We start from the raw sequence: 288,358 nt of genomic DNA, 5'->3' as shown, positions 1-288,358 counted from the left end.
CACCTAAAAGAATTAGAAAAAGAACAAACAAAACCTGAAGTCAGCAGAAGGAAAGAGTTAATAAAGATCAGAGAGGAAATAGAGATTTAAAAAAAAAAATAGAAAAAAAAATCTATAAAACCAAGATCTGGTTCTTTGAAAGGGTAAACAAAATTGACAAACCTCTGGCCAGGCTCACCAAGAAGAAAAGAGAGAAGACACAAATAAACAAAATAAGAAATGAAAGAGGAGAAATCACAACAGATACCACAAAAATATAAAAACCGTAAAGTGTACTATGAACAATTATATGCCAACAAATTTGACAACCTTGAAGAAATGGACAACTTTCTAGAAACATACAGCCAACCAAAACTGAATCAAGAAGAAATAGATAACCTGAACAGATCAATCACTAGAAATGAAATAGAATCTGTAATGAAATAAACTCCTTATAAACAAAAGTCCAGGGCCAGATGGCTTCACTGGCGGATTCTACCAAACATACAAAGAAGAACTTCTACCGATCCTTCTCAAACTCTTCGAAAAGACCGAAGAGGAAGGAACACTCCCAAAGACTTCTATGAAGCCACCATCACCCTGATACCAAAACCAGACAAAGACACTACCAAAAAAGAATATTATAGGCCAATATCTTTGACGAATATAGACACAAAAATTATCAACATTTCTGCCCCAGCATGAGCCGAAGCTGCCCTCCGCCTCTTTAGGAGACTCTCCAAGACCAGCAGGGCTCTGTTCTCGAGAACCCTGTGGTTGCCTGGGCTTGGATTTTCCTTCAAGATAGAACTTGATGTTCATCTATGGGGAGTGTGGTCACTTGACAGCCTCCAGCTGCTAATGCCTTCAGGACCCACTTCAGTTTTCCAGATGAAGCTATGCTCTTCCTGGGCAGTGACTAGCCAGCTACTGAGCATAAAGGAAAGGCATCCAGCACAGCTTTCAGCACAGGTCTGTCCCAGGAAGCATCACGTGTCATTAGGAAGACTACCTGGGACTCAAGCTCACATCTTTGAGTCCTATAAGCATTTATACCACATTCTCCCTCTGTCACTCATAAGACTCCAGTCCACTCAGAAATCCACTGACTTATACTTCTGGACACAGGGCTTATCTTTGAAGCCATGTGGATGAAAGGCTCTTGGTGCTGCAGCCAGGAGTCAGTGCTGTGTCTCTGAGGTGGGAGAGGAAATTTCAGGACACTGGTCCACAAGACACCTCCCAGCTCCACATAATATCAAATGGTGAAAATCTCCCAGAGATCTCCATCTCAACACCAGCACCCAGCTTCACTCAACGACCAGCAAGCTACAGTGCTGGACACCCTATGCCAAACAACTAGCAAGACAGGAACACAACCTCACCCCTTAGCAGAGAGGCTGCCTAAAATCATAATAAGGCCACAGACACCCCAAAACACACCACCAGATGTGGACCTGTCCACCAGAAAGACAAGATCGAGCCTCATCCACCAGAACACAGGCATGAGTCCCCTCCACCAGGAAGGCTACACAACCCACTGAAACAAAGTTAGCCACTGGGGACAGACACCAAAAACAATGGGAACTACGAACCTGCAGCCTGCAAAAAGGAGACCCCAAACACAGTAAGATAAGCAAAATGAGAAGACAGAAAAACACACAGCAGGTGAAGGAGCAAGATAAAAACCCACCACACCTAACAAATGAAGAGGAAATAGGCAGTCTACCTGAAAAAGAATTCAGAATGATAGTAAAGATGATCCAAAATCTTGGAAATAGAATAGACAAAATGCAAGAAACATTTAACAAGGACCTAGAAGAACTAAAGAGGAATCAAGCAATGATGAGCAACACAATAAATGAAATTTAAAATACTCTAGATGGGATCAATAGCAGAATAACTGAGGCAGAAGAACGGATAAGTGACGTGGAAGATAAAAAAATAGTAGAAATAACTGCTGCAGAGCAGAATAAAGAAAAAAGAATGAAAATAACTGAGGACAGTCTCAGAGACCTCTGGGACAACATTAAATGCACCAACATTCGAATTATAGGGGTTCCAGAAGAAGAAGAGAAAAAGAAAGGGACTGAGAAAATATTTGAAGAGGTTATAGTTGAAAACTTCCCTAATATGGGAAAGGAAATAGTTAATCAAGTCCAGGAGGCACAGAGAGTCCCATACAAAATAAATCCAAGGAGAAATACGCCAAGACACATATTAATCAAACTGTCAAAAATTAAATACAAAGAAAACATATTAAAAGCAGCAAGGGAAAAACAACAAATAACACACAAGGGAATCCCCATAAGGTTAACAGCTGATCTTTCCACAGAAACTCTACAAGCCAGAAGGGACTGGCAGGACATATTTAAAGTGATGAAGGAGAAAAACCTGCAACCAAGATTACTCTACCCAGCAAGGATCTCATTCATTTTGATGGAGAAATTAAAACCTTTACAGACAAGCAAAAGCTGAGAGAGTTCAGCACCACCAAACCAGCTTTACAGCAAATGCTAAAGGAACTTCTCTAGGCAAGAAACACAACAGAAGGAAAAGACCTACAATAACGAACCCAAAACAATTAAGAAAATGGGAATAGGAACATACATATCGATAATTACCTTAAATGTAAATGGACTAAATGCTCCCACCAAAAGACACAGATTGGCTGAATGGATACAAAAACAAGACCCATATATATGCTGTCTACAATAGACCCACTTCAGACCTAGAGACACATACAGACTGAAAGTAAGGGAATGGAAAAAGATATTCCATGCAAATGGAAACCAAAAGAAAGCTGGAGTCGCAATTCTTATATCAGACAAAATAGACTTTAAAATAAAGACTATTAGAAGAGACAAAGAAGGACACTACATAATGATCAAGGGAGCGATTCAAGAAGAAGATATAACAATTGTAAATATTTATGCACCCAACATAGGAGTACCTCAATACATAAGGCAAAAACTAACAGCCACAAAAGGGGAAATCAACAGTAACACACTCATAGTAGGGGACTTCAACACCCCACTTTCACCAATGAACAGATCATCCAAAATGAAAATAAATAAGGAAACACAAGCTTTAAATAATACATTAAACAAGATGGACTTAATTGATATTTATAGGACATTCCATCCAAAAACAACAGAATACACATTCTTCTCAAGTGCTCATGGAACATTCTCCAGGATAGATCATATCTTGGGTCACAAATCAAGCCTTGGTAAATTTAAGAAAATTGAAATTGTATCAAGTATCTTTTCCGACCACAACGCTATGAGACTAGATATCAATTACAGGAAAAGATCTGTAAAAAATAGAAACACATGGAGGCTAAACAATACACTACTTAATAACGAAGTGATCACTGAAGAAATCAAAGAGGAAATCAAAAAATACCTAGAAACAAATGACAATGGAGACACGACGGCCCAAAACCTATGGGTTGCAGCAAAAGCAGTTCTAAGAGGGAAGTTTATAGCAATACAATCCCACCTTAAGAAACAGGAAACATCTCGAGTAAACAACCTGACCTTGCACCTAAAGCAATTAGAGAAAGAAGAACAAAAAAACCCCAAAGTTAGCAAAAGGAAAGAAATCATAAAGATCAGATCAGAAATAAATGAAAAAGAAATGAAGGAAACGATAGCAAAGATCAATAAAACTAAAAGCTGGTTCTTTGAGAAGATAAACAAAATTGATAAACCATTAGCCAGACTCATCAAGAAAAAAAGGGAGAAGACTCAAGTCAATAGAATTAGAAATGAAAAAGGAGAAGTAACAACTGACACTGCAGAAATACAAAAGATCATGAGAGATTACTACAAGCAACTCTATGCCAATAAAATGGACAACCTGGAAGAAATGGACAAATTCTTAGCAATGCACAACCTGCCAAGACTGAATCAGGAAGAAATAGAAAATATGAACAGACCAACCACAAGCACTGAAATTGAAACTGTGATTAAAAATCTTCCAACAAACAAAAGCCCAGGACCAGATGGCTTCACAGGCGAATTCTATCAAACATTTAGAGAAGAGCTAACACCTATCCTTCTCAAACTCTTCCAAAATATAGCAGAGGGAGGAACACGCCCAAACTCATTCTATGAGGCCACCATCATCTTGATACCAAAACCAGACAAGGATGTCACAAAGAAAGAAAACTACAGGCCAATATCACTGATGAACATAGATGCAAAAATCCTCAACAAAATACTAGCAAACAGAATCCAACAGCACATTAAAAGGATCATACACCATGATCAAGTGGGGTTTATTCCAGGAATGCAAGCATTCTTCAATATACGCAAATCAATCAACGTGATACACCATATTAACAAACTGAAGCAGAAAAACCATATGATCATCTCAATAGATGCAGGGAAAGCTTTCGACAAAATTCAACACCCACTTATGATACAAACCCTGCAGAAAGTAGGCATAGAGGGAACTTTCCTCAACATAATAAAGGCCATATATGACAAACCCACAGCCAACATCGGAGGGAGGGCATAACCCTCCCAGACAGACTTCAGATAATATTGCAAGGCTACAGTAATCAAAACAGCATGGTATTGGCACAAAAACAGACATACAGATCAATGGAACAGAATAGAGAGCCCAGAAATAAACCCACACACCTATGGACAATTAATCTTCAAGAAAGGAGGCAGGAATATACACTGGGGAAAAGACAGTCTCTTCAGGAAGTGGTGTTGGGAAAGATGGACAGCTGCAAATAAATCAATGAAGTTAGAACACACCCTCACACCATACACAAAAATAAACTCAAAATGGCTTAAAGACCTATATATAAGACAAGACACCATAAAACTCCTAGAAGAGAACATAGTCAAAAGATTCTCTGACATAAATCGTAGCAATGTTTTTTTAGGTCAGTCTCCCAAGGCAATAGAAATAAAAACAAAAATAAACAAATGGGACAATCAAACTTAGCTTTTGCATAGCAAATGAAACCATAAACAAAAAGACAACCTACAGACTGGGAGAAAATATTTGCAAATGATGCAACCGACAAAGCATTAATTTCTAAAATATACAAACAGCTCTCACAACTCAATAACAAAAAAACAAACAACCCAATCAAAAAATGGGCAGAAGACCTAAATAGACATTTCTCCAAAAAAGACATACAGATGGCCAAGAGGCACATGAAAAGCTCAACATCGCTAGTTATTAGAGAAATGTAAATCAAAACTACAGTGAGGTACCACCTCACACCGGTCAGAATGGCCATCATTAAAACGTCTACAAATAACAAATGCTGGAGAGGGTGTGGAGAAAAGGGAACCGTCTTGTACTGTTGGTAGCAATGCATTGGGCTGGCCGAAAAGTTCATTCGGGTTTTTCCATAACATCTTACAGAAAAACCGGAATGAACTTTTTGGCCAACCCAATAAATTGGTGCAGCTGAGACAGGCTGGGACCTGGGTCCCTTTGCTGCAGTGCTTGTACCTGGACAAACATCTCCTCAAGCCAAAAAATACAAAGAAATTATAAGGGACTAAAAATAACTGAGTGTATGTGCAATTGGGGCAAATTACGAACGACAAGATACAAAAAGACTAAAAGAACCCAAATGCCATTTCTGAAGAGCCTGGAGCAAAAGCAGAGTACTGTGCCTGCCCCCTGCACACCCACCACCAAAGGGGTGGGCAGACCACCTAAGATAGCCCTCCGGCCCGACCCCTGGACGTGCTCCTGTCCTCACCCCATAGAAGGGACCAGCTCGCACCCCTCAGGGAGCAAGCAACGGAACATGTTACTTGTTTTCACTCTCTCCTGCTGCAGCAGGAGCCCCAGTACAGCCTTGCCTGGATTTCTTTTCTGGCCTCTTGTCAATTTCCACTGATTAAGGAGGCCAAGAACCCTGGTCGGTAACATACTCTGTGATGACAGCTTGCAGGGACAATTGTCCCCTTCCCAGGAGAGGATCTGGGCACCTCCAGGACGACCAAATGCAGCTTCCCCATGGGTGACAAGTGGCTGCCTGAACCTCTTGTTTCAGCATCACCACATTTGGTAGGTCTGCCTTCCTGGCCCCTGAGGGCCTCAGTGCCCTCATTCAGGCAACGCTTTCTCCCTCCCCTCTGTCCTTTTTCCCTCACCACTTTCCCCTCCCCTTTGTATCCTTTTCTCTCTCCTGAATCTGCTTCTCCTCTCTCTGTCCTCTCTTACTTCTATCCTTCCGAGAGAGTGGACATCAGGCAGCTACAGCATCACTCCTCTCAGCCTGTGAGACCTGCTCCCTCTGGCAGGTAACAGCTCATGCTGGCAGGTGACAAGCAGAGCCGTGACAGGCTCGCCTGGCACTTTGCAGATCTCGGTCCAGCAGTCTCTCCCTGATGGGAGACTTCGGAGAGTAATAGATTTTGAAACCTCATATTGTGTAGTGGCTGGAAGTCCGATTGACCCAATATTCTCATCTTTATTTTCCTGCCACCAAGAGAAGTCCCACTGGGAATGGGCTGAAAAGGCAGATTTCTATATACTGGTGTATGCGTGGCTGAGTCCCACCTGTGGGTCAGAGTCCCACAGACTACGTACAACTGGCTGGTTTGGTACCTGAATAGACATCCACAGGGGGTGGGTTGAAAGGGCAATCTTTCTCTTTTTCAGTCTTTTCTGTCCCTCTTCCCTTTACCTCTCCCTTGGTCCTCACCCCTAAAATCCCATCTCCTTTATCCTAAAGGCTTCTTGTCTCCGTCTTTAAGTTTCTGTCCCTGGCGTCTTTGTTTTATGTAGTTTTGTCTGTCCAAATGCTCCTGCAAGTCTCGCCAAAATTGTGGGCAGGGTGGATCATTTAATCCTTGAAATACAAACACAGCCCACATTGCCCAAGCTCTAGCCTTGGGTTACTTGGTGGGACTTTAAAGAGGAAAAACTAAATAAGTAAATAAATAAGAGGAGCTTGCACCTCTCTCCTCTGCATTTGCAGTGTAACTATTCTGCCTGGGCTCTCAGGAACTACCTGATCCATCTGTAGCCTCCCAGACTGAGGGGGGAAAATAAAGAGGCTTTTAAAATTCAAGCAGGAAAACTAGATCACTGGTTCTGTCTTTATGTAAAAACTAACTTGTAAATGATGAGCTGTATTTAATTGGCTTAAAGGAAATTGAGTGCTTATATACATTCTCAGAAATATAAAAGAAACTCACCAGAAAACATTTCAGGTTCATGTGATCTGGGAAATATTCAATATTAAATGAATATCTGGTATTAAATCTAGCTTGAGCTTATGGGTTTAATTAATACAGACCTGTCTTTAGAGTCATCAACATTAAGTATAATACTTTTAATGTACCTAGGGTTACTGGAAGTCAATAAGTGCATATTGTTTATGTTATAAAATCTGTCAACAAGGAGAATAACCTGGTATGGTTAAACTTTTAAGTAAGTATAACTGGGATAAGAATTTTTTGGTAAATTCTATAGGAGTAATTATATATTGGAAATGTCCATCTAAAATAGTCTCTCCAGATTTTGGTAACTTGAAACTAAATTAAGTTAAATGATAGAAATTCATTGAATAAATATCCAGGCCATTTCAAATAAGATGAAATACTGGAACATTAATTGTTGAACAGGTCTAAATTTACCTACTTTTGTCTTCTTGTGAGAGGGAAACTAAAGATGTTTGTGGGACTTCCCTGGTGGTCCAGTGGTTAAGACTCCACGCTTCCATGGCAGGGGGTGCGGGTTCAATCCCTGGTCTGGGAACTAAGATCCTGAATGCCGTATGGCCAATGAATAAATAAAGATGTTTGGGTTTATTAGACACGTGTCTTGTACCACATACTACATTGAGGAAATTGTGCTTTGGGATGATGCATGTTTCTAGAGGTTATGGGATATTCCAGTCAGGGAATGCTAATGTAAAAGACAGTTCATGGTTGCTTAAGGAAAGTAGGATGTATGTTTTCAAGAAAAGAAGGTATGAGGAATATTTTGTTAAAAGAAAAAGGGTGATTTTGCCCTAGAGCTCGTTATTTCTGAATGGGAAAAGAATAAGGGAGAAAATATGGCTAGAGAAAGTTGCAGAAGGTTTGTGGAAAAGGAACATTGGGAAAATAACTTTTATGTGGTCAGGACTTTCTAAGTTTGGATTAAATTTAATTAGGTAAATGGATTTTATTAACAGTAGGCTGATGCAAGACTGGATTTGGTTTCTCTCTCGTAAGAGAACAAAGTTTTTCCTGGAATGCTGCTTTTGATAACAGAAGGCGTGAGTTCCTGTGACAAGTTTAGGGACGACATTATCAGGCTGGGGTTAACATTCTCTCTTACCTGGCAGGACATCATGGTTATTCTGGCCCACTGTTGCACCTCGTATGAAAAGGAGCGTTTATTGAGAAAGGCCAGGGAACACACAGATGGCATACTGGCCACCAATCCACACCACCAAATTTATCAGGTGGATGGGAATGCAATCCCAGAACATGACCCACACTGGGACTCTGAAGACTGTGCAGGCCAGGCTAGTACTTGTCTATCAGTGGGAATGAAAAGGTGTATGGTGAAGCCTGTAAATTATGATAAGGTCCAAGAGGTTACACAAGAAAAAAAACAAAACCAAAAACCAGCAGTCTTCCTGAGCCAGGTGACAGAGGCATTCAGGAAGTACACGAATACATAACCTCAGTCCACAGAAGGGAGGACACTACTGGCCATGCATTTTATCATCCAGGTTACTCCTGATATCAGGAGAAAATTACAAAAGCTTGAGGCTGGGTCCCAAACACCGTTGTCAACCGTGGTAGAGGAGGCCTTCAAGGTCTGTAACAACCGAGACTTAATGGAGGAGGCCAATAAGGATAAGAGGCTAATAAAGAAAACATAGCTTTTGGCTGCTCTGATTTACCCACCACCCCGAGGGGACCCTGGAGGCCCGAGAAGACTGGACAGACCACCAAGAAGCCACCTGGACCCAAACCAGTGTGCCTTTTGTTGGAAGGAGGGACAGTGGAAGGGGAAATGTCCTGAGCACCCTCCTGTGGGATTGGGCAACCCCAACTGGCCCCAGTTCCTTGTGAATCTCTCAAATGAGAGATTCCCGCACACCGACTGACGGGACCCGAGTGCCTGCCCGGCTCCAGATCCCACTCGATCCATCCTCATCACTCCAGCGGGGCCTCAGGTCACCCTCAACGTGGCAGGTAGGAGAACTGAATTTCTTGTAGACACTGGAGCCACCCGCTCTGTTCTGACTTGGCCGGCTGGCCCCCTCTCCAACCGGGACTGTACTGTGACGGGAGTTGATGGACACAGGTAGGACGATTTACATCTCCCCACGCCTGTGGAATCCAGTCCATTATTATTCTCACTCCTTTTTGTTTTGTATACGCCAGAATGCCCTGCCCCTCTCGTCAGGAAAAATTTGCTAAACAAGTTAGGAGGTAGAATATTCTTAGGCCATGGCGAAGTCCAAGGAGGTATTCCAAAATATAAGTCCAAGGAGAATTCAAACAGAGAATGCATCTATCAGTAGCCCCAGATGACCCACCTGCTGGCCATCAAAATATTCCAAGACATCCCTCAAGAAATTAGAAAACAAGTAGATCCTGCAGTTTGGGATACCTCAGGGCCAGGAAGGGCAAAACGTGTTCCCCCAATAGAAATAAGGTTAAGGCCTGGGGGAAAATACCCCTGGAAGAGACAATATCCTTTAAAGCCTGAAGCCCTGAGGGGAATCTAACCGCTGCTCAAATTCCTAAAACACGGACTCATTAGGCCCTGCCAATCCCCTTACAACACCCCGATCCTCCCCATTCAGAAGCCTCACAAGGAATATCAGTTTGTGCAAGACTTACGAGCGGTGAATGAGGCCGTTATCCTTATACACCCACTGGTGCCAAACCCATACACCCTTCTTGTCCAAGTCCCGGGAAGCGCTCAGTATTTCTGTTTTGGACCTCACAGGTGCATTTTTCTGTATTCCCCTATATGCAGACTCTCAATACCTTTTTGCCTTTGAATGGAGGAACGCTGACACCCTGGAGGCTACCCGATATACCTGGACAGTGCTTCCACAGGGATCTCCAGACAGCCCCCATCTTTTTGGGAACGTGTTAGTAAGGGAACTGAGGGAACTGGGCCTTGAGAAGGGAACTCTGCTTTAATATGTTGATGATTTATTGATAAGGAGTGAGACCAAACAAGATTCAGATCAAAATACTGTTAGGGTCCTAAATTTTCTGGCAAAACGGGGATATAAATTCTCCCCAACCAAGGGAACTCTGCTTTAATATGTTGATGATTTATTGATAAGGAGTGAGACCAAACAAGATTCAGATCAAAATACTGTTAGGGTCCTAAATTTTCTGGCAAAACGGGGATATAAATTCTCCCCAACCAAGGCTCAGATCTCACAGCAACAGGTTCAATATTTAGGTTTTGTTTTGACCCCACAGGCATGAACCCTGGTCATAGATGGAAAAACAGCAATTAGTGCATTACCATCTCCAACCACAAAGAGGCAATTCTGAGCCTTTCTTGGGATGGCTGGGTTCTGTCGTAGTATCTGGATTCCAAAGTATGGCCTTATAGCCAAACCCCTATGTGAGGCTCTAAAGGGAAAAGAAAGGGAACCCTTTCAGTTGAATAAGGACCATCAGCGGGACTTTGAAACTCTAAAGACTGAGTTGAATGGAGCACCACCACTGGGGCTTCCAAATTTGGACAAGCCCTTTACCTTATATGTTCATGAGAGGTCAGGGACAGCACTAGGAGTCCTGACCCAAAAGCTGGGACCGGATCAGAGACTAGTGGCTTGCTGTTCAAAACAATGGACTCAGTAGCCCTGGGATGGCCAAGCTGTCTGCAGGCGGTAGCAGCCACAACCCTGTTGGTTAATGAGGCTTCCAAGCTCACTCTGGGACAACACTCAGATGTATTAAGCCCTCATCAGGTACCAACTGTGCTGGAAGTCAAAGGACAACATTGGTTGACTGGAGGATGGTTAACAAGATATCGGGCCCTCATAATGGACACCCCCGACATTGCCTTAAAGGTGTGCCAAATGCTGAACCCGGCAACTCTGCTTCCATCGGTCGACAGTGAAGCCCTACTGCATCAGTGTACAGAGACCAGAGAACAAACGTACTCCAGCAGGTCTGATCTTCTAGATGAACCTCTTAACAGCCCTGAGGTTGAATGGTTTACTGGTGGGAGCAGTTTTATAGAGAGAGGAACCCAAAAGGCGGAGTGTGCCATAGTTAGTTTAGATGAAGTCATAAAAGCCAAGACCCTGCCACCGCAGACATTGGCCCAGAAGGCTGAACTTATTGCATTACTGAGAGCTTTGCAATTAGAGAAGGATAAGCAATTAAATACTTTTACTGACTCTAAATACGGGTTCCACGTGCTACATGCTCATGCTGCCATTTAGAAAGAAAGAGGAATGTTAACCACCTGATATTCCCCCATAAAACAAAGATTCGTTTCTGGCTCTTTTAGAAGCAGTGCAGGGGCTTGCCTGGTGGCGCCGTGGTTAAGAATCCGCCTGCCAATGCAGGGGACACGGGTTTGAGCCCTGCTCCGGGAAGATCCCACATGCCGTGGAGCAACTAAGCCCGTGGGCCACAACTACTGAGCCCACGTGCCACAACTACTGAAGCCTGAGCACCTAGAGCCTGTGCTCCGCAGCAAGAGAAGCCACCGCAATGAGAAGCCTGCGCACCGCAATGAAGAGTAGCCCCGGCTCGCCGCAACTAGAGAAAGCCCACACACAGCAATGAAGACCCAACACAGCCAAAAATAAATAAATAGATAAATAGATAAATAAAATTTAAAAGTTAAAAAGAAAAAAAAGAAAAGAAGCAGTGCAGCTTCCGACTCAGGTAGCAGTAATCCACTGCCACTGTAGGGGCCATCAGATGGATGGAGCCTTTGTGAGCCGAGGGAACAGCAAAGCTGATCAAACTGCAAAACAGGAAGCTCGATTGCAGGAGCCTGAGCAAGTTATGGCCCTAGTGATTGGCCCCCCTGAAGTTCCTAGTCTCCCCCAGTACTCCTGAGCAGAAAATGCTGAGAAATGGGGCTATGAGAAAGGAAGCACAGGCTGGTATAAAAAGGAGGATAAGGTTCTAATCCCTGAGGCCCAACAATGGAAACTTACTAAGAGTTTACATGATGCCACCCTCTATGGGAGGAATAAGGCTTGATACAAAAGGCTTTTTCAGGGAAGGGGCTTAGAAGAACAGTAAAACAAGTAATGCTTGCCTGTGATTTATGTGCGTATAATAACACAGGCCCATCCAACACCCCCTTCATTACTCAGGCCAGAGAGACATATCCGGGGGAAGACTGGAAGCTAGATTTATCAATAAATCATCAACATATTAAAGCAGAGTTCCCTTCTCAAGGCCCAGTTCTCTCAGTTCCCAAATGCCCCCACAATCAGGACATAAATATCTTCTGGTGTTAGTTGATACTTTCACGGAATGGGTTGAAGCTTTCCCCACCTGATCTGAAAAGGCTATGGATGTAAGTCCCTTTTAAAAGGTTATGGAAATCTGTAAGTCCCTTTTTCTTTATTTAAAGAAACAATTCTTTGGTTTGGACTTCCAAAGTTCCTCCAGAGCAATAACGGGCCCTCTTTTATAGCTGAAATTACACAGGGGCTCACAACGGCTCTAGGGATAGATCACACTTCTTGGCACGCCCAGTCTTCAGGGAAGGTAGAGAAAATGAACCATACTTTAAAGAAAAGCATAGCAAAGCTCTGCCAAGAAACTCATGCTTCCTGGACCAACTTGCTTCCTATTGCACTCCTCAGGTCCGTGTAGCCCCCAGGAGTGGTCTGAGACTCAGCCCATTTGAAATGACCTATGCAAGGCCTTTCCTTACTACTAACATTCTACTGGGTGAGGAAGTGAACCAGGTGCTGAGATATATTACTAATTTAGGACAAGTTCAGAAGGTAATCCAGGACTAGGCCCACAAGGCACTGCCAGCTCCCAATAAAAATACAGATGAAGGAGCATTTCCTTCACAAATGAACCCTGAGGATCCAGTTCTTCTTAAAACCTGGAAAGACAGGTCCCCCAAAGACCAAATATTGCCAAAATGGAAGGGCCCCTATAAAGTAATTTTAGACACCCTCACTGCTATCAAACTGCAAGGGATATCTAGCTGGGTACATTTGTCCAGACTAAAGCTTTTACCTCCAGAAACCCTGCGGGTCACAACAGAAGAACAATACACCTATAAGCCAGCAGGAAATCTTAGATACCTATTCAAAAGACAGGCACCGGGACTTCCCTGGTGGTCCAGTGGTTGGACTTCGCTTTCCAATGCAGGGGGTGCAGGTTCGATCCCTGGTCGGGGAGGTAAGATCCCACATGCCTCGTGGCCAAAAATCCAAAACATATAAGGGACTTAAAATAATTATGCATGGGCAGTTGGGGCAAATTATGAACAACAAGATACAAAAAGACCAAAACCCCACACAGCACCACCAAGGGTGTGGGCAGACCACCTAAACCCCCCCTCTGGCCCGACCCCTGGACCCATCCCTACCCTCCCTCCATGAAAGGAACCAGCCCGCCTGCCGCAGGGAGGGAGCAAGGGAACCTGTTACTTGTTTTCCTTCTGCCTGCAGCAGCAGGAGCCCCAATAAAGCCTTGCCTGAATTTGTCTGGCCTCTTGTCAACTTCTATTGATTAAAGAAGCCAAGAACCCTGCTCAGTAACAAAAGTACTTCGTAAAATTAAAATATAGCTAATGTAAGCAAATTAGGGCTGAGGGTGTGGTTTTCAGATGCGGCCCAGGCTGTCTCTGTGGGGACGCCACTCTGTTGTGTTCTCAATTGCTGGGCTGAGAGCTGGTGAGCTTGGGCTTCACTCTCTGAGGGTGTCTTGTGGGTGTCACCCAGTTGCCACATAAATAATGGATTCCTGGGGACAGCAGAGTATGCTCACAGTGCCATTATTTTGCTTGAACAAGCCCAGGCAGAGGCTGGTTCTTTCTTCCTGAATCATGCTAGAATTAAGCATAATTCCTAGGGTTTATTTTCCCCAAAATGCAGGGAGAAAGTCTGCTTAAAATAATACATACAAGGTGAGCTGTTGTTTTCAGAAATTAGAGCTTGATCGTAAACCTGTGTCAGTCAGTATTTGAGTGCCACAGTACAGAGTGCCGCGGGTAGAAAAAACAAGTACAAGTTATTATCATAGCAGTAGTTTCAGACCATTCTAGAGTGACGGGCTTCCTCCATGTCTAAAACTGCAGTGACTGTGTGAACAGTAAACCACAATGAGTCATTAACATGTAGAGACTTTTGTTGCCATTTCCAAGTTATCACCCCCAAATGGTATATCAAAGAGACTGGTCTTAAATAGGATTTGCAGTCAATCACTAATCTTTAAGGTGGTTTTAAATCTTTTTCATAATTTGTTTTATCAAAGAGCAGAAAAAGAGTTCTTTTGAAGAATAACTCGAGCCCTGTATGTGAACCGTCAGGGAAGCACAGAATCCATGTTTCATAAATATACAGGACAGCGGCCCAAACAGGAACTTTTTCCCTCAGACAGTGTGGTCTCTGCTCCATCTGTGCCCGAACTGGGCCAGCCCCAGGTCTGCTCCGGAGTCGGTTCTAACCCAGCTGCTTGGGTAAACAAGCCAGAACACAGTGCCCCAGAGAGATAGCTAGGAGGAGGATGGCTTAGAATCAATAAACTAGGTTTTTTCACCTCTATTTTAACCTTTTTAGAAAGAAACAAATGGCAACAAAAGCCAGCACTACAGGGGTTTGTTTGGAAAAGCAACTACCCAGGGGTGGCCTTGGAAATTCAGCCCAATCCCATAACTACCAACAGTGAGAATCAGCGTTCAGGATGATGACGCTGACATGTTACAAATACAATATTGCTAACAATGGTATAATAAAGTAAAGTGATTTAACATTTCGACAGCAGCATTTCAAACAGCGAAGTTTTAAAAAATTATGCCTTATGTAGAAAATGCAGTTACTGCTTCCTCTTCTAACCTGGCTCTTACTAAAAATGGCCTGAAGGAGTTCATTTTCCTTTTATGTTGAATGATTTTACTTTAATCAAGAGACTATCCATAGCTGTGTTTTCCTACAACAATTAAAGACAGGATAACTTAGCCAAGAAGACTCATGTACTTCATGAGAGTCTTCTTTATTTTTTTTTTTTTTTCTTTTTGCGGTATGCGGGCCTCTCACCGCTGCGGCCTCTCCTGTTGCGGAGCACAGGCTCCGGACGTGCAGGCCCAGCGGCCACGGCTCACGGGCCCAGCCGCTCCGCGGCACATGAGACCCTCCCAGACCGGGGCACGAACCCGTATCCCCCGCATCGGCAGGCGGACTCTCAACCACTGCGCCACCAGGGAGGCCCGAGAGTCTTCTTTTAATAAGTTTTGTCTCATTCCATCCTTGGGTTTCAAATGTGTTATTTGAAAGGTTAACAGACACTTTTGTTGTAAGACTTTACTTGTCCAGAGAGGTTGATTAACTGTAACAAATACAGGACCTTATGTACAAAAACTAAAGAAGTTTCCTCACAGGAGAAAATGTAGTTTTTGTTTTAAAATCAGTGGTTCTCAACTGGGGGCAATTTTTGGAGGTTTGTCACAACTGAGGCGGGAGAGGGTATTTTCGGCAACTAGTGGTTAGAAGCCAGGGATGCTGCTAAACATCCTACAGTGCACAAGACACCCCAACAAAAAATCATCCAGTCCAAAACGTCAGTAGTGCCAAGGTAGAAAAAAACAGTCTAAATAAAATGAGACAGGTAACTGCTTATAAAGGTTAACTGTTATTAGTCAGATATAAATTATGCCCATAGTTGTCTTTGAAGATGCAGATATACGTGGACTAACAAAAGCAAAACCTCCGCCAAATCAATTCTAATAAATATGTACTACGTAAAGAGGAGCTGGAGAGGACATGATTTTATAAGAAAATAGAGTACTTGAGAATTTGAGGTAAATGTATGTGTGAATGGCAAAAGTCATGCACAGATGGGTAGGGATATATTTCCTTTAAAAACATGTTCTACCATCAAATTTTGTTTTTGTTTTTGGTTTTTTTTTGGCTGCGCCTTGCGGCATGAGGGATCTTAGTTCCCTGACCGGGGATCGAACCCATGCCCCCTGTATTGGGAGCGCAGAGTCTTAACCGCCAGGGAAGTCCCGAAATTTTGGTTTTTTTAAGTCACTTTTTTTGAAAATGTGAAAATAAGTCAAAACATGCTTTTTTGAAAACGTGACTTGTGACACTAATACTGCTAGCACTTTCCACTGCAAAAGTTCTCATACTTAGGCCCACATTACGATGTTTAAATCACACACACACCCCTACCTTATCTTTGTGTTATCTGAACAGAGTCCAACCTAGTAGACTTTGGCCAATAAACTAAAACACAAATAGTGTTAATAAAAGGGGGGATGGGAGTACACAACACTACAGGTGTATGACTGTAAAGTGTTTAAATCTAACATGAAGGCTAATTAGGAACTATAATTTCTATGCTCAGTAACCCATCTCCCATAAATTGAGCTGGAAAAAACATCAGCTTCTCTTACGACTTAATAGTAAGATTACCAGGCTGAACGTCGAAAATGTGTTATGTGCTTTAGAAGACAGATGTCTTTACAAATCAGAGGCCACGCTATACCACGGGCACCAAGGGACTATCCCATGTGAGGAAACTAATCCACTACTTATAGACCCAGCACAAAACAATCTGTAATTAAAGACAGTTCTGTTAAAGCCACCCTTCTGTCTCTGAAATTCACCTGCGCACTTTCCCATTTCAACTCAAGCTGTCCCCATTATTTCTAGCCCATAAATCTTTATACCATCCTTTTCCACAGTAAGCATGGCTAAGCCTGGATTAATTGAAGCATGCAATCTGATTAGTTAACAAGAAGGCCGATTGTCCACTTTATAACTAATATGTGCTACATGGCTAGTTTGAGACCCATACTTGGGTTGCAGAAATTCCTCCCACATTTATTTACACTCATAATTTCAATATAACCAACTTATTTTAATCAGGTACTATGTGCCAGTCACCTTAGGAACTCTGGATACAAAGATAAACAGGCACACAGGAGAAACAGGACAAGAGAGAAATAAAGTTTACTTGAATAAATTCAACCAGGAACTAATTTACCCCCCTGCAAGAACCTCTGAAGGTTGCAAGGAGATGGGATGCCTGAATGTTGAAATTAAAAGAAATGGTACTGAATGCTTCAACCAAGCCCCTTAATTCTGTTTTTCAAGACTCTCACCTCGTTCAGCAATTAGGTGTGCTTCTTTAAACTCTGTGAACGACTTCTGAATATCAAGGAATCTGTAGGGAATAAATTTATGGCCTACTCACTCTTCAAAATGTATTTGGATAATGTTAAGTAAATAAGGAGGAAGGCAAAAGTGTGTGTGTGATAAATGAGCAAGGCCACGGGATACAAGATCAATATACAAAAATTATTTCTATATACAAGCAATAATTCAAAAATGAAATTAAGAAAACAATTCCATCCACAATGGCGTTAAAGCAATACCAGGAATAAGTTTAGCAAAAGTAGCACAAGACTTGTTCACTGAAAACTATAAAACACTGTTGTAAGAAAATTAAAGATCTAAATAATAGAGACATTCCAAGTTCATGGAATGGAAAACTCAGTATTATTATATAAGATGACAATTCTCCTTAAGCTGATCTATAGATTCAACACAATCCCTATCAAAACCCCATAGGCAGGACTTCCCTGGTGGCACAGTGGTTAAGAATCTGCCTCCAGTGCAGGGGACACGGGTTTGAGCCCTGGTCCGGAAGATCCTGCATGCTGCGTAGCAACTAAGTCCGTGCACCACAATTACTGAGTCTGCGCTCTAGAGCCTGAGACCACAGCTACTGAACCCACGTGCCACAACTGCTGAGCCTGTGCACCTACAGCCCGTGCTCCTCAACAAAAGAGGCCACTGCAATGAGAAGCCTGCGCACCGCAATGAAGAGTAGCCCCTGCTTGCCGCAACTAGAGAAACCCCGTGAGCAGCAACGAAGCAGCCAAATAAATAAAATAAACAAATTTATTTAGAAAAAGAAACCCATAGGCATTTTTTCCAGAAATTGACAGCTTCATCCAAAGTTTATATGGCAATGCAAAGGAGCCAGAATAGTGAAACAACCTTTAAAAAGAACAAAGTTGGAGGACTTAAATCAAATCTTACTGTAAAGCTATAGTAATTAATACAATGTATTACTAACATAAGGACACACAAATGGATCAATGAACACAATTGTAAGCCCAGAAATAAACTTTTATAGTTTATGATCAACTGATTTTCAACAAAAGTACCAAGGCATTTCAATAGAGAAAGCAATCTTTTCAACAAATCGTACTGGAATAATTGAATTTCCTCATGTAAAAAAAAAATTTAGACCTTTACATCAGACCATACACAAAAATTAACTCGAAATGGAGCATAGGACTTCCCTGGTGGTGCAGTGGTTAAGAATCCACCTGCCAGGGCTTCCCTGGTGGCACAGTGGTTGAGAGTCCACCTGCCGATGCAGGGGACATGGGTTCGTGCCCGGTCCGGGAAGATCCTACATGCCGCGGAGCCGCTAGGCCCGTTAGCCATGGCTGCTGAGCCTGCGCGTCCGGAGCCTGTGCTCTGCAACAGGAGAGGCCACAACAGTGAGAGGCCCGCATACCGCAAAAAAAAAAAAAGGAATTTACCTGCCAATGCAGGGGACACAGGTTCAAGCCCTGGTCCAGGAAGATCCCGCATGCCGCGGAGCAACTAAGCCTGTGTGCCACAACTACTGAGCCTGCGCTTTAGAGCCCGCGAGTCACAACTACTGAGCCTGTGTGCCACAATTACTGAAGCCTGCGTGCCTAGGGTCCGAGCTCCGCAACAAGAGAAGCCACCGCGATGAGAAGCCCGTGCACCGCGACAAAAAGTAGCCCCCGCTCGCCGCAGCTAGAGAAAGCCCACATGCAGCAACGAAGACCCAATGCAGCCAAAAATAAAATAAATTTAAAAAAAGAAAAAAAGAAATGGAACATAAACCTAAGTATAAGAGTGAATTAAAACATTTAAAAGAAGAGATAGAAAATCTTTGTGACATTGGGTTAGACATAAAGTTCTTATCTTTGAGACCAAAAACATGATCCATAAATGAAAAAAATTGATAAGCTGCACTTAATGCTATTTCTGAAGTGCAAAAATTTTTTGAATTAAGAAAACTCAACCTACTGTATAGCACAGGGAACTCTACTCAATATTCTTTAATAACCTATATGGGAAAAGAATCTGAAAAAGAATGGATATATGTATAACAATCTCTTTGCTGTGCACTTGAAACTAACACAACACTGTAAATCAACTATACTCCAATATAAAATAAAAATTTTTAAATAATAAAAAGAATTCAAGACAAGCCACAGACTGGGAGAAAAAAGTGCTTTATCAGATATTTAATTTGCAAACATTATCTAGAATATATATAAGAATTCTTACAACTCAAACTCACTTTTTTAAATGGGCAAAAATCTGAGTAAACTTTTCAGAGAAGATACACACAATGGCTTAATAAGCACATGAACACCACTGAACATCATTAGTCATGAGAGAAATGCAAATTAAAACCAAAATGAGATACGACTTCACAACCACTATAACCACACTAACAAGTGCTGGTAAGGATGCGGAGAAATTGGAGCCTTCGTGTATTGCTGATGGAGCATAAAATGGCGCGGCCACACTGGAAAATAGTGCGACACTTCCCTGAACCGTTAAACAAAGTTACCATATAACCCAGCAACTCCACTCCTAGGTTTTTCACCCAAGAAATATGAAAATATATGCCCACACAAAGACTTGTCATGAATGTTCACAGCAGCATTATTCATAATAGCCAAAAACTGTTAACAATCCTAATAATCCATCAACTGGAGAATGAATAAGCAAAATGTAGTATATTCATAATAGAATAGTATTCAGTAATAAAAAGAAGCCACTGATACATGCTACAACATGGACATCAAATTCAAGATTTAGGGGAATATTTTAGTAAGTTGTGGTTCATCAACACAATAGGATATTGTCCTAAATATTCTATAAGTGAATAAATTTAAGTAGAAGGAGCCAGACACAGACTATATGTTGTATGAGTTCATTTATAGAAATGTACAAAAAACTCAAATCCACAGGTACAGAAAGTAGATTAGTGATTGCCTGGGGCTGAGGGTGGGAATGGGAATTGACTGCAAATAGGACAGGGGATCTTGTGGGGATGGTGGAAATGTTTAAAAAATTAGATTGTGATGATGGTTGCACAACTCTGTAAATTTACTTTAAAAAAGTCACTGAATTATACACTTAAGGTGGAAGAATTTTATATGTTAATACCTCAATAAAGCTTTTAGAAATACGTATGGGGCTTCCCTGGTGGCGCAGTGGTTGAGAGTCTGCCTGCCAATGCAGGGTACACGGGTTCGAGCCCTGGTCTGGGAGGATCCCACATGCCGCGGAGCAACTGGGCCCGTGAGCCACAACTACTGAGCCTGCGCATCTGGAGCCTGTGCTCTGCAACAAGAGAGGCCACGGCAGTGAGAGGCCTGTGCACAGCAATGAAGAGTGGCCCCCACTCGCCACAACTAGAGAAAGCCCTCGCACAGAAACAAAGACCCAACACAGCCAAAAATTAATTAATTAATTAATTAAAAAAGAAATATGTATGAAGATGCCTTTGATTAGGAAGAAAAAAATAATAACTTTACAGTGGAGAAATCTGACAAACACCACCTAAACCAAGTAATCACAGTTAACATCACCAAATATGGGGCAAATCAACATCATATGCCTCCTGATAATGATGCACTGAGAAGAACACACTATCATTTCCAGGGTATTCCTACCCAAAAAAATGCATACCGTATTGGATCATTCGGAAACAGACAAACCTGAATTATGGGATATTCCACAAAATAACCAGCCTGTATTCAAAAATGTCAATGTCATGAAAGTCAAAGTAAGATTGAGGAGTTACTCCAGAGTAAAGGAAACTAAAGGGACATGATAACTGAATGTAATACATGATCCAAATAAGTCTTTTTTTGATACAGTGGACACTGAACAATAGGCAAAATCTGGATGTCTGTATTACATCATCCTACTGTATCAATGTTAGTTTCCTGATTCTGATAACTGTATCATAGTTATTTAAGAAAATGTCCTCATATTTCCATTGTGTGCACAATTTATTCTCAAACAGTTGAGGGAGAAAAATGAACACACTCATACACATGCACAAAAAATGCAAATGTGGTAAGATGTTACCATTTGCTGGCTAGGGATATACGACAATTCTTTGTCCTGTTCTCGCAAATTTTCTATAAATCTGAAATTAGCTCAAAATAAGTTAGAAGCAATGCATGTATAATTACAGTTGCTTATTAACATATATAGCCATGTAGTAAAAATTAGAAACACAAACTGATATGACAAGATAAGTATGGGGAAATAACCTTTTGAAAACGAAGATTAAAAAAAAAATAAAGATGTGAATCAAACAGTTCCCATACTGGAAACACATGGAAAAATGCTAATAAATACAAATTAAAGCAACTTTAAAACACCATTTTATGTTCAGTTGTAAAAATTAAACAAAATATTAATACTCTAAGGGTGTAATGAAATTTGTATACACATTATTGCTCTTGTTGATGTAAAGCAGCACAAAATATTTAAAGAAGAAAAACCTACGTGTGTTCATACTCTTTCACACAGTACTTTCATTTCTAAGCACCAGCTTTCGATAATAGCAATAAAGACATATTCATGAAGATATTCTTTAGCACCATAATCTATGATAGCAAAAAGAACAAATCTTGGGACATCCCTGGTGGCGCAGTGGTTAAAACTCCGTGCTCCCAATACAGGGAGCCCGGGTTCAATCCCTGGTCAGGGAACTAGATCCCACATGCATGCTGCAACTAAGAGTTTGCATGCCACAACTAAGGAGCCTGCCTGCTGCAACTAAGATCTGGTACAACCAAATAAATATATATATTTTGAAGAAGAACAAATGTCAAAAATTTAAGGAAATGTTTTAGTAAGTTGTAGTCCAACAACACAATATTGTTTTAAATATTAAAATTATGAAAACTACAGAAACAGAAAACTAAACTGTATACACTGATTACAGTTATGTAGAATTTTAAAGGATTCTGCAGTAACACGCAAAAGTAAAAAGCATGTTTGGGTAATGGTATAATTTTTTTTAATAGAAATCCTTTAATGTCTGAAAAATCAAAACCAGTTGTATAATAATAAAGGCAGGAAAAGCTGTTGGAGGTAATGGATATGTTTACGGCATAGATTGTGGGGATGGTTCCATGGGTGTATGCTTATCTCCAACTCATCAAGTTATATACACTAAATAGGTAGCTTTTGTATGTTATACTTACCTCAGTGGTTTAAAAAAAAAAGATTGTATTTGGTAGTGGAAGCAATTAAGTATGTTTAATTATAGTCCTTCACTGTTCCGATTTCTCCCAAAATTTATAGTAATCTGAAGCCTTGACCCTAGTATTCTAGAGTCTACTTCAAGAAGCATCATGAAAACTCCACCAGTTCTCAAGTAAAACTGCGAATGCTTTAAATTTCATTCATTTTATTGAAAACAATTCACGGAAAAAATCAATTTCAGCCTTTGGAAGAAGGTGGAGAGTTTTAGGAAATCAGATGAACAATTGGATAGCAAGATACACCACAGAGGCTGGAAAGTTTGCTCCAAGATCAAAACATACTCAGTGAAAGTCCTGACCACCTTTTGTTCTGAGAAGTATCCTTCACACCAGCTGTGTTCAAGGACTGCCCTAGCTACTGCCTCCAGCTAGCAGAGCCAGCTTTGGGGAAGGATCTCCCTCCGGGAATCTGGAACCAGAGGAGGGATCAGAAACAGGTGAGTTAACTCCTAGGGAGAATCTGAGCCGTGGGACTGGCTGGCCCAGCTCCCTAAGCAGGCAGGTTTCCATAGCAGAGTCAGATCACGTACCCTCTTTAGCACTCAGGTTTTGTTCGCAAGGCAAATTTTTAAACAAATCAGATGACTCGGTTGCCAAGGAAGTCTCTGTCCCCAGCTCACTAGTCTGACAGCAAATAAATCCACGAACACCAGTGCACCTGTCCCTAGGTCAAGGTTCACTCCTGACCAAACATTGGATAATTTCCTACGGGTCTTCTTTCAAGGCCTCCCTCATTTTGTCGGAATCCTATCCATTTAATTTAAATTTGTTTTTATTCCCCATCCCCTATCTGCTGCCCAAGGACATTCCAGGGTTTGAAGGGAAAGGCTATGAGCTAAATTTCACTTTTAAGATTATGGAACTTTACAAAGTTGTGAGGGAAGGCCTTTCTGCTCCCCAAAGCTTCTAAACTGCTTTTGGCAAGTGTGATCTGGGACTGGTAGCACTACCATTATCTGGGAATTTGTTATAAATGCAAGTTCCTGGCCCCTTACTGAATCAGAATCAATTGCTGAGCCCTACTCCCAATACGTGTTAAACAAGCCCTCCAGCTGATTCTGATGCTTGCAAAAGTGCAAGAATCACTGGGTTACATCCTATCATTAGACAGCTATGCAGGAAAGTAACAGCTATATTATCAAACTGCTTTCAAAGACCCCCTAAAACCTGAATATTTTAAAGTATTTCTTCCAAAAATACCACACAAAAAAAACAAAAAACAAACAAAAAAGACACAAAAATACCACAAGATTCTTTTTGTATGGATGACAGGGTACGTAAGTCCACCTTGACCCCTGGCAGACCAGGCTAGTTCAAGGATCTCCTAGAGAAAACCTTTCTGTAAAGAGCCATATCTTTCTGTAAATACAAGCCATATCGTTTCTGTCAATATTCGACTCTGCCACTATGGCTCAAAAGCAGCCACAGACAATACACAAACCAGTGGGTATGACTGTGTTCCAATAAAATTTTAATAAATGGAGGCAGTAGCCTGGATTTGTCCCCATGGCCTGAACTTTTGCTACCCCTGTCCTAGGGAGTAAGCTGCTTGGGGTTCTAATCTGATGGACCCTGGGGTCAATGTAGACATTCCCCTGAAAAGACCCCACAGGCATGCAAGACTTGTACTTGCCCAGCTTTGAGTCCAAAGAGAGAGCCCGGAAACAGCGACAGAGACATCAATGTTTAATAGATGGGGATCTTACACATCTGAAGCAAAGTCCTGGAGCGACGCCCTCACTGTGCATGGCAGACGGCGAGCAGGACGTGGCGGCAGTCTTCGCTACCCAGGGGAGGAGGCTACCATTTATAGGGGGAATTGACGTCAGGGTGGCTCATCAGTTACCAGGGAAACCAGCAGCTGAGACCCATCCCTTACAGCCCCTCAGTTTAATGACTAACAGGAGGGCAGATGTTTCCCTTTAATAAACTAGCAGGTGGAGCCATTCTGGCCTAAGGCTTAGAACAATCACTGGCGGGGGCAGGGTGCGAGCACGTCCAGGTGAGCAGCGTGTAGGCGCAGCAGGGACTGGTCACGCAGGGCATGTACAGAGAGCAAGAGGACAGCCACCTTGAGCCATCTGACCACACACTCCACCCCTACACACCCTGCACGACCCTTACCATCTGGGTCCGCCCCTCTTATGTGATATTCCTGGGGTCAGGTATCTAGAGGGGCACTGCAACCCACATACCACACATGCAGTACACGCAATAGCAGCCGAAGAGTATCAAGAGTACAAGACATGGGCAAACTTTGAGGCCAGGCACTTTATCCGGTCAATGTTTCATGGAAATCCCGAGGAGGACATCTTGCTGTAGATCCAGCAATCAAACTCATTTCACAGTGAGGCCACTGTTATCACCCAGTCCGCGGACAGATTACCTCTGCTCGGACTAGGGACAAAATGTATTAAACGTTTAACAGGCACAAGAGATCATGACCATTAACCAAAATACAAGCAGTAACAGCATTCTCAGGTAATACCACCCCTGCCTGTGATTTTTGTCCTGGCCTGCAGTACCATCCCACCTGTCCACCCTCAGTATCCATAGCCAGTGCCAAATACAGGCAAGGTGGTAGAACAGCAGACCTCAAGGTTAATATAATGGGGCCTTCCTCCAGGAGGGGTCTGGATTAATTACCTTGGTAGTGGTAGGTGGGGCAGGTAGAAGACAGGTGAAACCTGTAAGTCCCTTTCTAATCCTATTCCCCACAGGGCAGCAAGCCCAAACCTTGGGGGACTTACCTGCCAGTCCCAGGGCCATTTATTTTATAATGTGTTCCCCTGTAGATCCTGTGGCGAGGGCAAACATGAATTATCACCCTGACCAGTAGTTGGCAATGGTCCCTGGGGTGGTTAACAGGTGAACTCCGATGGTGCTGACTAGTTGCTTCTGGGTTAACATGGAGTAAGCACTGGAACGATTGCTCCTGGGATCTTCAGTTATAGTTCGTAGGGCCTGAGTTAGCCTCCTGGTCCACACGTAGAGAGCGGGTTTCCCATCTCAGTTGTAGTCCACTCATCCTTTCAACTAGCCTGGTAGTAGTGGGGGCGTAGAGTAGGTAGAAATGACAGTGTGTCATTTTCATTGGCCCATTTCTGAATTTCGTGGCCAGTAAAGTGGATTCCTTGGTTGCTATCCATGTCCACAGGGGTCCTATATGTCACACACAGCTGTTCTAGACCCTGAAGAGTGGTTTTTGCATTGCTCCAGGACTCGAGTAGGCCTTTAATAATGTCTTCCACCTGTTATAACTCTTTGTAGACTGCGTATAGCTGCTGTTCCATCACACTGCATCACTGCTTTGCCCCCTTCCATAACTGGGAACAGAAGCCCAAGGGTACTCTTATTATTTTGCCGTTGCCATAGGCCTGAACCAAACCCTTCCAGGGGACTGGCCATGTCCAATTCACAAACCTGTCCCTAAGTTAATACCCCTAAAGCCTGTCCGTAGTTGTTTAAGGGTGGTAGGTTGGGGGTGTACTTGCCCTTTGTGGATAATTCAGGTCCTGACGTTTTGTATTCACCAGCCATCCCCGTGCAGTCAGATGAGCCACGAGCATACGGCTGCTTTTTTTTTTTTTTTTTTTTTTTTTGCGGTACGCGGGCCTCTCACTGCCGTGGCCTCTCCCGTTGCGGAGCACAGGCTCCGGACGCGCAGGCCCAGCAGCCATGGCTCACGGGCCCAGCCGCTCCGCGGCATGTGGGATCCTCCCAGACCGGGGCACGAACCCGCGTCCCCTGCATCGGCAGGCGGACTCTCAACCACTGCGCCACCAGGGAAGCCCAGGGCTGCTACTTTTAAACTCAAAAGAGACTGAGTTTAACAGGATATCATCAATACAATGGAAGAGAAAAAACACCTTTCATGGTAGTCAGCTGCCACAGGGCTCCACATGTTAGTGGGAGGCCACCCTGGGATCTCCCCGCGACTCCCCACTGCCTCCCGCAACTTTCTGTCCCCGTCCTTCCTTCCCCACATCTCGGCACTCACGGAAGTTCCCTAGGCCTCCTCGCTGGCTTGTGAATTGTTGGGCTGCACCTCGCAGGTCTGGAAGCCTTGTGGATGACCAGCCTCGAGACCGAAGAAAGAGCCCAGTGACAGCGCCAGCTTATTGGACAGGGCATCTTACACGTCCGAAGCAAGGTCCTGGAGAAACAACTCCACCGTGCGGGGTACATGGCAAGTGAGACACAGCAGCAGCCTTCGCTACCGGAGGGAGCAGGAGGCTACCATTTACAGGGGGAACTGACGTCAGGCGGGCTCATTAGTTACCAGGGAAACCAGCAGCGGAGACCCAACCCTTACAGCCCCTCAGGTTAACTACCATCATGGGGGCAGGTGTTTCCCTTTAATAAACTAGCAGGTGGAGCTGTTCTGGCCTAAGGATTAGAACAATCACTGACTGGGGCAGGGGGCGAGCACATTCACGTGAGTAGGGCGTAGGCGCAGCAGGGACTGGTCACGCCAAGAGCAAGAGAACAGCCATCTTGAGTGGCCTGACCATACAACCCCCAAACGAACAATCTGAGGTGCTTTTGTAGGCCAGAAACCTCCCTGACTGGCTTCCAAGGGGTAGAATCAGATGTAGTGAAGTGTACTTCCTGCATTGTCTCCCCTCAGTGAAGCCTGACAAGGGGAGTAGAGACTGTAGGAAGAAAGCACTGTGACCCAGAAGCCTGGGCTGAACCCATCAGGCAAAAGAACTGGGTTGAGCTCAGCAGCAGAACACCTGTCACACTTACCTTTTTCCTCAGAGATATCAGCCAGTGCTCACTTTTTAAGGCTTTGAGAGTTTATAAGGTTTATGTGTTAAGATTTTACCAAAACGTTCAAGTTTCAACCAAAAAAAGCATATATTCTGATTCAAAAGCTATTACATCATTACACCAAAAAATTTTTTTAAATAAACGTTTTAAAACAGACACATCTAGTTAGTGCAAGGGATGTAACAAGTCTGTGATTTTACCTTAGCATTTTATATCGAATCTAACATGTTGCATCTTTTTCACATACATTTCTTGCCTAACAGAAATGGAGGTGTATCTCCATCAAAAGGAAAGGCTCTTATAATTCTGATGTCCCTATGTTAATTTTATTTGTGTGTGATGTCATCCTTGCCCAGTTCACTTATTAGCACTGATAGTCCCCATCTTTGATTTTACCAAAAACAACAAAGAATTTTCAAAAACTGAAGTCTTATTTCAATCAGTGCATCCATAGCTCTTGGCCTCTCACTGGGAAGCTGCAAGGTGTCCTTGAATAAGATCCTGAACACGGGACAAAATAATTTCATTAGAACTGTTGCAATTTTCTGGACCATATGGTGGATCTATAGTCAAGACCCCAGCCACACACAGAGTCCTTCGTGAATCTCCCTCTTCAGTGATGGGGATGTGGTTCTTCTCCAGCCATTTCTTCAGGCTGTTCTTTCTCTTTTCCAGATCCTCAGGGCTGTACGCCTTACAGTCTCCAGACATGAACAAATGCATCAGCTTCTCTCTCACGCTATGGTCCCCTTCATTCACAATTTCAACAGTCTGCACAGCATGTCCCATAATTCCGGTCACAGACATGCTGCCATCTTCAAGGAAGTTCACAAGGACAATACTTTGGAGGAAAAGTAAGTTCAGAGCACAGTTGCAAAAGAAAAACCAAAAGGCCCATAAAACTATGGAAGAAGCAGTGAAATGAGAGTCAGCACCAACCCCCAACAGGTCACTAGAACAATAAGGAACGCTCTTCCCCGTTTTAAATTAATCCTCTCACCACCAAATGTTTTCACTTGTTCAATACGAATTCTCTGACAGTCCTAAACATCTAAGCCTTTTGTCCAGCCTAAAGCTAATCATTGTGGGATGTCATTAAAGCATTAAAGAGTTATGAATGCTTTAAATGTGTATTAGGAAAGAAGATAGGGTACAGATTTAACTTTTAGAGTTAAAAAGCAACTGAATAACTCTCCGTCAGAGCAGACCAAAGAAAATAACACAGCACAAAATGAGAGAGAAAACAAAAGAGTATGCAACTAGAGACTGTCATACTAAGTGAAGTAAGTCAGAAAGAGAAAGACAAATACCATATGATATCACTTTTATGTGGAATCTAAAATATGGCACAAATGAACCTATCTACAACACAGAAACAGGGAATTCCCTGGTGGTCCAGTGGTTAGGACTCTGTGCTTTCACTGCCGAGCACACGGGTTCAATCCCTGGTTGGGGAACTAAGATCCGAAAGCCACCTGGCGTGGCCAAAAAAAAAAAAAAAAAACAAAAACAGGAAAACAAACAAACAGAGAAACAGACTCATAGCCATGAAGAACAGACTTGTGGTTGCCAAGGTGGAGGGGGGAGAGGGACAGGGATGGACTGGGAGTTTGGGGTTGGTAGATGCAAACTATTACATTTAGAATGGATAAGCAACAAGGTCCTAAGGTATAGCACAGGGAACTGTATTCAATATCCTGTGATAAACCATAATGAAAAAGAATATAAAAAAGAATGTATATATGTGTATAACTGAGTCACCTTGTTGTACAGCAGAGATTGACACAATATTGTAAATCAACTATACTTCAATTAAAAAAAGAGTCAATAAGAGAATCATCAAAGCCAAAAGCTGATTCTTTGAAAAGGATATATAAATTTCACAAAACTCAGGCAAGATTAATAAAAAGAGAAAGAAGGCACATATAAATAATATTAGGAATAAGGTAGCAAAAATTAATAATATAAAATATTAAGAACAAATTTAGGCCAATAATTTTGAAACTGAAAACAGAAAACTTCCTAGAAAATATAAATTTCTACTACTGACTCAAAAAAAAAAAAGAGAGAGAGAATGTCAATAGTCCTATAATCTTTTTTTTTTTTTTTTTTTTTTGCGGTACGCGGGCCTCTCACTGTTGTGGCCTCTCCCGTTGCGGAGCACAGGATCCTGACGCGGAGGCTCAGCGGCAATGGCTCACGGGCCCAGCTGCTCCGCGGCATGTGGAATCTTCCCGGACCGGGGCACGAACCCGTGTCCCCTGCATCGGCAGGCGGACTCTCAACCACTGCATCACCAGGGAAGCCCCAGTCCTATAATCTTTTTTAAAAAACCTGAAATAACCAGTTTAAAATCTTCCCATGGAGGGGTTAAAAAAGGCCCGGACAATTTTACCAGGAAGTTCTATAAAATTTTCAAGGACCAAACATTTCTAATCCAACCAAATTCTCCTATGGACTATAAAAGGGAGACTATGCCTTAACTCATTTAATGAGGCTAATATAACCTTGAGACCAAAAGCAGAGAAGAACAGGATTAAAAAATAAAACTATAAGCTAATCTCACTCATGAATACAAATGGAAAAATCCTAACTAAAATATGATATGATATGGTGTATGACATGATGTGATGCAATGTGACATGATATGAATTTCATTTCTGTGGTACTTTTCCCAAAAACTTATAACCCCAGTCTATGAGAAAACAACACAGGGAATTTCCTGGCAGGCCAGTGGTTAGGACTCTGCACTTTCACTGCCGAGGGCCCGCATTCATTCCCTCGTTAGGGAACTAAGATCCCGCAAGCCATGCGACGCAGCCAAAAAAAAAAAAAAAAAAGAAATCATCACACAAACCCAAATTGAGAGACATTCTATAAAATACCTCACCAGAACACTTCAAAAGTGTCAAGGTCATGAAAAACAAGTAAAGACTGAAAAACTGTCACATATCAGAGAAGACTAAGGAGACAGGATGCCTAAATGTAATACAGGACCTTGGACTGGATTCCAGAACAGAAAAAGGCCATTAGTGGAAAAACTGATAAAATCCAAATGATTGTAGTTTAGTGAGTGTAAATTTTTAATTCCGACAAATGTTTGACAGTTGTGTAAACTGTTAACATTAGGGGAAGCTGGGTATATAGGTACTCTCTGTACTTTCTTTGCAATTTTTCTGTAAATCTAAAATCATTCCAAAATAAAGTGTGTGGATCACCACCTTTAAAGTTGCCTTGCAAAAAATAAATCTGATCCTAATCAAACCTCTAGTTATGAATACCAGTTTATAGGAAATACGAAGGATAAAAGAACATGTTAAACTATGCCATGATAAATGCAATGAGCTAAATCCAGAGTGTATTGAATTCTATAGACAAATGATTCCATTTCTTCAACAAATAAATGACATGGAAAACCAAAGAGAGAGAAAGTACAGTTATAGATTAAGATTCTTCAGAGACATATCAACAAATTGATATGCTTAAAAAGATACATTGGAGACAATCAGGAAAATCTGAACTCAAACTAGGAATTAGCTAATATTAAAGTTATTATTACTTTTGCTAGGTGTTATAATGGTATTGTGGTTACATTTATTAGAGAGTCCGAATCTGCTAAGAGATATATTGAAGGATTTATGAACAAAATTGTGTCTGTAGTTGGCTTTAAAATATTTGGAAGGGGGAATAAGATTAGTGTTCATTATACTACTCTTCATATTTGTGTATATTTGAAATTTTCCAATAAAATGTAATAAAAAAGGAGTGTCCCATTTCTACGAACTTGGTTGGTCTGACAGAAATCTATAATTAGAACAGTACTTAGATTCAAAGGAAATTAAATTCTTATGTGGGAATAATTAGCCTTTCATTTATCTGCTTTCTTAGTATGGATGTAACAGTGCAAAGGGGTGATTTCTGGGAAGCAGGACCCATACTCACTTGGCAGAGACTGGGTCTATGGCTAAAACCCATCCTTTATACTCCTTCTCACTGGCTGCCACTCTGACTTCTTTGTAAGTGTAATCTTGCCATTCTAAGGGGCCTTTCTTCATCCATTCACTCATGGTTGCCAGCTGGCTAGATCTAAAACAACCACCAGTTCGGATTAATATATATGTTCCACCCAGGCAAATGTCTTACCCCAATCTCCATTCTAGAGGTAGAGAACACCTGCAATTTGCCTCAAGTTCCATATCAGAAAGACAGTTAAATTTTACTATTCAGTCTGAAAGCCACGGGGACATCGAGTTGCCGCTGGGCCCAGTCTGGGGTAACTTATCTGGCACACTTCTATTTCACCTCCCAACCCCATTCCAGATCGCCTTCACGCTGGCTTTGATCTCCAGTCTGCAGATGCTCAAATCCTTGAACTCTGCTCTCCTTCCATCAAAGGAGCTCACGCCACACGACTCTTAGCCAAAAATGAAAAAGAAAACTCCTCTGATATCCACCCATTCCCTCTCTGGCTCTGTGCCTCCGCTGGATCCCGCCAGGGAGAGGCCCCCGGATCTGTGACACTTTTCATCTTAAAATTTGTTTGGAGGATGCGTAAACGAAGGAGCAGCAGCTAAGGCTCTAGAGCTGATGCCCTGGCGTAACCCGAAGCCGCATGATACTTAGAGCTGTACTCAAGCCAGGTGATACTTAACGTGTAATCCTGACAAATGAGAAAAATACCAGTTAAAACTCCTAGCACCGCCAAGTCTTCAGCAACCGCATGGGAAGGAAGGAGTCTCTTGAGCCGAGCCTGCCGGAGTCCAGCCTGCTTTGCGCCGTGTCGTCACTTCCTTCCCCCAGAATTCTCTGTTTTGTAGTCCGTGGCCTTGGTAACACCTCGAGGTCTCAGAGTCCCGAGGCGTGGGGTGATGAAAGAGGGGTGCAGGGTGTGGAGAAGGGCTAAGATTCTTTTGTAATAATAATAATAATAATATTTCTTGTTCGCTAGGGTCCGCCTTTCACTGCCACGATGGACATTTCAAGATAAAAATTTTAAGAGGAAAGGCTCGTGCCACCTCTTCCTTGGGAGTGGAAGTGGAATTCCACTTTTGTCATGAACCCTCCAGGTAAATCCTAAAGCTCTAGAAGTGTGAGGTGACAGTGCCTTGGAGAAGAGCCACAGAACCAATGTATTTCTTCTTTGGCCTGTGTAAGACAATTAAGATGCCTACTCTTTTGGGATGTGCCTTTGGTACAGTCCTGAGGGTGTGCAGGAGCTGGAAAGAAAAGCGTAGGATTGGGTTGAATAAACCCGGGAGAGGAAAAGTGCAAGAGACTCGCTTCCACCACAGATTTCTGGTCACTGGAGTACTTCGTTGGCTTCTGGCATGGTCCAGAATTTTTTCCGGACTATGATCCTGAAAAATGGTACAAGGTGGTAAATGTTGATTGAATTTCTGCAAATGTGAACACCAAGGGAGATTTACAAAAACTGAGGTAGAGGACTGTCAAACCATGGTACAGAAAACACCCGACAGTTAATCCGCTTTCCCCTCGCTACTTGGGATTTGAGTTGCATAAAATCCTTGAAGTTTTTGTTTCTTAATGTCATCATTTCAAATAATCCTTCCCCAAACCTTCACTCATTGAATGGTTGGCTTATGATATTAATGTCGCTTTCATAGATTGGATTTTGCCATCTAATCTACAAAATCTAACTTACCAGTTAAAGTCCTCTATAGATCTACAAAGAGCTAATATAAATAGCAGTTATTATTGTTATGGTACTATGAAGTAAAATATTTGAACTCATAAAAATTCAGTCTAAAAGAGGTACAACCAATTTGTGACAATTGGTCATTTGCATTTTAAGCCTACTATCTATACTGCAGAATGAAAGACTTTGGCCTTTGTTTTCTACAGGTAAAAGCTAGCCTCAAGCTTAAAGTTACCCCCTGTAAAGCAATGAGTGAGACAGGGCCATTTCCCTCCCTTCTCTCCCCTCTCCCTTTAGGCTCCTAAGTAAATTAAAGTCTCATTCCCAGTATCCACTGATACAAATCACTGACTTCTAACAGAATGAGTCCAGCGCATTACCTTACACAAGTTCTCAGAAAGACCCTCTCCTGCAGCCTGTCCTCACTGAGTTCAGAGAGTGTGGCACTTCCTTTCCCTGGTCAACTCCTGCTCTTTGTCCCCCTGGAGCCTCCCTCATCTCCAGTTGATGTCCCTTCTCTCACATTCTCTAGTCTTCTCCTTCTCTTTCCCCACCCACTCCATCCATCTCCTAAGATCTACCTCTCTCTCAAATGTTCACATTTAACCCTTTCCTCTGCCAAGACCAAAACTGCTTATTTTAGATTTTGGAGCACATTTAGTTTAGTAAGAAAGACATTCTAAAGAAACTTTTCTTAAATTCCCTGAGGAAAATCAGAAGTTAAAAACATTGTCAATAGTCTTATGCTGTTTACTTTATCATAGTGCAAAGATAAACCCGCCCTGCCCTGGCTAAACTCACAAATTTCAGTTCACAGTGTTGAGTCTTAAAAGTAGGTAAAAAATGAAGTGGGGGTGGGAGTGGTAATTTACTGAGTATATTTCATGAAAGGTAAGGTCAGAAGAAAATAACCCTGGTCATTTTGGCCCAAGAATTTTTTAGTGTTCTTGCTTTTTCATTCATTCAATAAATAGAACCCATTAGAAATATCCATTCTTTATCTCTGTTTATTCATCAAGCATATATTGTGTACATATACATGCTATGCTTTCTGTTGAGAACTAGGAATTAATAAACTAATTGTGAGAATGTTTTGCCTTTGGAGAGTTGATAATGTCTTCTTGTACTTGTAACCAAGTAGGCTGGCATTCTACCTGGAGGTGGTAGTAAATGTGAAGGGGTGGGGAAGGCATTCTTAGAAAAGCTTTTTAAACACGTACCCCTTGAACTTGATTTATAGGCAATGAGAAACACCCACAAAAAATTCTGTGTCTATGGGATACAGAACCTGATCAAGGGAGGTGTGGGTTGGATTGAAGAACAGTGGACAGGGCGTTTTAGCAACACTGGTTTCAATTTGGTTAAATCCTGTAGTGTCCTGGCTTCTGCACACCACTGACTGTGCTCCTACCAGCTGTATGATTTTGGAAGTCATTTGCCTTCTTAAATTTCAGTTTCCTCATCCATAAATGAAACCATGGAATTAGGTGATCCAAGATCCTGTCAGCGCTAAATTTTCATGACTGAGACATACACAGTCAGTTAGGAAAGCCCTGTAAACTCTGAGGGCAGGGGCCACGTCTGTTTTATTCACTGCCATATATACCACCTCTAGCAGATTGCTTGGTATATAGTAAGATGCTCAATTTGAATTGAATTTTTATTTCTTAATAAAAATTATATTTTATTAAGTTATATAGCACCTAATATGTGCTGTGCACTATTCTAAGAACTTTCAAATATTAACTCATTTTTATGAGTGAATAAACAGACCAAAGACAATGGAAGATATGTGCGTAATGGAATGATATGGTTAAATTGGTGTATTAAAAAGGATGCAGAGAAATTGGATGTGGGGAAAATAGGGAGGTATAGAGCATATACAGCATACAACTTTATGTAAAATGTAGCCTTTCTACTAAAACAAAGCAGGGGTATTAGGCGGAAAAAATTCCAGAACCACTTTCCAAATGGAAAGTCAGTTTTTGGGAGGCAGTGTCTCCAGATTGATTAATTATCTGACTAGCCCAGCCCAGCATAGCCCTACCCAGCCCTGTCTACCACAAAGAGGGCAGATCTATTTTCCTAGCAGTAGAGTGAAGATAGAAATTTTTCCTAGGATAAAAATGATTTGAACAGACTCTGGGGACTCTAAAGAACTAAACAAATGTAAGGCATAAAAGTTTAGAAAACTGCTTCTGTACTGTTGTATCTCAAATATGCCCAGATAATAACTTTATGGCTAAAAATCAGTGCCTTTTTTTTTCCATTGAGTTCCTCTCATTTAACCAAGTAATCAGTCTAAGTGGTAAGATGTACATGTTTTACACAGATTTTTTTTTTATTTTTATTATTTTTTGGCTGCACTGCACAGCATGTGGGATCTTCATTCCCCGACCAGGGATCCAGCCCGCACCCCCTGCAGTGGAAGTGCAGAGTCTTAACCACTTGACCACCTGGGAAGTCCCGAGATTTTATTTTTATTTGAAAAAAGAAGTGGAGTTAACCATTTTAATTTTTCCCTGGAATTGCCTTGGAACAAAAAAGGATGTTCAGTACTGAGTTCCTAAGAACTAATGCAGTAGTCCAGACAGGAAATAATAAAGTCCTAGCGTAAGTTGATAGCAGTGGAAATGAAAAAGAGAGAAAAAAAAAAGAATAGCTTCAACAAATATTTCAAAGGAGAAATCAAAGGATTTAGTGACTGGGGGCAAGGACATGTTGAGAACTTTGACACTAGACCTTTAATAGACATTCTCTTTGTTCTTTTATTCATTCATAACTTCCTCTTCCTTTTTATTTTTCAAGTACCTCAGGCCTCCAAATAGTTATCTACTAAATTAGATAAGAAAATTTCCTCATTAAATTAAAAATGCTTCAATAGGCCTATATCTGTGTTTATGACACAGGAAGGCAACAGTGAGGTACCTCCTCCAAGCTCTTATAAACTAACCCTCAACATTAAATAAAATGGGTGTGATTAGATCTGATACATTTGCACAAGGAGACCGTCTATCATCTGGGTAACCAAGAATGTGGAAATGACCAAATTCCAAACTAAGTGAGTTTGTTGTACCCTCTGGAAGCAGGACTGGATTGGGACTATATTTTAGTAAATGGAAACAGTTATATTGTATCCTACTTGGACTGAGTAACCCAGGGTTGGCAGAAGGCATAGAAGAAGGAACGTCAGCAAGCAAAACGCTGGGAGGTATTTCTTAGAGACCCTGAATCTGGAAGGCAGGGGCTTTCCAGAGATGTATGCATATTGTGGGGAGTGGATGATTCATGAAGTCTCACCCTGGCCTGGAACAGATGTTTCTAAAACTATCTGCCTCCTTATACTCAGATTCCATGCCCACCAGACTGCCTTGTGACTTCTCTACTGGTTTTCTAGGTATACAGTTTATCAGGAGAGATGGTTCTCGAGATAGAAACGTGAACACTTTCTAGTCAATAGAAAGGAATAGACCAGAAGTCACAAACTAGGGCCAAAAAGTCTTATCAGGAAGTGCAGATAGGTTTAATATCTGCACAGTGTTTAATTTTGTCTTTCAGTTTGATAGCCTTTAAATAGGTTTTCTCTCTCTTCTTCACAACTATTTTCCACCACTTTTATTGTTTTACACTTGGCTGATTCATATGTTTACATTACCTGCCTGATTCCTACAGGAAATTGAGTTTTCAACTCTAGAATAGTCCCTACTACAAATGAATAAATTAGCAGAGTAAATTATACCTTAATCTCTGGTGAGTTTGGTGAGAATCAGCCTCAATGTGTCTAGTCAATTCTTGGGCCAGTTAAAGGCCAGAACCTGGGCTGTGGGTAGCAACTTCAAGAAAATGCCAGTTGCAGGATTTCCTGTTAGATCTCCATACAGACTTCTCCAGCTGATTTCTTGATCTCATTGTCACCTTGCCCCCTTTTCAACTGTGCCCCTCTGATACCATTTTGTAGCTTATTGTTATTCACATGTGTGCTGTGGCAGTTACTGTAGGTTGGTTCATTTAACAGTCCTCTCCCACAACCTCCTAATGAGGCTTGAAAGCTAAAACTTAATCTCCAGCTTCCCTTGCTGGTAGAAGTGACCATATGAATGCTTCTGGCCAGTGAGATATACATGGACGTCCCTAAGAAGGCTGCCCCTTCTGAAATAAAAAGGCAAAGTCTCCTAAGAAGGAGAAAGCCTTTTTGGTCCTTTAACCATTTCTCCTCCAGCCTGCCTGGAGGTGAGGTAGCCTCTTTCCACCACAAGCAGAGATGCATGAGAAGGCCTGTATGCCACACGGAAAAATAAAAGAGAAAGAGCCACAGCAGACCTGAACTGCCTACCTTTGTATTTATTTTGTTTGGGACAAATAAACTCCTCTCTGTTTAAGCAACTGTTTCAAGTGTTTCCACCCCAACAAAATCCTTTTCTAATTTATCTCCCTAATAAAGTCCTCAGGAGAGAGACCATGCTTTATCTTTATATCCTCATACCCTGTTCAATAACCGCATACAGTAGGCAGTCAACATAGATTTGTTTAGCCAATTAATAAATTTGCTATTTTGGGGGACAAGCTGGGACAAACAGAAAACCATAATTTAAGCAGAGAGTTAACTTATTTCATAAGTGACCAAGATAAACTAAGAACAGGATAAGCAAATTGACAGGTCAGATTTTAGATTGGCAAAGCAGGTAACAAAGGGACCTTTGTTTTTTTCAAGAAAGTAATTTAAATCCTCTGCACTGAAGATTACAATGTATTCGTATCCTTACTAGTAGTAGTAGTAATAATAAATGCATATTAACTCAACCTTAATGAACATAGAAAAGCCATGAGATCAGAACTGTTATTACCCTTATTTTACAGCTAAGGAAACTGAGGCACGGAAGTCCAACGCCACATAGCTAGTTAGTGACAGAGCTAGGATACAAACCCAGGCAATCAGGCCAAAGCCTGCCCTCTTAACCACTATACCGTACTAATTAAATAATGCGGAATAACTCAAGTATAGTTGTTCACCTAAAAGTCTATTTTTAATTAGTGAGGAACGCGTTTTTCCAAAGTAAGAGTTTCTAAATCCGAAATACCAGCTCTTCATTGTGCTCCAGTTGGTTGTCTGGACACCCAAAGCATTAAGTTAATGTGTTTCACCCATGTGTTCTGGCAAAGCAAACTCTCCCAGCAACTTCTACCTCCAAGCGTGACTGCAAGGAGGGTACACACAGCCAGAATTAATGGTCTGGAAATTAGGGGCTGATTTTATCCCTAAAGCAGGTAAAGCCATACAAAGCCCCATTCCTACAGCTGCTGTTTACTCTCAGTTTAGCCCGTGAACAATGGCAACAGGGTAGATGCAAGCAGTTCAATGATGTGGAAGAGCTGATCTTAAGAGGAATTACACCTTATGGAGGGCAACTAAAGAGAGCGCTATGCGGTAACTAAACTCTCCTGCCTACAACCTAATCTTTTCTTTTTTTCTACCCAGTGAATCTGTTCTCTTGTCCTCTAATTATCTTCAAAAGGCTTATGTGTGTGTGGAAGGGAGGCCTCTTTCTCCTCTATTCTGTGGCAAATTATAGGCCCATATTTGAGCTTCCTAATGAAAAAGGGTAAAGTATACCACTGATCACACAGGGCAAGACATCTTCTCTGGTATAAAAAGCCAATGAAAAGCATTGTGTACATGGGAAAACCATTCAGAGTCTATGCTATTCAGTGCATCGTTTTGAAATGTAAGACCTTAAAGTCTTTCTTCTTTCTTTAACGATTAAATAAAAACGGTCATAGGGCACTGGGATTCCTAGTATAGCTACTTTCCCTATTTTATTTGTGAGCTGTATACATTATCTAGTGAGACGTTAAAACATATTTTTTGTTTTTAAAAATGTTGTCTAACTTAATCGATAAATTCATAACATATAAGAGAGCCAGTACATTTTATAATGCATATCATTTGCCTTCTCTTTTTCAGAAATGCACGTCACTCCATTTGCCAGTCTAAGACATTCCATTTTATAGGTATGCAGAAGGAAAGAGGGAAAAGTAATGGCCAATTCATTTCTTCCTGGTTACTGGTCAGATTCTTAGCAGCTGCCTCTTCTTGGATTTCTTCCACAAAGAAATTATTTTTCTACCTGTTAATTACCTTGCTGACTGTAGATACTTCACCCATTAAAAAACAAAAACACACTTTGTGTCTATATCACTTTTCTTTAGCTATTTGTTCAAGGGCTATGTGAGCCTTAAACTGTAATCGGGCTTCCATGGAATAGTCTTTGTCGTTTTTTATGTTTTCTAGGTTTTTTATTGCACTGGCATAATCTCCATTTAGATAGTATAGAATTCCCAGTTCATGGTATGAATACGGCACCAAATAGTGGTCATGTTTTAACAATTTCTCCTTTTGAATGACATGATTAAAGTAGTGCTCGGCCATCGAATATTTGCCTAAGTATTTCAGGCACAGACCTTTCAGTAAATTTAACAAACTTATGTCAGCTGTGCCATACTCTTTACTTGGATTTTCTCGTAAAAGTTCTCCTCCTTTGTCAATTATTGATAGCCAGGTTGAAATAAGCTCTAGTTTTTTGCTCATGACTCGGAAACCACTCCAGGCATACATGAGTTCCAAAATGGACTGTACTGTAAACCAGCCTGCAGTGGTCGCATAGCGCTGACCCTTCTCAGAAACAAACTTTTCTATTGGCACAGAAGTTCCTAAAATTCTGATTCTCAGGTTATCCACGTTTAAGAAGAGAGAGCTCATGTCCTCACTTACCGATTTCACAAAATCAGAAGGAAGCACGGCCAGTAGGGAAGCTTTAGCGAACGAATATATTGCCTTGGACCACCTGCTGTGTTGAAACAGTAGCTCAGCATAGTGGTAAACTTGCTTCCAATCCAGCAGAAAAATGTGGCACCATATGAGTTCCCAGTAACAGAGGTGATGAACCTGCTTCCATTCGTTCTGAATAAAAAGGCACTCCTCTAATGTTAATTGGGCATGTTTAAAATATCCTTTCAACATACTAAAACGTGCATGAAAAAATTTAAGTATGACACAGTTTGGAAATTTCTGGAGGTAGATTAGGGAGAGATTCTCTGCAGCAGAATTGTGGCTCTTTTCAACACCAAAAGCTACGGAGATATAATTGTAATAAAAGAATAGAGTCAAAACACTTAAGATATTATTTATATGGGATTCAGATGCACTCTCATGAAGCAAAGTCAAGCCTACCTCTCTATTGCCAGAATATCCAAAAACACTGAGTAGTTTAAGTGTCTTTTGTGGCACAAGTGATATCAAATTGAATACTCCAAGTCCAAATTTTATGCCTCCAACCAGGTGTCTGTAAGTTTTACTTTGGTAATTAGGTATCTGTGTTAATACTCGCTGACAGTCTTTGTATATTTGGTAACTTAACCCAACGTTGATCCCGCTTTTAAGAAAACAAAGCACACTGTCATCCTGTATAAACGTTACAGTGGATTTCAAGATCAAACACTCAGCATAGCGGATTTCTGCATGCAATTCCTCTTCTTTGATAGCATTTATTCCCTGCTTATTCACTAGATGAGAAAAACTCATCATCCTAGATTTTCATCGGAAACTATTACAGGTTCTCAAAGCTTCCTTTGTGGCAGTCATCCCAATTTCTATCTCCTGTGGATCAAAAGTCAAGAAGGCCTTGACAACCATAAGGATACCATAAATTAGGGCATGGTACATGCTGTTTTTCGACCATGGATAAATGAGATGTATGGCATCTGAGAATCTGTTGTGAGAATCCAGTTGTGCATTCCTCCAGGGAAGATATTAGATCCATTGTTGTTGCTGTGGGGATACTTTCATAGGCATCTTCGAACTTGTCCTCCTTATCATTTTCTCCCTTACTAAATGATGTAAGGCCATCCTCATTATTTTCTCTTTTATTCAGAGGAGGTGACATATTTGTTTCCCCCCTTTAGAAATGAGAAATATCTGAAGTGCAGTGATGTGGCTGCAATGAGGGTAGCTCCTGCTCTCCTGACTGGGGTCACTTCTTCCACAGCCTGAAGTGTTGCTGTTATAACAGAGGCAAACAAACTAATAGTTGTGAGGTGCAGCACTGGGATATTCTCATCTCTGTCGGACAAAGGGGAAAAAAAGACAATTTTACTTAACTAGAATTTCTGAAAAGTTCAAATCATCTGGAAGGTACTAAAGAAAACATGCTCTTTTAGAACCCTGGGAAGCAAATCCTTGGTAAACCGAAGATCTCTTTTGTTAACCATCCCTCCAGACTATCATTTTCATAAGATCATTCTTTTGTGTATTTGTGCTGTAGAACTGTACTATGACAGCTGTACAAAGAAAGTGAATTCTCTACGGGAAGACCTTGGGGGCAAGAATCGGGTGGGAAAGAAGAATGTATTTGCATAGGTCTCTAGTTAAGACTAGAGGAAGGGGTAAGTGGTCCAGACCAAAGACTAAAGATGATGGGAGTTAAAAATCCACCCCATGCTATTCTTAGTACCACTGCTGGTGCTTGTATATATCTTCACAGAAAACTGGGTTTTGAGACAATATTATGGTTAGTTGTACAGGACTCTGGACATGGACAGTGCTGTGTAAACTAGAAAGATTTCCTCACATTGCTGCAATTAGGGAAAGAACTCAAATGTAATAGTTTTGATCACAGCGTTACTATAGCATCTGGGTAGGAAGGTGGGGTGAGGGTGGGCACAATGGAAAACCAATTCCAACTTGCAAGCTACTTAATATATTCATAATAATACAATAGGTTCAATTAATCTATTTGTAAAAATAGAAACCGCAAAAAAAAGAAACCACAGACAAAATACTTCAATAGTAAATTTCACAATGTTTAACAATAATTAGAAATACAGTTTAAAATGTACTTTAATTCTGTATTTTTATACGTTAAAAGACAGGAGGGGAAAGTAAAACAGAGGAGAACATTCAAAGGAAAAGAGAGAGAAAAGCAGAAGAGATGCAGGTTTTTACACAGAGGGAGAATAAGTTATATATGAGAAAAAATTAATGGGGGAGGACAGCCTCGAAGATATTATTTTAATAAAATTGCTTGTTTTTACACCTTAAGGTTTAGTTACGTTTCAGTATTAGCAACTGTAATCACTATTCGTTGAAAAGCTAAGTTAATTACACATTTAACTAAAAGGCTCAGCTCTGAGTGGAAAAGCTCTGAAGCCCATTAAGAGGAAAATTATTCTTGGGACTGCAGTAGTGGCTAGATTAAGGTTGGCTGGAGAAACCTAGATGAGGGCCATATTTAACTCAAGGACAAAGTTTCCTTTCCTCTGGCCTAATGCTTTCAAATTATATTCCCTAGAATCCCTATTCCCCAGCGAAGACAGCTCAAATTTTACTTTTTCTGAAAACTTACCTAAGTCTGTCAGCATAATCACTCTGATGGCATGCTGTATATATCTTTATTAGTATTTATCTCACTGCACTGTAATTATTTATACACCTGCTTTAACCACTGGCCTGGGAGCTTCAAGGCATGATTTGTATTTTATTCAGCATTATATCCCAGTTCTAGTACAATCCCTTGAACAAAGTAGGCATTAATAAATGGTTGCTAAATGGATTCGGGTGCCCACACATCTTTCTAGGAATTTCTTGAAAGCGATCTGTGAACTTATCTTTCTGCTACGTAATTGCTAGGTTTGCTATTCCCAGAGTCACCATGTTACGCATTAGAGCCTCGGACCTTATTCATCTTATAACTGAAAGTTTGTACTCTTTTACCAACCTCTCCCTATTTCCCTCACCCCCCTTATTCCCTATTCTTAATGTTCCCATAAGGAGACTCTTCTGCTAGAGAAATACTCCTGGCTGGTGGGCCTACCTCTGGCTGGGGGTTGATAGAAGGAACCAGGGAAGTGTCCCTCTATGCCTTCTGAATTCCTTCTTTTGGAAACAGCCTGTGCAAAGTCTGAAACCAAAAAACAGGAAGAGTTTGTTTTCTGCTCTCCAGCTACATGTGGGACCAGGTGGGTAAATTTGTTTAATTAAGGGGTGGCCGCATAAGTTAGCCCGCGTGGCAGCACATCTGAAGTCACAGTAACTATCAACTTGGTCAAAAAGGTCATGTTTTGATTTCCTTCTGCCGCACTCTTGCATCTGCATCTCGTTGGTTCTGAACTCAGGGGAGGAAAAGGGATGTTATTTGCTGACTCCCAAGACCATCTCCTTCTCCTCCTTCTCTTGTATTTCCTATCTAGATGGTTGACGCCATCATTCACCGTAGACTCTTTTTTTCCTCTTCCCATATCCATCAGTGACCAAACTCTGGCAATTTTACTTTGCTGAATGAGGTGCCTCTCTCTTGTCCTCCAAATCACCCTGGGCATACTTCTTTAACAAGGCTTATCCCTAAGGTTAGAAGATGGTAAAATGCAAAGACTGTGAAGTTAGGCTGCTAAGGTGTGAATACTGATTCTCCCACTTGCTTGGCCTCTGTTTTCTCATCTGCAAATAGGGAATAATAGTACTTCTACCAAAAAGTGGTTGGGAGAATTAGGTGAATTAACACTTGAAAAGCAGTCGGGATAATATCTGGCATATATAGTAAATACTCAATATATTATTCTATACCCATCCCCCCATAGCCTGGAATATCGTAGGTGCTTACTGAATTTTTTAAATGGGATTTAGGATGCAGACTGCTATGTTTGGGAGTCCCAAAGCTTTTGGTGATAGAGGCAGAGTCATAGTCTTATCATTCTTTTGCTTAAAATGCACTATCTGAAATGTCTTCTTTACTTCTATCTGCTTGTCTGTGTTTGGAAGGATCACTCTAGTGATTAGGAAAGGCTAATGCTGAGCCAGGAAGATCAGACAGGATCTAGGGAGCTCGAGTAAGGTAGAGAAGCAAAGGCTGAAGATACAGAAAGGAACAATTCAATAAAAAGGAGGTAGTGGGGGATGCACAGAGCACAGCTGAAGGGAGGATAAGATAAGAAAAATCTCTTCCACTCACACAGAAGAGTCTTCCTTCCAGTCATTCGTTGAGTACATACTTAACTGAGCTCTTTCCACATGCTAAGCACTATTCTTGGTGCTGTGGGTACAGCAGCGGACAAAACAAAGACCCTGCTGTTGGGCTTCCCTGGTGGCGATGTGGTTAAGAATCCGCCTGCCAATGCAGGTTCAAGCCCTGGTCCAGGAAGACTCCACATGCCACGGAGCAGCTAAGCCTGTGCACCACAACTACTGAGCCCACATGCCACACTTACTGAAGCCCGTGCGCCTAGAGCCCGTGCTCCGCAACAAGAGCAATGAGAAGCCTGTGCACTGCAACGAAGAGTAGCCCCCGCTCGCACAACTAGAGAAAGCCCACTCGCAGCAATGAAGGTGTGACACAGCCAAAAATAAATAAATTTATTAAAAAAAAAACAAAAACAAAAAACAAACACCCTGCTGTCATGGAATTAATTTTCTTAGGGAAGAGACAAGAGGGAGGGACATCGTGATGGGGGAGAAAAGCAATAAATAAATGAATAAATAGCATGTCAGCTGTTGACATATGCTAGAAGAAGAATAAAACAGGTTAAGACAGAATAAAGAATTTAGAGATGGATGAGGTGTGAGGTACTTGCTAGTATATGGTGGGGAGTCAGGAAAGGTCTCCCTGATAAGGTGAAATTTGAGCAGAGATGTAGAAGATGTGAGGGTCTCTTGATTTCTTCTTTCAGTCTAAGATAAGTGAACATCCTGTGTGTTCCTATGATGCCCTGTGCTTACCTCTATCACAGCACTTGATATATATATTTTTTCAAGTGTCTGTCTTCTGACTGCATCTTTTATATCTGTCTTCATCACAGAGTACTATGACTGGCACTTAGTCATTAACCTAAATGAATATTTATCACATGGCTATAACAGTTTTCAATTCACATATACTAAGATAAATTCAGGATGGAGTAATCAATCAACTGTTAAAACTGTAGGAGTCTGCACAGACATAGAGAAGAGACTTGTGGATGTCAAGGGGGAGGTGGGGTGGGGGAGGAATTGATTGGGAGTTTGGGATTAGCAGATACAACTACATATAGAATGGATAAACAACAAGGTCCTACTGTTTAGCACAGGGAACTATGTTGAATATCCTGAGGTAAACCATAATGGAAAATAATATAAAAAAGAATGTATATATTTATATATATGTATAACTGAATCACTCAGCTGTACAGCAGAAATTAACACAATATTGTAAATCAACTATACTTCAATTTAAAAAAATTTGAAAAAAGAAAGAAAAAGGTAAACTTGTAGCAACAGAGGGTAGAATGGTGGTTACCAGAGGATGGGAGGTAGGGGAATTGGAGAAATGTTGTTTAAGAGTATAAACTTGCAACTGGTAGATAAATAAATCCTGGAGATCTAATGCACAGCATAATGATGAGAGTCAACAATATTGTATTATAAACTTCAAGGTGTCTGAGAGACTAGATCTTAATTGTTCTCACCACAAAATAGGAATGATAATTATGTGACATGATAGACATGTTAGCTAACACTACAGTGGTAATCACACTGCAATATGTAAATATATCAAATCAACTTATAAATCTTAAACTTATAAAATGTTATATGTCAATTACATATCAATTAAAAATGTAAGCTTCTGAAAAAAACTATAAGAGTCTGGAAAATTTAACAGTGAACACAAATAACTGAAGTCCTTAATATGGTAAGAGTTCCTATGAATCAGTAAGATAGAAGAAACACTCTAACAGAAAAATCAGCAAGCGACATAAACAAAATGCCAGTGAGCATAATGTTCAATCTCACTGTAAATCAACAAAATACAAATGAAAAAAAATCCATTAAAAAATCAAACTTGGCAGATAAAAAATTTATAACATCCAATATTAATGAAGGTGCGGAGAACCAAATAACCTTGTGTGTTACTTGGTGGGTGTATAAATGGCTATAACCCTTTTGGAGAGCTACTTGGCAACATGTTTTAAAGCTTTTATATTTTTTTATACTCTTTGACCCAGTAATTTCACTTATGGAATTATTCTAAAGAAATAATCAGGGATATGCATTTATACAAGTTGTATACACTTCAGCATTATTTATAATATAAAAAAATGAAAACAATCTAAATTTCTTACAACAAAGGATACCCATACAATGGAATACTATGCAAATATTATAAGGTTGTAGAATATTTAATGACTTGGAAAATTGTTTATGGTATAATATACCATATTAGTCAGGGTTCTCCAGAGAACAAAACCAATACCAAATATCTGGCAGCATAGTAAACATATAAAGGCCATATATGACAAACCCACAGCAAGCATCATACTCAATGGTGAAAAGCTGAAAGCATTTCCTCTAAGATCAGGAACAAGACAAGGATGCCCACTCTTGCCACTTTTATTCAACATAGTTTTGGAAGTCCTAGCCACAGCAATCAGAGAAGAAAAAGAAATAAAAGTAATCCAAATTGGAAAGGAAGAAGTCAAACTGTCACTGTTTGCAGATGACATAATACTATACATAGAAAGTCCTAAAGATGCCACCAGAAAACTACTAAATCTCATCAATGAATTCAGTCAAGTTGCAGGATGTAAAATTAATATACAGAAACCTGCTGCATTTCTAAACAGTAACAATGAACTATCAGAAAGAGAAATTAAGAAAACAATCCCATTTACCATTGCATCAAGAAGAATAAAATATCTAGGAATAAACCTACCTAAGGAGGTAAAAGACCTGTACTCAGAAAACTAGAAGACACTGATGAAGTAAATTGAAGATGACACAAACTGATTGTAAGATATACTATGTTCTTGGATTGGAAGAATTAATATTGTTAAAAATGGGCTTCCCTGGTGGCGCAGTGGTTGAGAGTTCGCCTGATGATGCAGGGGACGCGGGTTCGTGCCCCGGTCCAGGAGGATCCCACGTGCAGCGGAGCGGCTGGGCCCGTGAGCCATGGCCGCTGAGCCTGCACGTCTGGAGCCTGTGCTCCACAATGGGAGAGGCCACAACAGTGAGAGGCCCGTGTACAGCAAAAAAAAAAAAAAAAAAAAAAGACCATACTACCCAAGGCGATCTACAGATTCAACACTATCCTTATCAAAATACCAGTGGCATTTTTCACAGAACTGGAACAAATAATTTTAAAATTTGTATGGAAACATAAAAGACCCAAACAGCCAAAGCAATCTTGAGAAAAAAGAACAGAGCTGGAAGAATCACACTCCCTGACTTCAGACTATACTATAAAGATACAGTCATCAAAACAGTATGGTACTGGGACTTCCCTGGTGGTGCAGTGGTTAAGAATCCTCCTGCCAATGCAGGAGACACAGGTTCGAGCCCTGGTCTGGGAAGATCCCACATGCCACGGAGCAACTAAGCCTGTGTGCCACAACTACTGAGCCTGCGTTCTGGAGCCCGCGAGCCACAACTACTGAAGCCCATGCACCTAGAGCCTGTGCTCCGCAACAAGAGAAGCCACCAAAATGAGAAGCCCACGCACCACAACAAAGAGTAGCCCCTGCTCACTGCAACTAGAGAAAGCCCACATGCAGCAATGACAACCCAACACAGCCAAATAACAAACTAACTAAATTAATTAATTAATTAATAATAATAAAAAAAAAAACCCAGGGACTTCCCTGGTGGTGCAGTGGTTGAGAATCTGTCTGCCAATGCAGAGGACACGAGTTCAAGCCCTGGTCTGGGAAGATCCCACATGCCGCGGAGCAACTAAGCCCATGTGCCACAACTACTGAGCCTGCACTCTAGAGCCCACGAGCCACAACTACTGAGCCCACGTGCCACAACTACTGAAGCCCACGCACCTAGAGCCCCTGTTCTGCAACAAGAGAAGCCACTGCAATGAGAAGCCCATGCACCGCAATGAGGAGTAGCCCCCACTCGCTGCAACTAGAGAAAGCCCACACGCAGCAACAAAGAGCCAATGCAGCCAAAAATAAATAAACAAACCAAAAAAACCCCTCAAAAAACCCCAGTATGGTACTGGCACAAAAACAAACATATAGATCAGTGGAACAGAATAGAGAACCCAGAAATAATCCCATGCATTTATTGTCAATTAATCTATGACAAAGGAGGAAGACTATACAATGGAGAAAAAGCAGTCTCTTCAATAAGTGGTGCTGGGAAAACAGGACAGCTACATGTAAAAGTGTGAAATTAGAACATTCTCTAACATCATATACAAAAAATAAACTCAAAATGGATTAAAGACCTAAATGTAAGACCAGATACCATAAAACTGCTACAGGAAAACATAGGCAAATCTAGAAAAATGGTACAGATGAACCTGTTTGCAAGGCAGAAATAGAAACACAGACATAGAGAACAGATGTATGGACACCAAGGAGAGGAAGGGGGCTGGGATGAACTGGGAGATTGGGATTGACATATATACACTAATATGTATAAAATAGATAACTAATGAGAACCTGCTGTATAGCACAGGGAATGCTACTTAGTGCTCTGTGGTGACCTAAATGGGAAGGAAATCCAAAAAAGAGGGGATATATGTATACATATGGCTGATTCACTTCACTGTACAGTGGAAACTAACACAATATGGTAAAACAACTACACCCAAATTAAAAAAATAAAAAAACAAGAAGTGATGACACACACACACACGAAAAAAAGAAAAAAAACAGGCAGAACACTCTGACATAAATCGCAGCAGTATTTTTTTGGAGCCACCTCCTGGAGTAAAGGAAATAAAAGCAAAAATAAACAAATGGGACCTAATTAAACTTAAAAGCTTTTGCACAGCAAAGGAAACCACTGATAAAACTAAAAGACAACCTACTGAATGGGAGAAAATATCTGCAAGTGATATGACTGATAAGGGGTTAATATCCAACATATATTAACAGCTCATACAACTCAACAAAAAAAAAAACCAAACAACCCAATTTAAAAAATGGGCAGAAGACCTGAATAGACATTTTTCCAAAGAGGAAATGCAGATGGCCAGCAGTCACATGAAAAGATGCTCAACATTGCTAGTCATTGGGGAAATGCAAATCAAAATCACAATGAGATATCACCTCATATCTGTCAGAATAACCATCATCAAAAAGAACACAAATAAGAAATGTTGGCAAGGATGAGGAGAAAAGGGAAGCCTGGTACATCATTGGTGCGAATGTAAATTGGTGCAGCCACTATGGAAAACAGTATGGCGGTTTCTCAGAAAACTAAGAACAGAACTACCATATGACCCAGCAATTCCACTCCTGGCTATATATTTGAAAAAAACAAAAACACTAATTCAAAAGATACATGCACCCCAATATTTAGAGCAGCAGGGTTTACAATTGCCAAGATATGGAAGCAACCTAAGTGTCCATCAACAGATGAATGGATAAAGATGTGATGTGATACACACACACACACACACGCACACACACACAATGGAATACTACTCAGCCAAAAAAGAATGAAATGTTGCCATTTGCAGCAACATGGATGGAGTTGGAGGGCATTATGCTAAGTGAAATGTCAGACAGAGAAAGACAAATACTGTATGCTATCACTTTTATGTGGAATCTAAAAAATAACAACAAACTAGTGAATATAACAAAAAAGAAGCAGATTCACAGACACAGAGAACAAACTAGTGGTTACTAGTGGGGAGAGAAAAGGGGGGAGGTATAAAATAAACTACCAGGATATACTGTACAACATAGGGAATATACAATATAGTTTTACATTAACTATAAGTGAAGTTTAACCTTTAAAAATTGTGAATCACTATATTGTAATCTGTACCTTATATAATATTGCACATCAACTATACTTCAATTAAAAAATAATTTTAAAAATTCTAGGATAACGTAGAGTTTTTGTTGTTGTTGCTTTAAATACCAACGGTGTCCTACAGAAAAATGGTAGTACATCTGCAGGTTTCACAGGCACATTTTTATAACATAAAACAAATGTTTCACTGCAACTCTCAGAGTTGATAAAAAGCCAAAACAAGTTACTTTTAGGGGGGGCAGTGTGGCTCAAAAGAAAGCTCTATGGACTGAGAGAATCAGAGGTTCAGATTTGGACCTAAATAGCTGTATAACCTTGGGAAAATCATTTGTAAATATTAATTGATCAACAACCATGTGAAATAGTTTCTTAGTAGAATTCATTAATGCTACAAATATTACTGAGAAACTAGTACTCCATAGGCCATGCACAGTGCCAGACAGTAGGAATGTATCAGTGAGTAAAACAAAGTCCCTGCCCTTGTGGATCTCACATTGTGAGAGACTCTCATAGAATAAATGAAGAGGTCAGAGGTGAGAAGAGCTATGAAAGAAAATAAAGGTGAGTAAACTGTATAGAGAATGCAGGAGAAGGGCATATTATACTGTTGAAGCACTATTACAAAAGTACTGTATTTGCTTAAAAAGACACAAAATCTCCAAACAATACAGAAGACTACACTGTACAGTTAAACAATGAAGGCTCCTTTCTGTCTTCAACCAAATTCCACTTCCCAGAGGCAACCACAGTTAACAGTTTGGGAGTATACATATTAATGCTAGATTCTTCCCATATTAACTATCCTGTTTAATTTCCCCATTACTACTTCCACTTAAGATATTTATATTTATTTTTATTTATTTATTTATATTTAAGATTACATTTAATTTTTTATTATAAGTAATACAGGTCATAACAGAAAAAAATCTTAAAATAACCAAAACTCACGTAAACTACATTCATAATACCACCCACCCACAGATAGCATCCTTAAAACCTCCATTTTCTTCTGCGAAATCTTGAGCCTAGAATGACAAGTATAGTCACATGTTCGAATTAACACTACTAAACAGTGATTCTCAGTTCAGACTTGGAATTCTTCTGTCTCCAAGCCTCTCACTTTAAAAAGAAAAATTATAGGGCTTCCCTGGTGGCACAGTAGTTGAGAGTCCGCCTGCCGATGCAGGGGACACCGGTTCATGCCCCGGTCCGGGAAGATCCCACATGCCGCGGAGCGGCTGGGCCCGTGATCCATGGCCGCTGAGCCTGCGCGTCCGGAGGCTGTGCTCCGCACTGGGAGAGGCCACGACAGTGAGAGGCCCGCGTACCGCAAAAAACAAAACAAAACTTGGTCAAGGGTAGGCAGCTATTTAACCGTCAAACCCAACTCTGCCACACTCCATAAGCTTATGCTCTTCATCATTACACTATACCATTTCTCCTAAGAAGAGGATTTATGAACTAAACTCATTTTTATTAATTTACAATCGAAGATATTCATTTCCAGGGACTAGTAGCTCACTATCAAAACATCAGACAAAGTCGAGTCAATGGTCTTGCACGGTATTTCTCTAAGTACAGCTGAGAGGTGGTCAATAACATAGGTTCGCTCCTTCCAAGATGGTGCTAAGTGCGAAACTCAAAGTCTAAGGTAGTCTAGCTCTCTCTAATTAAGACACCAAGCTGACCAATTCCCTTTCATTAATGCTCTTCCTTTAGAGAAGGAACAACACAAGTGATTGTTTTAGGGCTTTTTAACGTTACAGTTTCTCACTTTTTAATACAATGAGGCATTCCTCAGAAAGCCTCCCTCTTCCCGGATTGCTTTACATGCCTAAACCATCCATTTAGGTAATATTTGTATCAGTGGATCACTCTTGCATCACAATTTTTCCTAGTTTACTCCTTGCAGTTGGTCAAAGCACTGGTGCTCTTTAACTGTTGCTCCCCTCTTCCTCCTATATACTTCAGTACTGATTGCAGTCCAGTACTTGGCTAATGAGAAGTTAATTTCTTTACACAATATGAAAGCCTTATAAAGATGCCTCTAATAATTTTTCCTTCCCAGAATTTAAAAGTATTCTAGAGGGAATAGAAGAGCATGAAATGTTGAAACAAGAAAAGAAAGTTGTGGTTGAACATAGTTGTTTGGATTGACCTACAGTACAAACATACACAGAACATACATAAATACATATTAAAAGACTAGTGTTGGGGGGATTCCCGGGTAGTCCAGTGGTTAGGATGCCGCACTTTCACTGCTGAGGGCCCAGGTTCAATCCCTGGTAGGGGAACCAAGATCCTGGAAGCCTTGAGGCAAAAAAACAAAACAAAACTACTGTTGGTAATACTATTCTAATATAAAGACTATTTTTTATACTAAAAAGTAATACATGTGCAAAAGGTCTAAACTTGTTTTTCTTGTTTTAAAGTTTTCACATCCAAGCTAAAATGGAGACAATGACTTAAAAGTGAAACTAAAAATAAAGTAAGATAAAACATGAATATTTCTTTAATGCTTCTCTGGAAATAGTGAATCTAGGAAATGCAGATAAAATCTGAAAGCTGCAGCTTTCAAAAGAATTACCCCTCCCTTCATAAACTAATAGTATTATCAATATTTAACAACAGAAACTTAAGAATTATTCAATGGATATTAGGAAATATTAGGATATTTGTTGAATTGAATTAAGTAACTTTCACATTCAAACTGAATCTGGAAATGTGACATTCATTTAACCCAAAATTTTGAGACTGATTTCAAAAGAATCAGCAGGAATACAGGAACTCTGTTCAAAAAAATCTCCCTGATTGGATTGACATTTAGTGAAAAGAACTGGTTACATGTTCTTAGAGAAAGGGTTTTCAGTATAACAGTGTATGAAAGTAGTATATAGTACTATTATTTTTTCATGGCAACAAGGTTAGTAAAGCCCAGCCTAGAACTGGCCCTCCTTTCATGAGAGAGAAATAATACTTAGGTACAGAGGCAGGCAAACCAGTTGAGGTTTACCCTTTTCCTCTTAATGTGTTGAAATCAGTTTGTTGTAAGTTGGACAATTGCTCTTCTTATTGTTTACACTATTATTTGCTTAAAAATTCTCTTTTGTACAATAGACTTTGTATTCAGAGCCAAAAAATATTTATTGAGGCCTATAAGGAGGTATGCGGTATAATAAGCACTACCTTTTAATAAGTTACCTACACTTTGTACCTATGCTCTTTCTATATAAAGAATATATAAAGGAGTATAAAAAAGATCTTTATTCTTTAATCCTTTTAAGAAAAACGCTGTTAAGCAGATAACAAAAAATAAATAAGGGAGAACAAATATAACAGACTATAAACTTCTATTTTCTTTTCTTTTTTTTTTGCGGTATGCGGGCCTCTCACTGTTGTGGTCTCTCCCGTTGCGGAGCACAGGCTCCGGACGCGCAGGCTCACCAGCCATGGCTCACGGGCCGAGCCTCTTCGCCGCATGTGGGATCTTCCCGGACCGAGGCACGAACCCGTGTTCCCTGCATTGGCAAGCAAACTCTTAACCACTGCGCCACAAGGGAAGCCCAAACTTCTATTTTCTTACTAGAGGTTTTCTTGAAATAGACACATTTCTTCCATAATTTGAAAAATTATGGAAAAAAATAAATTCGCAGCATTACTCTGAGAGAATTCATACTTTACCTGAATACACGCTTATTTAACTAAGCCCCCTTTCTCCTATACTCTGTATCCCACACCTATACCTACCAAGTGAAGTTACAGCAGATGAAAAAACCAAAAATACAAATACCTAAGAATTTCCTCGTTTTGTAGAATATTTCCAACTCGTGTATTCCAACTATTTATAGTGTAATTTTTTTTAATGGATGGTAAAAAAAGACGTTAAATCTGTATTTATAGAGTTGGTATCTGGCAAATACACTGTATAAAGTTGAAACTGGATTTTTAAGCGATTCTAACAAAGAAAAGATTTTCATTTATTGAATATATAGAGTGGCTGAGCAGCAAGGCTGCTACTCAGAGACGACAAAGTCCTCGTCCTCAGGATCTGAGTATTAGTGGATGAGATGTGGTACTACACAAAGCAGAAAGCACTAGAAAGGAAGCACAAATACTCTGTGCTTCAAATGCAAATAACTTCAGAATTGCCACTACCAAAATGATTTAAGGTTTTAGGGAAATATAACAGGGGGAATAAACACCCTCTATTCCTTTGTCCTCCTGACTCCAAGAACTCGGGCCGTGTTGCTGAACACTGGTGGCTGCTTCTGAAGTGGCTAGATGGTCGGTGCAGGGCGGGCGGTCCCCTGAGGGCGTCACCCCTTTTGAGGCCTGTGGTGCAGAGACCACTACTCACAACGGCGGGGTTCATGGAGTTCTCACCCTGGCCAAACTCTCGATTACCTCTGACGAGCCCCGAAGATCAATGAGTAGCAGTCTAGGCCAGGTCCCCCCGCAGAAAGGCAGCGACGGCTGCAACATCAGCGGTTAAATTTTACAGCCTTTCATAAACCCGGTCTCGTGCACCTGTAGTAAAATTACCAGGGCTGAGGGCTCCTAGATTGGGGAAAACGAAAGCGTGGACGGAGAAGGGAGGAAAATGAGGAGGGCACAGGGCAAGGGAAGGGGGCGGGTATACAGGCGAGCCCTTGGCGTTGCCATGGGAACGTATCCCTCCGCCAGTGATTCGCGTCTTAGCCTTTTCGGTTCCCTCCGCGCCGCTTCTCGGCTGTTTCCTCCCAGCTCCTTTGTGCCGCGCAGAACGTCGAGATGACGCATGCGCAAAGAAACCCAGCCGCCGCATATATAAGCGCGAACCCAGGCTTTTCCTCGTAGTGCCGCCGGGACCGTTGGCGAGTGTGTTTGCGTTGTAGGTTTTGTAGTAATCGATCTCTGGGCGCTGCGAGCTGACAGAGCCGAGCTCGCAGGCCAGTCATCATGTCGCGTTACGGGCGGTACGGAGGAGGTAAGAGGATAGGGGCCAGTGAGGGACGTTGATGTGGGTGTAGTGAGTCTTTAGAGCCGTGAGGTTGGCGCGGCGGCTGAGAGACTGTTATTCCTCGTGCGTAATGGCGGCTTCGGCGTACACCATACGAAGCCGGAGACGGCAGGGGCGGGGTATCGAAGGAGGACAGGAGGTGGCTGGGGTAGGTCTGTGCCGGGGTTGATATAAATTCTTGGGCATTTTCGTCTCCCCGCCCAGCCCTCGATCCCTGTTTCGTTGTTGCCCTTCTTCGAGCCGCCCGCCCGTCCCCCACGCCCCCCCGCCCTCGGCTGCCATTTTGCGCACATTGACGACCATGGTGGCGCATTTCCTTGGCGCTTTCCCGCCACTTTGGCGGACAGATGTGGTCGCAGCCGTAAAAGGAGTGAATTTAAAACTGAACAAAACTGTGGCAGTTTCGAGCTGCGCGTTCTCGTCAGTCGGTCGGACTGCTGAGTGGGAATGGAGACATAACACGATATTTAGGTCTGGCGGCTGGTGTCTTTTTCTCTTGTAGCTCTTAAAAGCGCGATTTATGCTCTGGGGCGGGGGACCTGGAGTCGTGGGCGAGCCTGCGCCTGGGGCGGTTGCCGCGGTCGATGAGAGCCGGCGCAGCCGCGCTCTCCCGGTCCGGCTTCCGCCGGGGCCAGCTCGCCGCCGACGCCGCTGCTGCCGCCGGCCCGCGCGCGCTCCTAGCGCGCCTGGGCCTGCCGGGCCTCGGGGGCGGGGCCGGGACGGATCCCGCCCCACGCCTCGGTGTGTCCTACCACGCGGCTGTGCTTGTGTTTTTTGGAGGTTCTCCTCCACCACCACCCCCATTTGAACGTTAAGAACTTTGTTGTACGCTTAGCTTTTCAGAAATGTACGGACTTGTTGGTTTTAAGGCTAAAGTCAATCCTTGAGAGAGCGTTAAACATGCTTTGCAGTCTTAAGGATGGACTCTTTTAAGGCAAAGAATTCAAACTTAAGTCAGTTTTTTCATAACATACATTCTTCTATTTGCGTTTTTAAACAGAAACCAAGGTGTATGTTGGTAACCTGGGAACTGGTGCTGGCAAAGGAGAGTTAGAAAGGGCTTTCAGTTATTATGGTCCCTTAAGAACTGTGTGGATTGCCAGAAATCCTCCGGGATTTGCCTTTGTGGAATTTGAAGATCCTAGAGATGCAGAAGATGCAGTGCGAGGCCTGGATGGGAAGTAAGTAACATGTCTGTTATGAAACTTAAGTGTTTGTGAGAATATTCCTGTGCTAAGCTTGGATTCTGTTGTCTGGAGGAGATTTTAAATAGTCATTTTATGAAGACAGGAACTGGGAGCAAAGGTGGAGTTTGAAAGGCTTCTAAAGGTATAGCTGAAGCTGGTGAGGGCAAAGAAAGAGTGGTTGGAAAGTTCTAAATATAGGAGTCACTTTTTTTTTTTTTTTAAGCATTAGAATTTCGTTGTTTTTCTTTTATAGAGTGATTTGTGGTTCCCGAGTGAGAGTTGAACTATCAACAGGCATGCCTCGGAGATCTCGTTTTGATAGACCACCTGCCCGACGTCCCTTTGATCCCAATGATAGATGCTATGAGTGTGGCGAAAAGGGACATTATGCTTATGATTGTCACCGCTATAGCCGCCGAAGAAGAAGCAGGTATTTATTTTAATAAAGGAGTGGTTGGTGTACTGGTTAATCAAGTTAATTTTCTTATTAGCAAGGCAGAAACTAGTATTTTTCTATAAACTTGAATGTTAATTGTACAGGTGTATTTTACAGTTTTTGTTTAATTAAATGTTAATGTATTAATAATCAACCTGGTCAAAACCTTTCAGGTTTCTTCGTTTGAGTCAGTCGCCTTGATTCAGAATGTCACGAGCCTTATGATATCATGCTGAGGCGCCTTGCAAATCCGACAATTAAGATCCTCCTAGACCTTGAGGTGATCAGCATAAGAGGCCAGATCCCCTCGAGTCATCTACACCTAGCTTCACCTTATTCTTTAAAGGGCAGAAAATTTGAGACGGTGATCGCCGTAACAGTAAATTTGGCTTACAATTGGGGCCCCCTCCGGTTTAGAAAGAGGAACACCAGATTGACCACATTCCCAACTAGAAAAATCTTCTTGCGTCAATCAAGCCTCACCTGGCTCATTTGGCTGTCAGTTTGATCGTCGTTAGATTGAAGAAAACATCTAGATGCAGCGATCGGCTATAGATACTTCTAGATCGTCTAGATCTACTAGACCATGGGCCAAAGAGGGTCGACCTGCAAACTTGCAAGGTTTATTTTAAATACACCTTACAGTGTTTTATATTATGTAATTCTAAGATGTAATTGAGCTTTTAACAAATCTTTTTTTAGGTAGTTAAAAAAAAAAAAAGACAACTAATAGGCCCAGAGTTTATTTCCAAATGAGACACTAAGTTTAAATAGTTTTGAGATTTGATTTCAGCAGAGGCACACGAACTCTAAAAAGGAGTTGCCATCTAACATTTTGCTTTTTTCTGACTTGAAAAATAGGTCACGGTCTAGATCACATTCAAGATCCAGAGGTAGGCGATACTCTCGCTCTCGCAGCAGGAGCAGGGGAAGGAGGTGAGAGATGTTGCTTAATTCAAGTTTTAACAAGAGATAGAAAAAAATTTTAATTGGAAGTGGACTTAAACAACTTTGATTTAATTTTTAGGTCAAGATCAGCATCTCCTCGGCGATCAAGATCTGTGTCTCTTCGTAGATCAAGATCAGCTTCACTCAGACGATCTAGGTCTGGTTCTATAAAAGGATCGAGGTATTTCCAGTATGTAGCACCTTTTTTTCCCCTTATTTGTATTTGGATTGTCACGTCTTAATGACAGCAGTGGAGTATCTTAAGGACCTAATTGACATGGAATGCTTCAGGAAAACGTTGAATGTGTACACGTCCAGATGAAGAAAAGCCCAACTAAAGATTTTAAGGGCTGTTACAGAGGTGATAGAGGAGGGTCCAAAGCACAAATCCTCAAATCATTCCAGTGAACACTCTGGGTAAACATGTTCGAAATTTTTCTGGAGTCAGCTTATATCTGTTGTATAGGTAAATGATAATGGCACTAGAAGATGATAGTTGCCAGATACCTGGTAAGAAACCCTTTAGAACCAGGAGGAGATTTATTTAGAGTTAGAAGCAAGTTAAAACAAAGTTTCTCTTTGGAATGGTGGGGGTGAGTTTGAGACCATGGAAAGTTGGTTTAGGGTAACATACATATGGATGAACATGATCTGTTTAACCAGGTACTTGGGATAGACACTGAAATTTAGAAAGTTAAAAATCAAATTAGGGGGCCTCCCTGGTGGCGCAGTGGTTGAGAGTCCGCCTGCCGATGCAGGGGATACGGGTTCATGCCCCGGTCTGGGAGGATCCCATATGCCGCGGAGCGGCTGGGCCCGTGAGCCATGGCTGCTGGGCCTGCGCGTCCGGAGCCTGTGCTCCGCAACGGGGGAGGCCACAACAGTGAGAGGCCCGCGTACCGCAAAAAAAAAAAAAAAAAAAAAAAAAAAAAAATCAAATTAGGCACCTCCGCATTTTTTACTTCCTTTGTAGAGGACCTTAAAAGGTGATGGAAATGGATAAAATTCTAGATAATGAGTTGATAGTGCTACTCGTGTCAGTGGTAGGGAATGCTACTGGGAATTACTACTATTCAGTAATAGCACAGTCTTTATAAATTCAGGGATTCAAAAACCTGTGGTCCAATTGAAAAATCTCTGGACTCTATAGATAAATGCATTTAACTTGGTTGCAGGACCTCAAGATGTGTATGTCGGCCTGATTTGGTTTGTGTGACAAATGGATGGCCCCTGAACCATGACAGTTTGTTGATGATCCAAGAACAAAGCCTTACCCAGTCATGGCTTTTACCACCACTGGTTTCAGTTCAGGGGGTTGCTTTGATTCTTTTCAGATAAAATACCAGTTTTCTCAAACGAACACCATATATTTCTTTAGGATACTGTACACTGTTTAAGAATATACCTTTGTACAGGAACTGTGACAACCCAACTCATGATAGATAATTGAAAAGGTGGTTCTTTATTTGATAACAGAACTTACTGAAGGCAATTACTTGTCCAGTCTTGGACTGATACATGGCATCTTGCTCTGTTTTACCCACTTTATGCCTAGCCTACGTAATAAGGTACTCAGTAGGTGTTGAAGGAAATTACTCCTATGGACTAATTGGTATGATTGTATTTCTGTTTTTTATTAAGATCCCGGTCCAGGTCGAGATCAAGATCCAGGTCTCTTTCACGACCAAGAAGCAGGTAGGGTAAAAATCTCATTGATGCTCTTGTAGTTACATGGCGCCAATATCCAAAGTGTTTTTGAATTGCTGAAATTTCAAGTGTTAGCTGTAAGCTTAGGTGTTGAGTAGGAACACAATACCTTATTAATAAACCAAACTTAAGAATTTCATTTATACATGGCCTCTTCTGGCTGACTTCCTGGACAAGGGTGTGTCAAGCTACAGTGAAAAAGAAGTTGGTGAATTTGGGGTTATAGTAAGGCCTGTGTTAGAATTGATAGATGCATGGAGAAGCATTCTGAGTTCATTGTGCTTAAAGTAGAGTGTAAAAGATTATTTGTGATAAAATAAAGCAGGTCACTTATTTTATGAAGAACAGGTGTTATAAGATTAGCTTTTGTTAGTGAGAAATTGGTAGGTTCGTTTTCAGTTTAACTGCAGGACAATTTAAGGTCAAGACGGTTTGGGGGTTCATTTCGTGGTATTGTGACTTAAGGGGTTGGATAGTACTTTTTCTTAATAGAATTTCTCATGTTTTGACAGCCGATCGAAGTCCAGATCTCCATCTCCAAAAAGAAGGTAAGCTAAATAATTTGTTGCCAGATCTTAACTGTCAAGTGTGGCCTCTGCAGAATTTGTTTGCTTTACTGCCTGCTTTCCGGGCTTTGAGCTCTTTGGAGAATTGGTGCTATATATTAAAATACTAGATGCAGAGTTTCTTAGGTGATCCAAAAAAAAAAAATCCCCCAAATTCAAGTAGTTGTTCTCTTTAGCTAAATTTTGTAATATTAGTGAAGAAGCTATTAAGCCTTACATAATTTTTTAGACTTCTGCTGTAGGAATTTACTACTTTTGGCCACTTTTGAATTTATTGAAACTTGAGTTTTGCCCTGACATATATGCAAGAAGAGTTTCAGTAGACACTAATTGGTTCCAAACCTAATGTTTTTCTTTTTAGTCGTTCCCCATCAGGAAGTCCGCGAAGAAGTGCAAGTCCTGAAAGAGTGGACTGAAGTTCTCGAGTTCACCTTTTAGGGAAAAGTTATTTTGTTTACATTATTATAAGGGATTTGTGATGTCTGTAAAGTGTAACTTAGGGAAGGGTAATTCAACCATCTAATCAAAACGGATCTGGACTATTACTCTGTAAATTCACAGCAGTAAGGTAATATAAATTTTTGTTGAATGTATTAACATCCTATGGTCTGAAAATGTGGGTTTTTATTTGGCACATTTAAAATAAAATGTTTCTAATTAGATTTTTGATTTGTGTTCAGTATTAACGCTCCTCAATTTGGTAGGCTTCAGGAGTCAACCTTGATATTAACCATATTCATACAGACCTACATTCAAAGTTTAATGGTGTTATTTAAGTCTTGAACATCACTGAATAGTATATATACACTTGGAAGATTCCTTTCTACCCTTAAGAGTTTTGGGTAAGATGGTAAGAACTCGAGTGAGTCCCCCTTAGCATGAATGCATCATGACAAGTCCCTAAATCTATTGGAGTTGGCGTTTTTAGATGTTATCAGGCTAATGATCTCTTGTCAGGCTGTAGGGACCACTGACTTGCTATAAAGTGAGCACAACAGGAACCGAGCAAGAGTAGCTGGACTTAATGCTGGAGAAACTGAATTTTCTGAAGCCTATTTAAGTATAGTAACTAATTGAGGTTTTCAGCCTATTAGATAGGATGGTGTCAAATTAGAGTTCTCCATTCTAGGAAGTTATACTCAATGTTCTTTTGTTTCTTTGTTTTCAAACATTAACCAATTTTATGCCAAAATTTTTGCATGTTAGAAGAATTGTCTGAATTTGGGACAAAACATCTTCATGTAAACCAGCTTTGCAAAATTTTCCAGCCCAGATATTCTCCTCTGTCTCTTCAAATGGATTGCCTTATTCTGAGCAGAGATCTGTTAATTCCCAAGTTAGGTTTTTCAGTTCACGAACACCAACATACTTTATCTTATTTTGCCAGGCTGGTGCAAAGTAATTAAAGATGTCAATCAGAAATGTTAAAAACGAAAGTAGTTTTGTAAATCCAACCTATATTTAGCAACACCTCATGTAGTTATTTTTTGGTAGCATCTGGTAAACTTCAGAATGTTAGAGCCAGTAGATTCTTTATTTGGACTTTAAATATCTTAAGTATCGTAGGGCAGTAACAATTTTGAGTTTCCTGGGCAAGCTTCTGGTGCAAAAAAAATTCAGTGCTGGTAGCACAGCGGTCTGCCCTTGTTTCTTATGCTTTTAAACAAAGTTATTGGATAACTTTACGATTTGGGAATACTGATCTGCCTCAAATTTATTCACTGGTCTGAATGATCATTAGTATGTTGGAAGTTTGGATGTTCTGTTTTTGGAATTTTGACAACTGGCTGCGTTATATGGTTGGTATAAAGCTATGTGTGTAATCAGCAGGCTTATTTGTTGCACTTGGTCAGCTTTAATTGTTCTGTATTATATAAAGATAAGATTACTCAACAATAAATCTGCAGAGAATAAACAGTCCTGATATTCAATTTTTGGAAGTGGGAGTTCTGAGCCAAGAGTAGGAAACATCCTGTAGCTTTGGGATGGATTACTAGTAGCATCCTAGAGATTAGTGTGAAAGGGTAAAAATGATATGGAGGAGGGGTTAGGGGCAAAAATGATTTTAAGAAACAAGCACAGAAAATTCTGTTTACCCTTATAGGAAAGAGAATACTGGGTGTATAGACCAACACCTTCTGTACCCTTGACTGCAACTCCGTACCCCTGTGTTTAGTATACATCTTAAAATGCTACATATGTTTAGTGCACCTTTTTTTTGTTTAAAGGTTGGGACTGCTAAATTGATTGTGATTGACTTGAAAAGTGCTGGTCTAAACTCATTGCTTCTAAATTATTAACCTGGCATTGATTGGTAGCTAATTGAACACATCAGACGTTGATGCTTTGGGCAGTGAACCTTACCTTGGTTCTCTCCTAGGTATAGAGGTAGGTAAAGCATAACTCATGACTTCACTTTGGTAGTTATCCTTTGGGCTTTGAATTAAGCTAAGTATCAAGTTAAAGTGTGGTCCTAGCATTTTACCATGTCCTCTCTCCTGAGGACAAAGAATAAAATTTGAGGGGGTCTTGAAATACCATCAATTTGTGACTTTGGGTTAAATGAATGGTAGTGTGGGACTGTGGTTTTTGTCTTTGTGTAGCCTATCTCAAAGTCTAAAGGAACACAGTGATTTCCAGGATATATTAAGCTTAAGTAGGAATTGAAAGCTCTGAAACTGACATGTTGGCAGTGAGTTATCAGTGAAGGACAGGAGCAAAGAACTCATTAGATCTGGCTCTGAGTGAGCAACAATTGCTTGGAGACCTTTGCCGGGGAGGGCTGTATGGTATAGCCTAAAAGATGTATGCATGATTTTATAGCTGGGAAGACACGAAGGCAAAGAATGTCAAAGCAAGAAATACTCGGGGCCTGGCTGGTATTGGAGTGTTCGGAGGGTGGTGAGAGCTGGTGACAAGCCAAAGAAATGAGACAAAGGTGCCTAGGTTTAAGGTATGGTAGTATTAAAGCTGTTATATCCAGATCTAAAAGGTGGGGAAGAAAAGCACCTTTAGGCGGTTTCAAAGCCTGTTAATTTTTTTCACAACTTAATAGGTTTACGGATACCATTCTAGTAAAAAATGTCAAAGGACGTTGTCACTTAATCCTCACAACAAATTAATACTGTTAAAAACCCCATCTCATACAAGAGGAAATGGGCTCAGGGAGATTGGTAACAATACTGTACTATTAACCAGCTAAAAAGGTAGGAAAAGTTTGATTCCTACTTAATGGTTTCAAAGCCCTAACTTTTTTAATAAAGCACCTTACTGCTCCCTTAAAACAAGACCACATTATGGAAAAGTCAGGAAGTAAAAGAACAAAATAACTCTTGGTCCTAGTTAATAAGCTGTTTTCTTTCCAGACTTAATGGGGGAAAGATGCTAGATAGAAGGGTAATTCTAGAGCACAGCCCTCAAGGCCACTTCTCAAACCTAATGCTTTCTACTTTTCCCACAGGCTGCTGGCCCAACCTATTTTCCATTTTTTTATTTGGTAATATACTTGATGTGTATACAGTGAGAAGGCTCCCAACCCCTGACTCTCAGCTGCCCAGTTACCTCCCCAAAGGCAACCATTGTTGTCAGTTATATAGCCTGAGTACACATAGATATTTTCTCTTTTTTTTTTTTAATTTTAATTTTTTTTTTTAGCCACACCACATGGTTTGCGGGATATTAGTTCCCTGACCAGGGATTGAACCTGGACTCCAGCAGTGAAAGCTCCGAGTCCTAACCACTGGACCGCCAGGGAATTCCCATTTTCCTTTTTTCTTTTAACACAAAATACATACACCTTGTTTTTCTCACTTAATATCTTGGAGATCTTTCGTATAAGTAAAAATGGCACTTTTTTTAAAGTTGCATACTATTTAGTTGCTTGGATGGTGCATAATTTATGCATTAAACTTTTGTGCCCCTTCAATGTGCCAGGTACTACTAGCTTTGGAATATAGAAGTGAACAAAGTCTATCTTCATGGAGCTGGAGTTCTGGAGAGACAAAATGAACAAATATCAGGTGGGTAATAACTGATAGGGAGAATGATGAAACAAAGGATAGGGGATTGGTTGCTGTTATGTAAAGGGTGGTCTAAGGAGGCCTCTGATAGCAACAACATTGGGGCTAGAGAGAAAGTTACACCAGCTTCTGAGGGCACAGTTCATGCAAAGGCCCTAAAGTAGTCTGAGCTGTTGGAGGGTAAGGAAGCCAGTAGGAAGTGAACAGAGGGGAGAGTGGGAAGAGATGGCGTAGGAAGGGAGGGGATGTAGGATATAGATCACGTAGCACTTTGTGTCCTTTGGGAGGGACTCGCTGTTTTCCTTGGAGAGTTTTTGAGCAAAGAGTGAGAGGAATCAGTTCCCTATGAATGGATATGAGGGTTGTTTCTAATTACTATTATAATGCTGCAGTAAATAACCTTTTACAATACATTGCACATGTGACCCTGTATCTAGGATAATTCCTAGAAGTTGAATTGCTGCGTCAAAAGCTCCGGTGCATTTATATTTTTGCTAGGTACTATTTGCCCTGGTGGAAATGGATAGGAGTGCCTATTTCTCTCTGACATTGCCCATTTGGTACACACGGTGTAACCACATGGTGGACTGTCAACCTTGTTGATTTTTACCAGTCTTGTGTTGAAAAATGGTGTCTCGGCATAGCTTGTTTTAATTGCGGTAAAATACATGTTTTCCCCCCACTCTAAATTGCCATGTGTTCAAGTCTGGTTTAGGTTCGCTTGCTCTCAACACACTGTCTATAGTAGGAGACTGTAATTGCCTGTTTACTTCTCCGTCGCTATTCTACCACAAGACAAGTTGTGACAGCAGGTACCAGGCCTTGTTCTGTTTCTTCATTGCCTAGTGCTTATTAACACTTAAATATCTGATGAATGAAAAGTGAATTCATGGATGAATGAATGAATTCTGTTAAATCAAATAGAAAATTGGAACCTCCTCTCTTCTGTGAGACCTTTATAATTAATCACCATTTCAATTAAAAGTCCATATTTTCAGTTTAGCTACCTGTAAGACTGACTCCTGTCTGAATCTGCCTGCAGGGGATTTAAATCCTTAGGCTGCTATTTACAGTGCCCAGCTCTACTCTGCAACTCTAGTGCAAGGTTTTTATCCCCTCATCTAGGTTAACGCTGAGAGTTCTGCTCAGAAAGGGTGTGGGAAATTTCTGTGCAGAAAGTCCTCTGCAGAAAGGGTACAAACTTACTAACACCCCAAGAACTGGTGAGCCTAGGTGAGTCAGCCTAACCTACATAAGGAAGATCAAGTCATCCATTTCTTACGACTGTAGGTGCCTAAGGTTATGTCCTATCCACCTCTCTAGATTCCCTGGGTTCTTAGTGACAAGCTTGAAGATGGCTGGATGTGATTCTATACAAAGACCCTGTTTTTATCTCGGTTTATAATATGTCTTTAAGAAATCTGGATTCTAGAAAATGAATCCTTTCGCTGCCAAGGATAAAAAAACTGGCTGTAAAGAAATAATCTTTGTGGCAGAGGTAAAGGTAGATGGGTCTGTTTATCTTGGTCACTGACATTGTTGAACTATCACCAGAGTTCCTGGGCCCCTATAACAAGAATTCCTTTGCCTAAGAACGGGTACCCTGTGACTTTTTGTGTTACAGTGGCTGAGTTGAGTAATTGCAGACCGTAAGTGCCACAAAGCTTAAAATATTTACTCTCTTGACCTTTAAAGAAAATGTTTGCCAACACCTGGTTTAGACATTTCTCTTTTCTCTCTCTCTTTTTTTTTTTTTTTTTTGGCCACGCTGCATGGCTCTCAGGATCTTAGTTCCTTAGACCAGGGGTTGTACCCACACCCTCATCAGTCAAAGCCTGGAGTCCTAACCCCTGGACCACCAGGGAATTCCCACGTTTCTCTTTAACTGTCACAATCTTCAAAATAATTAGCTCTGAAGATCTTGAGTACCAGGATTATTGGTAGGGTTGCCAGGGCCTTACCAAGACATACTTTTGATGTGGGAAGATTGTTTCTCTGTGACTCATTCTTGAGGAAGTACTTCCTGAAGCTAGAGAGCAAATTCTAGCTAAACACACTAATGCGCTTAAAATACTGGTGAATGTTATGAGGCAATAATGAGGAAAGCATTTACACTAGGGCAGTGGTTCTCAGGCCTGGTTACAAATTAGGATCACCCAGGGAGCTTTAAAAACATTCTAATGAAATCAGTTGCTGAGGATGAAGCTTGGGCATTATTAATATTCTAAAAATCTCCCTTGGTGATTCTAATATACAACCAAAATTGAAAACTGCTGCTTAAAAACTAGTGCTAACCAGCTCCAGCTTCACTAGTTGTTATTAGACAGACTGGCCTAGCTTATTGCTGTTAGAAAGTTAGCAGCACTCACATATGATTCAAAGGAGGATTCTACAATACATCCTCTAGGATTCTCTGATCCTTTCTCTAACCAAATGACCCTATGCGGGAATGGAACCTTTCTATGAAAAAGGGGTTTATATTAGTACCAGTAGAGGTCACTGTGCTCAAAGAAATACTCATTTTTTAAAAAGTTAACATTCTGTTCAAGAGATTTAAAGGAGTATTTATCAGAACTGTTGGGTTATATCCAACACTAAGTCAACTCCAGACATGGCCTCTCGTCACAATTGCTTCAAAGCATCTAAGGCTCTATTGCATGCGTACATTTATAATTGTTATATCTTCCTGATATATTGATGTTTTTATCCTATAAAATATCTCTTGTACTATTTCTTGATTTTAAGTCTTTTTTCTGATATTAATATAGCCACTCTACCTGTTTGTTTGTTTGTGGTACGCGGGCCTCTCACTGCTGTGGCCTCTCCCGCCACGGAGCACAGGCTCCGGATGTGCAGGCCCAGCGGCCATGGCCCACGGGCCCAGCCGCTCTGTGGCATGTGGGATCCTCCCGGACCGGGGCACGAACCCGCGTCCCCTGCATTGGCAGGCGGACTCTCAACCACTGCGCCACCAGGGAAGCCCCATTCTACCTGTTTTATGATTAATGTTTGTGTGGTATATTTTTTCCTTCCATTTACTTTCGTGTTATTGGTGCGTATACAGTTGACCCTTGAACAGCGTGGGTTTGACCAACATGGTCCACTTACACGCAGATATTTTTTCAATAGACTCTACATACCTACGTGGTCCACAGATGCAGAACCACAGATGCAGATGGCTGACTGTAGTTATATGTAGGTTTTTGACTTGGTGGTCATGGTGGTGGGGTACTTCAAGGATCAACTATAGTTAGCTGCTTGATCTTGCTTTTTAATTCAGTCTGACAACCCCCCTTTTGGTTTGTTTAGACCATCTATATATAGAATATTGATATGGTTGGATTTATAATTGCCATTTTGTTGTTTTCTGTATGTCTCCTGTCTTTTTCTCTTTCTCCTTTTATGGCTTTCTTTTGTATTAAACTTTTTTTTTTTTTTTCTCCTTTTCGGTACGCGGGCCTCTCACTGTTGTGACCTCTCCCGTTGCGGAGCACAGGCTCCGGACGCGCAGGCTCAGCGGCCATGGCTCACGGGCCCAGCCGCTCCGCGGCATGTGGGATCCTCCTGGACTGGGGCACAAACCCGTGTCGCCTGCATTGGCAGGCGGACTCTCAACCACTGCGCCACCAGGGAAGCCCTGTATTAAACATTTTTTTAGTGTACTATTTAAATTCCTTTTTTTTTTTTTTTACTGTATTTTTGAGTTATTTCCTTAGTGGTTGGCTCTTAATTTATCATAATTTACTTCAGATTATTGATTGATTGGCTGTGTTGGGTCTTCGTTGCTGCTTGCTGGCTTTCTCTGGTTGTGGCGAGCAGGGGCTACTCTTCGTTGCAGCGTGCGGGCTTCTCATTGAGGTGGCTTCTCGTTGCGGAGCATGGGCTTGCGGGCTTCAGTAGTTGCAGCTCTCGGGCTCTAGGGCACAGGCTCAGTAGTTGCGGCACACAGGCTTAGTTGCTCTGCGGCATGTGGGATCTTCCTGGAGCAGGGATCTAACCCATGTCCCCTGCATTGGCAGGTGGACGCTTAACGACTGCGCCACCAGGGAAGTTCCTACTTCAGATTAATATTCTGGTAAAATATAGAAATTTTGCTCCAGTATATTTTCTTTTCTTGAACTTCTCTCCCTGTGCTATATTGTATATTATAAACTCAATGATACAGTGTTTAATTATTGCCTTATACAACCTTATGTCTTTTAAAGAAAAGATGAGAAGATTTACTGTTTCTGATATTCTTCATTTCTTTCCATGGATTCAAGTTATTGTCTTAATTTCATTTCAGCATGAAAGACTTCCTCTAGTATTTCTTGTAAGACAGCTCTGCTAGCAATGAGTTTTCTAATTGTTTATCTGGGATTTTTTTTCTTTTTTTTTTTTTTAAGATTTTTTTTGATGTGGACCATTTTTTTTTAAGTCTTTATTGAATTTGTTACAGTATTGCTTCTGTTTTATGTTTTGGTTTTTTGGCCCTGAGGCACATGGGATCTTAGCCTCCCCAACCAGGGATCGAACCCACACCACCTGCATTGGAAGGCGAAGTCTCAACCACTGGACCACCAGGGAAGTCCCTATCTGGGAATGTTTTTATTTCACTTTTGCATTTGAAGGGTAGTTTTGGGTGATACGGAATCCTTGGTTTTTAAGCACATTGACTATGTCATTCTACTGCCTCCTGGACTCCATTGTTTCAGATGAGAAGTCAGATGTTAATTGTACTGGTGGTCTTCTGTAGTGACAAGACTTCTTTCTCTTGCTTTCAAATTTGCTTTTTGCTTTTTGTCATTTAACAGTTTAAATGTGACGTATCTGGGACTTCCCTGGTGGCTCAGTGGTTAAGGATCCAGCTGCCAATGCAGGGGACATGGGTTTGATCCCTGGTCTGGGAAGATCCCACGTGCCACGGAGCAACTAAGCCTGGGCGCCACAACTACTGAAGCCCTTGCACCTAGAGCCCATGCTCTGCAACAAGAGAATCCACTGCAATGAGAAGCCCGCACACCACAACGAAGAGTAGCCCCTGCTCACCACAACTAGAGAAAGCCCGCGTGCAGCAACGAAGACCCAACACGCCCCCCCACAAATAAATAAATATGATCTAGGTGGGGATCTCTTTGTATTTATCCTTCTTGGAGTTATTGAACTTTTTGGATGTATAGATTAATGGTTTTCATCAAATTTGGGGAGTTTTTTGCCCTTAATTTTTGAAATATTTTTCTGTCCCTTTACTTTTGGGACCTCCATTACACATATGTTGATGTGCTTATTGTTGTGCCGCAGATCTCTGAGGTTCTCTTCCATTTTCTTCAGTCTTTGTTTCCTGTTTTTCAGATTGAATAATTGCTATTGATCTGTCTTCAAGTTCACTTTTTTTCCCCTGCCATCTTTAATCTGCTTCTGAGCCTCTCTCGTTAGAATTGTCATTTGTTAGTGTACATTTCAACCTCAGAATTTTGCTTGGTTCTTTTGTAATTTCTATTCAGTGTTTTTTGTTATTTCTGAAAACATTCTTGTGTTTATTTTTAATAGTTTCTTTTTCTTTAAAAACAAATTTTATTTCCTACAGCAGTGGTCCCCAACATTTTTGGCACCAGAGACCAGTTTTGTGGAAGACAACTTTTCCATGGACCTGGGGTGGGGGTGGGTGGGGGATGGTTCAGGCGGGAATGCAAGCAATGGGGAGCAGCAGATGAAGCTTCGCTGGCTCGCCCACCACTCACCTCCTGCTGTGCAGCCCAGGGGTTGGGGACCTCTGTCCGATAGGACTCCTCAGAGTTTTTCTTTTAGCCGTGCCAAGCGGCATGCGGGATCTTAGTTCCCTGACCAGGGATCGAACCCATGCCCCCTGCAGTGGAAGTGCAGAGTCTTAACCACTGGACCACCAGGGAAGTCCCTGTGTTTATTTTTAAGCTCAGGTTTGTAGGGGTTGCCCTGTGTCTGCATAGCTTGCTTAGTGGTCAGCAACTGGATAGTTGTGCTCAGACACCTCAACCATATTTCTGCCGTCTGCTGATGGATCTGTGTGAAGGTAGGGAGTTGATTCAGTGTTCAGGCTGTTTTCAAGTCTGTTTTAGCTTTTTGCTAAGTCCCTTTTAATTTCCTCTGCACATGCATGCGGCCTCAGGGTTGGCTAGGAGTGTATGAATAGCTTGGCCCTCTCTGGTCTCTGCTATGTATGTGTGTAGCCTCTGATCACCCAGAAATCTGCTTGCTCCAACCATAATTGCAAACTCAGGCTAGTAGAACTATCAACCCTCCCTGCTCTCGTAGCACAAAAGTCATTATTTTTATTGACAAAGAGCTGAGCATGGATATCACCTACCACTCCAAAATGAGAACCTCCCCCACCTTCTGACCATAGCAATCTCCTGGTCTTCGTGTTCTGTTTTGCTCTGGCAGAAGCTCCACAGTGACTGAGCTGGGGGAATAAAGGGAATGGGAGCAGCCCCAGGCAAGGATGCCACAGCCTTCCACTGTTCCTACTCAAAAGTTCAGCAGTTTTTCAAACATAAACGTGTCTTGGGTTGTTGTATGTTTTGGGTCAGTTCCCAGAGCACTGGAACTGTTTTATCCATTTCCTACATTTGAAGAGAGGATTTGCTGACTTGCTTACACTGCCAGCTATAGCTGGCAGTGCTACCCAGACCATCTGAGAGTTTAATTATGATTTGAGTGATTGGAGGAGTCGGAACTTAAAGGAAGACAAATTCCTCGATTGGAAAAGGACTGCAGTCCTGTCAAAAATAGCCAAAAAGCCCATTGCAAGCTTGTGATCCAGTAGTTTAAAATGGTTATAACTGATAATGGGAACTAGCTAGGGAAGAGGGTACATGCTGTGCTTCCCTCCTTTCTTCTGCTGGCAGTTCTGTATTTTTTCAAGTTCTTTTTTTTTTTTGGCCACATGTGGGATCTCAGTTCCCCGACCAGGGATTGAACCTGCACCCACTGCACTGGAAGTGTGTCTTAACCACTGGATCGCATCTTACCTTGTTAGGCAAAATGAGTGGGAACTGGAAAAATGAAAATCTCATAGTTAATAATAAGAACTTGTGTCATATGAATTTGAAACAAGGAATCCATAGATCGTTAAACTGAAGTCAATAATATGCTCACCTGTGAAAGATCAGTACTCAGAATAATACAGCACTAGTCTGGTTGTGGGTAGAGGGTTGTATGGACTCTACAAAGAAGGCATGGACTCCTGGGGACCTGGAGACTTACTCTTGGGGGAGGGGGTTGCACTGGAGTGCATCTTTGCATTTTCAACAAGGCTTTAATAATTCTGTAGTTACGGTGTTTTCCGTATTGAGTACCGTGTTTGTTTTCACCACCTCACATGAATTGCACTAGTGGCTAGCTTTAGTTGCAGCCTGCAGACATATACTCACCTTCCAGATAATTACAGTCGGATCCCTTTGCCTTACAGGTGAGAAAACTGAGGCCAAATGAAATTAGATTGCCCATGTAGTAAAAGCCAGGAGCAAAGGTAGTGCTCAGGGCTCCCAGCTCTGTCGTGCTGCAATTCTATATCATCTGGTTGTTACTATTAGTCTTGTTTTCCCCAGAGAGACTGTGATATCTCTAAGGAACATAACTACATCTGGGACATTACCTCTTGAGCCCCTTAAACCCAGGAGAGAACTGTGTACACAATAGGTACTCAGAAAATCCATGCTGAAATGAATTAAAAAATAAACTGGTTTATTTTTGTTGCTAAGAGAGAGGGGAAGTATAGGAATTTCCATAGGCTGCCATTTAAGTAGTGTTCCTCTAGGAAGATGCTGGGGCTGTATTGGAGAGTATGGTAGAATCCAGAACACCATTATATTTGGTCCATTTCCCAAAGGTCCATGCCTGACAGATCTAAAGTGAAGAAACTGGGAGTTTTCTGAAGATGCAGATTTTGACTTTATTTCAACCGATTATTAGTGTATAATAGTATAAGATACATTTCTTTAAAAACCACCAACCCAAACCCATCACTGATGATTCAGTTATTCAGGAAAGGAGGGAAGCCCAGGCTCATCTACATAACAACATCTGTTCTCGGTGCAATGTGCAATCCTCAGTCAAGGCCCTCCTCACACTAACACAGCTCCTGTCTCCAATGGCTTCCTTCCCATGCCTTGGCTGGGCTGGGCTTTCTCAGTCAACCCCAAAGGCAGAGGATCTAATTTACAGATTCTTTGTGGACATTTTGATCTTGCACTTTAAGTCACACCATCTGTAAGGCTCAGAGACAGACTAAAGCTCCTTATAAAAGTGAATCTGGGAAGAAAGGATGGCTCTAACAGAGTAAGGGTCAGATCCCTCTTTGCCCATCAGTGATGCTCGGAATGCTCTGGAAAACAAGTGGAGGCAAAGAAGGGGACTTGAATTTACATGACCTGACCTCGAGCCCTGGCTAAAATTTTTCCTAGCTCTGTGCCTTTAGGTGGGTCATTTATCCCCTCTAAGCCTCAGTTGGCTCACTTCTCCATCATCTGTTGCCGTATCGGGGCAGAGAGGTCCCTCTGCCAGCAGGTTGAATGAGCTAAGTGGCCTCTGAAAACTCCAAAGTCCAAAGCAAGGTGGTGTGAGGTAGAGAAGGAGGAAAAAGAAAAGGAATGAGAGTAGGATCAAAGAAAGAAAGGGTGAAAAGTAGAAAAGAAAGAGGCAGAATGGAGAGATGGAGCCAACACAAGGAGCTCAGTTACCACTTCTGGGCTACAGTCAAGGCTTAGATGATGACATTGATGGCTGGGTCCTCTTCACTGCACGGAGAATAGAGCTGATCATTAGACCTGGCCTGGAGCCAGTCTTTGGGAAGGAAATTTATTCAGACTGACTATCATGACAGCTACCATTTGTATGATTTTAATTCACAGGATCACTTGTAAAGCCTCTAAATCTTCATCTCTGCCTAGGTGACAGGCTCCTGAAGGGGCTCCCAAACCTGGCCCTGGAGCAGGTCATATCTTTACACTTCCTTAAGCCACAGAAAACTTGAACCAAGTGGTGTGGTCATACTCCTCACCAGGCTTCAGCAACACAGGAGGGAAGTGGGGCTGTGAAGGGGAAAACAATACAGGTTACACCTTGCCAGCCCAGGTTGCACCCTTAACCATTCAGGATGGCTTCTGGACTGGTCTCTAGACCAGTTCTGTGAACCAGTTGCCAGCGTAAGAACTGTTTATTATTGGTTTGCAATGAGATAAAGAACTTGAACCAGAATGAAAATCAATCACATCACTAAACACACTTTATCACAGCAAGACTTTCTTAAGGAAGCAGGGTTGATTTACATTCTGGTGCAAGCTGCAAGCATCTTATTATGGGCTGGAGGTTTGAGGAGTATTACTCTATGCAATAGCTAGAAAAGAAAGTTATGAGGAAGTAAACAGGATGAAAAGATTTGGAGGATCATCTTAACACTGTGGTTGCAGAAAATAATAGATTTTTTTTAACATGTAAGTGCCATTTTAGTAATGTGGTTAAGAGTTTCCTGCGTTGTTCATGACTTGGAGAAGAGAATACACACAGATTTTTGAATCATACAGACCAAGTCTGACTTGAGTGTTATGACCTCTGTCATCCAGTGTGACCTTGGACACACCACCACTCTAACAAGCTGGCTTGTAGACTTACCTGATTGACTGCATCAGGCCAGTTCTGGGTCTCAAGGCAGAAACCAGAGTGTTTGGGATAGACTGCTCCACTCTTGCCCTTCAGTGTGCCATCCAGGAAGTTGCCCGTATAAAACTGGACCCCTGGCTGGGTGGTGTACACTTCCAGTACCCGCCCGCTCCCAGCATGATGGACCCTAGGGATAAAGCCAGACCACATATATATAGGTCCAGGGTGGAACAGCAGACAGGGAAAAGCTGGGAAGCAGCTCTGAGACAGGAATTAGTCCCAGTCACAGAGCAGGGACAACATATATGGAGGAGACAAAGGTAAGAAGAGCATGGCGGGAACTTCTGGCAGCCTCTTAGGTGAGGCATGAGTAGCTGGTTTTGAGGATCCCCAATAGCAACTTCTCACTCTGAGCTTGGCTTCTCTGGGGAAGGGCAAAAGGGACTCACCCCAGTCAGATATGTTTGTGTGTGTTGGGGGCGGCCAGGTTGGAGACAGGTAGTTAGGCTGGGATACTTTCTCATAAAGAGGTGGAGCTCTCTGCTTGGTCTGGCAAGACAACCAGCTATGTCTTCTGAAAGAGAATAGATGCTTCTCCAAATTAAACTGCCCGCCACCCTTGGGGCTAGAGCAGGCAGGGCTCTTTAGCCAGATCCCCCCAGAATAGATCTGTTCTGGGTTTCTGCCAAATTGTTTCCTTTTTTAAAAAAAACAGGCCTCTACAGATGGGAGAGTACCTACCTGGTCCTATACTTGGGGTCAAAGGGATATATAGATAAAGAAAGGCTGGGTCTTACAGACTTACCGAGGTAAGACATCCCCACAACGTGTAGTCAACCAAGAGGTTCGGGGAAAGATGTTTGGAAAGAGAAAGGCCAGGGTTTGAATAGTGGCGGGGAGGTCAGAGGGTCTCCTCACGTGGGGGCCGTGGAAAGAGAAATGTGAATAGGAGGGACAGAGGAGAAAAGCAGGCTTGAGCTAGAAGAACACAGCTGGGGTCTTGGTGCTGGGACTCTGAAAAAGAGAAGGCTTTTGAAGTTCTTTCTGTTTCTGTTAGAGCCTAAATTATTTTCTCTGCTTTATTTAAGACCCATTCATTCTGCAAACATTTATTGATTATTTGCTAGTGCCGAGCATGGTATTAGGGTGTTAGGGTAAAGGTAGAGATTCACAAAGGTAAGATGGCACGAGGTACTTGGAATTTAGTGAGAAGGAGAGTGTGGACACGGATGCCTGTCAGACAAGGCTGGAGGTGGTGAGTGCTATAAGGGAGATGCAACCTCCAGCTTGTCATGGAAGTAGGCAAATCATACATCAAAAGTCAAGAAAGGACTAAGGGCTCTGGAAGTTCATGGAAAGCAGAGGTGACTTCAGTCAGGAGGAGTTGGGGCTTCTAACAAAAAAAGGGCCTTAGAGAACAGGCAGAGATGGGGAGAGGGGAAGCAAAGAGACAGGATGCCAGGTAGGGGCACAGGGAAAATGGTATGATGGGGGAGGGGGGAGATGTATTCACCTATGGAATAGGAGCTTTGAAAAGGCACATAGGATGTGGTAGTTGGTCCCCTGTAGCATAGTAAATGGCATTAATACGGCTGAGGAAAAGCTCCTCAAATAGGAGTTGGTATCTTTTCTTCCCAACAAATGAAAGGCAAATGAAAAGTACAGGCAGCAAATGAAAAGTGCCTACCGTGCACAAAAACGCTTTTCTTTAGATCCCTTCAGACAGAAATTGTGGTCAAAGCCATTCATGTGGAACTCCTGCAGGTGTTTTCCAAGCTCCACTGGCTTCCTCAGGTCAAATGCAGTTCCCTGCACTGGAGCAACTTCTCCTGGTGGGAAGAGGCAGAAAAAAGAGTGACAAATGCCTAAATAAAATCTGTATATCCTAAAGACCCACTGGTTCTACGCTCCCAGCCTTCATTTCAAGTTGTAAAGGAGGTAGCAATCCAGATCCTAAGAATAATAAATTACTGGAGCTCCTTAATTGTAAAATGTCACTGACTGCAAGATGCAGTAGCTATAACACTCAGAATCATTCAAGCGTAAAAAAAGTACAGAAGTCGGGCTTCCCTGGTGGCGCAGTGGTTGAGAGTCCGCCTGCCGATGCAGGGGACACGGGTTCATGCCCCGGTCCGGGAAGATCCCACATGCCACGGAGCGGCTGGGCCCGTGAGCCATGGCCGCTGAGCCTGCGCGTCCGGAGCCTGTGCTCCGCAACGGGAGAGGCCACAACAGTGAGAGGCCTGCGTACCGCAAAAAAAAAAAAAAAAAAAAAAAAAAAAAAAGTACAAAAGTCAAGGAAACGCATAATTTCCGTTAAGGAATAAGTTGGATAAAGGGTGATGGTTGTCCTAATCACTGAGTCAATCACCTTGTTGACATTTCTTGCTTTAATGCTGAAATATCCCAGGGCTCATAACTGAGCATTAATACCTGGTACTGGCTAACCAGATGCTAACAGTGTCCCTGAGATTAGTGATTTTTGAACCATTTGGGGCCATTATTAGCCAAAGTGACACTGGTAGCCACTCTTCCCCAATCACTTCCCTGATCAGTCAGTAGACTTGAAACATAGAGGGAACTGTTAATAACAACACTGGGACAAATGAGTTAACCGAGACAGTTGGGGGGAAACTAGGATGTATGGCCACTCTACTATTAGCCACTTTTAGAGTCACTCCTTTGTTTGTTTGTTTATTTATTTATTTAGGCTGCATTGGGTCTTCATTGCTGTATGCGGGCTTTCTCTAGTTGCGGCGAGCAGGGGCTACTCTTCGTTGCAATGTGCAGTCTTCTCATTGCGGTGGCCTCTCTTGTTGTGGAGCACAGGCTCTAGGCTCGCAGGTTTCAGTAGTTGCGGCACACGGGCTCAGTAGTTGTGGCTCACGGGCTCTAGAGCGCAGGCTCAGTAGTTGTGGCACACAGGCTTTGTTGCTCCGCAGCATGTGGGATCTTCCTGGACCAGGGCTCAAACCCATGCCCCCTGCATTGGCAAGTGGATTCTTAACCACTGCGCCACCAGGGAAGCCCAGAGTCAATCCTTTGAATGAAAGCTTTGTGTCTCTAGGAGTGCTTCTTGGAGGAGTTATAGTTGGCAAGCACCACCCCCTTCCTATGTGTAAGCCAGATTCCTCAACCTCTAATAAGTATATTTGTTCTTATCAAGGTGGGACATTCTGAAGCCTCTTTTCAATGATGTGGGTGGGTGACCAGTCCTGAGGGAGGACACTGCAGTGTGAAGACCCTCAACTCTTAAAGGGCAAAGCACAGAAAGAATCTGGATGGGAGCCCCATCTTGGTGGTTATTACACAACAAATGATGCCCAGTCAAGACTATCCCTTCGTGGTGTTACAGAACTCAAGGGACCAGAAGGGTTCTCGGAGCTCATCTGGTGCAAACTGCTCATGTAACAGATGAGACTGAGATCCACACAACTTGATATAATCAAACAACAACTGTGATATTGATATACCATATTTCCTCAATTTAAGACACTCATTTTCTCATATATATTATAGGCTATAAAAAAATATATATATATATATTATAATTCCGCTCGGCTTGCAGAATCTTAGTTCTCCCCACGGGATTGAACTTGGGCCCCAACAGTGAAAGCGCAGAGTCCACTGGACTGCCAGGAAATTCCCTCATTTTCATATTTTAAAATCTCTGAAATCATGTCATGTCATGGTTTAACTGGCAGGGTGTTTTTTTTCCTTCATGGAATGTAAAATAATGGTGAACTTTACAACTGATGGCATCTTAGAGTTGATAAAATATGTGAAAATAAGTTGCCACATCTTCTGCTCTACTAAAACCACTGAACAAGAAATCAGGGCTTTGAGGAAGTTCCCTGGCGGTCCAGTGGTTAGGGCTCCGCACTATCATTGCCAAGGGCCCGGGTTTTGACCTCTGGTTGGGGAACTAAAATCCTGCAAGCCACGCGGTGTAGCCAAAAAACAAAAAACAAAAAACAAAAAAACAGGGCTTTGTGGGTGAAAAAGAGGAATCAGCGTTATCTTGTGAGTAATTTCTCTGGAGATCCAAGGGAGAGAGCAAACTTCTCAGCAGACAGTCCTCTAGACATGTTTGCCAAAAGGCCATAACATGGGTTTTACATTCTTCTGAATATTGTGCCGTTTTGCTTTATCACCTTTCATTCTCTTCCCAACTTTCAGATCTGTTCTTCCCTAGATGCTAGGCTGAGCCATCTGAAACAACGTACACAAATATTTTGAATTTAGCTCAGTTAAGAAAGCCCAGGGAATGTGCGGAATTCCTCCTCATAGGCATGTTCCTGGAATATGACAGAGCCAGAGCAATGGGCTAGGAGCCTATTCACAGTCACTCTTCTGATCGATGAACACATTAAACACCTACTGTATGCCAGGCACTCTGCTGGGCAGAGCTGATACGTAGATGAGACATGACCTGCCTTTTTAAGCTGCTTGCAGTCTGAAGGAGGGAGAGGACATATAAGCCTCTCATAACCACAGAGTGTGAAGAGTGCTCCCATAGAGGCACAGCTGTAAGAAAGAAGACAGGCAGTAAGACTGGGTTGGCTTAGATGTGGTGGACTGGGGAGATTTCATGGATAAAAGTTTATTAGTTGAGCTGAGACTTGAAGTGAGGTCATGGTAGGTTGAATGGGTGAAGAAGGTTGAAGAATAATCGATGTGGAGGAAACAGCTGAAGTACAAGGTGGTAGTGTGTGTGTGTGTGTGTGTGTGTGTGTGTGTGTGTGTGGTAATAGTAGTAGTAGCAGTTGTAGGGTAGAATGCCTCAGAGGAGGAAAGAGATTAAGTAAAGTTAGATGAAATCACTTCTCTGAGCCTGGGGTTTGTCATCAGTACAACAAATAAGCTGGACTAAATCACTGACTTTCACCCCCTACCCCATTCCTGCAGAATTTGTTATTTCAGAGGGAAGCTCAATAAATACAAGTGTGCACACACACACACATAAAATAAATATACATATACCGTTGACCCTTGAACAACATGGTTTTGAAATGCACGGGTCCACTTATACATGGAATTTTTTCAGTAATACATACTACAGTACTACACTGTCCTTTTTTTTTTTAATTCTTAATTTTATTTTTTTTGGCTGCATTGCTGCACATGGGCTTTTGTCTAGTGTGGAGAGCGGGAGCTACTCTTCGTTGCAGTGCGCAGGCTTCTCATTGCGGTGGCTTCTCTTGTTGTGGCGCACAGGCTTAGTTGCTCTGCGGCATGTGGGATCGAACCCATGTCCCCTGCATTGGCAGGCGGATTCTTTTTTTTTTTTTTTTTTTTGCTGTACGCGGGCCTCTCACCATTGTGGCCTCTCCCGTTGTGGAGCGCAGGCTCCGCGGCCATGGCTCATGGGCCCAGCCGCTCCGCAGCATGTGGGATCCTCCTGGACCGGGGCACGAACCCATGTCCCCTGCATCGGCAGGCGGACTCCCAACCACTGCGCCACCAGGGAAGTCCCTACACTGTCCTTGATTGGTTGAATCTGCAGATTTGGAGGGCCAACTGTAAAGTTATAGGTAGACTTTCGACTGCATGGAGGGTTAGTGCCCCAACCTCCGCACTGTTCAAGGGTCAACTGTATACAACATAAAAAACATATATATAAAAGCCAGAGTGAAGCCAGTACAAGCTCTGAGCAGCTCACCTAGAAAACCCTAGGAACAGATGACAGCAGAGGTGCACCCCATCCCACCCCCTGGAAGTATGACCCACTTAGGAGTGAGAAGCCCCTGGTCCTAGGATCTTCCCCAAATACAAAGAATCCCAGGTTCCTCTGCAGCAGGCCAGGCAATCTGGCCAGTCTTCCTTGAGGGGGAAAGAGGAAAGGGACTCTGTTTCAGAGCCCTGCACAATGATACAGTTTGGTACATTTAAAAGTTTTTGTACTGTCCCAGAACTGAATCATATATTTTGAAGGTAAGTACAGACATTAGGTGTTTAACATACTCTTTCAGGGTGAGAGTTATTTTTCCTTTCATGCGGTCAGATGGATAATGTTTTAGGAACTTGGTTCCTGCTATTTTTAGAGGAAAGATATAGCAAGCAAAGTGGGGCTGGAATCTTAGGAGGCTAAGAAAAATGAGGAACTTGTACCTTACCATTAAAAAATTAAATAGGAAAAAGAGAACTGACTTTTAGCCATTTAAAGCATTTGGTTCTGCTTCTTTGAGTTCCTAAATACTAAGAAACATGAATGTCCTGTCTTTGGGTGAAAAGAGGGTATCCTTTTCTTAACTCAGAACTTCTGCTCAGAACTGTAGTCTTTTTGGCACGTGAGGACTGGGGTCTTTGAGTTCACACAGAGCCGCGAGGGTGCCTGGGTTCCAGAGCTCCTGAGGGAGACACGGAGGCCTGGCTAAGACCATCCTAGTGTCTGGTGTCCACTGTTCAACCAAGAGGATCCTTCTCTTACCAGAGTCAGCTTTAGGAAAAGTTAAGTGGTATTCTTTTTGAAACATCCTTTAAAAGCATCTATTTCCTTTGTCTTGGTTCTACTTTTCCAAAAAAGTATTCTTGAGTAGGTAATATTTACACATGTAATCGATTTAAAAGATATCAAATGTAAAAGTTACAAAGTCGTACTCTACAGTGAAAAGAATTTCTCTCATCTTTGTTCCCTACAGATCCAGTTTGCTTCAGCAGAAGCAACCATTGTCACTTGTTTCTCATGCACCTTCCAGAGATACTACAAGGATATCCAAGCATTTAAGTGCCCGTCCATGCACATCCACAAACTCACAGCCTGTTTCCACCTTGATCTTTTCACTCAGTTTATCTTGGAGGTTGTTGCTAAATTTACTCCTAGGTATTTCATTAGACAACTCCATATGCACTCATACTTTTCTCTATTATTTCTATGATAATCTATTTAAAATTTCTTTTTGAGGTCACAATTGCAAATTTATATATTTTCCTAGAAAATTATCCATTTCATCTATATTACTCTCATGTTTATTTGCAAAGAGTTGAGGAAAGAAATAATTTATGATCCTTTCAGTTTCATCTGTCTGTGGTTATTTGCCTATGCTCATATCTAATTCTGTGGACTGAATAGATTAGCTAATGCTATATATATTTTATTGGGGGGGGGGTTTCCCTCCAATGAAGCAGCTCTTGGATTTATGAGTACTACCTTTTCTGATTCTTTTCAAAATTATAATTTCTTTTACTTTTGTTAATTTTTCTTTTGTTCTCTTGGGTTTATTTTATTATTCTTTTTCAAATATCTGCATTAGATGCCTAATTCATTTAACTTCACAATTTTTGATTCATATAAGTAGTGCTAAAATTTTCTGAGTATTACTTTAACTATATCACATGTAGGAGTTTCCATTATAGATAATTGTAATATAATATTTGCTTACTACATATTCCTATATATTATGTATATATTTCCATTATACATAAATAATTATATTATTTATTTTCTAAATATCCTTAGTTTTGGGGTTTGACTTCCCTTTTGATCCAAGAATTATTAAGAGAGAGTTAAAAGATTTCTAGGTCAATATTGGCTGTGTTGTATTTTGTGAAACTGCCTGAGGTTTTCTTCATGGTCTTAGATATGGTCAATTTTTGGTGAACTTCCATTGTGAATTGCATCCGTTGTGAATTTCATCCTTTAGAAAACAGAATGTTTTCTGTCCTGAAATCAGCCTTTTCTGATGTTCAGATTGAGACCCCCTGCTACTTTGGCTTTCACTTGCTTGGTTTGCTTTTGAATTCTTGTATTTTCAACCTTTCTGAGTCACTTGGTTTGTACACAGCATTCTGCTGGGTTTTGCTTTGTGATTTAATCTGAGAGACTGTTTAATAGGGGCGTTTTATGGCATTAAGATGACACGTATATTCTAATTGTTCTTAGTTTGTCATTATATTTTATGGTATGCTTTCTGTGTTTATGAATTCTAGTTGCTTTTAAAAAAAATCTTTTACAATATGGTCTGTGTTTGTGTGTATGTTCCTGATAATTTAGAAAGTTTGTGTTTTTGTTTTAGTGGTTACATCTATATACAAGTCACTTCAATATAATATACTTAATTCTCTGTTTCTTAGAATCTTCTGAACGTCTTCCTCCCCTTTTCTCCTCTTTGCTCCCAGTTGGGTTTCTGACACATTCTAATGTGATTCTAATAAAGGCACTTTTGTTTCCCAGTAGATGGTGCTAGAGACACAATATAAAGAGCTTGCTTTATAAACATACACCTTGTCTGAGTTCAGTCAGTCCTCTAAACCCTGAGCAGTTCTGGAGGATGGCTGAACTTTTTGGATCTCGAAGGCCAAATCCTGGATGATAGTGACCCACCAGGGCGCTACTGTCCTGTGAAGTCTGGGTGACCAACTATCTCCCACACTGACTTTAAAAAAGACAACAGTGTTTCCTTATGAAACAATTAGACTGGGAAAAAGAAGCAGCTGTTAACATGGGCTCAAGAAGATTTTAATCTTACCAACCCATATTCCCAGTGGTAATTTATGTTATGCTTTCTTCCCTAACTTTAAATGGTGCTCACAATATTTAGTTCTTTCTTAAAGCCATATTTGACTCAAAACCGAACCCTTAAAATAGTCCCAATGTGATTGCCCGGATCAGTCAATCAATTACTTACTTTTCTTGACTTTAAAGAAATAAGAAAGTCATGGAATTTTCATGAAGGAAGGACCCAGGGCATATTTCATGTCTATTAGCCTGATATTGAGCAATCTATGATATTGAGCAATCAATGTTTACTTTAGCTTTTCTCTCTGTAAAACAAAGCTGCTATTATTTGCCACCCCATACATTACATGGAAATATTTGATAAATGATATGTTTGAACATTTTCAGGAGGATGGCATAAATAAAAGGGCTAAATTTCAGGAAATACATATATAACACAAAGCAGAGCTTAGAGAGGGTAAGACTTCAAGAACGGCAGAGAAGCCCTGACCTAAAATTTAGACACTTGGGATAATTGTAAAAAGATTTTTGCTGAATGAGAAGAAAAAGAGAAGGTTCCAATCTGTCTTTTCCAGCCTCATGCCCTGACACACTCCCTCATGCACTTACTGGTCAGGCATATGGGAAACTTAGAATTTGTCTCCCAGATTCACTATGTCTTTGGACCCTTTCTTGTAACTGGAATGACATTTCTGGGCTCCCCTACCCCACTCCAGCAAAGCCCACCAGGTCATTTAAGAATGCTTATTCTCGGGCTTCCCTGGTGGCGCAGTGGATGGGAATCTGCCTGCCAATGCAGGGGACACAGGTTCGATCCCTGGTCCGGGAAGATCCCACATGCTGCAGAGCAACTAAGCCTGTGTGCCACAACTACTGAGCCTGTGCTCTAGAGCCCGAGAGCCACAACTGCTGAGGCCCGCGCACCTAGAGCCCGTGCTCCACAACAAGAGAAACCACTGCAATGAGAAGCCCGCACACCGCAACGAAGAGTAGTCCCCGCTCGCTGCAACTAGAGCAAGCCTGCGCGTATCAACGAAGACCCAACACAGCCAAAATTAAAGAAAGAAAGAAAGAAAGAATGCTTATTCTCTAATGCTATTTCCTCTGTGAGGGACTGTATCCTCCACAGCTAGAACTAATCCCCTTTTCTACTTTGTTCATCCCACTTTGCACATACTTTCCCCAAGACATTCATCCCATTGAGGCATAGCTATAAGATTATATCAAGCTTTATATCCATAAAGAGGGAAGGGATTGTGTCCTACTGATTTTTGACCCTCTGAGCATTAAACAGAGCCTTTACTTGACTGAAAACCTGATGAATGAATGAAGTAAAGGGGAAAAAAAAAGGGCAACTGTGAATGTTGTAGCATCCTGTGACAAAGTCAGAATGAAAGATCTAGAAAGGACCTTAGGAATTATCTCATCTAGTACCCTCGCTTTGCAGATGAGGTTGGAACCCAGACGGCTAAAGGGACTTGCCCAAGGTCCCTGCATAGTGTCACAGCCTCCAGGCCCCTACTCAGGCACTCTCCACCTCACCCTGGAGTGACTTGGGTACAGCCCCTCCCACCCCCAGCCCTCAAGTACTCTTGATTTTTCTAAGACTTTGGAGAATGAATGTGCAGTTCTTTCAATTTCGGTTTATGCATATGTGCATATGTGAGTTTGTGCTTTGGTGCTAAGAATAGAAGGAGATGTCAAAATAGCTGTCTCAGCAACGCTGAGTGTACAGAAAATGAAGCCAAAATGGAAAGGGTGCCTTCAGAGAGGATGTCACATCACCAGACTTTGGTTTTGAAGCCACCAGAAAGCTGTGGTGTCAGCAGAGAGAAGCCGTCTTCAGCTGAGGATTTCTTATTGTCCTGAATAAGGTTGGCTGGGTGTGTGTTTAGGTCTGAGCAGCAATGCCTGGCAGATGGTGGGCTCTGACCCAAAGGTGTGGGGTTACAGCTCTGGGGGAGTGGCCTGAGGCAGTACTTCTGCTTCCCCATTTCAGGGAAAGTCTGAGTGCAGGCCCCACTAAGGACCCACCTGAGGTTACTGTCATGAATTTTGAATGAGACCAGTAGCTGTATGGCGGCAGCTGTAGAGGGTATGGGGGGGTAGGATTAGTCAGGGTTGGGCTTTGTTAGGAGAATACAAAGAAAAAGGAGAGGGCAAGGGACTGGAGAGCATATGAAAAGGGGTGATTCTAATGATGGACTTTTGATCTTAGTAGGGGAGGAGGTGAACAGTGAAAGGGTGGTAGGATCAAGTGACTATAGGTTCTTGTGGCATTGAAGAATTATTGAAGCTGAAACAGACATCTTAAATAGTGATCATAAAAGGCTGCAATAAGAGGTAGTGATAAAGTCAAGGATATGACTCAAAGATCATAGGAGTGATTAGCTGAAAACCTTGGAGGACGAGATCATTGGGAGAGGACGTCAAGAAGCTAAAAGGTCAGGGTATCATCAATATGGAGAATGAAATAATGTAGAATTATGATAAGAGTAATGTTGGAGTGACAGTGTGCCAGGAATACGGTCAAGTCTACAGAGGACCTCAACAAAGAGAGCTCACGTGAGTGTCAGCCTGGCAACTACAGCTGACTCATTCTTGCAAGAAGATGATGTCGACCTGAGCAGTGGAAACAGGACTAACATTCCAGATGCCTGTCACAAGGCCTTAAATCTTCCTCTAGCTCCTCATCCCTGACAGTTATAATTACCTGCCCCCTGGAAGTACAGGAAAAACTCACTGCCTTCATGAAATCCATCTGCTTTGATCCATATCTCTTATCTCACATGAAGGAGTCTTACAGGTGCTCGACCTTTTCCCCATGACTGCTTGTGGCATACTGCATTTTTCAAAGATGGCCACACCAGGTTATATTCATCCCACAGGCTCTACTTACAATGTGATGGTGACGCTCCTTCAGTGAGAGGTGAAGTCTTTTTTGCCTCCCTTAAGCCTGGATGGACCTTTGTAACTGCCTCAAACAATAGAATGTGGTACAAGTGATGCTATGTGATTTCTGAGGCCAGGTTATAAATACGGAGTGGCTTTGGCCTGGCCCTCTCTGCCTCAGGACATTTGCTCTTGGTTCCGGCCGCCATGTTGTAAGGAAGCTCAAGTAACATCGAAAGGCCATGCATGGGGTTTTCTGGCTGACAGCATCCAACCAATAGCCAGCATCAACTGTCAGACATGCAAGTGAATGAGCCTTCTGATGATTCCAGCCCCTGCTCTAACCTTCCAACAGAGGCCCTAGACATCATACATAGAGACAAGATATGCCCTGTCTAAATTCCTGACCACAGAAACAGTTAAGAGATAATAAAGTGGGAGTAATTTATCACATAGCAATAGACAACTAGTATACTGCCTTGGGATGTTTTCACCTCTTGGCACTTGATTTGACAAGATAGGAGGTGACAAATTTTGACAGAAGTCCCTTTAGATGATTCTACCTTAAGAACACTAATCCTTGAAATTACTTTTGGATGGGGGAAAAACAAATATAAATTTGCTAGTTCACCCATTTTTGAGTAGCTTTTATGCACCAGGCATTAATCTGACCCCAGGGAACTTAGAATCTGATGAAAGAGACAGACAAAAAAATAAAAATTTACAGGAGAGTATGACAAATGCAACGAGAATGGCATTCAAAGGGCCCTGATGGAGCAGGGAGCAGCAGCATCTATTGCAGCCAGGAGGGTCAGGAAAGGTTTTCCGGAGGTGGTGACAGGAGGCTAACCTTGAAAGGTAAGTCAGGATTGGCTAACTGGACAAGGCGTAGGACTACTATCATCCGTGAATGACAAGAGTGGTCATGTGACTATCACTCTGGCAACTACAGCTGCCTCACTCTTGCAAGAAGATGATGTAGACCTGATTATTGGAACCAAGATTCTCTAACATTCCTGATCTCTGTCACAAGGCATTAAATCTGTCACAGGAATGGACTCTTGTTGTCCATATTTGGGGTGAAGGCAAGACAGTTATATTACACTTGTCCTATGGGCTCCTAGCTCTGACTTGATTTTTTGGGCAAAAGACTTAAGAAACAGAGTAGAAGGTAAATTAGTCCTTATGAACTCCTGATCAAACACTGACTACTGAAATGGTTTTCTGTGTAACATCTGGACATGAACACTCTTCTCAGTATCTGACTGAGAAAATTCACCCGGGGTGAATTTTAATTCAATGCTTTTAATTTCGCATCATCTGAAATAGCTCTTTTCCCTACCTGGTCGCCCTAGTGCCTGATTCTCTGAGAAGATGAACAGATGGTCACTGCAAGAGTCACTGAATCTTCATGTTTATTCATTTTTTAGCCCCTTCTTTTCTGGCAGGTCCCCCTTCTAGCTCATCTTCACACAACCCAATAACACAAGTACAGTGCTATTGGAAGAAAACCAGAGTCCCTCCAGACAGTCCTCAGCACCGGTAACTCCTGTTTATAATTACAATTAAAAATCACTTTGAGAAAAGAGAAAAGAAAGCAAAAGAAAATCTGGCACAGACTTTGTAGAAAAGTTCGGTGGAGGGAAGAAATTTTCTCCAATAATTTTTTCTCCCTTAAAAAAGAAACGTTTCTGGGACTTCCCTGGTGGCACAGTGGTTAAGAGTCCGCCTGCCAATGCAGGGGACACGGGTTCGAGCCCTGGTCTGGGAAGATCCCACATGCCGCAGGAGCAACAAAGCCCAAGTGCCACAACTAACCACTGAAGCCCACGTGCCTAGAGCCCGTGCTCCGCAACAAGAGAGGCCCCCACAATGAGAAGCCTGCGCACCGCAATGAAGAGAAGAGTAGCCCCTGCTCGCCACAACTAGAGAAAGCCCATGCACAGCAATGAAGACCCGACACAGCCATAAAAAATTAATTAATTAATTAATTTTTAAAAAAACAAATGTTTTTTTAAAATATTAAGTATGTTATTTGAAAATTATTTTCTATGATTTGTCCTATATGTTGATTACAAATCTATGTAAGATGTCTTAGGATTTCAACAGACTTGCTAACTGACCTTGGATTCAATTTCCCCACTTATAAAATGGAGCTAATGTTGGTATCTATCTAATACAGATACTGTGATATTTAATTGAGAGAATGCTATGAAGGAGGTCGTATCTCTAGACCAGCACCTGGCACATAGTTAGTGCTCACTCTGTTACACACACACACACACACACACACACACACACAAACACTCCAGAAATACAGAGAACAGAGAAAACAATTATTCATTATAGTTTAAGTCATTAATACTAAAGGAAAGTGCATTCCTGCCTCCAGGGGGCATTGACATTTTCATTACAAAGGATTTTTTAAATTTTGTTTTTATTTTTTGAAACTTTCTCTTAGTGATTTTTAAATCTAGATCAATGGTTTTTAAAGTATTTTCTGAATCATGGACTCCTTTGAGAAGGTTATAAAAGTTATGGGCTCTCTCTCCAAGAAAATGCACACACGCACACACACACACACAATGTTCCCAGAACCTCTGAAGTCCAGTGATGCGTGCCTGGTTAAGAATCTCTGATCTATAGACTGGTAAGTATTTTCTGCCTATACCACTACTTGTCACAAAACAAGTTGCCCTCTCATGACCTGATACTGAAATGCACATTTGGAATGTTGCAGTCACATAACCTGAGGTGTCTGGGCAAGAAATGCCGACTGGGAGTTTCCTGGCAGATTCCTCCTATAGCAATGTGGCAAAGGCTTTGCATAATACATCAGGGCCTCCTTCTGGACGGTTTATGATTCCTCCATATTCTTGCAGCATGGACAACAAACTAACACGTGAAAGGACACAGAAGCTTGTCTTAGTCTGAGCAATTCAACGGCTCAAAGAAACCGCAGGAAAATGAAGTATCAGAGAAAGTGGAAATTGCCCCAATGACAGCTCAGAAAATGCAGCTGATTAGGCAAACTGTGTTCCCTGGTTGCAGGACATATCAGCAGTCATCATCATCAATTACTGTTATCAGCTTCAGGAGCATCCTGCTCACTTGGGGGGCAGTTAAACTCAATAGACATTAGAATGGATTTTAGGGTCAGGCAGGCCTGGATTTAAATCCTGACTTTCTTTGCTGTAAAAAATTGTGGAGGTCATTGAGCTTCTCTGAATCTTGACTTCCTCATCTATAAAATGTGGATAACAAGAGTGTCTACTCATAGGATTATGGAAATTAAGTGAGATAAGGCATGCAAAGTGCTCCTACCCAGCACATAGGAAGTACTTAGTAATACAGCTGTATTATGGACAATAGCTGAGGGCAATAACAGCATAGACTTTGGAGTTGTGGAGACTGGCTCCAAATCTTGACTCTACCAGTGACTTACCCGTTTAACTTTGTGCAGGTTACCTGACCTCTCCAAATGCCCGTTTCTTCAAATGAGGCTTAACTGAAGCGTAACGCCTATTTCAAAGGGTAGTTCAATGAGCTAATGCATGTATATGCTTAGCTCAGTGTCTGGTACATATTAAACACTCAGTAAATGGTGGCAATGATGATAATGATGATGGTCACAATAATAGTTAATACTTACAAAGCTCTTAACTAAATGCCAGGAAGTGTTCTAAGCACTTTACACGTATTATCTCATTTAATCTTCACAACTAATGAGGTAGGTCCAGTTACCATCTACACTCTCCACTCTACACATGAGGCCCGCAGAGGTAGAATAAGTTGTCCAAAATCACAGAGCTGGTGAGGATTTAAACCTAAGCCAAATTATGTTAATGGCCTAGGGTCAGAGAACAGAACCAGTAAGGGAGAGAGAGGAGAAATCAGTCCAGCCTTTCTGGTCAGTTGACACAGTGGCAGTGTCAAGAAATGGCTTTACGTGGGAAATTCAGCCCCTCTGATCTCCATCAGTGCTCCCACTTCTCACAAATCACCCCAAACCAACATACCACCACCTAAGTTTCGAGGCATACCCCGGACACCCTTATACTGAGACTGCCGCCCCAAGCCCTCCGACACAGAAATGGTGGTCCCATCACAGCTGCTCAGCCTCCTCTGGTTTAGTCTGGACACGGAAGCTGTGTGTTTGTACTAGCGGAGCTGGAGGGCAGGCGGCCTGGAAAGGCGGGGCCGGCCTCCCCGCTCTCACTAACGTGCAGGACGTGGCCGTTGTCCTCCCTGGGAATGTGTGCGCTGCAGACCCGGAGTTCTATTTGCTCCTCGAATCTGGCGCTGCCCACAAGAACAACTTTACACGCTACAAATTTAGGAGCAGTTCTCTGTCCTGGGAAGAATTCTGGAATGGAGACGGAAAAGGAAGGAGGAAGCCTGCTCCCCAGGAACCAAACACAGATGCATTCAAATACAAACCATTCCTGGCCACCCCCTAGGCTTCTCAGACTGGGTCACAAGGCTGGTGGCTCACGGAGCTTGGGGAGATGAAGCATCCGGGCTTCAGTGAGCAGGCTCTGCAGGGAGTGATCAAATGGCCTCTGATCTGTGGTTAATCTAGATGAAGATACAGAAGGTATTCTCCTCAGACTATGAGAGCATGAAGCTGGGAGGCAGATACGCTTGGGATAACAGAATCAGGAATCCAAAAGAAAGTATAAAGCAGGGGTAAAGCACTGGTTACAAGATGAAACTTATGGATAACAGGAACAGATAGGGTCCTGCACCTGTGTCTGAAAAAAAACCCAAAAAACCCCAAACCAAAGGACACCAGCTAGGTTTAGATTGTAACCCTAACCCCAGGTACAAGACAATCTTCTGAGGTTCTATTTCCTTACTTGTGAAATTGGGACACTATAGCCCCTCCCTCCTTAAGTTGTCATGAAGATTAAGGACAGTTGATACAGGGGAAGTACCCAGCACAGTGATGTGACGGCTCTCCGTACACTGCTTCACACACAGGCGGTCTGGTTCCAGAGCCTTTGTTCTTAACCGTCATGTTACATTTACTCTCATAAATGTTAACTCTAGTTTCTACAATTATTACCAGCTAGGGAGAGATGTAGCTGAGCCACAGCTTGTATGAAAATGACTTTAAGGATGTGGTTGGCAGTAAGTTCGATGGAAGTCACATAAAGACTGTAATGAGGTGTTGACAGCTCTTGGTTACTGTCTGCAGCACAGGCATCACAGGATGACCTGAGGATGTTCTGCCTCAAGAAGAAATGACTTGGGGGCGACATGACAGCTGCCTTCTAAGGTCATAAGCCTGCTCTTTAGGGACCTGAGGCCCAGAACTAAGCCAAGTGGGGGTCGGCTCTAGGTAGATGAATTTCAGCTCAATACCAGGAAGGCCTTTCCTACGTGCTGGCCCAGGATGGGCAGTGAGCATCCCGTCCAGAAAGCAGCTGAGTGTCGGCAAAGCCCATGGTTCTGAGATTCAAATACTCGACTGGTGGGTGGTGGTTGGAAAAGATAAGGTCCTTTCCAACTGTGACATTCCAGGACTATAGGTCCAATGGCCCATGTGACAAACACAGTGAAGCAAGTTGTTCCCTTCGGGGGCACACTGTGATATTTGGTTAATTCTCTCTCTTTTTTAAATAAAAATTTTGGCTTGTCTTACCTAAGGAAGCCATTGGCTGAGAGCAGCTCTTTGCAGAATGAGCTGTAAAGAACGGCTTTTGATAAGAGAGGCTGAGTCAGAGCGTGAAGTGTTGGAGCGGCAAGGGGAATAAAGGTAGCTAAGGGGCAGCAGGAGAACCCAGGGCTGTTGGGGAGAGGAGCAAATGGGCAGAAATAGGTGTCAAAGTGGGGGAAGCAACAGAAGTTACTAGAGGTTACACAGAGCTCTTTAGAGCCTTTTCAATAGCTGCTCAAAGCACGGACAGGACCATCAGTACAGGCATCACCTGGTGCCTGTTAGGAACAGGCTCCACCCCACACCGAGTCAGAATCTGCTCATCAACAAGCCCCCCAGGTGACTTGTGTGCACTTTAAAGGTGAAAGGCAGTGATGTGGAGACCATCTAAGGGAGACATAGGCTCAAGTGTGCTGTACTTTCACCTCAAAAAAAAAAAAAAAGGAGGTGCAGGGGGAGGTGAGGAATGCTGGGGCACGAGGAAGAGTCTGGTCTCTATAGGGACGGCCCAGCTATGCTTCCAGCCCAGCTGCTCCAATTATGTCTGTTTCTTCAGGTTCAGAACAGTCAGTCAAATTTGCATAAGGAAACCAGCGGTAATGGTAATGGGGCTCGTGGGCACAGGTACTCATCTGACACCTAATTAAGCCATCTTGGTAAATCATCTCTAGAATGCCTGTTATTATTTTAGGAAACAACATAAAGAGAATGATAATTAAAAGTAACACCCTGGGTGGGAATTTTGACTTCATTCCAGTGGTTGGCAAGTTAAGTACCTTGGGATTTTTTTTTTAAGGTAACAGTTCTATAAATTTTCGTAGATCACACGACCTCAAAGCTTGCCTCTGCCGCAGTTTTTTCCCTTTCCTCTGCCGATGCTTCAATTTTGCGGCTTTATTCTACTGCTGGTTTTTATGAATTTATTTATTTTTTCCCACTGAGCACTTTTTGGTTTTGACTTGCAGTGGGGGAGGGCGTTACCTCTGGATATTACATGCCATCGGAAGCATAAAATGCTAAACACTGTTGCATGATGTTTTCAGGTGAGAAGACAATTTTACATTTCACAGTTGGGCCCACGTGAGGCATTTTCATGCGGGGAATTTTTCCATCCTAGACTCTCATCAAGATGGTATCTGGGGATTTGCCGCCAGTGTAAAATTCACCCAACTGTCTGCAGCCTCCTAGCCTTCCCGCTAGACCTGGTCTCCTCCTGAGTGCCGCCACGTTCCCCTGGACTTCCAGGTGTGCACGAGGGCCCTCCCATCCTTTGTTACCTTCCCCGGGCCCACTGTCTGTGACCTGAGCCACTTGGTTAGTAACACCCTTACTGACCTGCTTTACACCCTGTCCTCTCCTCCTGCCCCTCCTTCCAGATAAAACCCAACTAGGGATCATCCCACAATCCACCTTCTCTGCTTCTGACTCCAGCTGCTGAGAGAAACACTTGCTGGGGTGGTATTTGTAAAATGCCAGTCTTGCTAGGTCAGTCCCCCTGACTTAAAATCCTTCCAAGTCTTACATGATTTAAAGATAAAATCCTATCTCCTTACTATGGCCCAGAATGCCCATGAAGACTACACTCAGCTACAAGGCTGGGACCAGGATGAGGCAATCTAGGACCCAGGGTGCAAAATTTAAGGAGACACTCGCTCTCAGGTGCTGACCCTGCGCCTGCATGACCCTGAAAGCGAGTGTTGCCTTACATTTTGCACGCTAGGTGCTGCACCTCTCTTGCCTCACCCTAGCCTCCACCCTGCCAAACTGTCTCTGTAGCTTTTGACTTAACAGCCTACCCTCACACCCACATTCCGTGCTTATTAGTACTCTTACTCTCCTTGTTGCTAGATCCTCGCAGACACCAAGAAGCTTCTCGAAGCTCAGGGTGATATCGAGAAGGCCTCTTCCTGCCCTTGCCTCCATGCTCCCTTTGTCCCACGGGCATCACCTCTACCACTGCCCTGACTACATTAGATTCTTCACTCCCTGTGCGCCTCTAAAGGGCACAGGTGGTGTTTCTACGGCCAGTGCCCCAGGGAGCATGTAGCAATCACTAGGTGTTCCACAAATGTTAGCTGAACTGAACGCAAGTCTGCTCTGAGAACTTGCTTGAGTTAGCCTCAGGCCCATGGCAGAAAGCCCACAGTTACCCCCCATCCCTTTCAGAATGGGGTGACCTCTAAGGATTGTTATGTACCAGGTATGAACTAGAGCCAGGCCCCTGTCCAGACCTAGGGTTGGGGAGGGGAGTTGGTAAGACATAAGCTCTTAAAGGGTGGTAGTCAGAGTTCTAGCAAATAACTCCCCTTCTGACAAATTTACTTGCCGTTACTCTGAAATTTTCAAAGGAATTATGCAATGTCTGGCCAAGTGCTAATTTCTGAGCTTTCTTCCTGCCAAATTTTCACCGTGCTGGCTCATGTTTGCCAATCTCGTAGCAGTGATATTTTCTAGGAGGGAACACGAGTAGCTTTGCGAGTATTCTGGAGTCTCATAAAGCTGTTCTTGGGGCCGTTTTATAAGGTGGGATTCGGTAACGCATCCCCTTGGAGGGTATCATTGCTACCAGGAGAGTTCCTTGGAGTTTCTGTATTGAACTTTCTTAGACACTGTCTAGGAGGGACCTGTCATAGAAGAAACAGCTCTAGGGTAAATAACAGTCTATGAGATCCAATATCACCAGTTTTACTCCTTTAGTGTCATTCAAGTATTTTCTTAACTGTAGCCTTATTTCTTTGAGGACAGGACCTGTGCTATGTACGTGGCTGTATGTTCTCCATGCTGCCTGGGTGTACCTATTTTGCTCAGCATTGCTTCCCCAGGGCTGCACAGTACCTGGTGCATAGTAGGCACTTGTTCTCAGCAGGTGATGGAGCATGGGAGAAGAAACTTGGGGGATAGACTTGGACCTGGAGGGTCTAGTCTCCAGAACTGCAGAGCTGAGGGTAACAAACACAACACCATGCTCTGGCTATCCACTTACAGCGAGGCCCCAGCATGTCTGCCTGGTCCCACACTCCACAGACTGGTGACCAGGCCTGGAATCCTGACTGTACAAAGGCTGGTGAGTATTGGAAGACAATTTCATTCATCTGATCAAGCAGAAACAAACTCTGGCCATCCAACCCAGAGTGTTGGCTGCTGTAGCTCCTCTGGGTAGGACCTTGGGGAAGTTGCTCTTCTTCCTGGTGTGCCATCTTCCTCCTCTAGCTAGCCTTCTAGCTCCCTTTAGGGAATTTAATGGTGATGAATTAAAAAAAAATTTATTTTTAAACCACCCTGAAGATTACAAAGAGGGAAATATACCATTGCTAGTCTCAAAAAAGATGACTATCTTGCAAACGATGCAACCGACAAGGGATTAATATCCAAAATTTATAAACAGCTCATGTGGCTCAATATAAAAAATACAAACAACCCAATCAAAACATGGGCAGGGGGCTTCCCTGGTGGCACAGTGGTTGAGAATCTGCCTGCTAACGCAGGGGATACAGGTTCGAGCCCTGGTCTGGGAGGATCCCACATGCCGCGGAGCAACTAGGCCCGTGAGCCACAACTACTGAGCCTGCGTGTCTGGAGCCTGTGCTCCACAACAAGAGAGACTGCGATAGTGAGAGGCCTGTGCACCGCGATGAAGAGTGGCCCCCGCTTGCCACAACTAGAGAAAGCCCTCGCACAGAAACGAAGACCCAACACAGCAAAAATAAATAAAATTTAAAAACATGGGCAGAAGACCTAAATAGACATTTCTCCAAAGAAGACAGGGCTAAGAGGCACATGAACAGATGCTCAACTTTGCTAATTTATTAGAGAAATGCAAATCAAAACTACAAGGAGGTATCACCTCACACTGGTCAGAATGGCCGTCATCAAAAAATCTACAAACAGTAAATGCTGGAGAGGGTATGGAGAAAAGGGAACCCTTCTACACCGTTGGTGGGAATGTAAATTAGTACAGTCGCTATGGAGAACAGTATGGAGGTTCCTTAAGAAATTAAAAACAGAGTTACCATATGATCTAGCAATCCCACTCCTGGGCATATATCCAGAGAAAAACATGGTTCAAAAGGATACATGCACCCCAATGTTCATTGCAGCGCTGTTTACAATAGCCAAGACATGGAAGCAACCTAAATGTCCATTGACAGATGAATGGATAAAGAAGAGGTGGTACATATATAGAATGGAATATTACTCAGCCATTAAAAAGAATGAAATAATGTCATTTGCAGCAACATGGATGGACCTGGAGATTATCATACAAAGTGAAGTAAGTCAGACAGAGAAAGACAAATATCATATGATATCGCTTATATGTGGAATCTAAAAAAAATGATACAAACTAACTTATCTACAAAATAGAAACAGACTCACAGACTTAGAGAAAGAACTTATGGTTACCGGGGGGAAGAGGAAGGGGGAGGGATAGGTTGGGAGTTTGGGATTGACATGTACACACTGATCTATTTAAAATAGATACACAACAAGGACCTACTGTATAGCACAGGGAACTCTGCTCAATACTCTGTAATAACCTAAATGGGAAAAGAATTTGAAAAAGAACAGATACATGTATATGTATAACTGAATCACTCTGCTGTACACCTGAAACTAATACAACAGTTAATCAACTATACTCCAATATAACAATTAAAAAACAAAACAAAACCAAAAAAAGATGACTATCTTTATGTATAATAATACATAATGGGGCAACCATAAGTTATCATTACCTCAAGAGGGAAAACAAGACCAGAAAATCCCTCTGTGGACCAGGATGACATGACCAACTCACACAGAGTTTGACACAGGATTTCAGGGGCTGGGGACTTCCCTGGCAGTCCAGTGGTTAAGAGTTTGCCTTCCAGTGCAGGGGGTGTGGGTTCAATCCCTGGTCGGGAGCTAAGATCCCACATGCCTCCTGGCCAAGAAACCAAAACATAAAACAGAAGCAATATTGTAACAAATTCAATAAAGACTTTAAAAAAATGGTCCACATCAAAAAAGTCTTAAAAAAAAAAAAAGAATTTCAGGGGCTCATGAATTCCTTGAAGTTCTTTCATCATCTTCCTAGACATACAAGTATGGACCCTGGTTAAGAATATCTGGGTTAGCCTTTCTGAAGAGCCAACCAGATGGCGGAAGTGGAGCAGAAGAAGAAGCGGACCTTCCGCAAGTTCACCTACTGCGGCGTGGACCTCGACCAATTGCTGGACATGTCCTATGAGCAGCTGATGCAGCTGTACAGCGCGCGGCAGCGGCGGCGGCTGAACTGCGGCCTCCGGAGGAAGCAGCACTCGCTGCTGAAGCGGCTGCGCAAGGCCAAGAAGGAGGCGCCACCCATGGAGAAGCCCGAGGTGGTGAAGACACACCTGCGTGACATGATCATCCTGCCCGAGATAGTGGGCAGCATGATGGGCGTCTACAATGGCAAGACTTTCAACCAGGTGGAAATCAAGCCTGAGATGATCGGCCACTACCTAGGTGAGTTCTCCATCACCTACATGCCTGTGAAGCACGGCTGGCCCGGCACTGGGGCCACCCACTCCTCCCGCTTCATCCCCCTTAAGTAGCCTGCTGGCCAATAAAGGTAGAGACTTGTCTAAAAAAAAAAAAAAAAGAATATCTGGGTTAGAAGTTCTATGTGGTCTTCGAATCATTGTTAGAAACTAACAGGACTTCAGAGTTCAACTAATGTAACCGTCATCTAATGAGATTTTACAGATTAGGTTATGAGGACCAAAGGGTTTTCAGGGCTGACTTGAGAGCAAAGATGGTGGGTAGCAGAACTGAGACCTGCATCCAGGTTTGCTGAATTCCAGTTATCACACGGTATTGCTTTAATACACTATGTTTAAAACAAATGTAAAGAAGAGAGAAGAGTGGAAAAAGACTGACAAGGGGTGGAGGGGGAAAGGAAGGAGTAGTTTTTCATAGCATGTGCAGACTGGCTGCTACTTGGTTTCACTTTTCTGTTTATCATAGATTAGTTTTCTAGCTTCAAGCCAAAGAGACCAGGCCTGAAGCTCCCTTCTAGCTTCCTACTTTGGATCTGTAACTAGTAAGTCCTGATAGAACACCTGAGGTAGACTTAATGGAGAGGAAGATAAGGGAGCCTGGGCACACCTAAAACAGATTATGTCATTACGAAAACCCCAGAGCAACAAAGAATCCACTGTTTCCAGGAAGCGGGGGAAACATTTCTAAGGAGAAAGTATGAGCCTTGAAGAGAGTAGGGGTATATGCAGCAAGGAAGGGGTGTCAAGTGGTCCCTATGGGTGGGAGGGAGATGCTGAAACAGGGTGAGGTGTGAGTGAGGCACGCTGGGGGATGGGTCTGGGAAGCAGCTGGTGTCTGGCCTGGGAGCCATCTAAAAGTTTTTTTAAACTGGAGAGTATCAAAGTAAGATTTGCATTTTAGTTAGATATCTTTAGTAACCAGATGGAGGATAGAGCTAAAGAGATTTTTTTCCCCTAGTTAGAGAGCTGTTGTCCAGATTCATTTGTTCATTCACTGATCCCAAATTATGAAGCTCGTAATATAAACCTGGCGCTGATCTAGAGAAGAAAAGACAACCTACGCTGGGACAGTGATGATGGAGATGGAGCCATATAATCAATGATACATATTGAAGAGACAGATTCAAGAAATATTAGTTGTTAGAAATCATCAGGAGGACTTCCCTGGTGGCGCAGTAGTTGGGAGTCCACCTGCCAATGCAGGGGACACGGGTTCGAGCCCTGGTCCAGGAGGATCCCACATGCCGCGGAGCAGCTAGGCCCGTGTGCCACAACTACTGAGCCTGCGCTGTAGAGCCTCCGTGCCATAACTACTGAAGCCTGTGCGCCTAGAGCCCGTGCTCCGCAGCAAGAGAGGTCACCGCCATGAGAGGCCCGCGCACCACAACGAAGAGTGGCCCTGCTCGCTGCAACCAGAGAAAGGCAGTGTGCAGCAACAAAGATCCAATGCAGCCAAAAAAAAAAAAAAAAAAAATTATCAGGAGCTAATGACTAACAATATGGGGATGGGTGTGGGGAGGGACTGAAAAGGAAAGAGGAAGCATATTGATGGATGGTTGAAACAAATTCAGAGGATTTTTAGGGCATACTCTGTATGATACCATAATGATGGATACATGTCATTATACATTTGTCCAAACTCATAGAATATACCACACCAAGAGTGAACCCTAGGGACTTCCCTGGTGGTCCAGTGGTTAGGATTCTGCGCTTCCACTGCACGGGGTGTGGGTTGGGTCCCTGGTCGGGGACCTAATATCCTTCAAGCTGTGCAGCACGGCCCCCCCCAAAAAAGAGTGAAGCCTAATGAAAATTATGAACTTTGGGTGATAAAGACATGTCAATGTTGGGTTTTTTGTTTTTAATAAATTTATTTATTTTATTTATTTATTTTTGGCTGCGTTGCGTCTTCGTTGCTGCGCGTGGGCTTTCTCTAGTTGCAGCGAGCGGGGGCTACTGTTCGTTGAGGTGCGCGGGCTTCTCATTGCGGTGGCTTCTCTTGTTGCGGAGCACGGGCTCAGTAGTTGTGACACATGGACTCAGTAGTTGTGGCTCGTGGGCCTAGTTGCCCTGCAGCATGTGGGATCTTCCCGGACCAGGGATCGAACCGATGTCCCCTGCATTGGCAGGCGTATTCTTAACCACTGCGCCACCAGGGAAGCCCCTCAGTGTACGTTTATCAGTTATAACAAATGCACCACCCCCGGTGGTGGGTGTTGATAAGGGGGAGGCCATCATGTGTGGGAATGGGGGTTATGGAAAATCTCTGTACCTTCTGCTCAGTTTTTCTCTGAACCTAAAACTTCTCTAAAAAACATTGTCTTATTACAAAAAATCAGCAGGACCTGACAATGATATTGAGTAGGGTGGGGAGGTGGGATGAAAAGGAAAGAGGAAGCATATTAATGGAGGGTTGAAACTAATATTATATCCACTATTTTAGAATTATATAAAGTCTAAAGGAGTTTTCTGTAAGAAGCTCTGCAAAGGTTAAAACACGTAGATCAAAACAGCCTTCATCTGCACCATCTTTCAACTGTGGAGACTACTTTAGAATTTGTTATTTCTCCAGGTCAGAGACTTAGACCTGCCCTAGGGAAGTAATTATAAAAGCAACTGAATTGTAGGTTGAACCCAGACAGGTTGAAATAAAATACAAATGTCTTGCTGAGCTTCTCTCCGCAGCCTCGTGGTAAGCCTTTCCTACCAGAATTCTAATTTTGTCAAAATGGGGTTGCTTTCATGTAATTTTAGTAGGACCTTTCAAAAATGGAGAGCAGCAAGAACTGCTCTCCACAAGTGAACAGAGATGGGCTGGGGGACAAAGTGGATTGGGTAAATTTTTATAAAAATAAAAGGTATGTCATCTCAAGGAAGAGAATAAGACAGGATTTTACTAATGTTACTTTAAGAGACAAAAGACCCAATCAAATCATTCATTTTTGCTGTCTTAATTACTTATCTGCTACGAGTAAAGAATAGCACAATTAAAAGGAAAAAAAAAAAGCTACATGCTGTAAATGCCTATAAAGACACATGCTTAGTTTTGCACTGTGCTGTACACATCATAAAGTCTGGCTGGGCTGGTGGCCCAGATCGCCTCCAAGCCTCACAGTTCTGTAAGGCGAAAGGATGAAATGTAATATTTACAACCTTGGGAATGAATTAATCCCTGAGAAACAGGGATTTTCTGTTTCTCACCTGCTCACATTCAGCTGGCTTAGTACCTGAGCAGGGTGCCAAGGACCGGTTTCCTCCTGTTGCCACAGGGCAGGACAGTAGACTCAGGCCTCGAAGCTAAATATCTGACATGTCAGCACAGAGACCTGGCACTGGAGTGTTCTCTCTCTGTGGACGTCCACCTGTCCTTCCTGGTAAACGGCTTCCAGGAGTTCCACCTCTGGGAAACTACAGGGAGAGCCCTGACAACAACATAAAAAACATACTCAAGGTGACTTGAAGATGCCCCAATAACAGAGTATGTGCCCATCCTAAGTAGTAGCAAATGCTATAAGGGCTGCACATTTTTTTAAGTTGAGAAAAACAACTGCTCGGAAAAACCAAAGCTACACTAACTGCTGACATGCAAACCCAGTTTTGACAGCTTAGTTGCAACTCTGCCCCTGGTCTACAGGTGAAATGAGCTCTCAGCCTTGCAGAGACCTTCTATTGGTGCAGGAGAGAGGTGCCTGTGAGCAAGGACCATGGCTCACATTTGCTGAGGCATTTCCAGTGGGCTTTGGGAAAAGGATAGCCTTTTACCAGAGCAGAGAAAGGGGAAGAATGAAGAAGCCACAGAGTACAGGCTGTTGTCTTCCAGGCTTTTTTGGCGGACAGGGCTGACGACATTTTATATGCTCCCCCCAAAAGTGTCAAGAGGAAGAAAGGCAGGAGTGAAACAGGTGCCCAAGGCTGCTGGAGGTCTGTGGCCCTGCCTTGGGTAGAGGTCTAAATGCAGCTATAAGTTTAAGACGAAGGGATCTCATCATATTGTGCTTGCTTTGGTTCCCTGAAACTCTATGTCAAGGTATCCCTTTCCTCTCTATGTAATAATGCCCAGTCAGTAAGCCTGTGATAAACAAAATGGAGGACAGGACTTCACCTCTCCCCGCAAACATACATGGGGAAAAGGTCCCTTTTCACTGAGTACCTCGGCCACAGTATTACAACTACTGTAAGATAAGAGGTGCTACTTTCTCATACAATGGGTTTTCCCATCACCTGAAAAATTACTTGCTGAGGGTCTGTAACCAAGATAAAAACACCCCCAAAGTTTAGATCTGCATCAGCATTTCCCTTAAGAACTCAGGTCACAGCTTTCATGAAGGGCAAACAAAAAGGAGTTGAAAAACAAATATAAGTATAAATTAACAGCCACAAAAAATGGAGACATGGCCTCTGTCTTTCTTTTTCTCTTTTTAAATATAATTTGATCAAACTTGTTTGCTGTTTTCTTTGCAGAAAAAAAAAGCAGAAATAAATTGAGAAGAAGGAGAAATGGGAAGGAAAACAGTGAGAGAAGCTGGGAGGCCATCTGTATAAAAGGTGGCAAAAGAATGAGAACTGACAACTGTCCAAAGCTTTATTTATTTATTTAGTTTCTGGCTCCCTGTTTCTTGGCTATATGGTGATCTTGGCTATCTATATAGTCAAGAAATTCATTTGGGCTTCCCTGGTGGTGCAGTGGTTAAGAATCCGCCTGCCAATACAAGGGACATGGGTTCGAGCCCTAGTCCAGGAAGATCCCACATGCGGTGGAGCAAATAAGCCCGTGCGCCACCACTACTGAGCCTGCATGCTGCAACTACTGAAGCCCATGCGCCTAGAGCCTGTGCTCTGCAGCAAGAGAAGCCACCACAATGAGCAGCCTGCACACCGCAACGAAGAGTAGCTCCTACTCACCGCAACTAGAGAAAGCCCCCGTGCAGCAACGAAGACCCAACACAACCAAAAAAAAAAAAAAAAAAAAAAAAAGAAATTCATTTAATTTTCTTTTTTTTCTCTCTTTTCTTCCTTTCCTCCTCCCCCATCTAACCAGGTCTAGTTAAGAGCTTGAGTTTTAATACCAGACTACCTAGGTTTGAATTCCAGCTTTCCACTACTCTTTAACTGAGTTCGGTCCTCAGTAAGTTACTAAAACTCCTTGTGCTACAGTTTCCACATCCGTTAAGTAAGAAAAATGATCAGAACCTACCTTATAGGGTTGTGGTGTGGATTATTTATAAAGTATCTCTGAAATACCAGCTATTATTATCATAAACCCTCACCTCATCTCACAGATAAACAGTATCTTCCTTTTTCTCAATTCAACACAACCTCAGTCTCTAGATACTGCATATCAATTCCCAGAACCCTTAACAAGTGTGGCCGGTCTAACAGGTTTCTTGCAGCACGTCTCACGGAAGTGCGCTTGGGGTTCAGTCCAGTCCAGTTCTGGCTGAATATCTGGTACACCTGTGAGTCTGCCCTGTGTGGATTGGCCTTGAACTCCAGGCCAGCCTAGGGTCATCCAGGGCCACCCCAGGGATTGCAGCCATATCAGAGCCTGGTGCAGATACGACCTGGCCCCAGCCAACTGCTTATTGGCCCATCCATTTTCTGCCACCAAAAGCATGCCCTGAATGCTTCAGAAGCCCAGCACTTCCCTGGGGACTGTCCTGCTGTTTCCTGCACTGTCCATTCTTGTTCATCTCCGTCGAAAACACATTTCTCCTCCTCACTGCCTGGCAAAACGCTACTTGCCCTTCCAAGTTTTATTTCATTCTCATCTCCTCTACCTGGGAGCCCCCAGGCAGTGCTTTCCTTCTGTACCAAGTCTCTTAGTTACATCTACTTTGACATGATTTTCCAGGTCAGTGGATAATATTCTGGCAGATTTCTCCACTAGACTGTCAACTCCTGGCAAGCCCAGCTACACTGGGGAGGCACTTCTGAATGATCAAATGACTTTGGACTCGTCTCAGTTAAGCCACTTGCTCGTGGGCTTTTGGTCAATATTAAGAGTCAGATGAAATCTGAGCTCCTAGAGATTTCCTCTCTGCTGAAAGTGGGCCAGACATGTGAATTCTTACATCACTGAAGGGTACAGTAGAAGTTACTGCCCTTTTTGAGGAAGTTACAAAGGAATAATATAATTATTTGTTTCTTAAGCATTTCTGAGAAAGGAGGAAGAAAAAAAACCCTATAATTTCAGTTTGTGTCATTGGGCAAACAGATATAATCTATGAGGGACCAGCTAATGTATGGATATGTAAAAGATAATTACAAATTTTTCATGAGCTCTGAAGTTGTTGCAACTTATTTACTTCTGTAATAGAGTTCTTATGAATTTGAAGGGTGCTGGAGATAGCTGTAAAATGTTATACTAAGAGCCTTGTAGAATCACAGAATGTAAGAGTTACAAATGACCTTGCAGACCAATTATTGGTTCTTAATCATGAGTGCATAATAAAATTTTCACTGGTCCACAGAAAACTGAGACAGATTTGGATAATCAGCTGTCACATTTCTTTAAAAAGTAAGAAAAACTGGGCTTCCCTGGTGGCGCAGTGGTTAAGAATCCGCCTGCCAATGAGGGAGACACGGGTTCGAGCCCTGGTCCAGGAAGATCCCACATGCCGCGGAGCAACTAAGCCCATGTGCCACAACTACTGAGCCTCCACTCTAGAGCCCGCGAGCCACAACTACTGAGCCCATGTGCCATAACTACTGAAGCCTACGCGCCTAGAGCCCAGTGCTCCGCAACAAGACAAGCCACCGCAATGAGAAGTCCGCGCACCACAACGAAGAGTAGCCCCCGCTCGCTGCAACTAGAGAAAGCCCGTGCGCAGCAACAAAGACCCAACACAGCCAAAAATAAAAATAAATTAAAAAAAAAAAAGTAAGAAAAATTCAATTTAAAGGGTCATTTTCTATTCTGAGATTAAATTTTCCCCACTTTTGTGGTGTTAATATATTCTTTCTTTTATGAAAAATGGTGATTATGAATGGTAGTTTCAGCTTTTTTTTTAATGTAGCCTATTTATCTCTGTTCCTTATTATTATCCCAATTGGTTAAATTTTTTAATTGAAATATAATATGCATATATTCCCAATTAATTTTAATAGCCCTGTATTTGTAATAGCTTTCTAGCTTGGCAAAATGAAAAGTTGGGCAACCCCAGATAAGTTTCCGAAACTGTTTTTTAAATAAAATTTATGGGTCTGATTTATGAAACTTTATGAACCCTGATTGAGTTCAACCTCCTATTTGCAGAAAAGGAAATAAGAGTCTATAGAGGTTAAATGTTAAAGCATTATACATGCACCCAAGGTCCCCTAGCTAGTCAATAGCAAAGCCAAGACTAGAACCTGGGCTCTTGCCTCCCTGAAAGTCCAGAGGTCTCACAGCCGACTCAACTTCACAGGTGTTCAATATTAGTACAGAGTGTAGAATTTGATCCTAAAGCCACTTACAGTGCAGAACTGAGATGAACATGAGTTTTATGCAGTCAATTAGATTGCATGTTAAGCTGTACTTTGCTTTGCCACAATTATCTCTTACAATCATGACAAATAATCTTTACCTGGTATGAGTTATGAATTTTTGTGATTTTCATCTGATCAAAACTCAGCAGGATAGCATAAAATTTTATAAATATACAGAAATAAATATGCCCTTATTTCATCACCTCCATTTATAAGCTACTTAGTTCATTTTCTTCCTTATCAGTCACAAAACAGGAGTTGCCACCATTTTTCCCTTGCAGTTCACATCACATAGTTCTAATGCAATAATTCTGCATCTAGGACAAGATGGGCCAGCTTATTCAAATCCATCTATTGAGCCATGTCAATATCAGAAGATAACACATTACCAAGACAAACATAAAAGCCCTAGAGCCAGAAAAACATTCAACACTGTGATGCCAAAAATTTTTAATCCATGTATCCTGATTCCTCATTATTATTCTAATTAGTTTTGTAGTCACCTTGTTTATGGGAGTTTCTAATTCCTGCTGTTTAGTCACCTTGTTTATGGGAGTTTCTAATTCCTGCTGTTAACTGAAGTTGCTGTTCAGTATGCAGGCTCACATTCTTTTTCCCCTTAAGAATTTTGAACTAGCAGCCATAAACACAGCCCTATTGTTTTAAAGATGCCGAAATAAAGATGCCCAAACAAAAGCCCTTACCTAAAGTAAGGCAGGTGCCCAGTAAACTTTAGTATCTTACTTGGATCCTTGGGTCTTTCTTTTTTCCAATTTTGAAAATTTGAAATAATTTTAGACTTACAAAAATGTTGCAAAAATAATACATCTATGTGTACCCTTCACCCACCTTTCTCTGCCCTTTTTCTGCCTCATGATCCAGTCTAGGATCCCATGTTGTGTTTAATTATTGTATCTCCTTAGTCTCCTCTGTGACTGCTCCTCAGTCTTTTTTCATCCTTCACGATCTTGCTATCTTTGAAGAGTACTGGTCAATTATTTTGTAGACGATCCCTCAATTGGGTTCATGTCATGTCTTCTCCTGAATGGACTGAGGTTCTGCATTTTTGACAGAAAACCACACAAGTGTTGTGCTTTTTTCAGTGCATCATATGAGGGGGATGTAATGTCAATAGTCTTCTTACTTGTGATGTAAACCAAGTAACTAACAAAGATGGTGCCCTTGGCTTCTAATTGCTCATATTCTGTTATCTAAGCTCTTTATTGGAGCAGAGGTGACAACTAAGGTACTAGTACCCTTACACAGGGTGGGAACAGAAGGGACAGGTATTCCTGACCTTTCACACGTAGCTACCATAGCAACCATAGGGCTGGCACCCTAAACAGAAGCCTGAGAGAGCAGACCACAGGACATAAGCCATCTGATAAAGGAGCTATGAGGTAACACATCCGAGAAGTCAAGTCACTGTCAGACACAGGTAAGAGACCTAGATCAGGCAAGGGCAGCACGAAGGTTGCCCTTCCTCCAGAAGGGGAACTGATACAGAAAGTGTGTCTTTCTAGATTTCTGTTCTTCCTTCCCTTCATCCTCTACTTTTGTTTACTTTAGTTTTCTTTGACGATGCCTTCTACATTCAGCTGATCTCTGATTTTAACAAAATCCCAATAAGAATATGTATCTACTGCTTTGGGGATAATTATTACAAGTTAATTTCTATAAACTGCCACAAATAACAGCACCCCTGCCGTTCATCTTGTTGTCATCTATCTGTCCCTTGGAGCCAGATGGGGGTACACGTACCATCTAGTACAAAACTATACCCCTCAATCCTGGAGATACACATGAACCAAGGTTCTTTCTTTCCTTTTTTAAATTGAGATATAATTCACATACCCTTTTAAAGTGCACAATTCATCAATGTTTAGTATATTTACAAGGTTGTGCAACCATCACCACTGTCTAATTCCAGAATCTTTCACCCCAAAAAGAAATCTAGTACCCATTGTCACTCCCCATTCTCCTCTGTCCCCAGCACCTGGCAACTCACTAATCTACTCTCCTTCTCTATGGATTTGCCTATTGAACCAAGGTACTTTTGATCCCAAATAATAATAACCAAAATGATCTCAATCCAGTAAACCTAGGGGAGACACACACACACACACACACATACACATGAAATTTGACTCTGCCAACACCTCGCCTTCCCTTTTGGTACGCAGAACTCCTCCCCCATCCCCCTGTGTCTCGGAGGTGATGTATCTATATTTGTCCTCCTCAGGGTACAACCCATCCAACCCTTTCCTTTTCTGTCAAAAACCATGCCATGTTCTATCAGCGTCCTGCATTTGTGAGGTAATGCTTAGGTAAATTTATCTCTGCTAAGATGCTAAGGAGTAACAGATTTACATTTTAATGGAGAACTTCTGGAGTCTATGGCTCAGCTAGGATGACCATCTGACCCAGTTTTTTGGGATTATCTCAGTTTATGCCTGTTGACCTGGCAAAATTATTAATAGCATCCCCTTTCTCCCCTTCCTCAAGAGTGTCCTGGTTTGGGTGTTTAAGTATATGGTCACCCAACCATAACCAAAATAAATGACTAATCATGGTAATTATGGGCATTGTGTCAGGCCAACAAGGGAAATATATTTAGGGAAATGAAGTTTTAATGTTTCTCACATTGCACCCCAGCTCTGCATTCCCATAAAAGGTTTAAATTCACCAACCTGTAGGAATCAGGGTTTCATCCACAGGCAAAAAAGCATCAGCTTCTATAGTGACTTCATGGTCATATATATTCGGGGAACCCTGGGAGAGAAAAAGTAGAGAAAGAAAAGAAGGTTAAGTGCTCAGCCTTATTTTATATATTTGCTTTATAACTTCTCTTGCAGAAATGTTTTCAAGTATTGACGAAAACTTTAGAAATCCCATTTGACCTATGATGATGATTAATTCGTTCATTTAAGTTAGGTAGATAGGGGCTCAAAAATAGCAGCCGATACATTTGGAAGAAACTTTCGAGTGTGACCCCAGCATGCACGTTCTTTTCTGAATGGAATTATGAAAGTGAAAAGTCAGAGAAACAACAGTGGTTTGAAAGCCTTTTGGATTTTGACTTATTAGCAGAGGGTTTTCTTCTACTGTCCTCACATGCCAGGCAAACAAAAGAGCAAGGGTCAGTGACCTGTAACACACAGGTGCTGGACAGCCAAGGCATCACCTCTCGGCTCACTAGGCCTGGGCCACGTCACCCCTTCTCTGGCCTAGTTCCCACTCAGAGGACGCACTCCCTTCTCCATGGCAGAAGCCTGGAAGTCAGAACTGGGGTCCCATCTCCCCCGTAAAGATGCAGCCTGACCTCCTGGCGGAGTCAAAGGCTGGTCCCTGAAGCACTGGTCAGTGGTCAGAAAGTCCCAGGGTCTAGTTCTGGACTTATTTCCTTCAGTATAAAATCGGGCTGATTTTATATCAGGGTTCTTGGGGAACAGTTCAGTAAGGATGCGTTGTGTTGCTTACAAACTGGAAAATACACACATATGTTTCTAATAAAAAGGATTACTTTTTTTTTTTTTGCGGTACGCGGGCCTCTCACTGTTGTGGCCTCTCCCGTTGCGGAGCACAGGCTCTGGACGCGCAGGCTCAGCAGCCATGGCTCACGGGCCCAGCCGCTCCGCGGCATGTGGGATCTTCCCGGATCGGGGCACGAACCCATGTCCCCTGCATCGGCAGGCAGACTCTCAACCACTGTGCCACCAGGGAAGCCCAGGATTATATTTTATTTATTTATTTATTTATTTATTTATTTTTCTTTTTGCGGTATGCGGGCCTCTCACTGTTGTGGCCTCTCCCGTTGCGGAGCACAGGCTCCGGATGCGCAGGCCCAGCGGCCATGGCTCACGGGCCCAGCCGCTCCGCGGCATATGGGATCCTCCCAGACCGGGGCACGAACCCGTATCCCCTGCATCGGCAGGCGGACTCTCAACCACTGCGCCACCAGGGAGGCCCAGGATTATATTTTAATAGCAGTATTTTAAAGCTTCACAGCAAAAGATGTGGAAAGGAAACCAAGTGAGGGCTTTTGCTGAGTGAATGCTCAAAAATAAACGAAACCAGTAGTTTTCAGCTAGGGGTGATATTGCCCCATAGGTGTCTCGAGACATTTTTGATTGTCACGGCTGGGGGTGGTAATGCTACTGGGGAAGCAGTCGTGTGAAGAGGCCAGGGATTCTGCCAAACAGCCTACCATGCTCAGGACAGCCTCCGCACCCCGGCAACAAGGAGTCATCTGGCCCCAAATGTCAACAGTGCCGAGGCTGAGAAACCCTGAGCTCAGATAAATTGAAGCCTCCGAGGGGTTCCTGAGAAGTGAGCAGAGAGAGGCAGTGCTCTGGGTTAACTGAAAACATATTCTACTGTCAGAAGGCCTCAGCCACACAATCAAATGGAGTCGTCCAGAGGACAAAGGCCAAGATTTCAGAGGCTGTGAGAGTCGATGTCTAAACATGACAGAAATTGGTTTATGTACACTACCAGGAGGCTCTGTTTCTAACAAACTATGATTCTCTTGTACTGTCCCAGCGGTCAAGGGTAGGAGTGGGTGGGAGACAAGGCTGGGGCAGAGGCTTCTGCCCACACTCTCTGAGCCACTTGTTTGGTCCCTGATCTGACCTGGGAAGGCAGGTCCAAAATGGGAGTGGCCTGCACCCCTGCCTAGAGCTGTTCCAGCCTAGAGGGGTCTCTCTCCCGTGTGGCTTTCCCTACTGTCACCTCAGGCCTCAGGCTACTGCCAGTACCAAAGAGGCCCCTGGGACTGAGGGCAGCAGCTGTGAGGGAATGAGAATTTGGGACTCTTCCTTTGGCTCTAATTGTTCAATGCTCAGTTCAAGGTTGAGTAGTATTCCATTGTATAAATATATCACAACTTATCTGTTCTCCTATTGATAGGCTTTTGGGTTGTTTTGAGTTTTTTTTATTATTATGAATAGAGCTTCTTAGGAATTTCCTTGTTCTGTTTGTTTTTTAGCACTAGGGCAGGAAGAAAATGATTCAGTGTGAAAATCACACACCATTAAATTGAGTCCAAGATGTTGGGGAGAAGCCTGGGAGGAGAAGGAAAGGATCACTGACTAGGCACCCACTCTCTGAATTGTTGGGTCATTAAACAGCAGTAACATTCCTTCAGTAAAGGAAGCATGCTTTTCATTTTATGACTCTTCTGACCTGGAATAATGCAATGTCTGCTCTGGTGGAATATTACTGTTGGATTCTTTTCCTTTTCAGGCTGATGAAAACTTGGCAAGGAATGCTGATTCACAAACAGAACTGAGGCCCATCTCTGAGTTCAGTGTTTGCTTTGGTTAACTTTGGCTGCTACTATTTGTAACATTAACCATTTATAGAGCTCACTGCGGCTTGGATGGGGCTTTAAAGACCTTTTTGTGCATTGCCACTACCACTTCCTTACTTCAGCTCTTATTACCTCTAGCAGGATATAACAGACACTCTTGGTTACTACCCAAAAGCTATCTCAACTCCATTATCAGCACCCTCCCTTTCCCCTGGCAGAACACTGACTTGTTGATTTATCCTATGTGAGGATATACTCAGGGAAAGGACCCCCACCCAGGCCCCAGAGGGCAAACTTTGATTTGTCTAAGCCAACCATGGTGGTCTAATTCCCTTGCTGGTGACTGGGTTAAGCAGAGCATAAGACACACTTCTGGCCAACAAAAAGTGAGGAAAGTCTACTGAGGAGCTTCTAGAAAAAGTTTTGCTTGTTCTTAAAAATGGAACATTAGAGATATGAAAAAAAGAATAGTTCCTTTTTTTATCTCTGGATGTGACTATACGAAGAGGTGATTCATGGAGCTGTGGCAACCATCTTGTGACCATGAAGGGATAAGCTTGAAGACAAAAACAATAGCACTGAAGAAGCAGAATGGAACGATGGAAGAATTTGGGTCCTTGATGACATACCTACACAGTCATACCAAAACCAGAACTATTGCTTTTCATCTCAAATTGCCCCAGGCCTGCTTTCATAGCTCTTTAGATAAAGTTTCAGTTAAAAAAAAAAAGTTCTCCTAGTTTTGTGTTTGTTAGATAAGAAAGGAACAGCCAAAAAAAAAAAAAAATCAACCAACCTGCAACCTACATACCTTTTCCATTCTTTGAAAAACACACTGCTCTCCTCCCCCTAGGCCTCCAACACTCAAACTTAGAAGTGATGAGTCAAAGTCTGACCCCCAAGTAGGACAAAAATACTGCTTATTAAATTTAAAAAACAAACAAAAAGAAAATATCAAGTTTCGAGCTATTTACCTGGGGAGGGTTTAAGACACACAATAATGCTTTTCCGGGTAGGGCAAGAGATGTTCTGAAAATGCAGAGAGACCCCTTGACCCCAGGCCGGGTAACTGCCTACCAACCCTTACCTGATGCTCCAAAAGGCTGGTGGCCCTCACCCACCCCATCCCTAAAGCTAGAGGCTGTGGATGTGAGCTGTACTTACTAAGACAGCACACAGAAGGGAGTTGACCCTGACCACCCTTCTGTGTGTGGTCTGTGATCTGGGAAACTATTCAGCCTCTGGAGAAAAATTTAGAAAATTTTAGGAGTCACTCCAAGTCCTTGTAGGATTGGAAGGGTAGAAAATTCTGGTCAGGAGGGTCCTCCTCTCACGTAAGCAGAAAGAGCCTTAGTGAACCTTACGTTCCCATTTTGCGTCTTTCATTGGAACACACTGGCAGAGTAATACTTCACACCTAATTTCTTTTTCTATTTCTGAATCTATTCCTTTAGATCACCCCCTTAGTTACAAAAATGTGGAAAATAGTGAAAAATCACCATGATCTACTACCCACATAAAACCATTAATATTTTGTTCTATTTCTGTCAAGTTTCTTTCTGAACTTATTTTAAAAAGTGAGGTCTTTATGCTCATGATTGCAGTGTCCCTTACGGCTTGTGCATGTTTATTTTTTGGTTTGTCTTTAAGATCTCAAGAAGGATGGTGGAAGTTCCTGAAGATAAGGAACAAGCAAGTGAAGAACCGTCTTTCTTATTTTCAAATTATGTAAGAACCAATTAACTCATGCTATTTGAAAAGATTCTAGAAAAAAAATCAGCATATCATCAACAAACTCCTAAAAAGTGTAAAAATGCAAGATATTACTAGCTGGCTGTGAACATCATCTTGTGGTAGGAAATCATGCCAAAGCGATTCAAGTCTAGTATACAATGATGAGCTTCTTAGATGAAGAGAAAGTCACAGATAGAATCTACAGATTTTAGCTAAGCCTTTTATTCTGTCTCATGTAATAGCCTCCTCAGCAAGCTAAAATATTATCATTAGGAGGGAATGAGGTAGTTTAGAGGGAATTACCTAAGGGGGGCTGTCAGTGTCTCCACACCACTCCTAGGGTGGGCCGTACAGCAGGAGCACACAGACATTGGCAGCATTTATCTAAAGGGGCTGGGCTAAGCACATCTTCAAGGATCCAGTGATGGAAAATGCCTTAATTGGAAGTAATTTTGGTGGGGGGGGGCGGGGTGGTAGGAGTGAAACTGGGGAAGCAAACGTAAGCACTTGTTATAATTAGATGACAGGGAGTTCTTTAAATAGCTTGTTACCTGTCTGAGCGTGTGGGACAGCACAATGTACTCATTTCCCTATAACTTCCATTTGTGGACCACCTACTATGAGTCAGATGCTTTGCTGGGCACTTTTCCTCATCCCAGGGGTGACCCCATCGCCACGGTAATTCCATACTGGGTTAGTCTCTCCAGTCACTCCCCCAGGTCATTCCACAAAGCACAATGCTGGAGAGAAGAGGCAAGTGACACTTCACACTACAGCAGGTGATCAAAGGCAAGTTCACCTACCTGGCCTGCCAGGTTGAAGTAAGAATGGTTGGTCAGATTGACCGGAGTGGTCTGACTGGCCTGTGCTCGGTAGTGGATCACGAGCTCCCCGCCATCCAGTGTGTATGTCACCCAGACTTTTAACTCTCCAGGGTAGCCTTCCTCACCATCTGGACTGACCCGTGAGAACTCGACTCCATTTGACAGCACCTGAGGGGTCCAGAGGACCTGGAAGAAAGTGTTTTGAAGCCGTTTAGTCACTCCAATCCCAAGCTAAATGCCACATTTCAATATTTAAAGACAGCTTGGAATCTAAAAAATAAAACAGACTAGTGAATATAACAAAACAGAAACAGACTCACAGATACAGAGAAAAAAGTAGTGGTTACCAATGGGGTTACCATAGGGGTAAGGGATTAAAGGTACAAACTACTACTATGTATAAAATAAATAAGCTACAAGGATATATTGTACAGCATGGGGAATATAACCAATATTTTATAATAAATTTGAATGGAATATAATCTTTAAAAATTGTGAATCACTATGTTGTACACCTGAAATGTATATGTAATCTTATATGACTTATTGAGTGCCCATTATGAGCCTAGGCTCTTTGCTAGAAACTTCGCAGACACTATCTCAGGGCTGACGTAAAGTAGGTGCCATTATCCTCATTTAAAGATGAGAGAATGGAGGCTCAGAAAGGATAAACTGCTTGCCCCAGGCCACACTGCTAATAAGACAGTGGATTTGAATCAAGTAGTCTAATCCTGAGCCTGCTTCCTTATTCTACACCATCAGAGGACAAGGTAGCCAGAGACCCCCCAGTCCCTTTGGGGAGCTCTGGGGTCACTAGGAAAGGGGCCCTTTGCAGACATGAGACCTCCATTTGTTGGGTGCTCACCAGCCAGCAACTGACCTGGTGCTTTACATAAACCATTTTATAAGGTAAGGATTTAGTTGAACCAACCGAAATTACCATCTTTATAGGTCAAAACAGTTGAGCACTGGCAATTTCACATGGCTCCAACTAATATTATTACCCCCATTTTATAGATGAGCAAATTGAGTTCAGGGGAGTTAACTCGCCCACTTCCACCTCCCACATTCCAGGGGATGGAGTAGAACCCTGTCATAATTCATGCAATTGTTTAAAGGGGAGAAATATCTTGTTTAAAGTCATACATGTAATTAGTGACAGAGCTAGGATTCAAACTTAGCTTGACAGTCTACACTATTCCACATCTTACTTTCAGTCAATGTTTTGTTCCAATCTTCGTTTCCAACAGCAGAGTTGAGGCCAAACACTGTCATTGCAAATAGAGTTGGAAGATAATAACTTCTGAGGGTCACAGGAATGGCCCATGAGCCCAGGCTCTGCCACCCACTCCTGGCATGGCCTGGATCTCTCTCACTGACACTGCATTTACCAGGAAGAAGAGCCCAATGGGAACGGAGGTCTCTGCCTTCACGTACAGTGAAAGCAGCTGGTATTTGAAACAAATTCGCTGACCTTAGTAAAAAATTAATTTTACATCCTAATTATCTCCCGGAAATGTTGCCTGGTATATGTGTGATTAAAAAAAGAAAAAGGAATCCCCCAAACAGAAAATTTTAGGAATAAAATATTTGAAATAAAATCGTCTTAACTTGCTACCTATTTTTTTTCCTTTAGTGAAAGGACACAATGGAAAGATTTTTGTGTAAAGCCATGTTATCAGATAAAGTGGAAAGTATAATTCCTATTCACGGGAGGATTTCCCTGACCCTGTGGTTTCCAAATTTCCTGAAAATTTCCGCATTTGCATCTCTAGGCCTACTTACACCATTTCTAATCCTGTCAGGTTATTCAAATTTCATCTTTAAAAAAATGTGTTGGTATAAGTAGAAAAACACATACCTGCAAACCAACAATTATTCAGTAATTGTTGAAACCAAATGCAGCTTAAAACAAAGTCCATGTGATACTGCTCATGTTGCTACATGAAAACCTAGTGGCCTAAAACTTTCAATGGCTCCAAGATTACATTCCAAGTCTTTCCCCACCCCTCTGTGGGCTGTTGCACAGCCACTCTCCATATCCACTTATTAAATGACATACTATCTTTTCTTCAAGAACAGTTCAAATCCAACCTCCCTAGTTGCCATTAATTTGTCCATACCCAGTTCCTGTAGCACACCACTGGCATCTGTATTATGGAGCTTGTTGCCTGCAACAGTTATGTAAGAGTCCCTCACTATACTGGAGTCTCAGGAATCCCCATCTCCCTGGTTCACAGAAGGGGCTCAGTTGACACACTGCATAGAAGGACATGAATACTATCCTTCTGCGTTTGTTCATACAGGGCATGCCCCATTACACAACATCACAGAAAATTCCATGTGGAACAGAGTGAGCAGGAACAAGCTAGAACAAGGTGCTGAGGCTCCCCTGAAGATCCCTGGCCAAACAGAGCTGGGCCTAACTTCCTCTGGTTGGGGTTTGCCCATGCACCTGGCATATTCCAGAGACCCTCTGCCCTAATATTGCCAGGACAGAGGATACCCTCTGCCTTCATGACTCCCTGGCGTGAGGAGTTCCATCATGGAGGAAAGGGGAAGTGATGGGGCAGTCCGGCTCTAAACCACAGACAGGAAGCTGGTAGGACAGGGGAAACAGAGAGTGACCAACTTCCTTCAACAGCATGGGTGGCACTAAGAGGTAGAAAAGAAAAAACTGTGATTCTTAACTGCCATACATGTTCCTGTCTCCTCTGGCTTTTTTCTAGGAAGTAACCTGGGTGGTATAATTTAAAGGAAAGCTAACTACCAAAATTACCTCTCTGAAATTAGACTAGTAACAGAATCACTGGGGTTCACCTGCAGGCTCCCACGCAGCTAGGAAACAGGAGGGCAGGCATTCCTACCTCAGGGAGAAGCTGTTTGACCAACTTGTTTTCCTAACCTGGTTTTCCAGGGATTCACTTGGGGAATGGGAGTTTTAACGTGGAAAGGGGGAACAGGGGAGAATCGAGGTCATTTTGAGGCATGAGGCACTTCATTGGAAGGGCAGCCTGGATGTGGCACCACAGTGCATAGGGAGGGGGCTCACAGACAGATACATGGGGTGTGTTGGGTTGGGGGCACCCACAGCAGCCGTGGCGGACACCAGCAGTTGTAGTATAGGAATGAGGGCTTTGGGTCAGGCAGCCCAACTTAGGAGCTGTGTGGCCTTTCAGGGCCTCAGATTTCTCATTTGGTGACAGTACAGGGTTCTAGTGAGGGTGGGAGATGATATATGCAAATGCCATGTGCAAGAAGTGGTGGGTATTATTTTTAATCCACTTTTCTGTTGTGCCTAAGGTCAACCAACTCTGATGCCAAAACTGTGAGAAAGGTGCTCCCTGTCTTTCCTAAGGGCTGTCATCCTTTCACTCAGGGCTCTCCTGCCTATTAGAGTCAGATGAGCTAGTGAAGAGTGGCTCCTGGAACACAGCCGGCACATCTGCTCCCCCAAACCATGGGAGCGGCCTCTTTCCTGTATCACCTTACCATGACATGCATTTGCTCTAGGGCCTAGGATTGTGCCTGGCAAATAGAAGGTATGCTTGAAGGTACTCAGTGAAGTGTGCCAGGTGAGGACTCTCTCCGATGCCCCCAACTCACCTTATCAAACCCTCTGACTCCTCCATGCAGGCTGTTGGGCCCATTGTTAATGGCCAGCTGATACTCCTTCCCGTCCAACGTGAATGTTCCTTTGGCAATTCGGTTGGCCACCCTGCCAACCACTGCTCCAAAGTAGGGCTGCTTTTGGAGGTACCCTGCAAGGGTATGGGATGACGGAGTTTTTTATAACTTTAAACCAAAGACAAGGCTCACACCGCTGCCCACCACTTCCTTCTGAGGGCAGCTGCAACTTGGGCATATCCGCGTCCACAGGGAAGCAAGGAAAGATGGTGTTCTTTACACATGACCTTTTCCCTTTCCAAAAGCAATTCATGTTCTTTCCAAACATTTTAAAAGAGCTTTCTAAAGCACAAAGAAGAAACTTAAATCATCCTGATCTCAACACTAGAGAGAACTGTTAGTATTCTTATGTATATCTATGTATGTATACCTTTCCATCTTTTAGTATATGTGTGCATATGCTTTTCTTCTTATAAAACTGAGGTCTTCATATACATGCTGCTTTGTAATTTGCTTCTAGGCCAATTTTCTTAACTAAAAATTATATTTTTGTGTAGTCTTGAAAAGAAACTATCTTATGCTTCTTTTTCTTTTTTAAAAATCAAACAATTAGGGGCTTCCCTGGTGGTGCAGTGGTTGAGAGTCCGCCTGCCAATGCAGGGGACACGGGTTCGTGCCCCGGTCCGGGAAGATCCCACATGCCACAGAGCGGCTGGGCCCGTGAGCCATAGCTGCTGAGCCGGCGCGTCCGGAGCCTGTGCTCCGCAACGGGAGAGGCCACAGCAGTGAGAGGCCCGCGTACCGCAAAAAAAAAAAAAAAAAAAAAAAATCATACAATTAATACATGAAAATTTCCTTTAATGAGCATTAAATACCCAAGTATATAGAGTAGCCTTGCTGGAAGAAACACAGGACACCTGTTAAATCTGAATTTAGATAAACAGTGAATAACTTTTTAGTGTAAGTATTTCCATATTATTAGAATACATGGGACACTCACATAAAATATATTTATTGTTTATCTGAAACTCAAATTTAGGTGGGTGTCCTACATTTTTATTTGTTAAGTCTGGCAAGCTTAATAAAGAGTAAAACATGAAAACCATCTTTCACTTCTCAAGTCCTCTCCTTCCCACTGATAATCACTGCTAACAGTCTGGGATATACACTTCCAATTGCTTGTTTTTGTTTTTTAAATTAACTACATATAAGCACAAACAAATACACGAACACACACATATTCTACATAAAGAGACAAACTACACATATTGTTTTGCAACTTTTCATTTATCAAATGTCTTAAGATCATTCCATGTGACTCCATATCCATCTACCACATCCCTTTTGATGGCTATATGGCATGCGGATGAGCATAAACTGTTGTTGGGCTTTTCTGGGCAGGGGGGCAGGGCGGGGACATAAGTAAGTAAGTACAGTGTCCTTGTACTTACAACGGTATGCGTGGGCATATTACAGTAACTTCCTTCTCTTTAAGCTCCTCTATGCTATAATCTTTTAGCTTAGATCATCATGGCAGAGATTAAGGTTTGGAGGTAGTTCATTTTTTTGTATTATTGCTAAGATTACTTTCTGCTCTATTTTTCACTCAGTTGCCCTTGGAACTCCAACCTCCCTTCATGTGGTACTCTGTATCCATCACACCTACTGTGGGTCAGAAGAGTATGTGATTCAAGTGCATGAACTCTTTTTACCATGGCTGGAGGGGCTCTCAGGATATGGGCCCTGAACCTACTGGGCCAGTTATAGGTCACATGTTCCCATGACTCAACTGGTTGGGCATAAGTGAAACATTAATCACTCTCTTCCAGGTCTTCCCTGGTTCACTTCCTTGCCAATCTGCAGGTCCTCAGGGTCCTGCCCATAGACTCTCACAAGAGCTAACAGTTACTGACTGCTTCCTAAGTCTCAGCCGCTTTCTAAGTGCTCTCCATTTAAATCATTTCATCCTCAGAATACTGCTCTAAGGTAGGCAGCATTATTACTCTCATTTTACAGGCATGGAAATTGACGACAGAAGGTTAAGTAACTTGGCCCAAAACACACAGCTAGTTAGTGGCAGAATCAGGGTTTGAACCCAGGCAGTCTGGCTCCTGAGTACGTTCTTAAGCATCACATTATTTGGAGAGCACAAGGCGTTAACTGACCTTACCACCATCTCTCAGCACAGGCAAGGCTGAGTCTCCACCAGCTTCCACCTCTCTCCCCACCTTCTTCTCTGAAGCTGTAGCTTTAAAACCCCTTACATTGAGTAACAAAAAGGAGTCTTTAGGACTTCCCTGGTGGTCCAGTGGCTAGGACTCCATGCTTTTCCCGCTGAGGGCGCGTGTTCCATCCCTGGTCAGGGAACTAAGATCCCACAAGCCGCGCAGCATGGCCAAAATAATAATAATAATAATAATAAGTCTCAATGTTGTTTTCATTTGCATTTCCCTGATGACATATAATTTCATTTGCTAATCGGGAGCTCAAAAATGTGAAGAAAAGCAGAATTTTTGTTCAAAAATTGTTTGGCTAGGGCTTCCCTGGTGGCGCAGTGGTTGGGAATCTGCCTGCTAATGCAGGGGACACGGGTTCGAGCCCTGGGCTGGGAGGATCCCACATGCCGCAGAGCAACTAGGCCCATGAGCCACAACTACTGAGCCTGCGCGTCTGGAGCCTGTGCTCCGCAACAAGAGAGGCCGCGATAGTGAGAGGCCCATGCACTGAGATGAAGAGTGGCCCCCACTTGCCACAACTAGAGAAAGCCCTCGCACAGAAACAAAGACCCAACACAGCAAAGATAAATTAATTAATTAATAAACTCCTACCCCCAACATCTTCTTTAAAAAAAAAAATTGTTTGGCTATATCTCTTTTTGACTCCTACATTGATCCATTCAACAAGTGTACACCAAGCCCCTACTCTCTGCCAGCCCCATGCTTGGCATCAGAGACAAGGACGAATTCAACAGCAAGGTTGTGGCCTCATGGACTTGCAAGAATTCCCTAGGAAGGGACCACTTTCTGGCAACAATTACTAAGCCCATGGAGGTAAGAAGCCCTTGGTTTAGATGAAGAGTTTTTAAGGATTAAACCATAAGGACAGCAGAAACCACTGCTCTCAACTGTCTCTGAGAAACTCTTCAGAACACATGGATTTTATACTATTTTCACATGTTACTAAGCTTTTAAATCAAGTCAGAATTACAAAACGTGACAGTCCCCAAATTCTGATTAGGACTAAAAAGCCTGTTTTTGAAATGCAGAAAATACTGTCTTCCATGAAAAAGGGCAAAGTTTCTAGGTCAAGACATGAAGGCTGATTCAGTCAAGTCAGTTGCTGATGTAGGATAAAGGGTAGAGAAAAAGTTTGTCCCTTTTTCTGGGCAAGGGACTGGCCAGAATATATTAATAAATGCTTAACCATGGGGCATGGCCCTGTCCACTCCTCAAACACCCCAAGGATCCCAGCTATGACACCCACCTCAGACAGCCCAAACTTTAGCACGAGTGCCCCAAATCTCAAATAAAATCACTCAGGATTCTCAGTCAAAAACTCCACACCTGAGTGACTTTCTTTCGGCTTTCTAAGGAAAATAAACACTAGTTTAATTGACAAGCACTTTAAACATCCCAAATATTTTATATATTTTTAGATGGCTGCTGGTTGTCCCAGAGGAATCTCCATGCCATTTTGTGCACAGTTAACAAAGTGAAATAAAAAAGTTCAAGGAGTAAGAGGGAAGATATTTGGGGGCAAAGGAAGGAGAGGAGATTAAAATGATTAATTGTTCACTATAGTCAGACATGATCACAGCCAATAGCATTTTAATCCATTTGGTTCAAGTGAGGAAACAGATCTAGAGAGGTTAAATAACTTGCCCAAGGTCACACAGCTTTAAGGGACAAAGCAGAGATTTTAAACTAGGAATCCTCAAAGCTCCTACAAGGAGACTCTTGGGCATCTGTAATATTAAACTGCAACCTCTAAACTGGTCTCTTTTCCTCCCACCCCCTGTTATAATAAACTCAGGTTTTCTAAGAGCACTAAGTTTATTTTTTTCTAAGCTTTCCATAATGGCTCTCATGGAAGTAATAGCTGGGTGTTGGTGGCGACTGGGCGGAAGATGAAGGGGAAGGAATCGCATTGATTGCATGGGTAGGTTATTTACACCTCTGGCTTATAAGCAAATATCCTCATCACGGGTTTTGAAAGAAGTCATAATGACTGCAGGTGGGACTTGCAGATGAAAAACATTTAAAAATATTTTTAATACAAAAAATGGCAGAAAAAATACTTCACAGGAGGCACTACTGATTTTTCTAGGCTATAACTAAAAGATCATATGATTTACCTCTTTAGAATTCTACAGAAGAAAGATCTCATTTTCCTCCAGTCATGGCCATCAGCCACGTAGTTTATAAAATCTATCTGGGAAATTAGAGGTAGTTCACATCTAACCTGGCAATTACAAAAGGACCATGTCTCATGGAATTATCCATGCTTAGCTCTTCACCTTGGCTCAACGCATTTTTGGAACACGGTAATGTGAAGATAACCCCTTACTCACTCTGTCACATCTTATTGCTTTAAATTATTTGCCTCAGTTTGTTTATATAATACGTACATACTCAGACGTTCTAAAAGACTATACAGTGAAAATCTAGCCTCCTTCCTGTCTCTGTACCCCAGCTACTCAGAGTCCCTTCTTAAAGACATCCTCTGTTGCCAATTTCTTAACATGGGTTTTAATACACCAGAATTGATCAAAATAGTAGCAGACCGCCATTTCACACTATTCTGAATGAGGCAGTTATGCCTTCTGTAATGACATATATGAAGTTCAACCTCGAAGATGGCTAAACATATCAGAAAGCCTTACTTGATATTCTAAATGCTTCTTTATCTTTTGAAAATAGCCTGCTCTCCTTTTTAAATAAATAATTAAATTATCTAAATTACAGCATAGGATTGAAAATGTCTATCTCGATCTAGCACCTAGAATACTTTACTTTTTTTTTTTTTTTTTGGCCACGCTACTACGCGGCTTGCCGGATCTTAGTTCCACGACCAGGGATGGAACCTGTGCTCCCTGCAGTGGAAGCTTGGAGTCCTAACCACTGGACCACCAGGGAATTCCCAGCCTAGAATACTTTAGATGCTTTGATTCGACCTGGCATCTTGTGGTGCCTGTGACACATCCTGATAAGAGAATGCTATTTAACTTTCTCAAAAGATGTTAATAACATGGGGAACAATACAGTCAATACAAGCTAGATCATTGTAATCTGAGGGGGGTCTATTTTTTTTCTCCCTTTTAAGAACATTTGGGGATAATACTTTCTTCCACCTAGACTCCCACAAGATTCATAGACTCAGAGAGACGACTGTATTATTGCCCTCACAAAATAGGCACTTCTATGCCTGCTAAGAAACTGGTGCTTCCCAGGTGCCACATCATCATGGCACGCGTTTCATATGAATTCCACAAAGATGCCTTGTGCTTTAAGGTCCATGTGACTCTTATATGAGAACTAAAATTAGTAAGAAGTGAGTGTGTGTGTGAGTGGGAGGAGGGTAGGGGGAGGGTAGTTACCTCCCGAATGGTGATAAAGAAGAGATGGAAATGGGGTGATAAAAGCAGATGATCACTTCTTATCAACTCCAGTGCTTTACTGGCTCTGAAATTCTAGGTCATCTATCCAATTCTCCTTGGACTCCATTGGGCAATTTTGCACCAGTCAAGTTATCTCTTTGTGATTCCGGTTCAGCCTAGCAAATTGTTATGCTACTAACAGAGAGAGGTGACTCAGCAAAAGTGATTCCAAAGAATCCTCTTTTGTCACTTGTCAACTCTCTTGCTTTCTGACTCTGAAGACAGAAGATAGGAACACCACCCCCAGAAGTAGAAGGGGGCGTGGAGAGTAAGGGTAAGTGGAGCTGATTTCCCCCAGCCCCTGAACCTTCTCACCAGTGAGTCTCCTATAAGAGACTTGCTGAAATCACCAAAGAAATTCTGCTGAAGGTTACCTACCTCCTTCTCCGAGCCAAGCTGTGGAGGCTCCAAAGGAGCTAAAGACAACCAACCAGAGGGCAAGGAATAGGATCCTCAGAAATATTTTTATAATATATTTTGCTAAGGAAATGAGGAGCCAGTTTTATCCTCCTAAGGGAAAACCAATACTCTCAGGTTTCTTGACCTCCAGCAATGAGCTATGTTACATATCTAAAGAACCAAACAGACAGAAAAACAGACACCTAAAGGAGAATCTCAAGCCTCGTCTTAACAGATTTTGTCCATGCCCCTACCACTGAGCAGAGAGAATTAATTCTCAAGCAGTTGCCCTCTGCTAACTTTATTTCGACCTCATTTTCTGTCTAGCTACTCAGGTGTGCCAAGAGACAGCAAGCACTATGTACATTTTCTTTTGCCCCAAACTGCACTGTGAGTTATTTATTTATGCAATTATTTGGCTAAGGTCTATCTCCACATCTATACTGCAAGCTGCATGAGGATAGGGACCTGTCTCACTGAATGAGGCAGTTGGATCAACAGTATTTGAATGCAGGAATTAATACATGTTCTTAATTGTCTACGGATTCCCACAGAACAAAGTCCACCCTAGCTATAAGGAGACTCGTTTCTCGACAGTAAGTTGGTCTTCCTCATTCTTTCAGCACATAGTTATTGATCAGCCAGGGGGTGATCACAGACCAAAGCGGATAAGCTTCTGCACCCACTAAGCTTACCTTATGGAGCATTTCTGAAACAACCAGACCTCAAAGAGAATCTGATCAAGGAGAAAAGAAGTAGAAGACGCACGTCTTTGATCATTTTCGCTCTTCAGAAAGGGCAGGAGGAAGAGCAGGGGGCCACACCCCCTCTGGCCTGCACTTTCCTCTCCCCGCCTTACAAAGATCCGGCAAAGATCGCCCCAGTGTTGCTGGAGTTTTTTATCTTACCCTCAACTGACTTTTTAATTAAGACAAAGCCTGAATGTATAACCAGAGGCCAAGTCCTACGGCAGTTTCTATTCATTTTGTCTGTTTCCAAACACTGGCTGGAAACACAGTGAGTTAGCCGGATCCAAGTACTCCTGATGGTCACAAGCTCCGTACTTCCCCTGCATCCCTGCATCGCGGGCAAGCTGTGTGGGGCAGTGTGCCAGGTGGAACTGGGGCCCGTCCGCAGCCCGGGGCGGAATTCAACCCACCTTCCAATTCAGCAAAGCCGAGCACCAAGTCTGAGGCTCTGCCCTGCCTGTCTTTAACCTCCAGGGCCGTGATGGTGCAGCCCCAGGAGATGATGTCTACTCTCAGCTGGTCTGACTGCAGCTGGAACTTCTCCACCGTCCCTGCCCCCAAGGGCAGGTCTCCAAAAACGGCTCTGGTCACCGAAACCATGGGGAAAGCCAGGGGTGTGCAGCTCCTCCAGGTCCTTCGAACTCCCGCCGCCAAACCTGGAGCGGCAGAAGTTTACTGGAGAAGGGGCGGGACATGGCTCAGACTCCTCCCTTTTCTTGCCTGGATTTAGGGAGTAACCGCTCCTGCAAAAAATATCCTCTGGGAGCTTTCTAAATCATTCCTTTGCCTGAGGGTGGCACGCAGGCAAAGTTTCCAGCCAGGCTAGCAATTTCCAGCCAGTTCCTTTCCTTTACTAACGCTGACTGCATTGCATGTTGGGAATGGTAGTCTTTGGAAGGTGAAATTGCATGTTGGGGCCTGTAGTCTTTCTAAACCCAAATCCTGAATCTGCAGGGTTCTACTGCTTTCTCTGACACGAGGTTCTCAATATGCAGTGATCTGTTCATTAATGGTGGCTAACTTTCAGATAAAACGCTGAAAAATGAAGAGATCAGAATTAGGAATAGTGAGGGAAGGAAATGTTGGGGGGAAATTTTGGTTTTTAAGTTAAATCTTTGATCCAGACCAGAAAGAAGTACAGAGGTAATTTAGAGAAGGGGTAAATAATTGCAGGTTTCTCTGCACACTGACTGAAGATCCATTCTGTTTGTCCCACACAAACAACTCTGAACATGTTTCTGCTGGAGCCAACAGCCTGGACAGGGTCACGTGTAGATGGATTAGGGCCTAGTTTATATGGAGGCAATCTCTGACTTTCTTTTCTTCAGGGAACCGGGAAAGGACCTTGGGTATATACCCCTTCTTGTGCCTGAAATCCAAAGTTCCTTTAAGAAGGGATTAAGGATAAATATTTATTAAGGTCCTCATTAATGTCATATACTGTACTTTTATTATCTACTTTCCATAAGTAGAAAAAGGCTTTAAGTGGGACTTCCCTGGCAGTCCAGTGGCTAAGACTCTGCGCTTCCAATGCAGGGGATGTGGGTTTGATCCCTGGTCAGGGAACTAAGATCCTGCATGCTGTGGGGTGTGGCCAAAAAAAAAAAAAAAAAGGTTTTAAGTATGTACTGCTAGAAGAGAAAAGACACAGAGGTCATAAATAATAGTTATGCTTTGATGTGCCTCAGAATTATCTGCAGAGATTTTTTTAAATGCATATCCCCAGGCCCATACCTGGAATTACAGATTCTGTGAGTCTAGAGTGAAACTCAGGAATCTGCTTTTTTCACAGGTTCCTCAAGTTATTCTTCTGCAGTTTATCTGGGACCAGACTTTGAGAAATATTGCTCCAGGTTTTGGTGGTTAATCTCAGATTTTTTTTCCCTCTGATGGCAGAGGACTAAGACAGAGCTACCAAAAGCCTTAATAGGATTGTCAGATAAAATACAGGGGCCTGGGTTATTTCTTTGCTAAATCTGTCCAGACAGTACTGGGCCTAGGAAGGGGGAGGATTCTGGAAGCCTGACGACATGTTTTACTTGACCATCTGTATACTCAACTCATCTTTGCTTGACACTGCTTTTGATTTGGTTCCTAGATACTTCAGAGGGGATCCAACTAGACTGTGGTGAACGCCAAAATGCATCTATGACTAGGAAATTAGGAGAATTGGGATCCCATTCCTGGAATCAGATGCTAATAAAACATAACAGTCTCTCAGCCCTGTCTGTGTAGTTTGAAGGAATACTTAACATTCTTGCCACAAAGCCTCAATTCTCATTCATGGATCAGGGGAATTCTGATAGCAAAGGAAAAAGAGAGCTTGCAGCAGGCTTCAGTGAAGCATAACATATAATAACAAAAAGACCCAAACAAGTCAAATTATAGACTGCACTGCACTCATACAATAACGGGTAGGCACTCTTGGTGCTGCTTCATCAGAAATTCCCATAAACTCTCATCAGCCCACTTAACATTTACATGTATGCTGATTCATACACAAGCCCTTTCTGCAATGCCGTATTAGCAAGGATGTCTTAGAATCTCTTCTGTGAGCAGGAAGACCGAATTTTCTTTTCTCAGCCACCAGTTCTCAATGTTCTGCCAAGCTCATGTTGTCACAGAAATAAATAAATGCATCTGGATGGCCAAAGCCAAGTGTCACCAGTGGGTGTCTTGTAGCTTGGCTTGTTGGAAAATGAAACATACCATGATGTCTCTCTAAGAGCTACACTTCTTGGTTTCATTTTCCTTTAGCTTTGAAGGGTTTAACATATTGTCCCCAATAGGATTACTTTGTGCTAAGTCAGATGTCAGGCACAAATCTTGATTTTTCTTACCAAAATATCTTATTTTCTTAATCTCACAGTGATAATTTAAAGGAATATCTGTGCACTTAAAAAGGAGAAGGGGCTTCCCTGGTCTCAACCACTGGGTTGAGAGTCTGCCTGCCGATGCAGGGGACACGGGTTCTTGCCCCGGTCCGGGAAGATCCCACATGCCACGGAGCGGCTGGGCCATGGCCGCTGAGCCTGCGCGTCCGGAGCCTGTGCTCCGCAACGGGAGAGGCCGCAACAGTGAGAGTCCAGCGAAATCTAAGGAAATATTCTCCATCCCAAATGTTGGATTGGGTTAAAAGCAAGGTAGTAATCTTGAGAATGATGAGAATGAAGCATTGTCAAATTTTAGGGTGTATTTACTTTTATTTGGGGGATAGGGGCAGAGGGTGAGGTTATGAGGCAGAGGGAGTGGGAACTGTGACATTTACGTCAAAGAGGAGTTACTTAAAGTGGATACCTTTTCTTTCAACCAGAGAGTGAGGTATCAGGGTGGACAGGTCAAGAATAAGGTCTGTTTTTCTTCTCAGCTGGAGGTTAGTCCCCAAAGCTGAATGCTAGGAGAGTCAGGAATGAGGAATCAAGGCCCTTGCTCCCTGGGCCCCACCTCCTCTTTCTACATAGAAGCTGCAGGTGGGCTGTTACTAGGACCCATTAGACTCTAAGACCATAAAGATGTCTCCAAAACCTTAAGCTATTGACAGGCTGCTATGCAGAGGAAACTCTGAGCTATAATAATAAAACCAACTCACAATACCTCACAGTTTGTCAATAAAGAGACCTAGAATAGATTCTCTTCAGTTAGGCTGATACATTACCATCCTCCTGTTTCCTTTCTCCTTGCCCAGAACTCCAGTAATGTTTACTGTCAGTTCTCTTCATCAGGTGCTCAGCATGCACTGTCTTAGATCATCCCTTATCTTTCCATGAATACATTTTGTTGTTGTTATTGTTTTTTTGTTTTGTTTTTGCGGTACGCGGGCCTCTCACTGTTGTGGCCTCTCCCGTTGCGGAGCACAGGATCCGGACGCGCAGGCTCAGCGGCCATGGCTCACGGGCCCAGCCGCTCCGCGGCACGTGGGATCTTCCCGGACCGGGGGATGAACCCGTGTCCCCTGCATCGGCAGGCGGACTCTCAACCACTGCGCCACCAGGGAAGCCCTGTTGTTGTTATTGTTTATTCAACTATTGGCTCCCTGACTCAATTTTTTGACATATATTTTTTATAACTCAAACAACACTATATTTGGTTTCAGATGAAAACTACTTGTATCTGGAAGCCAGGCATACTTGGGGAGAATGCAGTCAAGTTCATGAGAGGTAGGATACTTCACAGTTCAATTCATCTCCATTTCATCAACAATTTTGAAGGAGCTGCTGGGGAAGGTATTATGGGGACAGGTGAGAATTTGCTGAGGAAGATAGATTAAGTTTTGCTGTATGACATGTTCATTTATCAAATAGTCAATAAGTATATGCCAGGCACTGTGCTAAGTGCTGGTTGTACACTGGTAGGTAAAACATGATCTTTGCCTTCAAGATGTTTACAGTCTAAAGTGATATAATGTTCATCTCTATCCGCCATAAAAACTTCAGTAAAATCTTCAAAATTCAATTCATAGTCAATGTTAGATGAAACAAAGTACTGGGACTGGCCTCAAGATAGCTATAATTTCAGGCTTGCCCAAAGATGATCAGCCATATTGGGAATATTTTAGAATTCCCTAGCACCAAGAACAGTGACAGGCAATTTTAGATGCTCAATAAATAATTATTCAACAAATACATCATACATTTATATATACAATTTTCTAGTGGAGAATTGGTTCTGGTGCCAGAAAACCCAGGTTCATGAGGCAACAGAACTTACTGTCTGGGCAATTTGTTCAACCACTTTGGACCTCAGTTTCCTCATCTATGAAATGGGAATAATATCACATGATTGACCCATCCAATTGTTAATTGATCACTAGTAAATATTAAGTACTAAAAATTTACTGAGAACTGTGATAAGCACCCCATGAGTCAGACACTATTACCTTATACAGAAATTGAGACTTAGAGAGATTAAGTAACTTGTTCAAGATCACATGGTTGGTAAGTCAGGAAACCAAGATTTGATCCCGGGCTGCTTGACTGCAGAGATAGGAGCATTTAACCACTTCCTTATATGCTGCCTAGAATTGTGGTCAACTGAGAACATGGATTCCAAAGCACTAACTGAATTTTAAAACATCACACTAATGTAAAATACTCATCTTCTAATTTTATGGTAATTGCAAGTTTTAAAAAATCAGTTTCTGGAATTAGGTCACATTGGGTTCAAGAGGGCATTTTATTCACTTACTGTAGGTAAAGAAGGACCCAAGGAGAAGAACTAGTCCTTGGCACCCAAAGACTCTGGAAACAAGGCACTTGTCACCTCTGGACCTATTATATATTCATTTTTTATTTGTTATTATGTCTCCTGCCAAGAAAATGAAGCTCCAAGAGAGCTGGAAATTTCACTGCTGCATCCCAGTACCTAGAAAAGATTAGTAGCTGACTAAAAAAATATTTGTTGAATGAATGTTTGAGTGCTAGAAAGGATGTGAAGCATCTCTTTTACAAAGCTGGTGAAAGCCTCAAGTGATAAAACTCTGGAGGACAGCTTGTCAATATTTAATAAAGTCAAAGTGCATATAACTCAGCAATGGTCCATAACCAAGCAATTATATTCCTTCGAATATACCCTAGATGATCTTTTGCATATAGGCATAAGAATATTTATGGCAGTAGTATGCATAAGAATGAAAATTTGGTTAAAAAAAAAGAATGAAAATTTGGAAACAACCTAAGGTCCATCAGTTGAAAAATGAGTAAAAATATTGTGGTAGGGGACTTCCCTGGTGGTCCAGTGGTTAAGAATAGGTCTTGCAATGCAGGGGACACTGGTTCGATCCCTGGTCAGGGAACTAAGATCCCACATGCCCCAGGGCAGCTAAGCCCTCGCTCGCCGCAACTACTGAGCCCACGTGCTCTGGAGCCTGTGAGCCACAACTAGAGAGAAGCCCGCGCACCACAACTGACAGCCCGCATGCTGCAACTAAGACCTGACGCAGCCAAAATAAATAAATAAATATTAAAAAATATATATTGTGGTAGATCTATGTAATGGAATATAACATAACAGGAAAATGAATGCACTAGGGCTCCACAGGACCTCAAGCATGAATTTCATAATTATGATGTTAAGGGAGAAATAAATCACTGGCAGAAGGATGCAGATATATCATTTATATCAAATACAAAAATTTGTAAAATAAACTAGATCTCCCAGAATTTGAGCCATTAGTCCAGGGTCATTTAGCTTGGTAAGTTGTACAGCTAGGATCTGAACCCAGAGCACTTTCCATTATATCAAAATGCTTCTGGTAAACACTGAGAGGCAGATATGGATTAGACCTTCATAGAGCTCTGGAAACCTTATTGACTGATCTTTTCTTAGCTTGAGTCAGTTGTGGTGCCAAGTGACTGGCCTGGAGGGTGAGGTGAGGTATTTTCTTCTCCTCATTCTTTGATATGAATAACAGATGTTTAAGCAAAATTATCTAAAGCAGCTTTAGAACAAGTCCCTCATCCATTACCTCTGGCTTGATTGTAGCACCTATTTATATAAATTCTGGAGCCACAGCTAGCCTGAGGACATTCTTTGCTTTTATACAGACTAGATAGCCACTTCTAGGTATCTTTTGTGACAGCAATACTTTCAAGAGTCAAAGCTCTTTTATTTCTGGAAGGTATAAACCACCTCAAGCCTGGCTTAGGCAAAAAAGGGAATTTATTGGCTAAAGATAGCGAAAAGTCTAGAGATGTTCAGGCATGTTCAGGCATGGCTGGATCTGGATTAAAACTATGTCAGTAGGACTTGGTATTTCTCTTCCTCTTGGTTCTGTTTCCACTGCGTTGGCCCTATTTTCAGGGCTGCTTTTTCTATATATGATTTCTAGCCTCCCCAGGCTTATATTATCCTATGATAGCAATCTTAAAATAAATCAAACTTCACATTCCCAATAATATCAATAAAAGTCCCAGTACTGAATCTCACTTGGTCATGTGCTCTTCTGAACCAATTACCTGCTGCTTGGTAAGGTGGAGTCAGGCTGACCCAACAATATGGACTAGGAAAGTCCGGGGGTGGGAGGGGGAAGGTAATTCCCCAAGGAAAAATCTGAATGCTATTCCCAAAGAGAAAATGGATGCTGATCAGGCAAAAACAATGTGTGTCCACCAAAAAGAGTAATGTAATTAGAGTGTTAGAAGTTGGAAATAAAAAATAACTACACAGGGAAGAATGTAAATTGATACAGCCCTTATGGAAAACAGTATGGAGGTTCCTTAAAAAACTAAAAATAGAACTACCATATGACCCAGCAATCCCACTACTGGGCATATACCCAGAGAAAACCATAATTCAAAAAAAAGGACATGCACCCCAGTGTTCATAGCAGCATTATTTACAATAGCCAGGACATGGAAGCAACCTAAATGCCCATTGACAGAGGAATGGATAAAGAAGATGTGGTACATATATACGATGGAATATTACTCAGCCATAAAAAGGAATGTAATTGGGTCATTTGCAGAGACGTGGATTGACTTGGAGAGTGTCATACAGAGTAAAGTAAGTCAGAAAGAGAAAAGCAAATATCGTATAATAACGCACATATGTGGAATCTAGAAAAATGGTACAGATGACCTTAGTTGCAAAGCAGAAATAGAGACGCAGACGTAGAGAACAAATGTATGGATACCAAGGGGGAAAGGGGTGGGGTGGGAGGAATTGGGAGACTGGGATTGACACATATACATTATTGATACTATGTATAAAATGGACAACTGATGGGAACATGCTGTATAGCCCAGGGAACTCACCTAGTGCACTGAAGTAACCTAAACGGGAGGGAAGTCCAAAAGGGAGGGGATATCTGTATGTGTATGGCTGATTCATTTTGCTGTGCAGTGGAGGCTAACACAACATTGTAAAGCAACCATACTCCAATAAAAATTAATTTAAAAAATAACTACACAGGAAATTCTTGTAGAGAGTTCAAGCATTTAGAATATTTTGACACATCAGAATACCTGTGTCTCATGAAGAGCTTTCAACATTTTGTCAGTGCTTTCAGTAGCAGGTGTTGCCACATCCTCTCATCTATTCTAGTTTTACTTCTGCCTTGGTCTCTTGACTAATGTGGTACTGACGCAAACTTGCTCGAACCTTTCTCAACATTTTCAATTACCCTTCGGTTTTTCAAAGGACAAGAGCCACCAACATTCTAGAAAGAATGTTAGATTAGATCCAGTCTAGTCTGAAGCACATTAATCTTTGCCTTGTCTGAAGACAAGGTGGATCAAGGAATTTCTCTCCAAGTTTATCTGAACTCCGTCCCTCATAATATGGAAACATATCAAAAATCATGGGTGAATATAATTCTTGGCATAAAATAGCATTCAAAAAACATTTTAAGGGACTTCCCTGGTGGTCCAGTGGTTAAGACTCCACCCTTCCACTGCAGGAGGCACAGGCCCAATCCCTGATAGGGGAATTAAGATGCTGCACTGTGCAAACAAAAAAAAAAATTTTTTTTAAGATATCTTACTCAAATAAATGTGGAGAATTCACTCTCATGATTTTGCCTGCCTGATTCAGCAAGCTTTGATTCAGTCCGTGCCATATCTGCTAACCATGGGAACCAGTCATAGTGTGATCTTAATTCCTTAATTCCTATATGCTATGTCACTTGTTCAAGAGGTCCCAAGACTTTTATAATTTCCTGCTTTTGAATGGATCATATTTGGCTCAGCTTGAATGATAAATTTCTGACAAGATGTAATAAGCAATTTTTTTTTTTTGCCAAATCAGAACTTCAAAAAATTACTCTTTGATTAGTTAGAATTATATTTGGCTGTCTGTAACAGACATCCAAAATAATAGTGGCTTAAAAGAGATACAGGGCTTCCCTGGTGGCGCAGTGGTTGAGAGTCCGCCTGCCGATGCAGGGGACACGGGTTCGTGCCCCGGTCCGGGAAGATCCCACATGCTGCGGAGCGGCTGGGCCCGTGAGCCATGGCCGCTGAGCCTGTGCATCCGGAGCCTGTGCTCCGCAATGGGAGAGGCCACAACAGTGAGAGGCCCACGTACCGCAAAAAAAAAAAAAAAAAAAAAAAAAAGAGATACAAGTTGATTTCTTTTCTAAAAACAGTCCAGTGGTAGGTATGTGAAGTTCTGGGGTTTTACTTTACTTGCAAGCTAATAAATTGCTGTTTCACGGATGCTGGCTAAAGATACAAGATTCCTAGGTCTGAGACAAAAGATTTTATTACTCACTGCATCCAAGCATCACGGGCATCATGTTGGTGCTGGTTCCTCATGCCTTTCAAAACTCACGGAGGGGGCTTCCCTGGTGGCGCAGTGGTTGGGAGTCTGCCTGCCGATGCAGGGGACACGGGTTCGTGTCCCGGTCCGGGAAGATCCCACATGCCGCGGAGCGGCTGGGCCCATGAGCCATGGCCGCTGAGCCTGCGCGTCCGGAGCCTGTGCTCCGCAATGGGAGAGGCCACAACAGTGAGAGGCCCGCAAAAAAAAAAAAAAAAAAAAAAAAACTCACGGAGGGGTACTTCCCTGGCGGTCCAGTGGTTAAAACTCCATGCTCCCAGTGCAGGGGGCACGGGTTCAATCCCTGGTCAGAGAACTAAGATCCCACATGCTGCATGGTGCATCCAAAAAAAAACATGGAGGCAGCATGGAGGGACCAAGATGGACACTCTACATATAGTGGGTTTGCATTTCAACTGAAATCTACTACTTTTACAGTGGCTGGTAAGCAAGCCTGCTCTTTGTCTGGGAGAAGACGTTACATTATCTCTTGAGCCTGTTGATTGCAAACTCAACTCTGAGAAATGGTTGGCTAAAAGCAGTCAAGGTCTTGCATTGCTGGCACACCCAAAAGGGGTGTTCAGGGATGCTCAGGCTCACCACTGCTTGTTTCAACAGGTGGTCCAAGGTTGGGATGGCAGCTCTGCTCAATATGGTCATCTGGGACCTAGGCTCCCTCTAACTTGCTGCTTCATCATCTGTAGGGTGTGGCCTAAAGTCCACTTGGCCAAGGAGATATGCTACCATGTCCACAATTAGAGGAACAGGGTGGAGGAGAGGAGACAGGGAGAGGAACTGTTGGAGAAAGGGAAGCCCCCCTCCCTTTAAGAACACATCCTGGAAGTTCTATACTTCACTTCCCTTCATCTCCCATTGGCCAGAGTGTATTCACATAATCATATCAAAGTTCAGGGTATGTTGGGAAATGTATAATCTTTATTCTAGGTATTCTATTAATGTAGTATAAAGGAGAAGACATTGGAGAGTAAGTGGCACTCTGCCACATTCTTTACTAAAAGTTGGTGGTATTTAAATAAATACTTTCCAGGGACCTTAGAGGGTTGCTAATCACCACTTTGTTCCTCCCATTCTTTGTACATAATGAGAATCTGAGCCTATGGTTTGGGTGGATACTGGTCGCAGCCAGATATCTACGAGTACACACTTGGGATGGGACTACAGGTATCAGATACTCTACAGGCACTGCCCAAAGTGAGAACACAAAGGAATCATATGACTTCCAAGGATCTGGAAAAAGACAGAGATTTTACTCTCCGTAAAATGGTGTGTTTGTGAGTATGGTGCTAGAGACTCCAAGGATCAAAGTTGCAAGGTCTGGAAGAGCTCTACTTGGAGAAGTTTATTATGCCCAGAAGGTGGGTGGTGCAGCTTGGGAACCATTTTAAAGAGCCCAAGCCACACAGGATTTCCCCCCAACCCTCACATAAGTGGATCCTGTAAAAGATGTGGAGAACTCCAAGTCAGTCAGCCCAGGACAAGGGCTATTTCTGTCATGGAAGAGGAGACAGAACCACAGTTGGAGGGAGGGATTTCCAAGAGTCAGTGTTGACCCAGTATACTTACAGTAAGGAATTTCCCAAGGCCAACTGACTGGGAGTTGCTTGGGGCACTATCCTAAGTAGTCCCCAGCTGAGGTCCCTGGGATGACCTTGCAGCTGGCAGGTGTTCTCTACTAGTTAGTGGTGGCTCTGGCCTTCTAGTCCCAGGGAAGCTTCTCCTTCATGGAAGACTTGAGCCTCTGCTCAAAGTAGAAGCATTTGGCCAGTTCAATCTACTTGGACTTCAGCACATTGCCTTAGTCATATCCCTTGATCTTGTACCATCTCTTACCAAATCGACTGTGTCTCTCTCCCTGCAGGTGGGTAAGACAATTATTGACCAGGTTAACTTTGCCCTGAGCAGGGTTCTGGCAGAAGAAATCCTTGTCAAAAATTATCACATATTAAATTTTAAAAAAAGGGCTTCCCTGGTGGCGCAGTGGTTGAGAGTCTGCCTGCCGATGCAGGGGACATGGGTTTGTGCCCTGGTCCGGGAATGGCCCGTGAGCCATGGCCGCTGAGCCTGCGCGTCCGGAGCCTGTGCTCCGCAACGGGAGAGGCCACAACAGTGAGAGGCCCGCATACCGCAAAAAAAAAAAAAAAAAAAAAAAAGACTAAGAATGAGGCCCTTAGAATGGTTCCAGGTATGTCAGCAGATATACCAAGATGTGTGGCATTGATTGATGAAACTATGTGGTTTCTCTAGGAAGAGAGAGAGAGCAGAGAAGGCAAGGAAGTGAGGGGATAGCATTTTAACAGCAAACACTGGGGGCAAAGGAGGCCTATCAGATGTGAGGCCAGGATAGGAAGGCTTATCAGAAAAGACTTTACCTGGACTCCTGGGGCACATTCCAGTGGAAATCGCTAAGTGAGTTTATTGCAGCAACTTTGGGGCACTGATAAATAGCCAAGAGGAACAGAGGCAGAGAATCTAGCTAGAGGGAAGGGGCCTGGCAAACACTAATGACCAGGCTCAAAAGGTTACGGGGCAGCTCAGGCAGGGTCCAGCCAGAGTCAAGGCGGTCAGCTAGTCCATAGATGACTCCAGTAAATGAGCTCGTACCCTACTGTAAAGCAGGCCTTTTGCTCCCTGGTTTGTTGGAGACTGTCTTCTGGGTGTGCTATGGATTACAGTCAGCAAGTCAGAAGCCTATAGGCAAATTCTGCCCTCCTTTTGGGTAGGCTTGAACAGGGAAAATTTTAGCCCTACTTCTAGTCCTCTTCAAAAGGTCAACACTGAATTTAAGTCAGAGAATTGCAGCGGAATTGGCTGTTTCTTCTGGGCTCAACCACATTCTATAAAGAAGTGTGGTTAATCAAGGGCCAGGTGAAGTCAAGAGGAGACAGAATGTGACAGGCCCCTGTGTAGTGTTTTTATTCTGACACCACTTCTGATATGAAATGTGTGTTGTTTTTCCACATACCAACCAATTATATGACATTAATTGGGTGCCCAACAATTCAATTCAATTCTGACACTATCTACCTAGAATTAGGGTAAGATCCCATGAGTTAAGGGGCTCACTCCCACATGACTGCCCCTACTTCAGACCAGCTGCAAATGGGGTACGCAGGCTACCCACTCTTCTGCCTGGCTAACTACAAATTTGGGAGTTCCCACGAGCTCCCCTCAGGTTTTTTTTTTTTTTGGAATTTTATTTATTTTTTTATACAGCAGGTTCTTATTAGTTATCTATCTTATACATATTAGTGTATACATGTCAATCCCAATCTCCCAATTCATCCCACCACCACCACCCCCCCGCCGCTTTCCCTGCTTGGTGTCCATCCCCTCAGGTTTGATAATATTCTAGAATGACTCATAAAACTCAGGAAAAACACTTTACTTACATCTATCAGTTCCTTATAAAGGATATAACTCAGGAAGAAACAAAAGGGAGAGATGTGTCAGAGAAGAAAAAAATTTCCCCCACCCTTCTAGGTTCTTCTGGTTGGTCTAAGAATTAAATTGACATGAGAAAGATTAACAGGAGAAAATCAAACAAAAATTTAATAACATGTATACATGGGAGAGACCTAGGAAAACTGAGTAACTCACCAAAATGGCCAGAACCCTCACCTTAAACACCACCTTCAGTTAGAGACAAAAGAGGATGCTGCGGGTAGTGGTTTGGGACTCTAAAGGGGAGGAAGGCAATTAACATGAGGTGGAAAAGCAAATGTTTGTTGGTAAACAAATGTTTGCTGGGCCATGCAGAGACAATGGGACACAGAGAGGAATTTTAACAAACAGACTTTGCTAGGTTCCTCCCTGCCAATCATATCTAGTTCATACTATAGTTATGTATGGTGATAGCTCCCTCCCTAGAACAGGGCCTCTACCTACATTCTTTAGGCAGTTAGGGGGAAGGTAAAAAGTTCTTCCTAAGTCTTTTGGGCCTTGATAGTTTTCAGTTCAGAATAATCTGCATGTCAAGAGATATTTTGGGGTGGCAAATTTTGCTCCCCTACAGATGCATAGGGCCAGTTATAGGGGATGTGCATCTAAGTCCTGTCAGCAAGGCCAGGGCAGGCCTAGTGGGAGAGTAGCCCTTGAGTTCATGGCTGGGGTAGAAGGAGACAGGCTGAAAGAGGAAAGGTGTCACCCAAGGCTTTTTGAGTTAGCCAAGGTCAAATCCAATGGAAGCAGTGGGGAGATAAGTAGGAGAAGGAATATAAAAGTCAGCAGCCAGAATTTTTTAGTTGGTCAGAAGGAAGTGCACCAGGTGATGGGAAGAGGTTCGGGGATGAGTCCCTGAGTGGACAGCTAGGCCACCACACCTGGAGTGTGTCACGGGGCAGGCACAGGACCTTAGAAGAAATATGTGGATCTGGCCAGATTCTGTTCTGCTTCCATGTAGGTTCTTCTCCGTCTCAATTGGAGTCCACAGTGTGACATGACATTGATAGAAGGGGCAGGACAGGGAAATAGTGGTGTCACCAGGAGAAACTGGCCAAGTGATTACCAGGGTTTGGATTCACCCATGAGTCCAGGGTCTAGTCCTCAGCCTTTCAGGCAAGAAACTCAGTCCTTTTTTTTTTTAATTTACTTTTTCAATGAAGTACAGGTTTTGGGGGTTTTTTGGCTGCGCCACACGGCTTGCGGGATCTCTGTTCCCTAGCCAGGGACTGAACCCAGGCCGCGGCAGTGAAAGCCTGGAATCCTAACCAGTAGGCCACCAGGGAACTCCCTATTGAAGTACAGTTGAATTATGATGCTGTGTTAAGGAAACGCCGTCTTGTTAGAGCCCCAGGATGAGTCCTGCTTAGGGCAACTAATACCAGCTACACTCTAATGAGACTGATGTATAAAATAAAAGCCCATTCTATTTCCTTAAAGGGAGGTTATCCTTTTCCACTGCCAGCCTCTAGTATTGAAGAACTAGTGATGATGAGTTAATAATCAAGGACCATTTGATAAGCATGGATTGGAGCAGAAAGCTGGAGAGTTTGGGCCAGGGCTAGGCCCCCCAAAACGTACTTGCTCGTAAGTGGGAGTTGTCTCTGCTGACTGGATTGCTGATGCCCCACGGATTCAGTGCCTCCCATGGCGGGTGCGGCATATAACCAGCCAATGTTTGTATTTTCGACTTGGCTTTTTTTGTATGCTTCTGATTCAGAGTGCATAATTCAACTTTGTTGTGCAGAGAAAATGGATTTTCCTATTATTTTGTCCATAACTGATGTGGTCTTCTCTTGAGCTCCCACCTACTGGTTAGTTGTTTGTGGTGGTGATGATTAGCCAAACATCCCAACTGGTTTAAAGCATGGTAATGCTGATAATTGAAATGAGCCCTTTAAGTATGTTAAAAGATAAAGTGAGGCATTTAAAACTTTTAAGAGTTTGTTTGAGCAAAAATGGATTGGCATAGGGCACCACCAAACTGGAAGTGGTCAGGAGCTCTCTCCTAACAGGAGCCTGGAGAGACACTTTTATAGAAAGAAAGTGGAAGCAAAGTAAGGAAATTATTGATTGGATATATATATATATATATATTTGGCTGTGCTGTGCAGCTTGTGGGATCTTAGTTCCCCAACCAGGAATCAAACCCAGGCCCTTGACAGTGACAGTGAGGAGCCCTAACCACTGGACTGCCAGGGAGTTCCTGATTGGCTGTATCTTAAAGCCCAGTTGGCTATTTGTGACTTGTTGTCCTTAGGTTTCAATTTCCTAAACTTGAGGCATTGACAGGCTTAGATTTTGGTTTGCTTACATAGGTCCCCATGGCATTAGAGCCACCTCAGTTTAATGGCCTCCTTGTTGAATTAATTTAACAGGTATGTTCAGTTTCTCTTGCATTAAAAAAACAGAAAACAAACCCCCCTCCCCCTAAAAAAGCAACGACAAAAAAATCCAGACTCTCAGATAACCGCCCCGTCTCTGCTTCTTTTTCTAACTTGTTGAGCAGGTATTGAGAAGAGGGAGGGGTATGGCTTATGAGTACATGTCACAGCAGGAAGAGCCAGGGTCCTCGGCTGGGGGTCCCTTGCCTCCTCTGCCCCCATGTTCACTTGTTTGCTATGGGCCTCACTGGTTTCCAAAGCTGCAGCCTGCTGCAGTTAACACGTGGCTCTTAACAGCTTTGGCAATGCTTCCTAGGAATGCTGACCCCCCTCTCCCTTGCAGACTTGGCCTCTACTCAGTTCCCTCTGACTGTGAGCCTCTGCTTCATCCTCCACTGGCCTCCTGCCCTGGGGGTCCCCTGCAGCTTCTGCAGTGGGGTTTTCTTAATGACCTTTATCCTCTCTCATTAGTTCTACTGCAATATTCTCCAAATAGCCTCTATGGCCTCCTCCAATCTCTTTTTCTTTCTGAAACACCCACATAATCATGTCACTCCCTTCCTTCAAAACTTCTAAGAGCTTCCAGTTTGCTGTAGGATAAAGTTTAAACTTTAGTGTGCTTAGTCTGGTATATAAGACTGAACAATTTGACTTCAATTTGCTTTCTAGCCTCATCTCCCCTTCTCCGGCCTCCCGTGCCCACTTAACACATCCTGCCCTTTCATGCTTCTGAGTTTATGTATTCTTCTGTCTGGAATTTTCTTTTCTCTACATTCTTTAAGGCCTAGCTCAAATGTGTTTCTGTGAAACAACGTTTTCTTTTTCTTCATCTTTGTGTAGATCTCCAGTATGGCACTTATTAGATCTTTAAGGAAGATAAAATATTTTAAACTAAACTTAAAGGCTTAAGGATAATTTGTGTCTTCGATGAATTATATAACAATTTAAACCCAGGTTAACTATAAGTGGTCTTTTCTGTGTAAAACAAGCAGCCCCTGGACATTAAAGTAAACCCACTTTGACATTGACATATTTAGATAATTTTTAAATATAAAAGTCTCATAATTGGCTTGTTAAAAGTGCTTGTGGTTGCAAGTAACAGGATACTTGTTTGCAACAGCAAGTCATAGTAGGTTAACAAAAAAGTTTTCTTTTTCTCACATAATGAGAAATCCAGAGCTGAGCAGTCCAGCACTGGTACAGCTGCTGAGAAATGCTGACAAGGACCAAGTCTTTCTGCTCCACCTTCCTTAGCTTATGGGCTTTTATACTCATGCTTGTCCTCTCATGTCACCAACTGGCTGTTGCATCTCCAGGCCTCATGCCTGCTTTCTAGGCAGGAAGAAGGAGGAAGAGACAAAGGAACAAAAGGGCTCTGCCAGTTGTAATTATCCCTTTTAATCTGTAAATAAAGCTTCCCTGGAAATCTCATCTGAGAGAGTTCTGCTTATATTCTATTGACCAGAATGAAGTCATACAGCTGCTTCCAGCAGCAAAAATGGAAAAAGAAATATAGTCGTTGGGGGATTGGTTCCAGGACCCCTTTGGATACCAAACTGTGGATGCTCAAATCCCTTATACAAAATGGTGTAGTATTTGCACATAACCTACTCATATGGTCCCCTAAATCCTCTCTAGATTACTTATAATACCTAATAAATGCAAATGCTATGCTAATAGTTGTACATACAATGTAAATGCTATGTAAGTAGTTGCCAGCATGTGGCAAATTCAAGTTTTGCTTTTTGGAACTTTCTAGACTCTTTTTTTGCTTTGAATATTTTCAATCTGAGGTTGGTTGAATCCATGAATGCTAAATCCATGGATAAATACAGAGGGCCAACTGTATTTTGCTCTCTAGCCCCTATAGTGGAAAAGGGCGGGAGAAGAGGACATTGTGAATGGCTTTTGGGTTGCCAATCCCTGAAGTCTATCACAGGGCTCCACTGGGTTATATTATTCATGTGATAAATTATAAAGAAGGATCTTGATGGAAGGTGGGGAGAGAAAATGGTGGAATATTAGGATATATTGAATCAAAAACCTCAGGTCTGACCTTTGTTTCCTGGCCTTAAAGCTTTAGCAAAGAGATTACTCAAATCCAAGAGACTTCTCTTTATGGTACTCTTTTCTCTTTCAGATTCCTCCCGGAGAACAGATTTTTAAAAAATCTTTATTGAAATAATCTGCAAACTATAAAATTCATCCATTTAAAGTGTACAATTCAATGGTGTTAGTATATTCACAGAGTTGTGCAACCACCATCCAAATCTAAGTTCAGAACCTTTTTATTATCCTAGAAAATAACCCCCTACCCAGTAGCAGTCACTCTTATCCCCACCCCTAGTCCCACAAGCCTAGGCAACCACTAATTTACTTTGAGCACACATTTTTAAAAGAGTGATTTTCTGCTGGAAAGTCAGTAGGAAGCACTATAAAAATGAGATTTGGGGGTAGGTAATTTGATGTAAATATATCATGGAAGGCAATTCATCTGCTGTAGTAGAGGTGTGTGTGTGTGTGTGTGTGTGTGTGTGTGTGTGTGTGTGTGTGTGTGTGTGTGTGAAGGAACTGATGATGCAGTACTGCACCCAATGAAAGCAGAACTTTTAAGCACCTCATCTCTTTCCTCATTTTGTCCTATAGAATCATGCTGTTTTCTAACTCTTGTCTCATATTTCAGCCTTTCTTAAAAGTAAGTGAGATTTATAAAGACATAAATTAGATATAAAGTTACAAAACTCAAAATTCAAATGCAAAATCTCATTAGTGGGAAGACTTTAATTAAAAAAAAGAAAAGAAAAAGAAAAAAAACCCTAAGGCCTGAAGGGGCCAAACATTTGCTGATTGAAAGTGATAACTGAGCCAGGTGACTTTCTTTCTCCCCTGGTACGGGTACAGCCCCTGTACCTCTTTGTGTTATTTGCAAGAGAGAATGTCATTTATCTACTGAAATGAAAATGAGCAAATGGGCCTAAGACTCAGAGTAATTGCTTTCATTATTGTTTGCAGCATTCCCTCTATCATGTCCTGTTCTACTTCATACCTGTTGTATCTAGATGAGAGAGAAAACAGGAAATGAGGCAGGTACTGAGCAAACAACTATCACCAGAGAGGTCTAGAACCAAGGCTTTCTGACCAGAGGTCTGAGGAACTTTGGAAACAGAAAATTTGTGCCAGATAATATTGAGAAAAGAAAAACCATGCCCAAACAGAAGTGAGGTAACATTTCAATGAGACAGATTTTGATATTGGGTTACGTTCCACCTAAGGTAGAGATCTTACCCCTGAAGACTGCAGATGTGAATGTTGTTCTTTGGTTTCAGACACAATCAAACTATCAAGTTTCTTTTCCTCTTAGCTACATTTTTCCTTTGCCTTTAATTACTGTCACTATAGCAGGAAGACATTTTGTACCAGTTTGCCATTAAAAATGGTGTACAGTTAAGTTAGCTTTCTGTTTATTTTTGTCTTATCTTTTTGAGATTTAAATAAATCAACAGCTGTGTGGATGCTTTAATAACCAATAATTTCACCTCTGAAGAAAAGATAAATCCCTATTTTAAAATCTTTTTCCAATTTATAAAGTTCATAGGACCTCCCTGGTGGTCCAGTTGTTAAGACTCCACACTTCCACTGCAGGGGGCATGGGTTTGATCCCTGGTTGGGGAACTAAGATCCCGCATGCCACATGGCACAGCCAAAAAAAAAAAAAAAAGTTCATAAATGGGAAAGTAATATTTCTGGTTTCTAGAACAGTATGATTCCTTCATAAGCACAGTTTTCTCTGCTTAAATTTTTGAAGCATGCAAAAAAATAGAGAAAAATATAATAAACAGTCAAGTTTCAAATCTTGCTTAAGAAATAAAACATTGCAAATACAATTGGCCCTTCTGTGTATTCTTCACCTAATGCATTCCTCACTTTTCCCACAAAAGAAGAAAATTCATACCTGAATTTGGTTTTTACTCTCAGACATGTCTTTATAATTGTGATACATATCCATGTAATCCTTGTTAAAAACAAGACAATAGGCCCAAAATGGAGTCACTTAAGCTAAGCCCTCAGTCTCTCAACTGAGACTTAACTACAGTTTGGCTCTCCCAGAAATGAAATCTTAAACAATTAGGAATCCCCTGATCAGCACTAGTTAGGTAATCTGCCTGACAGAACCCTGTCATCTCCTAAAGGAAAATAACCTTGCAATAACCAATCTGCCTTTTTGCCAGGTACAACTTCCTTGTACCTGCTCTCTTCTACCTATAAAAGCCATTCATTTTGTACCACTCCTTGGAGCTCCTTTCTGTCTGCTAGATTGGATGCTGCCTGATTCATGAATCATTGAATACAGCCAATAATATCTTTAAAATTTATTCAGTTGAATTTTGTTCTCTAACATCCTTAAACAAAATCAGGTTTTCTGCATATTTTAAACTTTTCGGAGTGAAGGAAGCACTACATTTCTGGCAGCAGCTTTGGCTTTGGGAAGGCCAAATAGCTGAATCCTGTTTCAAGATCATCTCTGGCACCCAGTTCAGGGATCAAGGCATGACCAATGATCACATGATCTTGTAGTTAACTTTATAGCTAATCAGTGCAGCTATAACACATTGCTTGAACAAGACGTGTAATTTGGATTTATTGTTAATATCTGGAAATTCCTTTTCAAATATAATTTAGCTTTTTAGATATAAGTTGGAGTGAAAAATCTCTCTGTATGCTTTTGTATGTTGAAATTCTATCAGTCTCTGAAGTAAAAATATGTATTTATTATTGCAAGAGGAATATGCCAGAATAATTAATGATTATGAAAGATGTTAATTTTTTTTTTTTTTTTTTTTTTGCGGTACGCGGGCCTCTCACTCCTGTGGCCTCTCCCGTTGCGGAGCACAGGCTCCGGACGTGCAGCCTCAGCAGCCATGGCTCATGGGCCCAGCCACTCCGCGGCATGTGGGATCCTCCTGGACAGGGGCACGAACCCGTGTCCTCTGCATCGGCAGGCGGACTCTCAACCACTGTGCCACCAGGGAAGCCCGAAAGATGTTAATTTTATATGAAAATTATTAAGAACTTTTCAATAGTTAAATAAATAGGGAAATAGATGGACATTTAATACAACTATTAAGAGTGCATTTGCTAGATTGTTGTAGGAAGAACAACAGATTTATATTGAGTCAATAAATGTAAATCCTTATGAAAATAATAATACAAGTCAGAATAATAAAGATTATATCATAATTTTAATAATTGTGCAATTATTTGTATACTGGTACAAAACATTAAATAAAGTAATCTTTAAGAACTCTACTGTTTAGTTTTAAAATTCTGTTTAGATCATGAATTGTTCAAGAAACAGTGTCATTTGGGAAATTTCTTCTTTTTATGAAGATAAATTTAAAGAAGAATGTCAATTTTGCCAACTCAAAGTTTCACCAAGAGGGGAAAACTGCAAAATCATGTACAACATCTATAATAAATCATTTTTGGTTCAGACATAATAAAAATATAAAGTATATGAAGAAAAGAAAAAAGTATTGGAGAAAAATTAGATAATTCCCAAATACCTTGCTTTTCTACTGACCTCAGTTAAAAATGAGTGTCTATTTAGTATCACACATAGGTAGATCAGTGACTGCAGGAGCGAAATAGCATCTGACAGTGCTAAAGAAATGATTGTTAATGTATTATGATGCAATTACAATGTAATTACAAAATTAAATAATTAAATAGTGAGAAATACCTTAAGTATAATTCAGATTTTTTCCTGTCTCCCAGAAGTCATTCTTTGATGTTGATATTTACCTTTGTCCTCAACTAAATATTGATTTCAACTTACTGGCCTTAATGCAAAATGTGTATTTGGTACACCTCTATTATACTTTATTTTATTTTATTTTGAATTTTTGAATTTTATTTTTTTATACAGCAGGTTCTTATTAGTTATCTATTTTATACATATTAGTGTATATATGTCAATCCCAATCTCCCAATTCATCCCACCTCTCTATTATACTTTATACTCTATTACTTTTTATACTTTATATATTATACTATATGCTTTAAATAGTCTTCTTCAATCTGATTTTTTGCTCAACTTTATATTTGTGAGATTAGTTCATGTTTTTACATGAAGTTCAAGTTACTCATTTTCACTAGTGCTGCGCAGTTTAGCATGAATTGTATTTACAATTCATCTCTATCCCTTTTCCTGTTGATGGAAATTTAATTTGTTTTCAAATTTTTGGAATTACAATTTTGCTACGTGCATTTGTGTACGTATCGTCATGTGAGGGCTTCTTTAATATTTGTACCTAGAAATGGTAGTGACATGCTGGGTCAGAGTGTGCTTTTTTCCCCCCATGTTTTCCCTACAAGTGCTTATCCATTTTTATCAATTAAAAAGATCACCTTTTGAATGATGACTCCCAAATCTACAACTCCAGTCTGATCTCCCAGGCATCAGATCTCTCCATCTGCCTAGCAAACATTCTAAGTAGAAACTTGGATGTGCTGCCACCACCGTACACTTATCTTATCCAAAACAGAGCTCAATGTTTCCTCCCAAGCTTTCTCCTTACAAAACATGTGAGTGTTGCAACTATAAAAACCTTGTGCATGCAAAACTGTTCATTACAAAAAAATGAGCATCTTCTATTTAAAAATCTATTTCTAATTCAGACATGTTTTCCACTTTTAAAAATCTATATACCTGTATACAAACATATACACAAATATATGTAAGTTTGGAATAAATAGAAAGATGGGCTGGCCTTTCCTGCCTTGCTCTAAAGCAGGGGTCAGCAAACGTTTTCTATAAAGGGCCAGATAGTAAATAGTTCAGACTTTATGCCATATGGTATTCTTCACAACTACTCATCTCTACCATTGTAGTTCAAAAGCAACCATCGACAATACATAAAAAAAATAGGTATGGCTGTGTTCCTATAAAACTTTATTTGCAAAAGCAAGCAGTGGGCCAGATTTGGCCCATGGGTCATAGTTTGCTGACCCTCTTCTAGAAAATCAATAGTTTTCACTTAATAAATGATTACTTCCTTCCTGGACCATCTGCATAGAGTTGTGCATATGAGAAGCAGATAGGTCTCAGTTCTGCACATTAACAGTATAATTTGGTGAGCCTGCTCTTGTGGTTTCTGATTTGGGTGTCACATTTGAGATTACTCTTTGTTTTCCCTGCCTGTTATATCTTCATATATGTTGTCTGTCTCTCCGAGGGAGCACTCCCCATAGCCCTACGCTATACTTCAGCATCAGATGCTCTGGACAGTACTACTCTGTAGTCCTCCCGCAGTGTGATTTCTTTTGCAAACCAGGTAGCCTATGTTTTATGTCAGATCTTTCTTTGCAAATATCCCACTTAAATTTAGTGAAAACTGGTCTGGAATCTTACATTTATTTATTTAAGTAGCTATGCAATGGTGAGTTTTACCACTTACTAGTTGTATGATTGGGGCAGATTATATAATTTTTCTGTGTCTGAGTTTCCGTTTGTAAAATGAGACAAGTAACACTCACTATATAAAGTTTCTGCAATGATGAAATCAGCTAATGCATATAAAGGATCTTGTGGCCAGGCACATAGTGATGATGACAATAATAGCAAACACGTCCATTGCTCTCGCCATGTGCTGCATTGATCATGTGCCCTATGCCTGTGTCGACGTGAATAAGCCTTACAGTAATCCTATACAGGGTATTATGACCATCTCAATTTTACAGTTGAGAAACTGAGAGAAAAAGAGGTTACATGTCTAGGAAGTGGCATAGCCTGGATTTAAAACCGGGCAGTTTGACTCAAGAGTCCATGCTCTTACTCCTTTATTCTTAGCTTGCCCTAATAAGATTAAAAGAGCCAGGATATGCTCTAATTTACAGGCTATTGTAGTGCTGCACTGTACATCTTTGTTCTTATATCTTTGTCCATATATAAGATTACTTCTTAAGACCCTTGTATATTTTTATTTACAATATGAAATCAAGGGCAAGCGACAGACGTGGAGACGCAGGAGTCATGCTGACGCACGCGCCAGGAATGAATTCCTGCGTGTCACTTGTACTGGCTGGATGGAGTGAGCTCTGAGAATAGGGTCCCATATAGGGAGGGTTCTATAGGAGCTAAGGGAGGCCCCAAGCTGACACAGGAAAGAAGGACCTCAGTCCTATTCTCAAGGACCTGGATTCTTTCAGCAATCTGAATATGCTTCAAAGTGGATCATTCTAGAGTCTCCTGATAAGACCTCAGCCAGCCAACCTGTTGATTTCTCTTTTGTGAGATTTGGAGCAGTGAACCAGCCAAGACCACCTGGAATTCTGATCTACTGAACTATCAAAGGGATACATTAATTAAATAGTAAAGGAATCAGTTTCGTTCAAGATGATGGCGTAGAAGGACATGCGCTCACTCCCTCTTGCGAGAGCACCAGAATCACAACTAACTGCTGAACAGTCATCGACAGAAAGACACTGGAACTCACCAAAAAACATACCCCACATCAAAAGACAAAGGAGAAGCGGCAATGAGACGGTAGGAGGGGTGCAATCGCAATAAAATCAAATCCCATTACCACTGTGTGGGTGACTCAAACTGGAAAACAATTATACCACAGAAGTCCATCCACTGGAGTGATGGTTCTGAGCCCCTCGTCAGGCTTCCGAACCTAGGGATCCGGCAATGGGAGGAGGAATTCCCAGAGAATCAGACGTTGAAGGCTAGTGGGATTTGATTGCAGGACTTTGACAGGACTGGGGGAAACAGAGAATCCACTCTTGGAGGGCATACACAAAGTAGTGTGCGCACTGGGACCCAGGGGAAGGAGCAGTGACCCCATAGGAGACTGAACCAGACCTACCTGCTAGTGTTGGAGGGTCTCCTACAGAGCGGGGGAATGGCTGTGGCTCACCGTGAGGACAAGGACACTGGCAGCAGAAGTTCTGGGAAGTGCTCCTTGGCATGAGACCTCCCAGAGTCTGCCATTGGACCCACCAGAGAGCCGGGTAGGCTCCAGTGTTGGGTCGCCTCAGGCCAAACAACCAACAGGGAGGGAACCCAGCTCCACCCATCAGCAGACAAGTGGATTAAAGTTTGACTGAGCTCTGCCCACCAGAGCAACACCCAGCTCTACCCACCACCATTCCCTCCCATCAGGAAGCATGCACAAGCCTCTTAGATAGCCTCATCCACCAGAGGGCAGACAGCAGAAGCAAAAAGAACTACAATCCTGCAGCCTGTGGAACGAAAACCATGTTTACAGAATGATAGACAAAATGAAAAGGCAGAGGACTATGTACCAGAAGAAGGATCAAGATAAAACCCCAGGAAAACAATTAAATGAAGTGGAGATAGGCAACCTTCCAGAAAAAGAATTCACAATAATGATAGGGAAGATGATCCAGGACCTCAGAAAAAGAATGGAGGCAAAGATCGAGAAGATGAAAGAAATGTTTAACTAAGACCTAGAAGAATTAAAGAACAAACACCTAGAAGAATGAAAGAACAAACACCTAGAAGAATGAAAGAACAAGCAAACAGAGATGAACAATACAATAACTGAAATGAAAAATACTCTAGAAGGAATCAATAGCAGAATAACTGAGGCAGAAGAATGGATAAGTGACCTGGAAGGCAGAATGGTGGATTTCACTGCCATGGAACAGAATAAAGAAAAAAGAATGAAAAGAAATGAAGACAGCCTAAAAGCCCTCTGGGACAACATAAAACGCAACAACATTCGCATTATGGGGGGTCCCAGAAGGAGAAGAGAGAGAGAAAGGACCTGAGAAAATATTTGAAGAGATTAGAGTCAAAAACTTCCCTAACATGGGAAAGGAAATAGCCACCCAAATCCAGGAAGCCCAGAGAATCCTAGGCAGGATAAACCCAAGGAGAAACACCCCGAGACACACAGTAATAAAACTGACAAAAATTAAAGACAAAGAAAAATTATTAAAAGCAGCAAGGGAAAAATGACAAATAACATACAAGGGAACTCCCATAAGGTTAACAGCTGATTTCTCAGCAGAAACTCTACAAGCCAGAAGGGAGTGGCATGATATACTTAAAGTGATGAAAGGGAAGAACTTACAACCAAGATTACTCTACCCGGCAAGGATCTCATTCAGATTCAACAGAGAAATCAAAAGCTTTACAGACAAGCAAAAGCTAAGAGAATTCAGCACCACCGAACCAGCTCTACAGCAAATGCTAGAGGAACTTCTCTAAGTGGGGTGCACAGAGAAGAAAAGGACCTACAAAAACAAACCCCAAACAAGAAAAAAAAATTAAGAAAATGGTAATGGGAACATATATATCAATAATTACCTTAAATGTGAATGGACTAAATGTTCCAACCAAAAGACACAGGCTCGCTGAATGGATACAAAAACAAGACCCATATATATGCTGTCAACAAGAGACCCACTTCAGACCTAGGGACACATACAGACTGAAAGTGAGGGGATGGAAAAAGATATTCCATGGAAATGGAAATCAAAAGAAAGCTGGAGTAGCAGTACTCATATCAGATGAAATAGACTTTAAAATAAAGACTGTTACAAGAGACAAGGAAGGACACTACATAATGATCAAGGGATCAATCCAAGAAGAAGATATAACAATTATAAATATATATGCACCCAACATAGGAGCACCTCAATACATAAGGCAAATGCTAACAGCTATAAAAGAGGAAATTGTCAGTAACACAATAATAGTGGGGGACTTTAACACCTCACTTACACCAATGGACAGATCATCCAGACAGAAAATTAGTTAGGAAACACAAGCTTTAAATAACACAATAGACCAAATAGATTTAATTGATATTTATAGGACATTCCATCAAAAACCAGCAGATTACACTTTCTTCTCAAGTGCACATGAAACATTCTCCAGGGAAGATCACATCTTGTGTCACAAATCAAGCCTTGGTAAATTTAAGAAAATTGAAATCATATCAAGCATCTTTTCTGACGACAACACTATAAGATTACAAGTCAATTACAGGGAAAAAACATAAAAAACACAAACACATGGAGGCTAAACAATACTTTATTAAATAACCAAGAGATCACTGAAGAAATCAAAGAGGAAATTAAAAAATACCTAGAGACAAATGACAATGAAAACACGATGACCCAAAACCTTTGGGATGCAGCAAAAGCAGTTCTAAGAGGGAAGTTTAGGGCAATACAATCCTACCTCAAGAAACAAGAAAAACCTCAAATAAACAATCTAACCTTCCACCTAAAGGAACTAGAGAAAGAAGAAGTTAGTAGAAGGAAACAAAGCCCAAAGTTAGTAGAAGGAAAGAAATCATAAAGATCAGAGCAGAAATAAATGAAACAGAAACAAAGAAAACAATAGCAAAGATCAACAAAACTCAAAGCTGGTTCTTTGAGAAGATAAACAAAATTGATAAACGTTTAGCCAGACTCATCAAGAAAAAGTGGGAGAGGACTCAAATCAAAAAAATTAGAAATGAAAAAGGATAAGTTACAAGAGACACCACAGAAATACAAAGCATCCTAAGAGACTACTACAAGCAACTCTATGACAATAAAATGGACAACCTAGAAGAAATGGACAAATTCTTAGAAAGGTATACCTTCCAAGACTGAAGCAGGAAGAAGTGGAAAATATGAACAGACCAATCATAAGCACTGAAATTGAAACAGTGATTAAAAATCTTTCAACAAACAAAAGTCCAGGACCAGATGGCTTCACAGGTGAATTCTATCAAACATTTAGAGAAGAGCTAACACCCATCCTTCTTAAACTCTTCCAAAAAATTGCAGACGAAGGAACACTCCCAAACTCATTCTATGAGGCCACCATCACCCTGATACCAAAACCAGACAAAGATACTACAAAAAAAGAAAATTACAGGCCAATATCACTGATGAATATAGATGTAAAAATCCTCAACAAAATACTAGCAAACAGAATCCAACAACACATTAAAAAGATCATACACCATGATCAAGTGGGATTTATCCCAGGGATGCAAGGATTCTTCAATATATGCAAATCAATCAATGTGATACACCATATTAACAAATTGAAGAATAAAAACCATACGATCATCTCAATAGATTCAGAAAAAGCTTTTGATAAAATTCAACACCCATTTATGATAAAAACTCTCCAGAAAGTGGGCATAGAGGGAACCTACCTCAACATAATAAAGGCCATCTATGACAAACCCACAGCAAACATCATTCTCAGTGGTGAAAAACTGAAAGCATTTCCTCTAAGATCAGGAACAAGACAAGGATGTCCACTCTTGTCACTATTATTCAACATAGTTTTGGAAGTCCTAGCCATGGCAATCAGAGAAGAAAAAGAAATAAAAGGAATACAAATTGGAAAAGAAGAAGTTAAACTGTCACTGTTTGCAGATGACATGATACTATGCAAAGATAATCCTAAAGATGCCACCTGAAAACTACTACGCTAATCAATGAATATGACTAAGTTGCAGGATACAAAATTAATGCACAGAAATCTCTTGCATTCCTATACATTAACAACGAAAGATCAGAAAGAGAAATTAAGGAAACAATCCCATTCACCATTGCAACAAAAAGAATAAAATACCTAGGAATAAACCTACCTAAGGAGGTAAAAGACCTGTACTCACAAAACTATAAGACACTGATGAAAGAAATCAAAGATGACACAAACAGATGGAGAGATATACCATGTTCTTGGATTGGAAGAATCAATATTGTGGAAATGACTATACTACCCAAAACAGTCTATAGATTCAATGCAATCCCTATCAAATTACCAGTGGCATTTTTTACAGAACTAGAACAAAAAATCTTAAAATTTGTATGGAGACACAAAAGACCCCAAATAGCCAAAGCAATGTTTTTTTTTTTTTTAACATCTTTATTGGAGTATAACTGTTTTACAATGGTGTGTTAGTTTCTGCTTTATAACAAAGTGAATCAGCTATACATATACATATATCCCCATATCTCCTCCCTCTTGGTCTCCCTCCCACCCTCCCTATCCCACCCCTCTAGGTGGTCACAAAGCACCGAGCTGGTCTCCCTGTGCTATGCGGCTGTTTCCCACTAGCTATCTATTTTACCCAAAGCAATCTTGAGGGAAAAAAACAGAGCTGGAAGAATCAGACTCCCTGACTTCAGACTGTACTACAAAGCTACAGTAATCAAGACAATATGGTACTGCCACAAAAAAAGAAATATAGATCAATGGAACAGGATAGAAAGCCCAGAGATAAACCCGCACACCTATGGTCAACTAATCTATGACAAAAGAGGCAAGAGTATACAATGGAGAAAAGAGCCTCTTCAATAAGTGGTGCTGGGAAAACTGAACAGCTACATGTAAAAGAATGAAATTAGAACACTCCCTAACACCATACACAAAAATAAACTCAAAATGGATTAAAGACCGAAATGTAAGGCCAGACACTATAAAACTGTTAGTTGGAAACATAGGCAGAACACTCTATGACATAAATCACAGCAAGATCCTTTTTGACCCACCTCCTAGAGAAACGGAAATAAAAACAAACAAATGGGACCTAATGAAACTTAAAAGGTTCTGCACAGCAAAGGAAATGATAAACAAGATGAAAAGACAACTCTCAGAATGGTAGAAAATATTTGCAAACGAAGCAACTGACAAAGGACTAATCTCCGAAATATACAAGCTCTTGGTACATTGACAAGATTTGTTGCCTGGAGGACTTTGCTGTAGAATGATTGGGTAGTGAACTAGCCTTATTATTGGGGGATCCTCTATTGTCAGTGTCTGGAGGTCTCTTCTTTGGGACTGTCTACTTCCCCTACAGGAGAATATCTGATTGGGCAAGGGTTGGGGCTAGGTATATGCTTGGTTACTGACATTCTGGGAGCAGGAAAGGGACATGCCTGGAGCTTCCATAGTTCAGTATATAGCTTCTTACATAATATAGCAGTTTTCAACTCTATGACTCATCCTTGCCCTGCATGTGGCTTAGTCTCCAAGTCCAGAGCCTCTCGGGTTGATTTCTCTAGAGTATGAACTTCCATTCTCCTGTGCAGTGGTGAGTAGAGAGGGGAATACTTATCTGGTTGCTTAGAGTTAGATGGGGACCTAGGACTAGAGGTCCAACCATTTTCCACACATAGAGTCACCAATCCCACTAATTTTAGAGTCACATCTTCAGTTCTACCTTTTGTGGTACTTGCTGCCTCCACACTGAGACTTTCAGTTTCTAGCTCATTCACTGGAATTCCCCTCTGAGATGCTTAGATTTCACCTTCCTCTGTTCTATTAAGTTAGTTATCACTTCATTTACTTTCCATCTTCCATAGTTTGTTGAATATTCTTTGTTTCTGTTTCCTTTCCAATGTTGTTGGGGGTAGTGCCTTTTTATTGTATATTCCTTTACTGTTATTTTATTGGTGCTTGAGAGGAAGAACAGACGTGATCACTCTGCCAAGTCTTTCTTCCTTTATCTAGTTAACTTGATTTTGAATCCCAGGAATTATGGTAGTGAGCTTCCCAATAATTGGCTGTAGGAATAAAAACGCCAGAGAAAGGTTTTGAGTCACTTTTTAGTGAAAGAAACCCTGTGCAAACAGGCTCAAGCAAAAGGAGAACTAATTGGCTCATGCAAGTTGGGAGGTTCAGAGGACTGAATGAACAACTTTGGTCTAAAAGAGAAATTCAGAGAAATAATCTATTATGTAGGAGGAACACAAGCTATCTATGTTAATTAGTGTAAGTAAAATAAATTAATAAATTCAGGACAAAGTGAACATGTCAGCTAGAAGTTTTGGAAGGAGACAAAATGAGAAGAGAAATGGGTAGGAAATGCAGAAGAAATGGGTAGGAATGCAGAAGAAATGGGTAGGAAATGCAGAAATTGGTAGGAAATGCATATCAATTTGGCTTTATGGGTTTTTAAAAAGTGATTTTGTAACCATCTAAATAAAGTTTCTTTTGATGATATGCTTATAGTGGGGAGATTAAAATTATCTCTAATAATGAAATGTATAATAATCTTTAAAGATTAAAACTCCTTAGAAGAGTTTGTGAATCATAACAGTACTTAATTTTATTTTAACCCTTGTGGTTAGGGCTCCATGCTTCCACTGCAGGAGGCACACGTTCGATCCCTGGTTGGGGAACTAAGGTCCCACATGTCGCACAGCGCGGCCAAAAAAAGAGAAAAAAAAAAAGCCTTTAAAATGTTTTCCAAATTTCCTTCCAGCTTTGTCTATACGTGCATATATTTTATATAACTGTGATCACAGAATATACACTATACATGTAGTTCATCTAATGAGGATTCTCAACCAGTGGTGATTCCTCCTGCCCCCGCCCCCACCCCCACCCCCGGACAGTTGGAAATGTCTGGAGACATTTTTGATTGTCCCTACTAGGGGCAGGAGTGCACTACTGGCATCTTGTGGGTAGAAGCCAAGAATGTTGCTAAACGTACTGCAATGTATAGCCCCCTCTCAAAAAAAGAATTATCCAATCCAAAATGTCAACAGTGCCAAGATTAGGAAACCCTCGTAGACACACATTTGTATTATGCATTTTAAAACTTTGTTAAATAATACATCCTTTTTTGTAACAAGATTCTTATAATTATCCCTTACTTTATCTATTTGACAATCATAATTTATCTAATAATTTCCCCTCTCTCAGATATAGATAATGTTATGAACATCTTCATACATACAGCTTCTAAATTAGTTTGGATTAAACTTAAATTCTCATGAGTAAAATTACTTGGATAAATGGTATTATCATTTTATGGCTCAAACTTGGTATAGGGACCTTATAAACATTAACTTTGGCAAAACACGTTCATTATTAACTGCTTATTAAAGAGAAATAAAGTTTGCCTTTAATTACTGTTTCTAATGCTATAACTTTGTAAGTGGGAAGTAGTGGTGCTGGGGGAGGATTATGTCTGACAGTTTTAGCTTTTTGAATAGGCGACGTGATTTCAGGAGCAGAGGGTATCTCTTTATCCATTTTTATGTTCCCCACTATTTTTTGAAATCTCACTTAAGTCTGTGTGTGTGTGGGGGGAAGGTAATCATGTGCCTTAGCCTCCAGCTGTGACAAAGTGAAAGAGAGGCATGGACATATATACACTACCAAACGTAAGGTAGATAGCTAGTGGGAAGCAGCCGCATAGCACAGGGAGATCAGCTCGGTGCTTTGTGACCGCCTGGAGGGGTGGGATAGGGAGGTTGGGAGGGAGGGAGACGCAAGAGGGAAGGGATGTGGGAACAGATGTATATGTATGACTGATTCACTTTGTTATAAAGCAGAAACTAAAAAAAAAAAAAAACAAAAAACAAAACATAAATACTGGGAATTCCCTGGCGGTCAAGTGGTTAAGACTCCGCGCTTCCACTGCAGGGGGCGTGGGTTCGATCCCTGGTTGGGGAACTAAGATCCTCGCAGAGTGAAAAACAAAAAACAAAACTACACACACACACACACACACACACACACACACACAAACACTGACATGGACTCAGAGAGAGTTGCAACAGTGTCTTACTCATCTTTAGTGCTCACTGCAGCATCAGGTTGAAAATGTACATTATAAACCTTTGCTGAATGGACAGAGGGGGGTAGGAGTAGTAACACACGAAGTGACTGACTGTGACTGACTTTATTGGGGCAGATGATAGCATAGAAAGCTTTGTGTTCCCATAAAACCATTAGCATTCATGTTGTGATTGGTTCTTATAGTTATCGTTATACTTAATGATTTAAGAATTGTTGCTCTTGCTATCATACTCGGCTAGAAATATCTCCTAAGGGTGGTGGTAGAAGCCATGATACTAAAGGTCTGGGAACAAACACATGGCTCTTTCTCTCAGCCAGGATGAAAAAGCACTCTCTAGGAAGATAACATTGGTTCTTGTTTAATTTAACAGGGACACAAGGCATTAAAAATTAATGGATTGATGAATTTTTAATAACTAGGGAATACATATACATGGCACAAAAGCTGAAAAGTATAAAAGAATATATCAAGTTTTTTTCAAACTGGGATTTCCAGCAATCTAGTTTCCATCTCTGGAGGGACTAACATGGATATGCTAGGTATAGGCTAGAAACTGCCATAAACAACAGGTCCCCAAATAAGGCACACAAGCAAAATAGAAGTTCATCTCTCTCATGTAACAGTCTGGAAGTACATGGGGATGGCGCTCCTCCATAAAAATCATCCCAGGATCTGGTGCCTTCAATCTTGCTGTTCTGCTTTCCCTTTTAGTGTTGCACATGGTGGAAGCTAACTCAGTGCCACATCTGTACTCCAGGATCAGGAAGAGAAGGAAAGGTCATGGAAGTCAAACAATTTCTTTTTAAGCAGGTGCAGAAGTTGCACCATTTCTACTTATATTCCATTGGCAAGAACTTTTTCATATGGCCATGCCAACTGAAAGGGAGGCTGGGGAATGAAGTTTTTAGCTGGGTGGCTGTATGCCTAGCTGAAAATGCAGAAGAGAGCTGAATTTGTAGCTATGGGTGTCTATAAATAAGAATTCTTTCACAATGTGGCAATGGTGTCAACTGGATTATGAATCATTGAATCTGTCCCAGTAGTGAACTGTGAAGTCTGGCATGTCACAACTATATCTCTCAAAAATACCAGGAGATAAAGTAAACAGCAATCAACAGAGACTTGATGATTCAGTACAGTTCATTTCTAGATTGTCTTCTTTAACTCATTCTTCTCTTTCTTATATTTGAATCTCTAAGACTGGGGCATGATAGTCTAGAGGTCACTGGCAATCCAATCTTCCTTCTCCGCTACAACACCTGGCAGAGTTAATCTTTTAAAGTTGTGAAGTAGGTGAAATTTATCTCTGGTGATCTTAGCTTTCCTTGCCCTCCTTCCCTTGGCATACAATACCCAAGGTGCCATGACCATTCAGAACCCCACACCATAGTACATACAAGACTGCTCTCCATGTAAGGCTGTGGTTACAAAATTCTCTTCTTTGCTCACCTGACAATTACCCCCTTAGTATTCCACCTCCAGCTGGTTGATAGGATTGAGAAATGGGGGGTATAAAAGGGGTTTAAGGAGTGGTCGAAATGTTACCACTTGTGAAAAGAACTCAATTTGATTAGGTAGAACTGTTGCCTTACCTAGTTTAAAATGACTTGAGTTTGTCATACTGTTTCCAGGACAAAACCAAAAAAAAAAAAAAAAAAAAAACCCCAAAAAACCAAAACCAAAAAAACCCCACAACCCTCCCAAACATATATTTATATACAAACACACATCTATCTATCTATCTATCTATTAAGATGTCTGATTGTAGAGGTACACATTGGTATTTATGCAGAAACATTTCCAAATACCATTTTTGTAAATTTTCACTTCTTTTCACTTTGCTATTCAAAAGCATTGCACTATGGAAACAATCAAGCAGATTGACTTTCTTCTCCCTTCCTATGGTCATTTTGGTGTCATTGGCAGAACAGCTGAAGCCATCTTAAGATTTGCTTTCAGAATGAGATAACATACTGTATTAGTACTTTCTTTTCTCACTGTACATCTTTATTACAAGATGTAAATCAACTATACTTAAATAAAAAAAAGAAAAAAATTTTATTACAAGAGTTGATTTGGTGATATGTAAGTTGATTATTCCTATTTTTAGTTCTCTTAATTTGTTGAAAGAATACTTAATACCTAAAAAAAAATCTCTGACTAATAAAAGATTCCAAAAAGAGCATATATACTGGCCAATACTTGACCAAGACTCAATAATGGACATATTTATTCAAACATTTATTCAAATGCTTCCCACATCACAGCACAGGTAGAAAATATTAATATTTGTATTGCACATTGATGTAAGCTGGAGCCATCTGGTCTGGAGGCTCTGCCTGCACCTGGCCTAACCTAACTGCCCGAAGTGTTGAAGGGAATCATTATCTCAGCATACTCCATTCATTGGGCAACCTGGTTGGAGAGGGCTTATAAAATGCTATTCAAAATGTGGTCTTCACATCAGCAGCATCAGCATCACCGGGGAGCTTGTTAGAAATGCAGAATCACAGGCTCTATTCCAATTTACTGAATCAGAATCTGCATTATCATAAGATTCCCAGGTGATTTATGTGCACATTAAAGTTTGAGAGTACCGATCTAGAATATAGTGGGTAATAATACTAGATAGATGGGAGGCAAAATAGCCAATCATTAAAATGTTTTTTCCCTTGCAAGAAGTTGTGCTAAAATGGCCTGCCTGGGATCTGAGATTTGATCATATAACTTTTCTGTCATCATGGAGCTTTATATATATATAAATTATATACACATATATTACATATATGTATAATTTCAGTATTCTATAAATGTGCAGCACAAAATGCGTGGTCTACTTAAACCAAACGTTCATTTTTTTTTTAGGTGAGTATGGAACATAAACAGGCTCGCACCTAACAGCCATTTCAACCTCCTTCAAGCTTCAAGTATGCTTCCTGTAGGGCAGAGGACTGGTAAGCCAAAAATTACATTCTCCAGACTCTGTTGCAGCTAGTCATATGGAAGTATGTAGGTTTCAACAAACAAACACTTTCGTGTAAGATCTGGAAGTCTATTTCTCTGATAGGCATAGTTGTGGAGGCAATTTTTTCTTCTGTATCAGAGATAACAGAGTTCTCACTGTTCAGTCATTAGCTTTGTGAACATCAAGAAGCATGGGTGGTGCACCCATTTTGCTGGTTCAGATTACAGTTGGTAAGGTGTGATTCTGGAGCTGGCTGTGGAAGTGGCAGCTTCTTGATTCTAGTGGCTTCCAGACAGTGGCTGTGGTGCCATAGTTCTGAAGATGTCAGGTTCTCAATGAGGAAGAGCACAGCTGTTTTGTATCTTAGTTCTGAGGTGTGGTTTTGAGAATTATTCTATTAATATTCTCAATTATTCTCTTCAAGTGTATTAATACTTCCAGCTAAAACTAACTGGAGTATATTCTGTTCTCTGCAACCAAACTTTGACTGACATAGTCTGCTCAATTTGTTTTCAGGACCACTCATTTTTCATTGATTTATTTAGCAAATATTTATTGAAGGCCTTCTCTGAACAAGTGTTGAGATACATATTAAATATATATATTTTTTCAGATGTGTAAAACAATAGTTTTAGTTCACACAAATTACATGTTGCTTTAAAAATTATATTTCTAGCAAAGTAGTTCCATCCAAATAGAGCAGAAAAATTAAAAGTTCCGTTTCCAAGCTAATCACCATGGATAGTTCATATGTCCTCATTGGTATAATGAAAAGATGATGGGGGGACTTCCCTGGTGGCGCAGTGAATAAGACTCTGCGCTCCCAATGCAGGGGGCCCAAGTTTGATCCCCGGTCAGGGAACTAGAGATCCCGCATGCATGCTGCAACTAAGAGTTCGCATGCCACAACTAAGGAGCCCAGGAGCCACAACTAAGGAGCCCGACTGCCGCAACTAAGACCCCATGCAACCAAATAAATAAATAAATAAATATTAAAAAAAGAAAAAAAAGATGATGAGAATTTAGAGACAAAAGATTAGTCTTTCCAAACTTCATCTAACAAATGGAGGCAGAAAGGACCTACCCTACCTCATAAGGTTTCTGTGAGAATCAAATGAGGCAAAGTATGTGAAACTGCTTTGTACATTGTAAAGGGCTACACAGTGCTGGTTATTTACAATTAGTAATAATAGTAACTTTATCCTACGAAGTTTTCAACATTGGATGTTTATGATGGCACCATTAAAGACAACTATTTTTGTTTGCCTAATTCTCAATTCAGTGCAAATTCTGATTTTCATATAAAGGTGTTCTTAAAGATAAATCAGAGAGTGATTACTCACTTTGGGAAAGGAATTTTCACTTTTGAAAAATATTCACAGTAGGAAATCTTTCATTAAATGTGCCTCTCTCACATTTAATACAATTGTTGATTTACAAATTTAAATAATACACATTTTGGTAAATGCAGTGCACAAAATGAGCTATATTTGTTTAGTTGTGTGAAAAACAGAATTATATCTTACAAGTGATCTCATTTCAAATATGGGTAAGGAGCAAATCAAATTACATATCAGTCTTTGAGACACCTACATAGTCATAATTTGCCAAGTTCACATGCTTTATTTTATGTGCTTCTTTTTCTTGAGCTATGCGAAAGAGAAGCTTGATCTAGATCAAGAAGTGTCTAGTTAGGGCCTCCTATGTACCAGGCAGTGTTTTAGGTTTTGAAGACACCAAGATGAATGAGATACAGTCATCCCCTATGTTACAGTTCAGTCCAGCACTGTCCAAAGCAGCAGCCAATTGTATATGTGGCCATAGATCACAAGTGTGGCTAGTGTGACTCAGAAACTAAATTTTACATTTTATTTAATTTAAATTAATTTAAATAGCCATGTGTGACTACTGGTCACCGTGTTGGAGAGCACAGGTCTAGGCCAAACCCAATAGCTAACTGTGGTTACCAAAAAGAAAAAAAAAAAAGATGCATGGGCAAGACCTTTTTCTTCTGTCTTAAAATAAAGGTGGCCTATTAATTTTCTGGTCTTAGGGGTGGGAGTGGGGAAAGTGCTGCAACGGTTTGGAAAAGTATATAGCAACAAAAGAAAGTTATACAATTCTGTTTAAAATCTGTTCTCTTTGGGCTTCCCTGGTGGCGCAGTGGTTGAGAGTCCACCTGCCGATGCAGGGGACACGGGTTCGTGCCCCTGGTCCGGGAGGATCCCACATGCTGCGGAGCGGCTGGGCCTGTGAGCCATGGCTGCTGAGCCTGCGCGTCCGGAGTCTGTGCTCCACAACGGGAGAGGCCACAACAGTGAGAGGCCTGCGTAGCACAAAAAAAAAAAAAAAAAAAAAAAAAATTCTGTTCTCTTTGATTAAAATATCCCCTAACATGTCTAGAATGAAAGACATTGCCAGGGCAAGAAAGCTAAAGACAACAAAGGTCAAAAAACTGAGGTCTAATTCCATCCAAAAACAATAGAATATACTTCCTTCTCAAGTGCTCATGGAACATCCTCCAGGATAAATCATATCTAGGGTCACAAATCAAGCCTTGGTAAATTTAAGAAAATTGAAATTGTATCAAGTATCTTTTCGAACCACAACGCTATGAGACTAGATATCAGTTACAGGAAACAAACTGTAAAAAATACAAACACATGGAGGCTAAACAATACGCTACCAAATAACCAAGAAATCACTGAAGAAATCAAAGAGGAATCAAAAAATACCTATAAACAAATGACAATGAAAACACGATGACCCAAAACATATGGGATGCAGCAAAAGCAGTTTTAAGAGGGAAGTTTATAGCAATACAATACTACCTCAAGAAACAAGAAAAATCTCAAATAAAAAAATCTAACATTAACACCTAAAGGAACTAGAGAAAGAAGAACAAACAAAACCCAAAGTTAGTAGAAGAAAAGAAATCATAAAGATCAGAGCAGAAATAAATGAAATAGAAAAAAAGAAATCAATAGTAAATATCAACAAAACTAAAAGCTGGTTCTTTGAGAAGATAAACAAAATTGATAAACCATTAGCCAGACTTATCAAGAAAAAAAGGGAGAGGACTCAAATCAATAGAATTACAAATGAAATGGAGAAGTAACAACTGACACTGCAGAAATACAAAGGATCATGAGAGATTACTACAAGCAATTATATGCCAATAAAATGGACAACCTGGAAGATATGGACAATTTCTTAGAAAAGCACAACCTTCCGAGACTGAACCAGGAAGAAATAGAAAATATAAACAGACCAATCACAAGCACTGAAATTGAAACTGTGATAAAAAATCTTCCAACAAACAAAAGCTCAGGACCAGATGGATTCACAGGCAAATTCTATCAAACATTTAGAGAAGAGCTAACACCTATCCTTCTCAAACTCTTCCAAAATACAGCAGAGGGAGGAACACTCCCAAACTCATTCTACGACACCACCATCACCCTGATACCAAAACCAGACAAAGATGTCACAAAAAAAGAAAACTACAGACCGACATCACGGATGAACACAGATGTGAAAATCCTCAACAAAATACTAGCAAACAGAATCCAGCAGCACATTAAACGGATTATACACCATGATCAAGTGGGGTTTATCCCAGGAATGCAGGATTCTTCAATATATGCATATCAATCAATGTGATAACCATATTAACAAATTGAAGGATAAAAACCATATATCATCTCAATAGGTGCAGAAAAAGCTTTTGATAAAATTCAACACCCATTTATGATAAAAACTCTCCAGAAAGTAGGCATAGAGGGAACTTACCTCAACATAATAAAGGCCATATATGACAAGCCCATAGCCAACATTGTTCTCAATGGTGAAAAACTGAAACCATTTCCACTAAGATCAGGAAAAAGACAAGGTTGCCCACTCTCACCACTATTATTCAACACAGTTTTGGAAGTTTTAGCCACAGCAATCAGAAACAAAAAAGAAATAAAAGGAATCCAAATTGGAAAAGAAGAAGTAAAACTGTCACTGTTTGCAGATGACATGATACTATACATAGAGAATCCTAAAGATGCTACCAGAAAACTGTTAGAGCTAATCAATGAATTTGGTAAAGTAGCAGGATATAAAATTAATGCACAGAAATCTCTTGCATTCCTATACACTAATGATGAATCATCTGAAAGAGAAATTAAGGAAACACTCACGTTTACCATTGCAACAAAAAGAATAAAATACCTAGGAATAAACCCACCTAAGGAGACAAAAGACCTGTATGCAAAAAACTATAAGACACTGATGAAAGAAATTAAAGATGAAACAAACAGATGGAGAGATATACCATGTTCTTGGACTGAAAGAATCAATATTGTGAAAATGACTATACTACCCAAAGTAATCTACAGATTCCATGCAATCCCTGTCAAACTACCACTGGCATTTTTCACAGAACTAGAACAAAATATTTTGTAATTTGTATGGAAACACAAAAGGCCCCGAATAGCCAAAGCAATCTTGAGAAAGAAAAACAGAGCTGGAGGAATCAGGCTCCTGGACTTCAGACTATACTACAAAGCTACAGTAATCAAGACAGTATGGTACTGGCACAAAAACAGAAAGATAGATCAATGGAACAGGATAGAAAGCCCAGAGATAAACCCACGCACATATGGGTACCTTATCTTTGATAAAGGAGGCAAGAGTATACAATGGAGAAAAGATGACCTCTTCAATAAGTGGTGAACAGCTACACGTAAAAGAATGAAATTAGAACACTCCCTAACACCGTACACAAAAAATAAACTCAAAATGGATTAAAGACCGAAATGTAAGGCCAGACACTATCAAGCTCTTAGAGGAAAACGTAGGCAGAACACTCCATGACATAAATCACAGCAAGATCCTTTTGGACCCACCTCCTACAGTAACGTAAATAAAAACAAAAATAAACAAATGGGACCTAATGAAACTTAAAAGCTTTTGCACAGCAAAGGAAACCATAAACAAGACAAAACGACAACCTGCAGAATGGGGGAAAATATTCGCAAACAAAGCAACTGACAAAGGATTAATCTCCCAAATATACAAGCAGCTCATGCAGTTCAACATCAAAAAAACAAACAACCCAATCCAAAAATGGACAGAAGACCTAAATAGATACTTCTCCAAAGAAGATATACAGATTGCCAACAAACACATGAAAGGATGCTCAACATCACTAATCATTAGAGGAATGCAAATCAAAACTACAATGAGGTATCATCTCACACCAGTCAGAATGGCCATCATCAAAAAATCTACAAACAGTAAATGCTGGAGAGGGTGTGCAGAAAAGGGAACCCTCTTGCACTGTTGGTGGGAATGTGAATTGGTACAGCCACTATGGAGAACAGTATGGAGGTTCCTTAAAAAACTAAAAGTAGAACTACCATACGACCCAGTAATCCCACTACTGGGCATATCCCCTGAGAAAACCATAATTCAAAAAGAGTCATGTACCACAATGTTCCCTGCAGCACTATTTACAATAGCCAGGACATGGAAGCAACCTAAGTGTCCATCGACAGATGAATGGATAAAGAAGATGTGGTACATATATGCAATGGGATATTACTCAGTCATAAAAAGAAATGAAATTGAGTCATTTGTAGTGAGGTGGATGGACCTAGAGTCTGACATACAGAGTGAAGTAAGTCAGAAAGAGGAAAACATATATCGTATGCTAACACATATATACGGAATCTAAAAAAAAAAAAAAGGTTCTGTAGAACCTAGGAGCAGGACAGGAATAAAGACACAAACGTAGAGAATGGACCTGAGGACACAGGAAGGGGGAAAGGTAAGCTGGGAAGAAGTGAGAGATTGGCATTGATGTATATACACTACCAAATGTAAAATAGCTAGCTAGTGGGAAGCAGCTGCATGGCACAGGGAGATCAGCTTTGTGCTCTGTGACCACCTAGAGGGGTGGAATAGGGAGGGTGGGAGGGAGATGCAAGAGGGAGGGGATATGGAGATAAATGTATACATACAGCTGATTCACTTCGTTATACAGCAGAAACTAATACAACAATGAAAGCAATTATACTGCAATAAAGATGTTAAAAATAATAATAATAATTGTGGAAAAAAAAAAAAACTGAGGTCTAAACAACCTAGTTTAGGGAGTTCCCTGGCGGTCCAGTGGTTAAGACTCTGAGGTTCCACTGCAGCGGGCAAGGGTTTGATCCCTAGTCCGGGAAGTAAGGTCCCACATGCCACATGGCACGGCCAAAAATTTTTTTTTAATTTTAAAAATAAAAAAATAAGAACCCTAGTTTATGTGTTATTGTTAGCATTCCTTGTCATTTTTATACTGGTCTTAACATCAACGATCAGGAAAGGATGAGGTTATTAGTGACTTGCTTACCATGGAAACTTCCTTGATGGGGTGTGGTGGGCCATATCCAAGATATATTTTTACTCAAATTTAAGAAGAAAAGAAGAACTGAGGGCTTCCCTGGCGGCGCAGTGGTTGAGAGTCCGCCTGCCGATGCAGGGGACGCGGGTTCTTGCCCCGGTCCGGGAAGATCCCACATGCCGCGGAGCGGCTGGGCCCGTGAGCCATGGCCGCTGAGCCTGCGCATCCGGAGGCTGGGCTCCGCAATGGGAGAGGCCACAACAGTGAGAGGCCCGCGTACCGCAAAAAAAAAAAAAGAAGAACTGAGAGCTCATACTTAACAAAAAGTTATTACATGCTTCTGATCACTTATAATTGGGAGTGGTCTGTAGCACTTAATACGTTTTTGTTAAACGTGAGCAGCTACCGGTTAATTTTGTTTTACCTATATTTTCATATGCAAGATGAATTTACTTTGATAAATTCTATTCACTCTAAACAGTGGACAGATTGCTATGATTTTACTCTTTTTATTCATTACAATTATTTTTAAAGATGTCTAAACACTATCAATTTATATGAGTCAAAGAGAAAGGTGAAAATAAATATTTCTAAGACTAAAGGTAAGTGGTTATTAACTGATAACAAGAATATGAATTTTACCTGTCATTGGTCATATACCAGATATCCTTTTAGGGTCAATATATTTATTTTTGCAGATCTGTCACAAATTATTTTTTTGAAGAGGCCAAACACAGTGGCAGCTCCAGCCCCAAAGCAGATGTGCCTGATAACAGCATCTGAAAGAGAATACCATTGTGGTTACACTTGACTACACAGTGAGTTAATGGTGCTTGAGGCACTTCCTGCAGGGTGCATCCTCCTGGAACGCTGGTGTCTTATCACCATAACTAACCAAACGTGGACTGAATTAAAGGGGCTATTTTGGGTAAAAGCACCATTGTGCTCATTCTTGGTGATCTCTAACAAGGAAAGTGGTATCATCACAAATAGTATACTCTGGATTTGACAAACTTTCATAGGAACTAATTGATTCGTCTCTGAATGGACTTTGTTCTAAGCTGGATTTCATGTTAAACATGTCTTAATTAAAATACATCTCTAGGGTTCCAATCCTTTGGAAACATTGCTCACAAGTAAGGTGAAGGTTTTATTTGATTTTTGCAGAAGGTGAGGCAGAAAACAAAAGTTTTGTATATTAAGTGAAATAGTAATATTGGAAATTGAGTTTGGGTATGAATATCTTATAATTTGCATCTCTAGTTGTTCAAACGATGCATCCGTCAGAAAATGGTGAGAATTTCCTTTTGATTTCTGGGCCTTGTCTATAGGAATTACATTTTAAAATGAACACTAAAACAGTGTATTATATTTAAAATTTCCTATGGAAGCTAATTGAATTTCATTATACCAATGAAAAACTGATAATTATAAACTATTTATGCCTTCCCAGAGTTACAGCTGTATAAGCCCTAGTAGAAATTAGTGAATGAATAAGTATCATGATAAATGATTCTAAATTTGATCTGTATGTCTGTGGCAGTAAACAATGTAATACTTAAATCATCATTCTTCTTGACGAAGAGTACTGGCTCTGGAATCGGATGCTTGGATTCCAGTCCTGGCTCTCTAGTTTACTAACTGTGGCTCTAGGGCAGGTCTCTTAACTTCTCCTAGACTTTCTTTAATTGTACAATGGCCATAGTAATAATAATGCCTCTGTTAGAGGGCTTTTGTCAGAATTTATTTACATGACCCTTGTAGTGGTTAGAACAGTGCCTGGCACATTGTAAGTGGCTGCTGTTATTACATGTATGTTAGATGTGCCTTGTAGCCTCTCTTGGGTATGTGCCTTGTTTCCTCAACTTGATTGCAAGCTTTGAGAAGGCAGATATCAGGGACTTCCCTCGTGGTGCAGTGGTTAAGAATCCGCGTGTCAATGCAGGGGACACGGGTTCGAGCCATGGTCGGGGAAGATCCCACATGCCGCAAAGCAACTAAGAAGTAGCCCTGCTTGTCGAAACTAGAGAAAGCCTGCACACAGCAACCAAGACCCAACGCAGCCAATAATAAAAAGAAATTAATTGAAAAAAAAAAAAAAAAAAAGAAACCAGCTCATATAGTTTTCTAGTCTCTTCATCGCCCAGCACAATGTCTTTTTTTTTTTTTTTTGCGGTACGCGGGCCTCTCACTGTTGTGGCCTCTCCCGTTGCGGAGCACAGGCTCCGGACGCGCAGGCTCAGCGGCCAGGGCTCACGGGCCCAGCCGCTCCGCGGCATGTGGGATCATCCCGGACCGGGGCATGAACCGGTGTCCCCTGCATTGGAAGGTGGACTCTCAACCACTGTGCCACCAGGGAAGGGAAGCTCCAGCACAATGTCTTATAAACTACTTTACATAGGTCAGCAATGAGGTTTAAAACTGAAGGGCAACTTGGGGCTAGATTATAAAGGACCTTGACTATCAGTTTCCCTAGACCTTCCCTGGAGCTCTCTCTCACTCTAGTATAACCCCTAAGTCCCCTTCGAGCTGCGTCAATGGGAATTCATGGCTGCTGCCTACCCCAATCCACAGCAGCCAATCCAATCAAGCATTCAATTTACCAAAGGCCTGAGGCTGTATGTACAGTAGTGCAAAAGAGATTCCAGGTTGAGCTAAGTAACTGATTATTTGCACGCATTTAGGAGCTGTTTCTGAGTTTTAAAGGCATTTCTGGCTAACTGGGAAGTGTGTAATTTCTTGACCTCACCTAAGTTAAATCGTGCAGAATATAATTTATGCCCTCCTTATTTAGCTCTTCTCATGTTTTAGTGATGAGCTAGTTAGCCTTTTCCATATCTAAGAACTTACTGTCACTGAACAATTCATCTGCAATAAGCTCAAAGGTCACTCACGGTCAATGTACTAACGGATGAGTTTCTGAATTTTACTTCTTAGTCTTTTAAATTAACAATTTGATTTGAGCTGTTCGAAAAAAGAATTAAGTTTAATACTAGTACGTATTGACTCTAACCTACTTTTAGTGAAGTAAACGCTGAGTACAGTAGCAAGCTTCAGCAAGGCTGGGCTTCCTTACCAACTGATTGGTGTGAGAACTGCATTTTTTTTTTTTTTTTTTTTTTTTTTTTGCCGTATGCGGGCCTCTCACTGTCGTGGCCTCTCCCGCTGCGGAGCACAGGCTCTGGACGTGCAGGCTCAGCGGCCACGGCTCACGGGCCCAGCCGCTCCACGGCATGTGGGATCTTCCCGGACCGGGGCACGAACCCGTGCCCCCTGCATCGGCACGCGTACTCTCAACCACTGCGCCACCAGGGAAGCCCAGAACTGCATTTTAACCTGGTATAATCCATAGGTTGGATGCAGGCTTTGAGACTTTTAGATATTTTCACTATCACACACAATATTTGGGAAGTTTGTACAAGGCCGTTCAGCTCTGCTCATTGGTCCCAGTGCTGTGCCATCATTTCCTCATCTGCACCCAGCTCTGCAGCTCCCTCTTTGATACTTCTACTTCCATTTTATCATAATTTAGAAAAATAAAACTCTAATTGTTTTTTAGTTCTATTTTGTCAGTGTACACCTGCAGGCGCACACGAATTTGATTATAGCTGTACGGTGTTATGAAGAAGCTTGCAAATGGATTCCGAAACGACAGGCAATGTAAATTATAAAAGTAACAAAACAAACGTAGGTTAAAGCACTGTCAGCAATAAATACAAATGGCTTTTTGGGGGGGAGGAAATAACTTTGGAAAGAAGAGAGAATAGGGTGGGGGAGGGAAAAATCCACAGCATTAGGAAAGGAAGAGCCACACTTAGGGACACCTCTGAGGGACAAGGACATTAGAAACACTTAAGTGACTCTTGATCCTAGGCAATCCTCCAAGGGTTAGAGTCACAGAGGGCAGTGAGGTTGCGTGAGATCTGCCAGTTCCTCTTCTGACACTGGACCTTTATTTCCCAAGGCCCACTCGTTCAGCCTTGTTGAGCAGGGAACTTGCGCCCGGGACTGTACAGGAACTGGGTTTGCAAAGATGAAAAGAGCACAGTTCCTGTCTCCAAGCGCTTCTAGTCTTGAAAACAGAACATCCTAATACGTGGGTATAAAGGGCCCTGTTGCAAAAAGAGAGAGCAGTAACTAGAAGCTCGCGGAGGCCTCAGGGCTCCACAGAGGAAATGAGCTGTGTGTGGTCCAAAGGACAAACACTTTTGATAAGCTTTCATAGCTTTCAAAAATAAATGATGTGAAATAAATAGATCGCCTAGAAAGGCACGGGTTGGCATGCAGGATGAAACTTTATGTGGAAGGTTTAAAACACATTTAATGGGAGCTGGGACTTGATACAAGTCCCCCGTAATTGTCAGGAAAAAAGGGTCCAGAAGACCCATGAGTGCTAACCGATCAAACGAGCGTCTTCTTCACACTGGCACCTCAGGAAATGTTGAGTGTTCTGGAATATCTGCTTAGGGGCGGGGAGAGAGTCCATCCACTTGTATCAGATTTTGCACACAACATAGGGAGAAGGCTACTTTCACGATTCTAATCCCTTTTCTCCCCTCACCGCCTGTAGTTTCAGGGCTGCGAGATGTCTCTGCAGGGATTTACTCTTTTGAAGAGAAGTAATAAAAGCATTTAAATTAACGGGAGGGCGGTTAACACCGCAGTCCCGGACCCACTGCACGCCTCCTCGTCCGCCGGGTTTCTCTCCGCGCCTCACCTCCAGTTGGCCCAACAGCGCTAATGGCCGTCGGGTAGCAACGGCTCCAGGGCCGCACGCGGCGGGCGTTGAGCGGTCAGGACTAGCAAACCAGCTGAGAGTTCGAAAGGCGCAGGGAGAGGGGCGAGGCCGGGCCGTGGGCGGCTTTTGATGAACAGCCCTCGCAGCCAATTGGAAGCCTGGTCGACTTTTCCCTCTGCCAATAGGAAGCGAGGCCCGGGCTTGGGGGGGGCGCTTCCCGCGGGCTGCGGCTGGATTCGATCCTGCTCGGCGGCCGCGAAGGTGGGGGTGGAGGCTCGGCCTGCGCGGCGAGGAGTGGATTAGGGGAGGAGGGAAGACCGGAAGCCACGGTCGCGTCCCCATCCTTAGATTTGCTCCCCAGGACTGGGAGCGGAGACGGAGGAGGAGGGAGAGGCTGAATGTTGGCTCCGTGATAAAGGGGAGCGGCCGCTCCGGAGCCTCCTGCCGGGGCGCCCTCCTCATCCCGCGCACTCTCCGCACCCACCCGGCTTCTGGGCGCGCGGCCCACGGGGACAGCCGGGCCGCGCAGACCTTCGCTGAAGAGGCGCTGCCCGCGACAGGGACTGGCCGGCGGAGTCCGAGGCCCGCGCCCCGCCGCCACCCCCACCCGTTAGCCGGCCGGTCCCTCCGGCCGCCGCCATGTCCTCTTCCTCATCCTCCCCCAGGGAGACGTACGAGGAGGACCGGGAGTACGAGAGCCAGGCCAAGCGCCTCAAGACCGAGGAGGGGGAGATCGACTACTCGGCCGAGGAAGGCGAGAACCGCCGGGAAGCGACGCCCCGGGGCGGGGGCGATAGCGGCGGCGGTGGCGGCGGCCGGAGCTTCTCACAGCCGGTAACAAAGCGCGGCGCCCCGACCGCCGTGCCTGGCGGCTCCCCGGGAAGCAGGGCCCAGCGGCAGGGACTCGGCCTCGGGGCCTCCCGCCCGCCTCGTTTTCCCTTTTCGCTGCGCTGACCGGGTCGGGAAGCGCCGGCTCTTCTCTTTGGGGCTTTTATTCTTCGCCCTACCTGTTTCCAGCATCCCGATCGCGAATCCGGTCCCGGCCTGGCCTCAGGCCCCGCAGCGAGTCCACTGCCGGCCCGAACTTGGGGAGGGTCGCTGGGCGGGGGCGGCGGGGAGGCGTTGCTTCCGCTCCGGGGGACTCTGGTGCGCGATTAGCCCTTTGTTAGTTTTCACTCCTCGGGCGGCTGGCCGGCGTCTGACGACCCGCTCCCTTCAGCCCCCTGCCCGCAGCATCCGCGCGCTGTTCACAGTCACAGGGTGGTGGTGTTGGTTCCGCCCAGGGCTCTCTTCGCCTGGGTCCTGAGGAGAGCCGCCGCTAAGTGACAAATTACGCTCTGGGGCTCACCGCCCAGTTCCCCTGAAGGTTTAATTTAAAAATTTTTACTCTTGGCAGGCCTGGCACGCACGCTTTGCTCCCCAGTTTCCTGATGATTGCTCAGTATAGTGTTTAGCTCTTCGGTTAAAAATAAAATGCGTTGGCAGGTGTTCGCACACGCCTACTTACAAGTAAAACGAAATCTTAAAATCACCCCAGTTCTTCATGGGCAGTGTGTTCCCAATTCGTTCCACAAAAAGAACTGAACTCAGGACTGCATCAAACACACGTTCCTAGATTCTTGTTTCTCTCATCAGAAAGCTTAGATGGAGACAGAAGGAATGTGAAAATCGTTTTATCCACGGCAAGTGGCAATTCAGCTTCAGCTGGATGGAAACTAAGGAAACAAAGCAAAGGAAACGTTTTTGCCCTTTTTGGTGCGCTTAAGCTGTCTTAATGACTGAGCTGTTCTTTAAACATTTAACACATTCTAATTGTGATTTTTTTAAAAGCAAACTTAACCCGAAATTTACGAAATAGTGCACATATATTCTAATATTAGATTAAAATGTTTTTCACCTTTAATAAGAGGGAAATTAGAAGTCTTTTAGCTCTTGTTTGCATTTTAATGTAAAAAATTCTGGTCAGTAATCCCCGGTGTTAGAGTTTACAAATACGATAATGTTGCAACACATTTTAAAAAGGAGCTGCTTCTTCCTCTAAATAAAATAGTTTATTTTTTTAAGTGAAATTTTATTTTTATTTATAATGTTTATTTTTTGGGCTGCACTGATCGGCATGTGGGATCTTAGTTCCCTGACCAGGGATGGAACCCGTGCCCCCCCTGCAGTGGAAGCACAGAGTCCTAACCACTGGACCCAGGGAATTCCCAAAATAGTTTTATTATGGCTAGATATTGCTTTCTACTTATGTACCTGAACATTTGGAATATTCAAAATGTAACTTGAAAGTGTGAATAAAGAAAGTGCATTTTTTTCTTAGGAAGTTTCAGTTCAAAGCTAACTCCATTGTGGAAATTGAAAACACAATTGGAATATTGGACTCTTATAACTGATATTTAGATGCATTGGATCAGTGTATTTCTTTTGCCAAAAATTTGCTCGAGTTTTTGTGCAGTAGCATGAAATGTCTTCCATTAAGTGTCTTGGAAAGATACTTTAACCAGTTTACAAAAGTTGTTTTTGAAAACATTAAATATTAAGCCAAAAGTATTATTTTGGATGTTGGGAAGAAAATAATGTATAATTAATACATCCAAAGTGAATTGTATCTAGCAGTGGAAATAGCACTGGACAGGTCTTGGGGAGAGTCAGGAGTCTTAGCTAGCATACAGTCTGTGTGACCTTGGGAAAGTCAATTAACTACTGTTCTGAGTTCTCTTACAATGTAAAATGTGAAAGTTGAACTGCACGTTTTCCACACCTGAAGTTGTAGTTCAGTGATTAATGTAATGCAGCTTTTAAATTACCCAGGCAGGAACTAATGTATGCAGATTGAGTTATAAATTCAAATTTTGTTTATCTTATTGCTTTTGTTTCTTAGGAGAGGGTGAATTGCTTTTATTTAACAGAACCAGTATTGTACTGTGAAATCTAATGAAGGATTATTTTTCCTGTTTTTAAACATTTTTCTTCATGTAATTTTGGGTACTAGTTTGAAATCATTGCAACTATGGAAACCTGTGTGTAATAAATTTTACTAGGACAGGAATGCCCTGAATAGAAGTTTACTGTCTAGTGCATCATCATCGAGAAATATGGTAATTCATCTAACGGAAAAGGGTTTGACTCAACTTCAGCCCAGCCCCTTTGTACAAAGTGTTTAAGTACATGCAGATCAGGTACAATGATAGGTAATTCTTTCAATGCTAGTTGGAAGTTTGTAAAAGTGTGCAGTAAGACTTCAATGATTTACATTGTTTGGCTCTTCATTTTCCTTGAGTTATTTAATAATAACTAGATTTAAAGAGGAATGTGAGTATTTAAGAAAAACTGTTTCTACAAATGCTCCTTCCTGATTTAAAGATGAATTGATCATTGTGAATGATGTTTTAAGGTGTAAAGAGAAATGAGTTCGTAGTTTAGATATGAGAAGTAAGACACTCTTCAAATTTGTGTCTTCTGGTATTAACTTTGAAGAGCAAGAACCCCCAGAGTGTTTCAAATTCTTTGGGCTGCATTTTGAACAAAGCTTAATTATGGAAGTTCATGCTATGTACTATACAATTACTTTACTCTTGTGGAGTAAATTGTGTTCTTAAATTTAACAGGCATGAACTTCAAGATCATATTAATAGTAAATTTCTGTATCTGCTAACTTTTATGAGAGCAGCTTGACTTATGAATATTAGCACTTCACTTGGCAAAACCGATTGAGGAACTGAATTGGGAGTTTACTTACAAAAAAAGTCTGCTTTTATAGAGATTGGTATCAATAAAAATTTATGGAGTACTAATGCATTTTAGAGATTTTAAAGTTTTTCTTTTACTCTATTCTGCTAGTGACTAAACAGGCAAATCAGAGATTGTTAAAGTGATTGCTGATGAGGTGAAAATTTAAGTTTCTCAACTTTTAATAAATAGACTTGTAAGATGGCAAAACGCCAAGATAAAAAATATGGATCCTAGGATTTCCAAACAAAGGAATATGCATTATATAGAGAGTCTAGTTTGAATTTAAGATATACTGTTAAACTTTAATGATCTGAATTACAGAGATGGTAGGACTATTATGATGGCTTATTGGGATGAATACAGAATGGGAGATGGGATGAAGGCACTTTGTTAGCTTAGCTCCCACAGGAAAAGTTTAGAGACTGTGACAGTGAACATAGTAACTACACTGTGGTGTGTACCTCAGAGCTAAGTGCCAGAGCCTTGAGGCTTCTGTAATGGTAATGTCCTGTGTCTTATTTAGCTAAGCTGCTGCAGTAGAGTGAGAATTTTAGGCTTAGTTTTGGGAAGTAAATGAAAAGTAGTAGGTTTTACTATCTTTTGGTTTGAACAAGTGACAGTTTCTTCATGTTAGTACATATAGTGAAAAGCGCTGTTAATAGAGCCCTAAGCCCAACCAGAGCAGGTGTCTTGGCTCTGCTACCAACATGCTTTGTGACTTAACCTCTTTGGAACTCAACTTGCTACCTATCACATGAGATGGTTGGATTAGATGATCACTGTGATCCTTAGCTCATTAAAAAAATAATACTTGAGCCCTGTCATGTGCTAGGTGCTGTTCTTGGTGATGGGATATAATTTAAAAAAAAATTCCATATCTAAAAATCTGTGACTCTACATCATTTAGTGCTTTATTTTATAAAGCAGGGAAAATATATTTTTTCCCTCTATGAAATTGAATACAACTTTCAAAGCTTGCAGTTGCAGCCACAGCACCAACTCAAGATGAGCTTAAACAAAACAAAAAGGGGGCAGGGGTAGGGAATTTATTGGCCCGAATAACTATGAATGCCAAGTTGTAGCATTAGTTTTAGGCATGGCAGGATCGAAGGTTTTAGATGATGTCATAGGGACTAGATTCTGTCGCTTTCCATGTTTCAGCTCTATTTCCTCTATGTAGTGATAAAGCTAGGCTTACATTTTTATAGCTAGCAAATAAAGAAGAACAGTCTCTCCCTCAGAGTCCATAGCTATCCCCTCTGATCAGCCATTTTTTATATCTCCCTACCCACAACTAGTCACTGGACTACCTCTGAAGTTGGGGAGTTACGACCATGTGACTGAGAATACCAGTGGAATAATATGGGGTTGAGGAGTTTTTGTTTGTTCGTTTGCTTGTTTTTGTGTTCAGCCACAAGAAGGGGGAAGGAGTTTTGGGTAGGCAAAACCAAAGGATTTCTACCACATGAGCAAAAAAAATAAAGATTACTTTTTAAGAAGTTATTTGAATCAAAGTTATTTTTAATCTTTGTTATGTGATCAAATGTTCCTTAAAACTTTGGATAGGAAGATTACAGGGTTTCCTGTGTTTTGGATCTGCTCTATTAAGAAAAAGGTCAAGTAAAGAGATGTGATTGTTTAATTTTAAGAAAAACCGGGACTTCCCTGGTGGTCCAGTGGGTAAGACTCCGCACTCCCAGTGCAGTGGGCCTGGGTTCGATCCCTGGTCCGGGAACTAGATCCCACATTCATGCTGCAACTCAGAGATCGCATGCTGCAACTAAGACCCGGTACAGCCTTGAATAAATAAATAAATATTAAAACAAAAAAAAGAAAAACCGTGTACTAGTTAACTCTAAGTATAGTGTGAGTTAAAAGCTATTTGCAGCTGTCCCTTAAAACTAGTTCGTCCTTGATCTATGTGAAGTATCCAAAGTAAAAGGGGGGGATAATCTTAAATATCTGGAAATCTGTACTCATTTCTTGGTAGTACTTTGATAAATTCTAATGTATCCAGAAAATGATTACCAGAATAGAGGAGGCACTCAAGATCATATCGTAAGAGGAATGACAGAAGACTCTGGGGGACATTTAGCCTGAAGGGTAAACTTAGGTGTGATTTAAGAAATCATTTCAAATCATAGGAAGGTTATGTAGCAGAGGGAAATGAAGATAAGGATAGGAGGTGGCAATTAATGTTTACCGAACCCTGTTAATAACAACATCTAGCACTGTGCTAGACATTTCATATTTGTCCTATTTGTTGTAATTTTAAGTGATGAAGATGTTGCTTTATTTTTTATTTATTTATTTTTAAAATTTTATTTATTTTTAAAAATTTTTGGCTGCATTGAGGCTTCATTGCTGTGTGCGGGCTTTCTCTGGTTGCAGCGAGTGGGGGCTACTCTTCATTGCAGTGCGTGGGCTTCTCACTGTGGTGGCTTCTCTTGTTGTGGAGCATGGGCTGTAGGCACACGGGCTTCAGTAGTCGTGGCACAGGGGCTCAGTAGTTGTGGCTCGTGGGCTCTAGAGCGCAGGCTCAGTAGTTGTGGTGCACGGGCTTAGTTGCTCCGCGGCATGTGGGATCTTCCCAGATCAGGGCTTGAACCCATGTTCCCTGCATTGGCAGGCAGATTCTTAACCAGTGCGCCACCAGGGCAGCCCTGTTTTATTTTTTTTTTAAGTGAAACTGAGGTTCAGAAAGGTTAAGTAAGTAGCGTAGCGTAAGATCGCAGAGCCAGTAAATGTCCAAATATTCAAACGCTGGTCTGACTTCAGAGGCCATTTTGTATAGGAAGTTACAGGCAGACAGATTTGGATGCACATTATGAAGAACTTTCTAAAATATTAGTCTCACAAGGTAGTGTGTTTTCCTGTCATTGGAGGTGATTAAGGAGAGGCTGATAATCACTTGCAGTGGATCTGTGCACGTTTGGTTTTGGGGGATGAACTATTGAATTTGAGGTTGGTCTTTTTTAATCCTATATTTATAGGAGGGCAGAAAAGGCTGTTCAGGGGCTGTTGAGCACGTGTTATGCGTGGAGATGTTGGGAAAACAAAAAGCCTGAGGACATTGTGCATTGCCTTTGTGAGTTTACAGTTTTACTATATGGAGAGTTTTAATGGGCCCTTCTCATTCCTCTCATATGGAAGCTTCATTTATATTCTATTCTATTCTGAGCTTCCCTTCTCTTTAGTTAAGCCTGGTTTTTAGTCTGCAGTCATCAAAATTAGCACTCAAGATGGATGTTATTGGAGTTTGTCTTTGAGGTAGCCTTTGAAGAGGGGCTGGGGGTTTGTAACTGGTCTGTAGCTTGCAGTGAGGACCAAATAATGTCTTCATTGTAGTTGACCCATTTACTTAAAGAAGGGATTGAGTAATTAAAAAGGAAAAAAGTATACGGAAATTGCAGGTATGCCTCCATTTGCTGGGTACTTATTTGGAATATTGTTTCTAGTCTGATAAATAACAGATATAAATAGACCAGGAGAGAGCCTAGATAACTAAACATTTGAAATGGAAAGAATTTGAGCTTCTGTATGAGAAAGGATTAAAACAAACTCCTTAAGCTTTAGAAGACGTGGTCAAAGTATTAATATATGGATGGAGTAAACAATACTGACTTATTCACCAATTTAAGATTCAGCTGCATAGTATGATGCTTACAGGAGGTAATTTTAGGGTAGTAAAAGAAGCTCTGAAGATGATTTCAGATTTCTTATCACCACCATATAGTATAGGTAGAGATAAAATGTTGATTTAAGAAACATGTTAGGGGCTTCCCTGGTGGCGCAGTGGTTAAGTATCCGCCTGCTAATGCAGGGGACACGGGTTTGAGTCCTGGTCCGGGAAGATCCCACATGCCGTGGAGCAACTAAGCCCGTGCGCCACAACTACGGAGCCTGTGCTTTAGAGCCTGCAAGCCACAACTACTGAAGCCCGTGGACCTAGAGCCCGTGCTCGGCAACAAGAGAAGCCACCGCAATGAGAAGCCTGCACACTGCAGCGAAGAGTGGCCCCCACTCGCCTGCACGCAGCAACGAAGACCCCAACACAGCCAAAAATAAATGTAAATAAAATAAATAAATTTATTGTTGTGATGAATTGGGAGATTGGGATTGACATATATACAGTAATATGTATAAAATGTGTAACTAATAAGAACCTGCTGTATAAAAAAATAAATAAAATAAAATTCAAAATAAATAAATTTATTAAAAAAAGAAACATGTTAGTATTTGTGGGGAAAAAGAAGGGTAGTGAAAATATAGTTTGAAAAGATACCTTTAATATATCAGTTTTATATTTGGAAACAACACTAGGGTTTTTTAATTTTTTAAACTACAGAAAGGATGAGAAAATTTTAAGTTCAAGGAAAGGGGACATAATTTAAAGATAGAGAAATATCAAGGTAGATAAACTCATGAAAGGCAGAGTCATTGAGTGGGAATAAGGGAAATACAGAGGGTATGGGATATATTCTCAGCCTTGAGGTTGAGATAATCATATCTTCCCCTGAGTACCATATTGATTGCATTTAACATCTTTCAGCTTTTAAAGAATAACTTAAATCTTGATCTGTTTCATTTAAGAAATATAATTAAGTAGTAATATATTAAAATCAGATCATTTGAGAGATTTTTAAAATTGATCCTATAATCCATTTCTTTGTAAGAAGACCAGTTTTAAAAGTACTCATTTTTTAACACTGTATTCAAGATAGTGGTTATCTGTGTTGGGAAGGGAGGTAGGTAGAGATGTGTTCAGCTCCCTCTTCTTAGTGTTTTATTTATTAAACTGGGTAGTGAGTTAATGAATATTTTTATATTGTTCTTCATACCTTTTCGTAGATCTTAAATATACAATAATTTCCCAATTTTTTTATTATGTAAAATATTTAATTACATATGCCCTTCACCTAGATTCAGCAGTTTTTAACATTTTGCCATTTGGAATTTTATCTCTATATGTGTATATATTTATATACATACTTTTTTTCTCTATACTATTTGAAAGTAAGTTGAGACATCATGACAGTTCATCCCTAAATATCACAGTTTTCCTAAGAATAAGGATATTCTTTTCATATAGCCATTGCCATCATAATGGTACCTAAGACAATCAAAAACATCTTAGGGGCTTCCCTGGTGGCGCAGTGGTTGGGAGTCTGCCTGCCAATGCAGGGGACACGGGTTTGAGCCCTGGTCTGGGAGGATGCCACATGCCACGGAGCGACTAAGCCCGTGAGCCACAACTACTGAGCCTGCGCGTCTGGAGCCTGTGCTCCGCAAGAAGAGAGGCCGCGAAAATGAGAGGCCCGCGCACCGCGATGAAGAGTGGCCCCCGCTCACCGCAACTGGAGAAAGCCCTCGCAAAGAAACGAAGACCCAACACAGCCAAAAATAAATAAATTAAAAAAAAAAAATCTTAAAGAAAAACCCAAATGAACTTTTTGGCTAACTCAGTAATATCCTGTTTATAATTCAATTTCTCCAATTTTCCCTAAGATGTCTTTTATAGCAGTTTTTATCAATTGTAAAATGAAGGCTCACATACTGCATTTGGTTGTTGTCTTGTCTTTACTCTCAGTCTGAAATTTTCCTTCCACTATTTTTTACTTTTTGAGGAGCCCAGGCCAATATAGTTTTCTTTTGCATTTTTACCTTTGCTAGCTCATTTCTAAGGACCAAAGGAGATGACTGTCTTATTTCTTGTAGTTTATTATTGTCTAATTATTTTTAGAATAAAACTTATTATTTATACTTTAAATGTTTTCTCTAAATTAGGTTTTTAGGTATTACTTAGAGCTTTCTTCCTGCGTTATTGTCATCCAGTAATTAAGAGCTTAATGAGGATAATGTACATTTGGTTGTTGAGTTTCACCGAGGCAGTCTCATTTGTTAAAGTTGCTAATGTGTTGGTATACAAAGGGTACAATCAGAATGATTCATTTCAGACTTAGTGGCATGTAATGAATATCTGTTTAACCATAGAAAAGACTCAGCATAAGCAATTCAAATAAAATTCCAAGGACTGAATTAGTATTTGCAAAGGATTTAATTTATTTGTTGGATTTGACAAGAGTGTAAGAATAGTCTCATGGTTACTTTATATACTTAAATTAGTTCTTTTTTAAAAACTCTGACTTTTTTTTATTGGCATGGCACAAGACTGTTATAGTATTTTCTAACAGTCTTTATGATAATAAAGCAAAGTTGGTGAGTCTTTAAAAATAGCCAAAAAGGGGGACTTCCATGGTGGCACAGTGGTTGAGAGTCCGCCTGCCGATGCAGGGGACACAGGTTCGTGCCCCGGTCTGGGAAGATCCTACATGCTGCGGAGCGGCTGGGCCCGTGAGCCATGGCCGCTGAGCCTGCAAGTCCGGAGCCTGTGCTCCGCAACGGGAGAGGCCACAACAGTGAGAGGCCCCCGTACCGCAAATAAATAAATAAATAAATAAAAATAGCCAAAAAGGGATTTAATGTTCTTAAAATTATTCTTAAGTTTTAATGGTAAAACATTTGTGTTTTTAGATTAGGAGGAAAAAACCTTTTTTCCTGTTTATAGGAGAAAAAAACCTTTCCTTTAATAGATTTTTTTGGTATATGTGTGAATTGTACTTGGAATTCATTTCTTTCCTTTTAGAAATTACTTTTTAATTGGAATATAGTTGATATATAATATTATGTTAGCTTCAGGTGTACTGCATAGTGATTTGACTTTGCATACATTATGAAATGATCACCATGATAAGTCTAGTAACCATCAGTCCCATACAAAGTTATTATATTATTGACCATATTCCTTATGCTGTATATTACATCCCATGGCTTATTTATTTTGTAACTGCAGGTTTGTACCTCTTAATCCCCTTTACCTGTTTCACATCCCTCCCCCCCAACCACCCATTTGTTCATTTTATCTGTGAGTCTGTTTTGGTTTTGTTTTGCTTGTTGGTTTATTTTGTTTTTTAGATTCTGCATAATACCCTTTAGATCCAACCATGTCACAAATGGCAAGACTTCATTTTTTATGGAGGTCATTTCTGAAGTGATGCAAGAGAGGTGCCCAGTGGCTAGTTGTAAATACAGATCTTTGTCTTAATAGAACTTGAATAAGTAAATGAGAGCTGTTTTCATTTTCAAGCTAATTCTCCTGCATAGTCCCTTTTAAAATAAAGTTTAAGACCATATGTTTTAAAACTTCTTGCTGGGCATACTCAAAGATGCACAGTACTTCACAGAAGCCTAGGAAGGCTTGTTTTTTTTGTTGTTGTTGTTTGTTTTGGCTGTGCCACATGGCTTGTGGGATCTTAGTTCCCCAAACAGGGATTGAACCCAGGCCCTGGCAGTGAAAGCACCAAGTCCTAACCACTGGACTGCCAGGAAATTTCCCAAGGCTTGTATTTTTGAGTACTCCTTGTTCATCAGCAAAGATGGTATCTTGTCTAAATTTAAGTTGTCGGGTGTACGGAGTAACTTCAAATTATTGTGGGACTAGGTAACCAATTAAACTAGGACAAAAGATGATATTAATCTATATTGCAGGAAAAATAAAGTATATAATCTTTATATTAAAGAAAAAATTTTAATTGGGACTTTCTGTTCATTTGGTCTACTTGAGATTTTGATTTTTATGGAAGTGAAATTATGAATATAAAGTATGTTTCCAATTGTAGCATGCTCTGTGTATCTGCTGACTTTTTTTCTGAGATTTTCTTGAAGTTGAAATAAGTTATTTGTTTATTGAAGTATAGTTGATGTACAATATTATATAAGTTGAAGTTGAAATGAGTTATTAAATAACTTATCTGTAGTTCTTATTGAGAGAGAATGCTCCCTTTTAAGAAATCAGAATTTTCATGCCAAACATTTAATTAGTGATTTTACTCGGGTCCTTTCGCTAACTTATGAATTGCAGTTTGGTTTGGGATTTTTTTTTAATGTTTGCTTTTTAATGCAGAGATGGGTTTAGTAAAAGAGCAATTTATTTGACTTTTAAAGTTTTTAACTAGAAATTATTTTATCTTGCTAGGAGGCAGGTGGAAGTCATCATAAAGTTTCTGTTTCACCCGTTGTCCATGTTCGAGGACTCTGTGAATCTGTGGTGGAAGCAGACCTTGTGGAGGCTCTGGAAAAATTTGGGACAATATGGTAAGGCCAATAGGGACATCATACAGATTGTGAAAACAGTATGGTAGAACAAACTTTGCTTGCTTGCTATAAGCCTTGATGTTTAACCGTAGTATATATTGTTTGCCTATGATTGTATATCTTTGAAGCCTTCTGAGGCTTTCTGGGATTATGCATGGATGAATTCTTGTGTATCCATGATCCCCTCTCACTCCTCAACCAGGTTGTGTGTAAAATTGATTATTGCATCTTTCATCTGATTTTCAAATGAATCCATGATTCCTTCTTAGACGCTGCTTTTCAACCATTGAGTTAATTATGCCCTTCATCTTCAGAGTTTCAAATAGTGGTACTTAAATACTAATTTTGTTTTGTTTTGTTTTTTTGAACCATTTAAGAATTAATTGGCAATGAAAAGTGTGTAGATTAAGGGTAGGCATTATTTGCTTAGGTGCGTGTTGCTGTGAGTTCTTATGCAGATCATGAGCAGTCAGTGTTTTGTCCTAGATTGTCTTCCTTTTGTGTTTTGTATTCACTCAGGCTCCTCCTTTTTCCACAGCTGGTGTGTACTTAAGAATATTGACTTAAATGAAATATATAATTAGAAAAGTGAATCTGCTGCAAAAATAGACACTCTAAAACATTTTGTAGATTATTTTTGGAATATGCCCGGCTGTTCTCTTAGTATGGATAATCTAGAGTTTATTATTTTTTTTTCCATTGATGAGTACGTTTGGGGTTTTTGTTATAGGCATCAGACACAGACTAAGTCATGATATATAAGTAGAGAAATTTCAATATATTTGCCGAGATCACTTGATTGCTTCAATTTTATAAAAATGTATGTGGAGTTTTGAGTATTGAAAGGATGGTGAATAAATAGATGGGGAGGGAGTGATCAGAGGTTCCAACAGAGGAATCATTGCTTCAAAGGAGTAGGGTTGTGTTACCTTCCATCATGGGATCTTTTTAAATAATTTCTTTGGTGACCTCATTGAGAGATGGATGACTTAACAAACTTGTTACCCTTAACTTATGTACCTCAGAAACCACCGTTAACATATTGTTGATCCTTGGAGATACAAATTGGAAATCCACACAGGCATTAAAACCCATTTCTTGAAATATCACTAAGATAACTATATCACTTCTTAGTCATTTGGAGTGGATATTGGAAGTTAAGTTTGTCTGGACAGTTACATAGTATTGAAGCAGACTCCTTAGGCTATATTTATTTAGAGTTGCATGTTGGTACTAGTCTAACCCAGTCACTGTAAGGACCTTCTATGTGGTGCATTCTCATGGAGTTATAAAAAGATGGTTATCTCTGAATTATTACTTTCTTCTGTTCTTATATATTAGGGTTTTTTAAGTTATTTTCTTAGAGCCAAGAAATACCAAAGCAATGTCAGAAAACAAGTTGATGAGCAAATGCGGTTGGAAACTTTAGGGAAATAATAACTATATTGATATTTTGATGTTAATTATGACCATGACCTGAATGTTGGGGATTAAAGAAATAGAACTATTTGTTTAAGTTTGTAAGTAATTTGAATTACTTCTGAGTGGCCTGTCCGTTTTTATTATTTTATTTATATACTTAAAAATTTATTTATTTATTTATTTGGTTCTGCTGGGTCTTAGTTGTGGCAGGCAGGCTCCTTAGCTGCAGCTCGTGGACTCTTAGTTGCAGCACACATGTGGGATCTAGTTCCCTGACCAGGGATGGAACCCGGGCCCCCTGCATTGGGAGCTTGGAGTCTTATCCACCGTGCCACCAGGGAAGTCCCAGTTTTAGACTCTATACTGTTCGATACTTAGTCCATGGTAATGTGTTCCATATATGAATTTTATTTAGTTAATTTGCATAGTACATCGTTCTGTCCTCAAGATTGGTAGCTATGTGGATAGAAAAGTCATGAAATAATCGGAACAAATTAGTGTATAATTACGAGCTTAATTGGCATAAATATGTATAATAGGAGTTTCAGTTGTGTGGAATGATCTTGAATAAGAGGTGGCTGCTACTAAAGCTAAAAGAACCTTGAACAGCCTCCTATGAGAAGTAGGTGTTTTGCTTCAAAATGTTGCATTTATAGAACCTTTCCCTATTTTTTAATTTGTTGATTTATTTAGTGGTGTGGGGGGGAGGGAATTATAAAAATTATATAGAAACTGCTCGTCTTAAATAGGTGAGTCACCAAGTTCAATATATAGTAAGTTGATACTTAAAAACTAGATGTATAGGAAAGAAGTTCAGGAGAAACTATAACAAGATCTTGAGAATGGTTGTGTCAGGATAATAAAATTGCTATTTTTTTGTCTTTAATCAAAAGAATATTTGGAAATATATACTGAGTCTCTTTTCCTCCCTTCTCCCCTCTCATTAAAGGAGAGGATGCTAGGTAGTGATTAGCTATACCAGTTTAAATTTTAAAACAAAACTTTTGGGACCTAATTTGTGTAGTAAATCTCTTGCTTCCTCCTGTTTTTATTTAAAAATTAGTAAACATGTTTTAAGCTATAAGTTGAAAGCACCCGCCCTACCTACCATATTCCTTAGACTTTTTGTTTATTTTTTCTCTCTTTGGTCTTCCAGTCTTTCTCATACTAATGCTTTAAAAAAATTTTTTTTTTAAATTATGTGCCAGGGCCTCCCTGGTGGCACAGTGGTTGAGAGTCCACCTGCCAATGCAGGGGACGTGGGTTCATGCCCCGGTCCGGGAGGATCCCACATGCTGCAGAGCGGCTGGGCCCGTGAGCCATGGCTGCTGAGCCTGCGCATCCGGAGCCTGTGCTCTGCAACGGGAGAGGCCACAACAGTGAGAGGCCCGCGTACCGCAAAAAAAAAAAAAAAAAAAAAAAAAAATTATGTGCCAAACAATTTTAAGTGAATTCTAAAATGTCTTTGTGACATTCTAATTTTCCCTTCCCTATCTTCATATGATGCCACTTTTCCTGGGTAACCTGTTTAACTTTTAGCTCTGTGCTTCTAGCTTACTTCTTATAGTAGTTATTGACAGCACTTTATACTACAAACAGGTGAGTCTATTTTAATAGGCCAATAAAGAATTTAAATATTTTTGGGCCTTTATAATTTTTCTGTTTCCAAAGAGCCAAAGGGCATTGTTAACATATTTACTTGGTGATATCATTTAGCTATAAAACAACTTATATTTGTGAGAGGAGAATATTTATTATTCCTTGATTTCTTTAGCATAGACCTGATTCCAGGGTTTTCTAGTTTTTTGTATGCAAGACTTTAGAACTTCAGCTAGGAGTTGCATTTCTAAAACGAATGTTTCTCTCTGGGAATTTATATCTTGCATTTATAAACTAATCCCAGGCGTTATTGTTTCTGTGTTCTATTCTTTAATTTTGAATGATGTGGGTTGAGAGAGCTAATAAGCCTCATAGACCAACAAATATTGATTGAACACCTGTCATGTGCCAGGCTCTGTTTCTAGATTCTGAGGATGTAAAGATGATTGAGGCAAGGCAAGCAGTATGTATGCAGGAACTGTAATCTTGATGATAATCCTCCCAGTTGTATAAATGAGGAAGCTGAAATTCATAAGAAATTACATAATTTGCCAGGCTACAAAGTGGTCTGTTTCTTACTAAGAAACACTTGCTAGGTTTTGAAGTTTTAGTGGTTGGTCCTGGATGCCTGATTGAGAAGCAGTGCTGTCACTGAGTACCTGACCTGATGTTATTTCTCTGGCCTTCTGCTATTATAAAAAGCACATTGATTGTATTTTAAAATACTTTTAAGGTCCTTGTTCCTGTGAATAAAGGACATGTTTCCCTGTTCTGATCCATGTGTTCTGATTTCTTGCTAACCTCCCTTCCTTCATTTCTTTATTTTTCATTTCATGTATTAAAGTATATTCCCCTTCCCAAAGAGTATAAAATGAAGAGTAAATACTACATTGTCTTGGCCATAGCATCCATGATTACTGTATTCTAGTGAATATCTTTTTATGGATTCTTTAATATTTAAAAATATTTAAGAATTTTAGGGCTTCCCTGGTGGCGCAGCGGTTGAGAGTCTGCCTGCCGATGCAGGGGACACGGGTTTGTGACCCGGTCTGGGAAGATCCCAGAAGATCCCACATGCCGTGGAGCGGCTGGGCCCGTGAGCCATGGCCGCTGAGCCTGCGCGTCCGGAGCCTGTGCTCCGCAACGGGAGAGGCCACAACAGTGAGAGGCCCGCGTACCGCAAAAAAAAAAAAAAAAAAAGAATTTTAGAGGAGATTATTTTATGAAATTTGGTCTGTTTGTAGTTGCTTCTTTTTGTCTTTTGGTTCTCTGTTTTTAGTAAGACAAATGGAAGTGTAGTCATTTCTTAGTGTGGCGCTTACTTTTTTGCAAAATTCAATAGAGGTGGTAGTTTCTGTTGTCGAGGACACCCATCTGCTAACGTTCTCTTGAGTTTTATCTCTGTTGATTTCTTTAAAAAAATTTTTTTTATTGAGGTATAGTTGCTTTATAGTGTTGTGTTAATTTCTGCTGTTCAGCAAAGTGGCTCAGTTATACATATATATTCTTTTTCATATTCTTTTCCATTATGGTTTTTCACAGTATGTTGAATATAGTTCCCTGTGCTACACAGTAGGATCTTGTTTCTCTGCTGATTTCTGTATCTAGGTATTTTCTAATGTTGCTTGGAAGTGGCAGCCTGAGAAATAAACTGGATGGCATTATTAACAACTGGTAACAGAATTGTGCTTGAGGAGGGCATGAGGTAGTTAAAAGCTTTCAATCACAGGAGGAGGAGGTTTCAAATATGTACCATCTACCTGGTATACCACAATTTATTTGGATAATTTAAGAGTTGACTAATATTGGATACAGGTAGTGAAGACTACTAATCTGTATGATTTGAGACATTTTTATTAAAGTCTGCTTTTACTTGATTGAGAAAAATAATGTTAATTGAACTTGCTATATTATTCTTTCCCAATCTCCCTTTCAGCTATGTGATGATGATGCCATTTAAACGACAGGCTCTAGTGGAATTTGAGAACATAGATAGTGCCAAAGAATGTGTGACGTTTGCTGCAGATGAACCTGTGTACATAGCTGGTCAGCAGGCTTTTTTCAACTATTCTACAAGCAAAAGGATCACTCGGCCAGGAAATACTGATGATCCATCAGGAGGCAACAAAGTTCTTCTGCTATCAATTCAGAATCCTCTTTATCCAATTACGGTGGTATGTATTTTAGTAAGACAAACTAAATTAAAAGTGATTTTGGAATTTGTCTTGAGTGACTAATCTGTAGTTTTCTTCACTGCCATATAGATATTTGAAAATAGTGGATTTTTAAAAAAGAATTATTAAAATTAATTTTAATTTTGACTATCAAGTTTAATGAACAAAGACATGGTGAGCACTGAAGCTATAAAAAGGTCAGAAGCACGGTTGTCATAATTAAATAAGTACATTAAATTTTTTAATTAACATCAGTGTTAACTCTCTTTCTGTTAATAAAGCGTTAGACGGACTTGGTGGAAATGATCCAAGAAATCTCTCTCTAATATGCCATCACATGTATTAAGAGCATCTACTAGGTAGTGACAGAATTCCATAGTACAGTAAGATACATTTATCATTATAAGCTGTTTAGAGATAGCTTGTTAAAAACTTCTCTGATTTACCTAAAAATTCCCTTCTTCACTCTTTAGAAAAGTGATATTAAAATTTTAAAGGATTCATGTCCTTGAACCAGTTCAGTTTTCTACTTCATGATAATCACATGCTGTTTAATAATAAACTAGTGATAAGGACACTGGATTTTTGTAATGAATAAAATATCACAATAAGAAGAGCTTCATTTAGTATGATTTCTAGGGTATATGATATTTGGACATAAACTTAAAGCATAAGAAAGACACTGTTTAAATTTAGTTAGACATTATGTATCTATTTACTTTTGTAATATGTATAGACTTATTAATAAACAGTATTAATGTATTTACAATATTTGGTGTTTTGGGAGAAAGAATATAACAAGTACTCCGATTTGTTTACTGTATCCTTAGTACCTAATGGTGTGGCTGTGTAATTGTAAGTACTCAGAATTTTGAAAGTTGAAGAATTGTTCCTAAGTGGGTATTTAGGGTTCTCTCTTAGATGATTCAGGCATCTTGTTTGGTGAAATTTAACTCAATATAAATGATCTTCCCTGGGTCTTTTATCTATAGCCATTGTCCTTGAAAATAAATACTGAGTTGTTCTACTACCACTCTTTAATAAATATTTATTATTTTAATTTAGGTGATTATAGTATTAAACATTTCAGAGTCACGTTGGAAAAAAACAAAGTGATTACAGCTTTGGTTTATTAATTGTGTATTGTCAGAGATTCTTTTAGGTACCTGTTAAGAAAATAAAAATTGAGGATTCATTTAGGAGATTAAAAATAAGTAACAATGCTTTTCAGATGTTTCATTGGAAGTTCTCTAATGTGGGTATATTGTGTAGGTGAAGAAATAACTTTAGATTTATTAAAGTGTAGCAGTTTTTAAAAGTTTAATACTTAACAGAAATGACATCTTGACAATTTTTTTTTTTAGTAAAACAAGAGTATAGCTTTATTATTTTTCTAAGTATAAAATGTGATGAAGTCTTGTTTTCTTTACTTCATAGGATGTTTTATATACTGTATGCAATCCTGTTGGAAAAGTGCAACGTATTGTTATATTCAAGAGAAATGGGATACAAGCAATGGTTGAATATCCTTTATTTGTAAATTTTTTATTGATGTGTATGAATACTGTGTAATATAGATCTTATTTTTTCCTGTTTAATCATTTCTAGACAAGTGGTGTTTATTCTCCCCACTGTCCCCTATATCTATTTGTCTTCGATTTAAAGAATGAAACTGCAGTACCCACAGAGAATTTTACTATTATTGATAAAATAACTTGCTACCATAAAATAGTCCATTGTTTCATCTTACAGCATGCTTTGCCTTTTTAATGAGGAAAAAATAACACTGTTTGATAATATGTTCACTTGTACCTTTTTGAAATTTTTCCCAAATGGATTTTTCTGAATCTCTCTTTAAAATAGGCAGCTTGGAAGTATCAAAACGTTGGAGTTAATAGACCATTTCTTGCCTTTCTTCATTGAATCTTTTAAATGGTCATGGTTTATGTAAGACCTGCTTCCCTATGTTAAATTTGTTATACATTGAGTAAAAAGAGCAAGTTGCAAAATAGTACATATAGTACAATCCCATTAAACAATAATAATTTTTAAAAAAACCTAACTTATGTGTACATGTGTATGCATAGAAAAAGGTTGGGATATACAGCAAACGCTTATTTTTTAATTTTTTAAAAATTTATTTTATTTATTTTTGGCTGCATCGGGTTTTCGTTACTGCACACGGGCTTTCTCTAGTTGCGGCGAGTGGGGGGCTACTCTTCGTTGTGGTGCACGGGCTTCTCATTGCGGTGGCTTCTCTTGTCGTGGAGCACAGGCTCTAGAGTTCAGGCTCAGTAGTTGTGGTTCATGGGCTTAGTTGCTCCGCGGCATGTGGGATCTTCCCGGACCAGGGCTGGAACCAGTGTCCCCTGCACGGACAGGCGGGTTCTTAACCACTGCGCCACCAGGGAAGCCCTACAGCAAACTCTTAATGGTGCTTACTCTGGCAAGTTGTTTTTGCTTTTTTTTTCCTACTAATTTTGTGGTTTGATTTTTTTATTTTTTAACAATTAGAAACTTAAATAATTTTTAAAAACTAGTAAAATGAAAGATAAAGATTATAAACTCAGCCTTCTCAGAAATATGTAAAATTCAAGTATTTCTTTTGTATTATATTGATTCTTTGTAATGTTCTTCCTACTTTATTTATTTATTTATTTATTTTTGGCCATTCCGTGCAGCTTGCGCAGCTTGCAGGATCTTAGTTTCTTGACCGGGGATTGAACCCGCGCCCTTGGCAGTGAACGTGTGGAGTCCTAACCACTGGACCGCCCTGTTCTTCCTACTTAAGAGTAAAATATTTCCTGTTTCAAGATAGAAAGCTGGCCTTTGCTAGGGAATGGGACCATGCTCCATGCTCCCTCCCACACACCCCCAAACCCCAGGTTATAAAGTACTTCTGATGACCTAGAAGGATTAATGTATTATAAGTAGTTTTGGTTGTATTACGTTTTCTTTGGTACCCTTGATCTTAAAAATAAATTCTCCTACTAAAATTCATCTAGAACTTTTATTTGGTAAAGCATTTTCAGAAGTGAGAAAGTTATTTCTCATTTTTTTCAGTCCATTTCTTATGGAGTGAATAATGATAAATTTTGGACACCTTAAACCAAATTTCCTTAATAGAGCTTATGTTTGAATCAGTCCTTTGTGCCCAGAAAGCTAAAGCAGCACTCAATGGAGCAGATATATATGCTGGATGTTGCACACTAAAAATTGAATATGCAAGGGTAAATATTTTTTTTCAACACTTCACCAAAGAAATATGTATGCTTTGGATATACAAATTGTACTTACTTTCTTTTTCATCTTAACAGCCAACTCGTCTGAATGTTATTAGGAATGACAATGACAGTTGGGACTACACTAAACCATATTTGGGAAGACGAGGTAAGTATTTTATGCATTTTAGATGTACTTACATCTGCTGTCAAATTTTTACATGCAGTTAGAGTCCTTTTTCCTGAGATGAGCTAGTTCATTCCAATGATGAAAATCTTGTTGGTGAAGCTTTTGTTGCAAAAGACCTTGTAATGCTGGAAAAGAACCTTGAACATTAGTGCCCCTTACTGGTATGTACTGAGTTATTTATATTTAGTTCAACAAGGAGCCCACACATACAGGCACGCCCGCAGTTCAAGGACTTGCATTTCTCCAAGCAGCTCTCTCTCTTTGGAGGAGAGGAAACTGATTCAGAATATTACTTACAAACTGCAAACTTGCACACTGCTTCTCTATGGAAAGGACTTTTCCCCCAAGCTGGACGAGACATTAAGAAGGATAGAGGACTCCAGCAGGCTGACTCTACACTTCATCACGCACAACATCGGCATCAGCAAAAAGCCCTCTGAAAAACTCAGACTTGCAATTCACCTTGACTGCATACTGCATGCACCATCACCCCAAGTTTTTAAAGGAGGACACTTAACAGTACTTCAGACTTGCATGGGATGAATACCATGATAGACTGTGCCCACTTATTCAAGTTGTATGTATATATTGGTTTGACTTCCCTTAAGGTTTCAGTTGTAGAATTTAAAACTTTTCACTGACGGATACTAGATTTTATCTACAATGTTGTAAATCTTAATGCCTGTTGCTGTAACTGTTAGCAGCTTAGATTCAAATTGTTAATTGACAGATAACCAGGGCCAATTTATCTGCAGGTCTTGGGAATTATAATGCTCAACCAATCCACACAGATATTAAAGATAAAAGGATTAGAAAGGTGCATACTTGCTGCACTTGTTTACTTTTTTTTCCCCTCAATTGTGGACATTGAAGAGAATAACATAATAATGAAAAGATGCATTATATGTAAAAGACGATTTTCTGTGTGGTTTGATTTTTGTAAAGTGGCTGTTTATAAGTTGTCACTTTTTGTAACAATTTAAGGTTATCACTCATGTTAATTTGTGTAACGAAATTTTGACATTTCAAATGTAGGTGAAAGTACCATGTGTGTTCAAGGTAGAATATATTTAAACTTGATAAATCTGAAAATAGGAGCATTTCATTTGAGATGCATTTTCACCTATAACTTAGAAATGCTAGATTTCATGAGCATAGATTTGACTGGTAAAATTGTTCAACTAACTGTATGGCAATTCTGGAATATACAAATCAAAATGTGGATCTTGTAAAAACAAGGGGGCTGCAGTATTGGCTACATCTCAACTACAATATCAGTGTCTGAACCATGTGTTGGAAAAACTCACCAAGATGAGTATGTCTGTAGAAGTCAGTAAACTAGGAAAAATTTTTATGGCATCCAAAATATCTTGGGCAGTAGGGACTCCATAGTGCATGTACTCTTGCCAAAAGAAAAAATGAGACAATGCGGTGATCCTTTGCATGTTCGAATATTTAGGACTTTTGGATGATTGGCCCCTTTAATTCTTAGCTCTCAGGAAATCATCTTGTCTTATGCATGGGGTTGCAGACAGGTTTGTTTGGTAATGCAGCTTTGGCTGGACCCCACATTTTTCACTATCACAGAAATCTGCTTGGCAGAGGCTTGATACAGTTGAATACAGTATTGAAAAACAAAGCCTTAGTACTCAAACAACAGAACAAGTGGTTGATGAGAAACCTCTCACTTCTGTTAAGTTACAGTTACTGAATATTCAGTTTTGTTTTTTTAACTCATTTGAAATAGTGAGTTTTGGTTACATTTCTCTTAATGTCTCTTAAAACATTTATAGATATGCTTCTTATTTTAATAGTGTTTATTCTTTGAAAAGGTCTGAATTTTACAAAAGCCAGCTTAGATTTTTATACAAGGAATTACAGTCAGAAAGTTAAAAATGTGTAAAGTAGGTATTTAAATAGGGAAATATAATTAAAGGAGGTAAAACAGAGTTTTAGTTATTTATGCTTTCAAGGGAAAAGAATTCTTTTTTTCTAATTCCTTACAGATAGATACTTGTCTGTATAGCAAATATCATATGGCAGTTTATGTTTTTGTTTTTGTAGTGACTTTAGCTTCCACTCAAGTTGATACTGAATTGTAACTTTTTCTACCAAAAAAACAGTGATTTTATGAATATAACCTCATTTCAAAAAGTTCTTTTCAGCTCAAATTACCTTTTAGTGCAAAGAATTCATAGCCTAGACTCCAGAGAATCCCTCCAGAAATGTTAAGCAACACTTGTGTATGTGTGCATCTTTGCGGGGAGAAAAGGTCCACAGCTTCCAACAGATTTTAGACTGAATCCATGAAAGGTTACAAACCACTATTTATAGACCGATATATTCAGTGTTTGACTCTTCCTCACCCTTCTTTATGTGACCTTATATTAGGTAGTAAATGCTTCCAATAAAGAGAATTATTGAAGAGAAATTACTATGAGAAATATATTACGAAGAGAAATTATTAAAGAGAAGTAATGACAATGTTTGGCTGAAAGATACCTTGGAGATCATCTATTCTAACTTCTTCACTTTATGAATGAAGATTGTTTCTATGATTATATAGCAAATTACTGGTTAAGTTGAAATTTTATGATTCCCGATTCAGTGCTCTTTCCTTTATAGCACACAGTTAACTATATCAGTAAAACTAAGCCATGAAGATTTTATGGTGGTTTTGGTTTAAGATTCTTAGATCAGATAAGGACTTATATTTAGCATTTGGTGGCATGCTTAAGCAGAGGAATGTTAGCAGAATGGAATAGCAGACTGGATTGATTGAAGAGGAGTGAGACTTAAATGATGATGCTGGAAGCCGTGTAATGGAAAGACGGAACTCTGAATGTTTAGACTGGAGAAGAAATGACTGGGGAAATGGAGGATCATAGTAACTTCTAAGCATCTGGAAGGGTTCTTGGAGAAAGACTAAGTAATGAGTAAGGCTGTGAGGCCCTAAATGGAGTAGAATATATGTAGAGGACTAATTTCTGTACAATATAGAAATTAATTTTCTCATGATTTAGAACTAACTGAAAATGTAAGGGAAAGTAGTGAGTACCTTGTTACCAGTGTTGGGTAAGCAGAGGCTAGATGGTCCCAATTGATGGTCTTAGGGATGATGTAAAGAGAATTTAACACTGAATAAAAGTTGAACTAGATGACCTCCTAGGTCCCTTTCAGTGCTATGATAACTTGGAATAGGTAATTAAAGCAATACTTCTGTAGACTGAAGTGAAAATTAAAGTATTTCTCATCTCCCATAAACCTCATTTGTTTAGGTGACTAAGGATATGTAGAAAGCCTTTCTCTTTGAATTTTCATAGATGAGAATGATCAGACTCTTCAGATACATTTAAAAAAAATCTTACTGAACACCATAATTTGATCAGCAAACTTACCCAAAGTATTATACAGTGATTTTAAAAATTTACTAACATAGGATGTGCTATTTTAGAAACTTAGAAGTAATTTTTTTATTGATGTCTCAGATTTGGGAAAATTGACATGCCTTCCCTAAAAATGTAGTTAGCATAAAAATTATCCTTTAGGAGTATTGTAGTACTCTCGTCCAATAATGTAGCCCCCTTGGTTAGCTTTAACTTGGCATATTTAAACTTTGGGGAGTGCTTCTAGTTCTGCCTGGTGTTAAGGTCTATAGACAATGGCCGGTCCATGGCACAATATGGACCAGTGATGTGAAAATTTCCAGCTCTCCAGTCAGTAGGTGTTTGTAAATATGTGTATATACATACAAAATACTCTGTGTTTACTGATTGTGAAACCATGTAATACAGGTTGTTGTTGGCTTATGCTGAACTTCTTGAAAGAAGCCCACTTTGAAAATGTGTTGCTGTTGAAGCTAATAGTATGCATCAGGTACTGTCTTTCAAAAGTACTGCACTTAAAGCTTGTTTTAAAGACATGTATTGGTAAAAACTTCTGTACAGTGTCAAACTCTAGCATTGTGTACATCACTTTCTGAAAAGTATCCATTCTTTCCTTTAATTTGAAAGTGTGATTGTATTTGGCATTTGCCAAAAAGATATTCTCAAGTTAAGTGGAATTTGTTAGATAGAATTATTTTCTTAAACTTTTGGTGTTTGTATTTAAATTGGATATGAATGGATGTTTAACGTTAACCAGGAATCACATTTCTCTTATGAATTGTAATGGATATTTTGAATGGGTATTTCCCATGTGAGAACTCTGTTAAGTACTTGGGTCAAAATTGTTAAAACCATGTTTCTACTTTTGTGTCAGATAGAGGAAAGGGTCGCCAGAGACAAGCCATTTTGGGAGAACACCCTTCTTCGTTTAGACATGATGGCTATGGTAAGTTTTTCAAGGCAGAAGGAAGGTAGTATAGACAAACTATTAGAATTTTTGCATTTCTGATGAAGAATGGCACAATTCTTGTCTCTATTTTTCCTGCTCACCTGACTTGGTTTATGGGATCAGTCCCTTATAAATGTACTCCAAAGGAGTTGTCCCAAATCCTTTGTTTTCTTAGGCTATTGTTATATCACATAATCTTTGAGATAAATGAGAGCTATTGTTTGGGATTGAAAGCTTTTTTACCATTATATTTTGTTTTGTTTTGTTTTGGCTTTGAGTAGTACGGGGCTCTAGTCTGTCAGAGACCAGAAAGAAGTATTGCTCAGTAAGTGTATTTTCTTCCATTCTAGCAGTTATGAGTAAAGAGGAATTTAGAGTAATAAAAGGCAGAGAGAATGGGGTATTTGTTGAAAGGAAACATGTTTTTGGTTAGATCCTTAATTCTTTTAGTTCTGCAGTTGGTACTTCAGCTTTGGTTAAATTTGTATTTAATTATTTTTTTAAAACTTCTCAGTTTTAATGTTTGCTATGTTGATAAGTTAAGATTATGAAAGCTAGAATAATAATCTTCCCCAGGAAGAAGTTAGGTATCAGACTGTTGTCTTTGTTAAGTAGATGTTGAGAATTGTTATTGATAAAAGTTTAAACTGGTTATAAGTTCTGTGTTTTTAAATAGTTTTTTAGTTTTTAGCAGTAGTTATTGACCCACCTACTCTGTGGTTTAAAGTTGAAGTACAATTAGAGGTACTGTTAGAAGTGGTAGAAAATACAAATTGCTATGTTGTACTCTTGGGAGTTATTATTGAAAAGCCACCAGTGTTTCCTGTTGTCTGAAATATTTTCAAATTGTGTACATGTTTGATGACCATTCTTAGCTGTGAGTTTTAGCTTATTCCCTAGTGTCTTTATTTGAACTCCAGGAATTTATTAACCCTGTGTGTGTGTTTTTGTGTGTATGTATATTTGTTCAAGTTTCTGTGGTAGTCTATATTGCAGAAGAGATTATGAAACAATCTCTATGTTATGTCAAAACAGTGAGTGTGGTATAGAAGGAAAACCTTACTACAGTCATTTTCGTGTGTTCCTTGATCATTTTTCTTAGTTGTTTCTTTAACAGAGTAAATATTAAATATGGTCATACAAGTAGTTTTCTGATCCTGCAATGAAGAAATACTTATTAGGAATCTACTGTGCATTGTATAATGGAGGATTTCAAAAGAATGGCTAGTCAAAGTTGGTAGTATAGTTGTAGAGTATATAAATGTGTCATGGCAGTTAGCTTAAGGCCAAAAATTGGTTAAATGTTCTGCTAAAGGGGGTTAGAAAAATCTGTGAGCATATAAATGAAGGACAAAGAACTCTACCATAGTAATGTTGACAGAGACCGTTTTCTCAGTATGGCTCTTCAGGTTTGTCTTCACTTAATAAAATACAAGAAAAATTGCATAAACAAGAATATGTTATATGCCCTAGAAGAACTTTATATTTTCTAAAAGCCTATTGTGAAGTTCTTTGTCAGTTTCATGCCCTTATTTATTTAGAGTGTTTGTGTGTGTGTGTGCACGTGCGTGCACATGTGCGTGTGTGTATAAATATTAAAATGTAAGCTTACTTAAAGAGAGGTGCAAAATTCTTTGGAATGATGTTTGTTAAATAGGGATCATTCAGGTTCTGGAGAGTCCTGCTGAGGAGGAATGGTTATGGTGGGTGTAGGGGCGTCCATTCTGAGCTATGTCCATTGAAACATTTAACTAAGGAAAATCTGTTCTACTTTCCTAGGGAAGTAAGCAGAACAGGATATAGGAGATAGTGATAAATAAAGATTGATTGAGGAGAGAAGTAAGATGAGGAAATTGGGGAAAAAGCAAAGGTGACAGTGGATGCTTGTGATATTATATTAGCCTTTTTACAAATGCTTCAAATCACAGCTGTGTCCCTTCAGATCAGCAGTTCAACAAAACAGGTTTATTTGCATTTTAGTGTCATATCATAGGTAGCTTTTCCTTTATGATGGTATGTGAGAAAGAAGGAATAGAAAAGGTTTATTTAATAGATTAAATTTATTCACATAGTGTATTATAGCAGTATAAATTTGTGCTTTCAGAATTCTTTAGATCTCTTAATTTGGGAAGCCCAGCCATGTGAGATGAACTGATAGAAGCCCTCATATTTGAAAAGTGGCAAAAAATAATGTACAGATTTGTTTGCTCCGAGCACAAGAAAAATTTCTATATTAATTGTTAGCATCTTTGGATATGGTTCCTGGACCAAAGATATTTTAAATATCAAAGATGAGAAAGGCCTTCAAAATGTTCAAGATGCTGTTTACGTAGCATTTTTCCATATAAGTGAATTTTTTAAAACCTGAAGCACCAAAACATTTTGCATGAACTATTTAGTATAGGAAGCTTTTAAGAGACTTTTTTTTCTTATCATAATATAGGTAACAATTTAAATAGTGTAAGTAACATAATTTAATCCTGGTGGCCCAATGTCATAATTGAAAACATCAGGTATTCTTTTGCACTGAATTTAATTGTTACCTATGGCAGTAGATTGCAAGAGTTTTTGGACCTTGGTCAACTTAAGCAGAGTATAAGTTTCCACTGCCCATCTACTGTACATTTTTCCACTTACTGTGAAAAAATTTACTGATAATAGTGTAGTGTCATTACTGTACTAACAAATGATAGTAGTGGGGGTAGGGCTGGGTGGAGTATAATATGCATGTGTATTTTTGCAATAAGGGTAAGAATGATTGATATTTGACCCCAGTATATGTATGATAGTCTAAATTAGAGGCCAAAATACGTAACTACAAGTAACTCACCATGAGCTATATTGATTGTCTTGATAAACTAGATTACCAGCAATAAGAACAGTTGAAAACCATGACCAATCTAAGGCAACACTGATGATGATGTATTGATAAAGTATGCCTCCATAAAATTGCAGGAATTTACAGTACATTTGTGTGTGCTCAGTGGTAGTGTTACTGTGTTGTTATGAATGGCAGCTATATTTAGAATACTGAATTGGAGTCCACATAAGCTGTAATAATGTGCTATGATACCAAAATATAGTTCTTAGTAACTCACCTAGTAGATGACAGGTGTCCCTTAGTTTAACGTAAAAATGAAAGCCAGTAACATTACATATTCTTCTTGAGAAATGAGGAAAGAACTTGGGTTTTTGGATTGGTTTCTTGCACACCAGGAGAATCGTTGCATGCACCCCAGAGTATGCTTCTGTAATCACTAACTCAGGAGTGCCTAAGATGTTGGTTTATATTTTTGAGTTACGTATCTCCATCTTAGTTGCTTCTTCTGAGTTCTTACGCCTCTCTTCTTGCTGCTGTAAATGTGCCCTGTGCAGACTTTTAGTATCACAGTTTCTCCAGACTCCCTCATTCCCGTCTCTTCCATTCACCCTAGCTTTGTTTTTCCTGTTACTTCTAATCTATTATGGATGGGAAAACAGGATAAATTAAAGTTGTTTTGAACTACTCTAGAGTTAACAAGTTGATTCTTAATAAAGATTCTTAGTATAAGGGACGGATTTGTTTGTGTTTCTGTGACAGCAGTTTCAGATACTCAAGCATTTTTTTCTTCTGGATTCGTGACGTTGTTTCAAAAAATGGAAGTTGCTGAATAATGACACCTCTGAGTATGTGTGTGGGGGGGTTATTAGCTAAATCTAGGGTTTTAGTTTCCTAAATTATAATCAGGGGAATAAAATACTAACCTGCAAGTACATTAATAGTAAAATATATTCAAGGGAACAGCTTTTCAGTGGAACTAAAGATGTTCTTTTTTTTATATCTATATATAGTTTACTAGATTTCACTGTAGATTTTATTATATTATCCTTCAAAAGATGTTGGCAGAAGTTTTTTTTTTAATTTTGAAGTATAATTTATATATAGTGGCCCAAAGTTTTACACTGATTCCTCCTCTATCTGTAGCCTGATCTTGTATACTTTTTTGTTAAACTACTGTTTTTTAAAAATAAGGACTTAAAGCCTGGTATATGCAGGTGTGTGCAGGTCAGCGTTTATTGGATCTGGTGCAAATAAATACATATTTTTGTTAATTCCCACAGATTATATTTGAATATTCATACGTTTGAGTTTTCCTTGGATATACATCAACCTAGCTAATATTAAGAGTTTGTTTTTGTGTGCGGTGAAATGTGTCTGCTAAAGCTGTGTTTTGTTTTGTTTTGCTTTTTTTAATAGGATCCCATGGTCCATTATTACCTTTACCAAGTCGTTACAGAATGGGTTCTCGAGATACACCTGAGCTTGTTGCCTATCCGTTACCGCAGGCATCTTCCTCTTACATGCATGGAGGAAATCCCTCTGGTTCAGTTGTAATGGTTAGTGGATTACATCAACTAAAAATGAATTGTTCAAGAGTCTTCAACCTATTCTGCTTATATGGAAATATTGAAAAGGTGAGTTTTCATTTTAAAAAATTATTATTTTTTAAAGTTTCATTTTATATGAGCTGCTTCTGCTAGGATATGTAGTAGGAAAATCTGAAAAGGCTGCAAATATGTGTGTCTTCTCATATTTAGAAACTGCAAGTTCTTTCAGTAGTGATCCACATAAGCTAAAAATCCATTAGGTAGGAATTCTGGAAATTGTTTTTCGTAGGTAAGTGATCAGAATAGGATGTTGGTACTAAAAATATTTTTTAAATTACTAATATAAGAAGTCCAAAACAGCAAGTAGTTTAATCAATTACTAGCATATTATAGGCATAAAGCCTATATATTTTTAAATCATTTCAAAGATATTCTAACATTTAACATGTTGAATTGTGGAATTTTGAAAAAGCAGTTACTTTCTTGGAGCTAGGTATATATAAACATGTCTCAGAGTTTGGCCATAGCTATGAATTTTAGGAGAGTTCTAGATTCATATATTTGCCTCCCAAATACTAGAGTTCTAGTATCTTCTGAGGAACAACATACTTTAATCTCAGTCAGTATTTGAAGTTGATCCGCTTTGATAGAATGTGTCCAAAACTTTCTGTCTGGAGGCTTACACTCAAAACGTAGCAAAACATTTAAATTTCACACATTTTGAAGATCTTTAAAATTGTAACTTTATTTTCACCAGATAACTCTGTGGTTTCCCCAGATCTGTGATGTTTTGTTTATTTTTTTATTTATTATTTTTTTCAAAGAGGTCTTTATTTATTTTTGGCTGCGTTGGGTCTTTGTTGCTGCGCATGGGCTTTCTCTAGTTGCAGTGAATGGGGTCTACTCTTCCTGTGGTGTGTGGGCTTCTCATTGCGGTGGCTTCTCTTGTTGCAGAACATGGGCTCTGGCGTGTGGGCTTCAGTAGTTGTGGCACACGGGCTCAGTAGTTGTGGCTCACAGGCTCTAGAACGCAGGCTCAGTAGTTGTGGCACATGGGCTTAGTTGCTCTGCGGCATGTGGGATCTTCCTAGACCAGGGCTCGAGCCCGTGTCCCCTGCATTGGCAGGCGGATTGTTAACCACTGCGCCACCAGGGAAGTCCTGTTCAATGTGTTATTAATGTTAGTGGTACTTAATAGCTGTTTAGGGACTTTCCAAGGCGTAGGCACTATCCTGAAAGATAGTCATACTTTATTCCATCTAACCCTTACAGCATTATATACTAAAATTGGAATAATATAATAGGATAAGTATGGCTCTGTCAAAGATGTCATGAAAACTTGTGAAGTATTGCCTGTTTTTTAAACTGCCCCTTCCTTGCCTAAGCCTTACTGGCAGTGCTGTCTCAAGGCCATCTTGTGTTATTTCTTATATGGTATCTTGTTTATTGCTTAAAGCAATAAACAACACTCTGAATAGTTGGTAATTATTACTTACTTTAAAATTTCTGACCTACCTACTGGAATATAAGCTTTAAGAAGACTATGTCTATTATGTTTGCCATTAAATCCCCAGTACCTAGCACAGTATGTTTATTAGAACATGTTAGGCACTTAGTAAATACTTATTGAATGAATAAATATTGATGAGTCCTGCCAAATGTTATCATTATCTCCATTTTAAAAGGAAGTCTGTGGCTCAGAGAAGTGAAATAAATTGCCCCAAATCACACAATTAATAAATAGCAGAGTCAGGGCAAGCCTATGCTCTTCTTTAGTGTGCTGTACAATAGAATTGTAGTCTTGCTTTTAAACTTTATTGAATTTTGATAAGAATTCTAATAGAGCAGAATAAAGTTAAGATTCCAGGTGATTTTCTTTATTTGACATCAACCACCTATAGTGCCTATTAGAAATTCTGTTACTGTAAAAGGGAATTAAATGTTCACCTTTTTGGGATTTTGTATTTACAGGTAAAATTTATGAAGACCATTCCTGGTACAGCACTGGTAGAAATGGGTGATGAGTATGCTGTAGAAAGAGCTGTCACACATCTTAACAATGTCAAATTATTTGGGAAAAGACTTAACGTTTGGTAATTATTTATCTTAAGTGGTAAATTTAAAAAATATTTATCCTTTTTATTAGAGACATTAATTTCCATTTCAGAATATCTGAAACTAGCAGCTATAGTGATGTCATTTTAGACACTTAGGGTCGTATAATTTAGATTTTCCATATTACTTATTCCTAGTTTTAGTTTTATGGTCATAAAATAACATGTTAAAATGAGCAAGTTTTTTTAATTAAAGTTTTCTAATATGAAAATATATTCAATAGATTTTTCTTTCTAAGTGATGTCTAAACTGTAAGAGTGATTATAACTCAAACTAAATTTAAATATTAGTAAATATTGAAACTGTAAATTGCTACGTATGCCTTTTTTGTTAAGATTGATACAGGCCTATATGTTAACATTTTGAGACTGCCTACTTGCTGCTTTTTATCTAACAAACGTATGTTCTGTACCTCTTACCTTTCCGATCTTTAGTGTGTCTAAACAACATTCAGTTGTTCCAAGTCAAATATTTGAGCTGGAGGATGGTACAAGTAGCTACAAGGATTTTGCAATGAGCAAAAATAATCGCTTTACAAGTGCTGGCCAAGCATCTAAGAATATAATCCAGCCACCTTCGTGTGTGCTGCATTATTATAATGTTCCATTGTGTGTCACAGAAGAGACCTTCACAAAGGTAGGCACTGGAATACAAATTGTGTAGAATGTTCCTATTTGCTATATTAAAATACATCATGTTTTAGCATCATTTTAAAGTCTTGCTCTGTTCATCTTCTGCTTTTGGTATTATTGGTGTTCTGTTACTTATTTGGTACTTAATATAGTACATCCTTTACCATTATACTTTTCTGGCCTCCATCCTTCACTGGTCTCTTTGTTGTTTTGTGGCTCAGTTGTTTTGAGAGTTGGAATTAGAATGAGGTACCCTTAGTCCTGCATTCAGAAAGTTCTTTTAGGGCTTCCCTGGTGGCGCAGTGGTTGAGAGTCCGCCTGCCGATGCAGGGGACACGGGTTCGTGCCCTAGTCCGGGAAGATCCCACATGCTGCAGAGCGGCTGGGCCCGTGAGCCACGGCCGCTGAGCCTGCGCGTCCAGAGCCTGTGCTCCGCAACGGGAGAAGCCACAACAGTGAGAGGCCCGCGTACCTCAAAAAAAAAAAAAAGAAAGTTCTTTTACCATGTCCTTAGATCTCATGCGTAACAAAATTTTATATATCCCTGCATTTTTCCCTAACTGTAGGAAGTGCTTCAGAAAAGAATTGATTTTTCTGGAACACTACTCCCTACCTTAGGTACTCAATAAACCCTGGTCAGCTTTGAGAATATATATTTCAGTTACAAATCTTGTTTTTATTGTACAACACTAAAATTATATACATAGTTTATAGGATATCACTATTTTAATTGATTTTCTCATACACTTTGTTAATCTAAAAACATATTTAATTTAATTCATTCATGCCATACTCAAAACTAAAATGCTACCATAAAGTTTACTTTCTGGGGGGAAAAAAGGGTAGGAATCTTATTTTGGCTATATTTTTAATGGAGTTTTACATTTCTTTGACAGTTGTGTAATGACCATGAAGTTCTTACATTCATCAAATATAAAGTGTTTGATGCAAAACGTAAGTGCACATTTTCTCTTTTTAAGTTTCCTGGTTAATTTGATAGGCAAATAAAAACTAGATTTGTGTTTCTTTGTTTTCTTTTAGCTTCTGCCAAAACACTTTCTGGGCTGTTAGAATGGGAATGCAAAACTGATGCAGTAGAAGCCCTCACAGCACTAAATCACTACCAGATAAGAGTTCCAAGTAAGTAAGATCGTGTCATAATTATTCAATGGGAGTTACCATCAGAAACATTGTTGATAATTTAAAAGTAATATTTATTGGTTGTTTTTTAATACAGAGAAGTTTGAATTTTAAAAAGGCATATAAATCCCACAACCCTCATAATTCTTATATTAGTTACCTATTGCTGTGTAACAAATTATTGCAGTATTTAGCAGCTTAAAACAGCAAAACATGTATTATCTTACTGTTTCTGAGGATCAGTAATCTGTGTACAGTTTCGCTGGGTAGTTCTGGCCGGTAGTTCAGCCTCTCATGAGGCTGCCTGCCGTCGGCTATAATCTGCAGTAATTTCAAGTCTTATGACTGGCGGCTGGAAAATCCACTTCCACGCTCACTCATGTGGTTCTTTGTAGGGACAGTAAGCCACGTTGGCCATTTCATGGTAGCTCTTTTCTTTCCAAATGAGTGATTCAAGAAACATGAAAGCAAAAGGCCAACAAAACAAAAGCCACAGTGTCTTTCGTAACCTAATACCGGAAGTAACATACCATCACTTATGCTGTAATCTTGTGGTCCTACTGACCAACCATGGTCCGGTGTAGGAGGCAGGGAACATTGGGGCCATCTTGGAGGCTGACTTCCATAATTCCTGTTGATCTTTTTAGAAGAAAGCAATAAATATATGTGGTTAAAAAACTCAAACAGTACATACTGGTACAAATGAAAGTTAAAGCTTTCTGTAACCTCTAACCTTTCTGTCTTTTTCCTTTTATTCCTCCTCCCCAATGTATATATCTACATTTTAAAAACTTACACAAAATGGTTCTTCTATACATACTATTGTGTGCCTTGCTGTTTTCACTTAGTATATCTTGGAGCTGTTTCTCTATCAGCAGGTGCAACGCTACCCTGTTTTTTTTTTCCCAACAGAGTAGCTATTTTTAGTAGACATGTACCACAGTTTATTCAATTTATCCACTTCCCCACTGATGAACACTGGTTGTTTCCAATTGTGTTTTTCTATTAGTGCAGTAAACATCCTTATAGTTGCACGTTTTGTGTTTGTAGGGCAGTTTCCTCATAGTGGAGAGCATAAAGTTTTATATTTTGGTAAATGTTGCTAGATTGCCCTGTAAAACGGTTACACAACTTTACCACTTGTGGTATATGAAAATGCCAACTGCCCAACACTCTTACCAACACTGAGCGTTGTCAGACTTTGAATTTTAGCAATATGATAGATGAAAAATGGTATTCCACATTATTTTAATTTGTATCAAATGAAACTGTCGCTCTCTTTGTTTATTTTCTCTATAATGGTAAATGGCCTCTTTTTTACAGTGCAAAGAACACTCAAATATTTAACTTTTGAAGTTTGTGCTGTGTAATTTACTTCGATCTTGGATCTAAAGAGTGTTGAAACTTTGTTTTTCTAAATGATAGGAGAAAAATTATTATTAATTTTATAAGGTGTGATGATGAATGATTGTGGAGGGGGAAAAATGAATACACACTGAAGGATTTATGGGTGGAATAACATATCTAGGATTTGCTTTAAAATATTCCAGCCCCTCAGGAGTGTGCGGAGAGTAGGTGGATGAAGTAAGACTGCCAAATGTTGACAATTATTGAAGCTATGTGGATGGTTATTATACTGATCCATATTTTTTTTATGTTTGAAAATTTTCTTAGTAAAAAGTTAAAAAAAAAATAAGTAGGAATACCTCTTTTCATTTTACCTTTAGTCACAAAAGTAAATTTTAAATAGTGAATCATGCTTATTTTTTGATGGAAAATTTTACAAGACTTTATATGCATATTTGAGATATATTCAAAACAGCATATGAATTGTAAACTCCTTGGAGACAGGTACAATTATTTCTTTTTTTATCCTCTGCAGTGTCTTGCAAATATTTGTTGATGTATATGCTTTTTCTTTTATAGGAATTTTTTTTCCTTAAGGAGCGATAACCTTTTTTTTTTTTTTTATGCGGTACGCGAGCCACTCACTGTTGTGGCCTCTCCCGTTGCGGAGCACAGGCTCCGGTCACGCAGGCTCAGAGGCCATGGCTCACGGGCCCAGCCGCTCTGCGGCATGTGGTGGGATCTTCTCGGACCGGGGCACGAACCTGTGTCCCCTGCATTGGCAGGCGGACTCTCAACCACTGCGCCACCAGGGAAGCCCAGGAGCGATAACTTTTAATACTAAAATTCTGGTACATTAAGATACCAGAATTATTTCTGCCTGTTCTGAAAAGTTAAAGAGGAATGTATAAAATGGAAGTATTTTTGTGGATTATACCTTTTTTTTTTTTTTTTAGCAATTTTAAAATTCATATGCCCCGTTGATGATCAGAGATTTAATACTTGCTCTCCTGGAACTTTTTCAGCTCATTGATATCTTCTTATACATTCCAGTCTTATCCCATTTCCCAAGCTATATTTGAATTAACTTTTATAGAGTAATTACCATTGGTAATATTTTCTGCAAAGTAGTTTTGCTGATGGACTTAGATAAGCCTAATCCTGATACTATTTATCTGTAATGTCTAATTCACTAGAAGAAATTGCGGGAGCCTCCTATGTGTCAAATAATGTTTAGAACAATAGGAATGTAAAAATGGACAAAGTTCCGGCCTTCATGGAGCTTAACCTGCTAGTAGGTATGAACGAAAGAAATCTTGCCCTTACCTTACATAAAAATTTTCCTTCGGGCCTCCCTGGTGGCGCAGTGGTTGAGAGTCCGCCTGCCGATGCAGGGGATACGGGTTCGTGCCCCGGTCTGGGAGGATCCCATATGCCGCGGAGCGGCTGGGCCCGTGAGCCATGGCCGCTGGGCCTGCGCGTCCGGAGCCTGTGCTCCGCAGCGGGAGAGGCCACAGCAGTGAGAGGCCCGCATACCGCAAAAAGAAAAAAAAAAAAAAAAAAAAAAATTTCCTTCTTCCAATACTATAAAAAGGTGAAATATTGGGTCGGTTAAAAAGTTCATTCGGGTTTTTCTGTAAGATGTTACGGAAAAACCCGAATGAACTTTTTGGCCAACCCAATAATTTACTCCGCTAACTCAAGGTAATCATGAAAGTTTAAGGGAACTATTAACTTTGTTTTTTAATTTTTACAGATGGTTCCAATCCCTATACATTGAAGCTTTGCTTTTCTACATCATCCCATTTATAAGAAGAGAAGAGCATGTTAGAATTTATGTTTACCTTTATTACAACTTCAAAGCTACACTTCATTTTAAAAAAGAACTAAAATGGTTCATCTAATGTTGCCTTGCTTACTTTGATTCAATATCCTGTCCTGTAATAAATATTTTGCCTTGAGTAAATTTGTTGTAAACTTAAATATTGAATTGCTTTCATTTTAAATAGACTATCATAATGTAGACTATCTACAGCTTTCTTGTAGATTACACAAATATATGATTTCTAATCTTATTTTTCTTCCACAGTGAAAATATATTTGCATTCTTAATGCTAATTATCTGCAAGTATTTTTCCATTGTGTATGAGATTAATGCAGGTGAAAGTATTGCATTTTAATATTATAGAATTCCTATTATATGTTTAGATGTTTAAGTATGTTGCAGTTATTCGTATTAAACATAACTTGTATTTATTAAGTATTTTAATCAAGTTTGAGAATAACATTGCATATATTAAATTTTAAGTACTACAGATTTAGCTGATTTTATATTTCTGAAAGGCTAACAGACATATGGATACACTTGTACAATATGCACTCAAACTTATTTAAACTGTTTTTTTTTTTTTTTTTTTTTAAGTCATTGTCCATTTGTATTGACATGCCTCTGTTTCTAGTTCCAGTTTGGAGATTTTATAAAGTTACAACAATGAGTTAATGTGTTCATCTTCATTTGTTGCATGTGACTTGATCTTGAAAACACACCTGGTATTTGGCATTGAAATTTTAATAGAAGTTATGATTAACAGTTCCTCTTCTAGGTAATCTGAGATCCACGGATGGGCTTTAGGGAGTCTGTGAACTCCCTAAAATTGTATGTAGAATTTTGGGTACTTGCATTTTTATTTTTTACTCTTAAATCCATCAGTAATATATGTATTTTTCTACATGGTACAAGGTATAAGGATCTAATTTTATTTTTATTCCAAACAGATATCTATTTCTTTCAATACCATTTATTAAACATTCTTTCTCCCACTGGATCTGTTTTTTTTTTTTTTTTGGGGGGAAAACAACATAATGCATACATAGGCAAGTAAGATACAAGGACTAAGTATTGTATTGAGAGACTATACTGTAACACACATGTTATCAGGTTCACAGCTTTTTAATAACAGAAAACTGATCTAGCCATTTTATTTTCATCTTTAAAAGAAGGGAGAATATGTTTTATCTACCTAGAGTAACTGTGAAGTCTGTAGTTGGCAATAGCAGTTTTGTGATCCTGAGAGTTTTAAACAAATTTGTATACAGAAGTTTCATTTAGATCTTTTGAAAAAGCTTTATTTTGAATTTTAACAAAATTTTAAAAAAAGCAGTTTGCCTTAATCCTTTTAGAAATGATGCAGGGGTTTAAAAAAATTTTAAGAGCTATTGAACAGAAAGTTTAGATGGAAATTAAACACACACGTTAACATTTATTTCTCATTGAATTTTGACAGCAGTGGACCAATGTCCCTTTAGCCCTCTAGATCTAGAAAATCTTAAATTCAATCTAGAAGCATTTTAGACCCTTATCATGGAACCCAGTAAGTTACGCCAAAGGTAACCTGTGAATGGACTATAAATGTATGATACTGGGCTGTGTACCTAAGTTTACCTGACTTTACAATAAATGAAGCTTTTTCCCCTCTTCTGTAAGTACTTTTCTACATTTTTGCAAAATTGGTATGTCTTAATTTTTAAAAATAACTTGTGAGTTTATGCAATAGTTGTCTCCTTCCCTTGCCCTCCTCTGAATATAAGATGGATGTCAGTGTTATAGATTATTTTGTGCCTAAAATTTTAGGAGACAAACCTGTGGATGGTGACAGGGCTTATTTAATTTATATTTGCTCTAAGTAGTATTGACTTTTAGATATGAATTCTATCTTAATGCTTTCTCCCCACCAAAGTGACAAGTAAATTCTTCAGATGTAAGTGAGTTGGTAGGTTGGGCCTTGCTGATTTATGCACTGGTGTGTCAGTCCTACTGTGTTGCTGTCAGTAATGTCTTTGACAGTTTACTTGGGTATCACCACTGTTTTTAATCTTTTACTTTTTAAAAAAAATTAATTAATTTTATTTTTTGGCTGCATATTGGGTGTCTGTTGCTGCGTGTGGGCTTTCTCTAGTTACGGCGAGCAGTGTGCGGGCTTCTCATTGTGGTGGCTTCTCTTGTTGCGGAGCACAGGCTCTAGGTGTGTGGGCTTCAGTAGTTGTGGCTCGTGGGCTAGAGTGCAGGCTCAGTAGTCGTGGCTCGTGGGCTCTAGAGTGCAGGCTCAGTAGTTGTGGCGCACGGGCTCATTTGCTCTGCGGCATGTGGGATCTTCCCGTACCACGGCTCGAACCTGTGTCCCCTCCTGCAGTAGCAGGCGGATTCTTAACCACTGGGCCACCAGGGAAGCCCAAGGGTATCACCACTGTTAATGGAGTTTGCTTTGGCAACACCAGCAACATTCTTCCCTTTGTTATCTTTCTGCTTTTAAGAGAACATTAAAGATTAGTTTTTATAGCTGTAAAGAAATAGTAGTTGTGAATCTATTTTTTTAATACTGAAATTCGATTCCATATCTAAATCCCATGAAGTATTTGATAATAAATCTACAGAAGTGATTTACGGAATATAAGCTGCGTTTTAAAATTCCTACTTCCCTGCAGAAGATATTACCCTACCAAATAAAAAATATTTGTAGTTGCAGCTGACATGAGACTTAACACCACCTTAGTGATTTGATTTATCTAAACAGTATGTTTTCTAGGACTGAACTGAGAGATGAGGATAAGAACGACTAAATGGGGTCAGTTATGTTTCATGTTTTCTTTACATTGCTATCTGGAGGAATAGATAGGTTGCTAGGTAAATGCTTCTTAGTAGTTATCAGTGATATTCTCTTTCTAGAATAAAGAAATTTTGAGTGCAGAACATTCTTCCATAGTTAGGAATCTAAAGCACAAGATTTGCTTTACTTAAAAAGTTCAGGTGACAAAGGTCCTTGTACGAAAGGTAACTTACAATAACCTTCCTGTCTCCATATGGCTGTCTGGCTCAAGAGACTTTCAGTCCATTTGAGGGGCCATGTAAAGAGAGCCTTCTTATTCATAGTACTGCTGGTTGGGCTCATAGAGTTAATAAGCGTTAAAAAAACAATGCCATTTGATGAAATGAAAATGTAAGGTTCATAGGTTCTGTCTCTCAGCATGTTTTATTCAGAGTTTTGTTTTGTTTTTTACTATAATGATTTCCAATCTCAACCAAAAAGTAAGTGAGTGTGCAGACATGATTCTTGTTTAAGCCAAAAAAAAGTTGCTGGGGATTTTAAATCTAGTGGCTGTTTAATCTGTGATGTCGTTGCTTTTTCCTAAAACCTAGCATTTCCACCAAATGGATTCAAGTGTTAATTAAAATGATCTATTTTATTTTAGTTAGCTTATCATTTTCCTTGCCACCTCAATTTTAACATGCTTTGAACTTGAACAAATACAGTGGATTTTGCTTTACTAGTAAAAGTTTCTTCAGTATAAAGCCCCTTATCTGAGGGAACACTTGAAATTCTCTTAGGTTTAATTTATGAATGAGGAAGTTAGAAATGGTAGGTATTGCTGTGCCTCTGCCCTTCCCTGTTATGTAGAGTAATCAAGGTTTGAGTGAGCCTGACTGAGTCTTGTCCCTCTAGCCCAGTGGTTCTTAATAACAAAGGTACCGCCCCCTTGGAGGACATTTTGACAGTTTGTAGGGGTGCTTTTTCACAGCATGAGGGATACTGTAAATATTTGATTGGCAGAGATCAGGAAAAATTGTCCCTTGCCCTACAATGATTTTCCAGTATCCCGTCAGATATTATCCTAGAAAGTAACTCTCTTTTATATTTGTAAACACAAAATATTTTTGTATACAGTACACTGAATTTTCTAGGAATGCAACTACCTAATAAATCAAGGAAAGAGGATTGTTTTATTTGGAATATTTCCAAGAGTTGTTCACCACTTTGGAAAATTACATCATCTAAGTGCAATTTGAGTTGACATTGCAACATATCAGGGTCAGTTTTCATCTATGGTGGTCAAATTCATCTCATTTTGTCTTCTGTTGTAGCCATTCCTGAGCATTTATGTATCACAATATGCATTTTATTATAATTTTATTTCTCCCTTATATTACAGTTAGGGTTTTGTTTTTTTTTTCATTAAATGGTGTGTGTGTGCGTGTGTAGGTAGTTACATAGGTATTATCCAAGAATTTTGTTTCAGCATAATAAAAGGGTGTCAGATTGTCTGGGTTGGGAACCGTCGTTGCTTTAAGCACAGTAATCTGGGGACTTCCCTGGCGGTCCAGTGGTTAAGACTTTGCCTTCCAATGCACGGGGTGCGGGTTCGATCCCTGGTTGGGGAGGGAAGATCCCACATGCTTCGGGGCCAAAAAACCAAAACAGGAAACAGAAGCAATATGGTAACAAATTCAATAAAGACTTTAAAAATGGTCCACATAAAAAAAAATCTTAAAAAAAAAAACCCCACAGTAATTTTGTTCTGGGTTGAGGAAGTGAATCTAGGTTAATCCAAAAACAGTGAAGCCTAGGATTTGTGGTATAGTCTGTGAGGAGATGCTCTCCCAAAGGGACATGGTTTGCATGTGTGAGGTAAGCCTGGCTTTGCTCTAGCCATTTTGCTCTCTTGAGAGAAACTAGCTGGAAGAGAAAAGATGATACACAGAGGAGGGTAGAACTAAAGTCACCCTAATTGACAGCATAAGAAAACCACTGTGAACATAGGTTACTTTGTTCATACAGTATTAGCTGTATTAGCCCAAACTAACTGCTCTGGTAAATGGTTAGTGGTTACTGGAGACTGGGAGTGGGGAGAATAGGGAGTGACTGCTAATGGGTGTAGGAGTTCCTTTTGGGGTGATGAAACTGTTCTGGAACTAGATAGTGGTCATTGTTAACCACATTGTAAATGTACTAAGTGCCACAGAATTGTACACTTTAAAATTGTTAAAACGGTAATTTTATGTTATGTGTATTTTACTACAATGAAAAAAAGTCTGGCCCAGAAATCCTTCCATTCAAACAAGGGCCAATACAGTGCTTCTCTTTAAGCTGGCTAGATATGTTGAGAGAGGGGTGTGGGGATATAATTCCAGGTCTGGCTTATGGTTATATTGCTGTGGTGGCTGACAGCTTCTGTTCTCCAGTCACCCTGGACTGTTTATCAGGGGAGTTGGGGCCAGAGGAGAGACTGGGGTCATGTGCACAGTGAGCAGTTAGGAAAGGATCTGAGATGTGGAGGGGATGATTCCATGAGTAGAAACTAGAATTTCTCTGTGTTCCTAAACCAAAGTAACGCACTGGCTACACAATTCAGGTTCTGCTGGGACTCTACTATGTTTTGAGCTACCCTGACTTAATGAGTCTCAGCCTGCAGGAAGACATATTCGTGAATATGTCTAAAATTTCCTTGAAGATTAAGAAACTATTTTACCCACTCTACCCAGTTTTATTTAGACTTTCACCCGTGTGCTAACATGCATAGCTGCTTCAAAGTCTTGAAGAGGAATTCAGTGAGATTGATTTACATAGAAAACAATACATAGAAACAAAAACATTTATATATAATATATGCAAGTTCTTCAGAGGGCTTTAGGAGCCTTTTATCTAAAATTGTTACCGAACCAAGTTTGGATCCACTCGCCCGCACACTGTAAAGCCAATCTGTTGACGCCAGATTGTGGTGAAGGAAAGTGCAGTGTTTACTGCAGGGCGCCAAGCAAGGAGTCCAGGCAGCTAATGCTCAAAAAACCGAAACTCCACAATGGCAAAAGACAAGGTGAGGGAGAGGGTTGCAGGGTGTGTGATCAGCTCATGGACATTCTTCTGATTGGTTGGTGGTGAGGTAATTGGGGGTCAACATCATCAGCCTTCTGGTTCCAACCCATCTGGGTCTACATGCTTGTGGGCAGCATACAGTTAACTTTTTCCACCTGGTGAGGGTTTCATTATCCGCAAAACAGCTCAAAGGTTATGGCTCAGAATATTATCTATAGCTCTTGAGGAGGAACTAAAGGTCCTTGACTTTGTTTAATGGCTAAACTATTATTATTTTGTCTTGCTTGACTGTTTCTGTGTTTTCTCACTTCTCTGATTTAAGTTATTCTTTGGAACCTGGGAAAGGCCTAGGAGGCTAAAGTTTTTCTGCAGGCAAGAGGCAGGCAAGGGACTCCCCTAGTGGTGCAGTGGTTAAGAATCCACCTGCCAAGGCAAGGGGACATGGGTTCGATCCCTGGTCCGGGAAGATCCCACATGCCGCAGAGCAACTAAGCCCATGCGCCACAACTACTGAGCCTGCGCTGTGGAGCCCGTGAGCCACAACTACTGAAGCCTGCATGCCTAGAGCCCGTGCTCCGCAACAAGAGAAGCCACCGCCATGAGAAGCCCGCACACTGCAACAGAGAGTAGCCCCGCTCGCCGCAACGAAGATGCAAGCACTGCAGCCAAAAAAAAAAAAGCAGGCAGAAGACGGGTGAGGGGTGGGGGCTGTGGAGGTCTGTTCCAGAAAGGTCCTGCTTGGTTACAAAGTGAGAATGCAAATGTGTTTTGTTTTAGGCCCTTGTGCGATACATGATAAAACCTGAACTCTTCTGCCTAATACAGAATAATAGGACTGATGCAAATGTCAATGACCACAATCATGGTAGAGCTTTTCTTATTAGACTGTCACACGTGACATCCACGGCACCGTTGCTAGCACAGATTCAGACTTGTCCTCCAAAGGCCTCGTACGCCACGATACCCCTCAGCAAAGTGCTCGTATCTGTGCTGAAATTCCCACCCTTGACCAGAGAGACCAAAATAGGTCTACCACCTCTTGTATTTCTTCCTGCTATGTAGTCGTTTGCTCCCTACAGTTTCTGCTCAAAACACCAGTCTCCGAGTCAGTAAAACTTGTTACTTTCCTTAGTTTATTTATGTTTCTGAGGAAGGCGAGACTGCTTTGCGGAGTTATTTCCATCATGTGTGACTGAGGGCCACGTGGTTTATAAATTCTAGAGAATGTACAGGGATAACATCTTGGAGCCTCAGCCTCAACCTCCTCACCACCAGGTGTGACATTCTGGAGTGATCTGCAACCTAGAGCTGTATCATGGGCCATGATGCTCTTGCAATGAGGAGCAGGTAAGCATGTGACTGTGTATAAGGGAAAGGGCAGAGACTGTGAGGTAGGAGAGACCTCTACTGCAGGGATGGTTCCTAGTCTAATTCCACATTGATACAATGTACAGTTTAGGCTAGATGACATAGTTTGCTAAAGAATACAGTTTTATTCAACGGTGATATTTTTTCTGATTCTTTCTTGCCTTCTTTTTTTTTTTTTTTTTTTTTTTTTTTTTTTTTTTTGCAGTACGCGGGCCTCTCACCGTTGTGGCCTCTCCCGTTGCGGAGCACAGGCTCCGGACGCGCAGGCTCAGCGGCCATGGCTCACAGGCCCAGCCGCTCCGCGGCATGTGGGATCTTCCCAGACCGGGGCACGAACCCGCGTCCCCTGCATCGGCAGGCGGACTCTCAACCACTGCGCCACCAGGGAAGCCCCTGATTCTTTCTTGACCCAGCAGTTACCACTTGTGGAAAGGGGCTGTTGTAATCAGTAGGGACATAATACTGTACATCAACTGTACTTCAATTAAAAAAAAGATAAACAAAGAGCTTTACTAGCTTTAGAGCTGCTTCTCCCACTGCACACAGGCAGGGAAACTAATTTATAGCCCTGGTGATTGCTGAATACAGCCTTCAACCTGCTGGACCAGGGAACCTAACCAGAGGATATGGGAAGCTGTGTAGCCCATCTAGTAGCTCTACATACAGTGGGACTTGAACAGAGAGCACAGCCCATGGCTTTCCCCATCTGCAGAGCAAAACTTGTGGCCTCACCTGACCAGGGTTCAGTGAACGCTTTCCTGATTCAGGTCCCCAAACAAGCCATGCAGGCCCTGGCTGCTATCCTGCTGCTCTGCCAGCACAGGGAAGCTAATTCATAGCACCATGTACTACCAAATACAGTATCCAGTCCCAACCATCTAGTAAGCCTGACCAGAAAATCCAGGCAACAGTGAGGCCCATCCTATAGCCTCACTTGGGAACCAAGTGAGCAGTTCTATCCAACTGTTCTCAGGGCAAAACCCCCCCATTCCCATCCTCAGGAAAAAAAAAAAAAAGTAAAATTGTTATTGGGTAACAGTTTTATTTTTGCCTGAATTATTCAGATAGATTTCTTAAATTGATCAGGTTAGTTATTCTTATTCCCTAGTAATTTTGCTTTTGTAGCAGTCTTAGTGAATAAAGGAAAGGATTAGGCTACCCAGTATCTTGCATCATGAATGCTCATGTGATGATCCTTTTTTAAAAGTTTTTAATTATAATTGACATATAGAAGGTACACAATGAGTTGATTTGATACATTTATAAATTGCAGTATGATTATCACCACCATCGTGTTAGCTAACACCTCTGTCACTTCACATAATTACCATTTTTTCTTTTCCAGTTTTGAGATATAATTGGCATGCAGCACTATAAGTTTAAGGTGTACAGCATAATAATTTGACTTACATACATCATGAAATGATTACCACAGTAAGTATAGTGAACATTCATCATCTCATATAGATAGAAAATAAGATGTAAAAAAACCCTTTTTCCTTGTGATGAGAACTCTTAGGGTTTACTGTCTTAACTGTCATATATAATGTACAGCAGTGTTATATTTATCATGTTGTACCTTATACCCCTAGTACTTATGTATCTTATAGCTGGAAGTTTGACTTCCTTCCTGACCTTTTGACTACCTTAATCCATTTCCCCTTCCCTCACCCCCCACGTGACAAACCTTAAAAATGGTTTAGGTCAGATAGCTTGGATTAGGGTAAGAACTTCCCATCCCAACATAAAGCTAGCTGAGGAGGTGGTTGCTAACAATAGGGGTTCCATTCCATGGGATTCCCAAATGCCGCCAACCACCTGTTGCTTAGATTGTGGGTAAGGTGGATGGGCCCAGGATATGGGTTGGGTTGCCATGGTGGCGGGCAGGGAGTGACTGTGTTGGCACACCTAGGTGTTAGGTTTGGATATCTTGAAAACTGCTCTTCAAAGATCAGCCTGTCTGAGCTTGAATAAATATCTGAGTACACAGATCCTAACTTTCGAGACTTGGAGAAAAGAAGCACGGTAGTTAAGCTTCAAGGGAAAAAAAAAATTCTATGTGGCTTTGAGAAAAATCTAGACATTTGTGGTCACAAGAAAATCTCACTGTGCCATTGGCTATCTAGAGGTGAGAGGGATTGATCATAGGTATTTAAAAAACAGCTCCATTAAGTGGGAGAGACTACTGGGAGAACCTGGATTATAGTCTATCTGGACTAGAGTTATACCATATCAACCAAAAATCCTGCTTTGACTGTGTATACGTATTGCCAGCTCCCAAAGCTGCTTGAAAGAAATCTGCTGGCAGACAGGTGGCTGAATAAACTGCAAGAAAGAGTGGTATTTTTCAATTAAGGCACAGTTTATATACATCCCAAGATAATATATTGGAACTAAGAAGGGACAGAAACAGAACTCTTACTACATTCTGGTTCTGGATGAGTCAAAAATAATTCCTAATAACGTTGAAGGCAGTATTGTGTAATAGAGCACTGGGTTAGAGCTTGTAAGGACTGACTTATCCCAGCTGTGCCACTAACAAGCTGTGTGACCTTGAGCAAGTCATTTAAAGGAACTTTTAAACCTTAGATTCCTTTTGTGTAAAATGAGAACAATAATATCTGACCTACTTATCTGACAGTGAAAAAATACATATAAAATAGCACTTTTAGTGATGCTCATTATAAATCTTCAGGAGAGATGGGGCACTTCCATTTGAGAGGGCCTCTACACTGTCATGGGACTGACACTTGGGAAGGAAATATAGGCTGCCACAACTCAATCATTGCCATTTTAAATCTGTGTTCAGCTGCTCCTTTGAGAATTTTTCAGCAATATAAATGAATTTTATAGATTAAAAGTAGTATAGCTCAGGTAATAGAAGATCCAGCAAGTTGATGATTCAAATTATTTCAACTTATCTGGACAGTTTTTTGTTTTGTTTTAAAAAAGACTTGGCTCACATCTGGCTTCTCTTCTAAATGGGAGAGAAAGAGTTTAGCACAGACCCAAGGGCATCATGGGGCACTTTCCCCATAAGTGCAGGCAGCCCTGATGATATACGAACTAACAAAGAGTATGGGAGGGACAGAAATCTGGTGAGAACCCTCAAACACAGCTAAGCCTCCCATGGAAATCTTTCCTGAGACCTGCTCATGACACCAGAGCGAGAGGTGGAAGCTGCCTTCTCCATTGGCCCATCCCCTCCCTTGTGTTGAACAATCCATGTCCAGATCAATAAAAGTCCTAAATTCTGGAGGCAGGCAAAGTTAAATTTAACTATTAGTTTAAAAGAAGTATATGATAGAACTTTACTTTTAATATTGGATATATACAAATTATGTATATTTGTATACCTATCATAATAAATGGAGATCTCTTATACAACCAGGATGTGGTACACATCGACCCTTTTATTTTTAGTGAATAGGGAGTTTGGAAGTCGTAATGCTGGATTTTAACACTGTTGGCCATATCTGATTTATTTGACAAATATTCCCTTGGTCAAGACTCTTCATCATTCTGGGAAATGGGAAACAATGCGAAAACAATTTAATTCCTAATGACCAATTTATAATATTTTCCAGAAACTCAGTGGTATGAAGACTGCCTGCCTGAATATTTCTGGCTACTTCATGAAAGTACAGAGGTTGTTACATTTCTTTTCTACTCTGTGAAGTAATTTTACAGGACTTTGAAAGGTTCCAACTAGTTTATAGCAAACAGTACCTGTCAGTTTTAGTTCTGTCTGGATTTGATAGAATTTTTTTTTCTCAGCTGTTAATATTTCTAGGCTGAAGAGTTCCACTTTTCTTTCTTTCTCCCTCCCTCCCTTCCTTCCTTCCTCCCTCCCTTCCTTCCTTTCTTTCTTTCTTTTTCCGTAGTTTAGTTTATTCTAATGAAGTAGCTCTGCTTTCACCAAAGTCCCCAAATTTCCATCATTTAGTTGTCCTTTTTCTCAGGTTCTGAGATGCGTCAAGCAGAACTTTATGCCAGCTGTGTAATCACTCCAGTTCATAGGAGGCTGTTTTCCATTTTGGTTTCCTTACCCTCCGAAGGAAGAGTGCTGAGGCGGACGGAGTGTAGGATTTGGAGTCAGACATCGTAGGTTCATGGCCTCACTCTGTCCTTTATTAGCTACATGAGCCTGAGAAAGTCCTTTAAAAATGTCCTGAGCCTCGGTTGTTTATTAATCTATAAAATCGAGAAGTTAACATCTGTGTGTCTCATTTATCCATTTAAAATTAAATTGTCATAGAGTGGGCGTTGGGTACTGTTACAGTGACCCTTTTTTTTTTTTCTTTTGTTTGTGAAGGGTTCATTAAGACTTTGAACTCCATAGGGCAGGAAACTTTGTATTTTCTTTCCCCTTCCTATCAGTACCTCACCCATAGAGTCAGTCTCCCACATGAAATTATCTTCACAGTTGAGGGCTGTCTCCATTGGTGCCAAAGCCACAGCTTGACCTTGCCTAACTTTGTGTCTGGGAGGAAAAAGCAAGCATGCTTATCAAGGGGAAGATAACAGAAATCTAAAAGGAAGTTATAATACTGAAGACCACAGAGTCAAGATTAAAAACTATCTTGACACGGGCTTCCCTGGTGGCGCAGTGGTTGAGAGTCCGCCTGCCGATGCAGGGGACACGGGTTCGTGCCCCGATCCCGGAAGATCCCACATGCCGCGGAGCGGCTGGGCCCGCGAGCCATGGCCGCGGAGCCTGTGTGTCCGGAGCCTGTGCTCCGCAACGGGAGAGGCCACAGCAGTGAGAGGCCCGCGTACAGCAAAAAAAAAAAAAAAAAAACAAACAAACAAAAAAAAAAACAAAAACTATCTTGACAGGCTGTGGCCCTGGGTTGGAAACAAGGTGAAATTAAACTGTGATAAGAAAAGTTTCCTCATTTAAGTTTAATATTTAATAATAATAGTTAATATTTATTGAGCATTTATGTATGCTAGGCATCCTGTTAAATATACATGTTATGTAATTCTTATGACAGTCAGATGAGGTAGGTATCATTATTATAAAGATGGGGAAATTTAATGTAATCTATCCAAGGTAGCTCAGCCATTAAGTGGTAGAACCAGGATTCCAACCTATGAGGAGTTCTAAAGCACACACACTTAACTGCTGTGGCAGTTAAGTTAATGGTAATTTGTTATGGCAGGAATAGAAAACTAATACTGTTGCATTCATTTCCTAACAGAAACCACAGTCTAAATATTAAACCACACTACGATGAGGCTAAAACAAAACTAACAAAATAAGGATAGAGAAGCATTCGTTTTCAGATCATGCCTTACTATTTTCTAGATTGGCCAGACTATTTCGGGAATATTGGGTCAATTCTGAAAGCCATATTTTGAAGGTCATCAGCAAATTAAAAGTGAATCAAGCATAACAGTAATGAGTGTAAGAGTCACAAAATTTTAAAACTTTGGAAATTGATGCATTTTGTACACACCTAGCTTTGTCCTATTCCAGTATCTTCTGGGAGTATTAATGTATTTCATCAAGGTATATAACAGATTTTTTTGCTCTTTTTTTTCTGATTTCAAAGATTATCAGACAAAATTCAAACGTCTCCAAAATATAAAATAGATGACAGAAGTCCACCCTAATCCCTACTCCTCACCACTCTCATAGTCTTGCAGGATCTTACTCTTTTTGTTTATATGTCTATTAACCTATCTATATATGTGTTTATATTTTTGAGTAAAAAGCATCACAAGGTTTATAGATTATGAATCTTGAAAGACAAAACCTATTCCAAGGTTCTACAAATATTTTCCTACACTTTAATGGCTTTTTTTTTTAATTTAGATTTTTTGGTCTACTTGAGAATTTATTTTTGTGTACTCTGTAATATAATGATCTAATTAAAATTTTTTATGTATGCATAACTAATGGTCTTAACAGAATTTGCTGAATAATCCCACCCAGGTGGCGACCTTTACCATATACTAAATCCCCATAGTGCTTGTGTCTGGTTTTATATTCTCTAATCTGTTCCACTGGTCATCTATTCCTGAGCCAGTGCTGTGCTTTTGTTTAGATATCTGGCAGAGTAAGCTACCCTCATTCATCTTATTTTTCATACTTTTATTTATTTATTTAAATTTTCTTTCTTTATTTCTGGGTGCGTTGGGTCTTTGTCGCTGCTCGTGGGCTTTCTCTAGTTGTGGCGAGCAGGGGCTACTCTTCACTGTGGTGCGCGGGCTTCTTATTGCAGTGGCTTCTTGTTGCGGAGCATGGGCTCTAGGTGCGTGGGCTTCAGTAGTTGTGGCACGCGGGCTCAGTAGTTGTGGCTCACTGGCTCTAGAGCACAGGCTCAGTAGTTATGGCGCACGAGCTTAGTTGGTCTGCGGCATGTGGGATCTCCCCGGACCAGGGTTCGAACCTGTGTCCCCTGCATTGGCAGGTGGATTCTTAACAACTGTGCCACCAGGGAAGCCCCACTTATGATGGTTTGACTTAACGATTTTTCAACTTTACAGTGGTGCAAAAGCAAAACTCAGTAGAAACTGTACTTCAAATTTTGAATTTTGGTCTTTTTTCAGGCTAGCAATATACCCTACAATACTCTACAATACCCTACAGCGAGCAGTAGCTCTCAGTCAGCCACTCCATCAAGAGGGTAAACAACTGACACACTTGCAGTGATTCTGTTCCCATACAACCATTCTGTTTTTCACTTTCAGTAACTGTATTGAATACAGTTATTTATTGAATGTATTCAGTAAATTACATGAGATATTCAACACTTTATTATATAATAGGCTTTGTGTTAGATGATTTTGCCTGACCGTAGGCTAATGTAAGTGTTCCGAGCACGTTTAAGGTAGGCTAGGCTAAGCTATAATGTTTGGTAGGTTAAGTGTATTAAGTGCATTTTTGACTTATAGTATTTTCAATTTACAATGGGTTTATTGGGATGTAACCTTACTGTAAGTCGAGGAAGATCTATAGAGAAGCGTCAGACTTGGGAACAAAGGCAGAGAGGATGAGTGTTGAGGCACCATCTGCAAATGAAAATTAAGTGAAAATCTACATATGGAAGGATGAGACTCCCTACACTTGGTCCTCATCCTGCCTCCTTTTCCTTCTTCAAACTAGGCTCTCTGGGCAAAAGATTGAAGAATTCTCTGGAGAACCTGTCTGGCCCAAGGCAAAAATACCACAGCTTCTGACAATTTAGGGTTTCTTGGGAAATGGGCAGTTACCCTACAGAGATGGCTATTAGTGAACCGTCCTTGCCCATGCATACAGAGCTTTTTAGTATCTCCCTCTTAAACAATCCCTCATGGGCAATGGCAGAGAATGTGGTCAGGCTGCAGGCAGTCCAGAGGCTGCCAGACCTCTCCATATAGCAGACAGTTTGTGGAAACATTGTACCAGCTTAAGGAGTCTAGTCCATATGCCATGTACAACTTTTCAATAAATGCCTAAATTTAAAAATCAGCTCTTTTGTATCTCCCTCTTAAACATGAATAGACTGCCAAAAATATAGTCCTTTAACATGAAAGACAGAGACCCAAATAGAAAAAAAGAAGTCCAGAGAAAACACTACTAAGGAGCAGAAGAAAATTAAAAACAAAATCTTTTACATTCTTAGGGAAATGAGAAAGTTTTGCATGAGTGAAACAAGTATGGAATGCTTTTAAACAACAACAAAAAGAACAGAACCATAAAGTGCTCTACGAAATTAAAAAATTAAAGTCAAAATTAAAATCAATGAATACTAGCAATGAATAATCAGAAATTGAAAATATTTATAATACCACTTTACAGTAGCATAAAAAATATGAACTGTTTAGGGAATAAACCTGAAAAAAGATGAGCAAGACCTGTATACTGAAAACTATGAAGTGTTGCTGAGAGAAATTGAAGAGGATAAATAAATTGAGAGGTGTATTTTGTTCATGGGTTAGAAGACTGAATACAGTTTAACTGTCAGTTCTCCCAAAATTGACCTATAGATTAATGCAATCCCTATCAAAATCCCAGCAGGCTTTTTTTTTTTTTAATAACCTCATTCTAAAAATTCACATGAAGGGCTTCCCTGGTGGCGCAGTGGTTGAGAGTCCGCCTGCCGATGCAGGGGACACGGGTTCGTGCCCCGGTCTGGGAAGATCCCACATGCCGCGGAGCGGCTGGGCCCGTGAGCCATGGCCGCTGAGCCTGCGCATCCGGAGCCTGCGCTCCGCAACGGGAGAGGCCACAACAGTGAGAGGCCCACGTACCGCAAAAAAAAAAAAAAAAAAAGAAATAAAAATTCACATGAACTGTGAAGGACCCAGAATAGTCAAAACAACTTGGAAGAAGAAGTACGAAGTTGGAGGACTAAAACGACCTGGTTTCAAATATTATGATACAGCTATAGTAAGCAACACAGTGGGTGGTGGTGTAAGATAGGTAGATCAGTAGAACAGAATAGAGTGTAGAAATAGATCCACACATTGCCGACTGATTTCTGACAAAGATGAAAAGATAACTCAGTGGCAAAATGATAGTCTTTTCAACAAATGTTGCTGGAACAATTAGATATACATATGCCAAAAACCAAAAAAACAAACCTGTAACTTCATATCTTGTACCATATACAAAATTAATTCAAGATAAGTCAAAGACCTAAATATAAGAACTAAAACTATAAATCTTGTGGACAAAAACATAGGAGAAAAATCTTTGAGACCTTCGTTTAGGTAAAGAGTTATGACACCAAAAGCATGGTCTATAAAGAACAAACTCATAAATTGGACTTCATCAAATTAAAACCTCTGGTCTTAGAGAATGAGAAGACAAGGAGAAAATATTTGTAATGTGTATATATGATAAAGGACTTGTATATGGAAAATAAAAAGAACTCTCAAAAATCAACAATAAGAAAACAACCCTATTAAAACGTTTCATCAAAGAAGATACATGAATGATCAATAAGCACATACAAAGATGCTTAACATCATTAGTCAATAGGGTAATGGAAATTAAAACTTTAGTGAGATACCACTCCATACCTATTAGAATGGCTAAAATTAAGAAGTCTGACCATACTTGTTCGCGAGGTTTGTAGAGGAACTGGAGCTATCATATATTTCTGGTGGGAATGTAAAATGGTACAACACTTTGCAAAAATAATTTGGCAGTTTCCTAAAAGTTAAACCATGCACCTGTCATGTGATCCAGCCATTCACTCCTAGAGAAAAGAAAGTATATGTTCATACAATGACTTGTACACAGATGTTCATAGCATCAATAGCTTTACTTATAAGAGCCCCAAATTTGAAACAGCCCCAGATGTCCATCCACAAGTGAATGAATAAACAAATGGTGGTATGTCCATATATAGTGTCAGTTCTGCCCTGCCCCAAGACCAACCAGATTCAAGGGAAGGGTACACAGACTCCACCTCTCACTGGCAGTAGTGTCAAAGTCACAGTGTAAGAAGAGCATGTGGGATGAGAGAGATTGTTGAACATGCCACAGTGTCCCTAGAAATACTAACCCTTTTTAAAGCCCTTCATCACATATCAAACTCAGAACACAAAGAACCATTGTCCCATAATGTAGTACAGTGCTCCTGTTTGCTGAGAGCCCATTAACAAGAACAGCTCTGCCTCTGGTTAATGAATGCTCGTTTCTGAGAGGCAACAGGGTGTGTCCTATCATACACTAAGTGCTCTTCAAGAATTGTCTGAGCTCAAAGAAATGCAGTACAGGATTGTGGCTTGAGGGTCAGATGTGAGCATTGTAATTAGCTTAGGTCAACACATCGTGGCTGCTGTTTTCAGTGGAGTATTTCTGGTTGCCAATCATGTCTGTGCATGGTGTGGCCAAACTTTTTGGCATTGTTCAGTTCTCCAACCTCTAGACTTTTGTAGAAGATGCTCACTCTCTTGAAATTAGACCCAAGGGACTTCCCTGGTGGCCCAGTGGCTAAGACTCTGCCCTCCTAATGCAGGAGGCCCGGGTTCGATCCCTGGTTAAGGAAATAGATCCCACGTGCCGCAACTAAGAGTTCGCATGCCACAACTAAAAAAAAAGATCCTGCATGCCGCAACGAAGATCCCACATGCTGCAACTAAGACCCAACACAGCCAAATAAGTAAATAAATAAACAAACATTAAAAAAAAGAAATTGCACCCAGGCAGCTATTAAACTAGCTCCTTAATTTGAAAAAAAAATTTTTTTTGCGGTAAGCAAATGGCCCCGGTTGATGAGGAAAAATCTCTTTTTACCAAACAATATCTCCCAATAATGTAGTAGGGTTGATAGCAAATCAACATTCTACAACACCCTTAAAGTCAGGCAACAATTATCAACGGTGTTGAAAGCATCAGGTTGAAGGGAAACTTTTCATATAGAGCCAGAGTGATACCATACAGATTACTTCCCAGTGGCAGGGGAAAAAATGTAACTGTCCCATCATAGGATCACCTTCATCCAGTGGTTGATCTTAGCACCACTAATGGTAGGTCAACCAAATGTTACATGTTTTCTGATGTGCTACACAGATGAGGTAAACAACACTGCCTATGATGTATAGCCAAACGACTCCACCGAACTTTAATCTCCAGTTGATAAGCAATACAGAAAACAGGAGAAACTAATCAACACTTTAAAGAAGTATCCAGAAAAATCCAAAAGATGGCACAGACCATAGCACCTCTGGCTTGGTCTGTTTAATAAATCAGTGTTAGGAAGAGAGAAACTGTTACTATTTCAGAAGAAAATTATTATGATGCAATGTGTGGACTGTTTAAGCCAGATATATAGGACATTTTAGGGATGACGGAGGAAATCTGAATATGGATTGGTATTAGAAAAGATTAAGTTTTATTTATATGGAACAGTAATCATTAAATTAAAATCCAGGTTATAAAATAGCATATATAATATGGTCTGACTTTGGTACAAAAAATACAGAAATATATAGTCGTCTCTTGGTATCCCAGAGGGATTTGTTCCAGGACCCCTTGTGGATACCAAAATCCAAGGATGCTCAAGTCCCTCATATAAAGTGACATAGTGTTTGCATGTAACCTATGCACTTCCTTCTGTATACTTTAAATTGTCTCTAGGGACTTCCCTGGTGGCACTGTAGTTAAGAATCCGCCTGCCAATGCAGGTTGGATCCCTGGTCCGGGAAGATCCCACGTGCTGCGGAGCAACTAAGCCCGTGCGCCACAACTACCGAGCCTGCACTCTAGGGCCCGCGACCCACAACTACTGAGCCCACGTGCCACAACTACTGAAGCCCAAGCGCCTAGAGCCTGTGCTCCGCAGCAAAAGCCACCGCAATGAGAAGACAGTGCACCGCAACGAACAGTAGCCCCCACTTGCTGCAACTAGAGAAAGCCTGCGCGCAGCAGCAAAGACCCAATGCAGCCAAAAATAAATAAATATGTTAAAAGTTGTCTCTAGATTAATTGTAATAGCTAATTCAGTGTAAATGCAATGTAAATAGTTGCAAATACAATGTAAATGCTATGTATTAATATATTGTTGCCAGCATGGCAAATTCAAATTTTGCTTTTTGAAATTTTCTGGAATTTTTTTTCCCTAATAGTTTCGATCTGCAGTTGGTTGAATCCATGAATGTGGAGCCCAGGGATACAGAGGGCCAACTGTATATGCAAATTGACTGTCTAAACTGGAACACTTAGGAGAATAAAGGGGGGCACTCTTGATACTTATGCCAGGACAACAGGTATAAATTGGTTCTTCCAGGTGAGCCAGGAGAATGGCCATCCTAGAAGCAGCTGTTCTCAAACCTCATCATTCTGTAGAGTTGCCTGGGAGTGGGTGGGTGTTGGATATGTAAAATGAGGTTTCCGAGGCCCCATTCCCAGAGATTCTGACTCAGTAGCTCCAGGGTGGCCCAGGAACTGGCCTTTTTCACAAGTGCCCAGGTGATTTGATGCTGGGACCGGTGAGAGAATGGAACTTGGCCTAAAGCAGTTTTTCTGCTGATGTCAACACTAAGCAGGGATTGGCTAATCTTTGTGGATATATTTAACTGAATTCTGCTTTTTTTTTCCCTCTTGAGTTAATGACTCAGCAATCCATCTGTTGCCTATTAAAAGAGACAAGAAAGTACAGTGGTTAAATGAATGGCCTCTGCAGTCTGATAGAACTGGTTTGAGCACCAGCTTTAGCACTTATTAGCTGTATGACACTGGGTATGTTTCTTAACATCTCTAGGTTTGTTTTAGGTAAAATAGGAATATTGATAAAGTTATGAGAATTAAATGAGATAATACATTTAAAGCATAAAGTAAGTCTCAATAAACAGTAGTTATGACTGTTATTATGATCACTATTACTATTACTGAACAGGCAGGCATTGCACTGGGCTGACCCTGGAAGTGCATGATGTGTGTCACTGTCTCTCAAATGTAGGGTGTCCCCTGGAAAACAAAATGAACTCCTCTTTCCTGACCTGCACAGATGATTCATAAATGCTTGGTGAACAGCTTTACACTGCACATCTGTTCCCTGACAGCCTCTGAGAAGTCTGTGGAACAGTTTCCCGAGTCTTTGGCATGGGAGTCCCACACAGCACAGCTGCTTCAATATTGTGTTCTGAAATCTCACTTCTGGTTACTGTGGAATAAAAAGCTGAGCACAGGAACTAGAGGGAAATTCTCCAGCCTTTTGAACTCAACTTGTCCTTTCTGGGTATGTTTTATTTCTTATCCAACGTAAGTCTAAGAAGGCAAGATTTTCATGGCAACATAATGATTGCTACCGAATAAGGGAAGATGATTTCCTGAAAGATTCCTGCTCTTTTCTTAGCAGATGGAAACTTCTGTGCGCTGCAGAAGTTGTGTGCTGTTATTGTCCTTCCCGGGTTCATTCTTTCCATTCTGAGACAGGAAACAAAACATCCAGAGGAAACAATTGGTAGTTCTGTCCCTATTTGTACTTACTGGTGGGGGGGAGGGGGTGGGGACACTGTTTTTTTCGCTTTGTTTTCTTTGTCTTTTATGCTTCCATCCTGTAACATTATCACCTATATTTTTTGAAAAGTCAAGATGCATCCTTTGACACATAGCCTGATAAAATATTTGAAACTGGAACTGTCCTGAAAACTCTGGGGCTTCTGGTTGCTGTGAGTACTTCCTCCTGGAGGGGTCTGGGCAGCTCTGTCCACATCCATGTGAGGGATTAGAAAGGGTGCCCTGGGCTTCCCTGGTGGCACAGTGGTTAAGAATCCACCTGCCAACGCAGGGGACACGGGTTTGAGCCCTGGTCTGGGAAGATCCCACATGCCGCGGAGCAACTAAGCTCGTGCGCCACAACTACTGAGCCTGAGCTCTAGAGCCCGTGAGCCACAACTACTGAGCCCGCGCTCCTAGAGCCTGTGCTAGAGCCTGTGCTCCGCAACAAGAGAAGCCACTGCAATGAGAAGCCTGCGCACCGCAACAAAGAGTAGCCCCTGCTTGCCACCAGTAGAGAAAGCCTGGGCACAGCAACAAAGACCCAATGCAGCCAAAAATTAATTAATTAATTAAAAAAAAAAAAAGAAAAGGGGGCCCCAGGTATGTCCTACTTTACTTCATATAAGGCCCAGAGGCAATTTTACCCCTAAGCTTTAAGAAATTAAGCTTCTGCACCCCTCACTTGCCAGGGCCTTGTTCTTTCTAAGGCACTGGGAGGAGGCCTAGTGATGTGTTCATATGTTTGTGTATAAATAGCAAAGATAAGATATTTTGTATTGTTTTCTATTGAAGATGATCTCAGAATTTTTATAAGCTTTAGGCCCTACGAATCTGGATCCACTCCTGACAAGGATTTCCTTTCTGGCCACACCTTTACATAACCAGATGGTAAGCAGCTTCAACTGCAGGCCAGGACACGCTGGAATGCCAAGGATCTAGGGGGAATACAAGAACAGAGGAGTGTTCATCAGTTAGCTACTGGAATGCAGAGAAAACTGCAAGCTGAAGCAAGAGCATACCTCCTGAGGAAAAAAAAGTTAAAGACTCTGGTCTGGTGCAAAGGGTTCTTTCTTCAGAGGGATGTGTGGTTAAGTGGCACGAATCAGTTATTTGTTTAAAAGTCTTTGAGAAAAATTAGTGATCTCCCTTTAAATCCTCCACACATAAAAATACCATTGCCTATGCACTGTGCTTCAACCACCCCAAGCCCTGGAAGGGTTGTCTCCTGCAGTGGAGAGAACCCTCCAGTGGCTACTCCTAGCCCCAACTACTTTGCTAAGTATGTGACTTCAGCCAAATTATTAATCCCTCCAAGCCTCACTTTATTCATCTTTAAAATGAGGGTGTTGGATTAGGCAGCCTCATTCTGAAACTTGAATAATTTTATGGTATGCAGGTAGAAGTTAAATGTTTTCTATAGTGATACGAGGATATTTCCATGGGAAAATAGGAGGCACGTGTTGGGAGGTAGGTTGACATATGGAGAAAAATTGTACCATATGGGATTAGGAAATTAAAAATTATCTCCTCCTGCTCAGTAAATGTGCCAAATATGAGCCTCTCACCCTAAGAACTGTTTTTCTTTTAGCAAATGAGAAGAAGACATTATGAGCATTTCCAAAATTAAAGAAATATTCATGTCACGTCAAATGTGAGATGGTGTAGGCAGTGATGTGTTAGGTTCTAGGGAGGAAATTTGTATTTAAGATGTGCTCTGTGTTATTTGGGAGACTACAACTAAAATAAGACTATCCCAGGGGGAACAATCATCAAACAAAGCTGATAAGACATAACCATGAGCCAGAATTGATAATGGGCTGATTTAGTAAATCATGGTGCATCCATTCTATGGAAAACTATGTAATCATCAAATAGAACGAATCACATTTATATGTATTGACTTGGAAAGGTGTAGAAGACATATTGTCAAGTGAAAATAAGCAAGCATTGAACAATATGAAGGGAATGATCATGTTTTTATAAAAGCAAAACTGAGACTCTAAGTAGGCAATTCTGTGTTTGTATAATAAAAGTATGGAATGATACACACCAACATCCTGCCACCAGTTACTTTAAGAGGGTGGGGTTGGACAGAGGAGGAATAGGGAATTACTTTTATTTTTTTATTTTTCTGTAATTCAATTTGCTTAAATTGTTACAATAAGTGTGTATTATGATTTTTTAAAGTGCTTTTGTAAAACAAACAAAAAGCATAACCTTTGTTTCCTCAGGCCTCACCAGTGTGTGGACGTATGTTGGCTCATACGGTTCCATCTTTCACTCTGCAGTACCCCCAGCTCTGCACTAAAACTCACCGGGTGACTTCAGGGCCAGCCCTCTTCTATTTGGGAAGGGGCCTTAGCACAGCTCCGAGGCAGATGCCTGCCCTGAGGGGGCGCTGTCCATGCTCAGCCCTCTGCCAGAGCTGCAAGGTGGTACCCTGTTCCCTCGGATTCCCGAAATCCCAGTAGCGCCTTTGTTGGGGAAGGGGGAATGCCTTTCCTCCCCCTTCCCCATCACCCTTTGCTGGGTGGTCACCATGGGGGCCCGCCTGGGCTCCGCGAGCCCATCAGCCCTCCCAGGCTGGTCCCACTCTTCAGAAATGCCTGGGCCCTCTATGTGGGATCCGCCTCCGGGGGCAGGCCCACACACCATGAATGCTAAGTTGTGTGGGGAAGGCAGAAATTCAGTGAAGGGAAAGGGCCCAGGGTCCAGCCGGGGCTGGAAGGAGGGATGGAGACCGGGGACATCAAACTGTGAACCATAACGCCGGCGGTAGCGAGAGAGATTGGAGCGAGAGTGAGAAAGGGAAAGGCAGCTGGCCCACCACTGTTGGCCAGTCTGGGGCGCACTCTGCTTAAACACAAACAGTCTCACTGAACATCTGTATCAGAGAAAACTACTCTGTGACCCTGATGGATCAAGACAAAAACAGGACCCCTCTGGAATCATGTCTGACCGTAATCAAAACCAAGAAATTGTCCAGACCACAAAAATGGCCACCAAACATTCCCCTATCCTGGGTAACATGAGTGACTTTGTCTTCTTTAGCAATTACAGCTGTGGGCTTGCCTTGTTCCTCCTGCCTTCTAGATAAGGAGTAAGGTACCAATCCTAGGATCATCTCTGCTTCCTGACAACATCCAATCCAGAGCAGAGCCCCACTTCCTTGAACCCTCCCCAGAATCACTGAACACAAGCCCAAACCCTATCCTAAGCCCTTTTTTAACACTGTCTTACTGAGGGTATGCAGTCTTCTCCAAAGAAGTGCGATTGTTGCAGCTGGAGAAAATGAATGATGGGGGCATGCCACGCAGCGTGTCCCATGCAGCAAGCCTTAGTGGGTTAGGGTGGAAGAAGAAATGATATAGTTAGGGACACATCCAGAAAGGCAGCCAAACTCTGGGCTGGTGGGGACAGCAAGAGAAGCAGGTCCCCTCAGAGTGCAGCAGTCAGTGGAGGGATGCCTATTTCTAACCCTTAACTCCATGGGCTATAACACCTTCCACTTGTGCATTGTTGCCAGGGCTTTGCCATCACACAGAGAAGGGCTGCTTCTAACTGGAAGGATGCTGCTGAGCTCTGAAGGTCAGTTCTGGCTTTCTTCCACATTTTACTGTACGTGAGTGACCAAGGCAGGCCATTCCACTTTGACCCGAGGGCAACTGACTCCAAGGAGGAGAAAATAGATGACAGATGTCAAGAGCTGCATTTTGCAACCAGTGTTTTCTCACCAGCGCTACCTCTGGTAGTTCCTGGCTTTTATAGTGGATAGTACCCCAGTAGACCTTCAAGCTAGCACATCCCTCCCTCAGCAAGGAACTTTTGGATCTGGAGCATTTGTATTTAAAAACAAACAAAACCCAGGGTGATTTTGAATGACATAAAAAAAAAAAAAAAACCCAACATGTACCATGCTGCAGATGGTGTTCAAGAGAGGAAAGTCAAGTCAATAGCAAGTTGCCCCTGTGATTTGAATCATCAAATTAACTAAGGTTTATTGGGTACCTACTTTCTACGAGGCTGGCCGCTGAGGAATTAAAAGATAACTGAGCTGATCTTTGTCATCTAGTGGGGAGGCTGAAAGTATATCAAAAAATCTAGGGGCTTCCCTGGTGGCTCAGTGGTTGGGAGTCCGTCTGCCAGTGCGGGGGACGTGGGTTCGAGCCCTGGTCTGGGAGGATCCCACCTGCCGTGGAGCGGCTAGGCCCGTGCGCCACAGCTGCTGAGCCTGCTCTCTGGAGCCCGTGAGCCACAACTACTGACGCCCGCGTGCCTGGAGCACGTGCTCCGCAACAAGAGAGGCCACTGCGGTGAGAGGCCCGCGCACCGCAACGAGGAGTGGCCCCCGCTCGCCACAACTGGAGAAAGCCTGCGTGCAGCAACGAAGACCCAATGCAGCCATAAATAAATAAATAAATCTATTTTTTAAAAAAATCTAATGCAAAGGCATAGGAAATGTACCCAGATCACCATGGTAATGGGAAGAAGGGCATAATTACACCTACTGGAAGGATCAAGGTTGTAAAGTTTGGATTTTAAAATCAGAAAATGATCGTGAGACGTTCTTGACCTGGGCTTCAGTTCATCAGCCAACAGCCATGGACATAACTGTCACCTCCTTGCCCCTCTCTTGGAGCGTGTGAGGGTCCTGGTCCCTAAGACACCCTCTCTGGCCCACCATGTCTCTGCCTTGCGCGCCGGCAGCCTGGTAGAAGGACAGACTCAGGAGAGAGTCAAATGCTGCTCAGCTCTCTTGATCCCTAAGGAGGCTCATCCCCAAGGTGCAGAGGCCGTAGGAATTGGAAACTGATCATTATAAGACTCTCAGAGACCGGAGAATAATGATCAGAAAAAGGGGTCACTAGTGTCAAAAGCGTAATTATGATAACTCATTCAGCTTGCTGAAAGAGAGTGGAGGAATTGGGAATTATGTCCCTACGCCTAGACAGTCTCCCTGCTTGATTTAACATGGTCATATTTTTTCCTGTTTTGAGAATGAGAGGAAGACAGATGCCTACTTTATAAATATAAAAACACAGCACTAGAGGGAATTCCCTGGCGGTCCAGTGGTTAGGACTTCGCGGTTTCACTGCCGAGGGTCCAGGTTCGATCCCTGGGTGGGGAACTAAGATCCCAAGATTCCCACAAGCCATGTGGCATGCCCAAAACAAAAAACAACCCCCCCCACCCCCCGCCAGCACTAAGGTTTGTATAACACTGTTGATTCGGTGAGGGAATCCAATTAGCCTGTTTAAACCACAAATTAAAGTGTGTGTGACTGTGTGTGTGTGTGTGTGTGACTGTGTGTGTGCGTGCACCTTAAGTCAATAATTTAAAATGTTAACACATTTCCAAGGCGCCTTGAGGGGAAAAATTTGGTTAAATTTTCAGTGTGAAAGTGACATTGGCATTGTGTAAAGAACACTCCAGGAGACAGTATTTCCAATGGTCCCCACCCCGCGCCACCCAGAAGTATTGGGTGTATATCCTAAAATCTTCAAGTATCTGGAAAAGTGGCTTCCTTCTTAAAATGGATCATATCCTGCTCTGAGTGCAGGAATCTGACTAATTAGGAGAAATCTTCCCCAACTGCCATAATTCAGCCTGGGGTGGGTCACCATGGATCACAGAGCAGTCTCTGGATTCTCACTGGGAGGGAGCCAGGGGCTGAAAGCAATGTTCCTTCTGTAGAGAGAACACATCGCTTGAGAAGTGGAAATACTTTTCCAGCAAAGGAACGGCTGCTGATTCAATATTCAGTTCCAATTTCTGTGTCAGATGCTGGTGTGGAAAAGATTCTTGTGTTATGGGAAGTCTCTGGACTGATGACTACAACAGATTGTGCACAGAGACAATATTAAATAAACGTTGAGTTTTAAAAGTACTGTGAATAGTCAAGTATTTACAAATGAAGTGATATGAGATGAGATTTGGGATTTGCAACTTACTGGAGGAGAGGGTGTGGGGGTACAGATGAAACAGAACTGGCCATGTGTTGATAATTATTGAAACTAGGTGATAGGTCCATGGGGGTTCATTATATTATTTTCTCTACTGTTGTAAACATTTGAAAATTTCCATATAAAAAGTTAACAAAATCCCCGAAAGTATGACTTTGTCTTGTTTGAATGAAAGATGTTTTTAAAAATAGATAATTCGGGGCTTCTCTGGTGGGTCAGTGGTTAAGAATACGCCTGCCAATGCAGGGGACACGGGTTCCAGCCCTGGTCCGGGAAGATCCCACATGCCGCGGAGCAACTAAGCCCCTGCGCCACAACTACTGAGCCTGCGCTCTAGAGCCCGTGCTCTGCAACAAGAGAAGCCACCGCAATGAGAAGCCCGCGCACCGCCACGAAGAGTAGCCCCGCTCACTGCAACTAGAGAAAAGCCCACACGCAGCAACGAAGACCCAACGCAGCCAAAAATAAATAAATAAATAAAATTTAAAGATAATAAAAAATAATTCATAGAAATTGCTTACTAAAATATAAAATATAGCTAACATTATCGGTGCTCACTGTGTGCTTGGCATATAACTTTATATTATGTACATATGTAATTATGTATTTTATGTAATGCACAGATATACATGTTATTTTAATTTGTATACATAATTTAATCTGTACATATATTAAATACACACACGTGTATGTAAGTGTATCAATTCGTTTAATTCCTGTCAACAACCCCATGAGGTAAGCTCTATGTAAATTACCGGCATTTGCAGATGAGGCAATGAGGTGATATGCAGGTTGAATAAAGTGCCCAAGGTCGTTAAGCAGATTTGAACGCAGTCAAGACTCCAGAACTCACGCTCCTTCTTAAACAGCACCTCTGCTGTTGCCTGTATCCAAGCTGTTCTGTACATTTTCGCCAGCGACTTCCCGTATCAACTTATTTTTAATTTTTAAATTGATTTGGGAGTGGTGGATGGGCTGGAAATTTTTTTTTACAAGACTGTTCAGCAATTCTGCTGAAGCCGCCTGTGCCCCTTGGCCCCAGGGGCGGGTTTGGCGGGACCCAGCTCCCGGGGTGCTGTCGGGCAGGTTGGCCCAGGAGGCCAGTTACCCCGGGTCCTCCGTTGCCGGACCCGCCCCCGCTGCTGGAGCGGCGCGCGGGCCGCCGCGTGGCGCCACCTGGTGGCCAGAAGCCCGGCAGCGGCGCCTCCGGCGGGGCGCGCGGTCCTCCCGGGGGACGAAGCGGAGGGGTGTCCTCGCAGTTACAAACCCAGGGCAGATGGGCCGCCCTTCAACTCCTGTCTGAGTGGAGCAGGCCTCCGGAGGGCCATCTGGGCTTGGCCAGGGAAACTGGGTGAGCCCTCCCTCCAAGCCGCCTGCCCAGCCCGAGGCAGGGCTCCCCTCAGAACCTGCTCCACCTTCGAGAAGTGGGAATTCATTTAAGAGCGGGCGGTTTTGGGCTTCCCTGGTGGCGCAGTGGTTGAGAGTCCGCGTGCCGATGCAGGGGACGCGGGTTCGTGCCCCGGTCCGGGAAGATCCCACATGCCGCGGAGTGGCTGGGCCCGTGAGCCATGGTCTCTGAGCCTGCGCGTCCAGAGCCTGTGCTCCGCAACAGGAGAGGCCACAACAGTGAGAGGCCCGCGTACCGCCAAAAAAAAAAAAAGAGGGGGGGGTGGTTTTGCCTAAGGTCTCTGAAAATGAGCCCTTAAACATTTCCAAGCACTTAAAATTCATGTATTTTTGCATATAGGCACATGCTCATTTCTTTGTATACTCACCTCTTTCCAGAAAGGGTATTAAAGCCGGAATTATGTCCTATAATTTTTTTCCCTCACAACAGTCATTTTAGGCTTGTGAAGAGCAAGTGCGAGGACCCCCAGAGCCCTGACCTATGGACTAAGCAATGCCGACCAGAGTGTGTGGAAGGGCATCTGGCTGCAGAATTGAGCACCTCCTTGACTGGCAGACCAGCCCTTCCCCCTGGCGCTGGAGGAAAATGACACAACCAGAGAGGCAGAAGAGTACCTTAGGGCCCTGGCAGAGGGCACAGAGCTCCAGAAGGTGCAGCCCCCATCAGAGCAGGGGCCTAGGTACCAATTCTCCCTCTTCCATTAGCCTGGCAAGAAGATCGGTGAGACCCGCGTAACTTTCTACCTGCACAAGGTGAATTCCCAGGACTTCATTGGCTACCTGAACCTGAAGGCAACCCTCTATGGCACATGCTTCCTTTCCTATGGTTTACACTGCCATGGGGCTAAGCACATCCTGAAGGAAGCTCTTTCCTGAGTCCTCTTCAGCTTGCAGGCCACAGGCCACGTGCTGCTTGGCACCTCCTGTTACATGAAACAGGTCCTGGGCGCCACAGAGGGAAGGCAGCCCCTCCAAGGTGGCCTTCATCCAGACCTGCCCGGAGATACTTCAGTGAAGGCCCAAGTGTATGGAGCCTTTCCTGGCCCAAGACTAGACTGGCCATCTAGTTTACTTTGTGAATATTGTGTTATTGTGCTTAAGGGCACCCCTCTCCATGAAAAGGCAGGGTCCTATCTGAAAGGTGAAGTCATTTATTACGTCACTCTATTAAGGAGGAGGAACATTTCTCAAATCTGATCCTGAGATCTGAGCAGGGCGTACTTGGGTGGGCTGCAGAGCCAGTGATCTCACTTTGTATAGAGATAGAGGATGTCAAGATGGCCAGTGAGGGGACTCATGGGGACAGGGCTGGAGAATGGTGTAGAAATGAGGGACCCAAGAGGGATTAGTGAAGACTGGTTTCAGACCCCTTGGGCAAATGTGTAGGTGTCTCAGATACTGAGTGAATTGGGGTTTAGTGCTGTGAACTCCGGGGACAAATTAGCTACGTTGGAACCAACCCCCATACAGGCGATGCCACTTGTTCTTAGCAGAGTCAAGAGAAAACCAACAGATGAGGGAAGGAGTGGTTCTACTCTTAGACTAGAGCTGGGACAGACGGCTGTAGCCCCTGGGTACCAGTGCAGTACTGACTTGGTAACTAAAGTGAGAGCACCCAGAGGTTAGTGATGGAGTCGGGGCTCCTTAGATAATCATCCCTTCCTCTTTGACTTCTCCTTCTGAGGCTAAACCTTGCAGGATCTAGGTTTAGTTTTATTTAGGAAAACATTTTTCCTTGTCATCCATGGTTCTGATATGAGCCAACAGGGAAACTGGTTAAGAAGGTAAATGCCAAGTTTGCTTGCTAATAGCAAGCACAGCACCTGGGCCAAGGGATGTAACTGTCTTACTGTAGTATACTTATTCTTTGCTGGTTGTCACCATTCCTCTGTTGGAAGGAGGTGGAGATGGCTGGGTCTTGGCCAGTCCTCACGTCTGGGTGAGCTTCAAGCACTCCTTTTCCCTCAAACTAAGTGAAAAACCTCTTAGGCCCCCTTTATCTGACCTTTTTACTTGGTTGATGAGAAGGCCTGGCAAAGCGACCACATTATTTCTCTTGGCCTAGAGTAGAGCTCTAGGCCAGCCACTCCCTATCTCCTTTTCCTGGCTTCACCTTGGTCCTGCTGGCAAGGGCTGGTTCCATCCCCATGCAAGGGGCAAGTCCTGGTCCTTTTGACTGGAGGCATGTGCTTCTGCAGGATGGAGATCCTGAAAAGGAGAGTGGAAGAGGTCAGAAGAATGCCCAACTCCATACCCTCAACCAGATTCCAGCTGCCTCCTCTCCTAGGGTGGACTAAGGGAGCCTCGACCTTCCCCTTGTGGCTAAAGTGTGCCATGACTCTGGTCCAAGCATCTCTCTAAAAAGATGTGTGATCCATTAGCCTACAGTTAGCTAAAAGGTCATGCAGATGACAGGCCTGGCAACCAAGACACAGCTGTAGTAACTAAGGATGTTTGGTTTAGGATAAAGAAGGCATGCCAAGACTAGTCTCTCTTTTAAATATTCAGGAGGTTCGTGGCATAGAAGATATGTTTTTTTGGGGGGGTAGGATTAGAGGACAAAATTGGGACCGAGGAATAAAGTACTAGGAAGTGGATTTTTTTTTTTTTGCTTCTATATTAAAACTAGCCCCCATGGAGATATTCAAGGAGGTGTTTCTGACCACGTGGTGGTGCCCTGGGAAGGAACGTCCTGCTGGAAAGCCATCCATTCCTGCATCCCTTGTCTCAGGCTTTCTGGAACAGTCCTATTTTCAATATTCTGCCTGTGACGGTGACTATAAACCATCACATGTCCCAGAAACTCCAGTGTGCCCACATTCACTCCATACCCCTTTGAAAGCCTCTTGATCTTGGAAACAGAATAAGGATGTTTTGGCAAATATATTCTGACTTGTGGTTCGTAAAATATGGGCAAGGTGCTAGGGTTTTATCCAACTCTGAAGGTCTGTAACCCCACATTTATCACACAAGGTTAAGTAATCACTTTAGACTATCTAATGACATAGTGGCAGAATAGGAGCTAGAACCAAGGATCTGACTTCCCTTTGGATGTTATTCGAGGCTTTTACAAATTCTGGCTCAAGAGGGGCCAGCTGCCCGTGATGAGATACAGGAATCATCTCTTGGTTTGGAACAAGCTTCGCCTGCTCCATTCTGCAGGGCTTTACTCATCCCTCCCCGCTCCTCAACACATCTCCATACTGATGGCTTTCATCTGTTAGTTCCGATGCCCCTGGCACAGTATGAGACCAGACAGAGTTCACTTCTGGGCTGAGCTGGTGTTTTTCCACAGGTGAGCTCTCAGCTGTATGTATACCATCTACCCTTGGCAAGGACGAGCCCTGGTGCAATCCAGTGTCCCTAAGCTAGTGGTGTATTTGGAGAGTCTGCTATTGCCTTGGAGGCTGTTAAGTCCTTGAGGGCAAGGCACACGGAATCATTACTCTGACTCTTCAGGCAGCTAATAAGGTGTTACAGCCTGCAGGCATTGGATAGATATTTGGTGTTTGCTTCTCTTCTCCCACATGAAATCTCAAGATTCCATCATGTGGGGAGTCAGTTCCACCTGGTCGCTCCTCTTCCAAGCTCAGCTTCGGGAAATAAGGAGTGTGTCTTCCCACATACGGCTTTGTTTTCAACTTAATGTGTTTATGTGAGTACCTAGAAACCATGGTGACAGGCGCCATAGAAATAGAAAGAGCAGGGAGGTGGAATACAGAAAGGGAGGACCCCAAACACCAGGGGGCTGGAAGAAGTGTCTTTGTGACACCAGTGTTTATTTTGAGCTGGCAGGAGTATTTATCATGTCTTTGTGCACAGCCTCTCCCCTGGGAATGTAAATGCCATCCACTTCCTTATGCACTTACATCCTCCTGGTCTCCAGAGGAGGAGAGACGCTGCATTCAGTGTATAAGGATACACATCATCATCACTACTTCTTATCTTTGTGTCACTTGTCACTTTTCAGTGCACGTTCATGCACATTACTTTCCTCATTGGATCCTACCTCAGGGCAGATAGTATTCACTCCTATTTTTCTGATGAATTTGATGTTCAGACTAACTTGTCCAAAGTCACATGGCAAGTCAGGGGTCAGAGCTAACCTTCAGCTCTGCTTCCTTGAGCGGGCTTCCTTCTGCTAAGATTGGGCTGTGCAACGATGGAAATTCAAAGCAGGCGGGACCGATGGCTAGTGCATTTTGGCCAGTGTCATTCAGGTTAGAATGTGCTGTGTGGAGTGATCTGAGTCATGGAGTGACAGCTGGCGCTTCTGCAAGAAGCCCACAGAAAACGGTGATTGGCTGCAAGAGAAATTTTGCTAATTTTATGTCCCGAGACAAAGGAAAAGGTAAACCATAAATGGACTCTGTTTTCAAGGCCGATGGCTCCTTGCCAGCACAAGTGAACTTCAGTGCTCTCAGCTTGATCTGCCTGTGCTGGTCCTGAGAAGGGCCACACAGCTGTCTCTATCCCTTCTCAAAGCAGACTGAGCCAAATGTGACAGGAAATAGTCCTGGGTGTGGTTGGGCATGTTCCAACTTCATATCTATGACCCCCTTCACACACGTCTGATGTAGCTGAACGGTGCTGCCTACAAGTCCTGCAACTTCTTGTTCTCGTGTTACCAAGCAGGACCCTATGAGGCCTTCCTGAGACACCCCTCCCCTGTCCCCCACCTGCCTATTGTTTGATTTGCATAAGCGAAGGTATAAGTTCGTATGTCTTGAGAATGAATTGTGCATAAGTTTGAACCACCAGAAGGATTTTTCATCATTGCTGAAGCCATTTTATAATGTAGAAATTTCTTTTTCCTATTTTAAGTAACCAAAGCCCATTCTTAAGAATACGTTGTCCAACAACTAAAACAGTCTCGGAATTTTTTACTTGTCTGTGATTTATACTGATTCCGCCTTCTGTTATCATCCGATACCCTCGGGGTCCATTTGAAATGGCATTTACTTTGCAGCAGGTATCTAGGATGCTTGTTCCAGGGTCAAGAACTAATTCAGAAGATGAAACTTCTTTTAAAAACTCTAAAAGAGTTTGATCAGACATGACCTCTAGTGCATCTATGCTACTATGTTAAAGGGCTTGTGTACACCTTTTAGCAGACTCCAGTCCTTCTTGTCCATGAACAAGCTTTGTTACTTCTGCAGCAAGTCATTTCTGACCACCCCGCTTTTCTGGCTCTCTGACATGCAGCTACATTATGTGGTCAATCTCCGGAAGGGGCAGAAAAGTGAAGAGCTTCAGGGACCTTTCTACCACATCATCTTGCTGCCTCACAAAGACTTGATACAATTCAAATGGAGATGTCTTATCTGTTTAGCCAAACAGCATTGCCAGTGGACTTTCCCAATTTTGCTCCAGTTGTAATTAGAGGAACAGATTCTAAATATGTCTTCTCCAGTGAACTTATGGATGAACTCATATCCAGACATGATATTGCCCAGCTGATCAGATCCACCTAGTTGGACCCGGCATCCATAAGGCTAGAACAGGTAGTAGCAATCATAGGCCTGGAGCACCTGATTAAAAACTTGGCCAAACTCATGCCTTCCAGGCTCTTGAGCTGAGTCTGCATGCTCAGTCGGCTCAGCAGCGTGCCCCTGCGGAAGTGGCCGCCCACTGCAGCTAGGAAGTGCACCAGGTGATACTTCTGGGACCACGCCGAGGTGTCCAGCAAGGTGAAGCTGCCCTGGGTCCGCGCGTTAGTGAAGAGCTGCTGGTGATCAGCCGCCAGGGCCTTGAGCCCTCCCTGCAGGGCGGGCGCATTGATCTGCAGGTGCTCTGCGTCCAGTGCCTCGCGCGCCTTGGAACCACCGCTCGGGTCTCCCAGGCGCGCCGCGGCGCCTCCCGCCAGCGCGATCGTGCTGTGGCCTGCTCGCTGGGAGTGAGACAGGCCCAGCAGCGCCAGCAGATGCCCCACATGAAGTGAGCCGGCCGTGGGGTCGAAGCCGCGTGTAGATAATCTGGGGCAAGTCACCGCGGTGGAAGAGCTCTGGGAGCTCTGTCTTCACCGCCCTCCCGGAGAAGAATTCCTTCAACAGACCCCGAGCCTTCTGCACCACCAGAAACCCCTGAGCGCCCGTGTGGGCCTCACGCAGCCCCAGAGGCCGGACTCATGACCCTCCTCAGGTACCAAACCACCGACCCTGGGAAACGCACGGCCACATGGGCGCCGCCATCTTGGCGAAGCCCCAGGCTAAGAGGAAGAGGATGATGAGGATGGAGATGAACACGATGAAGAGGAAGGTGGTCCACCTGAAGGATATGAGGAAGAGGAGGAGGAGGAGGAGGAGAGGGAGGAAACGGTGCTGGTCTGGTTTGGTCTTGTCTGATCTTTGAGACGTCTCTGGTGAGTGGCAGAACCTCGAGCGTGAGGACACCAGGGTGTACTTCCCTACTGGGGTGCCTTGATTGGAGATTTTCCTTTTGGGGGGGCGGGGGGAAAGATGTGAGACTTGGTCACCTGGTTTTGAGCGGAGTGCCGCTTTAACTGGGTTTTCCCCTCTGAGGGGAGGAGTCCTTCCGCCGTCCGGCACCACCTGAGTGGTGCTGGGAAAGTCCGGATGGACTGAGGCTGGTCTGGACCCCCGTTTGGGACAGTAGGTAGGAAAATTTCCATTCTTGTGCTAGGGAACTGCGACCCTGAGAGGCCAGCGAGCTCTGGTTTATCTTATTCTGGTCTGTTTCCTGTAATACCGGCCCTGTGAAAGAACAATGGGGAAACTGAAAACCTGAATGATACTTTTAAAAAACAAGAGTTTCCGAGTATGGCTAATGTGGAACGAAGTTCACTGGCCCGACTGCCCAGCTTGAGTAAACTTGAGTAAACTTTGAAAGTTGGAATTTAGTGACAGTATAATTTCTGGAGGCTTAAATATCCTGGCAGAGAAATGTCCAAATCTTACCTACCTCAATTTGAGTGGAAACAAAATCAAAGATCTTGGTATAGTAGAAGCTCTGCAAAATCTTAAAAATTTGAAAAGTCTTGACTTGTTTAACTGTGAGATCACAAGACAGGAAGATTATAGAGAAATTATTTTTGAACTGCTGCAGCAAATCACATACTAAGATGGATTTGACCAGGAGGACAGGGGGAATCGGTCCCAGGAAGGCTCCATAGGGTTCTGCTGGGTTACAGACTCAGTCTTAAATCTGAAATGATCAAAGGTGACTGGAAAGCTATAGAATACGGCAAAGAAGTGATTAAGGGACCCACTATTTAGGAAAAGAGGGATGAGCCAATTTGGACTAGTTGGAGAGTAATTATAGGAAGAAAAATCATGTTTTTATCTCCCAACTAGTTGACATTATTCAATAAAATCTTTAGAATTTTTTTTTGCACTTGGCTTATCTCTCTTTTTTAAAATTGTGGGAAAAAAAGCCATAAGATTTATTATCTTAAACATTTCTAAGTGTACAGTGTTAAGTATATTCACACTGTTGTGCAACCAACCTCCAGAACTTTTTAATCTTGCAAAACTGAAACTCTCTGCCCCTTGAACAACTTCCCATTTCCTGCTGCCCCCAGCCCCTAGTTACTATCGATGTACTTTCTGTTTCGATGAATTTGACTTCTCTAGATATCTCATAGAAGTGGGATCATACAGGATTTGACTTTTTGTGACTAGTTTATGTCACTTAGCATAATGTTCTCCAGGTTCCTTTGTGTTGTAGCATGTGTCAGAATCTCCTTCTTTTTTGAGGCTTAATAATATTCCATTGTATGTATACATACATTTTAATGATATTGGTCGATGGATACTTGGGTTGCTTCCACTTCTTGGCTATTGTGAATAGTGCTATTATGAATATGAGTATGCAAATATCTCTTCAAGATCCTGCTTTGGATTCTTTTAGATATACACCCAGAAGTGGGATTGCTGGCTTGTCTTTGTCTGTTTGGGCTGTTGTAACAGAATACCATATCCTGGGTGGCTTATAGACAGCAGAAATTTATTTCTCATGGTTCTGGAGGCTGAAAAGTGCAAGATCAGGGCATGATTAGGTGTCTGGTGAGATTTGCTTCCTGGTTCATAGACGACTGTCTTTTTGCTGGGTCCTCACATGGTGGAATGGGTGAGGGAGCTCTGTGGGGTCTTTTTTATAAGGGCACTAATCCCATCGTAAGGACTCTGCCCTCATGACCTAATCACCTCACCTCCCAGAGGCCCCAGCTCCAAATGCCATCACAATGGGGGTTAGGATTTCAACATAAGAATATTAGGGGGAAACAAACATTCGGTCCCTTACAAGGGTCATATGGAAATTATATTTTTAATTTTTTGAGGAATCTCCCTACTGTTTTCCACAGTGGCTGCACTATTTTACTTTCCTACCAGCAGGGCACAAGGGTTCCTATTTTTCCACATCCTGGCCAACAGTTGTTATTTTCTGTTTTTTTGGTAGCCACCCTGATGGATGTGACGTATTATCTCATGGTGGTTCTGACTTGCATTTACCTAATGGATAGTGATGGTGAGCATTTTTTCATATGCTTGTTGGTCATTTGTATGTCTTCTTTGGAGAAATGTCTAGTCACATCCTTTGCCCACTTTAAAACTGGGTTGTTGCTGTTGTTATAGTTGTTATTATTATTGAGTTGTAGAAGTTCTTTATATATTCTGGATAGTAACCACTTACCAGGTATACGATTCGCAAATATTTCCTTCCATTCCGTCGGTTGCCTTTTCACTGTTGATTGTGTCTTTTGATGAGGCTCATTTCTTTCACCAGTCTAAAGTTTTTGGAGGGCACGATTATATATCAGGGGCATCTTCAGTAAATGATTGTGGAGCGAAGCAAGGAACATACACTGAGGGGAATTAGACAACATGCTTTTAATGAGATGGGATTTAAGTTTTGATGGGCAAGGCAGGCTCCGTGTGGAAATGCAGATGGCATTTGTGTGTGGCCTCCTCTTTCATCTGTTCCTCTCTGCTCAGGCATGAGGCTCTCGATATCAGCAAGGGGATACTGAAACCCAGTTCAGTTTGACAAATGGTGTGGCAGGCACTGTGCTAGGGGTTACACAGGAGAGCAAGGAAGGCAAAGCTCTACCCTTACCAGGTGCCATCCTTCAGGGAGATAAACACGATGGGAACTTCAGTGTAACGTGAGGAGGATGCCCTCAGGTAGTGGTTACTCACTGTAGGAAAAGAGGCAAAGAAGGGCACCTAACCTGGACCAAGGGATGACGGAAACCTTCCTGGAGGACGTAGTCCTGAGGTTGGTTGGCACCTGGCCTGGTCTGCCCTCAATAAAGGGCAGCCTTGAGCCCCTCCACTCCTCAGAACCCAGGGTGGGGTCCCCATCCAGAATCAGCCGGAAGAGGGCGCTCCACTGCAGGAGCAGAGCTGCAGGGAGGATGTCAGGATCTACTGTATTGTGTTATATTTCCCCACTAACAAGCTCTCTATTTAAAGGTGCCAAAAAAAATCTAGACACTTGATTGAGGAATTTCAGTGAACTTTATTTCCTTTGGAAAGCTAAAAGGAGCAATATATATGACTGATAAATTTACTTCAAAAATTAAGTGCTTGGGGCTTCCCTGGTGGCGCAGTGGTTGAGAGTCCGCCTGCCGATGCAGCGGACACGGGTTCGTGCCCCGGTCCGGGAAGATCCCACATGCCGCGGAGCGGCTGGGCCCGTGAGCCATGGCCGCTGAGCCTGCGCGTCCGGAGCCTGTGCTCCGCAACGGGAGAGGCCCGCATACCGCAAAAAAAAAAAAAAAAAAAAATTAAGTGCTTAAGGGAATTCCCTGGCAGTCCAGTGGTTAGGACTCCACTGTTGAGGGCCTGGGTTCGATCCCTGGTTGGGGAACTAAAATCCCACAAGCCACACAGCATGGCCAAAAAAATAATAATAATTTTAAAAAAGGCTTAAAAAAAGATTTATTGTATTTACTAACATATTACGCTTCTTAGGTGCCAGTCACAGCTCTAAGCACTTTACATGTATTTAACTTACATGTATTTACTCACAACAGCCCTGTGGGGTAGATATTATTATTACTCCCCTATGAAGACAGGGAAACGGAGGCACAGGGAGGCTAAGTAACTGGCCCAAGGCCCCCAGATTAGGAAGCAGCAGAGCTGAAATTTGAACCTGCAGCCTGTCCCTAGAACCTGTGCTCTTGGCATTGGATGCTTAGATTTAAAAAGTTTTTTTAAATTTTAATTTTAAAAAATTGAAGTACAGTTGATTTACAATGTTATGTTAGTTTCAGATGTTCAGCATAGTGAGTCAGTATTTTCATAGATTATATGCCATTAAAAGTTATTACAGGGCTTCCCTGGTGGCGCAGTGGTTGAGAGTCCGCCTGCCGATGCAGGGGACACGGGTTCGTGCCCCGGTCCGGGAAGATCCCACATGCCGCAGAGCGGCTGGGCCCGTGAGCCATGGCTGCTGAGCCTGCGCTTCCGGAGCCTGTGCTCTGCAACGGGAGAGGCCAAAACAGTGAGAGGCCCGCGCACCGCAAAAAAAAAAAAAAAGAAAAAAAAGTTATTACAGGGCTTCCCTGGTGGTGCAGTGGTTGAGAGTCCGCCTGCCAATGCAGGGTACACGGGTTCGAGCCCTGGTCTGGGAAGATCCCACGTGCTGCGGAGCAACTAGGCCCGTGAGCCACAATTACTGAGCCTGTGTGTCTGGAGCCTGTGCTCCGCAACAAGAGAGGCCACGATAGTGAGAGGCCCCGCGCACCGTGATGAAGAGTGGCCCCCACTTGCTGCAACTGGAGAAAGCCCTCGCACAGAAACGAAGACCCAACACAGCTATAAATAAATAAATTAATTAATTTTTTAAAAAGTGATTACAAAATAATGGCTATAATTCCCTATGCTATGTAATATATCCTTGCTGCTTATCTATTTTATATATAGTTGTTTGTATCTTTTAATCCTGTAGCCCTAATTTGTTCCTTCCCCCTTCCTTCTCTCCTTTGGTAACCACTCGTTTGTTTTCTGTATCTGTGAGTCTGTTTCTGTTCTGCATATACATTCATTTGCATTATTTTTTAGATTCCACATATAAGTGGTATCATACAGTATTTGTCTTTGTCTGACTTATTTCACTAAGCATAATATTCCCTAGGTCCATCCATGTTGCTGCAAATGGCAGAATTTCATTTTTTTTATGACTGATATTCCATTGTATATATATATATACCACATCTTCTTTATCCATCATCCGTTGATAGGCACTTGGGTTCCTTCCATATTTTGGCTATTGTCAGTAGAGCTGCTGTGAACATTGGGGTGCTTGTATCTTTTTGATGGGTGGTTTGATTTTTACCTGCCAAGAAAGTTTTTCCACTTCAACCAACTTGATCCAATAGAATATGTGTTATAAGGTCATTCCTTTTAAGACTCCACTTCCTCACTTGCACCTTCTGAAAAATTCACCGTTGACTTAGTTGTTTGATGTACGACTTGGTGACAGAGCCCTGGCACATCACCCAGGGGCTCCTGAAGTCACCTCTTAGCTCTGTTGTCCAGGTGCCTGGGAACCTTACTTAAAGCCACACTTTAAAAAGGCTCAGAATAGGGCTTCCCTGGTGGCGCAGTGGTTGAGAATCTGCCTGCCAGTGCAGGGGACACGGGTTCGATTCCTGGTCCAGGAAGATCCCACATGCCGCGGAGCAGCTAAGCCTGTGTGCCACAACTACTGAGCCTGCGCTCTAGAGCCCATGAGCCAGAACTACTGAAGCCCGTGTGCCTAGAGCCCGTGCTCTGCAACAAGAGAAGCCACTGCAATGAGAAGCCTGCACACTGCAACGAAGAGTAGTCTCCGCTCGCCACAACTAGAGAGAAGCCCACATGTAACAACGAAGACCCAACGCACTGAAAATAAATAAATAAATAAAAATTTTTAAAAAGGCTCAGAAAATTAAAACAAACACACAAACAAACAAAATGGGACTTCCCTGGTGGTGCAGTAGTTAAGAATCCGCTTGCCAGTGCAAGGGACATGGGTTCAATCCCTGGTCCGGGAAGATCCCATGTGCCGTGGGGCAACTAAGCCTGTGTGCCACAACTACTGAGCCCACGTGCCACAACTATTGAAGCTTGCGTGTCCTAGAGTCCATGCTCCGCAACAAGGGAAGCCACCGCAATGAGAAACCTGCACACCACAACGAAGAGTAGCCCCCGCTCTCTGTATCTAGAGAAAGCTGGTGGGCAGCAAAAAAGACCCAATGCAGCCAAAAATAAATAAAAAACAAAAAGACATAGACATAAGGGAAAAAACTCTAATGAGAAAGGATCTTGAAAAGTAACCACAATACCATTATTACACTCAATAAAATTGAAAATAATTCCTTAATGTCATCTAATATTAGAGTCCAATTTTCTCTGATTATTTCTATTTTCTGTTATTATTTCAAAACTTTCTTTTCACAGGTATATTTGGTTTTAGGTCCCTTAAGTCTTTTCTTTCTTTTTTTAAAGATTTTTTTTTGATGTGGATCATTTTTAAAGTCTTTATTGAATTTGTTACAATATTGCTTCTGGGTTTTGGTTTTTTTGGCCACAAGGCATGTGGGATCTTAGCCCCCTGACCAGGGATTGAACCTGCACCACCTGCATTGGAAGGCAAAGTCTTAACCACTGAACTTCCAGGGAAGTCCCCTTAAGTCTTTTCTGATCTATAAAAGAATGTCTTCCTTTTAGTTTTTATACATTTTATTTGTTAGCAAAACGGGGTCATTTGTCCTGTGGAGTATCTAGGAAGACTGAGAAAATCGGTTTCAGATGTCTTTGCGACCCTCTTTGTCCCTAGGTGCTATCCCACTAGGTGTGTTCAGTCAAAATATCGTGTTTTAGAATCACTTGAAATACTTCTTCTCTATGTGCTTATGAAATCAATATGATAACACTGTTAGTTTCATTTGTTCCAGTTTGGTTTTGATTGATGGGGGTTGTTTTTGATTGATGGGGGTTGCCTTTTCTAAATATGATTTTGTTTTATAATACTGCAAGATATCTACATGGCTGAAAGTCAAAATTATAAAAAAGATATAAACAGAGAAGTACAGCTTCCATGTCTGCTCTCTTCCCCTTTCAACCGTCAGTCTCTTCCTTGCTTTAGAGATGTATTTTTTATTAGTTTGGCTTTATCCTGCCATTTTTGTTTATGTGTGTGAACTTGTATTCCTCCTCACTTTCTAATATGATGCGTACTCTTCTGACCTGGTATTTCTGGAGGCCATCCTTATTCTGTTTTACAGCGGCATAACACTCCACTGTGTGTGCATTCCAGAATTTGTCCAACCAGTCCCATATGGATGGACATTTGAGTTGTACTCAAGCTTTGCTATTGCGGATTGTGCTTCAGAGAATAACCTTGAGCGTATGTCATTTCACAATTTTGGTAGTTATATTTGGGGTAGACTCCCGGGAACTGTGATCGCTGGGTCAAAGGGAAAAGGCACGTGCAATGTTGCTAGACATGACAAAATCCTCCAAAGAGATTGGTACATTTTGAATTCCCATCAGCAATGTAGCAGAGTAACTGTTTTCCTAGAACCTCACCAATAGAGTGTGTTGTCAAACTTTTGGGTTTTTGCTTATCTGAAAGATAAGAAATCGTATAGTTTAAATTTGCAGTTCTCTTGTTATGAGCAATGGAGAAGTATTTTCATTGATTTCATTTGCTTTTCTTTTTCTGTGAAATGCCTATTCATAGCTCATTTTTAAAATCAAGTTATTGGGCTTTTTCTTCAGAGTCTTTACTTGTTAAGGATATTAGCCCTTTGTCTATGATATATTGATAATTTGCAGTAATTTCTCCCAGGTTTTCATTTGCCTTTTGATTTTACTTAGGACTTAAAAAAATGCCATGGAGCCAAATTTATTAATCTTTTCTCTTATTACTTCTGGATTTTGCCTCTCTTAAGTTATAAAATATTTCACCCAATTTTTTCCTATTATTTGTATGGTTTCATTTTTACATTTAGAGCTTTGACCCATTTAGAACTATTCTGGTGTTTAGTGTGAGAAATGGATCCAATTTTGTCTTTTTCCCTATGGGTGTCCCATGTTTCCCATGTATTGTATGTGAATTATATCTCAATAGAGCTATTATATATATTATATATAATATATATATATATATATATATATATATAACCACTGTTTAAGTGTTAGTATATATTGTTCCAAACATATATATATATATATATATATATGTAGTGGTTGATTCTGGATGGTAGGATTGTAAATATTCTCTATTTTCTATTTTTTCTCTACATGAATAGATAGGCCCTATTCTATTCTCCTGTATTTGCAAGAACGTCTTTCTATGTTATACACCTCAGAAGGCTGGGATATTTATTTCTGAGTGGATATAATGCAGGCACAATAAAAATTTTTTTTGGAAGAAGTTTGTCGATACTTAGTTCATACTTAGGCAGCCAAACAAGTATTTGCATGTCTCCTGTGCACTCTGAACCACGCTATGTGCTGGAGAAAATTTTAGAAAAAGCATAATCATCTAGACAGACATATCTAAAAGTCAAGTCAGTGCACCTTGATGGGAGTAGGGGCCATGGAAAAAGTTGAATAAGTGGTATAGACAGAGGATGAGAATTCACAGGAGGGAGAGATCTCCATAGGCAGAGGTGGCCCTGGAGGCTTCAAGGAGGAAGTGTCTTCCAGTTAGTTTTTTTTAATATAAATTTATTTATTTATTTATTTATTTATTTATTTTTGGCTGTGTTGGGTCTTTGTTGCTGTGCACGGACTTTCTCTAGCTGTGGTGAGCCGGGGCTACTCTTCGTTGTGGTGAGCGGGCTTCTCACTGCGGTGGCTTCTCTTGTTGTGGAGCACGGGCTCTAGGCGTGCGGGCTTCAGTAGCTGTGGCTCGTGGGCTCAGTAGTTGTGGTTCGCAGGCTCTAGAGCACAGGCTCAGTAGTTGTGGTGCACGGGCTTAGTTGCTCTGCGGCATGTGGGATCTTCCCAGACCAGGGCTTGAACCCATGTCCCCTGCACTGGCAGGCGGATTCTTAACCACTGCACCACCAGGGAAGTCCCTCCAGTTAGCTCTTGAAGGATGAATAGGATTTAGACTGACAGGGAGGAAACAGACGCATGGAGGCAAGGACCAAACTGGGAGCAGAGGTGAATGGGGGCTCTTAAGGGCATTCGGGGGACCAGGAAGGCAGGGCTGGTCAGAGGGTCTGCCTTGAACATCTGACACTGTGCACTGTGACTGGGGGCACAGCTCTCTGCTCCTGACACGAGGTGAGCTGTCTTCAGTCTTTAGGGACTGGGAGCCTCTCAGAGGATCCAGTTACTCACAGAACCCCTCCTCAAGGAGCTCGTTTCTGGCGGTGAGCTGCTCGCAGGTGCTGAAGCTTGCAGACGTCCACGGGCAAAGGGACTGTCAAGGTTTGCATTTGATTTTGCTCCTCCGTATTCCATTCTTGGCTGGCACCCATGGTGTGCGGACCCTTGGGTCTGCACCAGGACCCAGCCAACCCTCCACAGATGGGCACACGACAGCTGCCTGGCAGGGCCTGTAGAGGGCAACCACCCAGGCTCAGATGGGCTTCTGCTCAGAAGGACTCTGGGCACAAATCTTCCTCCTCCTCCTCCAAGTGTCAGAATAAGCGATGGCATTTCTGTTGGGGATGCAGTCAGGGAGGAGGCGCAGGCAAGTCTAACAGCCTCAAACAGCCGCCTGTCCTGCATCACGGCCTCATTCCTTTGAGACTTAGTGTGAAAAAAGGCCCCAAATTTTCAGCTAATCTTTTTGATTGTGTGTGTGTGTGTTTGGTGGGGGTGGGAGGCTTCTGTGGCTCACCCTCCCCTGTGACTCTCTGGAACCACTTCCAGACCCTACACCCATGCCTCTTCCTCTGGGCTGCCCCTCGACTGCAAAGGGTGCCCTTCAGCACGCGTTCTCCCCATTCAGAGCAGGGCAGTACTCCCAAAGGGATTTCTGTGACTTCCTGAGATAATCCATTTCAGTTTTAAACAATCCGACTTACGTGTAACCTAACACTCTTATGTTGCAGAAATAGAGAATACCTGAGTACCACCTTTTATTCCCTTATTTACAGACTCTACTGTGCTCCCCCTTAGAGGGCCACATGATGGGATGAACAGAGCCTGGGTCTCAAGTCGGATGCAGCCCGGGCTCTGACACTACCAGCTGAGTGACCTCAGGCGAGTGACTTAGCTCTGAGCCTCTTTCTGCACCTTTGCCTGGTTGTGCTAAAGACTGAACAACACAGGCAGAGCTCATGGGCAGGATGCTACGAAAAATAGTTTCTTTGCTCTGTTCAAAAGCCCTCAGCCTTCTGTGTTTTGAGTCCCCTAACCTAATCCATCCTGTTTTCCGACACTTTAATCAGCCCCCGCTCTTTTGAGTGCATTGCTGTGCACTGAGGCACTGAACTCACCCAGAAGACTCTTTTGAGCCTGCACAATGAAAATATTCCTTTCCAGGCAAAATTTCTATGCCAAGAACTGGCTTCTAGGCCCGATGAGGCTACCCCTGGGAGAGAGTGTCCTGGACACAGTTCACAGCACAAGAGCAGACAGAGGTGCCTGTGTTTACAGTCTTGTCCTCAGTTACCTGACACCGGTCTCCAAGGGAATTAGCAAAAGGCATCTCAAATGTCAGGGTACATATTTCTATCTGAGGTTGTGCTCTCTGTCTCCTCCCTCTGTGGACCTGTACCCGCATCCTCCCAGAAATAAGTGACCCAGCCTCCTTGTAGAATGGCCTGTACAGAAAGCATGCCTTCCTGGGTTCAGGATGAGAACTGGGACAATACACGAGGGAGAGTTGAGTCTTGTGACTTAAACAGGGCACACATAGTGGTCAGAAGCCAAGTTATTAATGTTTCTTTGATTTCCCTCTGGAGCAGTCAGGAACTGTTTTTCCCCTCACCTTTACTCCTCTCCTTCCCATCTTGTAACCCCTTTGATAATCAAGATGGCTGTATACAAAAGCAGGTACCCAATAGCTCCTCGTAACCTTATTTTAGTGTCTCCCTTCCTCCTTTGTCCTTGGGCAGCCACCCCCATACCCAAGTCTTCAGGCTGCCCCCTCCTCCCATCTCATTGTCCCCTGGGGCTGGTCCTACCCATAGAACTTCATTGCTTCTCACTATCAATGTACCAAAGTGTTAAACTAATTTAATTAATGTTCCCAAGCCAAATGAGAGAAGACCAGAAGGTACTCCAGGTTCCCTGTTGAGTTCCCTGTATAGGTCGAGGCACACCATGGACTTAGTGATTCTGAAGTTGGAAATTTTTCATAAAGTGGGAGACGCTTTTGGGCCAGTGGGTCATTCAAGCGATCTCATAGGATACTGGATACTAAAGTTCTTCATAAATTAAAAACAAAATTATGAGACAACCATCATCCTCATAAGCAATCAACTGAATACTGTGCTTGGTTATTGGGACCAGTGCTATAATTAAGTATGACATACGAAGATAATCTGATGCTTATTTAGTGATGGTATTTTATGCTTCCCTCCAGCCCGCATTATAATTAGCCACTGAGGAAGAGTATCCTTTAATTTGACTTTTCGATGATAGTGTATATTTTCTGATAAGTTGTAGTTTTTTTCTTCAAAATGTAGAGTAGTGGTCTTCAGAGTATGGTCTAAGAGCCAGCAGCATCGCCACCATCTCCTGGGAATTTGTTAGAGAGACAAATTCTCAGGCCCCACCCTAGTACTCGGAAATTAGAAATTATGGGGGTGGGGTGCAGCCATCTGTGTTAGAACAAGCCCTCCAGGGGACTGTGATGCACACTCAAGTTTGAGAACCACTGGTGGAGAGTAACCCATTAACCAGTCAGTAGTCTATTAACCTCCAGTAGCTTGGAGCACCAGCCCACCCCTTTGCAGGAAATCTCCCAGAGGAAATACAATTCTTGTCAACCTTGTCTCTTTTCTAATCAAGTTGCCTTGTTTTGGCTGGAGTAGTGAGCTGAGGTGAGGAAGAGGGACCCAGTCTCCAGAACAGCAAGAGAAGTACCTGCTTAGCCCAGCTGAGCTGCAAACAGAAGGTGCACCTCGGATTAAACTGAGCAAAATGGGAGGCTCAGACACCCACTGTGTCCTGAGGGCTGCTGGGCCCCACCATCCCAGGAGTAGGCTCCTTGTCTGATCGGCCGCTCCTCATTCATCAGTGGGAAAGAAGAGCCGGATAAACATCTTTTATTGCTATGTGGTCTGGTTTTAAAGTAAATCAAGAACAGGACTTATCACAGGGATAGTCTACAGGGTACCGCCTTTCTCTTGACTAAGACGTGATAAATTAGATTTTAGATTGGAAAAGATTTCTCCAAAAGAGGTGTTAGAATCATAATGGTTCACACTGGCTGAGTGCTTCTTGCTATCAGTGTGGCCATACCAGCTGATGAAGCCTGGTAAATACCAACTACCTCATTGCATTTGCTACTTATAACCCTTCAAGAGAGGCACTGTTATTAGCCTATTTATAGACTGGGAAACTGAGGCTCAAAAAGGTTGAGTCAACTGCTGGTTAGAAAGAAAAAGAACTGGTGTTTAAACTAAACAACCTCAAAACACAGCCACATGTTTAACCACCAACCAGGGCTCCCTTCCATGAGTTTAATGGACCAGAATCATCCTTTATTCGTTTTTCATGAAATCTCAGCTTCTCTGCCCCTCCCCCATTGTCCTCTTGCACCTCTCTCCCACTTAGTCTCCCTCTTCTTTCTTAGTCTGTTGACAGTCTTTTCTCCATCCTGACTGAATGCTTTGTTTTCAGGGGTCTCTATGGGCCGCTGTTTGCCTGATCCATCCATAATTAACCCCGAAAAATGATCAGAGACAGAAATTTGCATTTAAATTTTTTTGTACTTTCTCAGGCTAAAAAAACCAAAAGTTTTGAATAGTATTTATTTTCTGAACGGAGAACCAGTGTCAGGTCCCTCTTAGATGCTGACGGTCTTGGCCTGAGGTGGGTATTATGAGTAAAGCAGTGGTTGCTGGAGCCCAGAGCAGTTACTCTCAAGTGAGGTTGGATGAGTGGGCCACACCCCACAAGGGACATCTGAATATGAGCCTGGCTGTTTTGACTCTTCCCTCCCACTCTGATTCTGAATTCCCTGGGACAGGGGTCAGGACATTGGCCTTTTTATGAGGTCCCCAGTAATACTTAAGATTAGACTCTTTGGGAAATGCTGGACTGAAGGAGTAAACCTTGGTTGGTTCTCTCATTTTCTTGCACCTATTCTAGACGCTCCCTTTGGAGATCCTGAAGCCAGTGGTCCCAGGACTAAAATTTGAGAACACTGCTCTAGAGCAGATGTCTTCAAACGTGAGCATGCATCAGAATCCCCCCAAAGGCTTGTTAAAACATAGACTGTGGGCTCCTTTCCTAGAGTGTCTGACCCAGTTGGTTTCTGGTGAGGTTGCATTTCTAATAAATCCCCAGGTGATGCTGATGTTGGGGGTCCCAGGACCACACTGTAAGAACTACTGTGCTAGATCATTCCATTGCATTAAAGAGTAGATTGGCCCTCAGCCCAGACCAGAGACTTTTCTTCACTTCAAGCTAAAATGTGTAATGATAGTAACTCTTGACATGCCAGGGCTTTCTCTTAAATTACCAGGCTCCTTATGTCCCTCTGTTCTCAAAAGGTACAGCAAGTGCTCTATTCATTGCTAAAACCAGGTGCTGGGAAACTTGGGTCCTAAGATTCCATTACAACCCAGACAATAATGTGAATTACCACAGGGAAGTCATCTATCTTTCTTTGGCCTGATTTCCCTCCATTTGCCAAATATGACATCTTGAGGAGATAAAATGAGAGAATAAATTAAAACACATTCAGAAAAAGGTTAAAGCTCAAGGTACAAATACTGGCCATGACCCTGAATCTCTGACTGGGGAAGTGAAGACTTGCTCCTGGGTCTTGGTTTTTCACTTACTTGTGGGGTGACCTGGAGCCAGTGGTCAAGCTGCCATTTCTTTTCTTTTCTTCTTCTTTTTTAAAAATAAATTTATTTATTTTATTTATTTATTTTTGGCTCTGTTGGGTCTTCATTGCTGCACACAGGCTTCTCATTGCGGTGGCTTCTTTTGCTGCGGTGCACGGCCTTTAGGCATGCGGGCTCAGTAGTTGTAGCGCACGGGCTTAGTTGCTCTGCGGCATGTGGGATCTTCCCGGACCAGGGATCGAACCCGTGTCCCCTGCATTGGCAGGTGGATTTTCAACCACTGTGCCACCAGGGAAGCCCAAGCTGCCATTTCTCCATCTGAGCTAAATAGAACTAGACCGTGAATGGAGCCTCTGCAAATGTAGCTGCTTCCCCATGCTTACTTGTAGTTTGCAAGTTGCATTTAAAATTGTCTTTAACATTCATTGCTTTAACGTTCATTCCCATTGATATTTTCTTTGTAAGTTCTTCCGTTTATAAGGAGAGAACGCCATCACAACGGCCCCTGCCTGGGTAGGACCAGTAGGCTGTTAGGCAGCAAAGGCTGGAGGTGGGGGACCGGGGGCTCTGCTGCATCAGCCTTAATCTGGGGAGCAATTTTTGGTTGCTGAGGAATGATATGACAACTAGTGAGATGTCATTAGAGTACATAAAATATAAACCGCTAGGAACACTGATTTTTGTGATAGTTGGGACTGACTGATAGTAAGAGAGACTGTTTAGCCATGATCACTGGAATTATAAAAGAGTTGACATGCAGTTGTCTTATAATTGTCTGTTTACCTGTCCACCACTGCACCTAGACTAGAAGGTACGTTTGGGTGCGGCCAATCTTCATCTGTTCACTGATATTGTCTCACTGCTATTAGAGTTGGCATTTAATAATTATTTGTTGAGTTGAATTATTGAATACCATTGATGATAGATGTGAATTAACTTAAAAATGTCATCTTTTGTATAAATTGGTTTCACCTTAAATCCATTTTGTAACGAGGCAAAGATAAATATGTTAGTGAATGAGTGACTGAATAAACCAATGATCAGATGATAAAGGAAAGAAACAAATGAGAAAAAAAATACATCAGTAGCCTCTTGGCTGGTCTGTTGCGGGCTCCACAGAGGTCCTTAGTAGTCCAGCCTGATTTTGATCAGGCTCATTTAAAGGAATGAGACCAGGGTCATCGGCTTGACCCGTACAGGAGCCCTTTAGTTTTGCTCTGCCTGGTGGCCCAGGCTGCACTGTGGAGCCAGACCCAAATCAAACTGGTCCTGATAGATGATGGTGTGAGAAACACTTGCCTTCTCAGGGATCCTCCTTGTGGAGCAATTCCTTATCTTCCTACAAAGGCCAGAGACATGCTCCACGTCCCAGGAGCCAGTGCCCATCACATGAAAGACCACATTCCATGGGTCAGCTTTTCCCCCCCGTTTAATTCCTCAGAGAGCCCTTTCCATGGTATTCTGCTCTGCTCTGTAGACAGTGAGTAAGACCTAGTTAGTACTTAACCTAGTAAAAAGGAACAGTCACCAAGAGGTGGAGACCCTCATCATGCGAATGTCAGACATAACCAAAAGCCAGAGGAGAAGGCGTTTCTGGGAAGATGGGCTACCCATTCCTTCCTTCTATAGGTTTGTTGTTTATGTGTTAGATACCAGGTCAAGTGCTGCAGAAGATTAAATACAGACACAGACAGACTGACAGACGTGAGTGCATGTACATACACACACAGACACACACACTTTCTCCTCCAGAACCTTACAAATGGAGGAAGCCTTACAAATGCATAGATCATTATAATAAAGGCAATAGATAATAAGAACAATCATTTTTTGTTTAAATAATGATTTGCTGATTCCTATAAATAGCCTCTCTTGCCCCTTGTTTCTTCCCATTAACCTTTCTTTCCCCTCTACCTTTACCTGATTGCACTTTCCAGCTTATGGGTGTTACGCAGAATAGCAGTTCTTATGAAATGCAAGAGCCAGAAAAACAACAGCCTTTCAGTCCATTCTTGTTCACAGGAAAACACCAGAGACCGGAAGGGTCCTGTGAGTCAGTAAACTGTTGCCCCTGGCAGTTGAAATACTTAACTTGTCATCTGAAAAAGATGCCCTGGAGCTAAAAACCATGGGGTTACCTGAGGTCTGGGAGTGGGTCACCAGGACAGGGGAAGGGAGGTGACTGGGTGGGGCCCGGGCAGAAAGGCTCCAGGAAGGACTTGGCTTCTTATCTCTGCTCTGCCATGTCCTGCCTCTGATTTCGGGAGTCACATTCTTCATTTGCAGCGTGGCCATAATACCTACTCTGTCTACCTCACGGGGTTGTCATAAAGCTGAAATGCTCATTTCAGCAAAACTCATGTTTCTTGGTTCCTTGGAGGAGAGGTGAGATTGGCAAGTACCTGACACCCCCTTAAACTGGAGAAGTGATTCAGCGATTTCCCCACGAACCTTGCAAGGAAGCAAACAGCTTTATCAGGCATCTGCTCTGCAGTGATGTTTGTGATTCAATTTAATTATCCCAACAACCCTACAAGGAAGGTACTTTCTTCTCCCTTAAACAGAGGGAGAAACCAGAGCTCAGAAGAGTTGACCGTGGCATACCTGGGATCCCTCGGGGATTGGAACTCAGGTCTGTCTGACTCCGCACATTCATTGTTCACTGTGTCCCACTGGCTCACACTTTGGTTGCAGATGGATATGGAACTAAAACCTAGGCCTTCGCATTAAGTCATCAGGACCCTATACACCCAAGCAGGCCATGGAGAAATGAGAGAAGAGACAGTGGGACCTCTGGAAGACACGTTGCCTCAGGACTGTTTCATGGAGACAGCTGAGAGCTGGTGAGAGGCCTGTGTCTACCAAATGGGCATCACTTCTTCATCCTCTCTCTCTTTCTCCAGCATCTACTTAGGATGACCCCAAAGCCAAAGGTCCGTAGAGCACATCTTCCTGTCCTCACACAAAGCTCTCGAAGCTGCCCAACTGACCTCCAGCAGTCGGGCCAGGTGGACACTTCACGAGGAACCTAGCTGGGGAACATCGTGGGAGTTGAGTGGCGGTGAAGGGTTGACAGGGGCAGGCTACACTCTAACTCCCTTTCTTGACGCAGTGCTGCCTCCTCCTCCTGGCCTGCTTTCTGATGTCCCCAAGGCCTTTCCAAGTAGGGAGAGTGGAAGGACAGACTGGATGTGGCGAATCAAGAAACGCCATCCTCTAATCAGGTCACCCACACAGCCCCCTGTCTAACCCAGTTGGTGCTGGGCCTTTTGCCTGGGGATCATTCTGTTCTGTAACAGTAATGCTGACCTCAAGCTAGGCCACTCTGTCCAGATCCTTGTTGGATCTAAACAAGCCCAGCAGCTATCTCTGGAGAGTTCTGTCTTGCTGGCAGGTCTCCAGAAGGGGGCGTTGCTGTTTAGCCAGGGGAGTCAGCAAATGACCTTTCCTCCTACTTGGACTGCTTAGGTAACCTGCTGATGGATTTTCCTCGGGTACAGAAGGATCCAGATTTTCTAGAGATGTGTGAAAAAGAGCCTCAGTTTCTAAGAGAAGGCATCAAAATTGCTAAGTAGAAGCTCATTATACAAAAATCAATTTTCATTTTTATGTCACAGTTAGGAAACAAAAACTTTTAAAGCTTACATTTATAAGAGAAACAAAAGCTATAAGGGACCAGAAATAAATCTAATGAAATATATGCATGATCTTTATGAAGAAAATTATAAAACTTCACTGATTTAGGTATTCTTTGATAGATAGATAAGGTATGTTCATGATATGAAGATTCACTGTCATAAAATTTCAATTCTTCCTAAATTAATCTATAAATTCTAAAAATCCAGACAGGATATTTTGTGTAACTAGATAAGATGATTCTAGCCTTGGGCTTCCCTGGTGACACAGTGGTTAAGAATCCACCTGCCAATGCAGGGGACGTGGGTTCAAGTCCTGGTCTGGTAAGATCCCACATGCTGCAGAGCAGCTAAGCCCGTGTGCCACAACTACTGAGCCTGCGTTCTAGAGCCCACGAGCCACAACCACTGAAGCTCACGTGCCACAACTACTGTGCACCTAGAGCCCGTGCTATGCAAGAAGAAAAGCCACTGCAATGAGCAGCCTGGGCACTGCAACGAAGAGTAGCCCCTGCTTGCTGCAACTAGAGAAAGCCCACGTGCAGCAACAAACACCCAACACAGCCAAAAATAAAAACAACAAAACAACAACAAATAATTTATATATATAAAAAAAGATGATTCTAGCCTTGCTGCAAAAAAGCAAAGGACCAAAATAACTATGAAACCTTTAAGAAAAGGAGATGAATGACTTACTTTATAAGACTTATTGAGTTAAGGTGGTGTGGTATTAACCTAGAAAAAGACAAATAGACCCATGGAACAGAACAGAGAGCCCCCAGGCAGAGTCCTTTGTATGCGAAGAATTGATATATGACAGAGGCAACATGCAGATCTGTAGAGAAAGGATGAATTATTCAATGAATGACACTGGGAATTCAGAAACCCATGTAGAAAAACAAAACCAGAAACAACCCATTAAATTCTAGGTGAAAAATTGGAAAAGCAGAACTTTAGGACTTCTAGGGGGAAATATAGAAAACTTTCAACATCAGAGAGTAGGCGATAATACCTGAAAACACAAAAAAGACAGACTATAAAGGAGAATAGTGATAAATTTGTCTGCATTAAAATGTAAAGCTCCTTTTCATCAAAAGAGGCCATACAGCCAAACAACCAACAGGGAGGGAACCCAGCCCCACCCATCAGCAGACAAGTGGATTAAAGTTTTACTGAGCTCTGCCCACCAGAGCAACACCCAGCTCTATCCACCCCAGTCCCTCCCGTCAGGAAGCTAGCACAATCCTCTTAGATAGCCTTATCCACCAGAGGGCAGACAACAGAAGCAAGAAGATCTACAATTCTGCAGCCTTTGGAAGGAAAACCACATTCACAGAAAGATAGACAGAATGAAAAGGCAGAGGACTTTGTACGAGATGAAGGAACAAGATAAAACCCCAGAAAAACAACAAAATGAAGTGGAGATAGGCAACCTTCCAGAAAAAGAATTCAGAATAATGATAGTGAAGATGACCCAGGACCTTGGAAAAAGAATGGAGGCAAAGATCGAGAAGATGCAAGAAATGTTAAACAAAGACCTAGAAGAATTAAAGAACAAACAAACAGAGATGAACAATACAATAACTGAAATGAAAAATACAGTAGAAGGAATCAATAGAAGAATAACTGAGACAGAAGAACGGATAAGTGACCTGGAAGACAGGATGGTGGAATTCACTGCAGTGGAACAGAATGAAGAAAAAAGAAAGAAAAAAAATGAAAACAGCCTAAGAGACCTCTGGGACAACATTAAACGCAACAACATTCACATTATAGGGGTTCCAGAAGGAGAAGAGAGAGAGAAAGGACCTGAGACAATATTTGAAGAAATTATAGTTGAAAACTTCCCTAACATGGAAAAGGAAATAGCCACCCAAGTCCAGGAAGCATAGAGTCCCATACAGGATAAACCCAAGGAGAAACATGCCGAGACACATAGTAATCAAATTGACAAAAATTAAAGACAAAGAAAAATTATTGAAAGCAACAAGGGAAAAATGACAAATAACATACAAGGGAACTCCCATAAGGTTAACAGCTGATTTCTCAGCAGAAACTCTACAAACCAGAAGGGAGTGGCATGATATATTTAAAATGATAAAAGGGAAGAACCTACAACCAAGAATACTCTACCCAGCAAGAATCTCATTCAGGTTCGAGGGAGAAATCAAAAGCTTTACAGACAAGCAAAAGCTAAGAGAATTCAGCACCACCAAACCAGCTCTACAACAAATGCTAAAGGAACTTCTCTAAGTGGGAAACACAAGAGAAGAAAAGAACCTACAAAAACAAACCCATAACAATTAAGAAAATGGTAATAGGAACATACGTATCGATAATTACCTTAAACAAGAATGGATTAAATGCTCCAGCCAAAACACACAGGCTCGCTGAATGGATACAAAATCAAGACCCATCTATATACTGTCTACAAGAGACCCACTTCAGACCTAGGGACACATACAGACTGAAAGTGAGGAGATGGAAAAAGATATTCCATGGAAATGGAAATCAAAAGAAAGCTGGAGGTGCAATACTCATATCAGATAAAATAGACTTTAAAATAAAGAATGATGTAAGAGACAAGGAAGGACACTACATAATGATCAAGGGATCAATCCAAGAAAAAGGTATAACAATTATAAATATACATGCACCCAACATAGGAGCACCTCAATACATAAGGCAACTGCTAACAGCTATAAAAGAAGAAATTGACAGTAACACAAAAACAGTGGGGGACTTTAACACCTCACTTACACCAATGGATGGGTCATCCAGACTGTAAATTAAGGAAACACAAGCTCTAAATGACACAATAGAAAAGATAGATTAAATTGATATTTATAGGACATTCCATCCGAAAAGAGCAGATTACACTTTCTTCTCAAGTGTACACAGAACATTCTCCAAGATAGATCACATCTTGGGTCACAAATCAAGCCTCGGTAAATTTAAGAAAATTGAAATCATATCAAGCATCTTTTCTGACCACAACGCTATGAGATTAGAAGTCAGTTACAGGGAAAAAAACGTAAAAAACAAACACTTGGAGGCTAAATAATACATTACTAAATAACCAAGAGATCACTAAAGAAATCAAAGAGGAAATCAAAAAATACCTAGAGACAAATTACAATGAAAACATGATGATCCAAAACGTATGGGATGCAGCAAAAGCAGTTCTAAGAGGGAAGTTTATAACAATACAATCCTACCTCAAGAAACAAGAAAAATCTCAAATAAATAATCTAACCTACACTTAAAGGAACTAGAGAAAGGAGAACAAACAAACCCCAAAGTTAGTAGAAGTAAAGAAATCATAAAGACCAGAGCAGAAATAAATGAAATAGAAACAAAGAAAACAATAGCGAAGGTCAACAGAACTAAAAGCTGGTTCTTTGAGAAAAACCTTTAGCCAGACTCATCAAGGAAAAGAGGGAGAGGACTCAAATCAATAAAATTAGAAATGAAAAAGAAGTTACAACGGACACCGCAGAAATACAAAACATCATAAGAGACTACTACAAGCAACTCCATGCCAATAAAATGGACAACCTGGAAGAAATGGACAAATTCTTAGAAAGGTATAACTTTCCAAGACTGAACCAGGAAGAAATAGAAAATATGAACAGACCAATCACAAATAATTAAATTGAAACTGTGATTAAAAATCTTCTGACAGGGCCTCCCTGGTGGCGCAGTGGTTGAGAGTCCGCCTGCCGAGGCAGGGGATGCGGGTTCGTGCCCCGGTCTGGGAGGATCCCATGTGCCGCGGAGCGGCTGGGCCCGTGAGCCGTGGCCGCTGGGCCTGCGCGTCCGGAGCTTGTGCTCCGCAACGGGAGAGGCCACAACAGTGAGAGGCCCGCATACAGCAAAAAAAAAGAAAAAAAAAAAAAATCTTCTGACAGACAAAGTCCAGGACCAGATGGCTTCACAGGTGAATTCTATCAAACATTTAGAGAACAGCTAACACCCATCCTTCTCAAACTCTTCCAAAAAATTGCAGAGGAAGGAACACTCCCAAACTCATTCTATGAGTTTGGTAGTTCTCTGACTCTACCAAAACCAGACAAAGATACTGCAAAAAAAGAAAATTACAGACCAGTATCACTGATGAATATAAGTGCAAAAATCCTCAACAAAATACTAGCAAACAGAATCCAACAACACATTAAAAGGATCATACACCATGATCAAGTGGGATTTATCCCAGGGATGCAAGGAGTCTTCAGTATACACAAATCAATCAATGTGATACACCATATTAACAAATTGAAGAAGAAAACCCATATGATCATCTGAATAGATGCAGAAAAAGCTTTTGACAAAATTCAACACCCATTTATGATAAAAACTCTCTAGAAAGTGGGCATAGAGGGAGCCTACCTCAACATAATAAAGGCCATCTACGACAAACCCACAGCAAACATCATTCTCTATGGTGAAAAACTGAAAGCATTTCCTCTAAGATCAGGAACAAGACAAGGATGTCCACTCTTGCCACTATTATTCAACATAGGTTTGGAAGTCCTAGCCATGGCAATCAGAGAAGAAAAAGAATTAAAAGGAATACAAATTGGAAAAGAAGAAGTAAAACTGTCACTGTTTGCAGATGACATGATACTCTACATAGATAATCCTAAAGATGCCACCAGAAAACTACTTGAGCTAATCAATGATTCTGGTAAGTAGCAGGATACAGAATTAATGCACAGAAATCTCTTGCGTTCCTATACACTAACAATGAAAGATCAGAAAGAGAAATTAAGGAAACAATCCCATTCACCATTGCAACAAAAAGAATAAAATACCTAGGAATAAACCTACCTAAGACGTAAAAGACCTGTACTCAGAAAACTATAAGACACTGATGAAAGAAATCAAAGATGACACAAACAGATGGAGAGGTATACCATGTTCTTGGATTGGAAGAATCAATATTGTGAAAATGACTATACTACCCAAAGCAATCTACAGATTCAATGCAATCCCTATCAAGTTACCAGTGGCATTTTTTACAGAACTTGAACAAAAAATCTTAAATTTGTATGGAGACACAAAAGACCCCGAATAGCCAAAGCAGTCTTGAGGGAAAAAAACGGAGCTGGAGGAATCAAACTCCCTGACTTCAGACTATACTACAAACCTACGGTAATCAAGACAATATGGTACTGGCACAAAAACAGAAATATAGATCAATGGAACAGGATAGGAAGCCCAGAGGTAAACCCACACACCTATTGTCAACTAATCTATGACAAAAGAGGCAAGGCTATATAATGGAGAAAAGGCAGTCTCTTCAATAAGTGGTGCTGGGAAAACTGGACAGCTACATGTAAAAGAATGAAATGAGAACACTCCCTAACACCATACACAAAAATATACTCAAAATGGATTAGAGACCTAAATGTAAGACTGGACACTATAAAACTCTTAGAGGAAAACTTAGGAAGAACACACTTTGACATAAATCACAGCAAGATCTTTTGTGATCCACCTCCTAGAATAATGGAAATAAAAACAAAAATAAACAAATGGTACCTAACAAAACTTAAAAGCTTTTGCAAAGCAAAGGAAACTACAAACAAGATGAAAAGACAACCCTCAGAATGGGAGAAAATATTTGCAAATGAATCAATGGACAAAGGATTAATCTCTAAAATATATAAACAGCTTATACAGCTCAATATTAGGAAAACAAACAACCCAATCAAAAAATGGGCAGAAGACCTAAATAGACATTTCTCCAAAGAAGACATATAGATGGCCAAGAAGTACATGAAAAGCTGCTCAACATCACTAATCATTAGAGAAATGCAAATCAAAACTACAATGAGGTATCACCTCACACCAATTAGAATGGGCATCATCAGAAAATCTACACACAGCAAATGCTGGAGAGGGTGTGGAGAAAAGGGAACCCTCCTGCACTGTTGGTGGGAATGTAAATTGATACAGCCACTATGGAGAACAGTATGGAGGTTCCTTTAAAAAACTAAAAATAGGGGCTTCCCTGGTGGTGCAGTGGTTGAGAGTCCGCCTGCTGATGCAGGGGACATGGGTTCATGCCCCGGTCCGGGAAGATCCCACATGCCGCAGAGTGGCTGGGCCCGTGAGCCATGGCCGCTGAGCCTGCGTGTCCGGAGCCTGTGCTCCACAACGGGAGAGGCCACAACAGTGAGAGGCCCATGTACTGCAAAAAGAAACCAAAAAACAAAAACTAAAAATAGAATTACCATATGACCTAGCAATCCCACTACTGGGCATATACCCAGAGAAAACCATAATTCAAAAAGACACACACTTACAGATGCCAAAAAGTGATGGATACAGGGGACTTCTGCCAGTGGGTGGAAACTTCCACAAGGCTCTGTCTGCTCCTATCAAGCCCAGGTCCCTTCCTCCCTCCCACCCCTCTGGCTGAATCCCCTTCGGAGATTTTTAGAGCTGCAATTCTGGATGTGATCAGCAAAGGGACATGTGTCTCCATTTTGCTTTTGTTTTCTTTTCTTTAATATTAAACCCCCAATATTTGAAATGAGAAAACAGATGTTATTCTTTGGAATAAATCATGAAACAGTAAAAAAAAAAAAAAGACACACATACCCCAATGTTCATTGCAGCACTATTTACAATAGCCAGGTCATGGAAGCAGTCTAAATGCCCATCGACAGATGAATGGATAAAGAAGATATGGTATATATATACAATGGAATATTACTCAGCCATAAAAAGGAACGAAATTGGGTCATTTGTAGAAACTTGGATGCATCTAGAGACTGTCATACAGAGTGAAATAAGTCAGAAAGAGAAAAACAAATATCGTATATTAACACATATATGTGGAAGCTAGAAAAATGGTACAGATGAACCGGTTTGCAGGGCAGAAATAAGAGGCACAGATTAGAGAACAAACGTATGGACACCAAGGAGGGGAAAGTGGCCGGGGGGGTGGGTGGTGGTGGGATGAATTGGGCGATTGGGATTGACATATATACACTAATATGTATAAAATAGATAACTAATAAGAACCTGCTGTATAAAAAAATAAGTAAAATAAAATTTTTAAAAAAAGAAAGAAAGAAGAGGCCATATGGGAAAAATAAAAAATAGACAAGCACAAAGTGAGAGAAGAAGTTGGCAGTGGGGCAGCCATAAGGGGTGTGCTGCTTGGTCTTCCTTCATGAGAGAAACACCTGCCAGGTGTGTGATTGGCTGACAGCCAGTAGATGCCATGCCTTTAAGATCCACCAGTGTTCAAGCCAAGGCCATGCTCTCCCTGGCCTGGTCCCTGCCAGTGACTGAGCATGGTGGGAGAACCTAAGCTGAGCCATGCCTGCCCAGTGTTGGTCTCCTTTAAAAGGCATACTTTCTTCTGGGGCTCCCCAGTAGCCTGGCTGAGACCTTTCAGAACTGCCTACAGAAGAAGGCCCTTCCTACTCAATCCTCCTGTCTTTTCTCCCATCACAGGTATCAAGAGCTGCATTGGCGTCTGAAGATTCTTCCCAACCACTCCTGTTCCTTTTCCGATTACCCTTCAGAAGCATTGACCCCCAATAATTGTCTTGCACTTCCAATTTCCTCTTGGTGTCTGCTTCTTGGAGGACCTGAACAGACATAGCTTATAAATAACAGAGGACTAGTATCCAGAATGTATATGTAAAAACAAACAAACTACAGATTGATGAGATAAATAACTCAATAGAAAATTAGGCAAAAGATACAAACAGGCAAGCCACAGAAGAAATCTAAAAAACCGATGAATACACAAAAAGATGGCCGATCTCACTAGTCGTTGGGGAAATGTAAATTACAGGAAACCAGATACCATTTCATACCCATAAGATGGGTAAAAACCGAAAAGAACAACAACAAAAAAACCGCAAAACGTTTGCTGAAGTATTGGGTAAGATGTGGGGCAACAGGAACATGTGTGCTGTTGGTGGGAGGGTGAATTCATGTGACCACTTTGGACAGTTGAGTAGTTACTCATTTAGTAAAGATGAGGGGACTTCCCTGGTGGCACAGTGTTTAAGAATCTGCCTGCCAATGCAGGGGACGTGGGTTCGATCCCTGGTCCGGGAAGATCCCACGTGCTGCAGAACAACTAAGCTGGTGCACCACAGCTACTGTGTGTGTGTGCTCTAGAGCCCGTGCTCCACAACAAGAGAAGCTACCGCAATGAGAAGCCCGTGCACTGCAACGAAGAGTAGCCCCTGCTCGCTGCAACTAGAGAAAGCCAGGGCATAGCAATGAAAACTCAAAGCAGCCCCAAAATAAATAAATAAATAGATAGATAAATTTATAAAAGACGAGGAAGTACTTACCCATCTTGAGAGACTTTCCCACATGTGCATAAGGAGACACACAGAAGAATACATTGCAGAATTATTTGAAAGAGGAAAAGAACCTAGAACCATCTAAATGTCCAGCAAGAGAAAAATGGATGAATATATTGTGAAATAGGTATGTTACGGAATATCATACAGCAAATATGCTATGGAATATACAGCAAAAATTTCCACATGGAATGGAAGTGAAAAACTGACTTTCGGCTGTGAAAAGTCCTAATAATGTATACTTTATTTATTTTGAAAAGTTAAAAAAAAAGAGAGGGAGAGAGACTTGTTTATCCCCTAGTCTACAGGAAGTAAGTTGACAAGTACTTTTTTTTTTTTTTTTGTGGTACGCGGGCCTCTCACTGCTGTGGCCTCTCCCGTTGCAGAGCACGGGCTCCGGACGCGCAGGCTCAGGGGCCATGCTCACAGGCCCAGCCACTCCACGGCACGTGGGATCTTCCCGGACCGGGGCACGAACCCGTGTCCCCTGCCTCGGCAGGCGGACTCTCAACCACTGCGCCACCAGGGAAGCCCGACAAGTACTTTTGATGTGATTTGTCTTGGCCACACTAACTGCTGAAGGAGACTAATTATGATTTTGTAAATCTTTCATCTATTAAAAACAGACAGAAAAGTGTCATTTGTTAACAAATGTTTTTCTCATCAGTCCCAGCAGCTGTTGAAGTTGCTAGAAGTTTGGAGGTACTCTCTCAAATGTCTGCCTTGAGTGGGCCTGGCATTCGGAAGTACAAGGGAGGGGAGAGGGGTGAGGAGGGTGCTTTCGTGGGGGGAGGAGACAGGGTAGGAGTGGGAGGGCTGGGGAGCTACCTCGCTGGTTCGGCCTTCCTCTAGCCTGAGGCTGACAGTCCAGCTGCTGCCTCTTGGGTGCTGTCCTGGAATTCCTATTATGTCTCAGGAATCTGGCTCTGGCCAGTGATGAAATTACAGACAACAGTGTCCAGCCTCACCGATGTGACCTGAGAGGGGAAACCTCTCTTCTGGGTGCCAGCTTTGGAAAACCTCCCAGACCTCTCTGCCAGGGCCTTGTCCCCAGTTGCCTTCCTGACCTGGGACTGACAAGCCCTGAGCTGTTTACTGGCCCCTCCCTTCCACTAGGAAAGTGTCCCTCTGCTGCCTTTGTCCACAATAGGTAGTAAGCACTAAGAAAGCAAACCAGAGCAGGTCTGAGGCTCAAAGAGTTTTCAATCAGAGGGAGAGTTATTTTATTTTTAATTTTTAAATTTTATTTTTGGCCGCACTGCGCTGCTTGTGGGATCTTAGTTCCTCTACCAGGGATCGAACCCGTGCCCTTGGCAATGAAAGTGTGGAGTCCTAACCACTGGACCACCAGGGAGTTCCCATTATTTTATTTTTAAAAATCCTATTCAGAAAATGTTCATTGAGCCTTACGAGGTACCTGGGCGACAACATGGAACAAGATCCTGATCTTGTCCTCAAGGCAGGTAAAGCTCAGAGGAGAAGGTAGGCCTGCGAACAGGCAGTGATGAAAGGATGAGATAAGGGCTGGGATGGATAAGAGCAGGGTGCTGGTACCCACTGGGGCCAGATGAGAGATGCTGGTACAGTGCTGTTGGGAAAGGAAGAGGTGTGTGGTAGGCAGAGTAACGGCCCACAGAGGTCCATTTCCTAATCCCCAGAACCTGTGTCACCTTACAAGGCAAAAGGGACTTTGCAGATGTGATTAAATTCAGGATTTTGAGATGGGAAGATTATCCTGGATCATCTGGGTGGGCCCAGGGTAATCAAAAGAATCATAAAAATGTGGAAGAAAGCATATGGTCAAAGTCAGAGAGAGTTGAAGATTCTGTGCTGCTGGCTTTCAGGATGAAAGAAGGGGCGAATAGCCAAGGAATGCAGGCAACTGGAAAATATCAAGGGAATTGACTCCCCCCTAAAGCCTCTAGAAGGAACACAGCCCTGCTGACACATTGATTTTAGCTCGGTGAAACCCATTTTCGGACTTCTAACCTCCAGAACTGCAAGATAATAAATTTGTGTTATTTTAAGGCACTAAGCTTGTAGTAATCTGTTACAGCAGCCATAGGAAACTATCAACTAATGTAAGGTGAATAGGTTCAAGAATGATTTTTTTTTTTTTTTTTTTTTTTTTTTGCGGTACATGGGCCTCTCACTGTTGTGGCCTCTTCCGTTGCGGAGCACAGGCTCCGGACGCACAGGCTCAGCGGCCATGGCTCACGGGCCCAGTCGCTCCGTGGCATGTGGGATCTTCCTGGACCAGGACACGAACCCATGTCCCCTGCATCGGCAGACGGACTCTCAACCACTGCACCACCAGGGAAGCCCCAAGAATGATTTAGTAAATAATTTGATTAGAGAGAGGAGGGGAGAGAAAGGCCCCATGGGATTTCTGGGTCAGGCATTAAGGTGAATTGAAGTCCCGTACCCTGAGCTAGGGTCCACTGGAGAGGGCTTGGGGGAAGAGGGATGGTGACGAGATACTCACTTTTGGACACATTACAACATTAAGTTTGAGTGTCCACGAGTGTCAAGGTGAATATGTCCAGTAAGCAGTTGTCTGCCAGGAGAGAAACTGGCCTGGAGACCGAGGTTGTCCTTGGTAACTGAAGTCCTGGGTCACATGAGATAACCCACAGAATGACACTGGGGAGAGAGCTGAGGACAGAGCCCCACGTTGGAGGGAAAAATCTCTTTATAGGTAGAGACACAGAACAGAACACACCTCCAGGGAATTTTTTGTTCTGTAAACATTTCTGTTCTTGTATCCTCTTTGCCCCCAGGGCTCTTACAAAACCTCCTCATGTGTACAAATGGACAGATTTCGGTTCTGCACTCCTGGATTGTCCCTTTTATCCTGGTTCTTAGCCTCCCAGACACATAAGGGGCTTTAAAATGTCCCTGGGCTCCAGCTGCCACTCTTTCTTCATGCAGAGCAGCTGCACGTTTCCTGCTTGGGGACATCAGGGTCTGCACACAGAGTCTGCCTGGCAGCCACGTACCCTGCCTCTTCTCTCTGGTTCTCCTGCTCAGATTTTGGTCCTGTCAGAGGGAGGCCACCTTCCTGACTCTGCTCCTGGCATTTGAACCTGAGCTTAATTTGACTGTTTCAGAGTTAGAGTACCTCAGCCCCACTCCCTAGCTTTTGTACGTGCTGTTCTCTCTGCCTGGAACACCCTTCTGGAAAATACCACCAGGTCTGCCTGACTCAACTTTCAAAGCACTTCTGCAGGATTTTTTGTCCATGGGAGATAGTTTCATTTTAGTCTCATGTGGATCGTGAAGGACTGTTTACTGGCCTGTGTCCCTCTTCTTGACCACGAGCTCCTTGTGAGCACGGACCCTGGTTTCTTTATTTCGGTATCCCCGGCACCTAACAGAGTACACGATTCAATAAATGTTTTTGCTGAACTGAACCCATCCTTCTCGACTGCGTCTCTGTCGGCATCTGACAGCTAGGTGAGCTTGCACAGCTGTCAGGCAGGCACTAATTAGCAACAGGTGAATAGCTGTGCTCAAACCCACATGCTTTCCTTACATAACAGCCCTCCTGATTAGCTGGCTCCAGGCATCACACGAAAGCCTGTCTTCTCTTCCTCTCCCCATGCCAGAGGCTGCAGGGATCACACATCTCGGCCTCCCTGACAGATAACCCATCTTTGGCCTCACCTGTCTTGCTTGACAATGTGAGCCAGGCAGGAAGAAATCTCCTCTGTCTTGGAATGTTCTGGCAGGCCCAGAACCCACACAGAGAGAGCCAGACGGAACGTGTGGCTGGAGGGAGGGAGGGGAGAGGGGCTAAAGGGTGAGGGTGGAACTGAGTCTCCGGGGCTATAAAATTCCATTTTCCCCCGGTGGGTGGGGTGTTGAGAAATGCTAGGATAAATGAACCTGAAAATGAAAAGGAACTGGGGAAGCCCGTGAGTGATCTCAGCTGTTACTTGCCTGTCACGTGCCGCCCCCTGAGCTCTGGTTTCCAAAGAGAAGGACCAGCTGGTGCAGGTCCTAAGGACACTTCTCAGTTGCCTGGCCAATCCAGACAGCCCAGAGGGAGCCAAATGCAGCCACAGCTCTTTGTTTACTTTGCTGCACTTCCCCCAGTCTAGAAAGGAAAGCAGATCCAGTGGATCCAATTACAAATTTGGCCTATGTACCTCCTCCTCACCCCCAAGGTTAAAGTAGTTGACTCAACAATGTACATAATAACCCTGGAAACATTGAGCTACATGTCATTGAAAGTTTAAATACAAAAGCCACACAGAGATCGATAAGTACTGTAAAGGTGAATATTTAAGACTTTTATAGCTCAGTAGGCCTGCATTCTGCTGAGGAGTGATTCTCAAACAAGCTGGCATCAGCATCACTGGAACCAGTTGCTGGCCCCGCCCCTAAAGTTTCTGCTGCTCTAGGTCTAGGGTCAGGTAGAGCATCTGTAGTTCTAACAAGTTCCCAGGAGATGCTGCTGCCGCTGGTCCAGGGGCCCCTGCTTTCAGAACCACTGTTTTCTTTAACAGCTAAAGAAACTCGTTTAGAGAGAAATTAAACCGACAAATAAACATACACAAAAGGGTACTGAAAACCTGGCCTCAGGGCACTTGCAAGTAGAAGGCCTCTGGACACTTCTCATTGCCCCTTGTATGGTAGTTCATGCTCTTCCAGAACTATCCAAGGTGGAGGAGAAATGGCTTTTCCAAAGGGGGTACCCTGGGATTCACAGCCTTCCCCCTCTTGGCTCCCACGATGTCCCTCCCACATGGCGTCTATGTATCCAGCCTCCTGGTGCACAACCAAGTGAGGACAAATCTCAGGGGACAGTACGTTTAAGCCTGTGGGATTTGGAGGTTAGAAGGCTCAGCTTGTACTAACCAAAAATATTACTGTTATTTCCAAACCTTTCTAGTCTCCTGCTCTTCTCTACTCCCCTAGCCCTGACTTCTGAGTCTAGTATCTTCTAAAGCTGACCTTAAATGCCAATGTTTCTCCCCCTTGTTTTTCCAAGAACGTAACACACACTTCTCTGTGGAAACTGAGTTATTGCTTTTGTCCTTAATTTCCTGGATGATTCAAGGTAATTTTCTGCTTGGGCTCCATGTCTACCCTTTGATTGCACTCCAATATCATTCTCCCAGAGGCTGGAACAGCCTCAGTTCCCTTTCACGAGACATCCTGAGTTGGACTCTGCCATCTCTTCCCCACTCCAGGATTACAGCCTCAAGCTCAGCTCCTCCGGAGAATTCTCATCCCTCTCCCAGTGAGCGGGCTCACAAATGCCACGGCCTACTTTAGACGACTTTGCAGTGTAAAGAAGTCTCTTTCTCTCTCTCTCCCCTGAGGATGATCTCTCACTTTCTAGGCAGTAACTTCACTCAAATGCAACCCCTCCCTCCCCCCACCCCCCTAGGCCAGATTAAATATTTGGTGGAGGGAGGAGGGTGGAGGGACGGAGATGTTTTGCAAGTGAAATATTCATCGTGGGGAAAATCAGAGCCTCGTTTCTGACCCTTTGCACTTAAAAAAAAATGCAATTTAGTGCTGTTTTTATTTGGGGTGAGATTTCTTAATCGGTTCTGTACTTATGGTCTCTAAAGGTCTTAATCGGGTTCTAACTGCTACCACCGAACCATCAAATCTTGTGAGTACAGGCTGTGTCTTAGTGAGAGAAACTTACACATCGCTTCGCAGACTGTTTTAGTCTTAGGCTGGTTCAGATATTTGCTGAAGGGGAGAATGAATTGCACTCCTGTGATTCCATGGGCCTTAGCTTAGTTGTATGATGGGATTCATAATATCATACCTCACATAGACTTTGCCTCAGAAAATATTGAAATAAAAAAATACTTTTGAGGGCTTCCCTGGTGGTGCAGTGGTTGGGAGTCCGCCTGCCGATGCAGGGGGCGCGGGTTTGTGCCCCGGTCCGGGAGGATCCCGCGTGCCGCGGGGCGGCTGGGCCCTTGGGCCATGGCCGCTGGGCCTGTGCGTCCGGAGCCTGTGCTCCGCAACGGGAGAGGCCACAGCAGTGAGAGGCCCGCGTACCGCAAAAAAAACAAAAACAAAAACAAAAACTTTTGAGATTAGAAAAGGTAAAATCTGCAAAAGGTTTTTGACCTCCACAGAGAAAACCTCAGTGCCTACGCCCCTTACCTACGTAAAGAGAGTAATTCTCTCCTGGAGGAAGATGATAAGAGTCAGAGGTCAGGGCCTGTGCAGCTGGGTCACAACGCGGGAACTCTCAGTCCTTAGTCTCTAACCCAGAGCTTTGCTGGGCTTGTGTGTTGGCATCCTTGGTGAAGCTCCAGAATGGAACTCTGCTGCTTCTTACCTCTGATCACACCGCTCCATTGCTAGGACTGACTCATGAAGCGGCTGTGGAAGCCAGGCCGGCAGAGTCCAGGGTTTGGCTTGGGATCTGATTCAGGGACAAAGGCCTTCATGCCATCTGAGCAAATCCCAAGAACTGGTCACTGCTGCATGCCATTCACGGCTCACATCTGGGGTTTAGGAAATCCACACTGAGGGCCAAAGATGTCATTCTGGCTGTACAAGAAGACTGTCACTGACAGATGCTGTGGCCAGTGTGGCAATCCAGCCAGCAGCTAACCTGATACACAAGAGCCACTCAAAATGCAGTGGGACCCTCTTCCTCTCCAGTCTTTCTGCTCCAGAGGAGACCCTTCTCAGGGTCACCGGATGATCGTCTCTGGGTAGTTACATTAGAACCACTGCAGGAACACTGAGTGATGCGTGGGAGACCCCCAGCCCTTTGCTGCCCGGAGTGGTCAGCTTGGGCCAAGCCCCCAGGGTTTGGGGCTCATTTGCTCACGTTGCTCCCTTGGAAATAGCAGAGTGAAGTCACTCAGGCTGGGTGCCTGCCTTCCCTGCTCCCGGCCCACCAAGGGGGTCAAGGACTGCTGCTCCCAGTAAAGAGCTCTGCAGAGAAGAACAGGCTGCGTTTTGGAAATTAAACTCCTTTTTTAAAAGGTCCACCTCACTTCGAACTCAAGGTGGGGGGTTTCTTTGTCCCCAGCCCGGAAAATGAAAGGCAGAGGAAAAGCTGGGCAATCCCTTCTTTAAAGGTGTTTAGGGTAAAGACGATTCTCTGTACTTTTCCCGGGGAGCTCTTTAGGGAAAAGAGTTGTTCCTCGTACTAATTCCGTGACATGTATGTGCTCATGCTCCGCCCACTACAGTCGGGGGCAGACCTGGGAAGTTGTGGAGTAAGGGGCTCTTCTGGGACCCTGCAAACGAAGCAACCCAGATGATTGGGCGACAGGTCATTACAGTGGCCTTTCTCTTCTGGGGGAGACTAAGGCTCTTGGGCAGGATGGGGCTGATGAAGCCCCACAGTGCACATGCAGCGGAATGAGGGCCAGGCCTCACCTCTGAGGGAGGAGGACCCGCCCAGCTTCCCTTCCCAAGGACCCCAGTAAGGGCTTCCTTCCCATGTGCTCAGGAAGGCTGTGGGAGCCTGCACAATGTGCTTCTGGCCAGGGGAACATGTTGCTGTTAATAATAATAAACACTTAATGAGGATTTACTCTATGCTAGGCACTGTTCTAAACACTCAACATGAATCAGCTTCATTAACAACCCTGTAAAACAGTTGCTATTATTATCATCCCCATTTTACAGATGAGAAAACTGAGGCACAGAGGGGCTAAGCCACTTGTTTGAGGTCACCTGTGCAGGAAGTGCCAGAGCCATGATCTGACCCCAATCAAGTCTGACTCCAGAGCCAGCGCTCTTGATGTTCACATCCTGCTGTCCCAGGCCCTTCACTGTTTGGGTATTAAGGACAAGTATTTATCTCACAGTTGTTTATGCCTAAGTAGGTTCACATACTTGATCACATTTGATTTCTTTCTACAACAGCCCTAGGAGGTGGGTGGATTGAATAACATTGTCCCCATCAGATGCTGAGGAGACAGAGACAGAGGTCGAGCACCTTTGGCAACATCGCCTTACTAGTTAGTAATAAACTATTCAGGGCTCCTGATGTTGAAGGAACGTTTGCTCCTTTGACCCACAAGGAGTTAATCCGGCGAGTTGGATTAGGAACAAGTCATGCACCAAACGGAACTCAAGGTGTCAGGTGATTTATGACCCAGGCCTTACCCATCATGACCCGCTTATAGAATAGAATGGAATAATTGCTCAAGGTGCTTAGGGCTGCAAGGACAAGACACGGAGGCCTGGCTCTCCTCAGATGATGGATGTTGACTACAAGGCCACGAGAGGAAGTACGGAGCCCTGGAAAGCATCTCAACAGTGGCACAGCTGTGCCTTGTGCCAGTGCTGCCAACTCTGGCCATGGGAGTGCCTTGGAGAAGTGGAACAGTGGCCAGTCCTTGCTGAGAGCACCCTGTCTTCCTGTGGTCACTCTGACATGCTCTCTGTGAGACCGTCATATTCAACCCCTGACACAGGAGGACCTGAGGATCTGGTCACCACCAATAAGGAGTGTCCCTTTTGGACAGACCACCTCCCTGGTGGCAGCCTCACTTGGTCCAGTGTGTGGATTGCTTTTGGTCTGGGCATCTTCTGTCTTCCAGCTGGTCCCGGGCAGGACACTATCCAAAATAACTTCGCCAAAAGAGCCTCCTGGACCCCTTTCCTCAGAGCAGGACTAAGGGCTCGCCAGGCAGTAACCATCGGTGGCCTGTTAAATGCGATGCTAGAGCTAGAAGAGACCTTAGAAACCAACTTTTAATTTTATTGAAAGGCCGAGTTTAGCGAGTCAAGACATTTGCTCAGGACCACTGGGACTGTTCATAGCAGAGCTGGAAGCAGAGCCCGGCTCCCGACTCCAGGTCCAGCACACCTTCTGCTGCCCCCAGGAGAGGCCAAGGAGGGGTCTTCCATCTGCTCCACTGAATGCTTGCTAAGTGCTGCCCAGCAGTTAAAAAGAAATAAAAGCAAGACTGTCTTTGTCCTAACATTTCCATACCTTCTCTCCCCCCACCCCCAAATCCCTGCCGTGTGATTTGGGGCAGACTTGGTACAGAAGGGGTGAGAAGGCATGAGGAAACCCTACACAACAAGAGCCAGGAATCCGTCTGCTAGAGGGAAAGACGTGGGAAGCATCAAGCAGGTGGGCGGGTATCAGACACTACGTATCTTCGATCCAGAGGCACTGCCACCCAATGCTGACCAGGCTTCCTGGCACTGTCGGCCGCCTGCCCTGCCCCACCCCCCAGAAAGATAATGCAGCCAGAGGCCACACTAGAGCCTGTGAGGCATGGAACACCAAGTAAACAGCCCCCAGGAATTTCTCTTACTTGAATTTCAGCTCATTTACTTGGAAGCATCTGTCTTCCCGTCTGGCTGGGGAAAGGGAGAGTAGGGGTGGGAAAGGCTAGGATTACAGTGTCCTTCTGCCTAAAGGAGGCTGCTGGTCGAGAGTACCAGTGGTTCCCTAACACTCTTCCCAGCATGTTTGCAGGGGGTATTGAAAGGACAGAGGTTGGGGAAAGGGCTGCAAGGCCAGGGGCACGGTCTGGACAGGCTACCTTCCTCAGAAATGTTCTTAGTCTTCTGCCTATTTTATACGTAGTAGTTTGTATCTGTTAACCCCATATCCTGAATTTGTCCCTCCCCGCTTCCCTCTCCCCTTTGATAATCACAAATTTGTTTTTTATGTCTGTGAGTCTGTTTCTGTTTTGCATATACATTCATTTGTATTATTTTTTAGATTCCACATATAAGTGATATCATACAGTATTTGCCTTTCTCTAACTTATTTCACTAAGCATATTATTCTCTAGGTCCATCCATGTTGCTGTAAATGGCAGAATTTCACTCTTTTTCGTGGCCAAGTAGTTAATATATAAATATATATATAGGTATATTATACCTATATCTATTATATACCTATACCTATATATATTTTATATATACCTATGTATATTAATCTATGTATTAACTATTATATATTATATAATAACATTATTATTATATAATAATATATCATTATATATATTATTATATAATAATTATATATAATGTGGTATATATATATATATATATATATATATATATATATATATACATCTTCTTAATCCAGTTATATGTTGATGGGCACTTGGGTTGCTTCCAGTCTTGGCTATTGTAAATAGTGCTGCTGTGAACATTGGGCTGCATGTATCTTTTTTTTTTTAATTTATTAATTTAATTTATTTATTTTTGGCTGTGTTGGGTCTTCGTTGCTGCGCGCGGGCTTTCTCTAGTTGCGGTGAGCGGGGGCTACTCTTTGTTGCGATGCACGAGCTTCTCATTGCAGTGGCTTCTCTCATTGTGGAGCATGGGCTCTAGGCTCGCGGGCTTCAGTAGTTGTGGCACATGGGCTCGGTAGTTGTGGCTCACGGGCTCTAGAGCACAGGCTCTGTAGTTGTGGTACATGGGCTTAGTTACTCCATGGCATGTGGGATCTTCCTGGACCAGGGATCGAACCCGTGTCCCCTGCATTGGCAGGCGGATTCTCAACCACTGCACCACCAGGGAAGCCCCAGGCTGCATGTATCTTTTCTTTTCTTTTTTTTTGCATGTATCTTTTCAAATTACTGTTTTTGTTTTTCTCGGATATATACCCAGGAGCAGAATTGCTGGGTCACATGGTATTTCAATTTTTAGCTTTTTGAGGAACCTCCATACTGTTCCCCAAAATGGCTGCACCAATTTACATTCCCACCAACAGCATATGAGTTCCCTTTTCTCCACATCCTCACCGACATTTGTTATTTGTAGATATTTTGATGATAGCCATTCTGAACTTGTGTCTGCTTTAAATGGTGGAGTCTGCCTAAATTTTGTTTCAGGTGAAGATCCTGTTGCTAAAACGTTTTGAGGAGCACTAATCTAGTGAGAAGATGTAGGAAGGGAGAAAGCACGGTTTTAGGCAAATACCTGCCACTGGCTTTGGAGTGACGTTCGTCAAGGCTGTTCATCCCTTGGTCAGACCTTGGTCATTTCCACTTGGAGAAAGGCTCACCTGGGCTCTGTCGTCTCTTCCCTCACAGCCTGAGTAGGCTGCCTTCCTCGGAGACATTCTCAGTCTTCTGCCTGTGCTCTTAGGCCAGCCCCACAGCTCCCTGCCCTCCAGGCTCCCCCACCTGCCTTCACCCCATCCCTAAAGTCTTTCTTAGATGGGCTCAAGGGTGTGACACTAACTGAAAAGATTAAAGATTAAAACATTAGAAAAATGATTCCAGATCAAGGTGTTATCATCACATAAATGGACAAGGAAGAAGAAAGATAGGAGGGGGTGAGGGAGAGGGTAGGAAGTGGGAGGAGGGATTCTGAGCCTGCGAACACTTCCAGGGCTACTTTTAGCAATTAGCATTTACTGTCTAGTCAAATGAGCTTCGTAGATCCAGTAGAAAGGGACGCAGAGAGTTTGAGGCAGCTCCTGCTGGCTCTGGTTAGGTAGAGTACACTAATTAGAATTGGGTGGGAAGCCAGAAAAGACATAATTACTCATCTGATTCCCACTGAGGCTCACTGAACCAATGGGAAGCTTGCCACGGTAACATACTCTGTTGGAAAGGTCAAAGTCATCAAATGAAAACTGCAGGCAGATCAGGAGTGTACTCTTACAGTCAGCGGAGGACTGACAGGTCTCCATGAAGAGGACTGGCACCTTTGCTGACTGTTGAATTCCCAAGCGCAAGCTTGCTCTCCAAATTCCATGACTAGCAAAATACTCCACCTCCCCCGAGCGCCTCCTTGCTGTTCTGTGCAGTTATCTATTAAAGGAAAGATGACTTTTCAAAACAACACTCCCTATGTAGTAGGTGTTCAGGTGGGGGGAACTTAAGTGATTTGGGGAGTAATGATGATGACGAAGAAGATAAAGATAAAATGGGGGAAAAAACCCACAAAGATTATAAACAGATCAGCAAATCTGGATTTTTAGAAAATGGTTTGTGGAGAATACCTATTCTCCCCAAAATAGAGGATATGGAAAAAGAAAAACAGACCTAACTTTTCCATTAAGATTCTTAGGATTGGGCTTCCTTGGTGGCACAGTGGTTAAGAATCCGCCTGCCAATGCAGAGGACATGGGTTTGAGCCCTGGTCTGGGAAGATCCCACATGCTGCAGAGCAACTAAGACTGTGCGCCACAACTACTGAGCCTGCGTTCTAGAGCCTGCAAGCCACAACTACTGAGCCTGCGCTCTAGAGCCCACGAGCCACAACTGCTGAAGCCCGCGCGCCTAGAGCCCGTGCTCTGCAACAAGAGAAGCCACTGCAGTGAGAAGCCCACGCACCAAGACGAAGAGTAGCCCCCGCTCGCCACAACTAGAGAAAGCCTGCGCGCAGCAGTGAAGACCCAACGCAGCCAAAAATAAATAAATAAATTAAAAATAAATAAATAAAGTGGGTGCTTACTCTAGGTTGCTTGGATACTGAGCCATCTGGGACTGGATGGGAGTTCCCGCCTTCTCCCTATAGGAGATGCTGCATCTCAAGTAAGCCTGTGGGCCCAGGGGTTCTTTCCCTGACAGGATAGTCTCTAATGTCCCACATCGGTGTCTAATATCCTAAGATCTGGGCAGTTGGCATTTTCAGACAACTCCTGTAGACAGCTGGCAAATACAGACTGCCTGGCACCGCTGTCAAGTTTGTTCTGGCACTTGTACTATGTGAAGAAAGAGTGACGGTTGGGGTGGGAGCCTCCATTGCCACACAGACCCACAGTGTGGGCCCTGCAGCTTCCTGGCGCCTGTGTGTCTCTCTGTGGGAGGCTGGGTAGATCCAAGGGACCTTAGCTTTCACTTATTTGGTAAATCCTTGCTTGATTCATTTACCCTATCCCCAAGGTAGCGTATTCCTTAGCCCATGCCTGTAACATCATGGAATTTGCCTTGGACCCTAGTAAGAGGGACCCATCTTGCGTGACACCTTGTTTGCAGAGATGGGTTAATGACATTCGCCTTAAGGGATTGGGGTAAAAATTCACCTGATGAGCCAGGCCCAGAGGCAGCAACCTGAATAAAGGCATGAAGTTGTGCCTGGGCTTGGCATACTCAGGAAATGACAAATGCAGTGTGGTTTTAGTGCTGAGTGCCTGGTGGGGTGGGGATAAGAGGTGACAGATGACGCTCGAGAGGGATGTGGGGCTAAGGAAACTTTTCTTTCCTTGCGAGGAATCGAATATCTGTAAAGGCTTCTAAGCTTGGGAATGACAGGGTCAGCCTCCCCTCCCCCCAACCTCTGGTCCCCTGGAAAATAGTTAGGGCAGGCAGTGTGAGGGTGGGCTGGAGGAGTAGGGAATCGTTGTTTGGGAGTGAAGGCAAACTCTGATGAGGCTCAAATAGAGCCAGGGAAGTGGGGATGGAGAGAAGGGTCTTTCTTTTTTTTAAAATTTATTTTATTTTTATTTATTTATTTTAGGCTGAGTTGGGTTTTCGCTGCTGCGCATGGGCTTTCTCTAGTTGTGGCGAGCGGGGGCTACTCTTCATTGCGATGAGTGGGCTTCTCACTGTGGTGGCTTCTCTGGTTGCAGAGCACGGGCTCCAGGCACACAGGCTTCAGTAGTGGTGGCTCGCGGGCTCTAGAGCGCAGGCTCAGTAGTTGTGGCGCACGGGCTTAGTTGCTCCGCGGCACGTGGGAATCTTCCCAGACCAGGGCTCTAACCCGTGTTCCCTGCATTGGCAGGTGGATTCCTAGGGAAGCCTGAGAGAAGTGGTCTTTCAAAAGAAGAATTAACAGGATTTGATGGCCATTTCGTAGTGGGGAGGGATGCATTTGAGGAAGGAGTTGAAAGGAAGAAGAAAAGCAAATGATGCTCAACAGACATTATTTTTCTTCCTTTCTTTCCCTCTAGAGGACAGAGGTTAGAAGGTCTTGTCTAGATGACAAGGGCTAGAAGATCCTTTCTGGGGAAAGGGCTGACTGGCTAGTTTTGAGAGACCAAGATGGAAGCCTTGGCTCTCGGGCATTAAAAGGTCCCCTGAGCCTTTTCTTCTGGCCCGATGGCCCTGTTTGCCCACTTGCCCACAACTGTCAATGTTGGGCCCCAACATGCATCCCTGTCCTCCTTGTTAAAAGACAAAGAATACCAATAACCATTGCTATGGTGAGACCTTATATAATTTATCTAAAAAAAGAATCTGTTTTCAAGAAGAAGAGGATCAACCATTAAATACGGAGCTGAGGTTTGGCAGGCACCACAAATCTATCTATCCAGATAATATTTTTCAATACAGGGCTTTTCTTTCATCTTTAAAATATCACAGATAGGCCTAAGGAATCATCCGGCATCTTTTTGTGTCTGTAGTTGGACAACTTAGATCTTATTAATCAGCCTGCTGAACGGCTCCTTTTTCAGACACATAGATGTTATCCAAAATTTTTCTGGTATTTTTGTTTTTAACAGCCATGGCTTGCTGAGTCAATGCAGCTGAATTTTATGCAAGTTCAATGTTGTTTCCTTCAAGAATTAACTCATCTTTATGGCCTTGAGAACTGAACAAGCCACTCCTGGCCTTATCTGAGCCCTGTGGATGTATTGATATTTTGTTCCCAAGAAATTTTGGAAATAACGTTGACGGGGAAGTGAGTGTACACAGACCTCACCTTGTAACGAAAGCCCAGGATAGCATCCTTGATTGTGTTCTGTTCATGGCTACAGAGTACGAACAATAGCCAGTCCCTTTCTAGTTCCCTACTGTTTGTCAACCTGGAGCTGCTTCTTTTGCTTTCCAAGGAGACTGAGTTCTACATTTATGTCACTGAAGTCCCTCTGCAGGGTTTCTCTGGGGTCCTTCACAATAGCTGTGCTTCCCTTCAGAGTGATGTCGATATTTTCTGGAATGTTGACAGTCTAATTGCTGAGAATGGTCTTCATTCTTGCCGTAGATGCAGCAAAGAGAGCTGTGTGTTTAGGTTAAACCTGGTAAGCAAGTACAAAGCATGGTGAAGCTGTGCAGGGAGAGATGGGACAGGCTCAGCATTTGCTGGGAAGAGGCCTAATGCTTTACATACCTGTAAACATCTCATTTAATCCTCCCAAGACTCTTTAGGCATTGGTGTTCTTGTTTCATAGTCCAGGACACTGTGGCTCTGAGGTTAGACAAGTGACCATATCTATCTGAAGCTGAAGCTCTTGACCTGCCCCCAGGATGCATTGCTGGGATGGGCAAGGGGGTCAGTGGTCCTGGCTGTGATTCCCAAGGGGTGCTCACTCTGTCCAGTGGTTACTTGATGCTGATTTCCTGAGAATCCTCATGTGGTCTTGAACCCAAACCAGTGGGCCCTTTGACCATCCTCATTATAACCACTGTTAGGATAATCAATATGAAATTGAAGCAAGATGGTTAAATATATCCCCCAAATCAAAATACATTGCAGCACAATTTTTATCTATCGGTAGTAAATTAAAGCAGGCAGCCTCTCAGAGCGCTGGATTCTCCTTTGGCCCACGTATAGTTATTGGTTTTCTTACTACCAGCACAGTGCCACTTCTTGATCACTGTGACTGATTATAAACAGATGTCAAAAACTAGCAGGCTGGGCCTCCCTGGTGGCGCAGTGGTTGAGAGTCCGCCTGCCGATGCAGGGGACGCGGGTTCGTGCCCCGGTCCGGGAAGATCCCACATGCCGCGGAGCGGCTGGGCCCGTGAGCCATGGCCGCTGAGTCTGCGCGTCCGGAGCCTGTGCTCCACAACGGGAGAGGCCACAACAGTGAGAGGCCCGCGTACCGCAAAAAAAAAAAAAAAAACTAACAGGCTATATCCAGGCTACAGACATGTATTATTAGGCCTGGAAGGTGGCTTTAATTTTCTTGTTTTGAAAAATTGAGATAGTTATCAACAATGAAATAAATATTAAGAAATTTCACCTGAAAACCTTATTCTGACTTCTCTTGAAGACCCAAGATCTACTTTCCCCCCATAGCAGCAGTTGGCTGGAACCAGCAGCTAACCCCACAGCTGTCCCTGTCCCTGGCCTGTTGGCCACATTCCCCTGGAGCTTGCTTCATTCACCTAGGTTTCCTGCCGGGCCCTTCTAGCCATCTGGGTATGGCTTCTGTATGATGCTGATCGAGTTCCCTAATTAATTACTTATGTTAGATCGACTTAATGGTATGAACACTATGAGAAAAGTGTCTGCCCCGGACCCGAGGTCTATGGTTATGGATGTGATGGTGTGGATCCTAATGTTAATCGAGAGACGTGTTGTGGACCTGTAAAACATGAACGTTCTTACATCCCAGGGCAAATGTTTCACAGCCAGCCCAGCAGACTCCAAATCCTGCTGGGAGCAAGCACTTCCCCTGGTCCTGACCCCCAGCCCCACCCATACCCAGAAGCCAGCCTCTCCAAGGATTAGCCCTTCTCTGCTCCAAAGGCACGAGCCAGATTAACACCAAGAGCATCTGTTCCCGGCCTGCCCTACCCTGCGGGGGGGGGGGGGGGGGGCTTCAGCTGCCAGATGAAATGACAGAGATCCTGAAAGAACACTGTCTGCAACAAATCCAGATTCCTGAGATGGCAGCCTTGCAGACTGGCTCTGGGTGCCGGGGGAGGAAAGTCCAGAGGGAAACTGTACCTGAAAATTCACATCTCTTGTCCAATTATGGATTGGGTTTTCTTTTTTTTTCGGTCTTCAACTTTATATAGCTCTTTGAATTTGCCTTAGAATAAACAATTATAGTAAACATCATCTATTTTTAAAAAGTTTTATTGAGATGTAATTCATATATTATACAACTCGCCCATTTAAAGTACAATCCAATGGTTTTTGATATATTACAATATTAACTTTTTAAATTTGTGGTAAAACATATAACATAAAATTTGCCCTTTTAACCATTTTTAAGTGTACAATTCAGTGGCATTGATTACATTCATATGCTGTGTAACCGTCACCACTATTTTCAAAATGTTTTCATCATCCTAAACCGAAACTCTGTGACCATTAAACAATAACTCCTCATTCCCGCCCTCCTCCCCAGCCCCAGGTAACCTCTAATCTCCTTTCTGTCTCTATGAATTTGCCTTTTCTAGATATTACATATAAGTGGAATCATATAGTATTTGTCCTTTTGTGTCTGGCTTATTTCACTTAGCTTAATGTTTTCAAGGTTCATTCATGTTGTAGCATGTGTCAGAACTTCATTCTCTTTTATGGCTGAATGCTATTCATTGTGTGTACATGCCACAGTCTGTTTATCTGTTCATCTGTTGATGGGCACTGGGATTGTTTTCAACTTTTGGCTGTTGTGAATAATGCTGCTGTGAACACTGGTGCACAAGTGTCTGCTCGAGTCCCTGCCTTCAATTCCTTTGGGTGTATATGCCTAAGAGTGAAACACCATCCACTTTAGACTTCCTCTCCCATCCTGGCTACTCACATCAAGAAAATTAACTCTGATCCTAAAAATAGACAGAGATTTAGACATTCTAGGGGAAGCTGACCGTGGCGTGACCAATTAGGGGTACCCATGTGAGTCCTTTGTCTCTTCAAAGCCACAAATGAGGGACTTCCCTTGTGGCACAGTGGATACGACTCCATGCTCCCAATGCAGGGGGCCCAGGTTCGATCCCTGGTCAGGCCACTGGGTCCCACATGCGTGCCGCAGCTAAGAGTTCGCATGCCACAACTAAGGAGCCCACGTGCCGCAACTAAGGAGCCCGCCTGCTGCAACCAAGACCTGGGACAACCAAAAAAAAAAGCCACAAATTATATCACTCCTCTGTTTGCAAATAGCCAAGCCCCCATGGAGGGCAGTGTGTGGGGGCTCAGACACCCTCAAGGGGACTCCTGCTGCTGCCCCCCTCCCTGCAAGAGCAGAGAAAGAACAATCACCCCTTTGTGAGGAGAGTGGCCATTTAGGAGGAAGGAGAGAGGAAATGGGCATGTTGAGCTTTTTCAGGGGACCAGGTGCTGGAACAGGTGTTGCACATCTGTTTGCTTATTTAATCCTCTAGGGTATCACTGTCCCCCTTTTCTAGATCAGGAAACTGGCTCAGTGGCAGAAACTGAACATGCAACAACTAGGAAATGCAAGCAGATGACGCATGCTGAAAGGAGTGGAAGGGAGAGACCGCTGCTGCTGGGGCTCAGGGAGTTTTCGTGGAGAAGGTGGGCCCTGAAGCTGGACCACGAAGGATAATTCTATTTCCACAAGAAGATGGGGCAGGGAGGGGGCAGCAGGAATAGATGCTGTCGAGCCATATGGAAATTGGTTTGGAATCCTTTCCTGTTACAGCTGGTTAAATCCCACGGTCTAGAAACTCCTGCCCTAGACTACAGTGCTGCAGAGGCAGGGGTTCCTGGCACACAGATGGAGATTACAGAGCAGGATGTTGACTGGGCAGTGCCACTGGGTCCACCCCTGTGGAAGGGAGGGGGAGGGGAGGGCGAGGCAGGGAGCAGGAGTGGCTGGAGGCGAAGCTGGACTAGGGCGCCTGCCCAGCGAAGGCCTCCCCTCGCTCATGGTGGGCTCTGGAGCTGGGCGGGCCCTTCAGTTGTCCTAGGTGCGCCCAGGGAGCCTGGCCTTTCTTTCCTGCATCGATCAGTCACTGGATATGGGCTGCCCTGGGGAAAGTGGCGTGACCTGGAGTGAGACGGTAACCTTCGACCAAGATAATCCCCGGAGAGGGTTGACAGCTGAGACCTATCATCTGACAACTTTCCCAGCATCTGGGGAATCAGCTTTCCAGTTCCAAAGGGGGATCTGGTGGCACATCACAGGGTCCCCATGAGCTGACTCTTCAAGGGTCCCTTTACCCTGTCATGCACTGCAGGCTGAGGACCGTTAGATTCCTTGGGCCTCTTGTCTCTCCTCATCCAGGCAATGGTTTAAAAAGAATCAGCTTAAATGTGTTGAGCGGTTCATATGTGCAAACGTCTTTGATACTAGAAAAGTGTGTAAGTTCTTACTAATTAGTTTATTTGATTGATTAAAAAGAATATGTTTATTCATCCAAAATGCAAAAAGTTGAATGTATATATTTAACATATATTTGAAATATAAAATTGTGTTCTGATATTATTATTACTTTTAAATGGAATCCCCAGGGAAAATGTTAAGAACCCCCATAACCTTCCCAAACAAAATGAACAAATCTCCAGCCCACTGGGGATTCAGAGCAGGAGTGGTTTTTATGTCAACGGAGAAAAAAACAAATCAAAGCCTGCAACTGTCCCGGCTGCATCCTTTGCTCCAGCTGCCCACATCTTTCCATGTCTCTGGACTTTCTCACTTCCGCGTGAGTAGTTAAGTCTTAAGGACATGGGGAATTAGTCTCAATAAGCCTGTGGGTACCTCCTATGTGTTCAGAGGAATGAGCAAATCGGGTCTTTGGTAACGTTCCGTATCTTTTTTTTTTTTTTTTTTTTTGCAAATGGCAATTAAAATTGACTTAAACAAAAAGAGAAGATACTGACTCATGTGCCTGAAAAGCCCAGATGATTTCAGGAATGGCTGGATCTGGGGGTTAAAATATCATCAGATCCCAGCTTCTCTCTGTCTTTTGGCTTTGCCTTGTCTCAGCTGGCTTCATTTTCAGATAGGTTTTTCTCTTGCAATAGAAGATAGATGTAGCAGCTCCAGATTTTCCAGGTTCATGTTCAGCTGGAAAGAGCAAGCTTCTTTTCCAGGAACTTGAGCAAAAGCCTGGCGATTTGATCAGCTTGAACAGCCCTAAGTCATGTGTCTGTCAGAGCCAATTACTATGGCCAGAAGAGTGAGATATGCTGATTGTCATGTGCTACATCCCCATATCATAAAGAGACCTCCTCTTGAACATATGGACTGACCTAATTAAAGTTAGAAGCTATAGCCAGAAGAAGAGTGTGGCAGACAGTTGGTTGCTGTGGGTGATTTGGTGGAGTTGGAACTCAGTATCTTCCATCTTTCTTCTGGTGTGCCTTCCTGTACTGCAGGGGATTGAGAGCTAACCATTACATTTCCCAGACTCTCTTTCAGCTATAATTTCTGCTGTGATTTGATTCTGCCCCTTGGATGCTCTTTTATAAAGTTGGACCACTGAACTGAGATGGGGCCAAGATTCTGCCAGCAAATTCAGTTGGGAAGGTGCTTGGTTTTTCTGTAGTAGCCATGGTGGAGATCTCAGTGCCCAGTTCCTGGCCTTGTGGGTGTCAAGAGGCAGGGTGGGCCATTTGTTGAGCTGGTGTGGTCCACAGCAGACACCATGTAGTCAAGGAACTGGCAGCAGTACCCATGGCTTCCTGACTGTGGCCGTGGCAGTGTGGTCCGGGAGCCTTTGGCTTTCCGAGTACAGACAGGCAGCAGCTTGCTTGGTGACCCAGTTCTGCGGGTGACTCTAGACCTTTTTCCTGAATGCTCAGCCCGGAATCTGCATCTTCTGCCTGATTTTGTTGGCCAATTAATACCCTGAAACAAATTCCTTCTGCTTCATTTAGTGAGAATGAGCTTTCTCCTCTGTACCCGAACCCTCTTGCCAATCCTACAGCTGTCTCTTCCGTGCCACCCCCTTGTACTCCTGTCTCCTACTTCTTCCCGGCTGGCAGTGCCCAGTCCCACTAGAGAGGCTGAAGATCTTTTCCAGCCTCTTTTGCAGCTGGGTCTGTGTTGGACATGTGTGTGTGAGGAGGGGAGCATTTGGGATAAGTTTTCTGCCCTAATAAAAAGACATTTAAGAAAAATCTTCCCACCTGCTTTTGGATGTGGTTGGGAGAGAAAGTGCTGTGTGGTACTGAAGTGGCCCTTGTGCAGCCCTGTGGCAATAAGTCTGAGGACATAAGCCAACCCCTGTGCCACTAAATTAAGAAGCCTTGGAATGGGAAATTGTACGAGAATTTTCTAAATTTTCTATTGTTTAAGCCACTTCCAGATGGGCTATATGGTTACCTGCAGCTGTAAGCATCCTGACTGACATACATCTATCTATCTATCTATCTATCTATCAATCAATCTATCATCTATGTATCATCTGTCATCTATCGAGACATCTAGAGAGAATGGAGATGGGAGGTGGAGGGCGATAAATTCCAATTCTGCTAATGCCCCTTGTGACATTAATAGCATCTGCGGGTGTAGGTAGGAAGCCACAGTCTTCACTGTGGGGGAGATTCGGACACTACTCTTTCGGCTTCTTTAGTGCTGAGTATATCAAGCTTGGCAGAGGGGAGGTGGTAGTGACTTCATTGCTCGTTGAGATGGGTGGTGCCACCCTCATAACTCCCATCCTCATTTACATTTCATGAATAGTATAGCTCTTACACATGCTTTTCCAAGGCTGCTTCTGCCTATTTTTATGTGATCTTCATAAAAAATCTTCAAGGTGGTAGGGCAGGTATTATTCGCCCTGTATTCCTGATGAGAAAACTAGGACATAGACTTAAATTGCTTGGCCAATCACACACAGTTAATTAATTAGGTACAGATTTTGTGACCCCTTGCTCTAGTTTTATTTCTATGGCACCATATTGCTGCCTCAAAAAACTGATTCATTAGAGAAAAAAAAATAATTAAGTGCCTAGCAGGGAAACAGAGCTTATGGGTTCACCTTCTTTGTTCCCAAAGGGCAAAGGGCACTATGAAGTCAAGACTTCATCCTTCACAGGGAGATCTTATTGGTTTCCAGGGGACGACATCATCTTTTGGCCTTTTATGCTCAGCAGAGGCAGTGGATCTCTTGCAAAACCGCCATGTGGCCCATTTGTTGGCAGGAACGCTCAGGTAGGGGAAGTTTTTGGTAAGAGTGGTAATGCTCCACACAGAGCCATAAAAGGCATCTCACATTGTGCAAGACAGCAGCCAGCTGTCAGGACTCACAGAGGAACTGGGGTCAGGACTCACAGAGGAGGGGCTGAATGGGTGGCTCTGGATCCTGTCTGGCTCCGGGAACCCTGAGAGGGCTTTGGCGACCTTCATTCCAGGCTTGTCCGTGTGACTCGGCCGCCCTCTGTGTCTACTTCTTTCTATCCCGCCATTGGCTTCCTCATCGTTTCTCTCCCTAATCACTGCCTCTTGCCTTTGGCCACTCACGACCTGTTTGGCCTCTAAATCACCAGGAGAAAGGGACATTCAAGAGAGCAGGAGTGAAAACAGCAATAGGTGAAAAATGAAGTCCTCATTGTAATACCCAACCAAGTGAGGCTGCTTCACAAATTGCTGTCGTTGCCATGAAAGAGGCCAAGTGGCCCAGACTTAGGTCCTGGGTCACTGGCCAGGCAGAGTCACCACTGCCAGTCAGCTGCAGTGGTGGAAGGCATGGCAAGAGCACAGGGTCAGATGGTCTAACACCCGGGACCCTGGGCCCAGCCCTTTGTCAGGGGGCAGTTTCTGTAAAAGGGTGGAGGGTCCGAGCCATGAGGCTTGTCTACCATACGCCCTTTCCTGGGTTCTTATCCAGGTGATCTCCCATCAACAGTGGACTTTCTTGGGCAGTTGCGCCTTTGCCAGACTCGTGAATGAGCTTTGAGGATGGATTTTGCTTCCCAGGACCATTGACCTGTGTTACAGCTGAGTGTGATACGACCTTCTCCACTCTGGGGCCTTGCTTCCCGCTCCTTTACATCTTTTGCGTCAAGCTGTAGGTGGGCCTGGCACACAGGAGATGCCAAATGTTCTGGAATTTTACGGATGATCCCGCTGTGGTCTTAACTTCGTTTGTTTGAAGGGAGATGAATCAAATGGAAGATTTAAAAGACTTACTAACTTTCCTTTAAACCACTGCAAACTTTTCCAGCTCCTGGCAGCTCTTTCTGGTCTCTAAAACTCTAAGTTCTTGTGCTCAGCTTTGGAGGATGGGCCGGTGTGTGGTTGAGTATAAAGATCACGGAGAAGAAACTCTTCCCTTCCAGTGCTGGCTACAGACAAACTGTGAACCCAAGTGAACACGAAATCTAATAGGGTTTGGCCACTGGGTGGAATCAGACTATTTTTAGATGAACTATTTTAGTATTAGCCCCACCTGCTTTGCATTCATATTTTTAATACTTCCCTGAAACTTCCATTTGTCAATATTTTGTCTCACTTAATTCCAAACTGCTGTTAAAGGTGCGATATGAGCACCCGCCCTCTGAGTTATTGTGGGGCCAACTGCTGATTCATAGACCAGCTCTCTTGCTGTTGATGTACCTCTGAGTGCAGTTTTATCTTGCTAATCAACTTGGCTAAATTCCTGTTTTATATAGCTACACTTGGTACTAAGTCCAGAAGTAGAATTAAGGTGGGGATATTGGAGCTTAATAAGCACATTTTGAATGAAGAAATAAATGACTAAGGGAATGGGGAATTAACTTTACTTTAGGTCCTCTGTGGTGCTTTGTCTCCCCTCTCTGGACTCTTCTCCCCTCCCCCCATGGACGCCACCGCGTCCGCACGGTGCCCCCTGGCTACCTCCAGCCTCTCCCCTTTGGCACACCATCCAGGCCTGCCCTCCAGGATCCTATTTTCTGGGAGGTAGGATGGTTAACCCAAAAGGAAGGAATCCTCTAAAGGTAGACTTCCAGACAACGACAAACTGGTCCGAGGAAAATTTGGTGGGGGTGGGGGGCAAGGAAACTTTTCTGGGATTCCAGCTCGCAAGGCTGCTCCTGGATATCCGAAACCCAAACCCAGGGAGTGGAATCAGTGATACTTGTTCTTCCTCAACCCTTTATCCAGATGAGCTAAGCAAAGGGAAAAATACACTTGCGGACAGGGAAATCTGAGACCCGGAGAGCTGTCCCGCGTGGAGAGGGAGTAGAAGCGGCAGGAAGTGCCAAGTTGTTGGGTTCCAATTTAGACCACAGGGCGTGCCTGCAAAGCTTAAAAACGTGTGTTCTAAGACTTGCATGCCCACCTGAGGGTTGTCCTGTAATGGGGGCAGGTCACTTGTTTCAGTGATTCTACCATAATTTTTTTTACTTTTTTAAACGAAGAACAACCTGCAATTGAGAATTGCTTTCAAGTTAGTCTGGAAGACACACAAGAAAAGTATTCTCTTATATTTTCATTAAAAAAAAATAAAAAGGGGGATTTCTTAGCAGGATGATGAACCTTAGTTATTATTATATTTTTTTGCGGTACGCGGGCCTCTCACTGTTGTGGCCTCTCCCGTTGCGGAGCACAGGCTCTGGACGCGCAGGCTCAGCGGCCGTGGCTCGCGGGCCCAGCCGCTCTGCGGCATGTGGGATCCTCCTGGACCGGGGCACGAACCCGCGTCCCCTGCATCGGCAGGCGGACTCTCAACCACTGCACCACCAGGGAAGCCCTGAACCTTAGTTATTATTCTTTGTAACAAATAACTTTTTAAAAACAGCTTTATCGAGATATAGTTGACATACAGTAAACTGCTCATATTAAGTGTACATTTTGATGAGTTTTGACATGTGTATACATTCATGAAACCATTACTACAATTAAGACAATAAACACACCCATCACCCCCAAAAGTTTTCTTGTGCCTCTTGTATTCCATTCCTCCCATCCCATGTCCTCACCTACTCTGTTCCAGGCAACCACTGACCTGCTTATAGCAAATGACATTTCATGTTTTCTAAATATCAGATTTTTCCTAAAAAGATGAAGATTTTCTAGTTCTGGGGATATGGTCATGAAGGGAGGTCCTTCAAAGAAGTTCAAAGTACTTCTTAGCAGTGGCAGCACTGTAGGAATGAATGTCTGGCTTCTAAGGAAGGGATAATATTCATTTAGCCTCCAAGAAAGGGATCATAGTCAAAAAATTGGTATGGCTTTTGAAGAATTAACCACACTATTTTTTTTTTTTTTTTTTTTTTTTTTGTGGTATGCGGGCCTCTCACTGTTGTGGCCTCTCCCGTTGCGGAGCACAGGCTCAGCGGCCATGGCTCACGGGCCCAGCCGCTCCACAGCATGTGGGATCTTCCCGGACCAGGGCACGAACCCGTGTCCCCTCCATCCACAGGCGGACTCTCAACCACTGCACCACCAGGGAAGCCCAACCACACTATTTTATATTTTATCGTGTACTTTATGATATTCTGTAGTTGGAATCTACTAACCCAAATAAATTGGCCAGTTCTATAACTACATGTTAATGCAGTCATCGGTGAAAGTAGTAATCCTTGTCTTTATTACAATGGTGTCATTTGAGGAATTCTGAACAGCCTATAGAACATAGTTCTTATCTTCTTGCTCTGTCTTCTATGAGGGAATAATTCCCTATTTCACTAAACTTGTTTCTTGTGCCCCAGTATAGATTCCATCACCAATTTGTGTCTGTTTCATCCCCCTCTCTCTGTGTCTTCCATCAGTGTCTCAGGGCAGGCCATCTGCATTTCTCACCTGGATAACTCTGGACCTGTCAGCTGCTTCAACCTCTTGATTGATTTTCCTGCTTCCAGTCTCTCCCACTTTTTATCCTCTAGGTATCAATGGAATCTTCATAAAAGGCAAATCTGATCATATTATTCCTCTGCTTCAAATATTAAAATTTGTGACTCTG

At 41.9% G+C, this 288,358-nt stretch overlaps 6 protein-coding genes and 2 pseudogenes across 11 annotated transcripts; 3 read left to right on the top strand and 5 right to left on the bottom strand.

Annotated features, from left to right (window-relative positions):
• Nucleotides 1-27,374: 27,374 nt before the first annotated feature.
• GEMIN6 (gem nuclear organelle associated protein 6) lies at nucleotides 27,375-32,066 on the bottom strand. The gene is made up of 3 exons (XM_082642429.1): nucleotides 31,978-32,066; nucleotides 31,240-31,383; nucleotides 27,375-28,138 (listed from the first exon to the last, which is right to left on the bottom strand). Exons 2-3 carry the CDS (start codon nucleotides 31,362-31,364, stop codon nucleotides 27,763-27,765), a joined length of 501 nt encoding a protein of 166 aa, XP_082498555.1. The 5' UTR covers nucleotides 31,365-31,383; nucleotides 31,978-32,066; the 3' UTR covers nucleotides 27,375-27,762.
• A 6,859-nt stretch (nucleotides 32,067-38,925) lies between these two features.
• On the bottom strand, nucleotides 38,926-41,026 carry LOC309815825 (tetratricopeptide repeat protein 39B-like). Its single transcript, XM_082642851.1, is given in 3 exon segments — nucleotides 38,926-40,544; nucleotides 40,548-40,728; nucleotides 40,730-41,026. Coding segments are annotated over 3 exon segments (1,743 nt in total). The 5' UTR covers nucleotides 40,894-41,026; the 3' UTR covers nucleotides 38,926-39,146.
• A 13,544-nt stretch (nucleotides 41,027-54,570) lies between these two features.
• Nucleotides 54,571-60,256, top strand: SRSF7 (serine and arginine rich splicing factor 7). Of its 2 annotated transcripts, none has more exons than XM_082642823.1 (8): nucleotides 54,571-54,717; nucleotides 55,751-55,931; nucleotides 56,191-56,367; nucleotides 57,235-57,309; nucleotides 57,401-57,478; nucleotides 58,963-59,016; nucleotides 59,541-59,576; nucleotides 59,956-60,256. In XM_082642823.1, the coding sequence occupies exons 1-8, from the start codon at nucleotides 54,690-54,692 to the stop codon at nucleotides 60,008-60,010; spliced, it is 684 nt and encodes a 227-aa protein (XP_082498949.1). In that variant the 5' UTR covers nucleotides 54,571-54,689; the 3' UTR covers nucleotides 60,011-60,256. The 2 variants fall into 2 exon arrangements, with proteins under 2 accessions (XP_082498949.1, XP_082498948.1); XM_082642822.1 differs by having other exon boundaries at nucleotides 57,401-57,502.
• Nucleotides 60,257-71,497: 11,241 nt separating this feature from the next.
• Nucleotides 71,498-168,895, bottom strand: GALM (galactose mutarotase). 3 transcript variants are annotated; one of them, XM_082642820.1, is made up of 7 exons: nucleotides 168,294-168,895; nucleotides 114,702-114,856; nucleotides 111,075-111,281; nucleotides 105,917-105,998; nucleotides 74,916-75,057; nucleotides 73,241-73,415; nucleotides 71,498-72,660 (listed from the first exon to the last, which is right to left on the bottom strand). In XM_082642820.1, the coding sequence occupies exons 1-7, from the start codon at nucleotides 168,304-168,306 to the stop codon at nucleotides 72,583-72,585; spliced, it is 852 nt and encodes a 283-aa protein (XP_082498946.1). In that variant the 5' UTR covers nucleotides 168,307-168,895; the 3' UTR covers nucleotides 71,498-72,582. The 3 variants fall into 3 exon arrangements, with proteins under 3 accessions (XP_082498946.1, XP_082498947.1, XP_082498945.1); XM_082642821.1 differs by lacking the exon at nucleotides 168,294-168,895 and adding an exon at nucleotides 163,191-163,212; XM_082642819.1 differs by lacking the exon at nucleotides 168,294-168,895 and adding an exon at nucleotides 121,937-122,464.
• LOC309815792 (small ribosomal subunit protein uS19-like) lies at nucleotides 95,363-95,877 on the top strand. Its single transcript, XM_082642798.1, has one exon. It carries the CDS (start codon nucleotides 95,376-95,378, stop codon nucleotides 95,811-95,813), a length of 438 nt encoding a protein of 145 aa, XP_082498924.1. The 5' UTR covers nucleotides 95,363-95,375; the 3' UTR covers nucleotides 95,814-95,877.
• On the top strand, nucleotides 167,649-205,190 carry HNRNPLL (heterogeneous nuclear ribonucleoprotein L like). The gene is made up of 13 exons (XM_082642816.1): nucleotides 167,649-168,120; nucleotides 179,054-179,172; nucleotides 184,130-184,367; nucleotides 185,805-185,885; nucleotides 187,496-187,597; nucleotides 187,685-187,757; nucleotides 192,039-192,110; nucleotides 196,351-196,568; nucleotides 198,453-198,574; nucleotides 199,031-199,232; nucleotides 200,125-200,182; nucleotides 200,270-200,368; nucleotides 203,472-205,190. Exons 1-13 carry the CDS (start codon nucleotides 167,926-167,928, stop codon nucleotides 203,525-203,527), a joined length of 1,635 nt encoding a protein of 544 aa, XP_082498942.1. The 5' UTR covers nucleotides 167,649-167,925; the 3' UTR covers nucleotides 203,528-205,190.
• A 30,625-nt stretch (nucleotides 205,191-235,815) lies between these two features.
• Nucleotides 235,816-237,233, bottom strand: LOC309815517 (tyrosine--tRNA ligase, mitochondrial-like; annotated as a pseudogene). The gene has a single exon. The product of its transcript is annotated as a tyrosine--tRNA ligase, mitochondrial-like (transcript).
• Nucleotides 237,234-277,249: 40,016 nt separating this feature from the next.
• LOC309815808 (large ribosomal subunit protein uL6-like) lies at nucleotides 277,250-277,821 on the bottom strand (annotated as a pseudogene). The gene has a single exon. The product of its transcript is annotated as a large ribosomal subunit protein uL6-like (transcript).
• Nucleotides 277,822-288,358: the final 10,537 nt, after the last annotated feature.

The sequence above is a fragment of the Mesoplodon mirus genome, assembly GCF_964341445.2.
Source record: "Mesoplodon mirus genome assembly, chromosome: 14".
In the NCBI taxonomy this organism is placed as follows: domain Eukaryota; kingdom Metazoa; phylum Chordata; class Mammalia; order Artiodactyla; family Ziphiidae; genus Mesoplodon; species Mesoplodon mirus.
Note: the sequence above shows the minus strand (reverse complement) of the source record. Positions and strands in the feature narration are given on the sequence as shown.

Bases quoted from the DNA above. Each gene is read 5' to 3' on its own strand.
- GEMIN6 (XM_082642429.1), bottom strand. From the start codon at position 31,364: ATGAGTGAATGGATGAAGAAAGGCCCCTTAGAATGGCAAGATTACACT. The intron at 28,139-31,239 runs GTGAGTATGGGT...TTTCCTCCAAAG, and splicing joins ATAGACCCAGTCTCTGCCAA to TATTGTCCTTGTGAACTTCC.
- SRSF7 (XM_082642822.1), top strand. From the start codon at position 54,690: ATGTCGCGTTACGGGCGGTACGGAGGAG. The intron at 54,718-55,750 runs GTAAGAGGATAG...GTTTTTAAACAG, and splicing joins TTACGGGCGGTACGGAGGAG to AAACCAAGGTGTATGTTGGT. The intron at 59,017-59,540 runs GTAGGGTAAAAA...ATGTTTTGACAG, and splicing joins CTTTCACGACCAAGAAGCAG to CCGATCGAAGTCCAGATCTC.
- LOC309815792 (XM_082642798.1), top strand. From the start codon at position 95,376: ATGGCGGAAGTGGAGCAGAAGAAGAAGCGGACCTTCCGCAAGTTCACC.
- GALM (XM_082642819.1), bottom strand. From the start codon at position 122,126: ATGGTTTCGGTGACCAGAGCCGTTTTTGGAGACCTGCCCTTGGGGGCA. The intron at 73,416-74,915 runs GTAGGCACTTTT...CTTTATCCCTAG, and splicing joins GAAAAGCGTTTTTGTGCACG to GGTCCATCATGCTGGGAGCG. The intron at 72,661-73,240 runs GTAAGTCTACAA...TCCCCTTCACAG, and splicing joins GGCCTGATGCAGTCAATCAG to CCCCACTTCCCTCCTGTGTT.
- HNRNPLL (XM_082642816.1), top strand. From the start codon at position 167,926: ATGTCCTCTTCCTCATCCTCCCCCAGGGAGACGTACGAGGAGGACCGG. The intron at 185,886-187,495 runs GTTGAATATCCT...TCCTTAATAGAG, and splicing joins GAAATGGGATACAAGCAATG to CTTATGTTTGAATCAGTCCT. The intron at 198,575-199,030 runs GTAATTATTTAT...TCCGATCTTTAG, and splicing joins GGGAAAAGACTTAACGTTTG to TGTGTCTAAACAACATTCAG.